Source organism: Podarcis liolepis (assembly GCF_965112155.1).
Source record: "Podarcis liolepis genome assembly, chromosome: 6".
NCBI lineage: Eukaryota > Metazoa > Chordata > Lepidosauria > Squamata > Lacertidae > Podarcis > Podarcis liolepis.
In genome coordinates, this window is record NC_139559.1 from 57,690,330 (window position 1) to 57,922,266 (window position 231,937).

Consider the following 231,937-nt stretch of genomic DNA (forward strand, 5'->3'; position numbering starts at 1 on the left):
TAGGTGTAACTTGTAGAAGTACTCCATATATTTTATTACAAACAGTAACACATAACTGTCCCATGGCTGCACTCTAAATCACCATACATAAGGAACTAAAGGCTAGAGCTAGACCTCCCCTTATGCCTTGCTTAATGATAAAGGAAAGCTCAAGCAACATCTATTTTGTATGACTTGGAAACAGTTACAACGACTGATCAAGACTTTCTTCAGTACCTTTTTCTCCAACACTTGCTGAACTAAATCCCAACTAGGATGAAGAGACGAGCTCACAGTTCAACTATGTCTATTTCTCAACGCAGGAACACAAGATCACTCCAAAACTTTTGCCTGGGACATTCTTTCCCACTTACAGCCAGTTAAGCATAGGAGTTTCTATTTTGGGGAAGAGAAAGCAACAGCCCACTTACCACCACCACGAATGTAAAAACCCAGGAGGTTCTCCTAGTGTGATGTTTTTTTCCCATCGGATCTGTAAACAGCAAAGGGTGCAAAGAGGTTAGATACTGGGAGAAAAAGATGCTTCCTCTGCCCCCAGCCCCCACTTCACCTCCCCTTTCCCCAAGCAGCCTCTGAGGCCCAACTAGCAATAAATGGCAAAAGGTGATAAAAAATTCAAAATGGAGGCTACAGTGCCTGCTTCTGAAAACAAAGGCCATCTAAAACAAGGGGTGAGGGAAGAGGGTCAAAAGTAAACAGAGCCACTCACCTCTGATAAAAAGGTCTGTGCTGATTTCTGTGCTCCTACATGCAGCAAGTATTCATACACATACAAAGCTAACCTGTAAAAGGACGGAAGAAAAGAAAAAGTGGGAGAGCGGCCACTGTGCTGAACAAGACTTTATAGGATTGTCCCACTTCCACGCTGAGCTTCCTCTCACTTCAGTGGGGATGAACCCAGGTTTAAAGCAGGGCAGTGAAGAAATATCACTTCCTTCCTGCCTCCAGTGCAGAGAGCAAGGAGCGCTCTCCTTCCCGCCCCGCGCAGCCCCCATCCCACCTCAGAGATAAGTTGATACTAGCTCAGGGCAGGAAACAAAATGCAACTTCTGCAGGCACATGCCCCATTTGCAAGGCAGCCAGCAGCATCCCCCAGCCATCCATTAAAGCTTCCAGGAACCCAAAGCGAGGTGTGGGGAGGGGGTTTGAGGTCTTTCTCCACTAGTGCCTGGACAGATTTGGGGGAAGGCCAGCTGGGTCTAAGAGGGGTCCCCCCCACCCCGAAATCCTCTTCTACCCAACCCCCCGATTTGCCCAAACTTGCAAACTCTAGAAGCGAAGTGGGAGGGCCAAGGGGAAGCCTACCCATCGCTCATCGCCTGGACAAAGCCCTTCACCCCTTCCACTTGCACAGACGGACAGACACTTCAGACAAAAGGACGCGGTGCATGCGTTCCTCCATCGTGCTTTCCGATCCGCCACCCTCCGCTCTCCCTTCCACCACGAAGCAGCGGGACCGCGGTAGGGAGAGATCCTTTCCCCGCCACGAACCACCCCGCTTCCACCCCTGGATCGCAGCCTCCATGCCCGTCCCCTCCAGATGCCCGAGCTCCCCGAAGACAATGAAGGGACGGCGAGAACGCCTGTCGGAGGAAACCATGCGCGGCTGCTCCCGGGAGTCCCCTCCGGTGCCTGGGCGCTTACTTTTCCCGAGCCTGCCCATCCGAGGGCACCGCCGAGCCTTTGCCTTTGGCGAACATGGTCCGCAGCAAGAAAGAGGCGAAACCGAAGCCGCCGCCGCCGCCTGGATCTCTCCGCTGCCGTTCGGTCTCCCAAGCCTCGCGCCTTCCCTCAGCTGTGGCTCGCCCAGGCTCCGCCGCTGGCGCCGCGCCGATCGCCCCGGTTTCAGCTGTCAAAGCCCCAGCCCCGGCCTCGACCCCATCGCCCTGCCCCTCTCCGCGGCTCCGGCTTCTTCCTCAGCTGCTCCTGCTGCTGTTGCTGCTGCTGCTGCTGCCGCCACCGCGGCTGCCCCCGGCTCAACCGAACGTGGCTACACTAGGGATGGAACGCGGCGGGCGTCAACGTTCCACAATGGATACATTCCCCGGCCAATCGGCGGTCTGCGGGGGGAAGGGTTGCTCCGCCCCCGAACGGCGAGTTTAAGGTGGCACCGGGGGAGATGCTGCCGGGCAGGACGAGGTGGAGAGAACCGCGCGCCGGCTGCTTCCTAAAGGGTCCCCTTGGCTGGGGGGAGGGCCTCCGCGGCTCCGCCTCCTCCTCCTCCTGCCGCTGCCGAGGGGCTGGGCTGCCTTCCTTACCCGGCTCCCTCCTCGACCCAGGTACCCTCCCCTAATCCCAGCCTCCCACCAGACGCCCTCCCGCTGTCTCGCTCGCACCATTCACCTTTCCCACATGCGCCGCCCTGCTCTCACTCCTCGCCCCAGCCTCCCCGCGCGCCGTTTGCACCCGCTACAGCACGATCCCGCGCCGCACCAGCCAGCAGCCCCCTCGGCGCCTCATTTTGCGCCCGTGGCTGCACCTTCCTCGCTCGATCCCTATCCTAGCTCTCCTCCTACCCTTTGCTTCTCCCTCCATCCTCTTTGCTCTCGGCCGCCCCAGTTTCTCCGCCTTCCTCTGCCTCCCGACCTCCCGCCTCCATTACCTTTCATATAGCGCTGCCCAGGCTGAAGCTGCGATCCTCAAGCCCCTTCAGCTCCCGAGTACATTTTGTGTGTGTGTGTGTGTGGTTGGGACTGTGCTGGATCGCAGCACAGAAGTGCGCAAAGTGAGAGGCTCATCTCAAGGCGTGCTACTTACTCAGAAGTAACTCCCACCTTGCTCAGTGGGGCTTACTCCCAAGGAAGCGCGAATCTGTGGTTTGCAGTGGGATCTGGGCTTCGCCAGTGGAATCTTAAAAACGGGGCCTCCTGATGGCCGTGGGTCCATTCATTCATTCACCTTTTGTACCCCGCTTCTAAACACCTTTATTAGCAAGTAAGCCGTACGGAGCTCAACGGGACTTAACTCCCAGTCCTAGTAAAAAGGAACAGGAGCGGCGTGGTTGGACCACCTTTGCATACTCCTCCGGTTCCCCATCTCTTCCACCCACCCTCTCGCCCAGCTCCTTTGGTCCGCTCGAGGCTATTTTTGTTTCTCCTTGCAGAGAAGGGGGTGTCGTGTCTTACCCACCTTTGCAGAAACTAAAGCCCTTTTTTAAAAAATGTTATCTTACACCAGGATGGCCCTAACATAAGGACCTATTCAAAATGCCTCAAAACGGAGGGAGCGCGACCTCCCCAGATTTATTTTTGTAAGGGAGGGGGAGACACAGAGAATTGGATGGAGGTGTGAGGAAGTTTTGGAGAGGGGGCAGCGTTTAAGGAGATCTTTGAAACACAGGTTTTAAAATGATACCCGTACCCCCGAAGAAAAACCTCAGAGATGCCTGGGGGCTATCTATGATCCAGGAAAAGGCGCCTTGAATCCTTCAAACAATAACTCGCCACCATCTCCCCATCCCTGTTAGCTAAAGACCCACATTTGCGGTCCGTTTCTCTCCTGAAGCCTAAAGTTAGAACCTCCTGAGAAACTGGGAGGGAGAGCTTTTTCCAGCTTCCCCCCACCCCGCAAATGTCGGTGCCTTTCGCTTTAAATATGATATAACCCGTTTGCTACTGTCCCTTTAAAAAAGACGAGCTGAAAAAGCTGTGTAAGCGCTGATTGGCTGCCTGTTTGGATACATCCTTAGGGGGGACTAGAAACTGTTCGCCAGGGTTGATTTTTTTTTTAAACTGTGCTGTTCCAATAAACAAGTAACGCCCCTCCCCCTTACATGCCTATCACCAAACAATTAAAGGGTAGGTCAGTGTCCTGGGGAAAAAACAGTGGAAGAAGGAAAACTCAAACCCAGAGTTAATATAAACTACAAGCGCGCACACGCCCATTAAAGTTCGGTGATATTGTTCAAAGGTGTATATTTGTTTAAAAGGGGGCAGTCTTCTTAACGTGAGCAGAGCCCCTGAGTGATCTGTATTATGGATCTTTAGAAAGCGAATTTATGTGCGTTTTCGGAGTAATGTTCCTTCCTTCCTCCTCTTTCTCTTCCCCCACCCCGCCCCCAGGAAACGATACAGCCCGGAGCTTTGTACTCGCCTTGATTTAATCTGTGCTATGCGTGGTTACTGAGGCTTCCAGGGAAAGGTAACATTCAAAGGCTGCAGAGCACTCTGTCTGCGGTGGAAACTTGCAAGTTTTATTTTTTTTTTTCCCGGTAGGTGGCATGGAATTCACAGAAGGAAAAAGATACTCACCACCACAGATCCCTTTAAAAAAGCGTTTCCATCCATATATATATATATATATATATATATATATATATATATATATATATAACACAACACATTACATTTAGGAGTTGTGTGAGCCATCAGTAATTGAATTAGTTTGGTACAGTTGGGGTCAAAATTCCTTAAAACCGTAAAGGCTAGCAGTTTTCTTGCTCAAAATAAATCTTTTGCTTTCCTGGTGTTTATTTCCAATGTTATTATTTTTATCATCATTAGCATATGGGGTAGTTTGGGTGATCAACTTTTAGATGCATGATGTAGATGGACAAAATCCAAACACAGACCGGAGGAGGAGTTTCATTTTCTCTGATTTACAGCAGTGCCTGCATTGTTAAAGTAACTTTCCTTGTAGGATCTCAAGTAAAGGTCAAAGGAGTTGGATGTGTTTGACAGCTTGGAGAAAACACGATGAAGAGGCAATATGATAACCATAGTCAAATATTTGTAGGGTTCACACATAGATGACAGAGCAAATTTGTTTCCTGTTGCTCCAGAGGGTCGGGCTACAACCAATCAAGTCAGAATTACAAGAAAGGAGATTTCAAGTAAGCGTTAAGGAGGATTTCCTTTTGCCATGGGATGCTGGACTAGATGGGCTTTTGGCTTGATTCAGGAGTGAACAGAGAGATGGGCCACATCAGGGCTAGGGAACCTCAGCACTTTTCCCCAGGCCACTAACTGGTCCTGATTCACAACCGGGGGGCTTTCGCTGGAATGTGTCTTTGAATTCTGACAATGCCTCTTCCTTGTCTAGATGGAGGACAGAGCGGGCGTTTGAGTTTGTGTAGAACAGGCTTCCTCAAACTTGGCCCTCCAGATGTTTTGAGACTACAATTCCCATCATCCCTGACCACTGGTCCTGCTAGCTAGGGATCATGGGAGTTGTAGGCCAAAAACTTCTGGAGGGCTGAGGTGGAGGAAGCCTGGTGTAGAAGGTAGCTAGCTGTACAGAGGTAAAATCCATCCATCTGCCCACTTTTGCCTCTGGCTCAACCTGCCACTGTCACCTGGTTGTTGGAAGGTTGCGCAGAAGGAAATGTGGCCCCCAGCTGAGAAAAGGTCACTCCACCCTGGAGCTAGGTGATCTTTGAGGTCCTTTCTAATTCTGTGATTCTAGACTTCTACTTTGAACCTAAGAAATCAATGAGGGAATTAACAATTACAGTCATACCTCAGGTTGCATTTTTTGGGGGTTACGGACTGCCGAAACCCGGAAGTACTGGAACAGGTTACTTCCGGGTTTCGGCAGTCGTATGTGCGCAGAAGCACTAAATCACGCTTTACGCATGCGCAGAAGCGCCAAATCGCAACCCGCACATGCACAGATGCGCCGCTGCGGGTTGCAAACATGCATCCCGCATGGATCACATTCGCAACCCGAGCGTCCACTGTATTGGAAATCACAGAGGGTGGGGGAGGACCGTACTCCTTGTTTAATAACTTCCTCCGTAGGAAAGGCACAAGCACTCTGCAGTTTCCCTCACTTGGGGTGGATGGGTGGGTGTTTTAAAAACATTTATTATAGCAACTTTGCATGTGAAACCAGAGAGAGTGAGAAGCGTGTCTTGCAATAGGCTTCATCGGCCACTGTGGTTTGCTCCCAGCAGGGTTCTGTGCTCTGTGAAAATGTCTGACAAGCAAGAGCTGCTTTTTACCACAAGGGGTTTGTACGTGATGGGCCAGGATATCGCTTTTGGGGCCAAAGTGTGCAAGCAGCACTTTGCAGGAGGCAGAGCTAAGTGTAGTGAACCCTGCAAAAACTATGCTGCTGGAGTTTCCTTTCCACATCCTTGTCAGCTGTGGATTCCAGGGCCTGTTTGCAGAGGAGCAAATGCTTGCAGGAGGATGTGGATCCAAGGAGTCACAGAATTCCACTGTCCATGTGCCCCTTTGCAGCATCTCAGGGTCAAAGTGGGATTTTTGGATGTACTCTTTCTGCTTTCTCCAAGTCAGAAATACTGAAGAGGGTCTGTTCCTAACAGATCTTTGACCCCTTCCCGAGCTGATACCATTTCATGCACTGACCAGTTTCCTTCTCTGTCCTGGAAATGCCAATCGATACCATGAGCAAGCAAAAAAATGACAACAGCAACCCACAAGAGCAGCAGTTTCAGAGAAGGAAAACAAAGCTCACTCCAGCCTTCTTATCCTGAAGTGTAATCCTTGAAGAGGGTCGTTTTTCTTCCTTGGAAACCTGCATAAAGGGGAACATTTGCAACGCCTATGATTTGTGTTTTGAAGCTCTGTTCCAGGCATCTCTCTTGCTAGCTAGTTAGCTTTCCTTCCAGGTATTTGGCAATACGTGGCCTCCTCTTCCTCTGCGCTCCGCGTCCCTTATGGTCGGGTGCTGCAGTGAAATCAGAAAAAGAAGCCCTTATTGGTGACATCAGCCTCCACCAGAAGGATTAAAGAGATGTGCCAAATTCAGCCTTGTGAGCTCACTGCAAGGAGAACCAAGTGGATACACATGATGGGCTGGGAAGGAGCCAACCTTCCCTTTCAACATAAACAGCTTCCCAAAGTGGAAAGAGGAGGAAGATCACTGCCGAAAGATAGGAATGCATGTTTGGGACTGGGATATTTACAGACCTAACCCCAGCTTTCTGCAGATTCTCTTAATTAAATGTGGCTAAATATGATGGACATTTTTCAAGTCTATCTGAAACCCGATCTTGCCATGCCTAGTTCCATTTTAAATCCCCTTAATGCCATGCTGGCCTACTCCTCTTCCACTGGGAGGAAAAATACTGAGCAAACTTTCTGGGTACTTGCACAATATGGATGGGGTTTCGTACCTCAGCTGCCAAATCCTTGTGCAACGCTGGGCATATGGCTGTATCGTGCCACAGCTGTACAGCTGTAAAATGGGGATGATCATAATAATAATAGCACTTCATATCTGATGGGACCTGTAACGGTAAACTTGTTAAAAATGAAAGGGGGCGCATTAAGGCATTGCTGTGTTATACAAACAAAATTGTACATTAATTCAAGATGCTTCTGTTGACACGCAAGCCCCCAAACCTCGTGGGCCTCAGATATCTGAAGGAGCACTTCCTCGTGTGTAGACCTGCCCAGGTGTTACATTCTGCAGGCAAGGTGCTGCTAGCCACTCTGTGAAGCTTGTGGGGTGGCAGCGCAAGAGAAGGCCTTTTCTGTGCCATGCCCCCACCCCCACCCCCACCCCCCAGTGTGAAATTCCTTCCCCTCAGTGCATCTGTCCTTGTCCTTGAGTCCATTTTGATGTCTCACTGACACACATTTTTTATATACAGTGGTGCCTCGCAAGACGAAATTAATTCGTTCCGCAATTCTCTTCGTCTTGCGGTTTTTTCGTCTTGCGATGCACGGTTTCCCATAGGAATGCATTGAAAATCAATTAATGCGTTCCTAGGGAAACCGACTGGACCTCTTCTGAAGGCGGGCGGGGGGCCAAAGTCTTTGCCCCCCCCCCGCCTGCCTTCAAAAGGTGTCCCCGCTGCGGCGGGAGGTGTCCCATGCCCCCCGCCCGGCTTCGGAGCACCGGGAGAAGCGATCTCCCTTCAGCCGCTTGCAGCAAAAGATGTCGGGGGAAGCGGGAAGCGAAGCGCTTCGCTTCCCGCTTCCCCCGCACCTCTTCTAAAGCAAGGGGCTGGGGGGAGATAGCGATCTCCCCGCAGCCCCTTGCAGCAAAAGATGTCGGGGGAAGCGGGAAGCTTCCCCGCTTCCCCCGACATCTTTTGCTGCAAGGGGCTGCGGGGAGATCGCTATCTCCCCCCAGCCCCTTGCTTTAGAAGAGGTGCGGGGGAAGCGGGAAGCGAAGCGCTTCGCTTCCCGCTTCCCCCGACGTCTTTTGCTGCAAGGGGCTGGGGGGAGATCGCTATCTCCCCCCAGCCCCTTGCTTTAGAAGAGGTGCGGGGGAAGCGGGAAGCGAAGCGCTTCGCTTCCCGCTTCCCCCGACATCTTTCGCTGCAAGGGGCTGGGGGGAGATCGCTATCTCCCCCCAGCCCCTTGCTTTAGAAGAGGTGCGGGGGAAGCGGGAAGCGAAGCGCTTCGCTTCCCGCTTCCCCCGACATCTTTTGCTGCAAGGGGCTGCGGGGAGATCGCTATCTCCCCCCAGCCCCTTGCTTTAGAAGAGGTGCGGGGGAAGCGGGAAGCGAAGCGCTTCGCTTCCCCGCTTCCCCCGGTCTTTTGCAGCAAGGGGCTGCAGGGAGATCGCTATCTCCCCGCGGCCCCTTGCTTCAAAGAGAAGATCCGCTGTCCCCGGGGCAAGCTTCGTTTTGCGAAGCAAGCCCATAGGGAAATTCGTCTTGCGAGGCAACTCGAAAACGAAAAAACCTTTCGTTTTGCGAGTTTTTCGTCTCGCGAGGCGTTCGTCTTGCGGGGTACCACTGTACATTGGTTATGTCAACATGGCACCCACAGAGACCTTCCCTGGTGACTGTGGGGTCCTCTCCTCATTTCTTAACAAAGAGAAAGCTCCCCTCCCAATCTAATTGCAGTGCAAGGTTGTGTTTAAAACTGGGGAGAGTTAACACACACACACACCACATAAGACCCCTGTATAGAAAGCTGCTTTCAAGTACAGTTACCACAGAGGAGAGAGAGTTTGGGAGGGATTACCCCCTCCCCAGCGATGACCACACCCTGCCTGCTGAAAACACCCTCCTTGCAACTGGGCTTCAAATAAGACTCCTCTTTGAAGAGACTGCCAGGCCTAATGGCTGCAGGAGAGAGATGACCTTCCTCAGAACTTAAGAGGAGCCTCCTGGATCAGGCCAACAGCCCATCTGGTCCATCATCCCATTTTTCTCAGTGGCTAATGTGGACCTCCAATTCCTAGAGCTAACAGGTAGGAAGTGGGGGTTAACCCTTGCCTCCCCAGCTGCACTCTCCAAGAATGAGGCTTGTGGGGCAAAGAGAAAACATTGCTTTCGAGGCGCATCGCTGCTGGGAATGGGGGATGAATGTGTGAGAGGGAGGTCTTATCTGCTGGAAGCCTGAGGGCCCCATTCCTGCCTCTCTCCACCTGGCTTAGGGCGGGGCCTGGCAGGCTTCATAAGAACTGCTGCTGCTACTGCCGCCCAGCAAGGGTTATTTTGGGGAAAGTTTTGTTGGGAGTTTTGCTGTTATTGATATTATTTTTTGTATCTTTATGTGGAAATTGTTCTGTTTGGTTATGTAGTTTTGATGTGTTTTATTTATTTTTATGACTGCTTTGCTATTTTTGTAACTATGTAAATCTTTTCATATTGTAAGCCACCTTGAGCATTGTTTTAACTGGAAAGGCTGCATACAAATAAAATGATGATGATGATGAGTGCAGTGTGGTGCGTGCATGATATTCCCAGCTGTTTCTCCAGTTTGCAAATTTGCGCAGCCCCCCCCCCAGGTTTCCAACCTCTGTATTGCCTGGTTTAATTGTATTATGCTGAATGTAAGCCACGGGGGTGGGGCGCTGCCTGGTGAAGAGTTGGATATAAATGCCTACAGATAAATAAACTGAGCAGCAGCAGCAGCAGCTCCCTTGGTAGAGCATGAGACTCTTAATCTCAGGGTTGCGGGTTCGAGCCCCACATTGGGCAAAATATTCTTGTATGGCAGGGGGTTGGAATAGATGACATTCGTGGTTCCTTCCAACTTACACTTTTATGATTCTATGAAGTAAGCCCAACTGTAGAAAAGCAAAAATAACCATGGCACTATATTGTGAAATGCAATATTTTAAAGGTAAGATTCATGCAATTGCTTCTATGGCTTTTTTAGGACTAATTTTGAAAATTTCTGAGCCACATTTTCCATCTAGGAGGGCTCCTGCACCTTTAAGGTGTGCAGAAGAGAGAATTTCCACATGTTATGCAAGCTACAGCTGCCGAAATCCCACCTGGTCACCCTAGTGACCTTTGCATGTTAGCATGGAAGATCGGGGGTTTATGAGTTGTTTTAAAAAACTGTGTGCATGCAAATCTGGCATTGCAAGAAAATCAACCGGATTCTTTATCAAAGCAAGCAATGACTCATGAGCCCAGTAGAATTATTGGAAGTTTCCCAGAAGCATGTTGCAGATGGTGATCAAGAAGCATGTAGATGGGGGTACTTGGATTCTTTAAAAAGTCTGACTAATACCCACACTAATAGTTCCTAAACTAAAGCAGCAGCCATGGGATAAAAGGATTGGTTTGCTAGAGGCGAAGGGGGAGTTAAGCAGAATAAAAATGGAAACAGTTCATACTAGATAGGAGTAACCAGTGGGGATCAGCCAGATTCAGTCCTGTTTATATGTGCAGCAGAATGAGGTGGTAGATGGGCGATTTTATTTTTCAGTAGTCAAAAGCTTCCTGCAAATAGACAGAAATCAAGCAAAGGCCAGCAACAGACATTTTTCCCCTGCTGACTGTTCTTGACAAGGCCAAAGGTAAATTATCATCATCCAATGGCGTAACATCAGGGTGGCCCAAAGGGGCGGTTGCCCCAGGTGCAAAATTGTTAGCGGTGCAAAATTTCAACACCCAGTGCTGCCTGAATACAACTGTGCACTTCCATCACTGGGCTCCATTGAAAACAACTTCTCCATGCGAACCAGGAAGTGACCTCTCCAAACAACAGAACAACACTTCTTTTCTTACCTCTGTGGCTGCAATCTCTTGGGTAATACAGTTGAATGCACATGCATACTTCGTTTCCCTACCTCTCACCCCCTCCACATGGCCCTGGGCTCTGGCAACCCATGCTATGCCACTGTCACACCACACACACACCATATGCTAATGGCTACATCTTTGACTACTCAGTTGATATTTCAACATCTCTCCCTGCTTCAAAAATAGGGACAAAAATAGAATTTCTCAGCTATCTCCAAGGCATGATTGCCAAAGTAGTCTGGACAAGAAATAAGTTCTGCACAGGTAACATCTCTTGGAACTGGGGTGGGACGTGGGCACTTAAACCACCACCTGCTCCTCCACAGACTTGCCCAAACAATTTATTATCGTTTGGTTGCCAGGTGAAAAACTGTTCCGTTTGCCTGGGTGTTTTACACCGATGCTTCTATTTCTTGGTTTCTTTTTCATTTGTTATTATCTGTTGAGTTTTTTCCTGCTGTAGCAATTTCCCATTGTTGTTTCATGATATTGAGTGTGTTGTTGATGATGATTTTAAAAAACCTCTTGCTGTTTTAGGAGTCAAGGCTGAAGATATTTTAATAAATAATATCAATATTGTGTTGTTTGGGTAAGTGGTGACAGTGGAGACAAAAGGTTTAGCTCTGTTTGAAAGGCAACTCCAGGCATCCCAGTTCTACTCATCAGCTTGTTATGTTTCCAACCAGTTCTCCAGAGGGCAAACTTTGTGAAACCTGTATTGTACTTCCTTTCCCTTTCCTTGTCTTTGCCATTCTGACATTCATTTCTATGGAAACGGGAGCATAAGTAGGAACTGAGAGGCAGCTCCTGAAACTAGCAAGAACTCCTGATCACAGCCATTGGCTTTTGGATACAGTTTCCATGAGAACAGATGTTTGGTCAGCATTAGTAGTGGGGGGAGTCTCAAAACAGATCTCTCTCTGTGTTAATATGTTCGTGTACATGCATGGGAGAGACTCCCTGTCTGAAATCCTGAAAAACTGCTACCAGTCAGTGTAGACAATACTGGTTTGACTTCGTTTAAGGCAGCTTCCTATGATCCTATCTACAAAAACATTTAGAGAATCAGGATTCATTTCTTAAAAAAAAAAAGTCACCTGAATATTGCATAACTGCTTTAATACTACATGGCTATAGTTACTAAATGGCTTTGAAAAACCACTACATCTTTTATAAATAGTTACTTTTTTAATCCTTCCCACTGCTGCATGAATGTGAACAATCCACCGCACAGCAAAGTTTTACAGAGAGCCTCTATTTCCCTGTTGGTTTAAGTTATTCAGCAAAGTCCTTTATGTATTGTTATAAACTGAGGGGAGGGGAGGCTCCCCTAAACCCAATAATGTATGGGGTGTTAGGGGAGGGGTAGCGCTTCTGGTGGGGCACATGCCATGCTCCTTCTGTGGTAGTTTGTTTGCCTTTGGCCCTGCTCTCGTCTCTCACTTGTGGCTCCTAGAAGCTGTCAGCATGTGCCAATGGCCACACCCTGGGAAACAGCTTCGACTGGCCAGCTAAACCAGGTCAGGGTAGCCAACTCAACACCCCGGTGAGTTAGGGCTTTCCCCTAAGGTTGCCATATTTTGAAGAGCAAAAGAGGATGCTATCATTTTAAATTATGTTGTTTATTCGTGTCTGACTCTTCATGACCCCATGGATCGGAGCATCAGAAAAATGTGTCCTTTTGCAGGAGGCTGTCATGGTCTGGCCTACAGGCAATCAAAGTTCTGGCTGAGGACATCAGGACTGGGGGCAAAATGGTGGGGTGGGAGCAAGAACAAGAGTCCAGAAGCCAGGGGTCTGAGGGTTGAGAAGCAAGGAGTCAAGAAGCCGAGGTCCGAGGATCAGGAAGCAAGAAACCAAACGCAGCAAGGCAGGAAATGAGTTGCTGTGGCAAAGAGCCAAAGGGAAATGCTGACCTTATATCCCTTCCCGGCTCTTGCCACCAGGCGCAGTGAGTTACCAAGCGGCCTCACCTGTGTGGCCACGCCTTGCCTCTCCAGAACAAACTTAGGAAGGCCCCAGTCCTGCGAAGCCCTACTGGTCACAGGGCCTGGCTCCTGCATCCACTCCTGACAGAGGATTGGGTTTTTCCCAGGTATGCTGGGAAGAAGGAGAACAAAGGTGAGACTGCCATGAGCTGCTGCATAGGCCGGAATTCTATGTGGTGCTGGTTGGAGGAGGCTGTACTAAGAGACCCAGAGCCCTGAAAGACTGCTGCATTGGACCCCAGCTTTCTGAAGCTAGGAGAGTGGCAACAAGAAGCACTCTTGGGGTATAATGTTCTGCACCCCCTCCATTGCAGACTTCCAGGCGTAAGTGTGTGTTAATAAACCATATTTCTTAAAGACACTAGTCTCTGCTGTGCCTTGATCTTCCCAATGGAAATACAACCCCAGGTAAGTGCCTGGAACTCCTCAAATATCACACCACTTGGGGTGGCATGTAACAGCATCAATGTGTGTGTATGAAATGATTGGCTCAATTAAGAGTAATTGCGCCTGATATTGTAATAGGCTGGTTCAAGAGAACAACATGTCCTTACTCAGCCATTGATAGTTTTGGATGTATCTAGGATGCATGTATACCCTACATTTAGAGCACATTATTTCCCCCCAGCAATCTTGGGAACTGTAGTTTGTTGAGGGTGCTGGGGTTGTAGTTCTGTGGGCATAAACTACAGTTCCCAAGAGTCTTGCTTTCAGTGTATATATGCACCCTTAGTGTAATTTACATTTAACTCAACAACCATTGGGTAGGATCCAGATGAACACCACAATCCTATAGACACAGACTGATGTAAATCCTATTGAGTTTAATCCCATTGGAGCTTAATCCCAGGTAACTTAATATAAGATTGCAGTTTAAATTAGATTAATTTACATCCCATTAAAATCAGTGGAACCAGATAGTCATGGTGTAATTAAATTTAAGTTCCATTTATTTCAATGGGAACTAATGCAACCATCTTGTTCTGGATCCAACCCCTTGTTTGCAAATCTGGAGGAATTTCTCAAACGATATAAATGTGTGTTTTTAAATGGAGTCCTGTTTCACTTTCAAATAAGTTCTGCCCTGCCGTCTCATTGGCTAGCCCAAACCCTGCCTGAGTTGGGCCCAGGATCCTCCCCGACTTCTGCAAACAGCAGAATCAATCCTACACATGTTTACTTAGAAGTAAATATGGCTCCTGCTGAAATAAGGGCCGAAATGCATCCAGCAAGTATATTATTTCTGCATAAATAACTTTATCTGTATTAATTTGCAGTTAATAAATGTGCACTTTATTATCCTTGTGCAAACAGAACTGTGGTTTGTCAACCTAAACTTGGCCTAGTTTCGTCACATGCAACTATCTGCAACACTGTTTGCTGTTTTGTCTTTTTCCACGTGTTTTTGGTAAGATTTAATAAAAAGGTTTAATAAAATTTGATTTCTAAAAAAATAGCAGAATTCCCAGGACACTGGAACAAGCTAACAACATTCCTAAAAGGTGAACATTTGTACCAAAGTTGATAAGGGCAAAATGTTTATGCCCCCAGCCCACCCTCAAATGTTCTCAAGGCAGGCAAAATTGCTCCCTCCATGCTGCTTAGCATTGCAGGAATAGCTGGGCAGTAGAGTAAAGTATTAAAACCATATCGGTAAATATATTTCAAAAAATACATTCCTTTACTCTAGGGGGTTGGAAGCCTGCAGTTCTCTAGATGCTGCTGTGATAGATCAGCCCAGTAGAGCTCTTAATTTCAGGGTCATTCTTTTGAACCCCATGTTAGGCAAAATATTCCTGCATTGAAGAGGGCTAGACTAAAAGACCCTTGTGGTCCCTTCCAATTCTATGAGAAAATAGGTGCTTCCCTAATTAAACAGGCAGAGTCTGAGTCCATGAAGCATGTTTTGCAGAAGAATTGAAATGCATATAGACTGTAACTGGAGCTCATCCTTCTTCCAGGACTCAGAAAGGCTGTCCTATATGAAGCGTTGACTCTTGCAGAGGAACACTAGTACAGCTTCAGCTGCATCCTGAAGTTCCTGACTCATTCTGGTCACCATCTGCTTGTGCCATCTCCATCTCTCTCTGAAGGTCCTTTAACTTTCCCTAGGAGGAGATGAGGAACGTGCTACATGAAGCCAAGTTCCATCTCAAAAGCTCCTTACATAAAGCTTTTGGAATAATTTCTTCTGAGTGGTGTTCAATACCTCTAGCTACACAGGCCAATTTCTAATTAACTGATCTGAATTCTTTCTGAACATTGTGCCAGCAGTTTTTGAGTTCCAACCACCCACCCACACCCTTCCCATCTACTTTAGAAGACGATGGAAGATCGTGCAAGCTGTATCAATGCATTGGGCTGCGTCCAGGCTAACTGAATGAGTTAGTTCCTCCTGAAATCAATAGAACTGAAATGAAATCACAATTAACTTTCAGTGGGACCCAAGTTAAACAAATGGGATCATTTGGATCCACCCCATCATGGTGGGTTGTCATCAGGTGCCTTGGGTGACCCCAGCCACACATAGTGATTGCCTAATCTGGATTTGAGAGGGCAGTCCTAGATAATTCAATGGGGCTTACTCCCAGGTAAAATGGGTTACCATTGACTCCATAGTTTCCTATGGACGAGAAGTACTAGACTCACCCAACCTTTGTAATATTTATTTTCAAATATATAACCATAGGTGATAGCAAATAGGCATTCCTACTTCTGGCAGAAGATTTCCTCCATATCAGGTTGGGCAGCCCCCTGAGAAGGTATAGCCAGCTTCAACTGACTCCCGTTCTCTCTCCCCTGCCCATTCCAATGGCAAAGTGCTGTTTATTGCAACATTCCTCACCAGGACTCTGCCCCCACCGCTGCAAGTGAATTACCTTCACGGACATTAAGAAAATGTTAATGCTGTTTTCATCAAAATCTCAGACCGCTCATTCACTCACTGATCCAGCCAAACTCACAACAACCAGTTAATAAAAAGAAAAACAACTATGGATTTTCCATTAAGAGTTTTAAATTAGCTTATTTTAGGATCCAAGTCTATGTCTTTTAGGCCTGCAGAAAGCAAACAGGTGAAGCTTTTGCAGGCATGAAGATTCCATGGGGACAAGTGGGAAACACCATTTGATTTCCGCCCCTGTGCAGGATTAAAGGCACAGAACCAGGAAAAAAAGATGAAATCATTACTCTTGATACGAACCATCCTGACATAACTGAAGTAATTACTCCCAGGTTAATCACCCAACCTATCAATTGCTTATACTTACCTGGGAGTCATCCCTGGGAGAGCTGACTTTCCAGTATGCATACAGAGGGTTGGGCTGTTGGGAGTTTCCCCATCACTTTCAAGAGACTGGGTATAAGGATATTTACAGATAACCTTACTGTAAATGTATATTTCCACTTGAAGTAACAACAATGGTGTATATGTTACTATAGAAAGAGAATTCAACTAGCTTTCCTGTGCAGGCTTTTAAGGCAATGCAAGTAATGCTTATCTGCAAAAGTATTTTATAGGAGTCTTGGGTAAATTTAAATCTGCTGCTGCTATGTAGGAACCTCAAACAATGTGAAGATACACAAGCATCTCTTCCTGCTAGATTCAAGTTTATTGTTTTGGACGCTGGTGGCTATTGGGGTGAGATATGATTCACAAAGATCTGATCCTAAGAATGTTTTTTCCTTAGATACGAACATTATCAAAAGCAATTGGGCTTGCTTTCATGCACTTAAACCAGGTCAATAAGAAGGGAAGAGCCCTGCTAGATCAGACCAAAGATGTACCTAACTCAGCATTAGGTACTTAACGGTAGCTACCTTGACGCCCTCCTCTGCTGCATTCACAGTCATAATGACACTGATACGAGAGATATAATATATAGCTATTGTGAATAGTAGCCATTGATCAAACATCTCCTCCGTGAATTTGTCCAGTCCCTTGTAAGTCATGCTAAAATGGTTATATTTTTTGACGTGGCTAGATTAATTTTTTTTTGCCTAGTGTGAGGTATTGGTACAGTTGTGCATTTTCAGTCCTTCCTACATTCTGGTGAGCTGCCCTAGGGATTGTCAGCATCAAGTGGCCAAAAGGAGATATCTTCTCCAAACTTCAGAGTTTCTCTAGCATGGGATAGGCAACCATTATCCAAGCTAAGAATATATCTTAACTCTCATAATTCCTCTTTTGGGGATCTAGAAATATCTCGAATCTCACGTGTTCCTAGTCCACAAAGGCTGATTACTAATGTATTACTAAACTTCACGAATGCTGATTATCTTGAAGTGCTCTTCCCTCCTGCTTTTTCACCAGCTATATGCATAGTCTGTGGTATCACTGTGTTTTGTCAACCCTCTCATATTCATGAACCAAATCCCTATTGCTAGGTAAAACTGAATGGCTTGGATCCTAAGGTAGCAGCAGGCAGAGCAATCTTCCTGGTGGGTTGTGGATTGGTGGCAACCAAAAACAGAGGGTTGAAGTCTTCCAAGTTGTCATCTGGCAAAGGGGGTGGAACAGTATTTTCCCCTTTCCCACCTTTCCATAAAAACAAACACACACACAACTTTGTAAACATAAAATGAGCAGTCCTGTGGATCTTTATTCATGTTGGTCCCATGGAGTTCATTGGGGCTTACTCTCAGGTAAATGTGTGGAGGACTGTAGCCTTGGCCTTCAGATACAATCCTGCAGAAACTTAACTGGGAGTAGGGCCCACAGGACTCTGTGGGACTGACCCCCATTTTCCAAACCATCCAGGCACTCACCTTGAGTAGTATAAAATTTTTGCCCACAAGCATCCACAGCAAGAAACTCCCATCCCTTACCCACAGTAGCAAAAGAGCAAAAAGTGATGTAAAAAGGCATACTCTACATAACTTTCAGTTCCTTCTGGCTGAATAGCTGAAATAATTTGGGAGCCACATCGTGCCTATGAGCTGGGAGGTTGCCATCCCAATCTTCCCCCATTCTTGTGTCTTTCTAGTGTTTGCGTTGAAGCTTGCAAAAGTGACACAAGTGATATATTTGGGGAGTGTGTATTTCTTTCTTGGGAACTCTCCCAAAAATCTTGAATGACCCCTTTGCTTTCCTTTAAATTTTTATAAATAAAAATTTATAAAAAATCATGACACATTTTCTTTATTTTGAAAAGATTGCAAAACTCTTTTATTAGGTCAGCTTTCCATGCAAATGTATGTAGTTCATAACACCCAAAGTAATGTCTCAGTGGGACGTGTATGTAGGTGGGTGAGAATATGGATTACAGGCTTAAATCTTGCACTCTCTCTCTCTTTGAACCTTGACTGTCCTGTTCAGCCTGTGCACGATCTTGCTTATCCAGCATTCTAAAGCCCTTCTCTCTGTTCAAACATGGCATGTAAAGTGTTCTGTAATCCTCTGTAGGTAGGATGTGCCAATATTCTTTCAAATAGTACAAGTCCTAGAGATTAGGCAGTGTTCATATGGAGGGACTGTCACCATAAAACACCCATATTCCAAGTTGCGTTGGCACTGCTTGTGTTGATATTATTGCCAATTATACACTGACTAGCAGAAAGAATTCCCAGGCAATGCCGGGCACCAAGAAACCAGAAAAAAATCAGCGGGTTTTGAAATAAGTGGTTAAAATCAGTGCAGCTTTGAAAGGTTCAGTCTGTCATATAATTCAGTGTCTCGAAGTAAGAGTACCACTCTAAACTGCCTTGCTCAGACCACACCTGGAGTCCTGTGCCCAGTTCTGGGCACCACAATTTAAGAAGGAGGGTGACCCAAATGATCACATGTCAGGGGAACAAGTATTATGAGGAATGGTTGAGGGAGTTGGGTATGTTTAGGCTGGAGAAGAGGAGACTGAAAGGAGATATGATAGCCTTATTCCAATATCTAAAGGGCTTTCACATGGAAGATGGAGCAAGCTTGTTTTCTCCTGCTCTGGAAGGTAGGACTTTGAACCAATGGATTCAAGTTACAAAAAAGTAGATTCCAACTAAACATCAGGCAGATAGAACTTTCTGACAGCAAGTGCTGTTTGACAGTGGAACTGACTCCCTAGGGAGGTGGTGATTCTCCTTCACTGGAGAATTTTAAGCAGAGGTTGGATGGTCATCTGCCATGCATGATTTAGTTAAGATTCCTGTATCATAGGGGGTTGGAGTAGATGACCCTGGAGGTCCCTTACAACTCTACAATCATATGATTCTGTAGATGCATGTAGAGAGTGCATAGAAGACTATAAGCCTCTCACCTGACTGAAGTTAGCCTCTATTCACACTTTTGTATATTGCCATAAAATCTTTTGATGAAGAGCGCTGAGCAAATATTTTAAATAAACTAATTTAATGATGCCTGTGAGTTTTTGTTTTCTGTTTTGCAACCAGTATGTGGTGTTTTTTTTAAACCAACAACTATGGTTTAATGACAGGCAATGGGAAGACTTGAATTTTGGAATAAACAAATAAATTAATTGCTTGAATCAAGTTTTCCTCCATCCCCTGTTGGTGGCAACTTTAGTCCCCACCCCCACCCCCGCCACACAGTTACCCAGATTAGAAGTGTCTTTGCTTGCAGGCTTGTTTGTTCTCTGATTGGCTCTGCTTATTTGGTAATTACACTTGCCTTCCATTCCACCTCATAGTTGTGGCTCCACGCCCAGTGCGGCTGAAGCTGTTGCGCTCCCCTAAATCTGTCTCTAGCCTTCGTACCTACAGCGCCTTTTCTACCAAGGTCAGGAGAAAAGGCATTTTACAATTTCTGGCAAAATCCTTTGCCAAACCAATTTCAACTTTACCAGTAATGGTACTTGAGGAATGTACCGAGCTGCATCATGGGAGAGAGAATCTATCCATCACTTTGCTCCATAGGCCTTAATTTATTGGATGAGGTTCTATTGCAGCCATGTTGCTTTTTTAGCTTCTAAAATCCTTTGCCTAACAACTGGGTTTTCCTCTTTCTCTCACACACATTTTGGCTTCAAGTAAGTATGGTTTTATGGAACCAACAAATCCTTGCTGGCTTTTGTTTTCCATCAGAGGGTGGAGGTGAGGAGAGAGAACTACTTCAGAAGTTTTCCAGCTAGGCTTCATCATAATCCAGCCTGTTAAATGCCTCAGTACCAGGTAATGCAAACATTACTCAGAGTGTAAAGCCTGAAGTTAGGCTTTCCTTGCCTTGGTCTATAGACTTTCAGTATGTTTCTCATTATGCAGCTGAAACGGATATGCACAGTTATGTAGCACAGCCTGCCTTAACTGCACTTTATGAGGTTAGGAAAAGATCAGGCAAAAATATACTCTGCGGGTGATGGGAGTGCAATTCTAAAGGCTCATAATTGAGAGTCAAATCAAAACCAGTTTTCTCTGGAATACAGAGGCATGGTTATTACTGTGCCAAACTACAACCTTTCTACCCCCTAGATGTCTCTTGCATACAGCTGTTCAGAAAAAAATGTCAGATGAATTCATTTTGTAGGATAGGAGGAGGATGACAAACACACAGCTTCTCCCTCCCTCTGCTCGACAACTTTTACTCAATCATTTATTTTTTAACAAGTTTATGGAACCTGGAAATCTGTCTAGTAGAAGGATAAAATATCCGATGGCACTGAGCAACAGGAAAATGGAAGATTAGAACAGAAATTATTATAGATCCTGTTTCTCTGTGCTTGAGGACTCCATTTGTTTGCAACCTGAGATCTAAATCGCATGTGAACTTTCACCAGAGGTTGGTGATGCCTTGCATGTGTGAAATGTTCATTACAGATGAGAAGCTGCAGGCGGAGCTTTCATATCCTATTGCCTCTAACAGATTTTTAAATGGAGATGGTTGACACATTTTGTTGCAACTATCACATGATGGGACAGACACCAAGTGATGTCAATCAGTGTGTTAATTAGCTCTGAACTGGCTCATTTGAGGGGTGTTGAATCATGCTTTCTAAACCCAAGTACCCTTTTCCCATGAAATCTACATTATCTTTTGTTGGCCAACCAAAAAGTTTGAGTTCCCCAGAATTCACCATCAGGTCAGATGTAAAAATGCAAATTGGGGCGGGGGGCGGGGGGGGGGAGAGAAGGGCTGGTGGTGTTGGTGATGCAACCCTTGTCTGCCTCTGCTGAAAGTCTTAAAGTAGAGGGCATGAGGAGTTAGCAGACATTCAACTGAGGCCCTTTCAAGTACTTGGGTTTCAAATTGCAACCCAGCCTTTCTGGGAAGAAGCAGTACAAAATGGATGGTTTCCCATCTCTAAAAATACAACAACTAGCTAATACTCAGTTTTTCTCCCTCTCTAGGTGAAGCATCCTTTAATGGATGGAGAACAAGGATGAAATGGAACTAGATAGTTCCCCACCCCACCCCATAACAGATCTATGTAACTGAAAATGGGGGATATAGGCTTTTTCAGATGAAGAAATAAAGTTTTCTCACTGGGAGACTCCAGACTTGCTTTTATATTCAAGTGGTAGCTGATGGGTTCAGACAGTCCTCATACCACTTGCAGTTTACAAGCTTACATCTGGCAATCCAAAATGGGTGAAATATATCAAAACTTTCTGCAGTTCTGCCTTACAACTTTGGTAACCCTACTAAACAGGAAACATACTTGTTCTAAATCCAATATATGGGGTTTCTGCTTTGATTGCAATTTGGGAGTGCCTAGGATTTGTTGGTGGGCAAATAATAAATACGGTAGTTCTATTTTTTTAAAAAGGAGACTTCCTGGATGCCAAGATCCAGATTTGGGCAAGTACTGTTTGGTGAGAGAACCCCAGGAGAGATATAAAATCACAAAAGCATGGAAATATAGTATGTTAGACCTTTAAATATGTGCTCCTAAGTTTCTCTCTTTCCCTAGTATAGAAAACCCCCCACATTTGGTAAGTTAAGCCTGGTTTACTTTCAAACTCTCCAAAGGTCAAGTTCATGTGCTTTTTCCATATAACATTCAGAAAACATTGCACAGGCAGTAAAACCTGGCTTAGTTACAGTAATGAAAGTTCTAAATTATTGATATACTAACACAAGAATGGCTTATAAGAGCCATGCAGTCCGAGCTGCAGAAACCAGCTCAAAATCTCTTCACGTGTTGAGCTTTTCTGGTAGACTGAATTACAACAATAGGCTTGATTACTTTCCTCCCAATATGAGGGGGAGTGGTCCAGCCTAGCTTACTCTATGACATTAACCCCTTCTTGCATTAATTAGTCAAGCATGTTAGTTATATGAGGCTGGTTATGCCACAGACCATGCTATATTTATTACCAGGGATGTTCAGAAGCACTGCCAATTAGAAGTAATAACACAACTGTTTTTCCTCCAACTATTCACTCATTCCTCATAATTTGACATTCTTCTCTAATGATAGAAAGGCAGCAGCAGGGTGGGGTGGGTGAGATGCAAGGAGTCTGGAGTCTTGTGGTACCTTAACAAATGTACAGTGGTACCTCTGGATGCAAACAGGATCCGTTCCGGAGCCCCGTTTGCATCCTGAAGCGAACGTAAGACGCGTCTGCGTGTGTGTGGGTCGTGTTTCGCTGCTTCCGCACATGCGCGTGATGCCATTTTCAGCGTCTGCGCATGCATGAGCAGCGAAACCCAGAAGTAACACGCTCCATTACTTCTGGGTCGCCGCAGAGCACAACCTGAAAATATTCATCCCGAAGCTACTTCAACCCGAGGTATGACTGTATTATGACAAATGCCATTTTATGGACCAGAGTTGGCCTGCATCATCAAATGGACAAAGTGTAATCCTGAATTGGCAAGTGTGTGTGTGTGTGTGTGTGTGTGTGTGTATACCTCGGGTTACATACGCTTCAGGTTACACACTCTGCTAACCCAGAAATAGTGCTTCAGGTTAAGAACTTTGCTTCAGGATAAGAACAGAGATCAGGCTCTGGTGGCGCAGCAGCAGCAGGAGGCCCCATTAGCTGAAGTGGTGCTTCAGGTTAAAAACAGTTTCAGGTTAAGAACGGACCTCCGGAACGGATTAAATACTTAACCCGAGGTACCACTGTAGTTGTACTCTCTCTCTCTCTCTCTCTCTCTCTCTCTCTCTCTGTAAGTAATAGAGAAGAATGAGGTCAAAATAAATACATTGGTACATTGTAAATAAATACATTGGTATAAATACATTTTTGCATAGAGCAATAGATACAGTAACAATTGTCAAGCAAGTGTTGGTGAACTAAAGTGATAAAAATCTGTAATTCCAATTCAAACTGCAGGTGATACAATTGAGTTTCTTGCCCTGCTAAGATACAGGGCAGCTGGTGGGCTTCTTCCCTACAATGGCCATAGTCACTGCACCAAACTCAAGGCAACCAGGAGAAACAAGGCTGTGCTCCATGCAGGCCCTTACATCTATTTTTGGCAACTGCTTTCCTCAAAATGTGGAGTGGATTGCATGGCTGAAGGAAGCAAATCAAAGGCCCCCCCCCCCAGACTGCAATGCCTGTCATACATTTAAAGTACATGACTGCCCTTAAAGAATCCTGGGAATGGTAGTTTGTATGCTAGGTATTGTGGCTCTGTGAGGAGTAAACCACAGTCCCCATGATTCTTTGGGGGAAGCCCTGTGCTTTAAATGTACCTTATGCATACAGTCACTTCAGGTAATTTTCTCCCCAGCTGTGACATGTGCCAGGCAAGAGGGTAAAACTGCTTGAAGCAATAGAGTGCGGTGGGTTAAAGTGGTTGGAGAGGCATGGCCTGATTTACCCAGACCTATGCAATACATTTCATGGGTTTAAAAAATAATAATTAGGGCCCACCACCACCTTGCCCACTGTGGCTTTTTATGTCAGAATGGGCATTGCATATGAAACTGTTATGAAAACACTGCGGCCTAATTTGAATAGTAGAATGTCTGGCATCTGGTGGGCAGGGCTTTTGTTTTGTGCTCTAGAATTAGCCCCTCCCTTCGGGTGTTCAGTTAACTTCAGTCAGAGAGGCCAACTGTCATTCTTGGCTCATTCTTGCCTCATGATGTTGTTTTAGTTTCTCTCAGATAGTATGTCATTGTGTTATGATTTTCTTTATTATTATTGAAGCTTTGTTTGACATATACCTGAGCCGCTTACTTTGATGAAAGAAAAGAAACTCTGCTGAAGAATGGTGGAATATCCTAAACTGGGTGAGGGAGGGGATATTCCCAGTCTGACAGGAGGATTGTGTTTTTTAATCACCCCCAACCTCCACAACAGAAACATCATCCCTGGCTGCCCAGTGGCATCTAATTTGACCCAAAGCTCCCCTCCCAACATGGGAAGAGTTTTGCACTTTCAGTCCATATGCCCAACCGCTTCAAACAGTTGCTGTTATTCATGTGCAACGTACCCCTTCTCTGTTTTAATTCTGCTGCAATACTTTGCTAGACCATTGCTGAATCCAGCGTTGTATTTGCAGTACCCTTTTTAAATCTGAGATTATAACGACAGTCACAGTCATGTTGCAGCGGTATGAAAAGCTACGCTCCTGAGTTCATGTCTTTGTTTGTTTGTTAAGGGTTCCCTGGAAAATGCATTGGCGCTTAGCCTGTTTATTCTCTCTCCAACGCCCCCCCCCCCCATTTTAAAATTGAAACAGTAGTTCTTTGTCACAGTGGTCAGATCAGACTTGATTTATTTGGTATACAGGAAGCTAACCCAGCAGGGAACTTGGGGTGTTGCTGCTTTAACTGAAGTCTTTTGAATAACAGGGAGGAGCAGAACACAAGGAGCCTTGCTTTGGAACAGAGCAGAATGAGTTTACTCAAGTGATAAGGCCTTTTTGCTTCTGATGCTGGGCTTGTTAGCATATGTTGCCGCTTTGCCAATCTTGTGGAAAAGCCAATAACCATAAATGCATTTGATGTGGCTGCTTTGCTTTTCATGTGTGCTGTGCCTCCCCTGCCACCCCCAAGCAGCCGCACAGCAAGGATAAACTGCAGTGGTGGGTAGGGGAGGCTGTCCACAGGTGTAGGCCGGTGCTTGGGCAGTGTGTGTGTGTGTGTGTGTGTGTGTGTGTGTGTTATGTAACTGATGGGTGCTTTAAAAATCTAGTGCTGCCTGACTGGCTGCTTCCTCCTTCGTGTGATCAATGCTTAAATAAATCAGGAGATTAAAAAATATCATTGGAACTCCCCACTATTCCCCTTACAAGGAAATTGGCTGTGTGAGAAGTTGTTTGCAGAACCTCCTCCCACTTGGAGGAGTATCAAACAATAATAAGCTGGAAAAGGTGGTGGGGAAAACTTGCACAAGTGGCATTTAAAAGCAACCTCATAGCTGGAGGAGCTCTTGAAGAATAATTGCACGTGGTCTGAAAAGCACACACAGAATCGGGAATGCACAGCCCATATCTCACCCTTCCAGGTTTTTTCCTAGAATTCTGCTGCTGTGTACACTACTTGCATTTACTCTGCATCCAACATGCTCCCACCACTGGTTTGGGAGGCAGCATGTACATGGCATTAGCCACAATCCATATCTAGCTTGTCATTTCCTATTAAATACTGTGTTTCCCCACAAACCAGCTGCTGTCCAAATTGAGAATAGAGAATGCCCTAGCTATGTTTTAAGGCAGTAATGTGCACACAGCCTGAATGAGGAACATTCAAAAGGTCACATCCACACCTTACATTTAAAGCACTACCACATCAACAGCCATGACTTCCTACAAAGAATCCCAGGAGCGGCAGTTTCAGGGCACTGCGAGTTGTTAGGAGAAATACCCTTAACAAACTAAAGTTCTCAGGGTTCTTTGTGGGAAGCCATGACTGCCAACATGGTATAAGAGTGGCTTGAATGTACAGTGTGGGATCCCTTCTTAGTATTGCTAATGCTTGCTAGAAGATGCTTGAAAGTTGTAACTAATGGTGCACCTGCAATTCCCAGAGTGTTTTAAAGGATCTGTTTCTGGCATGTCTTATTGCCTGTGTTCACTATGCATTGATCTCTGCCCACAGACGTTGCACAGCCAGGGGCAATTGGGGAATCAGCATACAGAGTGCAGCTCATATTACTTGCTCTGTGTTCCTGAATTTTAGGGTTTTGTCCTGCTCTTCTAGAAGAGAGTGGGAGAGATGTCAAGCAGAGAAGCCTGAACTGATCATAAGTTGGCCTTGGCCATGAAAATCTGTGGAGAACCTAAACCCTTTGTTATATGGGGACAAAGGTCCAAGCTTCCTGAAGCAAGAGTCTGACATCCGAGCAGGGTGGAGCCTCAAACCACATTTTGTCTGATCCGGGGAGTAAGATATTTATAGGGAGAGTTTGTGGTGCTCAGGCTGCTTTTGAGACTAGTTTCAGTCACCTGTGCACTTGCTTCTGTGGCTGCATAATGGCTGCTAAACCTGTGCGTGTTTTAGAATGTTATTACAAAGGCGCCATATGACAGCATCACTCTCTCCTCCCAAAGGAGAATTTAGCTACCCTGAACACCAACCATTCAGAAAGGTACAACCAGAAACACCTTCCCAATAGGCTTGCCATATTTCAAAAAGTAAAAACCAGGAACCCTGGGTTTTTTTTAAAGGAAGACTCCAAAATAGTTGAGCTTTTTTTAACACAAACCCCAAAGTTGTTGAGCTTGTTTTTACAAAAACAATATGTTGCAATTGTCTTGCCTACCATCCAGGACAAAGCACCCCCATTTGGAAATTGCCCCCGGATGTCAATTCTGCCTTTGAAATTCCAGTAATGTCTGGGAAAGTCCGGACATATGGCAGCCCTACTTCCCAAGGACATGACTCAAAAGCACATCTGGAAAGATTGCTTCTATCTGCCTGACTGGAAGCCATAGATAAATATAGATTATCCCATTATTATTATTATTATTATTATTATTATTATTATTATTATTATTATTATTATTAAATAATAATAATAATTTGTATACCACCCTATACCCGCACTCAGATTTCAGGGTGGTTCACTTACCACATGGTAAGGATTTCTACCACATGGGTGCTTGGTTGTCTATATTAATGCAAATTAATTGGGTCCCAACTCCCACTCCCCACCCACAGATTATAATATGCAGTAAAGGTCAGAGGCCTTATTGTGTGCTGTATTTCCCTTGAGAATTTCACAGTACAAGTTAGCTGTATGTACTTCCCCATGTCATGAACCTGAGGTGGCTGGCTTAGATAGTGGTAAATGCCGGGGAGGAAAGTGGGGAGCGAGAGAAAGAGCAGCTGTAATATGTGGCCTGCAGCCCTGCACCAGTTGACCATTGCCTTTTTAAGTGGTGCTGTTGTCTATTATTTGCCTGGATAAGATCAGAGCCTCCTCCAGACGGGTGTGTGATTGACACAATAATAGCAGTGGATTTAAAATAATCTGAAGAAGTGTGCATGCACACGAAAGCTTATACCCAGAACAAACTTAGTTGGTCTCTAAGGAACTACTGGACAATGTTTTCATTTTTTTCCAGCAGTGGATTTATTCTGCTTTATTACTTGTTCTATGATGCTTCCCCAATTCGACTGCATTATTGCTGTCCAGAGGGATTGTAGCACCACAAAAGTTGGACTAACCCCAGGGCTGTCTTAAGCATATGAGGCACCCCCCCCCAGGTTGCCCAGTCCCAGGCACGTAGGAGGGCAGAGCTGGCCGGCCAGCCGCCTCAGCGTCTCACTGACTTGGTCGCCCCAGAACTCGAGGTGAAGAGCCACCTGCAGCAGAAGAGCCCACTGCGGCACTGCAACAGACAGGTGGGCTCATCCCCGGACTCCAGTGGCGTAGCGTGGGGGGTGCCAGGGGTGCCGACCGCACCGGGCGCAACATCTGGGGGGGGGGGCGCGAGTCCAGAGGGAAGGGACAAGTTCCTTCCTCCGCCGGGCTCCCCGCCGCCACCGCCAGCCTTGCGCCCTAGTGCGCGCGCCCCCCACCGTCGCTGTGGCTGCGCTCCGCTCACTGCTCGCAGGAGGAGCAGCCGCTGCAGCAGCGCCGACGCCGCCACCGACGCCTGGCCGGGCACGGGCAGCCTCTGCACCCTGCCGCCGCCGCCATCCCCTCGGCCCAGCCACAGGCGGCGGCTGCTTCTGCCTCCATCCTCCTCCGGGCAAGCAGCGTTGTTTGCGCGGCAACTCGCAGGTTAGGGGTTGGGGGGGCGCAAATTACTTGCCTTGCCCCGGGTTAGGGGGCGCAAATTACTTGCGTTGCCCCGGGTGCTGACAACTCACGCTACGCCGCTGCCGGACTCAACTCTCGGGCCCCGGACTCTCGGCCTGGCACCCCTGAGAGCCCAGCGCCTGGGTGCCCCACATCCCTAGTGCCTATGGGTAAGATGGCCCTGACTAACCCCCGCCTCAAACAGAACATTTATGGTAGGGGAAATTGTGGAATTCTGGCAGGGACTTTTAGAATAGGCACTAACTTGGAAATGGAGCAATATGACTGCCCCCAAAACTTTCTGCAGGTTCAAATACTTTTGAAAATGAGATCATGTGTGATGGCCATGGTAGTATAGTGAGCACAAATCACTGGTAAAGAGCAATGAAAAGGATGTCTGGAGGGGCTCCAGATAAGGGGGAAACTCCCTCCATTGTCTTCCCTTTCTCAGATGGGCCATGTTCTCAATGAAATTTGTGTGAGAGGAAATTGTGGTGTTCAGTAGCAGCAAAATGCCAACCAAAGTGAGTAAGGAACAGAAGGAAGATGCACCAACAAATCCAGAGGAAGCCCATGTCTGGCCAGGATCGTAATCTCTTATTTAAGTTGTGCAAAGGAAGCTGTCGCTGGTCCATCTAGTTCAGTATTGTCTACCCTGATAGCCAGCAGCTCTCCTGGACTTCAGATGGGGGACATTCCTAGTTCTACCAGAAGATGCTGGTTATTGATCCTGGCATCTTTTGCATGTAAAGCAGATGCTTTACAGCCAAGGAATGGCCCCTTACAGGAACGTAAAGATGAAAAGGCTCTGCCTCATATGTATGATATGATGCATGCTGGTCCTAAAACCACAAAAAAGATGGACCCCAACTTTGGTATATGACTGTGGTCTCATACAGCAAATATTCCATGTTTCCCTACACACTTTTCTGTTCCTGTACTGATCTGGCCTATCAACATCCTTTCCGCATTCCCCATCCCAAGCCAAGTCCTAAATCTATATATCTGTAGCTCAAACCCATTCCTCCTTATTTTATTTTTTTAAAAGAAGAATTGCTTATAATTTGGCCACAGCTTTCAAGGAAAAGCCCTGTGAACCAACACCACACAAGATTGTTCTGTGGCAGGCTGGAATGTAGACAAGTCAGTACGTTCTCATTCCACTTCGCTATAATTTAGAAATGGTTGAGCGAGAAGGATAAAATTGGAACAAGACTTTTCCTCTTGTATTTGGACGGTAGACTGGAATCATTTAGGGGTGGTCAGCAGCAGTGCTGTCCAAAGCTCCGAAGGTAGTCTTTTAATAACACAGGTCTGCTCTGTGATTAGCCCCTGTGAACTGGGGCTTTGCTTTGACTGTTTGCTTTGTGTATTTTATAGGTGTGTAAACATGATTGGCTCCGTTTCTTTGAAACAGACCCTTGTTAGGATGTCCAGATTCCAGCAGTGGAGGGTTAAGTGGGTATTGGTGACTCCACCAAGGCTGCGGAAGAGGATCTTTTTAATAAGGTCCAAAGCCCTGCAGTTTGCGTGCTCTGTGTCTGCCTCTATTTGCAGGGGGGTGGGGTTGTGTGTGTTTTGGTAAACAGTATTTGCTACTATAGTGCAGGAGTAGTGAGCAAAGCAGTAGTGATGGTGGTCTAAGCTTTTATTGCATATCCCCTTGTATTCAGGGTCCCTTTTCCTGCCTACAAACACACTTCCTGTCTTCCAAGTTTCAGCACGGAGTAGCATTGTTAATTCCATCAATTAAGAAAATGAAACTGTTTTGGAAAGCGTCATTCCTAGTTCTGTTATTTTATCGGTGTTGTCTCTATGTCCCACCCAACTGAAGAGCTGCAGACAAATTAAAATGAAGAGTATTTGAAACAAGGCTTCCTGTCCTTTTGGTAAATGGAACCAAGAGACAATATATTCCAAAGGATATTCCATAGAGCAGCTTGAAGAATGTCACAAAATAAGTATGCAAGCTTTTGAGTTCTCCATAATGCTTCCTCAGGCTACACCACCGTGTAAAAAAGCAGGCTGGGGTGAAGCCATGGTCCTGCAGCTTTAAGATGCAGAGGTTCTTTGTCTTCTATTGTTTTTTTACCCAGCACACACACCTGAAAGGCTGCCTAGTTTTCTTTATTTCTGTTGCAATCTGCCAGAGAAACTGTTTCTTCTAAGCTTGGAGACTAACCTGGGTAACAATTGGTTTTTGTTCTTTTCAGGAATGGGGGAGTCAGCCATTGTGTTTTCCTCCAACAGGCCTTTGGGGGAACGGACTGTTTTTAAATAGTTTTTTAATAGTCTGCACTGTTTTTACTATCTGCATTTTAATAGATTTGTTTCTATATGGTTTTGATTCTATTAGAGTTTAATTACTCTATTAATTAACTTTATTTAATTAACTATTGTCTTCTATATGCTTTTAGCTTTTTGTATTTTATCAGCGTTATTTTAATTTGTACAAGCTGCCTCGAGTTCCAGTCTGGAAAGGTGGTATATAAATAAATATAATAATAATAATAATAATAATAATAATAATAATAATAATAATAATATAGAGCCTCATTTGCAAGTCTCCTCTTATATAAAGACCATAACCAAATACAGACTCATGACTTTCACATTAGTTTTTCTATTCCTTCTCTCAAAACCTGCACAGTAGGAAAGGGGTTGCCTGTGGTGAGTGCAGGTTTGGAGCCTAATCAAATGGCTCTCTTAGCTAATAGCACCAGCTGTAACTTTTCATTCTGCCCATGGCAAACCATGAGCATGTATATTTAGGATTCTCCCTCTTTTTATATATATAAAAAGTTGAAGCCATTCTGGGCTAAATCCCAGAAGCCTGTGTTTGTCAAGAGGTCACACAAACAAGAGCCTTCACTCTAGTAAGGAGACAGTTCTGCATCTTCTTTGTAATCTGGTTCTGTGAATGCAAGGATGGCCATATTGTGACCTCAAGTGGTGAATTTGGGGCGAGGTTTAGGAGCAAAATATGCTACACCCAGACCCAAAGCTTGGGTCTTGAAGCAGCAGGCAAAATGGCACCAGGCATCAGCATGCATACAGGTGTGCAATTGTTCTAGCAGATGCCATATTGTGCAAGATGGCCCCAGGAAGCCTGTGTGTCATTTGTGTACCCTGTTTGGCACCACCTGTCAACAGAGAAGGCTGACCAGATGTGCATGAACAGGAGAAAATGGGCTTTGCTTCTTCAGTACAGGAGGCAGCCTTCTAGCTTCAACACCCCCCTGTTTACATGCCCCAAAGCTGTTGTTTTCTCCAATGGCAGGAAGTGACGGGTAGTTGCTTAGCAACTGCAGCATGCTTTCCCTTATAACCCTGGCAAAATAACTAGCCAGACTGGGGTTGAGGTGCTGCGGTTAAAGCAGGCAGATGCAAAAGCAGGGCTAATACGCAGGATAATTGAGCCATGAATTACAAACGTCCAAATGGTGCTAAACCCTTTCCCTTGTTCTTTCTTCCTCTCTCTCTCTCTCTCTCTCTCTCTCTCTCTCTCTCTCTTGTCTACAGGTGATCAGTTGGGAAACAGTATGAGCAAAATGCCACAAAAGAAAAACTCCAGCAGGAAGCATGGGTGGTTCTGGGGCACAGGAGGTGCAAAATTACTGAGAGTTCAGAAAATCAGCATTCTGGTAAGGCACAAAATGTAACCGGACATCACCATATGATGGCTTGCAGGGCAGCGACTGGTATGTTTTCATCTTCTGAATGCTTGTGGAACATCTATTTTTGGTGGTATCTGACTAAATCATACTCAGAATAGACTAGTCAATTACTTAATAAGTTATTATGACTAATTTTAAGTCCATTGGTTTCAATGGGTCTACTCTGAGTACAACTTAGTCAGATGCCACCCTTTGTCTTTGGATCCAGTTTTAGCCGGGAAATGACTGCAGCCATACCTTGGAAGCCAAATGCCTTGGCACTTGTACATTTTGGCTCCCGAATGCTGCAAACCCGGAAGTGAGTGTTTTGGTTTGTGAACGTTCCTTGGAAGCCGAACGTCCGGCACGGCTTGCAGGGCTTCCTATTGGTTGCAGAAGTTTCCTGCAACCAATTGGAAGCTGTGCCTTGGTTTCTGAATGTTTTGGAAGTCGAATGGACAACCGGAACAGATTCCATTTGGCTTCTAGGGTATGACTGTAAAGTGCTACTTGTGTATATAGTACTGTATTCAATGCCTGGGGCTGACAATTTGACTTCTTGGTGGGACTGCTCTACTTCTTTTCACGTGTAGTAGTACATTTTTTTGCACAAAACAAAAAAACCATCAAACAACTTACATTTTGTATTCAATATTATCATATAAGCAACTTTCCACAAGCTGTGTGTGATTCGTTTTCACTACAAGCCTTGAGTTTTATTGGGAAAGCATGGAGAGGTATAATTTTGACACTCCTGGAGCTAGTTCTCTCTGTTGCTGCACAACAGCAAGAGAGACAGAGGAAGAAATTCCAGATTGGATATGATGGAGGGTGGGGGGAAATCCAAGTTGGATACACCCCAAGGCATAGGTGGGTCATAGTACTAAGCAGTCTGCTGATTATCCTATCAGGAAAACTCAGTGTGTCTCCATCTGATAATTTTCTGGCAGAAAAAGGAGTATCCAGTCTTTCCTGATGGATTGGATATTGTGTGATAACTGGCTCTGGCAGTAGGCTGGAGAAAAGAGCTGAGCTGTGGAATTCTGTGACTTTAAAGAAATATGAAGGGGGAGGAGAAGGGGAGTTCCTTGCAAAATGCAAAGTCTGAAAAAGACAGGAAGGAGGATTTGTATGTGGAATGTAGGTGTGTGTTTAAATTTTGTCCATATTTGATGGGAAACACTGGGGGAAAATGGAATTTGTTAATGTGTCTTGACTTATTTGGAGAATGTGAATGAAGAATCTCGAAATTTGATATTAATAGGTGAGTTTCACCATCCCTCAGAAGTCTTAACCTTCCCATATTCTAGTTTAGATTACTGCAATGTGTAACATGTGGGGCTGCCTTTGAAGACTGATTGGCAGCTGCCCCAGCTGCAGTTTCCAGATTGCCGACTTGAGCTAGGCTTTCTGAGCCTATAACACCAATCTTGGCACAACTGCATGGGCTGCCAGTTGGTTTCTGGGCTCAATTCCAAGTACTGGTTTTGACTTAAAAAGCTTCCTGTGGTTCAGGATCCCAGTACCTCAAGGACAACTTCTACCTACAGGAGCGAGCCCCAACCCTGTGTTTATCATCTGTGCCTTCCTCCGAGGGAGATATGAGGGTGGTGGCACAAGAATAAGCCTTCTCATTGGTGGCTCCCTATTCATCAAATGCTATTTCCAGGGACGTAAGCCCAGTGCCATCATTATCTGTTTTAAGGCACTCAGAAGAAACATATCCATTCACCTAGGCCTTTGGATCTTAATCTAGAGGGTAGCTAAATATGTTTGTAGCCTCTTGTTCTGCTCATATTTTTAGTGGGGTGTGTTAAGGCAATATTAAGAGCCTGCAGGATCAGGCCAGTGGCCCATCTAGTCCAGCATCCTGCTCTCACCGTGACCAGATGCCTGTGGAAAACCTGCAAGCAGGATTTGAGCACAGAAGTGTTCTCCCCTCCTGTGATCTCATGCAACTGGTATTCAGAAGCATCGCTGCCATTGTGACTAGTACCCATCAATAGCTCTTTCCGGCATGAATTTGTCCAGTCCTCTTTCAAAGCAGTCCAGGTTGGTGGCCATCACTGCGTCCTGTGAGAGTGAGATTCCAAGGCTTAACTAGGCACTGCAGGAAGAAGTAGATTTCTTTTATCTGTCCTGAATCTTCCAACATTTAGCTTCATTGGATGGTGCGAGTTCTAGTGTTATAAGACAGGCAGAAAAACTTTTATCTATCCACTTTCTTCATGCTATGCATGATGTTACAAACGTCTCTCATGTCATCTCTCTCACCTTTTCTCTAAAGTCTTTCAACTCCACTAATATCCAACCAGTTGAGTTGAATCTGCCTCTCTCTCTGTGTGTGAACATTTTAGGTTTTTTCTTCTACTTAGTTTTAATATATGTTTCTACATTGTAAGTCACTTTGAGTCACTTGGGAAGAAGTGAATAATAATAATAATAATAATAATAATAATAATAATAATAATAATAATAATAATAATATCATCCCAGGCACTTTTCTCCTATTCTGACCAGCTTCTAATATAGGAGCTGGCTTGGGGTGACAGAGCATGGAGAAGTGGCTGGGACAGTTCAGCTACCCAATGATCTAAAAATAAGAAGGGATATTTACATTAATAGGGAAGACATATGATTGAACAGTTGTTACTGCTCCCATTGAAGAAGAAGAGGAAGAAGAGGAGGAGGAGGAGGAGGAAGAGGAGATATCCCGCTTTATCACTACCCTAAGGAGTCTCAAAGCGGCTAACATTCTCCTTTCCCTTCCTCCCCCACAACAAACACTCTGTGAGGTGAGTGGGGCTGAGAGACTTCAGAGAAGTGTGACTAGACCAAGGTCACCCAGCAGCTGCATGTGGAGGAACGGGGAAGTGAACCCGGTTCACCAGATTACGAGTCCACTACTCTTAACCACTACACCACACTGCCTTTTCTACAGTGGTTTCCCATCTCTGGAACAATCTCCACCTGGAAGGTACACCTAACTCCAAGTGTAACATCATTTTTCTATGTCCTCAATCACTTGTATGTTGATAGCTATTGGTCCCTCACTCATTGCTGTTTTATGGTGACCACTTGTGATAAGTTTATGGGTGTGTGTCGATACATAGTGTGGTCACTTTTAGTTGTTGTTTGTTTTCAAGATTTGCTTGTTTACCGTGTAAGTCACCTTGAGACCTTTGGGTATAAGTTATTGTTACAATGATGATGATGATGATTGATAAAAATGTTGTTAATGCATAGTTTGACTCAGAATGATAACAGGAGCTGTATATATGAACTATTTAGAATCAAGTTCAACAGTATACGCGGGTGGCGCTGTGGGTAAAACCTCAGCGCCTAGGACTTGCCGATCGTATGGTCGGCGGTTCGAATCCCTGTGGCGGGGTGAGGTCCCGTCTTTCGGTCCCAGCTCCTGCCCACCGAGCAGTTCGAAAGCACCTCCGGGTGCAAGTAGATAAACAGGGACCGCTTACTAGCGGGAAGGTAAATGGCGTTTCCGTGTGCTGCGCTGGTGCTGGCTCGCCAGAGCAGCTTCGTCATGCTGGCCACGTGACCCGGAAGTGTCTGCGGACAGCGCTGGCCCCTGGCCTCTTAAGTGAGATGGGCGCACAACCCTAGAGTCGGACACGACTGGCCCGTACGGGCAGGGGTACCTTTACCTTCAACAGGATATTAGTTAATATCTCTGCCTTTTAAAAATAAAATTAAAAAATGCCACCATTTCACTTAAACTGCTTAGTAAAGTCCCAGTCCTAGTTGGGACCTCTCCAGCATGGGAAGGTAAGGAAGCTTTAATCCTTTACTGCTTGCTAGGAAATCAATCCAGATCAGGCCTCCCATGGTAGCATTCTGAAAAAAACCAAAAGCTGCACTTAAAGACACAGATACATAGCGGCAGCATGGCTCACCAGAGAGGAGTGTTGCCTGTAGCAAATTGTCTTGACATTCTGCCTTGGACAGAACACAAGCAAATTCTAACTTTCCCTTTGCAGTTTTCCAATAAAATTGTGGTAGCAATAATAATAAACCTCATTATTTTCAAAGGAAACACACAAAGTAACACACTTTACAACAGACATCTTGAGATTGTTGGGCTACTGATTGTGATCGTAGTAAAGGTCTTCCACGTAGCTTTCACTGTTTGTGAATTCAACTTTAAAAAAGTATGGTGGGAGTGCTAAAGGAGATTGGGCTTATTTCTATTTTAACTTGAATATCTGAAGCACACCCTTTTACAAAACGAGAGCTGGACTTCTGTCCGAACCGTGCAGTTTTGAACTGTGCTGTTTTGGGGGCCCTTTCCCTTCCCCACTGCCCACCACTGGCCTCCAGGGCTGTTGAGTTTGTGCTTATCACACAATGCTGCTTACCTCACAGCAAAAGCTAATGCTCTGCATAGATCCTAGAGCGGAAAGCGTGCCCAAGAGAGAAGCAGCGAGGGGCTGGCAGCTTTGAATAAGGAGCTGGAATTATTATGTCAAACTAGAGCAGTCTTTGCAAATCAGAGCTCTGGGAGGCTGTACTTACTGACCCATAACTGTATACTTCTTCCTTGGCTACACAGTTCCAAGTGTTGCGGCTGAGGCTTCGGTCCCATGATGCATGTGCTAGTAAAGGCAGCTAGATTTGCTATTTAAAGCAACATATTCCTGAGCAAATTCAGATGATACAGAGCAGGCTCTTGGAAACCAGTGAACCATAGGCAAGTATCCATCTGGTGCAGTGACTAGAAGTTTTGGAAATGGATACAAGATCAAATCTCAGCCATTCAGGCGGTGCATTTGGTGGCCTTGAGACCAGAATTGCTTGCACTTGCCGTTTAGTTTCACAATCACCACTGTGCTGCTCTGAGGCTCTTGCAATATATCTCAAACCTGCTTTGTTAGTATGGATGTCATCTCTGGGTATCTGGATAGAGATGATGCTTCTTGCCTTGAAATGGACAGGTGGTCTGTGGTTTTCAAATCTGAGTCTCCACCACCAATCTCTTCCAAGTCCTTTGAGTGGATGAAGTGCATGTTGCAAGTTGTGAGCAGCGGACTTGGTAGTTAATTCCAAGATGACTGATGCAGAGAATGGGATCGTGTGCGAGCTAATATCATCAGGTACTCATTGGCTGTTGCCATAATTCAGTCTTCCTCACCCAAATGCTGGACTCCAACTTCCATCATCCCTGATCATGGGCCTTGCTGGCTTATGGGATTTGGAGTTCACCTACATCCAAAGGGTTGTTGGGAAGGCTGCTGCAGTTAAGATGTGGTTTACTGAACCCACTAGCTATTTAAATGATATTAAAATTCTACCATAAGACCTGTGTGGTGTGGTATGGTGAATAAATAAATGCTATAGGCACATAGGGGAAGATTACCCAGAATCCAAACTATGAAGACAAAAATGCATTACTTAACTTTCTAACAATACATAACTTTCTTTCCCACTTTGCTCAGTCCAGCTATCTGTTCCTAAGGTCCAAAAATCATCTGATAATAAATGGGTTGCCATACCAAGTAAGTTTGGATTGTGAGTTAGCATACCCAAAAGGTTGGGAACCATTGCTTTTTATGGCATTAGTCAGATAGTACAGTATAGGTTTCTACCACACAGTCAGTCAGTCCCCAGAAGTTCCAGTTGCGGAGGAAATAGTAGCATGTAGTTCTCTCCTTTGTGTGATTTGAGTGACATACCTAGAAAAACCTTTATTGACTGTTACAGTTCTCAAAAAGAAGGTGCATTTTGCAGCTTCTCTGCAATATTTGGGCAAATCAGCCAGTGACAAGGTAGTGGATAGCAGTGGATGAGAAAGCAAAAGTAAGGAAGGGTATTAGGACCTTTATGACTAAGATTGGATGAAATTCGTGGCCAAACATATTAACAGGGCCTGTGTTTGAACCTTAATGAAGGGAGTGCATCATGTGCAACTCTGGATGAATGTTTAATATTTCCAACTCACTGGATTGGTTGCCGGCTTACATCTAAGCCTGGGGACTAGGGTTTGAAATGATGCTGAAGCCCTGAGGAAGATTAGTCAAATACTGAGCAGGGGTGTATTTCTGGTTATGTTAGCCTAGATTCCTGGCAGTACACTTGGAGCTGCTGCTTTCCTCCCACCTCCTGCCATGAGAAGAAGCCTGATGGATCTGGTCAAGAGTCCACCTAATCCAGCAACACTCTTTTCTACAGAGGCCAGCCAGGGGCCTCTATGAAGGCAAGAGCCTCCTTCTGCTCTCAGGCAATAGGTATTCCCTGGCATCCTGCTTCTGACCCTGGCGTTTCCACATGACCATCAGAACTTGAAGACGTGGGTTTTTCCTCCATGACATCCTCTAAGGGCATCCATTCTAGTGGTCATCTTCTTACTTTGACTTCCGTACATGAACTATGCCCTGTGTATGGAAATTATATCCTTTTCTCCATCTATCCTGAATGATCTGGTGTTGCATGTCTCTTGCCTGTCTGTCCTGAATCATCTGCCACTGCCTGTTTCATTGCAAGTCCCTTTGAGTTCTAGTATTATTATGGGGGGGGGGAGGGACTTCCCCTATCATTTTCCCACACCACGCATGCAGCAGTGCTGACTCCAGGTTTTGGAGGGCTTTGGGGGAAGCTTCCCTCTGTGGGCTTCCAATTTCCTTGCCCACTAGCCCTGTCTCTCTGGCCCATTCCACACAATTGCCTGGGAGGGTGCAGGGAACACAAGCCAAGTGGGGGGAACCTTGCGCCACCTTCTTGCTAGATGGCAGCAGAGAGAGGAAAAGAGCAGGAAGACCACATGGGTCAAGACAGAGCGTGGGAGTGGCGCCCCATTTACAGTATCAACAGTTTTATTTTTCCATCCCTTGGACCTCTTTCAGATAGTTGCATACCTGTTCTTAAGCAATTTCTTACCTCAACCTTAATGCAGTTTATATATATATATATTACCATGATCAGTATCTAAATGTTTAAGTAATCAAAACCAGAAGCAGTAGCTGAGCATTCCAGTTCTGTCCCATTTGTTCTTGCTCTTTATTTGTTTCGTTGTTTGTTTGGAATAAGAACCACTGAATAGTAGTGCTAGAATTTAAACACTCTTGCCTATTGCTAACAGGGCATCTTCTTAAAACATGTTGTGGTCAAATCTGGAGAACAATAGGTTAAGGGGGAAGAGCCGCAGCTAGCATTGATTCAGACATACTAGGGCAGGCTGAATTTCTAAGAGAGTCCAGGGTTCAGGCAAATTAGAATGCCATACCATTTGGAATGCCTGTTCCTTAACCCTAATTGCATTTGTTTGCTGTTTTTGTGTGTGGGGGGACACACTCTGCACATGCTCAGAGGCACACCACGTGTTCACAGATTCTGCCCTGGCACTAGAAACTAATTATGAAATTGAGTCCTGTGTTGTTGTTTTTTTTGGGGGGGGGTATTATTCAGATTAAGCCTTATGTAGGGACCTCAGTTACCTGCATTTCTGCTAATGCTGCACAGAATGATGTTCTATATGATTTCTGAATCCAGTGATGCACACTATGTCATAGGCTTAACATTTTCCAAATTGTAACATTCTCACCCCCCCACCCCAATGTAGATGAGTTGGATTTTATTTTATTTTAAAACTTGTCTGTGTCATCTGTTCGTCTTTCTACTCTGCTTTTTGGGGTAAGGATTTACTTGGACCGTTTTTTTGCTTTCTGCGAGACTTCCACACCTCAGTGGCAGTGGGAAACGCTGAGCGCAGATTGCATTTAAATGAAGTCTTGCAAAGGAGGTGTTCCAGACGCTGTCTGGAGAGGCTGAAATCTTTACCTGATTCCCTAAAACGCTTGCAAATATTCAAGCTGAGTTAAAGAGAGACTGTTCTTCATTTAGGCAGCCTGCATCTTTGTTGGGGGAAAGACTGTAGAGGGCAGCTGGGGTGGGGGCAGGGATGTGATTTATGGCTTTGGGGAACTGGAAGAGAGAGAGGGAGAAGGAAGACCGGCAGAAGAAACAGTTCAGGAGTAAAACATACAGAACCCAGAATATCTTCCTTTAGGTTCTCTTTCTCTCTCTCTCTCTCTCTCTCTCTCTCTCTCTCTCTCTCTCTCACACACACACACACACACATCCATTTTATGTTAGTAATATTAAAGTTAAACTTTTCTTATTAGGGGCTCCACCGAAAGCCTCTGCTATCTTCATGCAGACCAACACAACTGCATTTTGTAGCCCATGTCTAAGTAAAATCTTTGTGAGTGTGCTTTTATCACTTGTGGCCCCATACATAGGCATGTTGCTTGTGGAGTATGCCCTTTTGGGCAACGTGACATTTGTGGTACCATGGTTGATGAGGTAAGACTAGGATGGTGGAAGTCTTTGGAGCAATACCGGTTTGGGGTCTTCCCAAGCCCTCCCTATAGTGACACATTTCTTTTTAGGAGGAATGGTTGTCCTCTTGAGATTTATCAGCAAATTGCTGGAGGACTATAGAAAAATAGAGCTGGAATCTGGACCACAAGTGGTGCATTAAAAAACTTAAGAAGCGTCCTGAGGTAAGAGGCCAAAGGTCTAGCTAGTCTAGCATCCTCTTCTCACAATAGGCAACCAGATTCCATAGTATGACTATGCGTTGTGTGAAGTTCTTTCTTTTGTCCGTCCTAAATTGTCCAGCAGAGAGAGAGAGAGAGAGGAGAACTCTACTCCATCCACTTCCTCCAGACCATGCATAATTTTCATAATTTTATGCACTTCTAGCATGTCCTCCTTTTCTTTCCCCAAATGTTGTGTCCTTTCCTCATAGAGGAGCTGCTCCATCCCCTCGATCGCTTTGCCTCCTTTCTCCTGAACCTTTTCTAGGTCTACAGTTTCCCTTCTGAGGTGAGGTGACCATGCAATATGTGAGCACCCTCTGGAGTGAGCCCTGCTGCTGGGTATACTTGTCCAGTCCACTGCACGCTGCTGCCTTTCAAGTGGTCAAAACACCAGTCGTATCAATGTGCCAGTGCTTGTAGCAGATATAAAAAGATATAAAAAGACAACTGTGTGCTTGCCGAGTTAAATTTCCTGAAATCACTATTAGAGGGCTATGTGGCTCACATGCAGTGCTATAAGCAACCTGCTTCATTAAAACACTTGTGTTAAAGTGTGGAGAATGTGCAAAATATTGTTCCCCCTTCCCTCCAAAAAGCATATCTGAAAATATTAACAAGGAGCCAATATACCTGTAATATTAAATCACATGATTTAACATTGGATGCAGGTATCTGAATTATCATAGAATTGTAGAGTTGGAAGATCTCGTCCAACCCCCTGCAATGCAGGAATCTAAACACAGTCCGCCATCCAGTTTGAAACCATACCAGATCTTGCTTAGCTTTGCAAATGTGGCAGCAGTTTTATTGCTGCACCACTGAGGTGGGAGTGTCTAATCAAGACTGGGACTGCAATGTGTGCATGTGTGCATTTAATCCATTGTGGCAAGAGGGAGTTTCCCCCTCATGACCAATAGCTTCTACATTGGGATCATGGCACAGGAGAAAAGGGTTAACCTGCCCTCCAGTTTTGCACTATGGTCAATCCTGATTGGGTCCCCCAGCAGCTGGCATTTACACTTTTTTAAAAAAGGGGAAATGATTGGCAGGGGCAACCATCATGTTTCAATGTCATGTGTAGTTTGGCTCTGAAATTCACAACAGCTATGCGTCAGACAAGCCAACCAACCTCAAATGGTTTGTAGACTATACAGTCTAGATTAGAGTGCTGATTTTATGTCTGCTCTAGGCAGTATTTGGTTTCTTGTTCATGTCCTGACACACATATTTGCATGGAGGGAAGTGAGATGAACCCACAGATCTGGTCAGCAGCACTTCCTCAGCGGCTCTTATTATGGATAGGATTCTTTGCCTGTCTTTTTCTGGGACACACCAGTTACATGCATTATGATTGTCTACATAGTTTTGCACCCGGGGTTTATTGACTTTGCTCACAAAGAAAGCACAGAGTAAAAAATGGGTCCGTCATGAAGATTTCAACTCCTGAAAATTAAACTATGGAGATGCAGATTTCCTTAAGTAGTATACTTCTGAGTAATACAGCAAGCTTTTCCTTAGATGGAGACTTGAATTAAGCACCACTCTTCACCTGTTGCTGAGACTGCCACCTACAGGATAGCATCAGGCTGGATGGTAAGGGACTCCTCTTGACGGCTGGACATACAGTAGTGGCAGGTACTGACCGGTCTGTGCAGCAGCTTGTGTGCTTATAGTCACATGCAGTGTATCGTGTATGGTGTCATCCTATACAGATAATGCCATTAGCACTTTATGTCCACACAGCAGTTTCAGTGGGAATTTGAGCCACTATACTGTAAAGTGGAAGGGACTATCTTTGAATGGGATATGGAACTCTCCTGAACTGTCATTTTTATTTGGAACCTGGAAGTGCAAATTTTCAATGAACTTTGCAGTCTTTGATATCAGTAGCTGGAGTAATTTGCTGGTTGGGAATAAGGGCTGATTTGTCAAATGTAATCATTCTGTTTTGGAGTTCGACAGCATGACCATATATGCACGCTTACTCAAAAGCAAATACTATTTAAAGGGGTTACTTTCTCGAGTAAGCGTGCATAGAATTGAGAGTAAAGCTTGAAACAGAGATCTGCATCCTGATCTCATGGCCTCCCAAACAGTAATTAGAAGCCAAGTGGTAAAACAGGCTTTGTAAGACTGAAGTCTCACATCTCTAGCAATTCCTCAGCATCATTACGGCACAGAACGTAATTACTGATGCATGTCTGAGGAATATCTTGACGCCAGTTAACGCCACAGGACAGGCCCAGCAGCCGAGCCTGTTACTTTCTTTAAAGTCTGGGTCCCACAGTGCTATATCCCTAAGGGGTAGGCAGCACTACAGATACAGAGATACTTTAATTGTTGTCTGCAGTTTGTTTTGTAACTCGCTTCTGCTCAGTATTGCTGTCAGCAGATGATTCTACCTTGCCCAGTTCTGCAACCAGTTCCCAAGGTTCAGAAGGATGCAGTTAGAAAACATCTATTGTAGGCATATAAACCATCCATATAGGTATACAGTGGTACCTCGGATTACAGAGGCTGCAGGTTACAGATGCTTCAGGTTACAGACTCTGCTAACCCAGAAATAGTACCTCAGGTTAAGAACTTTGCTTCAGGATGAGAACAGAAATTGTGCGGCGGTGGCACGGCAGCAGTGGCAGGCCCCATTAGCTAAAGTGGTACCTCAGGTTAAGAACAGTTTCAGATTAAGAACGGACCTCCAGAACAAATTAAGTTCTCAACCCAAGGTACCACTGTATAAAGGGTAAAGGGTAAAGGGACCCCTGACCATTAGGGCCAGTCGTGACTGACTCTGAGGTTGCGGCGCTCATCTCACTTTATTGGCCAAGGGAACTGGCATACAGCTTCCGGGTCATGTGGCTAGCATGACTAAGCCACTTCTGGCGAACCAGAGCAGTGCACGGAAACGCCGTTTACCTTCCCGCTGGAGCGATAACTATTTATCTACTTGCACTTTGACATGCTTTCGAACTGCTAGGTGGGCAGGAGCTGGGACCGAGTGACGGGAGCTCACCCCATTGCGGGGATTCGGCAAGCCCTAGGCTCTGTGGTTTAACCCACAGCGCCACCCATGTCTCACCACCACTGTATAGACCCACGGAAATACGAAGGTGCAACTTTATGGCATTTCTTTCCAGAGTTGTGGTTTAGCACTGAACATAAATAAGTGTTGGCTGCAATGAAATGTTGCCATGTATACTAAACTTGTGGAGTTTAGGGGGCCAGTCATGCCTTGCTTCAGGATACTCCATTCTGCCCCATCCTTCTCTGTTCCCATTCCTTCTTTTCTGGATGGCAATATTACTTGGCTAATTAGGATGCTCTGTTTTCAGTGAGTTTTTTTGGGTGCTGTCGGCATCCACTTAAGGTATGTTTGTATTCTGTAAACAGTACATGGCAGCCCAGTTTCCCCTGAGCATGTGAATGCCTCCCTCTTGTTTCTCGGTCACCTCATCATCCTCGTTCACTATTGGAAGGAGGAAAGTCTGAGAAGACCTTGCATAAAAGATGACTGTGCGAGGCACAGAAACAACATTGGAAGCTGCCCTATGCTCATGCTACTGGTCCTTCTAGCTCCTTTCTGTTTATAATGACTGGCAGTAGCTCTCTAGCTGTTTTGGACAGGGTCCCAAAACTTGCTAGAGATGCCAGGGATTGAACCTGAGACCTCCTGTGTGCAGAGCAGATGCTCTGCAACTGAGCTACGACCCTCCCAGGGTGGCTGAGGAGAGTCCACCCCACTGTATGAACTGTGCTGCTTTCTACCAGCAGTGCACACCTTTATGTGCTGTTCAGTGGGGTTTTCTCAGGTGGAACTCACTGGAACTCAGTTCTGGCACCTCTCAGGTGGGTGCCATTGCCATCATAAGACAACAAAGGAGGCGTTCCTGGTGAGTTCCAGCACCACTTTTTCTAGAAAAATAGCACTGGTTGCTGCTGCATGCAGGAAAGGTGACCGGTGTAGGTTGATGAACGCTGCTGTCTTTAATTCAAGTAAGCAACACAACTAACCTTTTTAAAAAAAATCCCTGTGCACTGAAGATGCCTTTCTTGATCTGTTGTTGTTGTTTAGTCATGTCTGACTCTTCATGACCCCATGGACCAGAGCACGCCAGGCACACCTGTCTTCCACTGCCTCCCGCAGTTTGGTCAGACTCATACTGGCAGCTTTGACAACACTGTCCAACCATCTCGTCCTCTGTCGTCCCCTTCTCCTTGTGCCCTCCATCTTTCCCAACATCAGGGTCTTTTCCAGGGAGTCTTCTCTTCTCATGAGGTGGCCGAAGTATTGGAGCCTCAGCTTCACGATCTGTCCTTCCAGTGAGCACTCAGGGCTGATTTCCTTAATAATGGATAGGTTTGCTCTTCTTGCAGTCCATGGGACTCTCAAGAGTCTCCTCCAGCACCATAATTCAAAAGCATCAATTTCTTGATCTACTTGGTTCTAAAATCCCTGTTCCCTGCAAGTTCCCATTTGATGTTTTCAGTAGTGTGTCATTTTGGAAGGAATGTGCAAGAAATGAGACAACTTTTGTGTGTGTTTTCAATGTCAAGACTGGAAAGTAGACTTCGCAGTCAAGTCAGAATTTGTGTGTGTGTGTATGTCTGTCTGTCTGTCTCAGAAATTAAAACAAAAAACAGCAAGCTGGGCACTCCAGCTACTGCTAGTTTCCTGTTTACTGGAGCAGCTGCATGGAGAGCATTACAAAGGGTGTGTGTGTATTAAGCAAGTCAAGCCACTGAATGGTAAACACAAGGCAGGCACCTAACAAGTTTTGATCTTTTCTCTCCCCCCTCTTCCACTGCCTCAACCTTTCTTTTGCCCCAGCCATTTTCCAGCCTGGGTGAAAGATCCTACAAATGTTTGTTCCTTCCCTTTGGAAAATGTAGGGCCCTTGAAGTTTTTTGGTGGTTTGCAGAAAACGCCTAAGCTCTTTTAAGAGTATGAATGGTCTGTTTGCTCTCTTTCTCTCTCTTTTTTAATCAAGTACTTAGAGATGAAGAAACTAGCAATCTGCTTGCAGCTACTGTATATGCATAATTAATACAATCTTGTTATTCATAAAGTGTAGGAGAAATAGGGATATTCCCAGTTAAAAATAATGAAGTACCAGCTACCAACTAGAGTGCAGCGCTATTGTGATTTTATGCTGGGAGTTAGGCATATGTCACGACATTTTGGTTACTTATTTTGCAAAAGCTATACAAGAGAATTCATTCTGTTAACAAGCATAGTTAGACTCTGTTGGATACCTCGTGTCCTGCTGTCTCTCTCTCTCTCTCTCTCCTCTTTTATTTTGCTGAACCATAGCCTCCTGGTCACTTTTTTTAAACGTATGCAATGCTATAATTTGCTTGTGGATGTGATGAATTTCATGTGCTCTTTAAAAAATGTAACTCTTTGCATTGTCTGCTACATACACTGAGCTGATGGTATCCCGTTTCCATATTAATAGTTTTGTTAATTCAACCTGCATCCCCATTTTTAGCAAAACCACCTACATCACGGTATCTTGATCTCAAGTCCTGACAATATGAATAAACAGGGCCTTTCTGCATACTGACCCTTCTTGCTCCTAAAGGGGCCCAAGTTGCATTGGGTTGTCTTTGTTTTACAATACATACCGTATAGATCTGTCTGTCCATATAAAAGCTTTAGCAGGGAGCCAGAACTGGGGGGGGGGGGGAGAGAATTTTTATGATTCCAACTTGTGCAGCTTAGGGCTGAGGAATGTGGGGTTGTGTGTGTGTGTGTGTGTGTGTGTGTGTGTGTGTGTGTGTGTGTGTTGGGGGACTTGGAAATCTCGCTGCTGCAGCAGCACACTCAGGGTTACAGAGACGTGTGTAGAGAAACGTCTCAGCAATTCTTGTGTAGAGCAGGGGAAAGGGAGGGGAGGTGGGGAGAGCAGGGGCATTTTGAAACTGCTGGCTGCTGCGCGCTGATTGGCGGAGCCTCGTGTCTCAGCGTTCCAGCCATGCGGCTCTCCTCCCTCCACTCTGTCCATCCCGGAAGGAATTTCCTTTGCTGCTTGATCTATTGTTGTTGTCACTGCTCTTTGCTGCATGTTTTGGTCAGATCAAGTAACCATAGTATCAAAACTGTGTCCCAGTGTCTGCAGGATTTTATACTAGCCTCCCACAGCCCTGCTCTCTTCCCCTCGCAACCCCTTTGCACGTTTCTTATTATGATTTCATAGGACACAGGGGGAGAAGGGGGGGCTGTGTTTTTCCACTGCAGAGATGGTTTCAATTAAAGGCGCTCTCTATGTGGCTTGCTTCTTTTTTTAAAAGTTTCCTCTCAGTGATTAGATGCAAAGTTTTTTTCTTCTTCCGTCCAGCAAAACTTTCTGCTTAAAAACAAAACAGCTTTTATTTCCTCGTTGTAAGTAAATGTTGGGGGTGTGTGTGTTATATTGGGGTTATCAATACTTTCTCTCGCCCGCCGGGCTATGAGAGCGAGTCGAAACGCAGAGGTTGCCTCCCCACCCCCCCAAAAAAGTGGGGTACTTGCAAATGTTGGGGTTTACACTGGGGGTTCCTTTTCCTGTCTCTCTGCAGGAACAAATGATATGGAGAGGTGTGTGTGTGTGTATTTAAGGGGGGGGGGGCTTTTCCAAATGTGCCTCTCCTACCAGAACCAAAATTTCGAGTCTGGAGAGAGAGAATTATTTGCTTGGGTAGAAATCCATTATTGCAGATTTTGTGCTGAGATCCCTATCCTTTCTAACGTAGCCATTTATTGTGTGCTTAATGTGAGAGGCGAACTGGTTCCCCATCTTTTCCCTGCCCCTTTTAACATGCAAAGACGAGACGTAAGCAAGATGCCCCTTCTGTCTCCCCCCCCAAAAAAAGAGGGGTGCAGCAGGTTTGCTTTAGAGCCACTGCAGTGTCTGGTGTGGGAAAGCGCGGGAGGGGGAGAGAGAGAGAGAGAGGCTCAGCGGTGGAAAAGACCCTGGCACTTTCTGCTCTGCAACACCGGCTCTCTTCTACTCCCTCGGGGTTTTGCAATGGCTAATTCCTCCTGAGGCTGACACTTGGCACTAGGGAGGGAGGGAAGAGGATGCGGAGCCGGGGATGAAGGGCGGAGGGAGCGGGGTGGAAGAGGACATTTCTGAGAACAGGCATATTCGCCGTGCGAGCTGGACTGGCCGCGAGAGCAACTCGGAGCAACACTGCCCCCTAGAGACCTCTCCGCCCCACGGCACCTAGACCCGGCAGGTTCTGCCCCCCCCCCCACCAAACACACACACACACAAAACCGCATTTCATTCCCCAATTTGGGGCGCGGGAGAGATTAATTTTGGCAGGGAGAGCTGTGTGGCTTCGGGAAGGGATGCGGGGGAGAGAGAGATAAAGCCGGCAAGCTAATCCTTGCTGCGGTGCTTTTTGGTGCCTCTTTTTTTTTTAAGTCCACGTGGTGCCACGCTAATTTGATTTCTTTTTTTTTTTTAAGCAGTCTCCCTCTCCCTCAACTGGTTTATAAACCCCTGGAGACTTTGAGGGAGGAAAGGGGGGTGGGGTGGGAGAAAGCGCATCCAGTGTAGCGGGTCTTTATTCTCTGGGAACACTTCTTTGTCTTGCAGGAACGGCGTGGGTCAGGCAACTGATCTGAGCTTACATCTGTCATTTTCAAAGAGAGAGGGGAGAGATTAGCGGATACAATAAAATAAAAAGAATATCTGGCAACAAAAGCCTCTCAGAGTAGCCCAGGGAAAGTACCACAGTTGCCGGGAGACGATGTACAACACGAACAAGGAAATGGGACTGTTGCATATTATATATATAAAATATACACATAGGAAAGAATCCATCAAGGATGCTGAGCTCTGCCATGTGCTCCAAACTTACAGTGGCTTCCTGAAACCAAGGGCCACTGTATTTATCTGTTTCTAGAGAGCTCCTCCTCCCCTGTGAAAATACAGGAATCTGCTGTCCTTGGAAGCCAGTTTCAGGTAGCTGAAAGAGAGCAACTGGAAGCCAGTTTCAGGTAGCTGTAGAGCAACTTGAGGCAGATTTTATTATTGTTTGTGCCTGGGCTGGTTGGTAGTGGCCCCTGCTGGCCTAGAGAATTACGGTAACTGACAAGGGCTCTAGTATTAATAGCATCTTTTATCTCAGTCACTTTAAAAAAAATAGTGAAGGTTTTTGTCTCAAGAATTGAAACAACCGACTTTCCAGTTTTGGTTTCCCGGCCTTTTGGGATGGGATTCTGTTGTTTTAATGGGGGCTGAACTTCAGAATATAGCAAGCAACCTTAATCAGACCACTGGCTCGTTTCTAGCTCAGTGTTGGGTACAGTTAGGTTGCGTGCACACTTTTTCTATAAAGCACATTTGAAACACATTTCCTTCTCCCCTCAAAGAATTCTGGGCATTGTGGTTTGTTAAGGGTTGCTGGGAGCTGCAACTCTCTGCCCATGATTCTTTGAGGGAAAGAAAGTGCTTCAAATATGGCAGCACTGTTTAGCGCATGGGATGTGTGAGGTGAGCATGTGACATTCTGAATGCTGCTAAACTACAGCTCCCATCAGCCCCCACCAGCATGGCCTGTGTCTGGGTATGATGGCAACGCATTAGCCATCCTTGCTTGAGCTTGCCAGCTGTTTTGGGACTACAACTTCCACCATCTCTAGCTAGCAGAACCAGTGGTCAGGGGTGATGGGAATTGTAGTCCCAAAGCAGCCGGAAACCCAAGTTTGGGAAACCCTGCTCTAGGGCAGCTTTTTCTCAACTTTGGGTCCCCAGCTGTTGTTCGACTATAATTCCCACCATCCCTGACCACTGGTCCTCCTTACTAGGAAGGATGAGAGTTCTGGTCCAACAACATCTTGGACCCAAGGTTGAGAAAGGCTGCTGTAGGGGTTCAGGCAGGGAACATTCTTAGTCCTAGCTCTGCCTAGAGATGCCAATAACTGAACCTGCACACAAAGCATATGCTCTATCACTGAGATATATAGCCATATATCTCTCTGTTATTACATGACATTGCAACCCTTGGGGGTCCAACTCTGCAATCCTATGCTGTTTTCCCTACAAGACTGGAACCAGCATGCACAATAGCAAAATTCCAGGGACAGCCAAAGTCAAAATAAAAAATGAAGGGAAAAGCAGCATCAATAAATATAACCCAATTACCTAGGTTCTATCCTGCCACCTGAATATACGTTTGCATCTATGTCTGGTGGACCTCCCCATGGAGGTCATTGTCCAGTTGGCACCTGCTTTATCATACAGTTGTAACGAATAGGTTTCTAAGACTTAATAATTCTGCAAAGCTTTTGTAAGAAATATTTATATGTAGGTGAGTGTAGTACTTTGGCAGTCTCTGTCTAGCTACACTGCAGCAGGCTCACTTAGAAAGCCTGCATTTTGTTTCACAGATATTTCAGATAGCTATTTTAGGTTAATCAATATTTAGGATGAAAATATCCTGTAAAGGCTCATGGGTATAGTGTCAAATGCAGAGCTCTTGGAGTTAGGTTCAAAAGGAAGGTTTGTCTGAAGTTATTTTCTGAAAGTCATTCCTTTGTATTCCTGGTATCTAGAAACTGATGCAGACTAATATTAACTGCATAGTTTTGTTCTCTTCCTATATTGGATTAGCAATAGTTAAGTGACATATTGTAGGTCAAAATAAAGCTTCTTACTAGTGAAAAATTACTTTTTCCTTTGTCATGTCTCAATTGCTTCTCGTTTTAGTAATTGGCCCAAACCTAGTTCAGACTTGACAATCTTTGGCTTTTTGTAATGAGCTTGCTGGATGATGCCTTTGCTTGTTCTCCAACAAGTGACATTTAGTAAACATGGTGGTGCTGCTTTGGTGCTTAGCAGTCAGTTCAGTATTTAGTTCCTTCCAGGAGAGGGCAGAGTTACATGCACAAGCTTGTTAATTACAAAGCTTTACAAACTTCTTTTGTGTTTTCCCTTTCAGATTTTCCTAACTCCTGCCAGTGCTAGATGATCAGTGCTGTGTTTGGAGCAGTGATGTCTAAGTGCCTGCTAAAACTGCTTTTCTCTTTGTCCATAGGTCTAAACTGCTGTGAAAACCTCTCCAATCATGGGACTGTCAGCATTTTCTGATGGAATTCAGTTGTGTGTTGGCAAATTCAGGTCGTGCAATAATAGCTGGTTGGGAGTCCTTGTGCAATAAATCTGCTTCCCCACTCCCCACCCAAACAGACCTTTCAGGTCCTTTTCCCAGCAGAAAGCAAGCTTGTTCCATCTTCCATGTGGCAGCCTTTTAGATATTGGAAGATGGCTATCATATCTCCTCTCAGTCTCTTTTCCAGGCTAAACATACCCAGCTCCCTCAAACATTCCTTATAAAGGTTTGGATTCCAGATCCTTTATCATCTTGGTTCCCTTTCTCTGCACACGTTCCAGCTTGTCAACATCCTTCTAAAATTGTGGTGCCCAGAACTGGACGTAGTACTCCAGGTGGGGTCTGATCAAGGCAGAATAAAGTTCTACTATTACTTCCTTTGATCTGGACACTATACTTCTGTTGATGCAACTTAGAATAGCATTAGCTTTTTTTGTTTCTGCATCACACTGTTGACTCATGTTAAGCTTGTGGTCTACTAAGACACCTAGGTCCTTTTCACATATACTGCTGGCAGCCCAGGTGTTCCTCATCTTGTATTTATTCAGCTGGTTATTCCTGACGAAGTGTAGAACCTGACATTTGTCCCTGTTGAGATTCATTTTGATAGTTTGGGCCCAGTTCTTCAATCTGTTATGGTCATCATGAATTCCGAATGTGTTTCAGAAACCAGAAAAGCAAGAAGAGTGGATTAAAGCTAAGAAGCATTGTTAGTTTAAACTGCTTTTGCCGTCTTTGTGGTGGTACTGTAAACATGGAATGACTTGCAAGCTGGGTGTGTTTTGGATCAGCCGCATTAATAATTTTGCATATACTGTTGGTTTTGGAAAGGGAAATCCCCCTGCTGTTAAATCACAGGGAGAGCTTTAGAATAATGAATCAGATTTTAAAGTTGGCCACCAACTTAAACATAAAACATTAGTTCTAGTGAAATAAATCAGTTTGGTCAATTCTGCAGAGGGATTTCTGGTATTCACAGAACAGGTCTAGGTACAAGGAAAATAACTTATGTGTGTATTTCTAGGTGTGTGTCCAAGTACTGTTTGGTCAGCATTTGCAAACAGGCTGCTTGTGAATTCAAATTGCAAACTAGGTACTCTGCAGGCTATCTTAGTGTGACATTTACCTGACTTGCATTCATAGTGTGCTCAGTGCACAGCACACTGCTGTTTTTCTCATACCTTCCAACAGCAGCTGCTTAGCAATTGATACATATATGCTATATATGTACCGACTGTAGATGCTGTTTCCAGAGGCTACTGAGTTTGTACCTCATACAGAACGCAACTCGGCCAGATGATAACAGTGATGTCCATCTTAATTGGAAGCTGGTTCTCAGCCAAATTCTGATTTTAGTACTTTTAACTTTTATACCTGGAGTTGAGATGTTGAGCTATGAATATCCTGACGTACAAAAGTGTGGTATGGGGGTTTGAATTTAACAATCCAGAAATTTGCTAAGGCATGCTCAATCTGTTGGTAGGCAAGGTACCTTTTAACCCCTTTTAACGAATTAGGGCATTGAAGGAATCCAGGTTCTGAACCAAGCAAATGTGGCTTCTGCAAAGGAAGAAGTGCATGAAGAAGAAGAGTTTGGATTTGATATCCCGCCTTTCACTCCCTTTAAGGAGTCTCAAAGCAGCTAACATTCTCCTTTCCCTTTCCCCCCCACAACAAACACTCTGTGAGGTGAGTGGGGCTGAGAGACTTCAGAGAAGTGTGACTAGCCCAAGGTCACCCAGCAGCTGCATGTGCAGAAGCGGAGACACAAACCCTGTTCCCCAGATTACAAGTCTATCGCTCTTAACCACTACACCACACTGGCTCATGTTTGCATATAACACACACACACACACACACACACACACACATAGTTGGAAGGGGTGAACATCATCAGACAGGATGGTGAAGTGCTGCTCTCTTGCCTGTAGAAAACCCTGCTCTGACTTTTGAGTCATTTTTAAACACACATTATCATATAGATAAACTTCAGATTAGCTTAACTGCTAAAGAACGCTTTTTAAAGAAAGCTTAAATAGAAGCTGAGATTCTTAGGCTGCCTTATTCTGCATTTGCAGAATAAGATGCTTCTCTGTGAAACACTGGAAGTTACAATATGACAATGGACAGCTTTTTTATATATAGTACAGAACCAGCAGTCATGATGACTAAAGACTAAAAGTGGATACTTCCTTTAAATGGTTAATTTGCTGACTGTATCTGAATCTGCCTGTCTGTGAGCTTCCAAGGATCTAAAGGGAAGCTCTGTTGAAAAGGGGCAGTTGTAGGTGGGAAGGGACTAAGGCAGGCTGGTTTGCTAGCATCACCACAAAGGTTTAATACTTTGGTTAGGATTTCCATCTCTGCCAGAAACTCAAGTTGTCCCAGAGGCTAGGCTAGCTAATGCAAAAGAATCTACAAGGCTATGATTTATTAGGCTAATGCGCCAGCTAGTGCCTCTTTCCTATTTCATAATGAGCCTTTTCCATTGGAGATGTCTGCAAAACTGCTTTTATTATGCACTTTGGAAGTACAGAGTTCCCAGGTTGTAGAACGCTTGCTGCATAACATAGTGTGTGTGTGTGTGTGTGTGTGTGTGTGTGTGTGTGTGTGTATGTGTGTGTGTGAGAGAGAGAGAGAGAGAGAGAACGCTTCTGTAAATGAGGGCTCTTGCATCTCGGAAGGAATTCTGATGGTTCAGCATCCTCTTTAGCTGTGAAAGGAGATTACAGTTATGTCCAGCTTTTAAAGAGTCTACATGAGCCAACCTTACGGGCGAGAGGTTAAGTGCATGATCTCTTTGAGGTAGAAGTCCTCTAGTTCAAATCCTGGGTAAACTCCATCATAAATAAGAAGATGATAAGGCGGTATTATCTTAAGTTACTTGTATTAAGAATTTAGTGGGACCAGAGCTACACATGTAGCAGAATGAGGAGCAGATGAGGTGGTAGAGTTTTGAGATGATAGCATGGTCTGCTCCATTTCCGACTACAGGGGTTGTGTGGATAAATTTTTTGAATATTTCCCTAAATAGGAAAACTAGTAGAGTACACAGAAGAAACACTCTCTCATTTATTCTGGGTCATCTTCTGGAAGGGATTGTTTTTCTTTAAGGCAAGGGAGCATTTGTTGTGTTCCTTTATATTTTGTCAGGTGGGTGGGGTACAATTCACCACCACCACCACCACCACCACCACCATCAAATGGCATCTTCCTGCCTCGCCCCTTGTAATCTGAAGTTCTGTCCTTTACTGTACTACCTCAGAATGGTTGAATGTGCAGATCAGAGCTGAAATAACTTTACATGCAGGTCTTCGGATGTTATTAGCCCTCAAATATTTCTGATAGCATCTCACATGCATATATGGTACATTGATTGCATATAAGGGGGAAGGGAAGTATACCAGACAGAGAAGCTTATGCACTAAAGTTAACTAAGTGAGTGGCTACTAATTATTAGGTGGCGGCGGGGTGGGGTGGGGGAGCAATATTGAAATGATGTCTGGGGAACTCATGGCTCCTTTCATTATCCAAAGGCATAGAATGCTTCCATCTTTTTAAATAGATGTGGTCAGGGGATGTGGAGTGACATATTGAGCACATGAGTCTGTTGCCAAGCATTTGCTTCCCTGCCCCTCCAGAGTTACCTTTTCATGGTGGTGCCATTTTATCAGTATGTTGTTTATAAATTGAGTTTTTAAAACTTGGACTGAAACACCTTCTTTGCCTTACAAAGTATTGAAGAAGTTATGCAAAAGCATGTAAGTAAAATAAAAAACACACGTTTCCATGCAAATTTTAAAAATAACAATAGTTCAATGGGCTGAAGAGAAAGGAGGGTAGGAGTAGAGCAAAGTGCTTTGCATGTAAAAGATCACTGACATCTCCATGTAGGACTGGGAATCCTGGAGAACCACTGCCAGTCAAAGTAGACAGTAGTGAGCTATATGTAGCAATGATCTGACTTGGCATATATTCCTATGTAAATGACACGCTCAGGTTAAATGGTCCCTTCCATGCTCACATGACTATGTTATCCCCATTAGTGTGGCTGGAGCATAGCAGAATGTACACTGTACACACAAAGTGCTATATCCCCAAAGTGTGGAAAGTATGCTTTTCTTCTTCATCATGCTTACGGTGGAAGAGCAATTGCTGAATAGGAGTTGCTAGTCTGAAAACACCCAATGTCCTCCTCTCACAGATAAACACAGATTTGTCAAGTTTTAGTTGTTAATGCCTAGGTCACATCCACATCATACATTTAGAGTAGCCACAACACTTTAAGTGGCGTAAATGTATGGCGTGGATCTGACCTTGTTGTGAAACCTGCAGTTCTTGGCTGTTGATTTCCAGAGAGCAAAATTGATAAAAATCAGTTGTTTGGGCTTTGCTCTCCTTATCCGATAAGCATTCTAGAACCAAAGGCTGATGCTTGAATACAGCTGCATCTCCCGGACCAAAATGTGATGTGAAGCCTCTTGAAACATTTGGGTTCTTTGGGATTAGGTTTGTGAGGAATTCTGCCAATTAAGCTGTGTGCATTTTCCCTATTAGCGATTTTCAAGAGGACTCCTAGATGAAACGTAATTCTTGCTTATGTTGAAAGGAGCAAGATGATTAGAACCTCTTAAACGCTTGACTTGCGATGCGATCTCCAAACCAAAGTTGTAGTGTTGTTGCAGTATCCTTCCAGTGATATTTTGATCAATGTTCAGGCACAATTAGCATAATGCTGTAATTATGGCTTATGGAGCTGGTATTCCCCAAGCTGACAGTGCCTTTTCATCCAGGGTGTGCTGACATACTAACTTAATACACATGTGTCCATTCCCCCCCACCCGCCCGCAATGCCTCATCTGATGAAATGAATACCCACCAACATGCTATGTTCTGTTCCAAATCTATTACCATATGCCTGTCTTTTTACAGTTCTTTGGTGCATGATGTTCATAGAGTGGATAATTAGCTAAGTGAATTAATTGACATTCATACGTGCAATTAGCAAATGGTTACAAGCAAGCTATTCTCTTTGGGATGACTAAAATTTCTAGGGGACTAGTGTAAAAATACTGTAAAATCATTAAGAGTAAATAATGAGGGTTGATTACTATGCATGATTATAGAGGCTGTTTTCTTTCCTGAGCCATAAAAGTGTACACATTGTAAACAAGCCTGTGGGAGCAAGGGGGTGGGAGGGAAGAGAAGCAATACTATAAAATGTTCTGGAGCACACCACTTCTGGAGAGATGCACTGGATATGTATTCTAGATAAAATCTGAGCCAGATGGATGGTATGCCATAAACAATGTGGTGATATTTGCCCCCCAAGCTCTTCTTCTTCTTCAGTGGATAATGCCATCTTTTACTTAACAGGTTTTCTGTTCGATATTTATTATGGGACAATGGAAGATGTGCAGCTCCCTAAATAAGAATAATGTCAAGTCTCTGGGCTGGAGGCTCTGGATTTCTTAGACATTTTTCATACGCCCTTCTAAGAAAAGATGCAATTCCTTGCGGTAAAGGAAACTTAGGAATGGTGATTCCCTTCAATGTGTAAACAAGAAAAGAAGAGGAAAGCATTGTAATATGACTTTGCACATTAAGGCATAAGACACATCCCATCCTTGATATTACAGGGGTACCTCGGGTTAAGTACTTAATTTGTTCCGGAGGTCCGTTCTTAACCTGAAACTGTTCTTAACCTGGAACACCACTTTAGCTAATGGGGCCTCTTGCTGCTGCCGCGCCATCGGAGCACGATTTCTGTTCTCATTCTGAAGCAAAGTTCTTAAGCCGAGGTAATATTTCTGGGTTAGCAGAGTCTGTAACCTGAAGTGTACCCGAGGTACCACTGTACCAGGGAAGAATTCATAGTGGCAACTTTTATCAAGGGGCACATTTTCACAAGAGTCTGTTTGAAAAAGGGATCTTAAGAACATAGAACAACTCTTCTCAGAATTGCTGCCTCCAAACTTCAGCCCCACACCTAAACCCGGTCTTGATTTTTTGCTGCTTCTGTTACCCCTGAGTTCTGGATCTCTACTTGCATTATAAACACAAGATCTTCATGGGTCTGTATTCTAGAACGATGGTAGTGTGCTTGCCAGGATGGCAAATCCTGGAGATTATGAGGGTCTCTTGCTGTTTTTCACACTGAACAGCTGATCCAATGCTTGTGCTCTTGTTGATGACACCAGGACAGCAGAGGGCTGGTCAATAGGATGTATTATGGAAGCTGCTGGAAGTGCTTTCCCTATGGAGCAGCTGCTCCACACAGGAATTAGCAGTGATGTGAAGATGTTCCATGATGTGGATGCTCTGTAGAGGGATCTATGAGACACTTTATGGCTGATGTACATAACAGCAGTTAATAGGCACATGTTTAATCATTGCCCCTACAATGATTGGTAAGTGTGCTGCACACATCTCAGTATGCAAACTGGTGGCCTGCGTCACCTCTGCTTGTCTAAGGAGCTTTTCCACATCGCTCATAGTAAAATCAAATGGCGAGGACTTGCACGACACGGAGAGCTGGAAACTAGGGGAAGTGAAGAAACCCCCCCCCCAACACCCACTATACATTTAAAGCAGATCCAACATACATTTAAATCACATGATTTAAAATTCTGGGGACTGTAGTCCATTAAGGGTACCAGGAGTTGTAGGTCTGTGAAGCTACAGTTCCCATGATTATTTTGGGAAAGTCATGTACTTTAAATACATGGTATGGATCATTTCACATTGCTGTCAGAAACAAAATTGTGCAATCAGAAATTAAAAGTAACACTTAATGCATTTATAGGAACCCTATAAATAATAAATAAAAGTTGCCACTATAAACTTAATGTGTTTATAGGAACCCTAACCCTATTGAATTTACTTCTGAGTAACATATAGAGTTGTGTTGTAAAGGCTGTGCGGCAAATGCTTCCAAACCACATGGGAAGTTCAACCACTGCAACAGATTAGGCATGGATGTAGTAGATGCACTATCCCAGAGGAATCTTGAAACTGAGGAGGGATATTTTTGCATCTAGTCATACTTTACTTCAAGCCAGATGTGGATGTTGGATGCTGTAATTCCTGGATGATATTCTAGAGCAATTCAGAACAAACCTTTTTGCTTTTGGAAATCTAAGTACTTGTGAGGAATTTTATTAATGCATATTTCAAACACTGAAAAGGTTAAAAGGAATTGAACAAGGCAATAACATCCCCTTGTCATGATCCACAAGAGGGTAAGGTCTTGGCTTCCAAACCTTTCTGCTAGTTTTTACTATAAATGCCTTTATATTTCTTTAGAGTTGCTTTTTCCTGTACACTTGGATATTTACTCTTGAGCCCTCGGGTCTCTCAGCTGGGTGTTGCCTGACTGCACATATTTGGCTTGAGTCTGAAGGGAGGGTAAGAAAAGAGGGCAACATGCACAGCGAGGAATACGGGTCTGAGGGACAACGATATCCAGATGATCTGAACCATCTGCAAAGAGCTACATTTGTTCCCTATTATTCAATCAAACTTAAGTATATACATTTGATTTGTTTAAGGATGAGACTAAAAATGAGAAGCATGACGGACTAAGGGGGTGCATAGCACAGGCACACAGCCGACATTTAAATACATTTAATACTTTAGACGCATTTAAAATTATCATGTGGCATGGAGAAAGTGGACGGAGAGCAGGTTTTCTCCATCTTTCATAACAATAGAACGCATGGACATCTCATGTTGGATGGTTCAGGACAGATAAAATTACTTATTCACCCAGCAGATAGTTTTAAACTACGGCACTCACTCCCACAGGAAGAAGGGATGGCCACTATTAGACAACTTCGTGGAGGATAAAGCTATCAATGGCTACTAGGCTCTGCCTCCACAGAAACTACAGGAGCAGGGAGAAAGCTCTTGTGTTTGCGTCCTGCTTCCCAGAGGCATCTGGGTGGCCACTGTGAGGGCCGGGTGCTAAACTAGATGGACCACTGACCTGATCCTGCAGGCTCTTCTTAATGTTAGTGTGTGTGTAAAATGGCAGTCATGAATTCACAGTTGGTAGTTCTGCGAGTGCAACAGCTGCAGCCTCCACTTACCTCTTGGTTTGCTCAGTTATTGGCTACACGTAGAACATGTCTCAGTTCTTTGGAGATTGGCTTTCATCCTTCACACTGTGGCTGTGGCAGGTTTTTACAACTTTGGTCTCATAGGTAATGCTGGTGGGGGAGGAAGGATATATCTTGGAATAACTATTCCTTACTGCCATGGTCAACAAATTCCTCTTCACATTTATATGGCTTATTGGCCATATTGTCCAACTACGTAACCCCCCCCCCCTATATTTATGACTTAGGAAGATTTTGTAAGGCTGAAATACTGAGATTTGTAATAGAATATAAACTTTAAATTGACTTAAAATTTATCACAACGACAATTTGGCTTCCAGACAGTCACTGGCCAGTTCAGGCTGTGTGTTAAAGCTCATTTGGAGCCGTTGCAAAACAAACGCCAAAGAAACGGACTTGCTGTGATAAGGAAAATGACAGGGACATGCACTGGAAAGTATTGATGCAACCTTAAGATCCACACCGTGCATTTAAGGCACAGCCAACTCACCTTTAAAGCCCGTGAGTTGCCCCAATGGATTGTGGGAACTGTAGTTTGTTCAGGGTACTGGGAATTGTAGGTCTGCGAGGGGGACGCCACAGATCCCAGGATTATTTGGGGGAAAGTCACGTGCTTTAAATGTGTGGTGAATGCACTTTGAATATGATGGATGTTTGTTAAAGGGGCAATCTCAGGAAGCAATCTCAGAATCAAGGCTCTTCTGCTTCTTTGTTTATTGCCTACAGATTGGTAAGGAGTAGTATGTAGCCAATGTTCGAGGTTCTTGAAAATTATGGAGAAATTTCTATTACTTTAAAAGGAATGGGAGAGTGGATTGATGAAAGAGTTAGGAAAGTTGGCTAACGATGAACAGTTCTACAAAGTTCCACCTTAAGAAAACTTCAAAAGACTTTTTTTTTTTACGGAAGTTGAGGGTTTACCACTCCCCAGTGATCCGAAGGAAAGCCCTGCCAGTGGCTCTGCCTGGAAAGCCCTAAGGACTCACACAGAGAGAATAAAAAGCATGGGGCAGAAAAGTCCTGCGTGCAGGTGGCCTGGGCTTCCTCCTTCACTTCGAGTCGCAGCCTGAACTGAGATCGCTCAATGCAAGTAGCCTGTCGGTTTCACAGGAACAATCTTTGGCAGTTTTCAGCTTCCTCTGGCGAAGGTGAGAGGGGCAGAGGAGATTGGGAGAGACCTAGCCACGGCTAAGAGTTTTCCTGGGGTGTGAGAAACGTTATTCTTTTTGGGTAAAAATAATAATAAAGGGTGGAGGAAATGACCAGTGAACTCCTGATCTTGGGGAAGGCTGCTAAAGCGGTGTGTGTTTAGTGCTAAATACCTCTGCACTGATGAAGCTGCCTTAGGCAGAACTCGAAGCAGAACTTTATTGGTGCGCTGTTGTGATAAAAACAGCAACACTTCTGTGGTTAAGAGGGAAATGCACACTTTATTTTTGAAGGTTCCTGGTGGAGCAGTGGACCATCTTATTTCTCTTCCATGACATGGCATTTATCAAATAAAGGAAGAGGACATCTACAGACTTAGCTTTTTCAGCAGTAGTTTCCAAACTCCCTGACAGTCCCACAACTGGCCTTTTTCAGGATTCCTACCTCCACTTTGCATGTTACCCTCTCATGCTAAATTTTCTCATATGGATGACAGGATGGTTCTTCAGGTAGCTGGGGTTAGATTTCAGAATCTCTGTTAAGTATATAATCTACAAGGTGAATGAGGCTTGCAATTTTTACCAGCTTGTTTGTTTGGTGTAGAGAATTACTGCTAAGTTGGTTCTGGAGCCAAAAAAAGAGTCTAAACTGTGCCTTTCACTTTCCCCACCAAAAGCTGGTCCAAAGTTTCCGCGCTCCACACTTTCTAAACATGGCTGAGTCACAATGGAAACTGCTGATAGATCTGACGTTTCTGTAGACAACTGTGTTTTTCATGCAATGAGTTGCTACTCATTGAGCAGAAATAGAGCTAAGCTGGGAACAGAACTTTCCCAGCATTTGAAGAGCAATATTTGATGAACACTAGTTGCTTGCGGTTTCCATCTGTGGAAGATGCAAGAATATCATGGAATTCTGTCCCAGAAAAATGCATGGCTTCCCTGCAGTAAATGTGCTCTAAACTGTCCATTTGGAAAGGTCCTTGTGGGTCAGGAATGGCATGACCAAATGCTCTCCATAGATTATTCCCCATGACTAGGTGGAGATTTATTTGGCGCTTGGGATGCACTAACTCAGTGCCAATAATTTCTGGGAGTGACACTCAGTTATTTTCCCTTTTGCCTTGTCTGCTGCATTGGCAGACATGAATGGAAGACGGTGTGTCCAGTGTGGACACACGTAAAGCAACACAATCATACACTGACCCTTATCCAGAAGGAAGTGTCTTATATGTACCTAGTTAGGTGTTAGTGCCCTTGCCTTTCTAGATGTGTGGTTACTCTCTGGCTGGCATAGCTCTTGGGACCTGGCTGCCACCGCTGCCTCCTCTTCCCTGCTGCTGCTCCTTCTTGCAGCTCTTGTCCCTCTAGTGATGAATAAGGAGATGGAGCAGCACCTAGCACAGAGGGCAACTTAAGGGACAGCTGGGAGGAAGAGGAAGGTTTGCTGAGAACAAAATCTGAACCTGGCACTGTCCTATCTCACCAACATTATTATTTGATATTTAATCTTCACAGGCTTTTCTATGCTGCAGGCTTACAGAGATTCGTTTTAAACTGTTGACTGGTGATTTGTGATTCTGGTTTATTTTGTCTGTTATTTTATTGTATAGATTTTTTTGTACACAGTTTTGATATTTTAATGAAATTGTGTTATTTAAGTATTTTATAAATAAATAAATGATTAGGCAAGCCGCAGTTTGACTTAGCATGTTGTCTGAACACAGGTTCATAGTTTAGCTCCCTCTACACTAACCACAAGCTGTAGCCAAGGTATGTCCTGTGGTTTATGGTTCCTTTATGCAAGGACTCTCCTGTCCCTGAGCCACACATCCATATACACTCCTCCTGTTTCACTAGTTATTTATAAAGTGCATGACAGGGACTTTGAACCTCCTTGAATGACTTTTGAATGACTTTTCTGTTTACTTTCTCAAGCATGTTATTGCTCTTGTAGTGAGATGGGAAACTGGCCCGAATGATCTCCCAACGTCTTCCTCATCCCAGCCCTGTGACTCTGGTTGTTAAAAAAGAGATTGCCACAGAGGGCAAACCAATTAGGCAAGTTTAGTTGGCCAGTTTCTGTCTACTGGGAGGATGGACCTTGAGGGATCTGAATAGCTGACCTTTGCCAAGTATTCTTTCTTGAAGAAGGCAGCTGGAGGCGGTGTCAGACAGGTTCTTGTGTGTGCATGCACATGAGAACAGTAGACCAGTCATCTTTAGAAATAAATGGGCTGGAAAAAGTGTGTCTGTTTTAGAGTCTGTAAGTCAACAGCATTGTCGTGGAGACTGGCTGTTCTCCACACTGAAAATCTGAGGGAGAGAAGTAAATTTACAATATCTTTAGGAGTTATGCTGTATCTTTCCCAATGCTCAGTCTCTCTCTCTCTCTCTCTCTCTCTCTCTCTCTCTCTCTCTGTGTGTGTGTGTGTGTGTGTGTGTGAGAGAGAGAGAGAGAGAGAGAGGGAGAGAGAGAATAAATAAAAATAATACAGAATGGTATAAGCTTTTTGGTGGCCTCATTTCACCCCTGGAATGTAATACTCTCTGTGTACACACAGGAACCTCCCCCACAAAAAAAAACCAGAATCCTGCAATTGTCGTTTACTCCTCATTGAGCTACAGTTCAAAGCACGCTTCACAAACTACAGTTTCCAGATTTCTTTTTTGGAGCGGCTGCTTTAAGTGTATATTGTGCATAAAGTAGTTACACATTTTCTGAGTCACTGAGGGGCATCCTTTGGGAAAATGGAAGAAAAAAAGTAGAGTGGAGTAAGAATATGTATGTAGCTGGTGGGTTTTGGAGGAATTTAGCAGGAACGGTGAATTGTGGTGGCTGCAATTTTCAGCTAGACCCAAAGAATATTTGCATAATCTTGCACAGGCCATTCATATGTGAATGTTTATGCAGAGAAGTATCATCTCTGTAGGATTTTGTAATATGTATTTTATTTCACAAATTTATTCCACACCTTTCCAAACTGTTCAAGGTGGCATAATGATGTGTTCATCTGTGAAGCAAACACAAGTTTGGGATTTCCCTTCACCTTAATAACTTATACAGACATTTTTTGAAATTATGTGAACAGAAAATTACATAAACTCACTCTGTGCCATGGAGTTCCTAGTTCCTTGTCTCTGGCTGCCTCATTGTTGGAAAAGTCCTGCCTTTGTTGTGCTTTCAAAGTTGGGGGTACTTTGGGAGATAATATGTCATTGTCCCTCAACAAGCTGATGGAATTTTTCAAACTAGGTCAGGCTAATGCAGATTTGCTTGTTACTATGGATATTGCTTAATTATACACCAATAATCCCCCATGAGAATCTCACGATTGCTGCTCATCTTTCTGTTTTTAAATATTCCCAGAATGTGTAAAAGAAGCTCTGATGGTTGAAAACTGGGAATATATGAGCTGAAGCAACTGAGAATCTAGGTTAAGATAAAAGGTGGGGAAGCAGCTGTCTCCGAAGTGGAGAGGAATGGTTTTGCTTGTGCTATTTTAAACCTCCCCCAGGTCCCCATCCAGGCCACAGGTGGAGAACTGGTGGGACTGCAGATGTTGTCGGCCTACAACTCCCATCATTCCTGATCATGGAAGCTGGAGCCCAACAACATATGGTTCCTGTCCCTGGTCCTGGTCTGGGCCAGTCTTCCCCAGCCTGGGGTCCTCAAGATGTTTTGGGCTACTAATCCAAAGGGCTGGTTATAGTCCAACAACATATGAAGGCTTGGAGAAGGCTGATCCTAGGGCAATACCCTACTGCAGTGAAGGGCCATCCACCCAGAGACCCCCTAAGCAATTCAGAAATGTGTGGCTCCACATATGTACACCACGAAGGTGCTTACAAAGCAAGTAAGGTTTGCACAAAGGAGGCAAGTTACATGCTGCCTGGTGAGGTAGAAAAAAAATGGCAAGTACAATTTAGGGTTAGGATACCTAAGGAACTACTGGCTCCCAAATGAATCTGCAGGTGGAGATCTATCTTAGAGGCCCTTTCTTGGATCCCCTTGCCTTTTGTGATGGTGAGGGGACCTGCTCTTTCCAGGAGTGTGTGTTTGCCTGGACCTTTTAGATTCTATTTTAGTGAGTGTCTTACCTTGCTTTCTAAATATTGCAGCTCTGTCTTATTGTTTTGAGTGTTTGTTGTTGTTTGTTAATTTGTGAGATGCTGCAAGAACTCTTCAGGGTTTATGAACAGTGTGGAAATATATAACAGTGATCATTCTGGACTCTCTTCTGACCCAAACAATGTTAGTTAGATGCTGAGTAGAACTCCTTCCATTGACTGGGTGAACTTTGTCCCATCTCTATGCTGTCCAATATATTGTACCTGCCTGTGGCAATTAATTGCCTCTAGAGAAAGTGGGGTATCTGTTGCATACAAGACCCACCCCATCTCACTGTCAGGTATAAAAATTTCCCATTCTGCATAAGGGTTCCCTCCACATGTAATTTCTAACTGGCATAAGTGCAATAATTTCATTTGGACTTGGCTCTCTGATTCTGTGTTAGCTGACATTCTCTATCGCTTCACCTTAGCTGACATCTTCTATCATTGTGAAAAGGTATGAATTGCTATATCAGTGGAAAATTTAATTGCCTTGCCGGATGCCACAGTGGAAGTGTGGTGGAGTAGACTGGTTGAATGTTTTTTTCATCTCCTTATGTTTCATATGTCTTGAGACCTGGAGATTCAGTTGCTGCAAAGGAGAAGTTGGGAGCTGGTGAAGCTGAAAGTTGATCATTCACTCTGCGTTCTGCTTCTCCTGTTTGCCGGTAATTCTTTGCAGATGCATACCTAGGAGTTGGTGTCAACCCCCCCCCCCCGTCAACTATCAGACTATCTATGGAGCATATAACATAAAAGGGCAAAAGCTGAGTGTGTCTCAAAATCAGGCCTGAAAAAACTTGAATTGAATATAGTCAGTTTCATCCAAGGGTAAAAAGAGTTGTCCAGCCGCCATTCCTCTGCAATTGACATTCAACATTTCATGGCTGCTGAGCATACTCAGTCTCCATTGGATGAGGTGTTTTTCTTCCCATGGCCTCTGGCTTAGGTTGTATGTTGTTTGTATTTCTGTAAACATCAAGGTTTCCTTGAGATGCAAATACACTCCCCTTTACTCGTGTCTGTAATCCCATTTTGACCTTATTTCTGTCTGCAGCCAGCACTTGATGTTATTAGGGGGAGCTTTAATGTTATTTAAAAAGTCTCTTCCAGCCATGTAACTTCTTTTTTTAAAAAGAGCTCCTTGCTACATGCATTCAGAGATGGTACAGTCTTATAAAGGATGGCACTCTGCGGCTTGCGTGAATATCTCTGTGACCTCGTTGCCAGTCAATATGACTGCTTGCTTCGTGTAGCATTGCTTGTCATACTGATTTGGCATGAATCTGGAAAATGACAGATAATTTCCTGAGAAATTTGGACCACTTAAATCGTAACTTCCCAGTAGTGTGTCCTTCAAATAACTTAAAACTACTCATTGTTGATTGGATACTTGTAAACAAAGAGAATGCATACTGTTTACAAGTGAAATGAACTTCATGCTTGACTTGTGACACTGACCTGAATGATCAGGCCAACTTTTCTTCTTTTATTATATAAAAAAATCCTGCCCCCACAATACATATATCCTGCTCTTCTTAATTACCTCCATGACTGGTGCAATATTCAGCTTGAAGGCTTATATCCAAAATATAATGCAAACAGTTCTTCTTCTTTTTTGCAAGAACTAGGTCACCCAAGGGGTGACAATGTAAGAGCGCCATCACCTAGGTAATGTATCTTGTTGCCATGGTGACCCTAAAGGCTGCATCAGTCAACAGCTTTCAAAATTTTGACAGCTGACTGAGACTGAAGGTTTTAATGAGGACAGACACTTGGTTAGTTTCAATAGCCAAGTACTCTAAAAATATTCTTCCACCTTGTTAATGTTTCTAGAATGTAAATTAATAATTTAGGTCTCCCTCTGTGCAGTTCCTGACACTCCAAAGCAAGATTGTTGAAGGATAATAATGTTAGGCTGGTTCTCCCATTTGATATGGATTCCGCTGGTCATGAAACCCCTGAGGTCATAATGTGGTATTTGCTGGTCCTTTTGTCATATTCCTAGGATAACTATTGTGCTGGTACAGAAAGACCTCTGTATCTTCGTTGCTTTCTCAGATGGATAACGCAGATGTGAATATCTTGTAATACTTGCGGAGGGTAGTTAACACCATAATTTTCATAATGGTGGTCTTAATTGCAGATTATTTGTCTTTGTTTGCTATTGTGTCTTTATATTAATTGTTAGTACACTGCAGCATCTCTCAAGCAGTGTGTTTTCCTATTGTTGCTTTTAAATGTTTGGACCACATCTGTAAATCTGAGCGGCCTGCTGTCCTCTCCTAAGAACAAGTATATCCATTAAAAAGGGTTATTGACCAATTTACATTTTTCTACTGTCTAACTTTTAATTGAGTTTCATTGGTTAAAGCAATGTTATATTCTAATATTAGTAATTCTGAGCCCATCCACAATTCTGTTTGTCTCATGATTTCAAGTGATTTCAAGTCAGGGTTCCAATAGGGGGTATTTTGTCCCTCCACTTTCCACAGGAAAACTACTGTTTACTGCTGAATTGGAACAAACATCAATTGGGTTTTCTGTGGCTTGACATTTGTTCCGACTCAGCTGTAAAGAACGTGCATTCCCAGAGAAGGCGGCAGGACAACAACAACAACAAAATCAACCCTCTCGTAGCCGTGACTTGGAATCAAGGGACAAACAGGACTGTGGATGGACCCACAATTGAGGCGATTTAAGCCAGCATTAGTTCTGTTTGCTAATTGATGCATGAAAAACACACATTGTTTAAACCCATGGTCTAAATCCATCAAAGGGAGATGTACAGAAATCTGTTAACAATGAAAATTGGCACTGAGTACTTACAATGAACAGATACTGCTGATTTAACACATGTCATGAACATTGATTTTCTAAAGGATTTTTTCCAGCCCTAATTTTCCTATCTCAAGGAACTTTTTGTTGTTGCAGATAGTTCCCAGTCAACATCAATAACCACTTATACTCCTACCCCTATTTCCCTTTTTATGTGCTAATTTTCAAGAAGGGTGCTCTCACAATCAAGGAGCTTTGCAGCCAGATTGCTGGCCCTGCCTCCAGGGTTTCATGGTTTTCTTTGTCTGGATCTTATTTGCGGCCAGTGCTTTTTTTCGGGGGGAACGCAGGGGTATGCATACCTCTGAACATTTTGTGAATCTTTGTACTTTTGTCCATTTACTGTATTTATTTCCCCCAATTTGGACTATACAATGGTGTTTTTCTTGAGTCAAAGTGAGAGTACCCCTAAGCATTTTTTTAAGAAAGAAAGCACTGTGCGGCTGTCTGCAGAGGCAAAGCCTGTGCCCATAGACCTCATTTGAAACCTTGGTCATGCTGGCCCTGGGGAAGGTGACATGTGCAGATGTGTATATGTGTCGGTTCCCCCTGCAGATGTCCATTTCTAATACTCAGATAGGCTGGTTGGTCTATGAGGGCAACTGGAGCAACGTCCCACAGCCTCAGCCAGGCCTCACCCACTTGTTGTGTTGTTTACAACCAGTCCAAGGGATGACCCAACCTGCCAGCTTCCTCCTCCTTAGTCCCAGTGTTGCTGTTATAGAACTCAAAAGGGAGGAGTATGAGGACAAAACAGAATTAGTTGGCTCTGGCCGCCATTGGCTTTGGCTCCCTGCTGTCTGCCAATCCAAATGGGCACCAGCCACTACTGGGAAACAAGGCCAGGGGTGCCCCCCAGTGCCCCTTGAGCGTGTGAAAAGCCCTTCATGTGAGTTAACATGTGAATGTGGCACACACCTATTATCCTCTTCTGTGCTTCTGAAAGTGGTGAATTCTCCACAACTCCTGCTTTTCAGAATATAAGTATAAGAGAGAAACCAGGCAAATGTTACACAGTTCTAATCATAATAGAATGACCCGTCTTGGATAATGTCTTAATAGGGAATTATACATTGTGTAACTCCTAGCCATATAATGGTTTTCCTCCAGCTAGTGTGCTTGCTATGTCGGCAAGTGCTTTTCGGTAAAACTGCACAGCCAGGAAAGTTGCTTTCATCATGTCCCCGAACTAAAAACTGGGATGCAACAAGTCTTTGTGGAAAGCAAAACTTGTGTGTGTGTGTGTGTGTGTGTGTGTGTGAGAGAGAGAGAGAGAGAGAGGGAGGGAGGGAGTGTGTAACTCAACAAGCAGCATGGAGAAGCAGCACACAGAGAAGATGGTTTAATGAGGCATGTTTAGTACGAAAGCTTTGGAAAGCACAGTGGTCAGAGTTTGAATTTGTGTGCGCGCGACATGCCCACAAATGCTGAGTGCTTGGATTACTCCGTCCGTAAGCTGTAAACACAAAAAGCAGCCTGTTCAACAAGTCACTGAAATAGAAATGCTGGCCTTTGTGGAATCACATATGTATGTTCCTTGAAGCACAACTGCTGTTTGCTTTGCAGCCAGTGCCAAAAGCTGCCAGCCTGCAGCCAGGAAAGCGGTGGTGGTGGTGGTGGGGTGGGGGGGAGTAAAAGCCTTCAACAGCTGTGTATGACTAGGGCTCCTGTTTCCCATTCTGTCTGCCATTTCTTAATGCTGTTTTTAAACCTTCTCTTTGAGCCCTCCTGAGGTTGACAGCCATGAGGCTGATCCTGTGATTAGATTAAAGTTAGCAGTAGTTCTTGGTACCTTTCTTGCACGATAGCGGTGTATTTATTTTACTGCATTTATGCACAGTCCATAGGTCCATATTCAAGACTACAGTTCTGTTGTGTTCATATTCAGTGCTTTTTAAGAGGAAAAAAAAGGTGTCAGTACTCACCATGAAGTTGTTATAGTAAGTGCTACACTTTTAACATTTGGGGAGGAAATGGTGCCGGAACTCCGTACCCTTGAGTATCTCCAGAAAAAACACTGCCGTATTGCATTTTTCCAGCTCTGGAAGTGCTATATTTTGCAGTGTGTGTGTGTGCAATTTTTCACACAAGTTGCACATTAATTGCCATTATGATCACCATGTGTCAGGAGGACCACCAGCTGGTAAAGTAATTTTTGTAAAGCAGTCAGTGATGAGTGATCCAAATCAGTTAGCGGTTTATGCCTGTTGTTGCAGCCACAATGTAGAATGAGCCTTCTGGCGAACACCAGCAACGCTGTCCCCATCTCCTACAGCAGCAGGGCCTGCTATTTTGTCAAGCATTTCTAGTTTGATGTTCATTAGCTTTCTAGTCAATTGGTTCTAAAAATAGTTTAGAGCTTGTACCTGTCTTTGCATGAGGAGGCTTAATCTTGCGCCAGCCTGGTCTTCTCTATCGAGAAGAGTGAGGAGGTCAGACTTGTAGGGACAAGTAAAAATGCCCTTGGCTCTCCTGAGAACCACTGGGATTGAATTATTGCCTTGCCTGTTGTACAGGCATTGCCTCGGTGCGCTGAATAGCAGGCAAAAGATGCTCAATTTTGGCCGGTTGCTACAATAACTGTTGAGGAGCTTAGATCCGTTTGCTAAAAACCCCAGTTCAAAAAGCCCCAGTAACTTGAACTTGAAAAGGGACTTGTAGAAGTATAGTGCAAAAGCTAAAGCACAAGTGGTGCGTGCATCATGTAAGCTGAAGCCACCCTCCTGTAGCACAGCTCAGAGATTGAATTTACAAATTATTGAGTGGCAAAAAGGCACCCGTAAGAAACGCTCTTCAGATGGCAATTTTCTGTGCCCACCAGATTTCTGAGCATAGGCTGTTGTTATGTAATGTATGTAGGTGTTTTGATTAGTCCGTGACGTGCTAATTGATTTACTATCGGCAATTAGCTCTTTATGGCAGCTTCGGCAGGTCCGGCACACTTCCTCTGCGCGAATCTGCTCCTTCTTCTCCGTCACGCACAGCAGAGTAAAACACAGCAGCAACTTGTCACTCAGTTTCCCACAAACACACAGAGCATAGTAATGTCCATTTACAGCTCTTTTATTGCATCATTTTCTCAGATATTTCCAGGACTTCTCGCAGACATGGCAAACACCCTCTCTCTCTCAACGATCGGAGAGTAACAGACAGGAAAAGCTCCTCCCAGCTTCCATTCCTGACGTCAGAATGCTGAGGCATCATGGGAACAACTTAACCTCTTAAGTTCCAACTCCCATACCCCCTCTGCCACACATTCTGACAATACCTGTGGAACATCCACGTAACTCTCAGGTTCACACTGTGCGAAACTTACCAACGCACCCGTGGCTTGGTATCTTTCCGGTGGAACACCCTTCGTTGTGCGACTGGATCGCCTGGGCACAAACTCAGATGTTACCTCTGACTCACTGCCACCAGGAACTGTGTCCTCAGCATCATGGGATTCCCCCTCTGACTTAAAGCGTTTTCGAATCCTCTCCATTATACTCACAGGAGAACTGGGCTCACTCTTGGCCTCCCTTTTAACAACTTGTGGAGAAGCCCCACCCTGCTCCAGACCTTGATCAGTGACCTGACCGTCATCAGCAGACTCAGCCGCTTCTTCCTCCCCCTCAGAATCTTCCTGTTCTGAATCAGAGAGACACTCTGAGAGAACATCACGCTTGACAGCAGCCTTTGACTTTTCATCCTGCTCATAGAACTCAGCGTGTTTGCTGATCAGCAGTTTACTCTGATCACCTGATGGAAATGCGAACCTCCATGCATTCGCTGCTGGCTCATACCCACAGAAGATCATTTTCCGGAACTTGGATCCATCTGGCCCCTGCAAAACTTTAGCCACTGGCACAGATGCTTCCGACCCAAACTTGCGCAAAAAATGAATCTGGCGTTTCCTGCCATGCAACAGCCCAAACGGTGTGTCACCTACCACTGAATTGTAGGTCCGATTCCAGGTGAAGCTCACATACCTGATTGCCTCCAGCCAAAACTTTGGTGGCAACCCAGAATCTTTCAGCAACACCTTTGCAGTCTGGACCAGAGCCTCACATCGGAGCTCTGCCTCCCCCCTCTGATTGGGTGAAGTCACTGTGTGACGTATCCCTTTCTTGCGAAAGAACTTCTGCAAAGCAGAACCTGTAAATTGAGCACCTCTGTCACTTGTGACAGCTTGCACTTTGGTGGCAAACCTTTGTTCCACCTCCTCAATCCACCTTTTGATCAGCTGTGCTGCATCATCCCTGGATTTGAGACCATGGGTCCAGGAATTCTGCGTAAAATTATCCTGCATCGAGAGCAGAAACCTTGACCCTCCCAGACTTGGTTCTTTTACAGGACCCAACAGATCTATGTGAACTAGCTCAAAAGGTTTTTCGGTTACCCTATCCACTTTTGGGTAACTGCACCCTTTTACCTTTGCATGTCTGCATGCTTCACAATCCATCGCACATCCACATTCTACAATGTGGCAACCGTTTGCGACCTCGGGTAGCGTCTGTAGTTCTTCTACAGAGCCATGAGCTGTCCTAGCATGCCAAGCGTGTACACATGCATCATGATTGGGAATTGTAGCACGCAGTGCTTGTGCTTTCTCAACCTTCCCCTCGCCCTCCAGAGACGTTTCCAGAATGAAAAGATCATTCTGCCCCTTTTTAACCTTGGCAAGCATCCTCCCTCCTTTGGAGATTGTGCACACATCACCCTGAAAACAAACCGTAAATCCCATTTTCAGTAGATAAGGCACAGATAAAAGACAGTGGTTCATCCCAGGAACGGTACAACACTCCAGCGTTTCCTGTAAAATACGAAAATGCAGATTTACAACGTTAGTTATACATTTTTTCTGTCCATTTGCAAACAGCACAGTTTTCCCGGCAGGAATTGCCTTGCAATTCCACCCCTCGACGGCAGGGGTCTCTGGAATCAAGTTGCGATTAGCTGCAGAGTCTATAACGAAACGAAACTTTGAGCCTTTCTCACAGCTGTTTTCAAACAACGCCAGACTCGCCGTGATCTCATACGTCTCTTCCTGGCACCTGGCACGTACACTAGCCTCAGTCCCACGCCTGGCTGTTTTCCCAGACTTGTTGCCATGGAAACCCGACTGATTCCCATGAGAGTTGTCCTTGAAAACATCCTGCCTTGCCTCTCTGCTCCGGTGGGGGCAATTTCGACGCAGATGGTCAGTTGAATTACAAATGTAACACCGACGAACGGAAAACGCCTGTACCGTGCATTCCGCGGGCTTGGCTCCGCCTCTGCACCCCGAGCTCCCTGTGCCAGCTCTGCCCTCTTTCTTGCGTTTCTCTTCTTCGTCCTGCAAGCGTCCCGCCACGTAATGCAGCGTCAGCTGTTGCGGATCCTGAGACTCCAGAGTTAGACACAGATTGTCATAACTCTTGTCCAGAGAACTGAGCAAAATGTACACTTTCTGCTCCTCTGGAAAATCGACACCCAACAGTCTCAGCTGGTTAAACACGGCCAGCATATCAGTTACATGCTTCCTGATGCTATCCCCAGGACGTAACTTCATCTCAAACAAGCGTCTGGTGGTGTGGATCTTTGCCCCAGCCGTGGTTCTGTGGTGCACCCGTTCCAACGCCTGATAAGCCTCACAAGCATTTTCCAGGCCCTCAACCAAAGGTAGCTGCGAACCATCCAGGCTAAGCACGATTGCTCCCAGGGCCCTCTGGTTCCTCCTCTGGGAATTTCGGGCGTCTGCTATCTCAGCTGCTGTAGCTCCAGCCCCTGGTGTAGGAAGTGGCGGTCCCTGCACGGCCTCCCACAGACCCTTCGCCACCAGCCATGCCTTCAGCCTCCTGCTATATTCTTGCCAATTCTTTCCGTCCAATTTTTCGAAAGGTACGGAATAGGAATCGTGGCCTTCTGCCATGGTTTCCTGTTTCCCCCAGGGGCCCCAAGCTGTACTCACAGAAACACCAGCTCTTCCGGCTCCTGCTGCATGGAGAAACGATTTCCGCTGTTCTCAGCACTTCTGCATTCAGCACAGCGTCTTTCAGCCTGCTTGCTTGCCTTAGACACAGACCTCCGCTTTCGCCAACTCCACTGCCATCCGAACGCAACTTCAAAGCATTCCAGCAGCCTCTAGTGACAGGTTTACAAGCGGTAATTTATGGGTCCATAACCTGTAGGTGTTTTGATTAGTCCGTGACGTGCTAATTGATTTACTATCGGCAATTAGCTCTTTATGGCAGCTTCGGCAGGTCCGGCACACTTCCTCTGCGCGAATCTGCTCCTTCTTCTCCGTCACGCACAGCAGAGTAAAACACAGCAGCAACTTGTCACTCAGTTTCCCACAAACACACAGAGCATAGTAATGTCCATTTACAGCTCTTTTATTGCATCATTTTCTCAGATATTTCCAGGACTTCTCGCAGACATGGCAAACACCCTCTCTCTCTCAACGATCGGAGAGTAACAGACAGGAAAAGCTCCTCCCAGCTTCCATTCCTGACGTCAGAATGCTGAGGCATCATGGGAACAACTTAACCTCTTAAGTTCCAACTCCCATAATGTATACATTGCTGAATGCCAAAATAGGCTTCTAAGCGGATGGAGAAATAGAGAGAACATTTTTACCTTAAGGAAAAGTTGCAGTTCTATCAAGATACAGTGGTACCTCAGGTTAAGTACCGTATTTTTCGCTCTATAACACGCACCAGACCATAACACGCACAAAGTTTTTAGAGGAGGAAAACAAGAAAAAAATATTCTAAACGAAATAGTGGATATATGATTTTTGTGGTTCATGCTGTGGCCACAGACATGTGATCTGACAGTGAGTTTGGAGTAGCCCAATGCAAAAATCCTGAGGATCCATGTGGATCCATGCTTTGTAACCACGGAGGAGGGAAGGAAGGGGAACCATGGATCCTCTGCTCACGACTGCAGCAGATCCCCCCCGCCACCCGTAGGCGTTCGCTCCATAACACGCACAGACATTTCCCCTTACTTTCTAAGAGGAAAAAAGTGAGTGTTGTGGTGCAAAAAATACGGTACTTAATTCGTTCCGGAGGTCCGTACTTAACCTGAAACTGTTCTTAACCTGAAGCACCACTTTAGCTAATGGGGCCTCCTGCTGCCGCCGCTCCGCCGGAACACGATTTTGTTCTCATTCTGAAGCAAAGTTCTTAACCTGAAGCACTATTTCTGGGTTAGTGGAATCTGTAACCTGAAGCGTATGTAACCTGAAGCGTATGTAACCTGAAGCGTATGTAACCTGAGGTACCACTGTACTATTACATACTGCCCGCTATTGCTCTCTCTTAATGAACAGTAATTAAAAACAATCTCTCATGCTAGCTACCACACCCTTCACTTTCTTAGGTCAAGGAATGCTCTGAGGCATGACTTTCAAGGAAACAGAGCATGCTTGAACTACCCTTCAAGGCTACCCTAGTAGACCAATACAGTGAATGCTGGTGAACCGTCATAATAACAGACGGAGTAGGAGTCTTCCGCACTGGGCTGACTTTCCAGCAGCTTGATCAGTCACATGGTTTTTCTGTTTAGATGCACATAGGAGGGACCTCTTTGCCATAACTATACTTTTGAAGTCAAATTGGCTGAACGCTGCAGAGACCTTATTGGCCAGATAACAGTAGGTGGAACAAGATGTTTGCAGAGCTTCTCCAAATATACTTTGAAGTGTAAGATGTGTATGGGACAGGAAGGAGCATGATGCTTTGAACTCTTAGGGGCGCAGCAGCAGCAGCAGCAGCAGCAACAACAACAACAGCCTTTGCTTGACATTCTCCTTGGGCTGGCTGTGACCAAGCACCTCTTGTGGACTAGTATCCACGGCATGGGGCTACCTTTGAAGATGGGAAACTGCAGCTAGAGAGCCAGTGAGAGCCAGTGAGGTGTAGTGGTTAAGAGCGGTAGTCTCGTAATCTGGTGAACTGGGTTCGCTTCCGTGCTCCTCCACATGTAGCTGCTGGGTGACCTTGGGCTAGTCACACTTCTCTGAAGTCTCTCAGCCCCACTCACCTCACAGAGTGTTTGTTGTGGAGGAGGAAGGGAAAGGAGAATGTTAGCCGCTTTGAGACTCCTTCGGGTAGTGATAAAGCGGGATATCAAATCCAAACTCCTCCTCTTCTTCAGCTAGTGCAGAATTTAGGGGCTGGAAGGTTGTTGGCTGGAGGTAGGTTTGATTGTATCCATCTCTTCCATGCTGCCCACTGTTGCTGTATAATTTCTGGCCTACAAATCAGCTGATGTGTGATGGCCCCATTAAAAACAACTGGGGTGGGGGATGGTCATGCATAAAATAATGTCCATATACAGTATGACCCATTTGACATGCAAATATGCCCGTTTTTGACACATGCCTATTATGACCCTCCCCTTTCCACAAGCTTGTTTACATGAATTGGGCCTCTGGAGTTTCACATCTTGGCTAGCATGACTTCATGTATGAGAATTTCTAATCCAGATAGGTCTGTTTTGCCAGCGTTGCTTTCCATATCCTTTTCTGTGCCTCCTTCCACTTTCCCTTCCCTCAGATGCAAACATCTGCATACTGCCTCTGCTAGGCCAGGGAAGAGTAAAAACTAGCTAGCCGTAAGCAAAGCAAGCCCACCCCCCTTCACAACAATACTTGGGGGGGGGGAGCTGTGCATAAATATCCAATCTCTGCAGTGGCACAGACGTGCTGTGACTTCTTATGAATGTTGCACCGTGAATATTAAGTTGCATTCCTGCACATTCAGAGTCTGTTGCCCTGATCCTGCACACTCTGAAGGGAAGAGGAAAGGCCCGTTAGGATGCCTATTTCCTGTTAGGAATACAAAGTTTTCTATTGCAGTGTGTTCTCTAGAATTTTGTCCACTGGCTTTTAATGTCTTCTCTGCAGAGACATGCTGTGACATAAAAAAGGAAAGAATCGGACTTACTGACTGACTCCTGCTTGGCTAGGCCAGATTTCAATGCCTTGGCTTTCAAAGGCTTCTGTCCTTTCTAATCACACCCCATGTTAACACCAGATCCCATTCTTTAAGCAGGATTTGTTAACTTCAGGGGAAGGCACCTGATTAATGGCAGAGATCCTGTCGAACACAACCTCTCTTAAAAAGAAAAAGTGAAAAGAAATTTCTTGCAGGAGACTGGAGCAATTAGAACCTGTCCTTAATTCCTTTTTATGTAGCTAAATACATTCAAGAGAGGGCAATTTAATATGACAACAAAGGTGATGTCAAGTTTCTGTCTTCATTACATTAAATGTTCTTCATTTTAAAGCCTAATTTCCAGAACTGAGACATTTTGCTGTAGCTCCAGAGTCCTTGTTCTCTGAAGGGGGGGAAAAAATCAACCTCCACCACCAGCTTGGCCTTAATTATACAGCTTGTCTAGTTAACAGCTTGTCACTTTTTCTTTCTCTTATTGTTCATATTGAATAGTCATTTATTAGTGTCATTAGCTTTCCTTTCCTGAAGGGCAAGTAAACAAAAGCCTATCTTCTGAGAACTGATCAAAACCTCTGTTAGAATTAATTCTCAGGCAGGGAAAATTAGCATTTTGCACCTCTTCCATTTTTATTCCTAGGTGTGCATTTCTTTTTACATTTTTGAGCTGGCATCGTAGAGCTGTCTAAAACCTATCAAATGGCCTAGCTTGCTTGTCGACTCCCACCCAGGTCTACATTTTTAGAACTGATTGGTGACAGGGCTTCCAAGCACATTATTGAATGGGAATTTCACATGCTGCTGCTTGCTATACTATTACTACCACTGCCTCAGTGTTTTGGCCCTAAAACAGGACCACGAGGGGCTCTGAAAAAGCACAAAGATCTGGAAGATCTTTGTTGAATGATGGCTCGAGTAAAAGCACTTAGCCGGTATAAAATTCCTGCAAATATAATAATAATAATAATAATAATAATAATAATAATAATAATAATAATAATATTCCACTGTGATGTAGGAGAAGAACCAGCAGGAAACTGACAAAAGATTTACCAAAAGTGTTGGTGTTGACCTTTAAAGCCCTAAACGGCCTCGGCCCAGTATGCCTGAAGGAGCATCTCCACCCCCTTCGTTCTGCCCGGACACTGAGGTCCAGCGCCGAGGGCCTTCTGGCAGTTCCCTCACTGCGAGAAGCTAAGCTACAGGGAACCAGGCAGAGGGCCTTCTCAGTAGTGGCGCCCGCCCTGTGGAACACCCTCCCTTCAGATGTGAAGGATATAAGCAGCTATCCTATCTTTAAAAGACATCTGAAGGCAGCCCTGTTTAGGGAAGTTTTCAATGTGTGACTTTTTAATGTATTTTTAATCTTTGTTGGAAGCCGCCCAGTGTGGCTTGGGAAACCCAGCCATATGGGTGGGGTACAAATAATAAATTTCTATTACTATTTACAGGGGAGGAGGAGGAGACAAGAGGACTGTGGCTGTTGGAAGATGAATTCTCAAACGCACAAGAGTCAGGTGGTTTGGGAAGTCATGGAGGTAGTGACACTGAAAAGGGTTCAGAAACACAAGATCTAGTGCCCTGTGGTCTTTGGAAGGGTCACTGTTGTCTGTTGTCCAGTAAGGACTCCCACACACGTCTGCTTTCCCTGTTCTTTACAGATGAATCGGAGCAAATGTCCCTCAGGTTTCCTCTGGATTGACGTTTGCTCTGATTTAGCGCTAAAGAGCGGGGTTTTCAGGGAAAAGTGGTGGGGCAAAAACAGAACTGCTTGAACCCATGCCTAGTAGGCACGGGACAAATGGAAAACCGATTGGATTCATGCTTTCTAGGCATGGGGCAAGTAGAAGTGTGGCGGAGCCCAAAATCTAACAGCATTTAGGACTAACAGCATTGATGGTGTAACTGAGCCCTGACATGAAGCAACAACAGCCAGTGCTGTTGCTAAAGGTGCTTTTATTTGCCTGCCTTGTTCAAGGGTGCTTCCAGAAGCTGGCTTAATATTGTAAATGGACCACTGAGGTATCACAAACGGGTCCATAGGCTTCATAATAACAGCAATGTCAAAACAGCAACATACGGTAAATGTTACAGTACTTCATTAAAAAGCACTTCAGTACATAAAATGTAGCAACATTACTCTTCCTGGCAATAGCAAAAATAGCAAAGGAGTTTGAATAGTTCTGCCTTGGTCCTAGATGTTCCAGCCACTGCTGTTGTGTCTGCTGCACATTAGCCAAGGATCAAGTCAGTGTGATCAAATATATTGATATTCCCCCACAAACCACTGCCCTGTTGACGTTACCAGTCAGGCAGCAATTCCTCTTGTGGTGTTACTCAGCTTCCCCTCCTGCTGCAGTTTCTTACAAGGCAAGGGCATGGGAGCTGGAAACACTCCTCCCATGATGTTACGACATATAAGTCGTCATGACCAATGTCAGGTCATTGAGAAGAGTCTTAACTGTGTTTTGCAACATATCGTTGATTAAGAATCTCATTTAGTGTAGGCTTCCTTCAGAAAGAAATATGGCAGCTGCCTCAAGACCTGTGCATATGTTATGGCTGCAATGTGGGAGCTGCTTTAAATACCTAAAAAGGTGGGTCTCTCCACATATCAAGCTGAAGGCATATAAAGCTCTCTTCACTGCACTGCAATGGAGGCCTTGCTGACAGTGCCACCACTCTTTGTTGTTTGAGGAGCAGTGTTGTTGGGAGTTGGCCTTATTGGTAGTGGCCCCCACATTGCAGTATGGCCTCCCTTCTGAGGAGCCTCTTGTCAACTGTATGATGATTGGTCAAAACACAGCTCTTTACCCAGGTCTTTGGTTGAATAGGTGTCTTCCCTCTGACTATATTGCTGTTCCCTGCTGCTGTTTCATTAATTTTGCTATTGGTTAGTTTTGTAGTTTTGCTGCTATGATTTTAGTTTGAATTGTGCTTGCTTCAATTGTGACAGTTTTGGTGGGCTTTAAATACAAAACAAACAAATAATGAGTATTTAAAGTTGTGAAAACATGGGCTTTTATGCTTATTGTGAAGTCATCATGTGACAACTTATTTGTTTATTGACAGCTTTTATATGCTACCCAAACAATGGGTAGCTTACAAGCAATGAAAGCATTAAAATCCATGAACTGCGGAACTATAGAAACATTAAATAAATTCCAGCGTAAAAAACATTCAGCAGCAGAACAATGCCACTAAAACTCATCTAAATTTCAGTGGATTTAGAAACTTACAAAGCCTGGAAATATAAGGCTTTGTAAGTTTCTTGGTGCTGTGTAAAGTCCATAGCGAAGACACCTAATTCCAAAATTAGGCTGCCACCACTGAGAAGGCCCTTTCCACATGTTGTGCCTCACCTGGTGCGGGCACCAGGAGAAGTGCCTCCTTTTCTGCAGGCATGACTCCCAGTCCAATCCAATCGCTTTAAAATTAGCAAAGGCAGGCAGCGCTGAGGCAAAGGAACTACCCAACTATTTCACATTGATCAGAACTCAAGTATGCCTTTGCTTGGCACCTGCAGTCCTTCTTAGAATGGTTGTTTGAATGGTCCTGAAAAAAGTCATTATTCGAGGGTCAAATCACATCGGCAGTTGCCAGGGATGTGAGTTTCACATGCAATTGGAAAATCTAGACTCTATTGCTTGCACGCTATGTACTTGCAATGTATAGAATTCTTTATGACAGTCCACTGAGCCCCTCCCTGTACTTAGTTCATTTCCAGGGAGCTTCCTACTTGGGGTTTAGCTGCTGGAAGATCAGGAATAGCAGGTATCAGGCATGCAGCTATGCATGTTTGCTCCGAAGCAGCTTCCACTATATCCAATGTACATGTGATTTCATTATTCTTTTTTAGATACGACTGGGACAAACCTTGTTATGTTGAGTTCGTATTTTGCACAATTTGTATATGGTGTCTGTTTGATAATGTGTGGTTTGCTATGCCTAATAAAGGATCTTGATTGATTATTCTTTTTTTCCAAACATGGCGCTTCTCAAATTTTTGTTTTGCAGCCTTTCTGTTATGTACTTCAAAGGTATGCTCAACACGTGCCATGTGTTCTTTGTGGTTTGCTGCTTTCAGGACCCTGTAGTTTGGCAGAACCACCACTGAAATCCGTAGCTGGGAAGGTTTGCGTTGGTTGTTTCTCTGAGCCAGATGAAGGAGCTCAGCAGGGCTGGGGGGGGGGGGTAGCAGTTTCACACACGCATGCAAACATGCACATTGCCCCTCTCACTCCACTTAGCATTTTGTTGTGTTAGCAGAGGGGGCACTGGCAGTCTCACCACCTCGCTCTGAAGAAGGGCCAAGCGTGATGAGCCAAGACTAATAGCAAACAAAGACGAAGAGTCGAAGGGGCTCATAGGACGTGCTAAGGTTCACAACGATGGAAAAGCACAATGCCCTTGAAATGCAATGATAGTTCTTTATCAGAACCTGGCACCAACATTTCACACTGATTCCACCTTGTGGCCCACTTGGCCCAGACGGTGGCATGCCTATGGGGCAGGTGTTTCCACATGGCTCCAGACAACTCTTCACAGCCCCTTAGGGCTGCTTAGGGGAGGCATGCAAGAGTAGAGGCTTCTTTTTAAAAAGATGCACTATGAAAATACCAAATGTTGGTATACTTGTGATGTGATGCGCTTTAGCTGCACAGTCGTCACATCTAGACTTCATAATGCAGACAAAGACCCTTTCTCTGGAAGCCCTTGGCATAGAAATGCGAGCTGTCCTGTGGTCAAATAATGACGTCGTCTTACTGTGTGCTCTTTGTATTCTGTGGTAAGCACTTCTCACTTATTTCGCAGTCCGCTGAGCAATGGTTTCAAAGTGGCTGTTGTAGGAATTTGGTTCTACTGAAGCTGAGTGAAGCCTTTTCGTTCATATGCTGAAATAATTCAGTTGTCTTGAATCCTGCTGCCACAACAAAAAGTAGTCAGTTGACATTTCAGTTCTTAAGAAAAGCTCCTTCCTCGTGTTGCGTAGTTTCAGGATGTGATGACTCGCCTGGGAAAAGAGCTGTGTTTCCTATTGAAATTGTGAGTTGGGAAAGTCTGCTCTGAATGACTATTCTTCTAGGGGTGGTCTTGGTCTGCACAACTGATCTCTTCTTCTTCTTCTTCCCAGGTGCTAATGAAAGTGCAAAGGTTGGTGGTGGGCATTCAGATTTTTAATTTAATTTCCTCCTGCTTTTCCTCAGCCCACATGATGACCAAAGGATTAATAGACAGGGTATTAGAACAGTGAGCATTTAAGCTGGAGGATCCATGTTGCAAGCCAAATGCAACTGCTGTGGCAGCCTATGCATGCAACTGAAAGCAGGAATACTGCAGAGGCAAAATGCAAAGTAGAAGCAATGGCAATATCTGCTGGAGCAGTACCTGCTGCCCTGAGCTCGTTTAGGAGGAAGGGCAATATATTAATTTATTAAGTAAATAAAATTTGCCAGTGGGTCTCACTTTGGGGGTTGGAGGACAGTTCAGGCCTTACCTGTGATGCATTTTGTTAGACAGACTAGGCTCAGACCAGTAACTGGGCCAAAGTCGCACTGCCAACTCCATGGTTCATCAAGAATGTGAACTCAGTTCTCCACAGCCCAAGTACATCATGCTAACCACTACACTGCTCTTTGCCAGCTTACCATTCTATGGCCCCATCTGCACTATACATCTAAAGCAGTATCATACCACTTGAAACAGTTATGGCTTCCCTTCAAGAATCCCGGGAATTGTAGTTTGTTAAGAGTGCTGAGAGTTGTTAGGAGAGCCCTCTTCTCACAGAACTACAGTTTCCAGAGTGGTTTAACAATCCCTCTTCCCAAGGAATTCTGGAAACTGTAGCTCTATGAGGGGAATAGGGGTCTCCTAACAGCTTTCAGCACCCTTAACAGACTACAGCTCCCAGGAATCTTGGGGGTGGGTGGGTATGGACACTATTTGAGGGTGTGGTTACAGGGGTTGTCACCACTGGTTTAGAAAATTGGACTGCCCCATACCATCCTTGATTTTCTGAGCCATTCCCTGTTGTGCTGGAGCCGTGGCAGTTGAAGACAGACATCTTGCTATACAGGACTTGGATTTGCCCTAAAACAGACCTTTTGACTCAATATTGTTGATGGCTGCTTCAAGTTACGTCTATAAGGGGAAGCACAAGTTGGTGCAATCATCTTTTCGGTTCCCTCTTGCTCCTTCTAAAGCTTTCTTTCCTGATTTGTGCCAAGACTGCCAGCTTCTAGGGATGCAAACAGCTCTACTTCTACTGCTAGACTCAACAAGAATCCAGGTTACAAAGATCAGAAATAAACCTGAATTTTTCTCTTTCCCTCTCATACTGCTGCATTTGTGTCTCTGGCACTGGCCGGCCTGTTTCCAAAACAGCAGCCTGAGGAAGGAAGGTTGGTGGAATGTCAGATGGTGAACAATTTGGGCTAAAGTATGGGCTTGAGGTTTCTGTTTTTGTCCAAATCTTCTCTTCTATTTTTAAACGCTTCCCATGCTTCATTTCAGAAAAACAATGCCCTTGATTATCTCCATTTGCTGTTGCAATGACACCCAGCAATCCTTTTTCAATTGGAGTACCACCCTAGAGGCTCGCTCTGATTCACTCTCATGTGGGCGCCTGGGCTGTCACTAAATTGCTCTCCTTCGGCAGCTCCTGGACGTTTCACTCCTGGCATTGCAGCTGAAGTCACGTGAGGCATGTGGAGATTTTTAGGCAGAGCACAAGACAAACTTGTTCGTCAAAGAAAGCAGGCGGCCACTGACCTGCTCTCCAAAACACACCCAGAAAGCTTGATCCATGTGTCACTGCTCAAATCTTTTATCTCTGTTAGGCTGGAGTAGTTTGATTAATAAGTCTAAATTATTGTTGCCATATTGGAGAATGCAGTATGGGAAAGGAAAAATAGGTAAGGTAGGAGTGTGCTTTATTCCTTTTTTGGGAACTTAACAAAGTGGTATAGGAGAATGTGTAAGTTTTTGTGTTGCACATTACTCTTCACTAGACTTGGCTGGCGGGTAAAGGAACCACCATTACTCCTAATCAAATCAAACATGCACTGTACAGCATGTTTAATGCCATATCAAACGTTCTTTTGTTTCACCCACATAAATGCTATTAGATCATTATGATTGCAAATACTCTTGCACAGAAAAGTGGTTATGGACCTAAATTGCTTATTACTTGTAGGTGAGCACTAGACCACTTTAATCTCTGTCATAGTAATGTGTATTCAGACAACCGGAAGCCTCTGATCTGGTAACTGCTTCAAAGTAGGGGTGGCCTGTATGATTTTAGTTTTTGTTTTGAAGCTGGTGCTTTTGCAGAGAGCAGAACTATTTCTCCCTAAAATCCATGACTGAGCATTGATCATTTTCTCAGTCCTGTTCACTGCCAACGTTCCCTTATGTGTGGTCACTTCTGTGCTGCTTATATTTTTTATTGCTGTATTGTTATGAGTTTGGGTGCCAGAGTTTGTGGGCGCAAAGCACCCACAATTCCTGGATTTAGTAAATGTTAGAATTTAATCAAGGCTTGGAGAACACAAACCCTGGGCAAGCAGCTGGACTCCTGGAATTTTGCACCACACAGAGGTTGGGGTGGCGTGTAACGCTCATGTCAGGAGTTGGGTTTCGTGCTTCCAGGAGAAAAGACCTGTGAGCAAGGTGTGCCTTTAGCCGAGATGGAGAGAGGAGCAGCAGCATTCCTGGAGCAGTTCAGGTTGTTGCTCCTAAGAGCAAAGCTAGCAGCAGACAGAGCAGCAGTGGAACAAAGCAGCTTGACTTCTTGCTTTGGAAAGGAAGTTGTATGAAAACATTATTGTTGAATGTGTACTTCAAAAGTTTGCTTGCCTTTTGTTTTTCCAGTAGAATTTTGTTCTCATAACAACTTGCAACCTGCCCATTACAGTGGTACCTCGGGTTACATACGCTTCAGGTTACAGACGCTTCAGGTTACAGACTCCGCTAGCCCAGAAATAGTACCTCGGGTTAAGAACTTTACTTCAGGATAAGAACAGAAATCATGCAGTGGCGCCGCAGCGGCAGCAGGAGGCCCCATTAGCTAAAGTGGTGCTTCAGGTTAAGAACAGTTTCTGGTTAAGAACAGACCTCCAGAACGAATTAAGTTATTAACCCGAGGTACCACTGTACATCTATGCACTTGAATGTAGCAAAATTTTTAAGAACCATATTGCCAAGTTGACAGTTTACATGACATCAAAAGTGTGTGTGTGTGTGTGTGTGTGTGTGTGAGAGAGAGAGAGAGAGAGAGAGAGAGAGAGAGAGAGAGAGAGAGAGAGATTTGGTTGGCTGATGTCTCTGTAAGTGGCCCCAAAGCTGCTAAATATAGGTATCCTGGTTTATCACTTGTGTGTAGGCATGGAATTGACTTGAAATTGGATAGTAGGTTTGACTTAAGTGGCTGCCAGTTACATACAGTTGTAACAGACGTTTGTTCAGCCTGGTAGAATTCTTGTGGCATGTCTGTATTGTTAATTATCAGCGAAAGGGTCTTGGCTTCCCTGAGTTAATCAGTGGCTGGAAGAGAAACTGGAAGTGATTTTTGCTGCAGGATGGTGAGATCTACCTGCCTTTGGAAACACCAGTCCTTCTAGAACCTTAGGTTGTATCAGCAGTTATCTAACTGGAACACTCCTAGAAGTACTGAGAAAAGTAGGATCTGTCTAAGAGGAGGGGATGCGTTCTGTTGTTGTTGACTCAGAGAAACTGTTTTAATGGGAAGATTGCTCCCACTGCAGCCTGTATTTGCTTCCTTTTATTTCCCTGTTGCGTCAATTCCAAGCTGTTACGACAAAGAACTCCTGATGATACAAGTGAGTTGGGGACATCTAGGCCTAGATGAGGGAAGTTCAGGCCAGAATTCTAGGCTAGTGTCTGATGTCTAGTGAATTACTCATCTTCAGATTAGTTTGCTGCAATATTGGTATAAAAAGGGAACTGTCGGGTCAAAATCTAAAAATTAAAAGACAATCAAGAGATCAAAGTCTACAAGCACTTCTCCCCATTTTTCCTGCAAGGTGTTTTCTGTAGAAAACAATCTGAAGAACAGACAATGTTTCTTTTGTTTATATTGGACTTTTAGAATTTTAGAATTTGTGAAATTGCACTGTGTGTGTTTGATTATATTTCCATAGCTACTGACATTCCAACAAGACAACTGATAATCTTTATAAGTATTTAAATTCTACGTAATGTCTGTGTGTCTATATGTGTGTGTAACATATATGAGAGTGGGGAGGGGAAGGGAGAGAGAGAGACAGAAATCTAAATGCAGAAGCCAAAGCTGGTATCCTTTGCACAGTTAGGCACCTTCAACCTGGCTGTAGTCAGTTGGATAAGAGCAATTTAACTGTGCAGGACAGTAGCCAAAGAAACTATCTGGGCAATTGAAAAAACACCAAAAACATTTGTTAATGTATAGATGGTTTGTTAGAAACAAACATGTATACAATTTTCATTTGGCTCCAACTCTTCAACTTGCATGCCATACAGAAAAGAGAAAGGATTTCAGGCTAGTAACTTGATCTACCCTAAATAGTAGATGAGTCATTCGGAATGATCATGTGCTGATGTATCTGTTAAGGATTCTCTACATGTACAGTTCCAATACATATCACAAAACACACTCCAAGCTTACAGTTTCTTAAAAACTCTAAAATTCACAATTGGGCAGTACCTTTATTGGGACCAATCAAAATGCAACAAAGTGTGTTATTTTAACATTTTTTTAATGAAAAAAATCTAATCTTTTGACCAAATGGGGCCCTTCAGGGAGAATATATGCTTTTTGTTTCTTTTTTCTTTTTACTGTAACACTAGTATGTGGGCACCCTCATATCTGCTATTTGGATTCCCTGTTATTTTTTCCAATTTAAACATTATGACTATTCTTTTCGAAAGATTCCGGTTTTACACCTCCCCACACCGCACCCCCATACATTCAAAAACTCAAGCCCTTTTAAAAAACCGACTTTTTCCACTGTCTTCCAAAACCCTAGCAAAAATAATGAGAAAAGGTCTGTGTGGAAAAGTCTTTTCTGCTTATACCCCCCAAATGCATATTTGCTCCAGGGTCAATTTTGGGTAGCCCATGTTGCATTACTCCAGCACCTTTCTCAGTCAGGAAAGGTCCTTCTGTAAAGTGATGCGGTGATGGAGGACCCCTCTACAGTGGTACCTTGGGTTAAGAACTTAATTCATTCTGGAGGTCCGTTCTTAACCTGAAACTGTTTTTAACCTGAGGTACCACTTTAACTAATTGGGCCTCCCGCTGCCACCGCGCCATCATCGTGCGATTTCTGTTCTCATCCTGAAGCAAAGTTCTTAACCTGAGGTACTATTTCAGGGTTAGCAGAGTCTGTAACCTGAAGCGTCTGTAGCCCAAGGTACCACGGTATATAAAAAAGAGCACTTCCGAGAGTTCAGGTGCTTATATGAATTAATTTTCAGGTAGACCACAGTGGGGGGTTAACCCCTAAGCCAGGGCAACTCCCGCTTTGTGTGTATGTGGCTTACAAGAATCACTGAACTTCAGTGGCTGTTGAGCGCCTAACCCTCTCAGCAAATCCCAGCTTTTGTGTTTCAGCAAAGCAAATAATTGCCAGCTTCTCGTGTCCAAGCTTATGTGAAAGGGGAGTCTGTTATAACAGCAGTGAAGTGGAATAGCTTATGTTTAGGAAGGGTGTAGTAGGTTTGCCAGAGAGAAGTTTCGTTTCAATGCAAACCCCTGATGGCCTCCCTTTTACCTTTTCTTATTCCCTTCTCCGCCTCAGGGCTGTTTTGGTGCCTAAAATAATACTGTATTGTGTTTTTTTCTAATATACAAAACAAATGTATCCTAGACAAAATGTAAAATAGAATAGGGTAATGATGTCACAAATACCTTCTAATTCTGAAACACTGATCAGGAAGTCACTATATATACCGGTAGTTGCCTCCCAGCACATATATCAGAAACAAAATGGATGTTTGTACCGTCAAATATATTATTTTCCAAAGACCAGTATTAATATCCATATTGGGTGAAAGTAATGCTGAGCAATCCATAGTCTTGTCTGAAGTATATCCTGCAAGTTTGTTCCTCTGCTCAAACTCCCAGTGCCAAAAGGAAGATTGCAAGGAGAGCCTGCCTCCCCCTTTCTTTCTCTGCACCCCCATGTGCATGGCTGACACTTGCTATGGATATTTTTTTTAAGTTCTTCATGCCATCTTTTTTTGTGTGTGCATTAAAAGTGCATGCTTAAAGCATGCTGCCTGTACTCCACAAACGTTCCTTTTTACAGCATGCAATTGTTTCAACACACTCTCATTTCCAAAGGGTTAAAGAGCAAAGGTGATCCTTTCCCCAGATAACTCATTCATTGTCATCTTGATTGCATCAGGGAATGTACTTGTGCAAGTCTCATAGGCGCATTCACTGTTCAACACCACTGAGGCTCAGCACAGTAACTTGGGGGCTAGTTGTTCAAAGATGCTGTGCCATTTTTAAACCTTTTCTTTATTTTAAGCCTTTCCTGTGTTCTGACATGGCACAGCTTGTGTACAAAGTGTTTGCCCACTTCGTTATTATAGCCAAGAGTGCCACTATCACATTCTGCTCCACATATTCAATCAGTTTGTGGAGGGGAGTGAGATTGTGCCCTTTGACCTCCATGGGTTAGGCACTACATGAGCAATGTATGGCCTGTACACTCAGTTGTATACGCTATGTATGATACAACCCATTCTTGTGCTCTGCTTGATGTGCAGAGGTCACTCCCTCCATGCATTGAACAAGTGGACGGGAGCATGAGAAGAGGGTGAATTCTGTGCTGCTGTTTCTGAAATATCCTGTTGTGAGCAGGAAAACAATTCTCTCCATGTCATGAGGACTACTAACCATTATCATTCCAATTAGGAAAGGACACCCCAATTAGTCCACTGAGGTGAAAGAAAAGCTTCCACTCTTGCTTTTATCCCAAAGCTGGTAAAGTTCTGGGTTTTTTAAATTGTGTTATTTGTTTTAGTAGTTTACCAATGCCAAGATGTTTGTGTTACTACCAACCCTGCTTTGCGAGTAGAATCCAATAATGCAAATGTTATGTGTGCATATTTACCTTCAGTTTAAGGATTACATTTCATGCATCTGATGGACTGTGTTGTGGCATGCACTTTCGTAGACTAGATTTGATAAGTCTTTTTTCAGTTTATTTTTATTAGTTTTCAAATTAAGATAGAACCACAGATAAACAACAACAAAACCATAATATATCCAACTAAAGCCATAGCATACAGAGCCCAAAACATATTAAATAATAACAGCCAATCTAGGATCATGACATCCATATTTATCTAGACTGTGCAGGGAGAGATACCTATAAATCTGAAACTATAAACTATATGAAATAAATCCCACCATACTGAGTAGAAATGGCCAGAACATTCCTGTCCCTTTGAGACCCATAAGTTATGTTATTTCCCTCCACAATAACTAAATGTCAGAGATTTTATGCCAATTTGCTGGTCTTTAAGGTGCTGCAAGACACTGTGTTTTCCTGAATGGACTAACACCAATAACCCTCTAGAAACTGTTGCAAAAAGTTCCTCTTTGGTTTAAGGTGGGTCATTGGGTAGGAAATCACAAATGAAAATCAGGAAGCATCAATAATACACTAGTCTTGGGAAAGTGTTACTGGCTGTTATTAATATTTTCAAAAGTGGTCAGCTGGGATTCAATAAAGCCTCTTCCTGCCACATCTCTTGTACAGGAACTAGATTTTTTTTTGGGGGGGGTGCAATAACAATGCTTGCACAAGCATCAAGTCGCTGAGCAGGCATTATGCACAGTGCTTTCATGGAAAGACAGCTGGAGAGACCAGCCTTATCAAAAAATAATAATTGTGCAACTCAAATTGGTTCAGACTATTTTATATTTTTTTGCTTCTTGGTTTGTGGAATTGCATTGCCACTCGTGTTGTCCTTGTTTATTCCTTGCATATGCATCAGGAATTCTGGCGCATCCTTTGGCTCTCAGTTGACAGCTGCTTTTGATTTAGCTCATGCCAAACTTGCCCCAAAGAACAGAGCTGGGGAACCTGTGGCCCTCCAGATGTTGTTGGATTCCCAACTCCCATTGGCCCTAGCCAGCATGGCTGGTGTTTGGGGATGACAGGAGCTGTAGTCTAATAACACCAGGAGGGCCAGATTCCCTATCCCAGGATTAGGGTTGGTAAATGTTGGAGGGATTTTGGGGTGTAGAAGTGTTTGGTTTTGGGGATGTGGTGGAAGTGTTTGGTTTAATCGGAAGCTCCTTTTGCCTGCGATTGGTTAGTTGCTAAATAGTTTTCACTACTGCCTTGAATTTGTGGGGCAGAACAAAGAAGGTGCTTTACAGTGGTACCTCGGGTTAAGTACTTAATTAGTTCCGGAGGTCCGTTCTTAACCTGAAACTGTTCTTAACCTGAAGCACCACTTTAGCTAATGGGGCCTCCTGCTGCTGCTGCGCCGCCAGAGCACAATTTCTGTTCTCATACTGAAGCATAGTTCTTAACCTGAAGCACTATTTCTGGGTTACCGGAGTCTGTAACCTGAAGCGTATGTAACCTGAAGTGTATGTAACCTGAGGTACCACTGTATTTGGGAAATAATTCCTTTGGTGGAATTAATTAACCTTTTTTGAGGTGGCTTCAGCCCCCCAAAAGCACGGGTTTGAGGTTTGTGTTGCCATAGATATTAAAAAGCATGTGCCCCACCCCTAGGTGTGCTCAAAGTGAGGGTTGTGGGCATGGGTGTAGAGCCGGGATTTATGTTGGGGGGTGGCAGGTAGCCCGGATTTATGTTGGTGGGGGGCAGGACACCCACCTGTCACCATCCTCTGCTTGGCTCTGTCTAGCAGATTCAGAATGAAATATATCAACAACAGTGGTTTTTAATTACTTTCTTTTGACCCCAAGTGCTGAGAAAAACCTGTCAAAATCTTTTCACCATTCTACTTTTAGCTAAGTATTTATATTTATTTGCTTGATTTGGGGGGCAGATGCCCTCCCTGCTCCCGCTTGGCTAAGCCCATGGTTGTGGGGTTTTCCCTTTTTGATGGGTCCAGAAGGGATGTAGCGTCCATAGGTGTGTGAATAAGTGTGCTGAACGCGCTGCATAACACACTGGAGGAAATCGGGCATCCAGCCGGGCGGCGGCGGCGTCTTGCTTTCTCTCCACCCTGACTCTCTGCTTTGTTCTCTCTCTCTCTCTCTCTCTCCTTTCCCCCTCAGAGCTCGCCGGAGGGGCCCATGGAGAGTTACCGGAATGCCACCGAGGTGCAGATGAGTCAGATGGTGCAGCCCTGCCACACCAACCACCGCCGCGAGCTCAGCATTGGGCAGCTCCTCAAATGGATCGACACGGCCGCCTGCCTCTCCGGTGAGCCGCCGCCACTCGCCTCGGGCACGCGGAGGGGCGGGAGCTCGTTTCTTGGCAACCTGCCCTCGGCTGGATCTAAAGCGCGCGCGCGCACGACCTCGGCTTGCTCATTGCTCGCTCTTAAGGGGGACCGAGCGAGTTCGGGGCATAAGCCCTCGCCGCGCAAGGGAGAGGCAAAAAAAAGGCTTTTAGGGCAACGGGCGGGCCTCGCCTGTTTCCCTTCATAGCCAATCAATCTGGGGGCGGGAGCGCGGACGGAAACGTCGGAAGGGACGCCATACCGTGGGGAAGCCTGTACACGTGAAGGCTCCCTGCATTCGTGGACTTTCAGAGGGAAAGAGGAAGGGGTACTACTTGGCGATCCCCACTTAGAGACCTCTGTCCCCCTTCTCTACCGCTCTGAAAAACAAAACCGGGAGAGAAACTTCTCTGAGCTAAAGTCAGTCTCCTTTGGAACTTTGTCTTTTTTCTTCATCTTTTATTCCCTGAGCTAGTGGTGACTGTGAAATAAAAATAATGTTCGTGCACACATGTATGGAGAACAACTGAAGTGGCAAACAAAACAAAACATGAATGAGCAGTCGGTTAGTGTAGTTTTGAATTGTAAATTAAACTGGGCTGGCAGCTGGAGGCTTTCTTTGGCACCAAGAAGAAGATCCCCATTGACAGTTCAAAGGCAAGACAGAAGGGCATGGAGGGCTGTGACAAGAGGGTTCATGGGGTGCAATGGTGGTAGTGGGGAGCATGTCCCACCAGTGTCCCACAAGCTTCATCTCAAAGCTTCCCTATCATAAAACTAGTGGCTGATCAGCAGATCAAGAGTGTAACTGCACAAGCAGAGAATCCCCCCCCCCCCCCAGGGAAAGGCCACCAGGCCAAAAGTGCTGGTGGAGAAAAGCCATATATCTCAAAGCAAGCTAGGGGGAAACCACCCCCAACCAAACCAGAGCAGCCATGCCCACTGTTATTAGTCCTTATTATAGAATGCAGCTTATTTGTTTTTCCCTCTGGGCATGTTGCCTTTAGAACCTTTAACTACATTGTAGAAGCACTACTAAGGAACTTCATAAAGGAGCTTGCATTTTGAAAGCAGATGAATCTGAGGGGCTTAATCCACTTTAAATGTGCCCAGGTCAAGCTGTTGTAATGATCAGAGGTTTGGGAAAGACTTAATGCACTCTAGTCCTGCACACTGACAGGCAGGATTGCTCACCTGCCAGACGTCCACAGAGGAATCTGCACAATCCATAAGAACAGCCCCATTGGATCAGAACCTAGGCCTATGCCATACAGCAACCTGCTTTCGCACAGTAGCCTGATAAACACTACTTATACTACTGACACTTCCAGGACATACAGGCAAATGCCCCTTCTTCCTTGTATATACTTTGCTCGGCACTGGGCATTAAAAGGTAGACTGCCTCTCACCTGGGAGGTTCCATTTAGCTGTCATAGCTAATAGCTTCCAATATGTTCTCTCAATTTGTTCAATCTTTCTAAAGCAATCTAAGGGCTCATTCACACTTTCTTTCGTGCCATGTTTCTGAGCACAGGTCTGAGCTTTAAAGCTCCGTGTCCAAATGTTGTTGTTTTCTCCTGGCGCTTTCCCCAGAAAAACCCTCCTTTTACTGCTGCATCAGAGCAAATGGTTCAGAAGTGGGTGTCCCTAGGTAGACACCTTTAGAGAGGCGACTTATGCAAACACTTCTATTGGGTTCTCTTTAGCACTGTAGCTGGTACTTGCTTAGATGGAGAGCGTTGTGTGTAGAAACCTCTAATTTCTGTGTGAGTGAATTTTGGAATGTAGTCTGTCATACAAAGGTAAGTATTCCACCCATTGTCCCACCCACTTTGGCTCTGCTCTCCCCCCCTTGAATGTACTATGGAATGTTGCTCTCGGTCAACAGAAGATTTCCTACCCCTACCTTAACTCCACAAATTAAAATTTGACCTTGCTAATTAAATTGGCACTCACCGTTAATCAAGTAAACCTTTAATTGATTAAATCTGTCAATTAAAACTGAATACAACTTACGGGCTTTTTAGCGCCAATACTTCAACTGACCTGAACTTCCGATGCAAAGAAAAACTATTGAGAAGGGTATATTGCTGTTTATGGAGCTGCTTGCACAGTGGAAAGATACCTTCTTAAATTAAAATGAGGCTTGGAAGGTAACAATAATCATACAATTAGAGAGATCACCAATCTTTTTGGGGACCCACCCGCGTGTTCAGAAGTCTTTGGTTTGGGCACCACAAAATGTTCACCTCCCGGAAGAAAAGCTGACAGTGCTCAGAACCACCACCCCTCCACCCTCCCTGCAAGAAGAGGCAAAAACACCTACACGTAGGCCAAAATAAAGCACAAAATAAAAGCATTCCACACCCTCGAAAAAACTTGGCAAAGCTTGCAATAACTTCCCAAGCCAAAAAACATGAGTAAAAAGCCTGAGGTTGGTAGGGGGTATGTTGGGGGCTCTAGATATAGGCAAACCACCATTCTAGAAGAGAAGTGTAGCCTTTTGAATACAATATTTCAGATACCAAAGACCCAGCATCAAATCTTTAGGAGTCAACCTTGCAAAGAGCTGAAAAAACATTTTGAATGCCTATGTTCCAACAGCAGCTTTTTAGGCAATTGGGTGATCACCTGCCTGGGATTCCCCCCCCCCCCCCAATTCTGCATGTGGGGATAATTGTGAGAGTGCTTCTTAACATAGCAGGCGCATGTGCTGGACTCTGCAGTTTTATGCGTCCTACCATGGTGCCGGTTTTGTTCCTGCAACCAAGGCTTCTTGTTTCCATTCTAAGCCTGCAACTGTAATTACTGTGAACAGAAAGAGCCCTGTTTGCTGCAATGATGTACATAACCAATGTGGTTTGTTTGCCTTTTCAGCCGAGAGGCATGCTGGCTGCCCCTGCGTCACAGCTTCAGTGGATGATATCTATTTTGAGCACACAATTAGGTAACTGCCTCACTTCCTTGCCTCATTGCAGTTTAACTGGATTTTTAACTGGATTTTTTAAAATGTGCCTTTAGCAAATGCAGAAGTAGTAGAAATATGTGCCATGTTAATTAGCCCTTTTGAGCCTGGGTAACTTCTCTGGGTTGTTCCCCTCCCCCCTCTCCTTTCCTTTTACTGGGACAGCCAATGAAAAATATTAGGTTGAAAAATCAATGGTTTCTCCTTTTCCATTAAGATGGGGTGTTCCAGCTCTGCTGTTTCAGTGCAGCATTGCAAAACAGGCCTCACCTTTGGCGTGTGCCCTTAACAAAGAATGCAGTGCAGATGTGGAGGGTCTGGGAAATTTTGATTCCCTTGTTATAGCATCCCTATTCATGTGTTATGCCTGCAAATAAAATAGCACATTTGGGGAAGACAGGGGGACAAGCATGTTCCCTCCAACCCCTGTTTGTCCCATCTCCCTCCAACTCAGGGAAGAGTGGCCTCTGAAGTGGGGAGTCCCCTGCACTTTAGGGGTCTCCCTATGCATTTTAGAATCCTGTTTTTCTAGGGTTTCCTAAGGTGTTCAGGGAGTCTCCAGGACTACATTGACTATTTGGAGGGTGATGAGGCCGGGGGTGTAGCACTAGCACCCATGTCCCCGTTGTCCCCCTACATACTTACTCTAGCTCCCTTCAGGTATTATATTTAAGAGTAACATTACACACAAGTTGACATCCCAGATAGAAGGTTTAATTGGAGCAGTCTCGGGACCTGTTTTGAATTCGGTTCTGTTTTAAGGTCGGTTCTGTTCCAAGAATGAAGAGAGTATTTGGAGCATTTGCAGGAAGCTGCCTTCCCTACTGACCACAGCCCACCCGACACATCTGGCGTTTGGGGAGGACGTTTGGGGGATTATAGGATTACGACTTCTCAGAGGGCTTGAGCCTCTGCACCTCTCTGATTTAGAAAACGAGCCGGTGCCAAAATGTGCAGCTGCATCATCTTACACAGTGATATGTGCGTCAGCTGCAAGAACATATTTGTTCTTCTGTTAACCAGCTTTATTTATTTCAATTCCTGTTAAATATACCAGGTCAACGTATTTGTCTCTCTAGCCCTGTATGATGTCCCTTGACTGGCAATGGCTCTCCAGTGCACCAAGCAGAGGCCTTTCCTGAGGTCGTCTCAACTGGAGATGCCAGGGATGATCTGCATGAAAAGCATGCTCTCTGCCACTGAGTGATGACCCCTCTCCATCTTCTTCTAGAGGAAGGTCACAAAACAAACTCCTTCAGGGCACAGGAATGTGCCTTGTACTGAATGAGGACGATCTGCCTATCAAGCTCAGTATTGCCTTCACGGACTGGCAGCAACTCTCCAGGGTTTCAGATGGGTCTTTCCCAATGGGGGACTTTTGATGATGGGCTGTTATTAGGCGACAGAGCAACTGCCTTACGTGCAGAAGGCATATGGTTAAATCCCAGGCAACTCCTGGTAGTGCTGGGAATTTAATTAAATTAATTAATTAACAGGATTTATATCCTGCTTGATCACCCATTGGTTCTAGGTGGTTTACACAGAATGTCCCCCGTCTGAAACCCTGGAGAGCCACTGCCACTCAGTGTAGACCAGGGTTCTCCAAACTTAGGTATCCAGCTGGTTTTTTTTTTTTTGGACTACAACTCCCATCATCCCTAGCTAGCAGGACCAGTGGTCAGAGATGATGGGAACTGTAGTCCAAAAGCAGCTGGGGTAGACAATACTGTGCTAGAACAGATGGACAGTCTGACCTGGTATAAGGCAGCTTCCTAGGCCTGCGTTGAGATGCCAGGGATTGAACCTGGGACATTCTGCATGCGAAGCAGGCACCCTACCATTGACCAACGGTCCTCCCCCGTGGTGCTTATATTTAAACTTAAAGCCTTGAAGCGAATTTTCTAAAACAGAACATTCACGCTGAATTTTTATTATCCTGGCGTTCGTATTTGAATATATTCATGTGTTACACAAATGGCATGAAATCATTATGGTAAGCGCAAGCTCTGTGGCATACCTGTCTGTGTTAAAAATTAATAAAGCACCTTTTAGGCAGCGGTGAGAGATTAAGTGGGCTTCTTTTTCAGAGGGCAGGTATGTAAAAACCTAGGTTCTTTTTTCTAGCTTACGGGGTGGGTGGGTGGTCGTGTCCTTCTTTTGGGAAAGCTGTCGGAAGAATGGGTGAATTTGGAGTTTTGCCTTTTTTTGGTAATACTTTAAGCTTTTATATTCCACCTGAGTACCCATCATCTTGATTCTTTTAGATGTGTGGATTTACTAACAATCTGCATGACTCTCAATATGGCTTCAGATCAGGAATGGGGAACCTGGAACCTTTAGTCCTTCAGATGTTGTTGGACTTCAACTCCCATCAGCCCCAGCCAGTGTGGCCAATGGTCTGGAGCAGAAGGGAGTTGTAGTCCAAGAGCCTCCGGAGGAGCATCGGTTCTCTATTCCTGCCACAGATTATTATGTCCCATTTACTACCGCCTGGATACCCTCTCTCAGCCAAAGTTTGTATGCTTGGGAAAGGGCATGTCTCCTCCTTGACAGCCTTGTCAGTGGTAGCTAGCTGTGAGCCTCTGGTACTTCCTTGTCATTTACACAGACAAACAATGTACCCTGGCCACTTCCAGCAAATGCCGCCTAGCCTTTCCTGTGGTTGTAGGTCTGTCTGTGGGCTCTGGAGCTTGCCAGAACGTGGCTTTCATATAGCTTTTAGGGCAGGTTTCCCCAAACTTTGGTCTCCAGCTCTTTTTGCACCACAGCTCCCATCATCCCTAGCTAGCAGGATCAATAGTCAGGGATGATGGGAATTGTAGTCCAAAGACAACTGGAGACCTAAGTTTGGGAAACTCTGTTTTAGGGGAACCCAGGTGCCCTGTCAGCCTTTACAAATTTCTAGAGAAGCTATGCTTTGGAGATCCTTTATTTATCTCAGATATTTCTACTCTGCCACTTCAGGCCCAAAGGATCTCTGAGTGGTTTACAAATGAAACGGTAAAAATACAAGTCGCAGTAAAAGTGCAGCAGAGCAGCAATAGTTAAACAAGGAAACTTTTTTTTAAAGAACCCCATGGCATATAAAAAGGTCTCTACTTGGCACTGAATGGACATCAGATTTGGTGCCAGGAGAGGTTCTCTGAAATGAAGAGGGCATTCCAGAGTTGGAGCTGAAATGCTACTACCTCCAGCCACCACTTCCCTCTCCTTCCAAGGGGGAGAACCCAGAGATGGGCCTCTGTGGATGCTCTTAATGTTTGGACAGGTCCATGAAGGAACAGGCAGTCATGGACCCAAACAGATCATGGTTTTAAAAGGTTAATACTAGCATAGTGGTTTGGGATTAGAAAGGGACAAGGAGCCAGTCCCTTTTTTTAAAAAAAGGGCATTCTATCTGCCTAGTCAGTCCTCTAACTGCTCTGGGTTGAACCAAGAGAAGTTTCCTGTCTTCAAGGCCAGCCCCATATAGCAAAAATTACAGTAGTCCAAATGGGATATTACTAAAGTGTTGGTAATTATGACCAGGCTATCTCTGTCAAGGAGAGGCTGCAGCTAGTGTTGCAGCTGCAGCTGCAGCTGCAGGCAGGTGTTTCAAGACATGGAAGCCTGGATCAAAGAGCACCCCAAACCTTGAAAAGATTGTCAAAGGGAGATGTTTCTGAGCCAAAGTGCATGGCTGCATATGCTGTGGAAGACAGTAAGTTATGTTTTGTGAGTGCTCTATTAAGTGATAATGACCATGGTTAGAGTGTACTATATATAAAACACTGGAACTTCTAAACAGTACTTTAGTACTTGAGCAGTGGTAGAACTCGTATCCATGCTTATTACGCTCCAGGGAAGCAAATAAAGACAAATCAAAGGTGCAAGACTTCCCGTAAGCCACATATTCCCAGATCAACGCCAGCATGCAAACAACATACGCAGATTGGAAATAAGCAGAGAAATATGAGCCAGGATTGTCCTCACACCTGAGAGCAGCTTGAATGGTGCTAAAAATGAGGGCTAAATTAAGACCAGTAGCCCACTAACTTGGGTTGGGTTCTTGGGTACAAGCAAGGTGTGTCTATGCAAGAACTCTTGGATCAGTGTTTTGTCTCAGGATCAGAAGCCCAATAATGTTCACTTTAAAAACATGGGGGGAGGGAGCAAGAATCAGCACAGGTTATTCAGCACCTTTTAATCGACACAACAGACTTGTAAGGTGGGCTAGATGGAGACTAGACCAAGGCTAATGAATTGTGGGGTTTGGACTCTGATCTGGGTTCATGTCAGACACTGTCCAGTAGACTGAACTTTCCCCTTCTGATATGAATAGAAAATATGGGCAGTGCCTGCTGGCCTTTTGTCTGTCCACGTTTAAGCCTGTCCTTCTCCCTGTTCTCCCAAAGCTGCAAAGCATCTATAAGAATGTTCCAGTGCCACTCAGTTATGTTGACCTGGTGGTTTGGACAATTAAGGTCCTGTAATGAAACACACCCCTTAGGTCCCACAGAGTTTATGCAAATGTATATTTTATATTGCGAGAGGCAACTTCTTTCTTTTTCAGCTCCACTTTGCTTTGTTTCCCTCCTTATCCTTTTGTATTAGACAGCTGCATGTAAAGTCTCCTTGGTGCCTATGTGGGAAGGACGAAGCCTGGTATGAGCCTTTGCAGTACAAATGTTTACAGCAATAGACTAGATTGCTGATCTCCTAACCCACTGATGTCCTGAGATACTGGTGTTAATTAACCTAACTGACACGGTATTCAGAATGCACCTACTAGCCTGCTTTTCCCGTGCACAGAGACGGTTCTCAAAAAGTGTAATATTCACTTTTTGCAGCTTGCAGATGTTCTTTCCATCTTTCCAGCTCTAAAACAAACTGTAACTCTTCACAGGGTGCACATGGGACTATAAAATTGTTGTGTGAAAAATGAAGGGATGCTTTGTCCATCTGCTGTTCTGGCTTCTAGAAAAGATGCAGTTGCCAGATGAAGGGCTCGTTTTATGGGAGCAATTTAATTTTCTTCATAGTACTCTATGAGTGGATGGAAAGGGAGTAGGTTGTGTTTTGTGGGACGAAGGAGGGACTTCAGCCCCTAATAGCTCTTTACTTCTATGTCCCAAATCCAGATCAGGAGTATTAAAGGGGAAGAGTGAGTAGTGTCGGAGCCTGTTAGTTACCAGAATGAAGAAAGATTTTCAAAAAGGCAGGGATTCAAACTGTTATGTATTAACTGCAATTAGACCCCTAAGTGCAAAGTAGGAGTTCAAAAAAGCTTCATCTGACCAAATCATCCGGAAAATCTGAAATCCACACAACTCTCTGGGAGTTGTGCTTCAGATGAGCAATGTTTTCTACTTAATGTCATATGAATGCATTTCCTGAATGTCAACTGACGGCAAATGTAACCCAGTCCTGCAGTGTCATCCAGAGATATTAGCAATACTCTGGTCATGCACAGGGACTCTAAAAATAGCTTCCCCCAACTATTATTTTTTTTCATTATGTATTTTCTTTATACATTATGCAAACCATTGTTTTAAACACACACATACATACATCTACATGTGCTAATTTTTTTGGTAGAAGCTATACCCCAAAGCATTGCTGAAATCCTTTCTGCATTTTCCTGGGTTTTGCGGTATAAGTCCTACAATGGGACTTTATTATTTCTGCAGAAGCATGCATCGGATTTTGCTTCATGAGAGAAGTCATGCTATACCAGGTGGGGCAAAATTCTTTCTTTAGTCCATCATTCAGATCAGACATCATTTTATAATTCACACAAGAATCAATATGCACGCATAGCATTTAGTAAAACTGAGCCAGTGCATGTTTTTTGGCTACCTCTGGGGTTTGCAGTTCAGAATGTGGTTACCTTCAGATGCTGTTGGACTACATCACCCATCAACCCTAGCCAGCATGGCCAGTAGCTAAGGATGATGGGAGCTGTAGTCCAGAAACATTGGTTGCCTCTGGCATAGCCTGTCAAAGAGCTGAATAGTTTTGTTGCTTTCACTTTTCTGGCTTAGTTTCTTTACTGTTCTTTCCAGTTCAGAATAGTCAACAAACTACCAACAACTCTAAGAAGAAGGAAGTTGATCCTCTCTAAATCTTCTGTGGTTTTTTTTTTAAAATGTGCTTTGAAGCAAACTGTTTTGGAATAACATTAGTAAATTGTTCACTCCCTGATTTAAGTAACACATCCCTTTGAAATGGGGCAAAATCTTCAATATTCTGACAGAGACATTTAATTTAGTTCTTGATCTTACTTGCGTGCCTTTTGCATGTCAAATGCCTTTATTGCAAAATAATTACTTGTCTGCATATAATTTCTGAGAGTTTAGTCAATGAAAGGAAGGGTTTGTGTGAAAGAAACTAGGTTAGTGGGTGAATCTTTGCTTGGGATCTGTGTTTATTGTAATAGTATACCTTTTGGGTGTTTTAAGGCCAGTATGAAGGCAGTTCCCTTTTGAAATCCATTGTTTCCACGTGTGTGTGTGTGTGTGTGTGTGTGTGTGTGTACGTGTACACCCCCACCCACCCCTGTACCCTGAGACAACTTCCATTTCAGAATATAGCACTTAAACTGTGAGAGTTACTCTCCAGCTAATGGCATGTGATTCTAAATATTATTAATTCAGTTTTTACCCCGCTGTTTGATACTACTTGAAAAACATCACTTTGAGTTTCATCAACAATTGCACTGGTTGGCAGTAATAGGATGTGTCCTTAAAGAGGCTGTCTCTACTCATAAGGTGCTTCCAGACGGGGGCTCAGTTTTCTAAATGGGTCAGTGGAATATTGTAAGTGGGTTGTCTGCAGCAGATTTAAATGGGAGAAATTGTGGGCTGGGTTTTTAATGTCAGTGATATTGGCGGAAATGTGCATGCACGAGGAGCACAAATTCCACAAGGAACAGTTGTCTGGAAGCACCCCTAGACAAAACACCACGTGGGAGCACTTGAGCCTGGCTTCGTGCCAAGCAGATTCACTTGGCTTGTATAGCACGAGGGTGGTGGTGGCATCCTTCACTATCCATATGCTTAACGAACTCCTACATCTCATATCTGGGCTGATCTGAAGGAGAAGCTTAAGGAAAGTCCTGTGTTGAAATGAAGTGTTTAAATCAGGCTGTGACCATCCTGCCTAACCTTTCCCCTGTCAATTCTGTTCTCACCATTGGGGGATTTTATTTTATTTTTTACTGAGAAACTGAAAGGGGAGAGAGACTTGCCATTGCGCTTGAGAGCTTATATTAAAGCCGAGCATCTCTGAACCCAGGCAGATAACTTTTTGAGGGATGACACATCCCGCTTCCTTTATAGAGAGGTAGATATGATTTAAATGTGTGTTTAGCCATGGGTGAAATCTTATCTATGTGCCCTTTTCTGATGAACCAGAAAACTACACGAGGCCTGGGCCTGCAAAGTCTTCCACTTGGGACCTGGTGGGGAGGGGGAAAAATAATTTCCATCCCATAAATCTCTAGGCCTATCCAGTGCTTCCTCTCAGCCGTTCCATGAACTGTCCGGGTGACCTAACTTACAGGCCTCAGGAATTAATCTGACTGTGTTGCTTCTAGACACCCGGTGGGAGTGATTTGAGCAGAAAGCTATCTTAACAAATGGACCATGACAGCAGTATTGTCGAGCAGGGCCCACCAGTCAGGTAGAACTCCTGCATATCAGAACCACAGGATGCTTTCTACCAATTGCATTTTAATGTTTCTCATCTTATTTATCTTTTCTCCCCTATCCCTAGTGTTGGGCAGGTTGTCAACATCAAAGCAAAAGTGAACCGAGCATTTAACTCTAGCATGGAGGTTTGTATGCTTCAATGTTCTATCTTGGAGGACTTACTTTTGTTGCCCAATAAGCAGCGAAGGTTGCAATCCTAACCCCACTTACCTGGGAGCAAGCTCTGCTGCATTCAGTGGGACTTACTTCTGAGAAGGCTAGGATCTCAGCCCTATAGTAGCCAGTACCATGCACTCAAATTTTGTTCTCCATAAAGATAATGCAAACATGCAGTTATTGAGTTAATTTGAATTGAAGATGAGTTGCTGGGATATATATATATATATACACACACACACACAGTCATACCTTGGATCTTGAACGACAAGTCGAACGTTTTGGCTCCCGAATTCCGTGATTGTTCCAGTTTGCAAACATTCTTTGGACCCTGAACATCCGTTGCGACTTCCGTGGCTTCCAATTGGTTGCAGGAGCTTCCTGCAGCCAATCAGAAGCTGCGCCTTGGTTTCTGAACCATTTTGGAAGTCGAAAGGACTTCCGGTGCAGATTCCGTTCGACTTCCAAAATACCACTGTACCAATATATCTCATTAAAAGTTGTTATCTGTTTTTCTAAGTTATTTAATATATCAAAGGATGGTCACAACCACTTGTAGAGGATGAGGATAGGTGGTGGAGGGTAAATGAAAATGTGCAAGCTTTGTTATGTGAATACTAAACATTGTTTTCTTTGTCAAGCTTGAAATATTTTTGGCAAAATAAGGGGTTCGATAGTTTAAAGGAAAACAGGGAGGGCAAGCAATGAGGAGTCCTATAGGAATAATGCATGACACAGAAATAACATTCAACTATTTGGAGTGAATGCTACATAAGGGAAAGGCTGTTTTCTGTGTCTTCCTGTAGAAATAAATCTTGGTTTCAGGTTTATTTTCAGCTTCCTATACCCTGTCAATGGGTTGAAATTCACTATAGTGCAGTGGATAGGTGGCTTGCATGGCAGCCCATTTCATTTCATTTTTTTAAACATACCGCACATATCTGGCAAAAATCAAATCAAATTCAGGGCACTTACATGATCTATAAAGCAATAACCATAAAAACAATTGCAAAACCAATACTGTATGAAACAAAAGCAATATGAACCACATGAGAAAATTTAAAAAGCGCATATAGGCTCAGAGCAGCAGCTAATAAAACCACAAGCAGGGACAATACCAGCCACAATGAGGACTTAAATGATACAATTTAACCACCACCAAAAACTTGAGTGAACAGAACAGACTCCAACAGGTGCTTAATAAAAGACTGCAAATACGGTGCCAGGTAGATGTCTCTTAGGAGGGAGTTGCAGAATGAGGTACAATAGCAGAAGCAGCTCTGTCTCTGGTTATGGCTCACTACTCATGGTGGGAGCTTCTAGAAAAGGGTCTCCAAAGACTATCTCAGCTTTTCGGCAGGTTCATGTGAATCTGCACCAGTCCGTGCAGAGGAACATCCTCCATGTCAAGCAACGTGTAGAGTAAAATGGGAGTTTTGCAGGAGAGGACAAAATCCACTTGCTAGGCACAATGATCATGCTACAGCTGAAGTACTATTTTACTTGTGAGTTGCTGAGCTTTTGAAGCATATTGGCAAGATTTGTGTGCCAGAATGGTGTCACATTCCTGTAGCAAAGCCTTGTATTTCTTGGCTATTTTTCCATGTACATGTGAATCCTGGAATATATCCTCAGAACCAGTTATTGTTATATGTTAATATTATGTTAAATACTCTATTGAATAATAATATTAACATACATGAATTCGTAAGGTTCCCCTCCCCCCCCAAATGTAATATTTCTGAAGGGAAGTAGAGCTGTCACTGTTTCTGTGCAATTGGTCCAGTGTGGTATCCTGATTGTGATACTATTTCCAAGTCATCAAATTGTCCTTCATAATCATAAGGGCTAGAAACTTGGATTTTAAGTAAAAATGAAAACTTAAAAGCAGCTATTCCTGGAAGCTATATAGAGACCACATTTTGCAGGGCACAGAATATGTATGGCCCTGGTTTGTGGAATATTCATTTCTCCCATCAATTGTAAAAGCTTTTCTGTAATTCACAGAACAAGAATCTATCCAGGCGAAACCCAAACAGCACCCTGATTCCCATAACTTGGCTTCTGTTGCTGGAAAAGGGAAGAATGTTATCCAGGGGATGTCTGGTTTTCATTTTTCTGCCCCAGGGAACAAACTTCTGTGATTCATTTGCTTAGGAGAGCAGCAGTACATAGAATGCAATAATCACACCGCCTGTTCACCTTTAAATATTCAGAAGTATGACTTGCCAAACCAGAGCTAAGAACTAGAACAACACAGAGAGCTATTATGCAGTGCAACTCCTTCAGGTGCTACAAAGCATTCTTTTGAAATATTATCCAGTTGTTTCAGATGTTCCTTTTTCTGAATGGAAATAGTTGAGGGTTTTTTCTAAATGCAACTAAACTCTTAATTCAGTACCTCACCTTCGTTTTATTTTCCTCCTCCCCTCTGGTGATTGTTTCTAGGTTGGTGTACAGGTCAGCTATGAAGACCTGTGCAATGGGGAGCAGTGGAATGTCTGCAAGGCCTATGCAACTTTTGTGGCACAAGGCAAGCCGTCTGCTAAGGTAGGCAAAGAGACTTAAAATCTTTAGTTTAGGCATTTGGGGAAAAATACCACTGCTGCTCCATCCCTTCAACTCCCTTTGCCCCTTGAGATTTGCTTTATAGAGACTACCCTGTGCATTTAGAGAATGTATAAAGACTCTTGTTGATTGCTTTAGCTATGTTATCATGGTCCTTAACAACTATTTATAAAAATTGTGTGTGTGTGTGTGTGTGTTTATACAGTATGTTGCTGGTGCAGCTCTGCTGAGGTCTAATTTGTAATGTTGAGACTAGGAGAAAAATAAAGATATTTTAATTCAATCATAACTTATTAGCTGGTCTAGAGTTCTGCAATACAGTGGTACCTCTGGTTGCGAACAGGATCCATTTGGGGGCCCCGTTCACAACATGAGCAGAACACAATCCGCGTCTGTGCGGATCGCAAGTCACCGCTTCTGCATTTGCACGTGCCGTCATTCTGAGTGTCTGCGCATGCGCGATCGGCGAAACCCGGAAGTAACCCGTTCCGTTACTTCCGGGTCGCCGTGGGACGCAACCTGAAAAGACGTAACCTGAACCAAACATAACGAGGTATGACTGTACACAAATGGGATAGCATTTCGTGGTTTTAAATACAAATTGGGACACACAGATATAAATACAGATTGCTTTCATGGTGACTTGTACTCCTCCTTCCGGCAACTCCTGCAGCCAAGCTGGTGCCAAACACATTGCTCTGCTTTCCTTTGGACCACATCAGTGAGGCCAAGGGGAGGTTCTTGTCCTCTGGGCAGCCCAGGACCTCCATACATACTGCCCAGGCTTGCACCCTGGAGAGGTAACTTTGGTGCTACTAACGCAGTAGCTTGACTTCACCCTTGGAGGCACACTCCATTGCCAACAACGATGACGTGATTGACTTTGTGGCATACAGAACTTTGGCTGATTGTGCAGTGGATGAAAGTTATATGAAGGCTGCAGTTTTCTGCACACTTGCAAGAATTGAACGTGCTGGACTTATGCGAAAGCACGCCCAATCTGGGGCTGGAAACCTCAGGCCCCTCTATTTGAACTTTGGGACTCTCCTCAGACTGCACACCTCACTGAATCTGCCCCGCATTCTCCTTGAGTGCTTTTGCCTGGTCAGAATGTGGATAATGCCTCTTGCTTGCCTGTATCGATTAAAATAGAAAGCTTGTTGCACGCCTGTAATGTAGCCTACTGTACAAAGGTGTTTGAAAAACAAGGCCATGGTGCCATTTGTTGTGAACTGCAAGGTCTTCCTTGACATGTGCACACACACCCGCCAAAGTGAACAACACATTTATTGTTTTACGCTAGAACTATGCAAACTACAGAGAATATCAAAATAGGTAAAATGTGGTTTGGTAATGCTTTGGGCAATCACGGGTATGTCCTGAACTTTTTCGTTCAGCAAGTTTCCAGAGCTAGTAGAACTCCCTCCAAAGTGATTTGTGTATTGCCCCATCTCTACAGGCTTTTAAATGGGCCAATGAAAAACTCACTTGTTCCAGTTCCCCTTTCCTTAAAAGGATTTAGAGTGCTGCTTTCCCAGAAACTGTTTAAAGGTTGTTTTATTTAATTATAATGGTGTGATGGTGGCCTGTGAATTGTTTTCGAGTGACTGTTGTTGTAAATTGGGGCTGTCATTGACATACTGTATTAAATATTATTTTATGGTGGTTTTATGTCAACAGCGTTGTGAGGTCTGTGCCCGAAGAGGCAGCTGAAAAATACTTCCTTAGCTTCTAGATTTAAAATAAATGGAAGGTCATTGCTGAACTACTTTCTCAGAATGCGGAAAATCTCAGGTCAGGATGCTTAACACCGGCAAAGGCTCTCTACTGAAAGGTACATTTTATGCTGTTTTTCCATAATACACTTAGATCAAGTTAAAGCCCCTGGTTCCTCAAACTGAAGAGGAGAAGATTGAGTACAGCGTTGCAGCTGAACGCCGCCGCATGCGACTGGCCCACACAGAGACCATCAAAGACCTTGTTACTAACAGCCCTGTCCAGTCCGGAACAGAAATCCCCAGGCTCCTTTCAGGTACTTTTTGCTGATGGGCAGCACTTGTCTAGTACATCAATCCTGCCACAGGGTTGGAAACAACAAAGTGTGCTCACAAGCAGGAAAAGGGAACCACCAGCAACTGAACATTGAGAGTTAAAGCTAGCCCTGTATCTGAAGAGCGTGACACTACCTATAATTGTGGGGTGGCCACCACAGAATATAGAAGCAGATGTTTATGTAGTAGATGGATTCCTCACACTTTGTCAGGCAGCATTGTCTCTGGCAGTCACCTGGTGCATGAAGCAGTATGTATCTTTGACCACATGTTTGCATAGCCAGCTACAGCTTCCTACCAGATAGATATACATGGATGTATTTCTTTTTCAAATTACAGTGATGTGCATTGGGGTTTCCCACAGCGATATTTATGTAAGGTATTCTCACGCATAGAAGAAGATGATTGGGTTTTGCTAAAGATGTAATCTTCAGCTGCAGTCAGCCTTGCTTTCTGTGTTGTCCTTGCATTTAGAGCAGCAGCTGTATTTCCTAGCGGATAGGGATACTTGGAGGTTTTGCCAGAAGATATCCTCATGGGTGGCATAGTGGAAGAAGCTACTGCCAGCATATTGCTGGCCTGTTGTTAAATCCCTAAGGGGTCACAATTGCTGCAGAGAAGGTGCTAAGCTGTCTGTGCCATGCTGTTTAAGGAGGCACAACAGTGGTGCCAGTGGTTGTCAGTTAGGGGCTTCACCTTTTGTAGACCTTACCTTAATCATCACTACCTTTTAAAAAAAAGTCACTAAACCCCTAACAAAGAAATAAGCACTTTGAATTACTACAGATGGAACCTAATGGAACAGGAGTGAAGTATAAAGCTTGGGCGTGGACAGAAGTAGAGATGAGAATGAGCCCTGGTTTGTTGCCTAGAGAAGAAGAAATTGGCAAGCTTGACACCATGCACCTTTTGAAAGAGATGGTGTAGAGCAGGCAATGGGGCTCATGGGTCCTTGATTTTATTTACTGGTTGCATTTATATCCCACCTTTTTCTCCAGGGAGCTCAAGTGGCTCTCCCTCATCCCAATTAATCCCTACAACAACCCTGTGAATTAGGTTAGGCAGAGATGCAGTGAGCTTCATGGCCAAATGGGGATTTGAACCCTGGTCTCCCAGTTTCTAACACTCTTAACCACTGTATTACACTTGCTGCCACTTGTTTCCTAGCTCCTGGTATCTGCATTCCTACCAGTTTATTCATTTAGACACATCCCAGTTTATCACAAATGCTGACTGTCCGTGGCTTCCTAGGGTTGTATGCTGTAAACGGGAACCACTGTGTCCTTCTTGTGCCGGATAATTCTGCAGCAGTTCCTGCCCACTTCCCTGCCAGACTGTGGCTCCCAGCAAATTGGAAAGGGTGTGGGGATTCAACCCCGAGAAGATTGTTCCTCTCCAGACACCTCTCTGATAAAATTGTGTCCTTTTTTTTTCTTACCAGAGTTTGAGAACAGAGAGTGTGGCATGATGGTACCTGCAGAAAAGACCAGAGTGGAAAGTGTGGAACTCATCCTGCCCCCACATGCCAACCACCAGGGGAACACATTTGGAGGACAGATCATGGCCTGGATGGAAAATGTGGCCACAATAGCGGCAAGGTGGTCTACTTGGTTTGGGGGGGGGGGAGAACTAGGCAGGATGGTGCTACCTGGCTGTTTAAGTTTGGACCCTGCAACTCCTACTTTGTGCATGGTTAGGACTGGCCTCCATATGAAGAGATGTGTTTGTCACTATGACGTCTACTCTTTTCATTGGAGTACTTCTGTTCCATCATTTACTAATAACAGAGGTGTTATTGCTTCCATAGTTGTAAAACTGTCCTTCAGGAATCATTGAAAGCATTGCTCTCTAACACCTATTTAGTTACCTACTTGCCAAAATTTAGCAATGTTTCTTGATGACCATAGGAAGCTGCCTTATGTCGAGTCAGACTATTGGTCCAACCCTAGCCCAATATTGTCACTACGTTGACTGGCAGCATCTCCCCAAGGTTTCAGAATGGGCATCTCCCAGTCGTACCTGGCAACGCAGGGATTGTACCTGGCACCTTCTGGGTGCAGACAATTGCTTTGCACCGGAGCTACAGCCCTTGCCCATTGGCAAATGTTTAGCTCCTTTCCATAGAACTTCTGACTAGGCCTGCACAGCACCATAACGCACATTATAGCCAGTTATAGCAACATCCTGGTCTCAAAGGGTATGGACGAGGCATCCTAATGGTTTAGACATCCTGGGTGGTAGTTAACTAAGTTTTACTGAGAGAAGACCCGTTGACATTAATGAACCTAACTTAGTCATATTCATTCATTTCAGCAGGTCTGTTCTGCGTAAAACGTAGTAGAATGCCATCCCAAATCTTTCTCTGGTACTGCAGAAGCCAAGCAGGACTTATTTTACTGCAGAATTCCTCATTGAAACAAGTTCCACTGGTTCAGATAGGCTAAAAGAAAACAGTCCCCCTCAAGAGTGCTGGATTAAACCATGTGGAGACTCCTAGGCAGCTGAAATCTTGGGGTCCCTTGCAAATTATCTTCTAAAACTGAGAAAGCCTGATTGTAATTTTCATTCAAGATCAGTATTATTTTGATCCATTTTTAGTGGGACCCCTAAAGGTGTGGGGCTCGTAGGTTGGTGCCTACTCTGCCTATTTACATTTCTACTTCCTAAATTAAATTCTATGAGTTGTTGCTCTAGTGAGGAGAACATATACACTGCCTTATATCAAGTCAGACTATTGGTTTGTCCAGCTCAGTATCATCTATACTGATTGGCCCTGGATCTTCAGGGCCTCAGAGAGGAGTCTTTCCCAGCCCTGCCTAGAGATTCCAGGGGTTGAACTTGGGGCCATTTGCATTCAGATTGCATGCTGGATTGTGGCCCTGCCCAAATATTTCCCTGGCGGCTGCAGAAATGCATCTCTATGCACTTCACTCTGGCTGAGGCTGGTGTGCGTAACCTTTGCCTTCTCCCCATAATTAAGCAGATGCACTGCATCTCTCTTCACCGGGGACAGTTTGTTGTAGCACTGGCAGCCTTCCTTGTGTAATTGTTTAGGGTCCAAAGCTTTGAGCAGTGCCAAAGATCGCCCTTCACTGTTAGCAGAGACAAGCTAGCTGCTTTCCTGTAGGTGGCACAGTGACACTTAGTTTTGGGGATCTGGATGACATAAGTTTGTGAAGAAGAGAGATGAAGGGAAACTTAAATTGGGCACTTCCCAAGCTTCCCAAACTCCCTCATTTTTAGGGACTCCATGTGTATTCATGGATTGAGAAAGAGCTTCTCCACAGCAACGAGCCAGGGGGAAAATAAGGTCACATCCACACTGCACATTTAAAGTGCATGGCTTCCTGGGTACTATTGTATACCCCTCACAGAGCTACAATTCCCAGCACCCTTTGCAAGCTATGGTTTCCAGGTGTCTTTGGAGGAAGCTATGCACTTTAAAATGTATGGTGTGGGCTTGACCGTTGCTGGATAGCCTAGGTCTGACTCTCGCTGTGTCATGGTAAAAATGTGTGGTTTTGTGAATGGAGAACTGATAATATCTCTTGTGTGAGAGTACAGCTTACCCATTACTAGTTGGAAGTAGTATTTGGATATTTTGTCCTGCAGAAGAACACTGGTTTCGATTTTTCAGTGCTCATAATATCCTCTCTCTTTCCTAGCCGATTGTGCCACGCTCACCCCACCCTGAAGACAATCGAAATGTTCCATTTCAGGGGACCATCTCAGGTTGGGGACCGCCTCCTGTTCAAGGCCATTGTCAACAATGCATTCAAGAACAGGTATTGCCTTTCAGAAAACTTTCTTCACTTGTATAAATTAGACCATTTTATGATCCACTAGAACAAATGCAAAGTCATTGAACAGGAAGATGACAGATTGAAGCTTTTGGTGTTTTATTTTCTTTTACTTTCCCCCTCTATGTAGCACATAAGAGATTTCACCAATGAGATCTAAAAGTTGTCAGTTACTAACATCTTCCAAATGAATCAAAAGACAGAGCTTAACTCGTCTGTGAATAAATAAAAACAGCACCTTTTTGGGGTGGGGGGATTGCCTATTTAAAATCAATTTGGATAAATTCACAAGTCCAAAAGAAACGGAGTTAACAAAAAGGCCCTTTAAATAAAAAATGGAATCTATTCCTGCTTGTCACAGTTCTACATATACTTTGATCTGTGCCAGCTAAAAAATAAATGTCTTGTTCTTAATTTCAGCATGGAGGTTGGGGTGTGTGTAGAGGCTTATCGACATGAAATGGAAGTCAGCCGAAGACACATCAACAGTGCCTTCATGACCTTTGTGGTCTTGAATGATGAGGGTCAGCCACGCACACTTCCAATGCTGAAACCAGAGCCTGGGGTAAGAAGCAGCAATGGCTTTGAGAGTGATGGATTGTGGTCCTGAATCAAATTTGGTAACCCTGCATGAACTCACTACAGCTGCACACTGTAGCATGTTAGCCAGGCAAACCACAAAATTTGTTTTGTGTCAGCTTAGAAGTAAGAAGAAATCTCTTAAGGAAGGTGTGCAATAGCACGAGGACCACCATTTATTATTAGTATTATTTATATAGTGCCATTCAAGGCCAGATGGTCGGTGGCCACACGTCAATTGGACGCACGCAAAATGGTTGCTGCCTTTATACATGGGGGGGGGGGGGGGAGAATATCATTCCTTCTATATCTTATGTTCAGGCATTAGTACCACTGCTTGTGTAGTCAAAATGACACATCTCACACAGAAGAGGGAAATATTGAGAGGGAACCCCAGGGTTTGCAAAATATATATATAAAGGCAACTTTTTAGAATACACCAGGGTGCGGGAAGAGACACTTAAAAAGTCTAATTAACTGACTGGAGCATTCTGTGCTGCAACGTTTTTTGCAGATAACAGTTCACGGTGTTGATCCTATTTGTCCGTGGATCCAGCCTTAGTGGTGGTCTTTTCTGGCCCATAATTTTTTACTGCAGGAAAAGCAGGGCAACCTAAACGCTTTTGAGTTAAACTCTTAACATCTGGCCCATCTATTTAGTTTAAAGCCTCGCTTTGTTTGTTCCTATGCATGCTTCATATATCTCCCAAAAGTCATCCATCCATTTTATTTCCCTTTAACAGGATGGAGAAAGACGATTCAAAGAAGCTAGCGCTAGGAAAAAAATCAGACTGGACAGGTAAGTGAAAAAGTATTATTCTGGCAACTTCCTTGCATCGCTCTCTCCATAACTAGGACCATATGTGATTCCTCCTCCTCCCTCTTGGTACATTCCTGCAGTAGAATTGCATTCATATGTTGTAGACTGAAACAATTACGTATCAGCAGGTCTTCCTGCACATGGGGCCCCTGGATTTGATCCACAGGTAGTGTTTCTGCTCTTCTCCATGGCTCAGCAAAGTGCCCATGGTGGCGTTCTTGGAAACAGCAGAGGTAGCAGCTACCAAGTGGAGATGATTTTGAGGGGAAGGAGGTAGGAGTGAGGATGAGGTGTTTCTTGTGAATTTATCCAAATTGACTTTAAATAGGCCATTTCCAAAAAAACAAAAGACAGAGTTAAGCTCTGTCTTTTGACTCATTCTGATGATGTCAGTAACGGACAACTTTTAGATCTCACTGGCGAAATCTCTTATGTGCATTCAGAACAGCATGCCTGGGTTTCTCTCCCATTTCCTTCCTAGGAAGGGACACATACTTTGCACATGCTCAGACACACACTTCTTTTTTTGTAATTATTTCACATTCTAAGGTTGAACTTTGGCCTTGCAAAGAGGCTGTCATTAAACCTTTGGAATAGGAGGATGGTGGGTTGAACAGCACTGCCTGGCCGGAATGCAGTCATGGCATAACTGGAAATGAGGCAAGGCACACGGACTCCATTTCTTCAGCGCTGGAGTTTTTTATGGGCACTGCTGGTTTGATCGCAAGCCTGTTTCCACAATGAAGGAGGATACAAATTCGCTTTTTAATTTTTTTTGCAAGTGTTAAGATCCTTCAGAATCTCTATTCTGTGCTGATTACTAAATTTGATGCAAAATACGCTTGCTGAAAATGTAGGGAAGTTTCGAAAGGCAATCGCAAGAATTTCACTGGCCCATATCTGGCCCATTGTGTTCTGGTAGCAAAATTTGTCAGAAAGGTAAAAACTTGGTAGGAACGAAAGTGTTAAGTTTTCATGGAAGAAAGGGAAAGCTGGGAAAAGTGACCAGCAAAGCTCAGAGAAATGTCCCCCCCTCCCCATTCTCAGTCGGTTCCTATTTATAAAACAAACCCTCGTCCAGCTCTTTGTTTTCATTCTGATTCTAGTTTTGCCTTGTGGTGACATCAGAGCCCCTTCCAGTTTGCCTCCTGTTATGTCACTAAAACCTCATAGCGTATTTATAGCCTTGTTCTTTGGTTGTCTCTAATTCATAATTTATTGCAGAACACAGACTGAGACCGCATGCATTATCCTTAAGGCCACAGTTCTCGGAGCATTAATACCAGATCAATGCGTTCTCTTGAGAGCAGCGAAAGAAGGCAGGGAAGAATAAGGCAGGCTGCCAGAGCATCATGAGCAGTGCTTAGAATGCTCTGACTTAGGGGTCCGTGGCACCTTCCTTGCTCAGGAGTCCCCTCTTTTCTGGCATCTCGGTGGTTTGGCCATTTGTCTCTGTCATTCTCATGTGCCTTCTAGTGAACCGCAGCTACATCATCCTATCAGGAGAGCGCAGCAGGCAGAGCAGTCAAATAATCTACAGGGTAACTTTATTTATCCTAATCATTGGGGGGATATACAAAATGCTTGGCTGAGCAGCAGTGCCGATTACTGCAAAGCCTACTTAGAATGAAATACCCTTCTGTGGTGGGGAGAAGAGTCAGTTCAGGATAACCTCAGGTTTAAATATGCCACAACTTCACGAGGTAACTGGTGAGTAGCTGTGGTCTCTGGTGTCTGCCTGTCTCCTTTGTTTCTCTGGCCCATCTTTTTTAGGACCCACCTTATTTCTGTGATTGCAAGTTGTTTTAAATTGTTTTTACCATTTTACTTTAACCTGCACTGGGACCTTGGGGTGTAGGACAGGTCACAAATTTTCACAATAGTAACCTTTACTCTTCTAAAGCTTTTCTAAAATCTTTATTAGGGGAAAATGTTTTTTTTTAAGCTAATAAAACTTTCTGCATATGCATACTTAAGAGATGCTCAACTCAAAGATGCATTGTACCTTGCAAAAAAACTTTAATTTGAAAACAATATTAAAATAAAGTTTGTGTTGCCCTCCACCCTTGTGTGAAAAACCCCCTACAAGTCAAGGAACTAAGAACTAATTTTTCATGGGGGGGGGGGCGCGCGCTGTAGCTTAATAGTAAAGAATCTATTTTACATGCAGAAGGTACCATATTCAGTTCTCCAGCTTCTTTGTGCTGGGAAGGTTCCCTGCCTAAAATCCTGGATGACTTGCTGCTATTTAGTATAAACAATACTGAGCTGGATAGACCATTGGTCTGACTCTCTATAAGGCAGCTTCCGATGTTTCTGTGTACTGGTGTAGAGACTGAGGCCTGTGGCTTCTGCATCCATGCTGGTAGCTTAGCTCTCAATATCCTGCCACACAGAACTCTCCTGCAATCTGTTCTTTGCCCTAAAATTCATTCTAGACAGAGCACATACACAGAGACCACAGAAGCCCCACACCTCACCTCAGACCTGCCTGCTGCCTGCTAGTAGGGGTTCAGAAGTGCATGTGTAATCCTCACCATCAAGGCAATGACCAGATTGTCACTTGGAGGGCCTCCTTGTGTCGTCTGTGGTGGATACAGAGAAAGTTGAATAAGTCCTGATTTCTGTTATGGGGCTGCTTCACGTTCGATATTTCTTTTACCCACAGAGAGCCTTCTTCTGGGGAAAGCATTTGTAGTACACTTGAAAACCACACGGGGGCCTGTTTTGCTGTGATTACAATATATTTGGAAGCCACAGAAGCTCAATAAGGCACTTGTGCAACTTTCACCCTCCCAGGAGCGTAAGCGCATATATGCCTCCCTCCCACTGCCCCCTCACCCTGGTCGGGGCTTACCATAACCCTATCTTGCAACTGGTGGGTTGTCAAGCAAAGTTTTGGCCCACACCAATGCATGACATCAGCCTGGCCGCCTAGCTATGGTGTCTGAGTGGAAGGGAAGGTGCACATTCGGGAGAAATGGTCTCTGCCACTACAAACAGCTTTTAGATTGTGCTTCCTTTACTCTTAAAACCTCTGCTCTGTTTGCATGTGTGCGTGAGTGAGAGACTGCAAGCATACTTCAGCTTGGAGGTACCATTTCCCTCTCTTTTCAGTACAGCTGCAGGAGGATCAGGTTGGTGCATGCTGAATTGAGGTGCCCTCAGTCAGGGAGGAGAACCTGTAGCCCTCCAAATGCTGCTGGACTACAACTCCCATCATCCCTGCTGGTTGGCCTCACTGACTGGGGATGAGGGGAACTGGAGTCCAACAGCATACAGAGAGCCACAGCTTCCCCATCCTGTCTCTAAGCGATTTAAAAGGGGTTGTTTAGATTTGTGTCCCAAGATCATGATTTTACTTCATCTTGCGTTAGGGCTGGTCTTGCAAGCTGCAAATCCAGGGAATTTATTAGAAGTATTTATTTATTTTTAAAACTCCTAAACACACACACAGAGCGTTATTTGATATGAAACACAGAATAGAGCTGTAACGGAAGGCTTGCAATCTAAATAGTAATGTCTGTAACTTACTATATATTATGTGACCAAATATTCTGTTTATGATGCTGGGGCTCCATGGGTGCCTTTTAATATGGGGGAGAAAGGAATATGAGCAAATTCCTTTTCTCGAGAACTGATGTGCAAGTGTGCATTTTGTGTATGTACCTGAATCTCCTTGTTCCACAAAACCTGTGGACTTTGTTCCACCTGATCTCCTCTTCCTAAGAACTTTAAAATGTCTCTAAGTCATATGGCTTGCCAAGGCGAGACCGCTTATTATTGGGTACTTTGGACCACTTTACCATGGCTCTGTCACCTTGAAGGTCATAGATCAGTTGTTATCAGTCAGATCTCTCCTCCTCCTCATTTCCTTATCTTAGGTCCTGATAATGAGATTGTATGGGAGTGATACAGTTGAGCAAAGAACAAGAGCATCTTGTGACTGTCAGTGCCCTGCTGTTAGCACTAAGCAATTTTTCTGTCACTTGAGTCCAAGGCTACTGCTGGCTCTATAGCCGAAATGCACTCTACCAAGCCGAGTCACACACACCATACTAACCAGTTTCCATTTCCTCAAGCCCCTACATTAAATCCCATTACATTTCACCTGTGTGCAGCAAATCCTCTCTGAAAATAGACCCAAATTTAATAGCAGCGTCTAAATTTGAGAGATGCTGTATCCTGTGCAAGGTTTTATTTTAGTGCAATTAGGTGATACTTCTGACTTTAACCCTGCAACTAGGGAAAAGGAATCTAGGGCACTCTGTGTTGGGGGATGTGGCAGGAAGTTGCATAAGTAGTTATTCACAAGTGGGCCTCTTGATCCACATATGAAAGAAGTCAATACCTGTGATTGTGGTGTGTTAGAGCGAACCTGAATGTGATTTTCTCCAGGTGTTTGCCTGCCTTCACTCCCTAGCACCAGCAAAAGGCCAGAATGAACCAAGACAGATTTTGCCAAAAATTACTGCAAGCAAAGGAATTCACTTAACTGAAAAACAAACCCAAAACTATACCTTGAATACACAATGTGCCCTACAGTAGAGATAAAAAGTATCCCAGATCCTAACTAGCACAGTGTTCCCCTAACACATCTATAATCTCATACTTGCTCTCAGCTGGGGAGTATTTACCAGTCTTTGATTTGTTCCCTTTTGAGAATAATTTGAAAAAGGATTCTTGCTGCAGCAAGAATACTATTAGCCCAGCGATGGAAGCAAGAAGAACTACCAACAAAAGAAGAGTGCAAGATGAAACTGATGGACTATGCCGAGTTGGCAAAATTAACTGGGAAGATTTGGAACCAGCAAGACCAGACTTTCCTGAAAGACTGGAAGAAATTTATGATATATTTGAAAGACAATTGTAATCAATTGACATCGCTTGTAGGGTTGCAAGAAGTTTTGTAAGGAGAACTATATGAATTATTGCGAAAAAGGACTAATAATAAGGAATAATACTCTGTGTACAAAAAGAGAGAGCTGTTGACACCACTATCTTGTGTAACTAGCTTGCTCTAGAGTGCCTCAATTAAACTGGCAGTCAGGTATTCTCCTCCTCATATGATGAGGAAAGTGGGGGTGAACTCCTCTGTGTGTCCCTGTGCCTGCCCTTGCAGTCCTCCAGGTGCAGGAACTTGCTGCACCTGTGGAGGCTTCCTGTGCAATTTAGAGTCCTGATCATGCAGGGAGGCACCAGGAGTGCAACAGGCTCCTGCTGCAGTCAGTTTGCTCTCCCAGTGTGCAGAGAAAAGTGGGCATGCGGCGCTTTGTGGGCCAGCCACCCTTCCTGCTCTTCCTCATGTGATTCTAGTAGTAGATAGGTAGCCGTGTTGGTCTGCCATAGTCAAAATATAAAAATTCCTTCCAGTAGCACCTTAAAGACCAACTAAGTTAGTTCTTGGTATGAGCTTTCGTGTGCATGCACACTTCTTCAGATACACTGAAACAGAAGTTGCCAGATCCTTCTATATAGTGAGAAGGTGGGGAGGGGTGTTACTCAGAAGGGTGGTGGGAATGGGAGATAGGCATGTGATTCTAATCACACGTGGAAATTGAGGGCCCAGATCCCAGATCTGGTAACATGCCAATCTGATCTGGCTGAAAATGAATGACTCCTGCCTCTGTATCCTATGCAGATTTCCCTAAGGGTATTTAACCTTAATCATTTCTATGTTTCTGTGATGACCATATAGCTGTCTTGCCCAGCGAGTCTCTGTTGAACCAAAAGATTTATTCTCCCTTCTTCTGCACATACCTGGATTCAGTCTGGTGGCTAATTTAAAAGCTATACTTAAAAACAAGACAATGTAAAAACAAGATAACCTATTTCTTTTAGATAATATCTTTGGAAGGTCACGTTCAAAGCATACTTGCCATTTCCTTTCTAGTGCCAATTTTATGAGGAGCGTTTTTTAATTACCTTTTGTTGACACTCAACATTCAGCGTAACCGATGCATTCTTTTCCTTTTTGCAGAAAATACGTCTTTTCCTGCAAGCATACAGAAGTACCTTTGTCTGTGCCTTGGGATCAAAGCAATAAGGTAAAATAAACATGGAGGTTGCTTGGTGCCCCACAAGTTGCTAACATCTGCATCTCAGGGGGCCTTTAGACTCCTCCAAAGCAGGAGGGCCACATTCCCCGTGGAGCAGCCTTCCAGGGGCCACATGCCAATGGTGGGTGGTGCCAAAAGCAGAAGTGCACAGAGCAACAAATGTGGATTTTACCTTTGTACAGTAGGCTAGTTTCTACGCCCACCCATGGGATAGCCGCAGGGGTGCAGCTCCCCCCCCCCATCAGGTAAAACAATAGAAATACTTAACTGACCAATCACATCAGTTATGCACCCCCAATAAAAGTCCTGCCCTCCCCTAACAAAAATCCTTAGTTATCAGAAAGTTCATTTGATGGGTGTAGAGTGGACAATAACCCCTTCCCCCTTCAGTTGATCTGCACAAATCAGCTTGGGGTGTGTGTTGTGAGTCCCATCTGTGTACAAGTGTGGGTGTGCCAATGGGAGGTGCCCATTTTTGGACATACTCGCCATCTGCATACTTCCCTGAGAAGGTTGACCAAGGGGGACTGCTGCCCCCAGGCCCCAAAAACTTAACCGTACCTGCCATGGAACTTGTTTGTGCCTCAGATGTCTTAAGGAATAAGGGCTCTCTTGTGGGAGGGAACGAGAAATGCTACTCATGAGCAAAGAAAAAGTTAGGAAGCTTTGTGTGTTGGTTTAGAACGGTAGGAAAGCCCTGCTGGATCAAGCCAGTAGCCCATCTAGTTCATCAACCTGTGGCTAACCAGGTGTTTTGGGGAAGCCCAAAAGCAGGATGTGAGTGCAGTAGCGTCATCCCCACTTGTGATTCATTGGAAATGGCATTCAGAGTCATACTGCCTCTGATATTGGAGGTAACATAGCCCTCACAACTAGTAGCCATTTTCTCCAGGAAGGAGGCTCCATGCCTCAGAATGCAAGCTGGCCTCCAGGTAGCTTCTATATTGGCTTTTCACAGCCAGACATGACATTTTGCCTGTACCTTGGGAAATTAGATATTTAGAAGCGGACATGTGTCTGTTGCTATGCAATCAGGACAAAACCCACTGAAACCTTGGCTGGTGATTAAAGTTAGAGCATTTGATTTGTTAAACCCATGGTTTACTTTTTGTTTGCTTAAAATATTTACTTATACCTCCTTCAGTCTGACAGCAGGTCTCTTAGGCAGCTGATGCAAGAGAAAAGTAAAACAGAATAAACGCAAGAAAATATCATCACATTCCATGTAAACACTCTTTCTCTCTCCCCCGAAGGCTTTCATAAACTTCTTAATACCTTCAGAAGGCTATTTTGGGCCTTGCTGGGAAGGAATTCCATACCACTGATGGAAGGCCTTCAGCTTATTGCCCTCCTAGTTTGCTTCCAAAGGTGGTGGCAGAGCTTCTGGTGATGACTGAAGATCTGCCTAGGTGTTTAAGGAGATGGACTATTATTTAGAATGTTCTTATCCTAAGTCACTTCAAGATGACTGCTCAAAACAAATTATGATGAATGCTAAACCAAGTTTGGGGGATGGTTAGGCAAAGTCAGCTATTTATTCAGTTCAGTATTCATTCTGATTTGTTTGTGAGGACATTACATTATTTTTCCATCACTTGCCTTGTCTCAAAAACAGTCCCAATTTGGGAGAGAAGCAGGTTTGTTGCGCAAGACTTCCAAATAAGCTTTAAAAGTTAAAACGATCAGTGAATTAGGCCTGGAAACCAACTAGGAGCCAGTGAATAAGTTTAAGAACAGTGGAGAGAGTTGCTAAGATGTATTTCGTTATCAAAATGTGAACAGTATTTGGCACCTCTAGAATTCCCCCATTCCTCAACAAAGAAATACACATGATGGAAAGTAAATCAGACTCTCTTGCCTTAATATATTATGCAGGTTAAGGGGTGGGAAAGAGGAAGACCCTTTACAATCTTCTTGTGGAAGGAAGTTTTGTTTGAAGTTGTGAATATTTTGACAGGAACTTGGTTATACTAGATGGTATAAAGGAGGCTCCACGAAGTATAGGGGCCATTTGCCAGGGTGGATGGAGGAGCAATTGGAAATGGAAGAGGAAGATGTATTTATTTTTGCAAGCTTTATTAGCACAGAGTCCTCACTGACTCCTAGCACTCAACTCCCTGCAACTTCTAAATAAATTATATAAAGTCTGGCTAATTCTGCTAAAAAATTCCAAGATTTCAGAATTGTGAAATCTCTGGGATCAAAACTATTTCATGGAACTCCATGTCAGAAAGAGCATATAAGGCAAAGTTTTAAAGTGGAATGAAGTCCCCATCACTGTCTTTTATTTCTAGAGCAAGCAACATGTACTAGGACCCTCAATACTTTACAATAATAGAGAGAAGTTCACAGCAGTCCCTGCACACCAGTGTGTAATTTAATAAGGATAAGAGGAACAGCGAGAGGAAGAAATGGGAAAAGGTCATGCTGGTGCTGGACACATTACACTTAGAAGCTCTTTTTGATGGGCTATTTTCTTGTGTTTTTTTAAAATGCAGGTTTACCTGAGTTACAACAATGTTACTGCACTGAAGACATTAGTAGCAAAGGCCAACTGGGTGCTTACCTCTGAAAGAGACAAGGTAGCTGACCCCATCCTCAAGCAACTGTTCAGTCTAAAATGCAAAACATGAAGTCAAGTATCCAAGCATCTCATCCCATTGTATCTTTGTTGTGGGAGGAATCATGGTTTTCAGACTGCAAGCACTATTATTTTTGTTCTCGTGAATTGTGTATACAATGAAACTTGTTGGGCTACATTTGCATTGAACTGGAATGTAGATATTTTTTGTTGGAAGTGCCATTTTTGTGGTTTTAATCACCCCTGCCTTCGCTCTCTAAGGTCAAGATGTACACACTGGAAGAGGACAAATTCCTCTCTATCCGAATAGAGATGACCATCTGCATTGATGCAATGCAGGCCTTTCTGCTGCTCTCGGACCTGCGACACAGGCACGAATGGGACAATCATTATGCGTAAGTACTTTGGTGGTTAACAATTGCTTTTTAGTTAGGGATGGTGTCCCCAATTCCCATTCTCATAGTTTAAGAGATCTTTCTGCTCATGCAGTTAAAAACAAACAAACCCAGAAGCTGAGATTCTTGGAACAGTAGATTCTGTGTACTTTCTTTTCTGTGCTCATGTAGAATCTCAGCATAACTCAGATCTGAGGTTATCGAGCTACTCTACCAATGATACTAGACACAGTACCAGGCCTCCTCCTTTATGCCCTCACAACTTTGATCACTCCCAAAAGTTATCCAATTGGCTCTTGTTGCTCTTTATTGTTGCGGTTGCACAAATATAAGAACCTAAGATAAGGTCTCCTGGTCAAAGTTCAGCATCTTGTATCACACAGCGGCCAGCCAGATGCGAAAGGGCAATTGTCATCTCCAATTGTTCACCTTCTGATTTCCCTTTTTGCAGGAGTTCTGAACTTGTCCAACAAGTTGATAAAGAGGACATGATCTATCATGTTGTTAGCCATACTATGAGCGAGGAAAACAAGCCTCAGGACTTCGTCATCCTCGTGTCACAAAGGAAGCCTTGCAGCAAAGGGTATGTTGCCTTGCCAAACATCTCTCCCCTGCAACTTCTAGGGCGCCTGTTCCACTTCAGATATGGTGCACACACATCTGTAAAGAGACCAGTGCCCAGGTGGCCTTTCAAAATCCCTTTTGCAAACTTCATTTCACCAGTTTTGAACAAAAGCTAAAGGCAAGAACTAGGCTAGCTGAGGGCAGGTTCAGCCTATTGAGTAAGCAGAACAAGGTTTCTTTGGGGGTTGTTGTGGGCATGGTGAACTTCAAAGCAGAGGGAAAAGTTCAGTGCACTTGTTCTAACTGGGTTTCCTTTCTTTCCAGTGATCCATATGTTGTAGCATTCAGATCTGTCACACTGCCAGCACATCCAGCAAAGCCAGAGTATACCCGTGGGGAGACCTTGTGTTCTGGCTTCTGTATTTGGCAGGAAACAGATGAGCTCACTAAGGTAGGCATTTAGCTTTCTAAAAGTGCAGCAGAGGAATGAGTGATAGTGGCTCAGTTTGGACATGGATTATGGGGACTGTCCCATGGATCCCCTTTCCCTACTTACGCAATGATTCTGCTCCATTTCCAGGTTTTGGGCACCAGGTGAAAACTTTTCTCTATAACCAGGCTATTGACTGATTATACAAACTATGGCCCTTTAAATGTGTTTGTGGGGAGTGGGGTTATTGGTTTGCTTTTGTTTTTTATTACGCATTTTGTGTTCTCATTTTGTATTTTTAAGTTGTAAACTGCCCTGTCCAGATGAAGGGTGGTATGCAAATTTAATTAATAATAATAATAATAATAATTTGCCATTATTTCCAACTAGGAACAAACCATGGTTAGTGCTAAATTCCAAACAATGGTTTCTAAACTCAAAGTTTGGAAGTCAGCACTAACTGTAATCTGCCCAATTTAAGAAACCATGAGAAACTATGGTTAAAGCAACTCGGAAGTAGTGGAGGCTGGAGGCTATGAGCCTCTGTCCTCCAAATTGGTTCAGTTCCCAGGGATGTATTTTATAGCATGAGTTCACCCTATTTGTTCTGAGAGTAGCTTTGTGTACCAGATTACCTTTATAAAGTGTCACAAATCCTTTTTTTTCTGATGTCAGAATAGATGCTGTTTGTGAAACATTGAGACATAGCAAATCACTTGCTGTGAATTCCTTTTGTGTACCATTGGTCAACGCAACACTTTTCTCTATGCAATCACATATACCAATGTATTTGGGAATGGCTGTGCGGAAAAAGAAGTCAGGGACCTGCGTGTGTGCGCCAGCTTTTAGCCTCTGCCCATTTCTAGCTCCAAGGTTTTTCTGGCTGTAGGTTTTTGTGATTTAAAATGGGCACAAACCCTAAAAACAATAGGAGATGCACCACCAGTGTAATGGTTTGGATTGAGTTTGTGGGTTGCTATTCCAGGATTCTTGCAATCATTTCCAGAGATGGCTCAAGATGTTCTGATGCTTAAGGCAGAAAATCCACATGTTGTCTCTCCTGATACATGCACCCACAGATGTATACTAACTAGTTCCTTGTTTGCTGCCCTTCCATGGTACCCTGAAGCCTGCTTTGCATTCCTCTGAATAAACCAATGTCTTGTGCAAGTTAGGAATTAGAACTGAGTTCAAGGAGCCAAAGGTCCTCTGGCATTGCTGTCAACTGTACATTGAGGACAGAAATCCATTCTTAGTTTGGGGTCAGTAAACTGAAGCCTTCCCAGGAACTAATTGATAAGATGCTTTTTTTGTTTCCAGGTGTCATATTACCACCAGGCCACTTCAGGTGTTTTGGCCTACATTACAACAAACATTGCTGGCCTCTCTTCAAGCTTCCATTCCACCTTTCAAGCCTGTGAACAGTTTCTCCAGAAAAACAAAGACAATCTCTCGGTTGGGCTTCAGAATCTTTAGTTGTACAGAAACCAGTCATCTTTGTCTGACAATGAGCATTGTTGTAAATATTGAAATGACGGCTCAATGTATGGGATAAAAGGAGAGGAAAGAAACAGGTTTATTCAAATGCACAAATTGCACAGCCCTCACTTGTGGAGGGAAGTCACTTTTATTGGCTTATGATCAGAATGAAGATTTTTATGCAGTAGGATTTAATGATCAGTAACTTAGCAATCATGTTTGCACTTCAGGAAGCAACTTGTTCTGATCCGTCCTGGGTTTTACATATCCTTAATTGCACCTGTGTTGGCTTCTGTTGAAGCCTTGTATATATTTGATTGGCAGAGAAATGTGATGTCAAGAAAAACTTGAAAATGGACTGTTTCTTTCTGTGTCCAGAACACTAGGTGGGAGAACAGCTTTCAATTGAAAATCAGTAGCTTAAAAAATGACTTTTCATATAGAGGTGAAATGTTTTTTAAAGTGTTTTTTAATGAATTTCACAAGAATTCAGAACAAATTCATTGCAACAATTGTTCTTCATTGGAAGAATCTACAAACTAATTTTTGAATAGGTGGAGGGCATTCTTAACTACCTACAGTGCACACTGCACAAAATCAGCACAATATTAAATCATGTCACATGTTAGCTTTTCTTTAACCATTATTTAGTATCAATGTGTCTTTCTTGAATGTTGGAAGTTTTTTTTATCATCAGTCTGAGCCTGAGGGAGATTAAATTATTTTGCCCTGGCGGTGCTGTCCTTCTCATGTAAAAAATCATTCAAACTTGCCCTTCTGGTACTTGGAATGAAGGGGGATGAATAATCTATTCTTTGATCCATAAACTAAGTACCTCATTTTCTGTTTTACTAGGTGGGTATTTTCTCTTACTCTTTTGTAGTAAAGTTTGCCAGTTCTGGTTTTGAATCTTTTTGACAGAGCTGTGGGACTTTATTGACATTTCTCTCAATAAAAGAATATTTAAAAATTTAAAAGCTCCTGAGTTTGCATTTATTGGGCACAAACTGGTCAGGTGCTATTGGAGGCTATGGTGGCATGCCTCCATTTTATAATTATATATGTGCATGTTAACAAATTCTCATTTCATGCTCCACAGGGTTTAGCGCTGACACTGTTAAGCACATAACACATATTCCTGGGTTCTGAAGCTGCCCATAACATGGGTGGTATATCAGTGAGGCTGTTAACTCTGGTTAAGGATTGGTTTACATGCTTCAGCAGCAGAGCTGAGAACTGCGGTGGATCTCTTTCTTGTACATGAGATCACACTGTATGGGTAGCAGTTGTGTCCCCCAAGAACCACTGATGTCTGCCAAAGTCAGCCTGCTTCTAGGGTTTTCTTGCTTTGCTGCACATGTATGTCAGGCTTCTGCATTCACATTATGCAAGCGTGAAAGCTGAGGTCAAATACAGAATTCAGTACCTTGGGATTAATTTAAAATAAATCAAGTTCCTAGTACTTTAAGGTCCAGAAAGAAGATAAAAACAGGTAAACCAATCAGTGTAAGTGCACAACTTGTGATAGAGAATATAAAATTGTTTATTTTCTTCTAAACCTTAACTATCAGCTAAAATGGGACATTTTAAATAAATGTCTAAAGCTACTGATTTTTGTAATGTACAAACCCATTGGTGATGCTCCAGCCATGTCCTCAGAACGTCCACATCCACAGTCTGAGAATGAGTTTAGTTCAACTTCATTCATTTGTCATGTATCTTTTCTGCTAGTTTGAAAGTTGTCTCAGCCAAATGGGATGGCATTTCCAAGCTGTTTACGCAGCAGCACTGTCCAGATGGCAAGAAGCTGAGGATACTATTTGTTGTAGAAGTTGCTTCAGGGACTATGAATCGGTTCCTTTTTTGTGTGTACACATTGACGGAAGTAGCAGAGTTTAAACATATTAGTTGATCTGGTGATATCAGCCTAGGTGCTTGCCACATTGAACTTCCTGTTGTGCTGAGAACCAAGAACAAGCACACTTGGACCTGAACATCTAGTCCATGCGCTAAACTGCCAATCCAGCTGCAAAACAAAGGAAGTCAACCCGATTCTGGAGCATACCACTGCTGGTGATCTGACTCTGGGCAGGAAAAACTGCAAAGCAAGAAGAGCCTTGCCCAATGCGAGTCTCTGCTGTGTCAAAGGTATTCTGGAGCTCTCCAGTTGGCCAATGAGCCCAGAGAAACGTTACTGGTCTCTGAATTAAATGAAAAACTCGAAACTTTGCTGGATCAGCGCATATCAGATGTATAACAAAGAGCGGGACTTGGATGAGGTTGCCCTGATTCTTGGTGCTTAGTCTCAACTGAAATGACAGGGAGTTGGAATGTTTGTTCATGAAAACAAACACAAATGACTTTTATACTATAAAACAAGTCCTTCATATGTTCTTGGATGGCCCATTGGCCACACGGGCAGGGATGTTGGGAGTTGCAGTCCAACGACACCTAGAGGGCCACAGGTTCCCCTCCCTGGTAGGTAAGGGTCACAGCTCAGTGGCAGAACATCTGATTTGGACGCAGAGGGTTCCAGGTTCTCTTCCTGGCCAGGTAGGGCCTACAGCTCTCATAAACCCTAGCCAGCATCACCATGGTCAGCCTTAGTCATTTGTTGTCTAAAATGGTTTTTAGAATATGAGTCAGTGCAGGAAACTAGGCAAGTGCCTATTTACAAGCCTGCTGAATTTGTTGCTTAGACGAGGGGTGTGTGTGGCTGTGGCTGTATGATATGCAAATATTTCATACCCTTACTTGAATTTTGCCTGTATCTTGGTGCATTTTCAAAAGTAAAATTTAATACTCACATGCCAAGTCCCGGAACTGAGTCAACACAGGTTCAAAAAGGTCGTAATAGATTTGTTCAGGTTGGCTATTCTTTCGAATAAAGAGGAGATCATCCACTGTAACTGGGTCAGTCTTCCCTTGCCAGAGAGTCAGGCTGTACCTAGGAAGAGAAATCGTTTGGGGGGTACAGGAAGTTTTTGGAAGCTGTGTAGTCTAGGATGTTAAACAGGAAATCATTCAGTGCTAAGGTCCAAACTATACGTTATGTGGGTGATCCATGATTAGGCTGCAATTGACTTGATACCTGAGAGGCTTTGGGGTGTGGGGTTTGATTTGAGGAAATGGCATAGAAGGGAATGGGAGCCAAGAACAGTACTGCAATATTCAGAAAAGTCTGATTAGTATATATTTTATTAAATTTCTATTCCTCCTCCCAAAGGAGCCCAGGGCAGCAAACACTTCTGTGATAATTATTTAAAAAACTGTTAAAAACATCTGAAGACAATAAAACATCTAACACAAATTTAAGAACAGATGTAACCAAATCAGAAGCTGACCCACCAAAAGAGAAGCATTTTCAGCAGGCATCTAAAGGATACAGCCATGACACCTGCCTAATATCAACTGAGAAGGCATTCCAAAGTACAGGTGATGTCTCACTACAGAAATGACTCTGTAGGATATGCCTACGGGGATGACTTTACAGGGATGCAGCTCTGAAGGACAATAATGTTCCAATCTGCACATCAGTCCAAGAGATGTAACCCAGCAGGGCAGTTAGGATCAGAATCCCCAAAGATCAAATTCCTCAAGCATCCCGAGTGCCTTAGCATCCACTTCCTCTTCCCCCTACTCCCATTTTGCTGTGATTAATCTGGCTGTGTCCTTGTGTTGCACTGTGGGGAGATCAGTGTTGTACCTTGTGGGCAATGCATTCTTGGTTCCCAAGACAGCACTTTTTGAAAGGTGGTTGGCATGTTTTGTGACTGGGAATATGTAGATTCATTCTAATATTAGCAGTTCTGTTTTAATCTGACCTACTGCATACGGTTTGCAAGTTTCTAGTGCGTGAGTAAACCAAGATTTCTGAATTAATCTCTGTGTGTTGCAGGGGGGGATAAACAATAAGCGTGCTGTAAATCTCTTACCTGTCAGACTGGCTGAGAAGCCAGCTCAAATGAGGCCAGGCTGGTCTTGCCATGACGGCTCTTATGGGGAAGGTGATTCGCTGAGGCAGGTTCCCTACGAGGCTATGCATGTCCTCAACCATTTTCTGTGTGTAGGTCTTGTTTGGAAAGAAAGGTAAATAGAGGGTTGACCATCCTGGGGAGAGAGTGCAGTCTGGGAACTTCTCCTGGATGAGTGAGAGGAATCTGAGGACAAACAACAACAATATAAGCTGCAACTGCAGACATCTAAAGCCATTCTAGTTTCTCTTCACACAAGGGTAGCCAAGACTCAGAGCCTATTTGGGAAGCCTCACTAATGACTGTGGCAACTAATGACTCTGGGACTTGATCTGCCCCCAGTAACCTTCATACCTGGCTTCCAGCACCCCATATCCTGATCCCAAAGCCTTCCCTTATTACAGATATTTGCATTCTCTGATCTGCCATCTTTTGCCAATACAAGCTGAGACACTACTAGCCTGCGAAACACAGTCTAAAATCTAGAAGGAAACCCTGCTTGGCTTAGTGGTGATTTAGAGATGGTCTCAAGGCACAAGCCAACTTGGCCATTTGACACAATCAAGTAGACACTTGGCATTTATCAATAATTGTGTCGTTGCAAAATTGGCTTAGTGAAGTCTTGTGCTAGAAGAAGACTATAGAGACTGTGGGATGATTTGGAAGCTTTTCAGATGGAAAATGCTGGCTCCATTGCAGATCAAGTTGGGTGTGCCTCAGAAGAGAATTTATGCCACATATGCAGAGAATAGATGGTTGTGGGGTTACTGGGTTCCCAAGCTATCTGCAGCAATTGATCCATATTTTTCTGATGTCTTGCAATGCACTTTAGTGCAGTGGGACTACTGAGTACACCATGTACTATATTTGCCCACAGGTGTCCCCTCTTGAGCAAATATAGGGCTGAATCTGACTACATGGGACGGTTTAATTATACCATTTCTATAATTTTATTTATACATATCCCCTCTAAGGAGTATACAGAAAACTAAAGCAACAGACAACTTAAAACAGCAAATATTACAAAAATACAGTTAATATATAAAAGGGGGTCCCAAGGATATGAAAAGGGCACCCCTCCTCTCATAGTTCTTTCTCCAGCCTTTGTCCCCTTCTCCTCCAGCTGCTTTTCACAGGGTCCCCTGTATGCACATGCTTTACACAAGTGGAGGCTTAGGAGAAAGTCACAGGTTTTGATTCAACTCGACTCCTACCATGTGTCGAATGTTAGTGTGTGATAGAGCTGTAGACAGGTACTTCTGGATACAGATGCTCCATCCCAGGATAGAAAATCCATCCTGATACAAATACAATAGAAGTTCATTTTACTCACCGGCTTGCGTTGACTGCAATATTAATAGGTACATTTGGGCCTCTCAGAATGTCTGCATTTAGCCAAACAGGTCTGTGGATATTCATTTGAGAGGAGGTTTTTACTAATATATCCAGAGATGGGCCAACAGCTTTGATGCTTTTGAAATCCAGCTTGATGGCTAATTGGAAAAGGAAGAAACTCCTGTGAAATCCATCAGGTTCAGTTAGTGCCTCTAACTCAACCAGCCCTGCTTTGTTCTAGAATGAATGGATGGATGGAGGCAACATATGAAGAGGTCTGCTGTAGGCACAAGTCACCCTTTGTGTGGATCTCTCCCACAGTCAGGTAGGCAGCCTTTGAGAACATACTTTCCTAACTTTCTACAAGAAAATGGGCGCATAACAATAAATAGCAATGACCAAGTAGAGCTCTGGTGCAACAAATCTACTCCCCTCCCCTCCAAAACAAAAACAAAAACAGATAGAAGACCACAAAAAGTGTAGGATAATAATCATCACTGGGTAGGGGGCATGTTGGTGACAGCATAAGACTTCTGCACAAATTTTGTGAAAACAAATCAGGACAACTGCTCAATAAGTTTCCATCTGGAAGTGACCTGTAAGTTGCTTTATTATTGACCAGGAAATGGGATAACAAAAAGCAATCTATAAATTAAATAAATAATGAAACCTCCATTCCTGATTGCAAGTTTTTTGCTTGTTTTCCTGCCATGGGTCAATGGGTACATGTTCTTTTTAAGGTGTTTCGACCCAGTAATAAATTATGCTGCTACATCCAAGCTCAAAATACTCCTACTCTGCTTGGACTGCTCTCAGAGAAGCTACCCAGGGCCTCTTTTATACATAACTTCCTCCCCCTTCCTGGAAGATGCTTTCAGCACAAATGTAAAGTACTGGATATAAGATCTTAATGGTGTATAGTCTCAAATCCATATTAAACATGGGCCGTTATGCACCGTCTCAGCCATTTCCATGCATGTGACATATGGCAAGATCATAAGGCTGACAATAATAAATATAGTTAAATAAAATAATTTATCCCCGACAAAAAATTATACTTTTCAGATGAAACAATCTGAGTAAAAACAAACCCAATACCATTGGCTTGAAGCTTATAATTTCCTTCCCTATCCACTTCAATTGGCACGTCTCCTTTCAACCAACATACCTTTATTGGATGACTTAAGGACTGCCTCCAGCCATTCCTGAAGAGTGTTATCACTGTAGATGTCAGGTGGGTGGGCCATGATGGGCGTGTCTGTCTCATTGGGTGTGTTGTGTGCTTCAACAGTGACATCAGCTTCCAAGGCCATAACGTCACCTGTACGTACGTACACACACAAGAGAGAGAGAGAGAGAGAGAGAGAGAGAGAGAGAGAGAATTCATAGTGAAGAAAGTTTTGTGCACAGTCTATTTGCATATGGTGGGAGTTTGGCATGGGCAGCTTTCACCCAGAGGCACCATTTCAGATTTTAGGGTCTGGGATTGGAACAAGGTCTAAAGGCCTGCTTCTAGATGCATTCAGTCAACTGTGGAAAAAGCGCTATATTTAAACAGTTTGCTGCACTTCTCTTATCTTTGTTTTAAGGTAATAATTGTAGCAAATATTATCAATACAGAACAGACAATAATTTTATAAAGCAAAGGGATTTATTTATAGTGCATTTATTATTAATATTATTTATTTATTGCTGTTGTTAGTTGCTTTTCTTATGGAGTAACTCAAAGTGATTTACATTAAAACCAGTTAAAAACAAAACCAACCCCCCCCCAACCTACCTACGTATATGAATAAAAGGCAGGACTCTAGGTCCTAGCCACATTAAAGAGGCCAAAATGAAATTAATGGCTGAAAGTCCCAGGCAAAGAAAAAAAGCTTTTGTCTGCTTCCTAAAGCTAGATAAAGATGGTGCCAGGTGTGCCTATCTGGGGAAAGCATTCCAGAAGCAGGAGGCCACCACCAAAAAGGCCCATTCTCATATTGTTCCAGGGCGTTTTTTCAGCCAGAGCTTGACGGAACTCATGGAGGGGGGGGTCACACAAAGATGGGTGTCAGGTGATGATTGCAGGGTTCAGGTCAGTTTATGTGGGGAGAGGCAGTCCTTGAGGTACTGTTCTCATTGCAAGGAGGGTTTAATTTGAATGAGGACTCAACACAGTTGAGTTCTGGAAATTTCAGTGGTGTTATGAGAAAAATATCCACCCAGAGTTCATTGTCACCCGAGTCCTTTTTCTTACCCAACAGCAACTACGAGTGAGGCCAATCAGACACCAGGATAGAGCAACCAAAGGAGTTTAATTTCTCACTTGATAAATTATTATTTGTATAGTTTTAATAGATTTTGTGTGTGTGTTTGTTTTTAGAGGTTATTATTTTTATCTGTAAGCTGCCTTAAGTCCCTGTCAGGGGAAAAGGTGGGGTATATTTGTATGTATGTATGTATGTATGTATGTATGTATGTATGTATAAATAAATAAATAAATAAATGAAAATCAACTTTTTATTTTAAAGCTTAGTTGGGGAGCCTTTAGTTGTTGGACCACATCTTGTTGGACCAAACCATTGGCCATGCTGGCTGGGGTTGAAGGGAATTGGAAGTCAAACAACATTGGGAAGGGCTTCTACTCCCTCCAATTTAAACAATATACAAAGTGCTATCTGAAGAAAAGAAGAAACTAATTGGGTTCACACCACAAAGAAATAGAATAATATACCCAACACTCAGCATATTAAATTCCTACTGAAATAAATATATATTGGGTTTCTGATCACCAGGACAGCAGTGTTCCTGAAAGTGCAGAGGCCCTCCAATTTTATGCCATGTTCTTTTGATTCCTCTTGCTAACTGATAGACAACTCAGTGGAAACCTCTCTCTTCCAGTTCCTTCCTCAAGAAGGATTCCCAAGGCCCAATGAAATACTCGATTTTTTCAGATAAGATGTCTGATGTAAGTTGTGCCTGAGCTGATAATGGAAGTGGAAGAGTTCTACATCAGCCTGGAGCTTTCTGCCCATTCCTCTAGTTTCATTATCACAAGGTGATAAGCCCCTTCAGACAGAACGCAGTAGGAACCATGTTGATGGAGTTGTCTTATCTCACACAACTAGAATCAATTGCTCATTCTTATCGCTACAATGTGAGCCATCCTATCCCCCTTATCATTACAGATTTCTCTGCCTTGATTAACTGTAAGGAATGGTGTAGTTAATATGTTAAAGTTTAGCAGAACTTTTAAATCATGGTGGTTAACCCACCTTAAAAAAAGAAAAGGTATATTGGAAGAATGTATTAAAATGCACTTTTGAACCTAGAATGAGCTCCTTAAAGTTAACTTCTGTCACTTGCCCCTCAAGCACATAAATTGACAAATAAACTGCAGCTGTTTTTCTGTCAGTTGAGGGATATTGACAAGTTCTTACACTCATTAGCAAGTCTATATACCCCTTTATCCTCCATGTGGGTGGTTGAATACAGACTTACTCTGAATTCATAGCAGTGATGTATCTGTGAAAAGCATTATTTGAGGGAGGGAAAACCCTCAGCTGGACTTGAAACTCAAGCAGTCATCTTCCCTGCTACTACGGTACATACTTGAAAGGAAAGTTTGTTCCTTGGGAACTGTACAGAACAACACTTGCAACAAATGAGACCAATATCTCCATAAGTCTAGTAAAGAAATAATGATGTCTAACAACTGTAGAGCAGTCGGTGTGGAAGCACCTTCACAATGTGCAGTTAAAGTCCAAATGTACCTCTTTAACCACCACCCCCTTCCCAACAAACACTGCCAAAGTCAATGACATCAACACGTCACACAGTGTGCGCACAGCATGCACACTTCACAAAACACCAACCCCACACAATCGAAGGGGCGAGCTGGTGCACTTGTTCCCAACTATGGTACTTTTAGCCAGGCATGATCTAACCTGGGAGAAGAAAACAGTGTCTTACTCTTCAATGCCTCTTCCATTTCACTCTTCCGGTTTGCAGCATGGTACCAGCTGACCAGCAACCCATCTTTCCGGTCTATTCTCCTCAGATTGAACAAATAATCCAACATATCTCCACCTGTACTGAAGGCCTGAGAATCTAAACAGGAAATTGAACACAAATAAACATGGGTTACTCCCAGTGCTTTTTTCTCTAAAAAAATGTTTAGGGGTACTCTCATATCACCATTTTATAGTTTAAATCAGGGAAAATAAATACAGCAAATGGACAAAAGTACAGAGATTCACAAAATGTTTAGGGGTATGTGTACCTCTGCGTCCCCTGAGAAAAAAAGCACTGGTTACTTCTAATGAAAACTAAACCCACACACAAAATAAAAGCTTTATGCAAATAAGAAAATAACGCAACTTCCCGTGTCATTCCTGGTAGTTAGACCCAGTTAGTGCATATCTTTGGTGTTGAAGGAACATACCATATTTCATTCATTTAAAGAAGGGAAGGGTCCACATTGCCTTTCTAAATAAATATACATATGGCTGATAACAAGATGACATTTAACAGTAGGGCCAGAATTGGTCCAACAAATGTACAGTATGCCATACCTAAATTTTCCAACAATACGTAAGAACAGTTTTGTTGGCAGGTTTTAACATTTTATCCTCTATGAAACTAGACATCAGAGTTGCCAAAGTTATTTTCAAGGATAGGAATTGTCCTTGCAACCAGTTAAAGCCTGAAACGGTCTCTCGTGTGTCCTTTTACTATAGATTTATCAAGGGGTTTGAGAAAGCATAATTTATCCTATTAACAGGTGGATTTCTGGTCAAACCTTAGAGAACCTTTTGAATAACTTCCTTGAGGGGTGGTGGTGGTAATAATATATCTGAAGGTTGTAATATCTCTCAGACTTGCTGTGATTCTTATTTTACTAACTTGTCACCTTTAGTAATTCATAATCAGTTCTGCTGAGGTTGTGATTTTGAATTATTTTGTATTTTGTACTTTGCCTAATGGTTAGTTGACTGTAATAAACATTTGATTGATTGACTGGTTTAGCATCAGGTATCCAAATCCTGTGAGGAGGGGTCTTATGTTCCAGTTCACATCTCGGCTTCCCCTTCATGGGCTTACGAGCTCTTGGCTTTACTTTCTTCCTTGCTACGTAGAAGTGCTTTTGTCTTAGCCCCCCCCACCCCACCCCCAAAAAGGGCAAAGTCCCTAATCAAAATTCTGTGCAAATTCCAAGTAATGAAGAAGAAAGATGCTCAACCTGTCGAGTGTTATAACTTAAGAAACTGCTTGATACAGAGTCAGACCATTGATCCATCTAGCTCTGTGTTGTCTACACTGACTGGCAGGGCTTCAGACAAGAAACATCTCCAGCCCTACCTGGAGATACACAGGGACTGAAACTGGGGCATGGATGCTCTGCCACTGAGCTTTCCACTATAGTCCAGGGAAAATATCAGGCAAGGTTGTGAGGGTTTCACAGGGGTTGGGTTGAGGCTGTGCACATCTTAGGGAAAACAAAACTGAGTTTGCTCACCTTCCCACTACCCAGCCACCTCTTGGATTTCATGGAACCAGCCCCAGAAATATCCTGTGAGGCTAAAAGACCTGAAGTAATACATTTCACTGAACCAACTGGCCTCAAAATAAGTAAGCATTCACATTTTACCTGCCTGAGGAAGAATTCAGCAAAACAGGGAGCTTGCATACTTGTGCATCAACCTAAGCCAAAAGCAGTTGCAATCTAGTTGGACTAGATCAGGGGTCTGCAACCCGCGGCTCCAGAGCCGCACGTGGCTCTTTTACACCTTTGCCGCGGCTCCGGGGCGGATACTAGCGAGGGGAGGAGGCGCATTGTACGTCCCGACACTTCCCACTGTGGCGGGCGCTGTACTGGCTGTGACGTCACATGGGGGTGGTGCGTGCATTAGTTATGCACCGTCCCGACGTCACCTTCCTGCCCGCCCGCCCGCTACATTGTAAGGGGCATGTACGCTGGTCACTGCATTGAAAGGGGGCATGTACGCTGGTCACTGTTTTGAAGGGGAGTGAAGAACACACACACACACACAAAGGTAACTTGTTAATTTAACATTTATTTCTATGAGGAGGAGTAATTCTGAGGGGTCAAACAAAGAAATAATAATAAAAAGTGACAAAAAAGTTATTTTTATAATGACGAGTTTTGCGGCTCCCAGTTTTTTTTCCTTCGGAAATGGGTCCAAGTGGCTCTTTTTGTCTTAAAGGTTGCAGACCCCTGGACTAGATGGCCCTTCAATTCCCTTCCAACTCTACAATTCTATTCTTATAGCTGCAACCAAGAGCCTGTCCTGTCAATGTATAGAATATGAATTCTAACCCAGCAATCACAGCATTTATGTGAAATTCACTGGCCCCCACCTCCAGCAAACCCTGGTCTTCTTGCTTAGTACCTTGTGGGGATTTCCTGTTGACTGTCAGGGTTACAGTGAGAGCTATGCAAACGGAAATCACTGCCATGGCACTGATCACAGCAATGACAACTCCTTTTCTTCCAATGGAAGGACACTTCATGCTGGAAGCTGTCATCTTCTTTAAGTGTGCCAGCTCCTTGGCAGCTTCACCTATACAATTGCAGTTTCCTTCCAAAAACAGGATGAGAGAGTAAATGAAGGTGAAGAGGCAATTCAGAATGTTTAAACTCCAGCCAGAAGCCTTGGCCCCCCAAAAACAGAAATCAGGACGAAGGGATCTTAATTCAGTAAGTGGTATTCTTTTTCTCCTTTTAAAAATCCAGAACAGCTCTGAAGAAGTTTCCTTCCAATAATCCACTGCTGCCTTGAAGGGATTCTCTTAATAACTTGTGATTTTTCTCACTTTAATAATTATTGCCTTGGACAAGTCACTTGTGATACCATGCTACTGTCTTGGAGGAGATTCCTTCTAATGATGTTTCGCTGTCTTGCAGGTGTTTCTTTTAAACAAGCTGGTACTTTCTTGAAGAATTGCTTTTCTAACACACCTTCCTGGCCTTGTTTTTCTTCTGATAATCTGGCACTGCCTTAAAAAATAATTATTCTTCTTTAAAAAAATGGTTCTGTGTTCCTTGAAGGATTTACCTCCTGGTAATCAAAGATCACCACCAAAGATCACAGGCTAAGTTTCTGTAATAGCTATAGGTTGTCTACCAAGAGGGGGGGAAAGACACTGGTGATGATCTCTCTAGCTCAGAAATAATTTTACTGAAGTTCTCTGAGGTTGTTCTCCTATGAAAAATCCATCAGGGCAATATTTTGAGGCCAAAGTACATCTACTTGATATGTGCTGGGGGGTGGGGGGAACCTTCCCTCCAAGAATTAGTTATATTAATGCCATGTGTGTGAAGGCAGCTGTTCTAAGATTACGTAAAGATGGGTCCTCCCTCTTCAGATCTGCGCATACAAATGCTGGATCACATTAGACACCACTCCCACCACCAGGGAGGAAGAAAGAAAGACTATGCCTGCTGGTTTTAAATTAACAGGTTTGAAATAATACTGACATTATCACTTCTAAGCTTTCCTGACCTTACTAGATTAAGAGAATATATTCCTCTGAAAAGCTTCTGTTAAAATTACAGCATTAGCCACACACATACACATACACACACACACACACACACACGTAAATGCAAGAAGTTCAGGATCTCATAACAATTGAACTCATCCCACTGTAGATACAGGAGACCTGAGACATACCTCTGCAAATCCCACTAAAGCCCTTAAGTACTGTGCTTGCTTTACATATCCCAAGACAGGGTTGGGTATACACTGTGTATGCTGGGCCAAATCCTCATGGTGCTCTCTTGCTTTGCCTAGTGAAAACCATGACAACCAGGTTCAAGCCGATTCAGATGGCAGGCATGTGCGATGGCTACAAAGGAGGTGTTCCTGCCGCACGAGTTTGTGTTTCCTTTCTCAAAGTCCCAGTGGGCTGCTGCTGTCAATCGCCTTCTTTCCAATAAGAAGCAGAGGCGACTGAACCCCAGCTTGGTGGCCTCTCGCTAAGCAGAAAAGAAAACTGTCCAGTAGTTTAGTTTGGGGCACAACAGTTTTTGTTAAGGTTAAACTCTTGAATGAACGTCTTGGAGACAGTTCACATGATCAAACAATCTGTTCTATATGTGATAGGCAGGAAAGGTCAGTGTGCAATGCCAAGTGGCCAAGCGATTATTCCATTGACCTGCCAGACTGAGACTGCCTGTAGTGTGCAGCTTACCCAAGCCCACAGCTCATCCTCGGATTAAAAACAAAGGGAAACCACAAAACTGGTGTTGTGCTGTGTTTTCGTGGGTGTATTCTATAACATGTCGTTGATGCAGTTAACAGTGTATTAGAGGTGGATTCATACTGGACTGTCCAAATTTCATTCTGCTTCATTCTGCAATGCTTCCTCAGTGTTACTGACTTGTTACCTAATTATAGCCATCTGGAGGGGGCCGCACTTGAGCTACAGCACAACGAAGGTGGAACACACACACACACACACACACACACACACACACAGCATGGGATGAAAAGTTACATGACTTCAGCAAGAAGCTATGCACTGATTGGAAACCTAGCTGTTTGTTTACTCCCAAAACTTTGGCAAGCATGAATGGTATTGGAATGACGCAACTGTCCCGATACCACCATAAGCACAAATTCTTCTGAACGCACAATAAAAAGGACACTTGGAGAGGCCCAAAGGCTTCCATGTGGCTGAGGAATCTCCTTCTCCAGTGGAGTGCAATGCCAGCTCCATGTCTCAGGGACAATGTGCAGTTAAATGCAGTTAAACCACGAATCAACAGCCTGCGTGGCTTATTTGGCATTTTTTATGCAGTTTCTTTACTCCCTGTTGTAGTTTACATAGAATCGGCATCTTAATATTCAAGCAGCACCTCATTGCTAGGGATAAAAGTAGTGTCCATCACAGATCCAGTAATTCCACCCTGTTTACAGCATGATCTGATCATTTTTAATTGCAATTTATATTGTTAGAATCATCATGTAATCAATATAGTGATCATGCTATCAATACATTTATGAACACACATTTGCTATGGTAGCATGACATTCTTAAGACTACTACATCCTTTCCAAAGCTGTCACCCAAACGCAGCAGACACTGGTCCATTTAGGCCACATGGGGCACTGCTCCAGCCAACCTCAGTCTGCCATCAGCCAGGCCCCACCTGCCCGCCTTCTTACTTGCAACCAGCCAGAAGGCAGCTCTGTTGTCATTGGCTCTGGTTCCATCAATGTTGGTCTTCCTGCCTTCTGCCCCACCAGCCCCAATGAACACAAGCTACCACTGTCCAAACATTGTTCCATTTCTACACCACAAGCATAACACAAGTGTAGTATGCATGCAGACCAGCAGAATGAAAATAAAGCCGAATCCAGGATTTATGGGCTGGACAGGTGGCTCCTGAGAAGCCTCGTTTTAATTCATTTCTAAGCTTTTATGCGTCAGATTCACTTTTCTCAAAGCTTCCCTTCTACTGCCACCTTCTGGCTGACATGCTGGGACAAGTTAATCAGACCTTGTTCCATTTTACAATATTCTTTACAGGACTCTAGTGGTGTACTGGAAAAAAAAATGAAGTACAGGAGATCACCAGGACAGTCCCCACAGCAATATCCTAAAGGAGAGTCCAAAATGTTGGTGCAAAAAGGGGGGGGGCGAATTAAAGAATGCCAAGATCCAAGTTTGGAGCAAGTACTCTTTGGTGAGAGAACCCCAGCAGAGATTTAAAATCACAAAAAATGCAGCAAAGTAAAGCATGGAGATATAGGCTGTTAGACCTTTATATATATATATACCCTTGTAAGTTCTAAAACTTCCCACTTCCCTCAGCATAGGAAAAACCACGTTTGGTAAATAAAAAATTAGTTTACTTACAAATTCTTCAAAGGTTAGGTCCATGTATTTTTTCATACTGTACATCAGTCAGAAAAGTTGTACAGGCAGCAAAAATTGGCTTGGTCAAAATGGAGAAAGTTCTTAAATTATTGCTACAAGAACACAAGAATGGCTTGTGAGAGCAATGTGACTAAGCTGGAGCAATCATCTTAGCCTCCTCACAAGCTGAGCTTCTTAAGTAGACTGGAAGGAGAATCAAGGCTTGATTACTAGTCCCTCCCAAGGTGAGCTAAGCCTGGCAGAACAGCTTACTCTATGATATTAAGCCCTTCATGCATTAATTTGACTTTAAGAATGCTGGTTATATGAGGTTGGTTATCCCACAAAAAATGCAAGCAACTGTGTTAATCCATTATCTATAGACATACACACACACAAACAAACAAACACCACATAATGTTCTATTGATTAGGCTCATAATCCTTTGCATAGTTTACCTGGGAGCAACCCTATTGAACTCAGATGATTACTTCTTATCAGGTCAATTTGTAAAATATAGTGAGCTTTAACCAAAGATCTTTTATTAGGAATGCAAACCATCTTGCAAGATATGTTTCCATTTAAACTGATACCATGAAGTAGGAACCCCCCATCAAAGGAAAGAAGAAGCCAGTTTCTGCTTAGATATTTCATCCTATTCCCTGAATTTCTTTATGGGAATATATTCAGAATAACAAACACAGGTTGCTATTATGAAATCCTTCAGTAGGCTTTTAAGAATCAGTTGCTCATTACCCTTTTTGACACAGGTGAAGATAGTAAATTCAGTAAATGGTAGCTCACGTTCTAATACAATTGTCTCCTGCACTTGTTGAATTTCTCTTAAAAAAACAACAACTGTGTTCCATTGCTGCTGCTTTGGTGTGTTCTAAAATAGTAAATGAAATACTGATGCTTCCCCCTCTGCTTTTTGGCTGCCTTTATCTAACTGCCATGGGGGGAGGAAAGAAGAGGGAGGGGAGGTCCCAATGGGCGTAATGGGGCTTACTCACAGGTAAACAGGTAAAGGATGGCAGCCACAGGGTTCATGTGCCTTTAACAGCTGTATGGCAGACAGAAATTCAACAGGTTAAACATTTTCTAGTACAGAAACACATACATGGCTTCACCATGATTGCACCCTCCCTAATTTTGTGTTGCGGCATGTCTCCCATGGCAGAAATGTTGTGAGAATTAAAGAATAGAGGGACTGTCATCCACCAGACTAAAAGTGACAGGTGCGATGCCCTCTTTTCTGTGTAAATTTTATCCCCTTTTTGGATCACTTCAGGATTCCCCACCAAAATGCTGTTTTGGGGTAATGCCCTTAAATGTTGTTTCGGGTGGTTTGTGATCCTAATGTACATTCATCTCATTGACTTGGACCATACCGAATGAGTGTTGAGTCTCCTCAACCTTCAGCATGACTCTGGAAGCAATGACACAAAAGGCTGTTTTGGGGTATCATGACCGGCTCGGTGCCCCTGATCTGAAGAAACAGGCTTAAAGTCCCCCTGGTCCAGTCCTTCTATTATTCTGTTGTCCTATGGCAGCCATTTTGTGTTATGCCACACCTCCATGGCAGCCATTTTGTGACTGGCACCCACAGCCTGCCCTCAAAATTCAAAATATGTCCCTGGTCCAGAGAGGTTGATGACACCTGCCATACTCCAACTATTTTCTCTGCCCACCCCCTCTTATTTTCCCTCATAGTGTTTGGAGGAAGGAAAATAAGCAGCAAGTGTGACAGGGAAGGAAGTGATGGTTCTTTTAGTTTAGCTTTTTGAAAAACAAGAAAATGCCTAAATACAGTTGATTTAAAATAATAATAACCACCTGTTATTCTGGTTTCTGTCTGTTACTTGTGCAGTGCTTCCAGTATATTGCACCTTCCTGTCTTTAGGAGAATTCCAGGCATGCTTCTGCTTTGTAGAAGCCATTTAGCAGCCATTAACTTCTCTGGGGGAAAGTGCAGGCAGAAGAAGCACTAGGCTGACAGCTTCTTTGTCTGCAGACCAGATTTGCTGGTAATTTTTGACAATGCAACTCTCTCTCTCATTAGAGTGCTAACATGACAGTCGCTCATGGAGAAAGTAAAGACTTTTTTGTTGCAAAAAAACAAAAACAAAAAAACCAACTATAGACACAAAGAAACAATTTCTAACCTTTCCAAACACTGGCCTTATATGTGAAAAAGCATTTCTAAAATTGTTTCTAAAAACAAACTGTTCAGTACTATAGACCCTGTATAGCTGATGGACAAGGAAAGGGGAGGTTGTGATATATTATGTACATGTGATGGGAGCTGGGAGGCAAATATTGAAAATGTGGCTTACTACAACCCTGCAATGTCTACCGTATATCCCCATATTGCAGGTGGATAGAAAAAGCTGCAGCCAAGTAACTTATAATGATGTAATGCTATCTGCCATTTATATGCCTACATAGTAGAATGGAGTGGGAATTATAACCGTTGTGTATCATGAGCTCTGCATTTCAGATGGATGCTAAGGTTGACAGACAATGGCTCATAATAGCTCTCTAATAAACAATCCGAAGAACTGCCTCCTATTCAGCCTCTTATTGGTGAATTAAAACATCCAACATGCCCTTTTCATTGCCATACTACAGAGTACACAGGTATTGCCAAGATGCAGGCAGTTCTGTAGGTGTCAGAGCTGCCCGAGGTCCCAGCTCACAAAGGACCAACGCCAGTTCGTTGTTATATACAAAAGTCTTTATTGAAGTTCAGTTTCACTTTCACTGCCGCGGCGTGCAGCTCTACGTCTGAAACTCTAGACCGCTGAAGCTCCGTCTGAATCTCCTCCCCCCAGACACCAGTTTAAGACTCTAGCCTTGCTCCACCTCTTCCTTTGCTCTTTCCTCCTCTGGTTCCGCCTGTCAGCTGGGGTCTCGCCCTTCCTAGACTCTTCTGACGCTGAGTCCCCTGAGTCTTCCCCCTGCCTCCGGCGGGCTTTAGGACCTGGTTCCCAATCCGGGTTTTCTGCTGTCCCACGCGCCTGTACATTCGAACTTGGCGCGCGCGCCCAGCCGGCTACCTTCCTCCTGACCGTTACACTGCTCCTGTCACCAGGGGCGCCGACTTATAAAAAATATTGGGGGGGCCCATACCGGGGTCCTGCCGCTGGTTCGCTCGGGTAGCCGGGAGAACGCACTTCGAGGTGGCGGTGTTGGGGAGAGACCCTCGCTCAGGGCGCCACTAGACTTGGCGGCCGGCAGCCTATCTGGGGGGTTTTGGAGCGTATTTCGGCGGAGCGATTGGGGAGGAGGGGGCTTGTTGCCGGATTCTTCAGCTGAGCCGGAGATCCGCTGCTGGGGGTCCCTGGGCCGAGTTGTGAGCACGGCCTGCTGAAGGGAGATCCAGCCGATTGCGCGACGGGGACAGCCGGGGCTCTCCGGCTAGGGCGCGCGGCTGGCTGGCTGGCGAGGGAGCAGGTGGGGAGGAGGCAGGGGTCCTCACTCTCTTAGGAAACGCACCCGTGCGCCCGATTGCCACGAAGTCCGAAGGGTGCGTGTGTGGAATTAAAAAGCAAAAACGAGATACGGGCAGGGCAGGCAAAGAGTTTTCTGCAAGAGGATGGAGGGCAGGTTGAAGAGAAAATCACTCAGGATGAGACAGTCAAATCAGCCATGATAAAATGGGCTCAGGATATTGGGTATAACATCATGTTTGAGGACTGGGAAAGGTTATGGACCACCGGAATGAAATTCACGGCATGTAATGCCTTGAAGGAAAATATTATGAAAATTATTTATAGGTGGTACATGACCCCAGTCAAGCTTGCAAAAATATATCACCTGTCTGATAATAAATGTTGGAAATGTAAGGAGGCTGAAGGGATATTCTTTCACCTCTGGTGGACTTGTCCAAAAGTGAAGGCCTTCTGGGAAATGATCTATAATGAGTTAAAAAAGGTATTTAAGTATACCTTTCCCAAGAAACCAGAGGCCTTCCTCTTGGGCATTGTTGGCCAGAAAGTGTTAAAGAAGGATAGAACTTTCTTTATGTATGCAACTACAGCAGCAAGAATACTTATCGCAAAATATTGGAAGACACAAGATTTGCCCACACTGGAAGAGTGGCAGACGCAATTGATGGACTACATGGAACTGGCTGAAATGACTGGCAGAATCCGAGATTTGGGAGAAGAAACAACGGAAGAGGACTGGAAAAAATTTAAGGACTATTTACAAAAACAATATAAGTTGTATGAATGTTAAAAATTTACATGATTCGGAAACTATAGCTTCAGCAATTAGATTTGGGAAACAGGAAATTATATTTTAAGTAAGAAAAGGTCAAAATCTAAGGTAATACTATGTTTAATTTAAGATATAAGTAACTGATGAAAAGTATGTTAAATTTAGAGGTATAGTATTTGAAAAGTACAAAATAAGGTACGAAACAAGGTAATAATTTGCTGATATCTTTATTATAAAGAATGCAGGGTAAGAGGAGGGATGCGAGGAAGTCCAGTTAGTTATATAAAAAATGTGTTGAATGGTTGGTTTTCTTTTCTTCTTTTTCTTTTTTCTTTTTCTTGTTCTTTTACTTTTTTCTTCAGTGTATGTTTCTAACTTTGTATTTGAAAACTTAATAAAATATTTATATAAAAAAAAGAGAAAATCCTTTCGCTTTTCTGGGGCGCAGGGAAGTCTCAGAGCCGGAGGTTGGGGAAGGGACCCCCTTTGCTCTGCCCTCTTCTCCCGTCTTAGATTCGCATGGGGGTCCCCGCCCGAGCTTGCCTGGCCACCGGGCCACACAAGGACCGCGCTCTACGCGGCGCACCTTGCTAGCCGCACAGCTGTCCTCCGCGGCTGTGGAGCGGCCTGCGCCGGTGCCCAGCCCCTCTGGGCGCCCGCTGCGCTGCCAATGACAAGCGGGCGACGTCGCGGGCGGGGAAGGCGTCGCTTTCTTTCCCGATCCTGCATCCTCCCAGTCTTCCAGCCCTTTTTTGGGTTGGAAGCTCGTCTCGTTCGCCCTTCTCCTTTCTTCACCCTGCGCGCAATTTTCCTCCCTCGTCTCCCTCCCCATTTCTCCTTCCTTCCTTCCTTCCTTCCTTCCTTCCTTCCTTCCTTCCTTCCTTCCTGACGGGCTTGGGCTCGGGCTCGGGCTCGGGCTTCGGGTAGGGCTCGGGCTCAGGCTCGGGCTCGGGCAGCCACAGCGTCGGCGGTGTTGGCGATCGGCGGCGCGGGGGGATGGCCCTCCCGGGGGAGCCGGCGCTGCTCAATGGGGTTGCCAAGGAGACAGGCCGGCCGCCCCCCTCCCCCGGCCCGGCGCCCCCCGCCGCACCGGTGCCCGTTATTGAGCTGGTGCGCGCCGGGCGCCCTATAAAAGCCGCGGACGCGCCCACCGCCGCCTGAGATTATTGGGGGGGCTGAGCCCCCCCAAACGAATTTTTGAGGGGGCTCGGGCCCCCTCAGGCCCCATGGAGTCGGCGCCTATGCCTGTCACTGCTTCCCCCTTCGGGGAGGCTAGCTGGACCTGACCTCCCCTCCGTTCCCCCACTCTCCGATAGAGGCGTGGTCAGTCCTGACTCATCTTCTCCCCCTGCTGGAGGAGACGCTGGCCCTGACACATGGGACTCTTCCCCCCCACTACGCTCTGGTGGGGAAGCTGGTCCTGATCTCCCGCTGCTGCTTTGGGAGTCCCCGCTGGCCCCTTGTTTCTGGTGTGTTCCCCCTGGGACCCCCCTTGCCCTGACCATCGGCGCCTCCTTCTGGGAATCTTCTGATTTGCTGGAGAAGCTCATGGAATCTCTCGGGTCACTGTCATACTCCCCTACGCTGCCCTCAGATTCTTTCCCTTCGCTCTCCATTTCCTCTCTCCCCTGTGCCTCTGTCCCTGAGCCCCTGACAGTAGGATACACAGATATTTCAAATAAATTCATTTCGTCTCACAGTTATGCTGGAAACAGACACCACAGCAAAATATATCCTCCAAAAAGCAAAACATATAGTATGGGGAAATTTAGCTAAATTTGCTGCCTCCTTTGCTTCCTAACCTAAAGCTCAACTGAACACAGACATGCTGGGCTCAGCTCACAAACATCAGACTGCACCAACCTGTTGACCTCCAGATATTTTGGACTACAACTCCCATCAACTGCAGCCAGCATGTTGTATGAAGCATCACACACACAAACACAACCACTGTGCTCTTAGCAGTCTTACCGTATAAATGGAGAGCCTAAAACAGGAAACCAGGGTATATGTGTTACCCTAGACTTTTCCTATCCTCATGGGTTGTACTTGGGGAACATGGGGATAAGATGTGAGGCTGGTGATGCACCCCCAGAACAGTGTCCTCAAATGCAGGGCGCTCCCCCCCTCCCCATGGCAGAGAATCATTGTGGTTCTTTTTAATTCAGACACCCCCATTGCATCATTTTGCTAGCTCTGCAACAACATGCAGAGGGAATAGTGTTTCTCTACCTGCACAGTTTTTGGATATATAGCATAGCACTTGACCATCCTTTACGCCTGAACTTTCTGCACCACGTTACCCACTGGAGAGTTATGACCCCTCTAGTTACTTGCTTTTGCAGAACCAAACATGACTCTCTGCTAACTCCAGCTGCCCAATGCAGGGGTACTTTCCTCCCATCTGCAAAGCTCTGCCAGCTCTATGGAAAGCGGCTTAGGGCTGAGGTGCCATAAGTGAAACCAAGTATGACCCCCATGGTTGAGATGCATGCTAGCTTTTACTAGACCAAGGTACTGAAGTTGGACAATAAGGCAGCTGAGCTGCACAGGACTCTTCTTCAAAAAGGGCAGGCGTTCTGTGCTACTGAGAAGCTGCCGCTTTGAATATGGCGCAACTCCCTTGTTTTTGTCTTGGGTCATCTGTCCTAGCGTTTTATGGTGTCGAGAGCTTCCACCTCAGCAAAGGAGCAGCTGTAAAAGCCTCGGTGATGATGGGGGCTCAGGAAAAATAAACTAGGGCAAAGGCGACGTCTCTCCAGAGGCCGAGACTCCCACCCACCGCTGGCCCCGCCTCGGAGTGGGAAAAGGAGAACTGGGGAGATCCGTCGGAAGAACGAGGTGGGCAACCCCTAACTCAGTCGGGTAAGGGAGGTTCGCCTCCACCCAGTCAGGCTAAGGTAGGTGGGGGACCAGCAGGATCTGGGGTGACCTGTGCAAGCCCCGCGCCTACCAGTCCTGCGCCCCCCCTTGGCTGAGCAGCCCAGTAGTGTGGCCTGGCCAAAAGACCCCGCCTGAGCAACTGCCTGCCACGAGGGGGCCGCTCCCCTCTCGGATTGGCACCCGTTTTCCCCACGATTGCTGGGGTACGGGCTGAAGTTTCCTCCAGTCGTAGGTAAAAGAGCACTTGCAAAAGAGAAAGGTCCCCCTGTGCAAACTTGCACATCGCGACACGCCCCCCTCCGCTTGCGTTTCTGGCTTCTTTTTAGCACTAGCACGAGGATTTCCCTATCGCCCAGTCCAGTCTGTCTCTGCATTCCCGCCGCAAGGGGGACTTTCCTTCCCAGTTCCGGGATGTAGTTCCGTCTGTTTGCACAGCGAAATGCTTTCTATGCAATTATCTGGCCGCGCTTGGGGACCGTTTGATGTGGGATGTGTGGATCCGCTGCTTTTGAGTGTTGTGCCCGGTTCTTGATCGTATCCTTTCCGACCCTGCTTATTTTGATGGTAAAGATGCCATTCTTGTTTTGGGATCTGATCCGGCAGCTTTGCTACTGTTTGTGTTTCTGAGATTCTAGCCTTGGGCGGCGGGGAGTCTGAGTGACACACTGAAAAACGCACCAGTGCAACGTTATTCATCGGTGGTAAGGAAAGTTTTGTTTTGAAGTTAATATTTCAACTTGCTAGTCGCTGAAAACCCGTTTGAAATGTCTTTGGCCACCCACTCGGCTGAAGCACCTGCTATTCTTTCAGCCTGAGGGTACCGTGTCACTACCGCTATACTAAGGGGAATCAAAGAGTGCAATTTATAATCGTGGGGTTCCTTTATGCAGAGTTCTCGCTCATGTACTCCTAATTGCAATTTATCTGAGAATCCCTTGGGGAATACGGTATTTGTCTTTTACTAGCCTCCAAGTTTCCCTTTTGTGTTGCAGGTTGAAGGGATGAGGAAGACAAGTGTCAGCTTATGGGTTTCTCTGAAAGTAAACTACCCATCTTGAGGTACTTGGAAGTTTAAGGAGTGGAAAAAACCTGTTACTCTCCTAGTTTGCTTTTCCTATATTATATGCAGTATTTTGTTCAGATCAGGATGTGTGTTACCTTGCTGAAAATATTTTACTGCTTGGAATAAGGAGCATGTTGCTGCAATCCATAGCAATTTAAGAGTCACTTCCCATGAAGCCTCTCAAAGCAGTTTCACAATGCAATAAAAACCATGTAAAACCATTTAAAATAAATTCAGGTATGGACTCTTTTGTTATAGCAAGTGGCTTTGGTGAGCAACTATTAGTTGGGATCTACATTTGTAGTTGATTCTCCACCTGAGGGTCTGTAACAGCAAGTGTATTTTTGGTAGGTGATTGGAGGGTGACCGGGTGGGATGGCTGCGGGACCTGTTATAGACAATTACTGAGTAATTATTTTCATTCCTGCTTGTGGGTTTCTAGATACTAATGATGTAGGAGTTTGAGTTTCTGCTAGCCCACACCATTCTAATGGTTTTGGCCCATACCAAAATTTACATTATGCCCTTTGCATCCACTTTGTTAGAGCACTCTGGACATTTAAAGAATTTCTCCATAATAATTGATGTGCCCCTCACATGGCAACCACCACACATGGAACATTTCCTCTAGCAGGGTTTCCCAAACTTGGGTCTCCAGCTGTTGTCGGACTACAACATAAATTTGTGACAAGTGGCCCTAATTTTTGGTAGGCTGGAATAATTGCTCCAGACCTACTTTACCCAGCCTAAGCATTGACTGGGGTCAGAATTTACCTGAAGTAACAGAGAAGCTTCCCTCCACTGTAATTTGAAGGCCATGGAATAAATGCTGGGGAAAAAATGAATAAATAAGAAGTCTGTGTTCCAAGTCCTTATGAATGCAACCCACATCCCTCTGTAATCACTGGTTAAATGCTCATTGGCATTAATGGTTCCAGATGTTGCCCAAAGCCTTTAAAACCTGCTCCTGGCTTTATGGTGGCATATGGTGTGATGACCTGGCCACCTTTTTATCAGTCTAGTCAAAAGGGGAGGTTATGAGCGCCACTGTTCACAGATGTCTCAGAATAGCTTTCTCTTGGGAGCACTGGCTGAGAATTTTGTTAAGCACTATTAGCTGGTCCATTTAAATTCAACTCCTTCACAGCAGCAATACAAAACATATACCCCTAAGAAATGTGGTGTGAGAGAGAACAAATGTGACAATTACACTTTAATTTTGAGGGGACAGGACATTTCTGACTACTTTGAAGCTAAAGTAACTTTCTTTTGCCTCTCAGTGTGTCTGAACAGGTAAAACGAGTGTCTCCCAAGTTGAAGTTTGGCCAAGGGAGTTGCAAGCGACTATCTTCTTGAAGTACCATGTCCACAGATGCTGATCCCTCGACCTTAGTGAAAGTGCTCCACTTGGTTTTCCTTTCAACTTTCTGGGGAATGCAGATCTGGGTGACTTTTATAGCCAGTAGGTTGGGACCGTTCCACAGCCCCACTCTTTGCACGGAGATGCTTAAAGGTCAAATTAATCACAGATAATTTATTTAGGGAGGGATTTGACATTTGGAGAAATGGGAGTGCTCTGAACTGGCATATGCAGTGAATTCAGAAAGGGAAAAGGGTGTACTTTAGCTTGGCAGTAAGATGTAGGCTGGGTAAATAGGGATAACACTGGTTGGCAAGATGATTTACTTTCTGGATTGGTGAGTCTATATTCCTAGACACCAAGCAACTGAATGATGATGATGATGTGAAGGTAAAACCACCAAGTGTGGAAAATCCTAATAAACAATGGAAATAAGCATAGCTGTCAACTTTTGGATTTGAAAATGTAAGGGCTCAGCAGCTTCACCAGTCCCGGGGCCAGTCTATGGGATATCTAACAATCCGGGATAGCGGCGCTGAAATAAGGGAATTTCCCGCAAAAAAGGTAAGGTTGACAGCTATGGAAATAAGCCTTCTGAAGCTAGAAGAGATTATCTAAAACTGTATAGGTCTGTTAATTTTGCACCCAATGGTTTTTTTAAAAACAGCTATTCATTATTATTTTTAGCATTTGTATCATTTAAATAACCTTGTTCCTTTGTGCTCGCCCCACTTGTTCTTGCAGGTTTTGTGATGGGCAACAATCTCTCACAACATACATTCGGATTCATTCAGAGCTGCCTCTTCCCTTATTACTTCCACATTGGCTCAGCTTGTGCTTTCATCAACCTGACCATATTTGCCATGTGTCACCCCAGCGAACTTCTCAACGAGGAAGAAACCATGCAGGTAGTGGGCTCCCTCTTTTAAATATCACGTGCATCGGTTAGTCCGCCATTCTGCTTTGTTACATGGCCTCGCTTGTGATGGCATGCCTGCCTTAGGAAGAAGTGGTCAGACTGAGAAGCCACCCACACTTAGTAGCAGGGCACTCTTTCTGTTTCCTGTAACTACCACCATGGCTGGTAGGGGGTAGTATTCAGACAGTAGGTGGTGGGGCAGAGCAGCAAAGGAGCACAGTTTGGTGACTTGGCACAGGAACGGAACATCTTGCACCAAAATATACCCTATTAATCCTATTTTGAAAATGCAATGGCAGGGCCAACCTACAGGGTTATTTTAAGGATGATATGCACTGCTGGGGCCACAGGAACCTGCCTAGGTACCAGCCATGAATCCGAATATTATTCCTGCAGAGTGATTGCAGCTACATGTGGTATGAAAACCCCCCACATACTAGCTGATGCTACCCGACAATAAATAGTTCATAGCATAACTATCTTTCCTTTCCAGATTACAGTCTTCTTCATTTGTGTCATAGTTGCTGCTCTAAACGCTCAGTGGTTTGGGCAAGTGACTTCAGATATTATGGCCGAAATGCACCTGATTGAGCAAAGCTATGGCTTGGGAGAGGATGCTGGGTGGTTCCCGCAGAAGTCCTTTATGCGGCTGCGTCAACTGGATTCTCATTATAGGGAGCTGACAAGCAGACTGAGCATCTATCATGGTTTCTCTTCCCTCTGCAACCTGTGCTGCATCGCATGCAATGGCTTGAGCCTCTACTATATGGCTGCTCACCTTTCAACATTGTAAGCACATGGGTAAATAACCTGCATGGGCATGGTTGTGAAAAGATGGACTGCAAATGGCAGAAGCCATGGCCTGGGTTGCTGTAGAGTGCTCCTCCAAGCAGGATTCACAGGTGCTTGGATCAGCCTGTTCTGCTATAACTTTTCCAGCCATCATTGAATTGGCAGCCCATGCACTAATCAACCTTTCATAGAACACTGGACTCCTTGTTGATCAATGAGACATCTCATTGTAATAGTAATACTTGGTCATACAATTATGAGACAATATAAATGCCACCAAAATACTTGATGCAAGTAACAGGTTTCTTTTTGAAAATGAAAAATTCGTAAGCAGATGCCTATAGCTGAAAAAGGATTTGTCAATTTATTTGCCCTCTGCTCCCCCTAGTCTTCTAAAGGACCAGATGTTAACCTTTTAAGGTGGCTGCAGCCTTGCTAGTTATGGGTATCAGCTTAAGGGCACCTATGACTTCCTAACTGTGCTTGGTCCAATCTAGGGAAAATCTCTTCTGATATCAAATATATTTGATACCAAGTTCTGAAAAGGTAAAATGCTCTTCCCAGCCAAAAGGTGACTGTTTTTTAATTCTACCACGGATTATATTAAAGCCTTACGTTCCAAAGAGCAACAACAGATGCGGTAATAAAACGAAATCTAAATGCAGTACAGTAATGAATTTGTTTCCCAGTCAAAAAGTACCCTATTGTAAAACGCTCCTGTTCTTTATTTGCTATACAACAGAGGTCTAGTTTCAAAAGTCAAGCAGCAGTTTGGTACCTCCTTTTCCCTGGAGACAAGCACTAGCCAGGTTTGTTCAGGTAGTACTTGACCTTCTATATAGGTTGAACTCAGGAGTAAGTTGCTGTACAGCATATCCGTAGCCTTATGCCTTAAGTTGCGTTTACTGGATCTTCCCACCTCCATGAAAAGTGATGCGAGTTCCAAGTTCAGAAAGCACTTGCATGAGAGCACTTCAAAAACAATTAAGCTGTATACAGAGGGATGCCACAGATAGACTCAGTGTGAAGGCGCATCCTTGAGATATTGTACTCTAGAAACAAGTCATTTTATGTTGTATTTTTACTTGTTGTACATTAGCAGCATGGAGAAGGATGCTACTTTGGCCACAACTTTAGCAACTGGGTGGGTGTAAGAAATGTACCTCTAGAAATTAAAACCATAATTTAGAACCTATAAAATGTGCCCAGCTCCTTTTAAAACCTATTTTGGATAGGTTAATACGAACTTGTCACAGCAAAAAGCCAGCAAAATTGTAAAGCTCTCAACGATGGCATTCCACATTCCTTTGCTGAAGTGCACAAGACAGTAGTGAATAAATCGCAGCTGTGGTTTAATCTCTGTGCCTATTGAGCAGGCGAACGCTCTGTATGAATCTATTGGAAAAGTAACAACAGGTGGCGGGCATTTAGGGGTCCCCCCCCACATTCTAACTATTCCTAAAACAGAATTGTTAGCTGTACTTGCATAGCATTCGATGCAAGTATGCTCCCTGATCCCTAGATACACTTACTTTATGGCACTTAAATCTGTAAAGTTATACTGTGTTGCCCTAAGCTGCTAGTAGAAGCCCCATTGAGATTAACATGGTTTATGGCAAACATGGTTTATGGCAAACTAATCAGATATGGGGGGGGGGGGGGAGGTCTGTTTCTCTAAAGCAAAACTCAGTGTATTAAATATCTAGGTGAATAACGAAACAGAAGCCCTACCAGATCAGGTGAAAAAGAGGCCCATATAATCCAGCATGTTGTACTCACAGTGCCCAAGCAGATACGTGCGAGATGCCTGCATGCAGGGCCCAAGTGCCACAGCATTCTCCCCACCTGTGATACTCTGCAACTGGTATTCAGAGACATAACTGCCTTTGACAGTGGAGAGTGAGGTTTTCTACTTAACGTATGCCCCATTTTGTTCTATTCCTTTACTTTTAGGAAAATGTGAATGATGCTTATTCACCCCAATTAAATAGAAGTGCAGGTGCAGTTTCTGTGGTTAGGATTAGGAAATCTGCCATCTCAATTGTTGTAGAAGAAGATACATGTGTACAAAATGTTGATCTTTCAGTTTATAAAGGCCATGTTCCATTATGTGTTGTATTCCACCCCAACCCCCTCAAAAAATGTTCATTCACTTTAGCCAGTGGACCTTCTTCCCAAAGAAGTAGTTTTTAGAGAAAGGTGCAAGTTTCACCAAAACCAAAAAGGTAGGAGTCCCAGCTTTTATGAAGTACCTGCAAAAACAATTAGAAAGTCAACCTCCAGTCTTGGCTCACAACATTTTAAGATAACCTATATGCTTGTGTTTGTGCATGCATGTTTGCTTACACTACCATCCCGTTTCCCCACCCCATTCCACACTGAAAGATACTGGAATAACTTGATAGGTTAGATTCTCAGCCTGCTCTACAAATCTGGAAGAAGATAGGACAGAAACATAATATGGGTGGGATTCACCTAACAAGCCCAGTCAGCAGAAGCTCTTATGCCCAGAAATTGGCTCTGGGCAGGGGTCAGGAGAACCTGCAGAATAGTGCACAGTGGAGAGAAAGGTGGGCTTCATTCTGTCTGGCAAGCTGAAATGTTTGCACAGAGGGAATGCTCACCACAGCACGATGCTCAAGTCCATCCCCTGCTTTGATTGTTGGAAAATCTAAAAGGCTAGGTTGGTAAGAAGAGATGTCCCCACTGCGAAGATCCATGACATTCTGAAAGTTCAGGCAGGCGCAACTGCAGCAAATTACCCTTTCTTTAGAAGCTGGTCACCTAGCCTTTTGCTGCAAGGCAGTCTAAAAATGCAGCCACCTTTCAGTGCAATGGCTATGCATTGTTATTTCCGTAAGTAACTGTCACGTCTAGCTGGTGCCACCAAGAGAAAACTGAGGCAGCCCTGTAGTGAAATGGATGAATAAGCTTCAGCTGAAGCTGATACTTCTAATCTGAAGTGACAACATATGGGCAGTTTTGTTGGCTGTGGATATCTAAGACTACTGTATCCTTAACAGCAGAATCTGCTGACGAACAATTATTTCTCTGTCAGATTACTGTTAGACAAAAAAAAAAAACCCTTCTTGTTTTTTTGAAGCAAGTAGATGGATCCTGTTGATTCAACATTACACACGTGTCATTTTGACAATAAAGGTGAGTAACATGCAGTCCCCAGCTCAGAATCTCACCTTTGGTGCTGCAGCGCTTGTAGCAATGTGGTTTCTGTGTTTATCTGGTATATCTCTCCTTTTTCTTCATCCTCAAAATATAGCTGTGCAATTTAATTTGAGAAACAAATCAACTAAATATGTGAACAAGGACAAGCAACATTACCTGTAAGGCTTGGTACGTTATTTATGCAGGTCAGCAGGGCATCCATAATACTAACAACCAACTACTCATGTGATGAAAAACCCTTTCTATTGCTTCAATTTGAGACTGCAATTTATTAGGGCAAGTTCTGGGAGTCCAGAATTGTGGTAGTTTAGGGGTGGTTTTTTACCGGATTTAATTTTATTTCTATTTATTGCTTGCCATATACAGTGGTGCCTCGCAAGACGAAATTAATCCGTTCCGCGAGTATCTTCGTCTAGCGGTTTTTTCGTCTTGCGAAGCAACCCTATTAGCGGCTTAGCGCTATTAGCGGCTTAGCGGCTATTAAAGGCTTAGCTGCTAAAAGGCTATTAAAGGCTTAGCGGCTTAGAAAAATGGGGGGGGGGGAGCGAAAAAAAATATCAGGACTCGCAAGACATTTTCGTCTTGCGAAGCAAGCCCATAGGGAAATTCGTCCTGCGAAGCGCATTGAAAAATGGAAAACCCTTTCGTCTAGCGGGTTTTCCGTCTTGCAAGGCATTCGTCTTGCGGGGCACCACTGTACTTCAAGCCTTTGGAAGAGCTAAATAAATGAATTTTTATTCATGCCTACAAATCTAAGTACTTAATGAAAGTTTAAAAACAATTTTGCAGTTGTTTACGAATAACACAACCCTCTGATTTGAGATTATTCTCTGCCTGTCTGACCTATCTGTGGCTATATCAGGGTTGGGGAGTCTGGCCCTCCAGATGTTTTTGGACTCCAAATCCCATTAACCCCAGCATACCCAATGATCAACGAAGATGATAATTTTAGACCCAACAGCATTTGAAGAGCCATAAGTTTCCCATTCTTGGCCTGGGATGCAGGTAGAGGCTGACTTAGGCTCTGTCAAACTCCATGATGAAGCTGTTGCTTAGTATACTGTTGTGTGAAGGCAAAGGGTGGTTGCTCTCTCAGTCTTTGCTGGAAGGCTCCTTTTTACTCCCTCTAACCTCAATCTTCCTGTCCCCCCTCTCTCTCCACCTCTGCTAGAGCCCATTGCTCCCCTCCTGCACCTCCTTAGGGTACAAAAGGTCTAGGCTCCAGGCATCCCACATGGGGCTACACTGCTCAGGGTTATATATATTAGAATATCCATTTTAAGAAAGGACAGATAAATGCCAAAAGGCGTTGTCTCTTACCTCCAGTTCACTAGGAATATATTTCTTTTCTACATCCCAGGGAGGTAGTTCTTCAAACATGACCATTAAGTGGTCAATAAATCTGAAACAGAAGATGCATCATGTTACTCTCCAAGCCATTAAGTTCAGCTTCAGCAACTACTAGAGTTGGATTCAAGTAGATACTGTACACTGACGCCTTTCGAATTCAAAGCAATGTAGCTTCATTAAAGGCTGCTAACCAACACAGTATTTTTAAAAATTAAATTCTTCAATGCTTTTTTTCAAAATAGGCATGCTCAGGAAGATCATAAATCTATTCCCTTATTTAAGGTTAATCCAAAAATAACTACCTTCTCACTGATCAGAGTCTCTAAAATAGCTCACAAACACCACTTCATATAAACATGCTCTAAGACTCCAAAACCTTTGGACCACAACTTCCATCACCCCTGTCCACCGCCCATGCTGGCTGGGGCTGAAATGAGTTGTAGCCCAAAACATTTGATGGGAGGCATCAGGCCGGGGAAGACTTGTTCAGACATTACTCTGAGATTAGCAGATGAGGCTGGCAGGCATGCTCCCACTCCTACTCTTCACATTCAGAAGATCTGAATGGTCTTACCACAGTACTGGAAAACACGGCAAATAAAATGTGTGAATTGAACCCACTGCCTCCTCCCTTCCATATTATGTTCATTTGGATTTATATAAATTCAGCTTTACAAAACAACCACCTCGATTCTTCATGAAAAGAGGAGATGAAGTCAGATTGCCCATGCTCAGGATACAGGAATAGCACAGGCCAGGTTAGGCTGCCATTCTCATCTAAACAGACTTTGGCACCGATATCATTTTCTGAGCCAAGTCCATCTAAAGACATCTCAGCCAGGTCTGCTGATATCGTCGTGTCTTCCTTAGAGGATGCTAGAGACAATTTGATGTTCCGATCCTACATCAGAAGAGAAAAGAAAAAAAATATGAGGCAAGTATCCACATCTTTACACATTTAAAATATCCAGGGGCAATTCTTCCCATCAAAAGAAAAAGCTACCTTGATAGCTTTGAGTAAGGCCTCCTTCCGAGACTGTTCCCTCTTCTCCTGCAATTTAGCTTTTCTGAAATCCCTCTCTTCAGTGCGCTGAAAGACAGACAAAGCTACATCGTTGCTGTGGGGAGGAGAATGCTGTTCCACCAGTCTTAGTCTACTGTATAAACAGGTCTCCATTTGCCCCCTTCTAACCTTTAGTCTATCAGCTTTAGCTCTTGTTTCCAGAAGTTTCTTTTCTTTTGGATCTATTCTCAATCCCTCCTCACACCATGTTATGGCTTCAGAGAAGTGTTTAAGTTCCAAATGGCACAGTGCTCCTAGAAAAGCAATACAATGGTACCTCAGGTTACAGACGCTTCAGGTTACAGACTCCGCTAACCCAGAAATAGTACCTCGGGTTAAGAACTTTGCTTCAGGATGAGAACAGAAATCGTGCAGCAGCAGGCCCCATTAGCTAAAGTGGTGCTTCAGGTTAAGAACAGTTTCAGGTTAAGAACGGACCTCCAGAACGAATTAAGTTCTTAACCCGAGGTACCAATGTAGTTTGTTTCACATATGTCCGCAGCAAACACAGATACACTCAACTAATTTTTAAAACATCAGTGTGGCAAACAGGGAGGTACACTTACGCTGGTCAATTTGTTTCCAGACTGAAGGCACTGAAGAGCCATAGAGGCCTCAATTCTGGGCTGACATTTATTTATTTTCTTACATTTATGCCCTACTTTTCTTCCATCATACAACCTAGCATGACCCTACATTTATCATTACTTTTAGAAGTATTTATAACCCACTCTTCACTGACTATTTTCAATCTCAGAGCAGGGAGCAACATAACAAATAATAAAAACATGTCCAGTAAATAGTAACAAATTTACAGTTCCATTATAAGGCAAACAAAGCTAAACTACAATAAGGGCACCAATTGCAAAGATCTCCCACTCCTTTTCCAAAGTAGCAACACCACAAAAAACATCAACAAAAAAGACAAAGGTGGCAATAAGCCTCAACTCTTGTTTCTTTCTTCTTCCTGGTCTCAACAAAACTCGCAGGGCTCAAAGTTGGTAGGGCTGCTGGGAAGGATGCGGCAGGTGGATTTGCGAGCATCTTCCATCTCCCTCCTTACTAGTGAGCACAAACAGCATTCAGCATCCTCCCGTGGTTCCCAGATGCTAACTAGACCAAGACCTGCTTTGCTTCATTGGAGTGGTGGTCTCACGTGCCTTCAGACCACATGCTGCCCCTAACATACTGCATATAACTTTGCTCCAAGGTTCCCTTGCTTCTTCCTTCTCTTTATCTCAAGTAGACACAACCCTTTTAAGTTGCATTATGTTATTATTTCAAGGCACTTTGAAAGTTTACTTTTCAAGAATATTCTATACAAACTTTTATTGCTGTTATATAGTGCCCCCACTTTCTTAATTACATGGAGGCCTCTATTAAAATGCAACTGTTGAACATTCTTTTACCTCTTGTAATTGCCTTGAGGTGATCGGGTTTCAGTTTTCTTGCTGCGATAGCATCATTGAGAGCAGAGCGATAGTTACCTAAACAAAACATACCTCTGTAAAACCTGGGTCATTACATTGGATTTTTAAGGGAGGCTGGCAAATTGCTCCCTAAGAAACACTGGGCTACACTGAGGCAAGACACGTGAGGTCTTCAAATATGACATTAATTTATAAGGATAATGAAAAGAGGAGGCATTATAACAGGTAAGATACAGATTCCAAAAGCTGCCCCTCTTTTTTAAAAAAATGTATTTGGTAAATAATAATTTGATTTTGCTGCAAAAACTTCAACACAACCTCTTACTTCTTGGCTTTCTTTTCAGAATCTGCATTTGAGGCTATTCATCCCTATTAAAAACCAACAGCACTCAATTCTTTTTTTTTATCCAGACTAGCTGCTCAAGAGACATCTCTGCTTGCACATACTGAATCTTGGGACCTGGAATACATTGGATCAAATTATGTCTAAAAAAATTTAAAGCACTGTAATGTGGACAGTGACAGCCAAACCAGACGCAATATTATGCATATTTGAGAGTAAGTCCCAATTAACTCAGTGGTGCCTATTTTCTTTGGGAGCTCCACATACACTGCTAAATTAACATCTAACAAGGATATGGGTCTAAAATTTAGCATCCTCAATACTACTTGTTTGTTTGTTTAAAAAAATTCAAAAACAACTTTATGACTGCTGGAACATACAGGAGAAAGTTCTACCTTTGATATTTTTCTGCTATATAGAATTTGAGCTAGGCACAATTTTGAATGCAATACATTACCCAAATAAAACTGGGCTGCAGCTCTGTTTGTATGAAGAACAGTATTCAATTCTAGGTCATTGCACTTCTTTTTCAGTCCTTCTGAATAGGATATCACAGCCTTCTTATAATCCTTTTCCTTGAAATAATCATTGCCCTCATTCTTATAGGTCTGGGCTTGAAAAACACCAATAAAGATAAACATTGCAATGTTAGAAAAGCAATCATAAGCACTCCTTTAAAAGTCAAGTTATCTATAACAGATAAAGCACAGATCTTATGCTTCCCAGAAAACTCAAGCTAATCAGCCTGCTATGCTATTTTTTTTCTTTTACACCAAAGGGGGCCAAGGATATTTCTGCAGCTATTAAAGTTTTTAATGCTACGATAACCTCTCGATTTTTTATGGAGCTGCGTGTGCCGGCCAAGTTAAATTTCTACAAGTCCTATGAGCCGCCAATATGTATTTTTTGAAATGGGACGGTGCCCTTTCAATATAAACACTTGGTTGCTAACCTTAAAGCTCTGGCTTAAGATCTTTATTTTCAAAATGGGAATACAGTAGGGCCGTCAGCTCATTTATCTGTGGACACCTATTGCAGCATTTGGACAACGGTTGTGACAGAGGCTATACTGGACTGTCAGCCTTTCTCCTTCAAATGGGACACAACAGAGCACCTGCCTTGTTAAGACAAAGCTGGGATGTCTCTTTTCAAGACATTGAACTGATTGAGACAAAACAATTATGCCCTTTGATTCCTAGAGAAAGTGTTGCGAGAACAACGTAAATTTCATCAGCTGATACATTTACAGTATGTAAGTGGAGACTACCTTCAGATGTTTGGTCTTCATCAAAAATAATAGACTGAAGACAAGCAAGGTCAGGATTCTGCTTAGGATCTATTTCAGCAGGAGCTTTCTTCATGAACATTGGGATCTGGTCAAATTCCTGTCAACAAATGCAGACAGCCCAAGTTACCAAGGATAGAAGGAAAGGGTTCAAAATAGCCACATGTCTTTGGAAATATAGCCTTTATTCGAGATACTTAACAAAAGAACTTGCATTTCCCCCCTCCATACATTGAATTTTGTCCCTGGTTATTTCTAAAGAATTCACTTAATTCATAGTTCTTGGCTTTCTAGGTAAGTAATTTCAGACTTAGCATCAGCCCTTGCTAAACCTTCAAAGCCACCATTTTCCTGTTACAAAAAAACAAAACCAACAGGAATGTAACAGATATACATCCTGTAATATCCGTCATTGAATTCTATTAAATTTCTCTATCCTCTCAAGCCAATTCTTGTTTACCAAGAAAGACACATTGGCCAGGTTAGCACATAATGCTAAACCATTGTTTATTAAACTACCGTTTATTAAATTACAGTTTATTAAATTGTATCTTCAATAAATTAATTAATAATAAACTAGTTTAATAAACAGTATAGAAAAATGTGACTAGAGAATTCATCATCTTATTCAACTAGCCCTCCCTCCAGAATTCAACATCTGGCCCTCCCTCCAGATGTTGTTGGATTCCAATGCCCATCAGCCACAGTCAGCATGGTCAAGGGACAGCAAAGAGGAGAGTACAGTCCAGCAAAGTCTGCAGAGTCACAAGTTCCCAAATTCAAGTTACAATTAAAAAAAAATTTTTTTTTGATACACTGACATGTATTGTCAACTTGCAACCCAATATGCAGGTTTAAAATGCTACCTACTCTAATGTCACAACACACATCCCACCCCTTGGTTAGAAAGTCAACATCCACTGTACATGGTCAAGTTGTAAGTTTCAGTTGCCAAATTGTGTTGACAACATTGTGCCAACCTAATAGTTACAGTTTGCAGGTGTCCTCTATTGTTACATGCAGATTCAGTATATACCAGCAACTGCTCCATGATAAAACAATGGTGACAATATTTTAAATGTCAACGTGAAACATTAATGTGCTGCAAAAACCCATGGCTGTCAGGAAAACCTGTCCAGAAGTCGGTCATGTTCTTTAAACTGCTCTCTTATATCCAGGTGTGGGAGATGACTGGTTATTAACACTGGAAGCAAGGCAGTCTGCACAAGCTCTAGAGGCACTCTCATCTTTACTGTTGGCTCATATGCCTTGAAGTTGAAAGCAGGCTCCAGAACTGACCTCTGGCTCAAACATAATTTAGTAGAGCTAACCAGCAATGCTCACAACAAATAACCCTGTTAAGATCGGTACCATCAACCCTCGCCCTGCAGTGGTCAGGGGGAAGACTGGGAATTAGTGGTTTGCAGAAGGCTAGCCAGTGTTTGTTTACTTTATATCTTACCTTTCATCCAAGGAGCTCAAGACTGCGCGCATGATCCAAACCCCTTCCACACGTCATCCCAACACCAACAACAACCCTGCGAGGTCGTATAGGCTGAGAGAGGCAGTGACCGGCTCTGAGCCACGCCAGCAAACAGCCCGGGCGACTGGGAGATTTCGAACCCGGGTCCTATCCCGACATTCAAAACTGCAGACCAATTCCCCCCAAATGCTCACCCTCTGCCTACCTGGCAGGGCTGTTGGAGAGGATGGAAAGGGGGGGGGGGGACAAGAGGCCGGTGAAAAGAGGATAAAACTAAAAGGCTGGAGACTCTTCCCCAACTTGGCATCTCCCCAGGAGCCCGTGCAGTCGAGCGCGACCATCGGGTCCTCCCTCGTCCCGCCGCCCGGAGAGACGCACCTGCTCCCAGTTCTCGGGGCTGAGGGCGCCCGCGTAGCGCTCGGGGCCGCGGAACCGGTCCAGGAAGGCATCCCAGCCCGCCTCGTGCTCTTCCTCCTCCTCCGCCATCGTTTTGCGCTCCCCTTCCAGTCGCAGCCAGGCTCGCTCGCTCCGCCCTTCCGGAGGCGGCGGCTTCCCGCCCCTGCTGAGCCCGACGCTGCTTCCCTGGGCCGGCAATGGGGAACGCGGCGCTGCAGCGGGGCTTTTGCAAGCTCGCTCTATCACCGCCCCGCTTTGTTTTAAATTATTTCGCTTGGGGGGGGGGGCGTCAGTTGTCTGGGGTTGTAGGCGGGAAAAGGCGAGCTGAGGAAAAACCAGTGCCGGATTAAACCACAGAGCCTAGCACTTGCCGATCAGAAGGTCGGCAGTTCGAATCCCCACTACGGGATGAGCTCCCGTTGCTCGATCCCTGTTCCTGTTAACCTAGCAGTTCGAAAGCACATCAAAGTGCAAGTCGATAAATAGGTACCGCTCTTGCGGGAAGGTAAATGGCGTTTCTGTGCGCTGCTCTGGTTCGCCAGAAGCGGATTAGTCATGCTGGCCACATGACCCAGAAGCTGTACGCCGGCTGCCTCGGCCAGTAAAGCGAGATGAGCGCCACAACCCCAGAGTCGTCCGCCACTGGGCCTAATGGTCAGGGGTCCCTTTACCTAAGACGACTAAACAACAACATTGGTATTTAAAAGGGGCTTGCAGGAGTGTTGTATACAAGCTAATAAGTGACTAGGGCATGCATGCCTTGATCTTCATAGAAAAGCCTGTCATGATGTAACTATAGCAAGCAAAAGTCCAGGAGGCTGGATTCTGTAGGGAATTGATGTTCTTTATTATCCAGGTAGCTGGTAAATTATCAATTCCTTTTATGGTCCTTTATAATGTTCTTGCTGAGGTTCAGTATAGGAAGAGTGATATTCACAGCCTTTTTGTTGTTGCTGCTGTTAGGAAGAGCTATGCACCAAGATCCTTTCTCCTCTTCCAGTCCAATATTAATTTCCATTGGCCGATCTCCAGAGGTTTATAACAGCAAGAAGTCTGGAAGGGGTGTGGCGGATACTATTCAGGGCTCTGGAACTCCTTAGAGCATTTTCAGCAGCAGTGTCACCGGCCTCCGTCTTGCAGTTGCTTTCAAGCCTCTCCTTCTGATTGGAGAGAACAGAAGAAACGCGCTCATGGGCATGTGCTGCAGCTATGCACACAGAAGCATCTGGGTCATGCATCAAGCCTTCAAGAGCTGAAAATGAAAGGGAAACATTAACACATAAGGGGGCTCTGATCCAAATAAATGCTAAACCTTTCACATTAAACCTTCAGCTATTTAGTGTCCTTGTGGTTGTTGTGGACATCTTTAAAAATAACTCCACAAATTTTATGATTTGCACATATTTAGTGAATTTGCTTATTTGTGTCTTTCATTTTAGGGTGGATCAAAACAGAGAAAACCCCCCGCTATAAGTAAGTCAGAAATTAGATCATTATAACAAAAGGGAAAAAAAACCTATGGAAAATCGCATTTTAAAATTTCTTGCTCTCTGGCACCATCTGGTGTTGTGTGTTTGTAGCACATTCAAATCACTGTTTCTTTAGTAATATGCCTGAGTCCTGAGTTGCACATTATTATTATGGAAGTTATTATTAGGGACCGATATAATAGAGAGATTGGATGTAGAGAGAAAAGGCACAAGTCCTGAAGGGAAAGAGCCTTACCTACAACTATTAGCTACCAAAACATTAGCCGTTATTTCTCTGCAACTGTGGAGATCAGAGTTTACATTTTAGGAAGGAAATATGACAGTCCCATAATACTGCAGAGCTTTCGGCAGACTTAATTTCCTGAATTGCAGCATAATTGTGTCCAAATCATTATATGAAACCATATCATAGAACCACCCTTTTACAGCCTCTTTTTCTAAAACTGATACCCTACAAAAAACAAGACGGTAAATTTACATATGTCTAATAGAGATTTGAAAAATACTTAAAGTTGTTTATATATTACCCTAAACACACTTTGATTTCTTCCCCTCCCTAAGTATCTAGCAGCTTGTGCAATTCTGAATGCAACTGGGAGAAAAAAGCAAAGTTGATTTTTCTGATTATATTGTGTGATTTTATGTATCCCATATGAAAGGATGTGCTCTACTTTAAGCACCACTTGTTGAATATTAAAGAAAAAACACATTGCTGCCTCAGGGTGGCCCCATAATGTTTTAAGGTGCTTTCAGTATTTTAATAGCAAGAATAATTGATGTGAGTTAATTCATAAATTATCGACCAATAAGTCTTTGAACTTTGCTTATATTCTGTCTTTTTTTGTGTCTATATTATCTTTCACGATTTTGGCATTTTAATAAAAATGAAGGAAGAAAGAGGAAAATATACACTCTATAAAAGTGTAACAGTCTCTGCATCTCATATTGTCTCCTTTGTGTTCAGCTCTTCATTTAGTACCTAAAGACATGACAGCAATAATCTTACAATTTCTCTATTTAACCTACCATGAATGATCATTTCCAAGTCTGTAGTTCCTGCCTTGCTGTCCATATGTTGTACTAGAAAACCTAAAGGCAACACACAAGGATTTAGTTGTCATTTACTTGGGTCAATGCCTGGTAGCAACGCGTGTAACTAATTCTACTTGAAAACAAGCTCTTTGTTTCAATGAAATGTCTTAAGAAAGTGGGTTTAAAATTGTTATATTCTCAAGGACAAGGACGCAACTCTGTACTGGTTATCAGGGGAAGGGAGGGCTGGATGTGTGTTCTGAAGCTAGCATTTGCTGAGTAGAAGCTTTCATCCAAACAGATGTCCACAAAGCAGCTTTATCGGCATCCTTTCAGCATAGCAGTGGCAAACCTTGCTCCTGAGATGAATGAGGCTGTGCGTTTGAACTGTGACAATGCCTCTTGCTTGTCTGGATAAAAGTGTGTGTGTGTTTGTATAGAAATCTCTGGGTTTGATGTTGCAGGAATGTAGCCTACTGTACAAAGGTTAAGAGTCCTATCCCTTGTTCGATGAACCCACTACTAGAAAGCTGCTTATAAGTGAATTTGGCCCTTGGGTTTAAATAAATTCCCTAAACTTGTTTTAGGGAATTTGCATGATTTTAATGAATCCTCTCCACAGTAAAACGAAGATCAAAAGGTCCTGGCAAGAGCTAATGCAAACAGTTGAACTTGTGTTTTTCATTTACCAAGGAACACGATGGAAGCCCTTTTTATCGGAAGAAGTTCACTCTGAGTGTAGTAAAGGTCCTGGTACAAGAATCTCTGGAGATTTGCCTCTTGCTTCTGCACCTGGAAACTCAAGAAATGAAGAATTGTCTTCATTAAAAATAAAAATAAAGAGTTGGTGTGAGAGTTAGGAAAGAGCTACATAAATAAACATGCAACCATTATCATCATCATATCTGATTTTTTAAAAAGACTGTAGATGGACAAATATCAGCTTGCTGTGAAGAATCAAATGAAGAAAGTTGTGCATATCCTTTTATAGTGATGAGCAGGAGGAGGGATCTCAGTGCTGCTGCGCAACTCACAGCATGGCTTTTGTTCCTGCAACTGGCTGCACTAACAGAAGAGGAGGAGAGCATCTTTGAAAATCACCTCTTACACAGAAGCAACATTTGGATCGAAAGCCATTATGCGAGCTACATGGCAGTGTTGAATTCCACCCCAGAATTAAAAAATGTCACAATTAGGGATGTCACTCAGCTCATAATCTTTCAAAAATATTATCACCCCACTTTGCCCTTAATCTAATCTAGACATTTATAAAAAAAACAAATGAATGCAAAAAATTGTGGCTGTTGGTTTTTTTGTTTAATTCCTTCAAGGTCATTGCCCTTGCCACAATCAGGCTTGTGTTCTTGCCTCTCTTGCTGTCCTTGTCTCTAGACTCCTTTGTACCAGCAAAGAACTTTTAGTGAAGCACTGGGAAGGGTTTGTATTCAGTGGTAGAGCACGCATCTTCCATGCAAAACACCCTGGGGACAACCCCTGGCATCTGCAGATAGGGCTGGGGAAGACTCTGACATCCCGGAGAACGGATGCTGTTTAATGTAAAGCAATAGTCAGAACTTGTAGACAACATACAAGGTACTGGCAGGTTTCATCCAGAACTTCTTCATGCTCAGGCCAAGCTTTCCTGCTGACAACCTGCTTTGGTAGTTTCCATCCCAGGAACTGAAAGGATTCATTTAAGGCATAACTACATTCCTGCAAGATATGGAGATGATATATCATTTTTTTACACCATTCAGAAAACAAAACGGCCAACTACTGAATATTCTTTAGAAGGGACACACCTTCTGGTATTTGCTCATCAAGGGACAGAAAATGTGAATGTTGAGGTTTGGTATATTTACACTCAAGGAAGCATGAAAACACTGTATGGGAAATGCATCCGGAAGACAAAATGTATTGAGGAGTTAGTGATCTGACACAGAGCCCTTCCTGCCTGTTTCTTCCCCCTCCCTCACTCTTGTTAAGTTTTTTGATGGTGTGAGAACAGTCTTAGATGTCCTGAGAACATTGGGAGGAGGTGAAGCCCGACCCCCACAGCTGCCTCATCAGTTGTGAAGGATAATGATGGGTACCTTCTTTGATGTTGGACATTGTTTTGAGAAAGTGAGGCATTGGGAGGGGGGCTATCTATAAAATTGGGCAGTTCAGGCAGAGTTTCTTTGAAGCTCGGTCACAGACTGATTGGCCACAGAGCTGTGCAAACTGAGGCTACCTGGGTGAGTCGCTTCGCTGCTTCATGAGGGCTTCCAAGTGGCAGACTGAAGTGCTTGCTTGGTATGTATATGTTGCTTGCTGTTTTAGAATAAAATCTTTAATCTTCTCACTCACTTGTGTAGTTTGTATTGCTTCTGAATCTCATTTTAAAAGAACAACCTTGCCTTTGGCAAGACAAGCACTCAGATGGGAGGCAGAAAAGGCTAGAAGAGAGAACTTTTTAAATTATCTGGTTGGTGAGAACCATGATGGTTCCCCTGAAAACAAAGAAATGTTGGCAGAAGCTTGCCTTGTGGATGTCAGGGTCCTCCTCTTCGAGATGCAGAAGTAATGGAACCAAGTTTTCTAGTACCTGATGCCTCATTGAATGCTTGTTATTTTTCTTAGCCCGTTTCACCATTTTCCCAAAAAGACATATGGCGGAAGCGCGGACATTTGCTCTTTCCTGTCTCAGAAACAAAAGAAGGCAGTGAGATTGTTTCAGTAGAGAGTGACATGCAAACTGAGCCTGATTAAAAATTTGTAATTCCATTTCTCCATTATTTTTTTAAATGATAATTTTATTTCATTTATGAATCATTTCCTATGAAGCACCTCAAAGCGATTTCACAATACAACAAAAACATATGCCAAGCTAGTGCCAAACGTATTGCTCTGGTTTCCTTTGGACCACATCAGTGAGGCTGAGAGGTGGGGTCTTTGTCGTCTGGGCAGCCCAGAACCTCCATACACCCTGCCCAGCCTTGCATCCTGGGGAGATCACTTCGGTGCTGCTAATGCAGCGGTTTGACTTCACCCCCAGAGGCGCACTCCATTGTCTCTCGAGACAGACGGATGCCAGCAACAACAACAAAGGTATCTAAAACAATCACATAGAAGTAATCCAAAAGCATTATATCTTAAAAACAGTTAAAAACAATTACACATACTGCATATGTATGTAATGTAATACTACTGGGATAAAAAATCTCCACTTAGAAGGCTTGTTGAAAGTGGAAAGTCTCCAACAGATGCTGAAAAGGCCATAAAGATTCCACCTGTCTGAAATGTAATGGGAGTTCAAAAGGTTAGATACCAGCACACTGAAAGCCAGATTCCCCTTCATGTGGAATGAGCCTTCTGATAAGATGGAATCTGCAGTATGTCCTCTCCTGCTGAGTGCAGTGATTGGTTTGGTATGTAAGGGATGAGATTATTTTTCAGATATCCTTGTCCCAAGCTGTATAGGGCTATATGGAACGGTTCATACGAGTGAATAGTAGCTGCTGCATTTTGCCCCCCATAGGGGGATTCTGATTTTGGGGTATTGTTAAAGGATGACAAGTTGTCTACCTTATTACTATATTTTTAGCACCACATGAGGATTTTCTGCCTCAGACTTTAACAGCTATTGGGTTATCTCCATTTTTTTACCTTACTGAAGCTATGCAGCATCTATCTCTGGGCAGGGTTATCAGCTGTGAAATTTTTATTTTGCTCCCCTAAGCTAAGTCACACCTATGATTCTCCCCTGCTATTTTATTCTTACAGCAACCTTGTGAGGTTGGTTAGGCCAAGAAAAAGAGCGACAGCCACAAGGACACTGAGTTTCTTTAATGGCACTGCCAGATTAGGGATCTGAACCTGAGAGTCTTTAAGTCCCACACTCCAGGCACTGCACCATATTGGTTCTCATTGTCAACGTGACCTCAAGAGAAAAGCACTTTTGTGAGAGGGTAGGCCTGCCTGTCGGCTTGTAACAAAACCCAGCTAGTGTGACACTGCTTTCTTACATCACTGAATAGTTCCTGAAGAGAAAGGCTGATATCGCAAATACAGTCTGCTCCTTCTGGGCCATTAAGAATCTTCTCAATTTCAGCAACTGCCTCTACAAACAGCTGCCCATCCATCCCAGAAAGACCTTTTGTCATGGCAGGCAATACAATCTTTACTTCCTCCTGCACAGAAAGGCAAAATTTAAGTTAATAAACAGTCAAACCTTGGTTCTCAAGCGGCTCAGTTTTCGAATATTTTGGCTCCCAAATGCAGAAAACACAGAAGTAAATGCTCCGGTTTTTTAAACGTTTTTCAGAACCCGAACATCTGACGCAGCTTCCGTTTTGAGTTTCCTTATTGAATTGAGGCTTCTGCTTTCAGTTTTCGAATGTTTCGGAAGTCAAATGGTCTTCTGGAATGGATTACGTTCGAAAACTGAAGTTTCATTGTACTAGACCTATGGATAACAAGCTATCTGGATGTTATGTTTAAGCATGAAGCAGTGGACAAGAAACATAATTTTAAGGCAAAGAAAGTGAAACAGCAATGGAGAATTAAGATTTCTTTGTAATATAATGTACGGCACTCACCTTCTCCAAGTGATAAAGTCTATTAAAAATAAAGTCTTATACATGCCTGCTCAGAAGTAAGCCACACTGGCATATCAATATTTCCAATTTTGGGAAAATTTTATAAGTGCATTCAACTGAGAACACGTTAAAAAATCTTCATGCTAAACATGCAAAATGCTGGAGAGCAATCCATGTGCCTATAGATGTTTAGGGCATAATTTGCTTATGCCACGTGCTGGAGAATTTGTGGCTATAACTCATAGGCTTTGGAGATTACTGCTATTTTTTGGATGGGATTCAATTCAACATACTGGAAAATTCAGGTTGCTCAATTAAATTGATTTTGTGCTCTTGCACAACAAACACACTTCACCCAAAATCAGACTTTTTGTAATAAGGAAAATTATTGGAAAACACGCTGGAAAGTATGGGCTAATGATTGATTGACACAACAACATAGAACCTCCCCACAAACAAATCAGAATGAATGATCAGTACAGTAAATAGTTTATGTTGTCTAACTGTTCCACAAATTTTGTGCAAATTGAGCTGAATGGAATTAAATCCTCAGCAGATATTTCTGAATTTATCAACTAAATCCAGTGAAATCATATGATGGGCCGTGTTGTTTACCTTTCCTATCCAGTATGCAATGTTAACCAGTCCTTTGATACACAATGCCCGGATGACTGGGTTTTCATTAGCCAGTCCTCGCTTCAGACGATACAAAGAATATTGTTTGGGAAGTCTTCTGGCCTCTGACATACAAAGAAGCTAAAAGACAAAGAAGAGGTCCATGAGAATTTGGTTCACAAGCAACTGCCTGCTTCAGTTTCCTCCAGAGAGACACACCCCCAAAATCCTGTTCAGATGCCAAAAATGAACTAACTTGCTTCTGGCACTTGGTTATCAATCCTACCCAAAATTTCAAAGTACACAGTGGCCCTTCCAATGGACGCGCAATCTGTTTCTTCATCCATGTTAAGCAGAAATGGCCTGCAGCAGTTGCACCCATCCATTCTTCTGCCTTCCGGGGGATTTATATTGTTTATTCTTTGTGCTGCATTCAACCACAGCAGGGGTAGAGAATCTCCAGCATGTGGACCAAATTTGGCCAGCACAGGTCCCAGTTTGTCCCATGAGGCTATTTCCCCTGAGCCATGCCTACTTGCCGCACATCTGATGTCATATTTGACATGACCTGATGCCAAATGTGTAGGCAAAATAAGGACCAACCTAGCATTAGAGATCCTGCACTTTCTCAAATATTACTAGTTCTGTTGTTACTTATTTTGCCACAGTTGAACAGCTTCTGCTTTCAGGTAGGTAGCCGTGTTGGTCTGACGCAGTAGAAATATATATATATAAAAATAAAAAAATTGTCCAGTAGCACCTTAGAGACCAACTAAGTTTGTTCTTGGTATCAGCTTTCTGCTTTGAATAAGTAAAACCGTATTGTTTTAATAGACCAAATATTATTTATCTAATTTATTCTGCCAGCATCCTACACAAAATGCAACAGGATGAAGCAGCTCTTCAGATGCACTGCTACAAATATATTCTGTTTGATCCAAGTCCACTTACACCACCAGTAACAACTATCTGAGAACATAACCACCGAGTCACAGGTGAGCATTATCACTATGTTTGTACAACCATCCTTGGAATCAAGGCCAACAAGCCACTCTGCATTCCCAGAAAGGCCTCTATGGTTCCACAGTGCAGAAGTTGCATCTTCCTTACTTCGCTGAAGAAAGCCAATCCTGTGATCTGGTGCTCTTCATCACCTCGCTCCAGGAAGGGAACTAGGAGGTACAAGATCCTCAAAAGGTCATAATTGGAGGTCTGAAGCATGATTCTGGTTAGGAAAGACAATGCAGATGCACACCGTTATGGCCAGTGGTTAACTCTACACTTGGGAATTTTTGTAAATGTTTGGGGTGCTCTAACCAAATGTTAGGGACGCGGGTGGCGCTGTGGGTTAAACCACAGAGCCTAGGACTTGCTGATCAGAAGGTCGGCGGTTCGAATCCCCGCGACGGGGTGAGCTCCCATTGCTCAGTCCCAGCTCCTGCCAACATAGCAGTTCGAAAGCACGTCAAAGTGCAAGTAGATAAATAGGTACCACTCTGGCGGGAAGGTAAACGGTATTTCCGTGCACTGCTCTGGTTCCCCAGAAGCGGCTTAGTCATGCTGGCCACATGACCCGGAAGCTGTACGCCGGCTCCCTCAGCCAATAAAGCAAGATGAGCGCCGCAACCCCCGAGTCGGTCACGACTGGACCTAATGGTTAGGGGTCTCTTTACCTTTACCTTTAACCAAATGTTTACCACTGCGCACCTTGCAATAAGGCCTACTCCCCGATGGTGATCTTCACAGCTGATGAGGAGCTCCCAGCCCCGCTCCTTCTCAATAAGAGTAAACTCACAATAGCACCTCACAGCTAGGAGAAGAATCTTCAGTGCTGCTACAATATAGCTGAATTTAAAAATAAAATAAAATATGAGACACACCAAGAAGCAGGTGTAGCTCAGGGGCGACCTCCTAGTTGGGAAGTCCCCAGTTTAAATGTTACCACTGCCACAAACCCACTCACTAGGTGGCCTTAGGCCTAGACTCAACCCTCCATCTGCAATATGGGGATAATACTAGTCTGCTTTACAGGGCCAATGTAGGATTATCGATGAAGCACTAGAGCACTTTGGAGAAATTCTATACAGTTGTACCTTGGTTTTCGAACGCCTTGTGAATCGAACGTTTTGGCTCCCGAACGCTGCAAACCTGGAAGTGAGTGTTCCGGTTTGCAAACGTTTTTTGGAAGCCAAATGTCCGACGTGGCTTCTGTGGCTTCCGCCTGAGTGCAGGAAGCTCCTGCAATCAATCAGAAGCCGTGCCTTGGTTTTTGAAAGTGTTCAGAAGTCCAACATTCTGTTCGAGAACCAAGGTATGACTGTATACACAATTTAAACACTGTTGCTCAGCACTAGCTGAAGCTTCTGAATCAGACTCAGGAGCAGCCCCATATATAACATACACTGCAGTAATCAAGCCTTGAGGTTACTAATGCATGGACTACAGTGGTCAGGTTGTCCCTATCCAGGAATGGCTGCCTAGTCGTACTCCTGAACTGCTTCTGCAGGACATACATTTTGAAAGGACACCACCCCCTCCACATCTATCCAGGAGACTACGTGGCCTGCAGGCCTTTTAAACCAGCCCATTACCCTCTCTTCAGCATCTCTGCTTGCCTGGCAACCTTTCCTCTGCCCACTTCCTGCAAAAGAGGCATCTTTGGGAACTGCCACTTTTATCATTGCAATCACTGGAGAATGCCTGCTCCTCCAATGTGTGTGATGCTGTGTCCACCCACCAGTGCCCCTTCAAGGGCATTGTCAGAAATTAAAATGGCGGCCTCCAAAACCACCTGCTTTTTTCAAAGGGAAGGGCTGGGACTCAGGGCAAGGCAAAAGTGGTGGGCCCCTTTTGTGGGGGTGGGTCCTTGCAGCTGCCTGAGGATGCTGATGCCAGGGCTAGATTATGCCCACCGCTCTCTGTGGGTGAGATTTACTCAAGAGAACATAGTGCATGGAAGCTTGCCATTACATAGGAGCATGTTCACGCGTTCTCGGGAGTGCGTTTGACCCCTACCATAACAAGTTCTCTCATATTTACCCCACAGGCTCAAATTCCTCCTGAGAATCTGAGTTCTTTATTACGCTGTGCCTGATGCTATAGTGCACCTGAACAAGCAGCGCCATCAGCAGCCGGGGGTAGATGTAGAAGGCCACTTCTGAACTTTTGGGCATAGATAACAGCTTCGAGAAAGCGCTGGCAGCCTGAGGAAGAGGGAGAAGGGAGAGGGAGAGAGAGACTGTGGTAAGATCTTTTCTCTGCAGAGCTCATTTATGTTTCTGGGGGTGTTACTCCTGAACCACTTATCTTTCCTGGACTAATTTTAAATGTAAACACCTCTTCCCGAGTCAGGTCAACGGTCTATGCAACCTCTGTATAATTAAGTATATATTATTAGGTATAATAACTGCAATTGATTTGAAAGCCTAGTTAACAAGGATGTGATTTTGGCAAGAATGGGCACCGCCTGAAAGAAACGCAACCGTAAGCCTATTTATTCACAAGTAGCAGTCACTGGATTCAATGGAGTGAATAGGCAAGCAAGCTCAGGACTGAAGGTAGCACTGATTCATGCAGTACTGAATGCCAATGCATCATTGCAGATTATGTATTAGGGATTTCAACACTTTTGCAGTAACATCACTCAGTTCCTTTACAATCTCCCTGCATGGAGAATGCTCCCTGTTGGACCTCACACGGCACATTTGTTTAATGTGACTGCTAGCAGGTCACATGGCCGACAGTTACATGAGTTTACATTTGCTAGGAAGCAGCAGTGAATGTACATGCTAGAAAATACCTGTGCATGCAATCATTATGTGATGCGACATGTATAGGCTGCATGCTACTTCCTACAAGGGATTTTGTCACATTCAAAGCAGGTCCTGTGCAGAAGGGGTTTCGGAGGAAGTACTGGAACTTGCTTTAGGAACAGAAGAAGCTGCCTTCTGCTGAGTGGACCGTTGGTCCATCTAGCTCAGTATAGCATACACTGACTGGCAGCAGCTCTCCAGGCCTTCAGACAGGGTTCTCTCCCAACCCAACCTGAAGATGCTGAGGATTGAATTTGGAACCTTTTGCAGGCAAGGCAGATGATCTGCCACTGAGCTATGCCCCTCCTTCCTTCTTTCTAGGGAGCTCATTTGCAAAAACCATCCAGACAAGTTGGTACAATTCCTTACAGCCAGAGGTGTGATATAGTTTCCCGTGACCTTTGGGCTCAGCTGCAGCTTTTTCAGCAGTACATTCACAAGGAGAGTTAGGTCATCATTCGAACACGTTTTGGTCAACACATGCCACATCTCAGAAGCATACCTGCAAGTTCAGGGGAGGGAAACAGAAACATTTCGGGTTGTACACTCACAACCATGAACCATGTCAGTTGCCCCCCCCCCCAACTGTTCTGAGTGCATAAATCAGAGATGGGGAAGCTGTAGTCCTCCAGATGTTGATGGGACTTCAGCTCCCATCTGCCCCATCCAGCGTAGCCAATGGACAGGGATGCTGGGAGCTGCAGTCCTGCAACATCTGGAGGACCACAGCTCCCCCATCCCTGGCATAAATGAAGACTTTGAAGAGTCCCCAGAGCGCAACAATGGCTGCAGTGGTGGGATCAAAAGTATACCATGGAAACCAGTCCACCAGAAATGATACGTTATGCTTAAGTAACTGAGGTGCAATACCGTTATTCGGACAAATAGAAATTATTGATTGGTCCTCAAAGGGAAACATTCACAGAGATATGGCATGCGAGGGGAAAGTCCCAATCTGCACTTTGTAAAATGGAGAGGAGGTGGTGTTCTGCAGACTTGGGGGCCAAACTAGATGTGACCCCTGAGGCGTGTGAATGCATCTCTGTCGCTTTACTTCCCCCTCTGCCCTCAAAAAATAGCCATGCCTCTCTCTTTAGCATCAGAATTCCCTTGTTCTATTTCCCCTCAATCCAGAGCCCTCCTACATTTCCATAACCAGACCAGGCTTCTGCTCCAACCCTCCTAAATCCACAAGCTGTTTGCTTTTTCCGTATGGGAACTGGTTGTGAAGGATGACCGCGGGAGGCCATTCCGGTTCCCACTCTCTCCTTGCAGGAAAAGGTGGCACTCATAAGAATCTTCCCTGCTGGCTTTAGGTATTTTCTGATTTGTATTTCCTGGAGCACTGAGGCCTAAGTGCAGGTGGGAGAGAATGGGAACCCGTGTTCCCATGTTCCCCACCCCCCACCCCAAGGTGTCCAGGGACTAAAGGCTGACCCAGCAGGACTAAGCATCACTGAACTATGTACCTGTCGATTGGTAAAGGGCACTGGAGAAGGGCACTGCAAACTTCTGCCATGTAGGTATGAGCCAGCTGGGCCAGGACCCCCATCATTATTTGCCTGTCCTGGTACTGGTAAATGGAACCAAGCTGCTGGTAGATCTTATCCACAATTTCCGGCACCTTGAAGGAAACAAGCATGCTTCAGTTAAATGCCCTGCTAGAGGGAAGCAGTGCTGGGGCACAAGGTACAAACCAGAGCCCTCAAAGAGCAGAAAGCAAACATATATTTAAAGTATGTCACCCAAAGCATCCTGGGAACTGTAGCTTTGTCAGGGGTAAACTGCAGTTCCCAGGAATATTTGAGGGAAGCCACGTGCTTTAAATGTGTGGTATGGATGCGACCCCCTGTTTTCATGGCCAAGCAACAAATCATTAAGATATTTATTATTTAAGATTATTTAAGGTATTTAAGATATTTATTATTGCTGTACTTTCACTGCTAGGGAGGGGGAGAAGTGCCTGTGGGATTTTCCATCTCAAGTGCCAAAATAATGTGACTGGACTTAGGCTGGGGAGGCTATTTGGTCAGTCAGCAAAACATCTGAGGCTGGTCCTGGAGGTGAGAAGGCACAAAGATCCCCTGGTCTGGTCATTTGGGTTCTCCTGAAGATTGGGTGGCCATCTGTCATGGATGCTTCAGCTGAGATTCCTGCGTTGCGGGGTGTTGGACTTGATGACCCTCGGGGTCCCTTCCCAGTCTGCAACTCTATGGTACAGGGAGCACGCGTCAGCTGATCAATAATTAGGTACTGACACAGGAAAACATCCTGTGAGCACTGACAGAGTCTTGCCAACACCATTAATGGTCCTTCACCACAGATAAACTGTAAAACCCATTTACAGTTTATCTCAGGGTATAAAAAGGTAATGGTGCCTCTGAAGAAGCTGCCTCTGTCACTGCTGGGGTCTCTACTAGCTCCAAACATCTCCTACCTGCCCATGTAATCTGTGCACGTATCGCTGCAGGATTACAGATGTGATGTCATGTGATGCCACAGTGGTGCTCCTATTGGCTTCCTTTAGGCAGTCTATAGCGGTCAACAAAAGCTCTGTGATCTGTAGTGCTGTGAGGTAGGGCAGAAATTCCTAAGAGAGGAGACACAGGGGAGACACAGAGCTGAGAGGACAACAGCAAGGCAAGCTCAACTGGCAGGGCTTCCTTGTTCTAAGAGACCTTTGCAGGAAGGAATTAAAGGTTCTGTGGAGGAGCCTGTTCTTCTACCACGTCACTTGGAAGTTAAATTCAACCAGCTACTCTGGAATTTGCTCCCAAGTAAAGGTGTACAGATTCAAAACCTTGTTATCAGCTTTTCATCTTATGGAGAAAACCAGACCAGTTCTTCTAGCTCAGTACTGTCTTCACTGGCTGGTAATAAGTCTCCTGGGTTCCAGGCAGAGGACGTTCACAGCCCGGCCTGGAAATCCCATGGATTGAACCTGAGACCTTTCTTACCCAATGCACGTGCTCTCCCACTGATCTTACAGCCCTTCCACAAGTTTAAATCAGAAAACTGAAAATGGGGGAGATCCCATGCATGCAAGCTCAGAAGCGCCACACAGTTCAATGGGTCTTTCCCCTCTCAAGGAAGTGCATGTAGAATTGCAGCACTGCTGACCTATGATCTGAAAGTGGAAATCTTTGCCTCAAAACTCACTACAAAGATGTAGTAATAATTAGTTCCACCCCTACCTTACACCCTGTCAGGACTAAGTTACGATGGCCTCTGCAGTTTGCATATCCTCTGTGTTGCATCATATCCAGCACTGAACAATTACCTGAATAATATGGGTGATATTTTGATGAGACGTAGTAGGGTCATAGGAACCCAGAATCTCTTCATACAGTTGGGTCTCTTCTGCTTCCAGGGAGTCACTTTTGTTTTCGAAGCCTAATGAGAAAAAGAGTGACTTTAAAGTTTCTCCAAGCGGAGAGTTTGCTCTCAGGCTGCTGTGTGGGTGCCTGGAATTCGGGGAAAAGGGAGAGAAGGAGCCAGAATGGCTGGCTAATGACACCTAATGGCCAGTGGCCAAACTGTTCCAGCCACATCTTTCATTAGGGAAATTGCAGGAAAATGGCACAGAATGGCCAACGAACACTTTGGGACTCACCCACAGCTAAGGTGGGTCTTGGGTTCAGTGTATGACAGGAACAACAGACGTGTGTTTTGGAACAGGAAAGGAAGGCAGAAAGACACAGGCTGCTCCCAAGAAGCCACTATTTTGCAGGTGAGAATCAATTGCATGCCAACTAATTAAAGTTGTGAAGGTTGTTTATTTAGATGATAGGCATACTGCTCATTGTACAAGCCACAGCACAGTTAAGTAACTAGAACAAAATAAGCTGTTTGCCTCCTCCAATGCTCCACTTGAACGTTTGCAAATAAAGCAAATATTACAGAAATGGCATATATCTCTCATCGCCTCTTCTCCAAAAGGAAGACAAACCCTGGACAGCATTGCCCCTGGAACCTGGAGATGTGGGGATGCATAACAAGAACCTGTGTTGCCCTGCCCCATTCCAAAATCCTCATTTTGAGGATTTTGGTTATCCTGCTGCAACTGAGATGTGACCATCCATGATTTGGCACTGAGCTATAGATAAAGAATATCTTCTCCACCAGGGACCTCTCTCAAAGTCCCACTTTGTAGCTACGTTAGGCAGGATCTTCTCCAGCTTCTGCACAGTGAGGACTACAGGGGTTGTCAGCACAAAATCCAACGCACTATGGCAGAGACAAAAGGAGCATCAAGGGCAAACAGACCAGTGTCTGCAGACCAGCTAACTAAATAAAAGCACTCTTTGCTGTTGAACAAAATGGGCATGTCGCTCCAGATTTTTGGAATCCCCTAACAATGATGCAATGCATCAAATTAATATTCTCTGCTGTGGATCTTTCCAGAATACTCCTTTGCAAATGAAATAATAGAAAGTTGTTTTGAAAACTTTAAGTTGGTTTTAAGTTGGTGTGTGATTATTCAGCTGCAGAGCTGAAGGAAAGCACACAGTGGCTTCTGATACCATTGAGAGGCTGCACCTCCTGCATCGCAACAAGAACATTGCGGCAATGGGAAGACCAATCTGGCTCCACTCATTGGCTAGTGAAGGTTCCTTCTCCCTCCCCTCTCCCTCCCCTCCCTGTTTCATGTCTGTTAGATTGCAAACTTGTGGTCAGAGACTATCTTGTCTTTTGATATATGTGAGGTGCTTAGAAAATAGGCACCCTATAATAACAGTAGTCCTGCAGTTATTTGTCTGCAGGTGTGTGCAGGTGTTTTATCTTTTGTTAATGTGGGGGCCTGGAGTTTCTAAGCACCCCTGTTTTTTCTTCTGTGAAATGGGTATTATGTGGTGCCAACAACAGTTGATTCTTCTTCTTTATTAAATTGATTAAATGCCTTCTCTCACTGTAGGCAACTCAAGGCGTCTTGACAAAAAATATATATTTCCAAATGTGCCCTTGGGCCAAAAAAGAAGAAGAGAGAAAATTGGGGATTCCTGATATAATGCAATACTGCCTTTTCAGTACTGGCCCCAACTTGATGGAATGCTCTGTCACAAGAGACTAGGGCCCCGCGGGACTTGACATCATTCCACAAGGCCTGCAAGACAGAGCTGTTCCACCTGGCCTTTGGTTTGGACTCAGTCTGACCTTTATGTTTCCTTCTCCTTATGGTCTTGATTTATCGGCTACTTTTAAATGAGGCTGCATTTTAATTGCATTTTAACCTGTATTTTAAATTGCTCCCCCCCCCATTATGTTTTTACTGTGATTTTATTGTGTGTTAGCCGCCCTGAGCCTGGCTCTGGCTGGGGAGGGCGGGGTATAAATAATAATAATTATTATTATTATTACCCAGATATAATAAAATACAGGACATTAATAGAGAGTGTCAAGGGCAACAAGTCAATGGCTGCCAAATAAAGTACAGCCTACTACTTCTATATAGATGCATAGTTTGGATACTGGAGTTTTCACAGCTCCTATCTTACCCTTTTGGCGCAGCATAAGGGAGTACAGGAAATACATGCCTTCCATAGCCTGTTCACCAATTTCCTCCTGGGGGTCATTGAGACGCAGACACAGCTGACCAATCAGACGCCCAAGCTTAGGACATCCATCAGGTGACACCTGAATGGAGAAATTGAGAGTGCTGTCTTTTGACACAGAGGGGAAGAGAAGGAATCTTTGTGGCTCTTTGAATGAAAAAAAAGTTCCCCTGTTTGGACGAACTGATGTTTGGAATTATATTGTCTTTTTCTGGTGAGCCTTGTACCCTGTTCAGGCTAGTCTCCTCACACAAGGAGAGGGAGACAGGGCCATGCTAGCTGCCTCTACTGGCTCCACCATGCCTCCAACAGCCAGCTCTGCCACCCCTCCACACATAGGAAGGCAAACAACTGCAGCAGGAAGTCTGCTGCACTCTTAATGAGAACAAGCCTTGCATGATCAGGGGGTTCTGAGTCATGAGGGAAGCCTCCACAGAGACAATAGGCTTTGTGCTGCAGACACTGCAGAGTGCCAGTGTGTTGTTGTGGTTAGAGTGTTGGACTAAGAACTGGGAGACCTGGGTTCTAGTCCCCATTCGACCACAAAGCTTGATCTTGCTTCTGAGCCTAACCTACCTCAAAGGACAAAATGGGGGGGGGGGGGGGAGAAACTATGTCCTTACAGAAAAGGTGGGATATAAATGTAATAATAATTTTATTTATCTGATTCCATTTATGAATCAATTCACATAAATATATCCAAGCAGCTTCACAGTAAAAACCGCAAACACTTAAAAACAATAGATAAAGCAGTTTTAAAACCATTTCAAATCCGATTCAGATAGAACTGGGGTACAGACCTCCACTTAAAAGGCTTGTTAAAGAAGAAAGGTCTTCCACAGGTCCCTGTGTGATATCTAGTGGAAGGGAGTTCCAGGGGCTGGGTGCCACCAAACTCAGGGCCCAATTCCTATATCATGTGGAATGGACTTCCTGGTGAGAAGGCATGTGCAGAAGGCTCTCTCCCTGTATATATAGAGGGTGAGATCTTTTAGATCATCTGGTCCCAGGTTGTACAGCTGACTATGGTCTTACTTTTGCCCTCCCATGTTGCATAGGGGTGGCAAGGCTGGGCAATGGGGTTGTGACGGAGGTGCTGGCTAGCTCTCTCACAGTGATCCTAATTGTGTGTGGGGCAGAACACCTTCACAGGGTTTACATTCATACCCATATCAGTTTGTAGCAGCCATACCGTGAAAAGGCTATGGCTCATAGCTTTAGCAGGTGGCGCTGTGGGTTAAACCACAGAGCCTAGGACTTGCCGATCAGAAGGTTGGCGGTTTGAATCCCTGCGACGGGGTGAGCTCCTGTTGCTCAGTCCCTGCTCCTGCCAACCTAGCAGTTTGAAAGCACATCAAAGTACAAGTAGATAAATAGGTACCGCTCCGGCGGGAAGGTAAACGGCATTTCCGTGCGCTGCTCTGGTTCGCCAGAAGCGGCTTAGTCATGCTGGCCACATGACCCGGAAGCTGTACGCTGGCTCCCTTGGCCAATAAAGCAAGATGAAAGCGGTAACCCCAGAGTTGGCCACGACTGGACCTAATGGTCAGGGGTCCCTTTACCTTTACATAGCTATAGCATGGTTTTTGTAGGATATAAGGGATTCAAGCTATAATAGGCCAGTTTTGTCTCTAATAGACCATTTGGATATTAGAAAATGTCTTGTTCATTTGCTTCTGGCCATCCCAGATTCTAGTCACTCATCCCCACCCCTTTTTAGTAGAAGAATAGTGATGCAGAAATAAAGCATCAGATTCCAGTGAGTACCAGTCCTTAAACTTGCTAGCACAGTCAAGAGAGGAGACTTAGGGTTGCTCTTTTGTTTGGTGTGTGCATCCCTTGAACCCATCCTCGGCCCCTCTAACCTTTTCACAGTCTCTATCCACTCACTTCAGAGCACAAGAGGAATGCAATATTCACACTACAGAGCCATTCACATCTATCTACCTCCATTTTCTGTCTTAAACATTTGCAGGTCTCACAAGACCCATTGCCCAGTCGCCTCAAGCCAGAGGGCAGAACTCACATGAAATGTGGGGCAGGTGGCTGCAAATTTTAACAGGGATACATAGGTGTTCGCTGCTCTTGCCCGCTCATGTGCTTGTCCTGATATCATCCAGGGCATCAAATGCTGTAAGGGTAGTGGGAGCAAACTGTTAGCAGCTGTATAAGAAGAGAAAGTGCATACTATTGTAATTCTTCAAAGTCATGCTTTTGTCTTTCAGAAAGGAACCCAGGAAGCTGCCTTATTCCAAGTCCAGCCATCATTTCATTAAGCTCGCTATTGGCTACTCTAGGGTTCCCCAAACTTGTGTCGCCAGCTGTTTTTGGACTACAACTCCCATCATCCATAGGTAGCAAGACTAGTGGTCAGGGATGATGGGAACTGTAGTCCAAAACAGCTGGAGACCCAAGTTTGGGAAAACCTGGGTGGGGAACTTCAGGCATGGACCCTTCAGGTTGCTCTCTCAAAGCTGTCAAAACCTCACAGAGAGGAAGTAAGCTAGGTTACTTCCTTCCTCATTTCCCCTCCCACCCTGACACTTTTCCTGGTTTCCAAAGATTAAAGAACATGGGGAAAGGGCACTTCCTGTGTTACTTCCCAATGTCAAGGAAATCGAAATTCCACTTTGGGTGCTTTCCTTCCGGTCTTTAAAGTTCTGAATAATGTCATGCTAAGTACTGTCAACAATCTCATGGCTTGCTGTCTGGCCTCTTATTCCCGTTGTTGTAACTCTCCCTGACCAAACTGAAAGGAGCCATTCTGAGTGGACATCTTTGAAAATTAATTTTAACACCCCCTAAGAAAAACAAAAAACCCACAAGTAGATTTCAGTGAATGAGGCACTTCTATGCTCCATGAGCAGCAAATGCCATTTCAACCAAAGATCTGTCTGAGAGAGAGTGGTGTGGCAATTGCACTGTTTGACTGTAACAGGGCACAAACTGGTTCAAATCTCTACTCAGCCATGAACCTTATTGGGTGATCTTGGGCCAGTGAGTATCTCTCATTCCACGATGACTCACATGGTTGTTGTGAGGATTGTATTGGCACGAGGAGAACCATATACACCAAGAAAGAAAAGAAAAGAAAGACTACTTCATGAACCTAGCTATAGGGCATATTCTCATCACTTGTGATTCTTTGAGCCACAAATAGATAACAGGAGCTTACTTCTAAGAGTGTGGCCAGTTCATCTATGTTTGGTCTTTCTGCCAATAAGCTTTTCAGCATTGATTCTATAGCCTCTAAGGTCTGCTTGTACAATGCCTGAGAAGGGAAAAAAAATGTTGCATAATATATTACTATAACATTGCACGTGCAACACCTTCGGGAGAGGAAAAGGCTAAAGAGTAAACTCTACACAAATCTGGAGTGGAGTCCCTAAGGTGGTTGGGTGGCACCTTGTACGCCTGTTTCCAGCAACTCCTGCAGCCAAGCTGGTGCCAAATGTATTGCTCTGCTTTCCTTTGGACCACTGCAAAAGCAACACGGGAGGCAGCAGTTACAAGTTACCGGTCTCTGTGGCCACAGCTGTGATTCTCCAGCAGTTTGACTTCACCCCTGGAGGTGCACTCCATTGTCTCTCGAGACAGATGGATGCCAACAGTGTCCATGAACTGACAAAACTAATAAAGCTGTGATTCAAAAGTGAGTGTAGCTCTCCCCCATAAGCCCTATTACAATGCATAGGGGTTGCCTAACACTGAACAACAGGCTCAGTGTATTTCGTCCTACTTTTGCCCAAGGATGGGTTAAGATGGTTGGGGGCCCTGGTGCAGTTCCCAAAATAGGGTCCCCTTCTTCCTAAAAAAAAGGAATGCATGAAGTAAGGTACCACAGAAAAGTTTTGTGATATCTTAAAGATTAACATGTTTATAATGGCATAAGCTTTCTTACACACAAAAACCCTCTTTCACACTCTCAGCAAACTGCAGGCATTTTCTTTTTCTTTTTTTGTGAACCTTGATAAACAAAAACTCATCGTTTTTGCTCACTTCCTGCCCTGGGCCAGTCACCAACCCAGCCTCACCTAGCTCACATGGTCATTGTGAAGATATAGGAGGTACAAAATGGCTTCAAAAGGGAACTTAGGGCTAGTATCATCAGCATCAAATTTGGGTTCCTTTAACCAGACTGATGTATCTTTGTTCCACATAGGGTCATGTTTTTGCCGCCCCCTTCCCCAAATCAGTACAATTCTTTCTCTTTCCTTTTTAAACCTTATAGATTCAAACAGTGAGATGTTCTTATTCGGGCACATACCGTACCCTCTCCATAACCAGTAAATTGGTTGTGAGAAATCTTATGTCCCCCCAGACTGGACGCAAAATCTCACCAGCCCCAGTTAGAATGGCCAAAGGCAAGGGATGATAGGAGTTACAACCCAGCAAGAGACATCTGGAGGGACACAGTCCCCCACCCCCCACCTGCAACAAAGTGAGAAAATACCTGTACGTCAACTTCTTCCTTGCTCTGACTTTGTAAGGTGTCAACCGAGGGCAAGGCAAAGACGCTGGCAATGCAAGTGCTGAGCAGCTTCTCTTTAGGCCAATGAGAAGGCTCCACTTGGCTGAGGAATGGCGGTCGGGGAAGAAGAAACAGAGCATTCAATGTGCGTTACGATTCTTCCTTACGGAAGTGGAGCGGTCAGCTTAACACAGAAAAAGCTCAGAGTACTGAGGAAAGAAAATAAACTATGTCTGAGCTGTGTAGTGCCTACTGGAATGGGCAGGCTACAAAGCGGTAGCCACTGACCAGAATCTGGTGTGGGTATGCCTACCTTGAGCCCATGGCTCTGACTGGAATTCAGAACTACCAGGGTAAAGATCAGAGGACTCCATGCTCACCAATATAGGTCACGTGATTCATCAGTAGCGCAATAAAGCAAGCCAATCCCTTCCATATCAACGGAGCTGAGACAGGTTTGGCTTTTCTATGTAGTTTGTTTCAAATAATTCCACAGATACAGATGATGATGATGATGATGATGATAATGATAATGATAATGATAATGATAATGATAATTGTCAGAGCTGCTTGAAGATCCTAGCTCACAGAGGATCACGCTAGCCAGCGATCATTAAGTAAAAGTCTTTATTGAGTTACAGTTTCCATTCTCACGCTGCTGCGTGCAACTCTACGTCTAGTAACTAGATCGGCGAAGCTCCGTCTGAGTCTCCGCCCCGTGTGCACCAACTTAATATCCTAGCCCGGCTCCACCTTTTCCGCCTGACTGTCCTCCTCTGGGTCCCACTACCCCCCGGGGTCTCTTCCTTCCGGGATTCTTCTGACGCTGACCCCCCGGACCCTCCTGTCTCCTTGCGCCGGGCTTTAGGACCTGGCTCCCTTTCCGGGCTGCTTACTGCGCCGCCTTCCTCTGCATTTGAACTTGGCGCGCGCGCCCAACCTTCCACTTTCCGCTTAACCGTTTCTTCGCTCCCCGATGGAGGTGTGGCCACTCCTGACTCGTGCCCTCCCTCCTGTGGTGAGCTGCCAGCGCTTGCCCCCTGGCTCCCTTCCTCTTCCCTGCTCTCTGGCGGTGACGCTGGTCCCGATTTCCAACTGCTCTCCTCTGAGTCCCCTCTGGCTCTATCTTCCTGGGGTGCCCCCCTAGACTCCCCCCTTGCCCTGGCCACTGGTGCTCCTTTCTGTGAATCCTCTGATTCACTGGAAAGACTCGGAGATCTCGGGTCGTCGTCATCACTCATCTTTTCTTCTGCCTCCTCCCCTTCGCTCTCTGTTTCCTCCCTTGCCCTTGCCTCTGCTCCTAAACCCCTGACAATAATGATAATGATCTTTATACCCCACCCATTTGGCTGGGTTACCCCAGCCTGAGGCAGTCTCTTCCTGGTGGCATTATTCAGCTCTATTCTTAGCACTTTTCTTCTGAGCTTTGCTTCAACATTTGGGTCAGGGAGGATGTTGGGTTGTAGCTCCGACATACCTTAGGTCCTGAATGAGAAGCATCCCCTGACAGCGCAAAGCTGTGGAGCGCGAGTCAATGCTGTCCAGAGGCAGGTCTAAAATCTGTGCCTGTGAAAGAGCAGCAGCAAATTCTGTGAGGAAGAACTGTTCACGTGTCTGCTCTGTTCACCAAAGTTGCTGCTACAGCTGCACTAATGTGTGATCCCCCCCCCTGCACTGGTCAAACACTTACACCAATTGTACAAGCTATTAAATACACAAATAAAGGATGTGCATTGTATCTGACTCACCATTGTTTGCTCAACCAGCTGCAATTTCTGATTCCCATGCTGATAATTTTGATTACTGTTCCCACTCATTTTTGAATCGAATTCCTGTGAACGCATATGAGACTAGCAAGAAAAGGGTGGAAGATTTCAATAGCACTTTCAAATATGACCATATTTGTTCAGAACCAGTTTCCAGAGCCAGTTGCATCGTAACATGTGAAAGGAGGGCAATAGAATGCTGAATGGCATTAGACATTTTGCTGATTGCCTGGTATTCTCTGCTTTAACACAGAAAACACGCGTTGAACATCAAGCCAGTAAGGTAAAGCTAAAGCTAAAGATAAAGATAAAAGATAAAGGATCCCTGGACGGTTAAGTCCAGTCAAAGGTGACTATGGCGTTGCGGCGCTCATCTTGCTTTCAGGCTGAGAGAGCTGGCATTTGTCCACAGACAGTTTTCCGGGTCGTGTGGTCAGCATGACTAAACCACTTCTGGTGCAACGGAATACCATGACAGAAGCCAGAGCGCATGGAAATGCTGTTTACCTTCACACTGCAGTGGTACCTATTTATCTATTTGCACTGGCATGCTTTTGAACTGCTAGGTTGGCAGGAGCTGGGACAGAGCAACGGGAGCTCACTCCCTCATAGAGATTCAAACCACCAACCTTCCGATCAGCAAGCCCAAGAGGCTCAGTGATTTAGACCACAGTGCCACCCGTGTCCCCATCCAGCCGGTACTGGGATACAGGAAGGAAGCAATACCTTTTTCGTGGAAAGCTGTTTACTAAGACTTTGAACACAATAATCGGAAATCAGTACCATCTCTGCTTCCTCTATTTCCTTCACTCACAATCAGTTCACCTTCCCTTAGTCTTCCCTGAACAATGTGCAAGAAAGTAATCCCTATGATTATACAAGGGCCAGGTCGTCTGAATGGGAAAAGGAAGACTAAGTTCTAAGAGCTCATGTCACCATAGTAAAAAGAAAAGAGGAAGACTGTTATTTTGCAAGACTTTGAAGCCAGCAAATCATCTATGAGCTAACATGGAAGGTGAGTCCGTGACTGGGATGGGCCCATGAGAAGAGGGACCCTCATTATATTGGTATAGTCAGATCTCCTCCGTTAGCACCTTACCCCAAATTGAAATTATCTACTATTCACTAAAACTTTATGCCTTCCAAAGTTGAGCTCTGGCACTGAAATAAGTTCTGAAGGTATCTAATATTAAGGTTCAGGTATATGCAGAATATTGCCGATGTGTATTTACTGTTGAGAGGAAAGGGCAATGTTAGAGTTAGCAGAGTATTAGGAATAGGTTCCTACCATTTTATCACGGTCATCAAAGGCTAGCGGTGTTTCCTTTTCCTTTCCTTTTGCGTCATACAGCATCATCCCATAGGCATTGCTGGAGGTTACTGAAGCTGTTACAAATAAAAAGTAAATGGAACTGAGGTTGCAGTTGGAATGAAAATGTCTCCTGGTACTGTTACTCTAACACAAGGGTGGATAACCTTTGGCCTCCCAGATGTTGCTGCCATCATCCTTGGTCATTGGCCCTGCTTGCTAGAGCTAGGAGTTGTAGTTCAGCAACATCTTGAGGGCCAAAGAGTTCCCACCCCTGCTGTCGGGGTGTGTGATAATGAGCCGAGGTTTACTAAGACTTGTGCAAAAATCTCCTTCCTCCAAACATAGCTCTTTTGTTCACTTCTAATCTTGAGCCATTTATTTGGGACTCTTTCTTTGAAACTCAATGGTAGGTTATCAGGAAGTTAAAACATAGTTTCATGGTGCAAATTAAGACTTCCAGCTGAGGAAGGGTTCTATGCAAGTAGAAATCCTCCAATTGCAGTCTTCATCTAACTGCATCTAACCATAGCGAGAGTATGGTGTTTTGGTATCTATCATCTACTTACCAACATTATTTCCATTCCATTTAATATATAAAATATATCTCACTCAGAGTTCTTTCACCAGTCTCTGCCCCTTCTTCGGCAGTTGCTTTAGTAGACTGGTAAAAATCTAACTATCAAATTGCCAGTCTAATTTTGGTACAACGGCAAAATCAGAGCCGAAAAGGATAGATATTTCTTGACTTCACACAGACCCTGTCTGGTTTAAAGCTGTTTGGTCAAGTACTTAGGAAGTTACCTTATAGTGAATCTGGCTATTGGTTCATCTAGCTCCGTACTTGATTACAATTTTTCACACAAGTGCCTGGTGGGCATCAGTGAGGAGCCTGCTGTTTCAATATTGTGTAAGTTCTGCCTGGTGGTTTAAAGTAGTAACAGATGCATCGTTGCAGCTGTGTTTTATTTTACCACATCATTTTAAAACTTGTTATCTCACTTTGGAATTGCCGGTGGCAATAAAAAGTGGGTAAGAAATTATTTAAATAAACTAAACTGAACTGGGTGATATCCCTCTGGAAGAATGGCAGATGAAGGTGATGGACTATATGGAACTGGCGGAAATGACTGGCAGAATCCGAGACCAGGGAGAAGAGTTGGTGGAAGAAGATTGGAAGAAATTTAAAGACTATCTACAGAAATATTGTAAAATTGATGAATGTTAGAATGATGTTGGATAGAAATTAAGTGGTTTTCAGCTGTAATATTATAAGGGAATATGAAAAATGGATTATTTAGGTAAAAACGTAATGTCATAATATTTTAAAATTAAAGACTAGGATAAACAAAGAGGGTAGGGATTTGCTGAACCAACAAATTGAATTGGAATACAAAAAAGGGAGGTGTGAGGAGGTCCGGGAAATAAGCTAATGAAAAATAAGTAATGGAAAGATGGAATTGATTTTAACCATTTTTTTTATTCTGTATTCCCCCCCATTTTTATTTTGTAATACTTTGAAAATTTTAATAAATATCTTATAAAAAAATGAACTGGGTGATATCCAATGTGAGTAAACATCAGAGTAGATTCAACGGACTTGATTCCAGTGGGTCTACTCTGAATGTCACTTAGCTGGCTTGCAGTGACTTCCCAAGGTCTTTTGGATGTTACAGTTCCCTAAAGATAAACATTTAGAAGCATTAACCTAGGCAACTAAGGTTCAAGCTTGTGCATTGTCAGACACACATTGGAGAGTGAGCTAAAAGATTCGAGTTTTAGTATTTATGCCTTATATATTGTACTTAGTTCTTCACTCTACATATTTACTCTCCAAACCCTAGAGGTCATTTGTCTTCACCTTCAGAAATTGCATCGGGCAGGCAGTTTTCCAACAGTAGGGGATTCCCGGATAATTCTCTCTTTGTCGTCAAGGGGCACTGTTGAATTGTTTGGACTTCAGCTGACTCTTCGTTCTCAGTTTTTTTAATTTCTTTTTCCATCTTTGGGATCACAGGGAGTTTTTGTTTGTTAAGTACCAGAAGAGCAACTGATTCTTCACCAGCTAGAAAAAGATTGATGGTATTGTCCTTCCCTCATTCATTCACAAAGATCTATAGTAAGAACCATTTTGAAAATCTTGACCCATAGCTTGACTTCTCCAGACTTAGGCTTTCCAGTCTTGAAGACCGATGTTCACGACATGAGCAGTGTTCCTGTGTGAGGGTCAGGAATTTAGAATGTCAGTGATGCCTCACTGGTGAACTTCAAATATTTTGCCTTGCAGATTTTCGGCTGGCTTTGGTCCTCCTGCTGTTGCATTGCTGTAAGATGGCTTAAGCCATGCTTTAGTTTAGTGTCACCTGAATCTGGGCTCATAGTTTCTCTTGCTCCAGACAAACTACATGCAACAAATAAGGTTTGTCTCCAGTTTATAGCTCAAGGTTTTTCTGAAGGAAACAACTCATGAGCCCAAACACAGGCAACATGCTAAGGCAAAGCATAGCTTACTCACAGCAGGACTTGTGGATGAACAAAGTGGCCTCAATCTGGCAGCTTCCACACTCATGCATTCCCATCAAACCATGGCTTGACTTATGTGTAAACTAGGGCATATAGAGTTGTGGTGGAATCAAGCCTTCACATTGTGATTAGGGCTGAAGTCTGTCCAATACCCTATTAAAAACAAAGCAACTGTATTGGAGACCCCAACTGCCAGACTGAGCTGATCGGTAGAGAGTTCTGTGTACATACAGAAGTTATCAGCTTTTATAGAGATGGTGATGTTATTACAACTTGATTAATTAGAGATCACAAGATATTAGCTGGGGGAAAAAAGGAAAACAGCATTCAAACCCTTCACCTTTTAAACTTTATGCAGACTTTATGCTTGTTTTACACTCTAACCAAGGAATTTAGATAGAAAATGGCTCAAGCCTACACAGTCCAAGATTCTTGCAGAACCCAGACCTATATATTTTGGTTCTATAGGCAGCTCTTCTAGTCCCTTTAAGAGAAGAAAGTATAAAAGACAGTCTAATGTCTTTGTAAAAAGAAAAGTTGACAACCAATTCAGATTTTGATACGAAGTGTTTGGAAAGCAGTAGTCAGCACTGGGAATGTGAAACCCAATATGCCTTGTGGTTGCAATCACAGCTAAAGAATCTCTGACAGATGACCATCCAACCTCTCTTGAAATACCTCTACGAAAGGAAAGTCCACCACCTCCCGAGGGAGCCTGTTCCACTGCTGAACAGCTCTTACTATTGGAAATTTCTTCCAAATACTTCATCAGAATCATTTTAATCAATTGAATTCAGGTCCCATGCTCTGGAACAGCAGAAAACAATTTCGCTCCATCTTCCATGTGACAGCCCTTAAGACGTTTGAAGCTGGCTGTCATATCAGTTCTCCTCTCCTCCAGGCTAAACATATCCAATTCCCTCAACTGTTCCTCATAAGACTTGGTTTCCAGACACTATCATACTGGTCACCCTTCTCTGCAGACCATCTAGCTTGCCAATATTCGTCTTGAACTGTGGTGCCCAGAACTGGACACAGGACTCCAGGTGGGATCTGACCAAGGCCAAATAGAGTGGTACTATTACTTCTCTTGATCTGGGCAGTATACTTCTTTTATAAGAGGCTCAGCTGATCCCTACAGAAAGCTCACACACTAGCTTACTTGTGTAACACTCACAGCCATCTGCTAGCTTCACATTCCTTTTCCTCGGATGGAAAAAAAGGTCTTGCTAGTCAATGTCACAATGGAGATGTTTGTGTCATCATTCAAGCCAACAGTGCTGGTTGAATAGTATCTAAGATCCTGAACACAATAGGTAAGGTAGCCAACCATGGTTGTAGAATAATACTCACTGTCTTGAGCAATGCCCTTTCCTTGTCCCTGTCTTGTATCCCTTAGCAGTATGCTATTGTTTTGGGTAGGGAATCATCCCTACTTCCATCTCTCAGTTTCTTGGGATTTGCATAGAAATAATCCATAATTAAACATGCCAAACAGATTTGTTACATTTATATTTAGTATCTCAGAAACATGGGACTGAAAATCAGTAGAATTGCCAAGGCGACCTAGTCATGTACTAAATGATGCTGAAACATTTGTGGATAAAGGTATTAGACCAGATACTGAGGAACTGATGGACTCAACCAGAGAGACTCAGTTGAGCAGATCAGAAAAAGAAATAAATACACTTGCTTACTTGTTGGTGAATGCTCCCAGCTGTTTGCTGGGTTCACATTCCTTTTCCTCTGAGGGAAGAAAGGGCTTACTAGTCAATGTCACAATGGAGAGGTTTGTGTCATCATTCAAGCCAACACTGCTGGTTGCATTGTATCCAAGATCCTGGGTAAGGGAGCTGAACATGGTTGTGGAATACTGTAATACTGGCTGTCTTGAGCACTGTCCTTTCCTTGGCCCTGTCTTGTATCCCTTAGCAGTAAGGTATTGTTCGGGGTAGGGAATCATCCTTACTTCCACCTCTCAATTATTTCTTCTGTCAAGAAGGATGATTCCGAAGGAGCCCTCCACTTTTACTTGTCCAGGGAGGATGGGTGAGAGAGAGCCCAAGTATATGAAACAGAGAGACACCCCCCCAAAAAAAAGGGAGGGTAAAAGGTAAAGGTAAAGGGACCCCTGACCATTAGGTCCAGTCGTGACCAACTCTGGGGTTGCAGTGCTCATCTCACTTTATTGGCCGACGGAGCCGGCGTACAGCTTCCGGGTCATGTGGCCAGCATGACTAAGCCGCTTCTGGCGAATCAGAGCAGCGCACGGAAATGCCGTTTACCTTCCCACTGGAGCGGTACCTATTTATGTACTTGCACTTTGACGTGCTTTCAAACTGCTAGGTTGGCAGGAGCAGGGACCGAGCAATGGGAGCTCACCCCATCGCGGGGACCCCCCCCCAAATTCTCCCAGTCACAGGAACACAGTGGGAGGAAGCAACCTGACACTTCATTCTCATCTCGCAGCACACCAGCAAGAGTAACTACAACCCCAGACGAAACCAGAGTCATTATCCCAGGAGATGCTGGCTTCATGCAATGGCTGCTTTTGCTTACATGCTGATCTTCAAGCAGGCCAATCCAAGCCACATTTATTTGGGGATAAATTCCACTGAATTCAGTGGGGCTTTCACCCAAAGTTAGTGGGCACAGGACTTCCTTTGCAGTAATTCTAAGCACAGGGAACCATGCCTGGTTATGCCTGGCACACCCAAGGGGAGCCAGAGCCTGGGTCACATCCTGGTCCAAAGTGGGTCACAGCAGCAGCACTATCACCACACAAATATCTGGTAAAAAAGAGAGAGAGAAATGGGTTCCCCAATGCACTTTGGGGTTAAAGGAGAGTCCTGGATTACAAAAGGTTGAAAACTACTGTCCTAAGTGATCAGTTTGCTGCTGGTTTGAGATTTGTACAATTTGACGACAACGATGCTCTAAGCAGACTGAAGCTAAATTCCACAGAATAGGATTTATTGTAAGGATGCTTTTATTCCCAAGAAAATGTGTGAGAGATGGTAGGAAAGGGGGGGGGGGGAGAACAATGACCAATAATGGTAACATCTCTACCAGATATCTAAGTTAAATGGTTATGCACTTAAATGGTATTTCAGAGTACTCAAAGCATTCCACCTATGCAGTTCTTGTTTGGATGTAACAAACTATGTTTTTACATTACATGAACAAGTACAGGGATGGGGAATGTGTGATTCTCCAATTGTTGAACTCCCATCAGCCCAAGGCCCCATAATAATAAATGCAGTCATGGAAATATGACAACATGCAAAAACAAAATGAGGCATGTGGGTGGGGGAGGAGGAAATAAGACATAATTTGATGTTTAAAAAAGAATACCTTTCCAGTCTCTTTCTGTGCAAATGCACTTATTCTTGAGGGAAAATCTTGCTTACATGCAATGTCACATTTAGCATGTGGCAAAATCTGCATCACTTAACAAAAAAGTACTGGTAATGTCTTTTATCAAATCTCATCTCTTATTTGCTTAAATTTGCAGTTCTAAACTTAGTGTGTTGCAATTTGATCCGCTGCACATAAAAACAAGTTGCAAAACTTAACAAGTGCCTATTTTTGAGGCCCACTTTAAGCTTGAGGCCCCAGGCTAAATTACCATTCTCTGATTGGCTCTGAACATGGCAAAGGGTGAGGGAAGATGGGAGGTGTAAGCCAACACCTTCTAGAGCAGCGGTTCTCAACCTGTGGGTCCCCAGATGTTGTTGGACTACAACTCCCATCATCCCTGAGCTCTGGTCTTACTAGCTTACTACTTCTAGAGGGTCACAGGCTTTCCATTCCTAGCTTACAGTGCAATCCTAAACATAGCTATTCAGTAGCAAATCCTGTTTAATTCAATGGAGCTTATTTCCAGTTAGGTGGGGCTAGGATTGCAGCCTTACTCTCTTAGCTCACAACTCAATGCTCACAACTGCTTTATCATTGGGAAAAAGTTACAGGAGTGTGGGTATGTCATATTTAAAGCAAAACAATATTCAAACTTAGCTGTATATCTTTTAATTAAGTGAAATGCTTATGAATACTGAAAATTCAGATTACTGTACATGATCTTAAAGAGGGGAAGAGCAGCAGCAGCCTATTTGGCAATCAGGTGTCAGGATTTCAGAATAATAGCCAATTTAATTGGCTCACTCAGAAGCTCAGCATTAACCAGGTTCCATCAATTTTGTTGCTTGGAATTTGTTTTCCATACTTAGAAATTGAACCCTACAGTCAGAAGAGGAAAAATTACTTTTAATCAACATGCAGATGGGGGGGGGGTAATACTCTACTGAAGAAGGCATGATTTTTCTTATATATAAAAAAAGTTTACAAAGATCAACTTGGCATATATATTTTAGCAAAGTCCATCTCGAATCCTTCCAGGAAGTATTTGACTAGTATAATCAAGACCCACTAGTATGTAAGCAGCAACTCAGTCTTTGAATTCATGTAGCTGATGATCAGATAGGACAGATCCAGTTAAGTACTCAGACAATGAGAGTCCCTCACACGGAGGCACAGCGCACCTAAAAAAAACTAGAGGTGGGGATTCGCCTTTTGCTTCCATGACCACAGCTGCACTGGCAAAAACATTACTGCAAACTTTCTTTTTACCTTAAGGCTTAATCACATCTAGCTTCAGGCTGCTGTCCCCCAAATAATTGTCAAGCAGGACACTATTATTATTTTGCATAACGAAAGGTCGGCCTTTGGTTATGCAAAATAAGCAGTGGGAAAACTGTGGCCCTCCAGATATTGTTAGCCTACAATTCCCATCACTCCTGGCCATTGGGTGATGCTGGCTGGAGATTATGGAAGGTGAAGCCAACATCATCTGGAGGGCTACAGGATCCTCACCTTTGCAGAAGACCCCAAATGTACAGATGGAACTGTCTGCTGTTGAAATCGAAGGACAACCAAGTTTGCACATGAGGCTTTGGCATATAGGCAGCACCATATCTGCCTTCGCAGTAATCCTTGGGCTGGAAGTTACAAATAAAAATAATTCCCATAGACTCCCGTAGCCATATGCTTAAGATGGCAGAGGGGAAACACTGACATTTCGGTATTCAAAAACTACACATCCAATATTTAGCGAGTCTGCACTTTACTCAGCAAGTTAACAATGGCTTCTTTGGTAAGGAACAAAGTCTCATTAGTATTTTGATTGCATACTTCAAATAGAGAAGGCTCATCCAAAACCTTCTTGCCACCTATTATAACATAGGGGTATCCAAGTTTACTTGCATCTTTTAATCTTTTACCAATGGTGAATTGTGTCCGGTCATCCAGTACTATCTCTTCCTTAAGCCAAGGGGCTGCTTCAACAATACAGTCATATAAATCCTCCAGGAGCATTGCCCCTTTCTCCTCCTTGCTCCCTCTCTTTGGGGGAATAAGGCAGACTTGATATGGTGCAATGAGGCTTGGCCACCGAATGGCGTCCTCCGTAGAAAGCACCTCAATGGAGGCTGCAAGAATCCGAGTCACACCCAGCCCATAGCAGCCCATTTCAGCCGGAATATGCTTATTTTCTGCAGTGCGGACGGTAGCATTAAAAACAGAGGAGTATTTTGTGCCCAAGAAGAAGGTATGGCCAACTTCAATCCCTTTGTACTCAGCTAGTTTCCCTTTGCAAACTGGGCAATGCTTCTCATCTGGGTTTATCGTTTCCTCATTGGCTGCAAAGTCACAGCCTGTGCACATCATCAATCGGTCCTCACCAATGTCAGCGGGCAGCTGGAATTCATGAGACATCGTCCCCCCAATGCTTCCAGTAGCTGCTTGGACTTTCACAAACCGAAGGCCTAAGGTGTTGAATATGTTGCCGTAAGCGTTGCACACAAGGGCGTAGGTCTGGAGGGCAGCTTCCTTAGAGGTATCAAAAGTGTACATATCCTTCATATAAAATTCTCTGCCACGCAGCAACCCAAAGCGTGGTTTTGGCTCATCTCGAAACTTTCTTGTTACCTGGTACAGCAAGAGGGGAAGCTGCTTGTAAGACAAATGGCCGTGGGAAGCGATTAGGTCTGTGATGGCCTCTTCATGAGTAGGTCCTAGGCAGTATTCTTGATTGTGCCTGTCTGCCAGTCGTAATAGTTCACTGCCCATGAGTTCCCACCTTCCACTGGCTCTCCAGAGCTCTGCTGAGCTCAATGCGGGCATGTTCACTTTCTGACCCCCTATAGCCTGCATTTCTCGGTCTATCACTCTGATGAGCTTCTCCAGTGCTCGAACAGTGTAGGGCATATAGTGGAAGCAGCCGGGACTGGCCGGGTAGATAAGTCCTGCTAGTAACATCAGTCTCTGACTTTTACACGTCAGTTCACCCGGTTTGCTGGTTTGCTGTGATGCTATGCTATCCTCCCGCAGATTCATCGACTGGAAGTGCTGGGATACACACTTTTGTCTTGCGTGAAGATCAGAATAAAACCTGCGACACTGTTGCTGCCTTTGGCACCAACCAATCCAAATTTTCAAAGCAGGAAGAATTGTTTTCCCTCTTCTGAGAAGCCCATCCATTTTGAGACTCACAGATGAAGCTTCTCTTTCAAATCTGCAGGCAGAGAGAGAAAATAAAAGCAACTCATTTCACATAAACAGATGCACATTTTATATCTAGCCAAAAGAGATTCCCCACATATTTTAGCTACTGTGAGAGCCGAATGCATTGAACACAGCCTGTTTGGCTAAACATGGGGCTGAATGGTTCTAGCTGATTCAGTTAATTGGCAAATAAATGAGGAGTTTCTAGAAGAATGTGCTTCCCACAACTGCCTCAAATGATGTTTAAGACCTGCTTCATCACCTTCAAAATGTATGCACAGGCACAAAAATATACATTTGCGATGCTCACACAACAGCTGTACAGCTTCCCCTGCCCCACTTAGGGTACACATCTGTACAGAAAAGGCATAATGGCCCTTCCATTATCCCTGACCATCGTCCCTGACCCATCAGTCTGGGGCTGATGGGGCTGCACCCAGCAACACCTGAAGGGCCAGAGTCTTCCTCATCCCTGCTGCAATGCAAGAAGCTGCATGTTTTAATACCAACAATGAGCTAGCTTTTCCTATAGTTGCAAAGATAACATTTGAAGAGCCACGAAAAGCAACCAAGTGTCTTCACGGTCCAAATTAAGATGTTGTCCAAATCTGTTAACGCCTCCAGAGACTTTTTGAGGAAGCAATTCCCCTGCTCGTCCCCCAATTACATTGCTATTGTAACATTCGCGTCATTTCCATCACGGGGCACCTATCTATATGGTGCCTGTTTTGACATTTCTGCGAAGAGGGACGCCGGCGGATTGGGCGCAAAGGTGCAAGAGCTGCCTCGGGGGGAAGTCCTACTGAGTACGGCTTCCTTCCGAGAAAAAACACAAAAGCACTGGACTTGCACGAACCTCGCTGAACTGGAAGCGCAGCTGAGTCAAGTTTCATACGCAGCAGCTCCTTGAGAAGAAAAGCGACCATAGGCGCCGCTGAAGTGCAGGGTGCAGTTTATATCCCCGGGGAAGCTTGCAGGGCCAGACTTGTCCTTGCAACGGTCGCCGGCGTTACCACCCTACGCTGCAACTTTCCAGCTCTTGCAGAGCCCGTGGCAGAAACCACGCGGTGGCGGGACTGCGGTGCAACAAACTGGGGCGCGTGCGCAGCAGCGATGCCCCGTCCCTTTCGGAACGGAGCCGGAACCATAGAGTTGAAGGAAACGAAAGAGCGACGCTCTTTCTCTCCCCCCCTCTCGGGCGTGCAGATGAAGTCCGCCAATAACCATGGCGATTTAGGTTCAGGCAGCCTTTAGTGACACGTGAAGAGGCCTTGCTAAATAGCATCCCTACTCTTTAAATCCTCCTCTTTTTAGGCTCCTTGCTGCAGAATTTCAGTTTGCCGGCCCGGAGTAATGGGAACAGATATGAATTAAGAAAATGACTAACTAAAAAGGCCAAAGCAGGAAAAGTTTAGAGGCTCCTTTTGTTTCTGCGCTTTCAACGCGCAAACAAGTCCAGAAGTAACTGGAGGAACACTCACGTTAATATCCTTGTAGGGATTCGCACCACTTCATTTTTTTTTTTTAAAAAAAAATATTTTTATTGCTTTTTTCAGATACAAATGTAAAGTCAGATATATAAAGAGATAACAGTAAAAGGAAAAGAAAAGAAAAAAAAGAAGAAAAAGACCATCTTTCCAAAATATTTTCTCATGACCAACCGGACTTCCCCACATCTCCCACACCCTGCATTCTTTACAATAAAGATATCAGCAAATTATTACCTTGTTTCATGCATTCCTTTGTACTTTCAAATAGTTATATTTTATGTTTAAGATACTTATTGTCTGATTACTTTGCCTTAAAATAAATATAATATTACTTTAAACATTAGTCCTTTCATAATTATAACTTAGTTTCCCATAACACCGAATCTTATTGCTGAAGCTAGATTTTCCAAGTCATGCAAATTCTTAACATTCATATAACTTATAATATTTTTGTAAATAGTCTTTGAATTTTTCCCAGTCCTCTTCCATTGGGATTCGCACCACTTCAGATCCCTTATTGGTAAACGGAAATTTGGCAGAAATTTAAGAAAGGCTTTGCCCACCGAGCCACACAAACCCCCTACACAAAGCAAAATATAGCTTAAATTTGTGTGCTTGAGGAAGAATGACAGGCGATATGGAAAATTCCGAGAGATGCTCTCCCTGTATTAGGTGGATTCATTGGGGAAGGCTGCTCCCCTTAGGCAACCATTTGAGAGACTAGGATATTCCCCATCCTCCACCCTAAATGAAACCCAGCACTGTATCTGTAGTGTTGAAATATTATGTTCTGGGGGAAGTTCTCGGAATGGGTGGCTAAAACAGTCCCTGCCAGGAAAATTACGATCAAAAACAGGTATGGGCAACCTTTGGCCTTCCCTGTGTTGCTGAATTACATCCTTCACCAGCCACAGCAAGCTGGTCCGATGGCCAGGGAAGTTGGTGGAAGTTGAGTAATACCTGGAGGGCCAAAGGTTCCCCCACACCTGTTCTAAAATACATTGCACACAAGGAAAAGGGGGTGAGAAGAGATATTTACCTTTTTGACTGCACTTGGCTGTGCCACATTTACTTGCACTTCTGTAACTTCTAGGCTTGGCTAATGTAGGGTGCTGTGTGTAGAGCTGCCCTTAAGGACAACTCGGAAGCATCATTCGGTCTAGAAGGCAGCTTTTTACGGGTGGGAAAAATGCATGCCCATATAGCCTATTTGCATCTGTTGCACTGACTATCACTATGGCTTGAGGTCCAGTCTAGATGCTATCTGTACCAAAGTAAAAATATCGCTCTTTCAGTAGCTCCATGTGATACTTTCATTTTTTATCCCCCCCCCCAATTTTTTTATTGTTTTTCCAAATTTATAACAAACAAGTAGAAAAAGAACATCAAAAAACAAACAAACAAGCAAACATTTATCCTAATTGTAACAGTTCCACTTTTGTTAACATTGTTGGGTGACTTCCTCGAATCCCCCTGGCTGAGTTTCCATATAAATCATTGTAGCAGTTTTCCAAAACTATTTTCACTAAAATTTACTTGGTAAATTAATATCTTTCTTTCTCCATGTGATACTGTACTTTCAGTTGGTTTGATGCTTGTCTCTTTGTTGTCAACAACTCTCTGGTCCTAAACCTTTTCCTGTGAAAGTCTGTCACTTTCTCCATGCTAATGATTCTTCTACAAAGCTTGCTTCACTGTTAACTGTACAATACTGTAGAGCAGTGTTTTTCAACCACTGTTCCGCGGCACACTAGATGTTGCCTGGTGTGCCGCGAGATGTTGCCTGGAGGGAGGCGGGCGAGTCGGGCGGCGAGAGGCGGGGCGGCGGCGGCGAGGAGAGGCCGCCCAGTGCGGGGCTCTCGCCGTCTGCCTGCCTGGCTGCCTGCGAGCTCGGCGGGCAGCGCCTCCGTCCGCAGCGCCCGCCTCGCGGCTCTCATTCCCTGCCCCTGCCAAAGCTCACCCAGCCAAGCCGCGCTCTCCTTCCTGCCTCGCTTTGCTGCCTCCTCCCCCCCACCCCCAAAGCTTGGAGGTTCCCCGGCGCCGACCCGCAGGTTTGACCCCCTTCTCACACCTGTTCGCGCTCCTTGCACGGAATGGGGCGGATGGGGAGGAACGGGGCTCACCGCTGCCTCCGCTTGCCCTTCCCCCCTCCGCTGGCGGTCCCGCGATTCTTGGCTTTTTGGCGGTTGGCACAGAAGGAAGGCAAGGGGGAGGGGAAAAAATTGAAACTTACACTTTCGTGCGTCCCTCCCGGCGTGACGCTGCGCGCTGACGTCACGGGGCTGTAATGGTGGTGTGCCTCGAGATTTTTTTCATGAAACAAGTGTGCCTTTGCCCAAAAAAGGTTGGGAAACACTGCTGAAGAGTATACAGTTTACAAAACCAGATTGGCCATATATTTTGGGTGGGTGGTTTTTTTGTTATCTGATCAGGCATAAGAGCAGTGAGATTTGCCCCCCCCCCTAAGTTGAAGAAGCCTGGTAGCTGTAGGATAGAGTTAGTTTTGGTAATATGGGAAAGTTTGACTTAATATTTCCTGTTTTCTCCCTTCCTTACGCACTAAATCGTTTCCTCGGGGCAACAACATGGGGGTAGGAGAAGGGAGTGGTGGGTAGAAAAATTGGCTTTCACTGAATGGACATTTTCAGACTATCCTAGGGTAATTGTTGCAAATACAGTTATGTGCGGTTATTAGGGCTTTTGTTGTTTTTGTTCCAATGTGTATCATTTTACATCAATGGGTATTGATGTAAACATTTTGGGGCTGTGGTCACATTTGGAATTTTGAATGGGTGTCATGGGTACCAATCTATTGCTTTTAAACTGGTGAGGTTTTGTTTTTATTTGTTACTATGTTTTTTGTTTGTTTTTATGTTGTAAACTAACGTTTGCTCATCAGATAAAGGGTGCTAATTATAATTATAATTTGTCAGTGGTGTAGTGTAGGGGGGTCTACTGGGGAGATTGACCAGGTTGCAAACATTTTTGGGGTGCAACTCTGCAGCTTCCACCCCGACTGGAGGCCCTCCCGATCCCCCCACCTCACCTAAGCAGCATGCTGAGCAGGAGCTGTAGTGAGAATGGGCCCTTGCATCCCTCAGCTGTGTGGTATCCCCCACCAGCGGAGGAGGTGTGTAGACAGGAGTCTTGCGGCAGCAGCAACCCACCCCCAGCACAAAGAAGCGTTCATGCATGTCCCACCACTGCTGCACAGCTCCCTCTGCGAGCAGCAGTGTGCAGTATGGAGGTGCCAGTTAGGGGGCGCAATATTTGTCTTAAGGGGCACAATGCTAGTCTTGCCATTGGCACTGGCAACCCACACTACACCACTGCAATTTGACGAGGCAATGGAGCAAGGGATGATGTAATCTGTTCTTTTTGTTTGCCGCTTAATCACATTTCCCAGAATTTACTTTTTACCCCTATTCTCACTTAAAGTTCAACCAGGTTTTGAAACACATGTTTCCGGTTCTCAGGTGCATGGCAGCTTGCAGAAAACATCATCGCTGCAAAAGAGGCACTTTCACAATTTATGCATATGATACAATTTGCTTCCTTCCCATAGGTGGATGTTGTCTTCATTTGGGGAAATCTCCATGTCATGTTGGATTAGCATTCATAGGGCATTAGGGTAGATAGTTCACATAGCATAGCTAAGAGTCTGACTTTCAAGAAATCTCAACACACATCCTTTTGGGAAGTTACTTTACTCATGGTAGATTTTTATCTCCAGAAAACGTCGGTGCAATGCATCAAGGATAGCCCTGCAATACATTGACCTTTGTTATTGTGGGTGTGCCTTTCATTGATTACATTAACACTCCTGATCCCACCCTGTAAAGTTATTCTTGCTATGATTGGTTAGGTCAGTCTTTATATAACCTTCAAGTATTTTATTGGGAGCGTGAATATTTTAGAAACTGTGGAACTTCTGAGGCAGAAACTCTAGCCCAGAGTCCAAGAGTTCAGTGTCCTATTCAGTGTCCTGTGTACCTGAAGCCTTGCACCATCTAAAATATAACCAGAACAATCTGAGGCAGTCTTCATCAACCCAAGAAGATGTCTGATGGGACGTAAGTACATTGTGTGCAATCTATATGCTTTGATTAGGATGATGGTTAAATAAAATAACAAAGTGTGCCAGTTGCTTGACTTAATTCATGTTGATTAAGCAAGCTTTATTACAGGAGAAGTTCACAAAAATAAGATGGGAAGGGTAATTAACCTGATGTATTAAGGAATAAAAAGGCAGCAATTTGGGTTTTCTTTTTTCCTGATGATAATTTTTGTTAATTTTCAATTACAATCCAATAATAGCCTCATTTGCAACAATACCAAATTATAATACAATTACTAATACCAATCATTCAAATACTGGATTATATAATTTAGGTGGCCCCCCACATGCTAGATTTGATGGTTTGGTGGTTTTCTTTATTTCTGCGTTCCAAAATCTTCCTAATTTCAATTAAATTCCAGTTAAAATAATCCCTTATACAACAACTGCAGCATTAATAACGTCTATTTGTGTTGACACATTCAATGATTTATAGAACTACAAGTGAGGCACTCAAACTATATCCTTGTTTTTCCTGTGTATGGCAATTATTCTGTTCGTGGTGTTTCTTCCTGTCCTTGTAAAATGTTATGTCTATCTTTCCCCATCATGCCATGCGTGGAGCTGATACAGTCATACCTCGGGTTGAGCGTGTTTGAGTTGCACTCCGCGGCAACCCGGAAGTAACCGAGCGTGTTACTTCCAGGTTTCGCTGCTTGCGCATGCGCAGATGCTCAAAATGATGTCACGTGCATGCGCAGAAGCAGCGAAAAGCGACACGTGTGTGCGCAGATGTGCCGTTGCTAGCTAGTCAAGTTCAAACCTTAACGACCTTTTTGCTGGTTCTGTTCCGTAGTTTATGATCTCATTTCTTCTAGCATGCACCTGTACTTTAGTCCGCAATTTCTTGATACAAAAAGGTGTGAAAAATAGAATGGAACTTTTTGATTGTGATTAGGAACAGAAACGAAAATTGGTGTAAAAAGCTTTTGTTGGATTTCTGGCAAAGCAACCTGCAAAAACTAACTTGTAAGCCTTAGGTAATGGTCTTTCATTGGAAAGAGAAACAAGACAGGTGTGGCCTCTGATTCTCAACCCCCCAATTTACTGATGGTTTAGTTATAATAAATTTGCAATAAAAGAGGAATGAGATGAAAATAACTATGATGTTACGTGAAGCTTAGCAAACACTATTTGATAACAGAAGGGGATAAGCAGAAGATGGGTTAAAAAATTAATTTAAGTAAAGCAGAGTCTACAGTACATAAATAGTAAATCTTTTTGGAATTGAATCAGTAGTCCTTATTATTTGTCAATTATTGATTTCAAAAACAGAGGCCAATTATTGGAGGCCAATGAAAGACTTATTAGAAAATTGCACCTAAATTTTCTAACATGAAATAGTCTACTAAGACAGTCCTGTGCATGCTTACTCAGAAGTAAGGACCACTGTTTCACTGGGGCTTTTCTCCAGGAAAGGTGTGCAAGAGATTGCAGCAAGGAAACCCCCAAAGAGGTAATGTGAAAGACAGACACGTTAAAATTCATCATTTTCAAGTTTGAAAAGATATTGTGAAGTAGCTAAGAGAAGAAGGGGGGGGGGATGTTGAGGAGAAGACTTGGGTAAATGAACAGAAGTGAGGAGATTGGAAATTAAAGCTGTGATCCTATGCCAAATTATCTGAAAATAAGTCCTGTTGATCAATCTGGGACTTTTGTATAGGATTGCATTCCTAAAAATACTATACTAAGGGAATCGGCTATAAAAGAAATTCATAAAGCATCCCTGTTAACCTCTTTATGTTCTGAACAAATGGCTTTAACAACTGGGACAAAAATATGGTTGTAGAGAATAGAAAGTGTTTCCATAATGAGCTAGTTAGAAAAAGCAAAGGATCTATGGGTGTTACATGACTATGCCATACTCAGAGTAGACTCACTGAAATCAGTGGACAAATTAGTCATGAATAGACCCACTGAAATCAATAGACATGTCAGTCCCTCACTTCTGGCTGGAAGGACCACAGAATGGGGTTCAGAATAACTTCCTGTGATAGGATAACAAACCGATAGTCTGTTTGCATGTTTCAAACTCCGCACCTCCTCTGTGTTCTTTGGCAGATGTCTGCGCAGAAGAAAAGGTGCACATGAAATAGAACCCAAAACTGATCTTACTCGCTGGCGATTCAGCTCCGTGGAAGGGCGGCAGAAATGGTACTACGTGGCAGACGGTGAAGAATGTGCCCGTGAACAGAATGCACTCGAGGCTTACACTTTAGGGCTGGACACTGTAAGTGGCTTAATGATAACAGATGGTACAACACGGAAAGGCTACAAAAGGAGCACAGGGCACGAGGACTGCTGGCTTGGCCCTGCCTAGCAGCAGTTTCCCAAGGGCTGGGTCCTTTTTCTTTTGGGTTCTCATCTTCTGACACCTCAGTTAGGAGCACAGGAAGCTTGGTTATTGCAATCATAGAATTGTGGAAGGGATCATGAGGGTCACCTAGTCCAACCGCCTGCCACTTGGTGCTGTACAACTGCAACTTGATAATGTCAGGGTTGAATATGAAACCCTACTTGAAAGAAAGACAACCTTGAATAAGATAATATGCCGATCTACTGGAAATACTGAAATACATAACTTGGTTATCACTTTCTACAAGGTAGCTGCTCTGTGCTTGATACCTAGAAAGCTGAGTGAGTTCATCTGCAAGCCAGATTCAGTGTAGGGTTCTTACTTGTGCAAAGGGAGTTGGACTACGTGATCTTCTGGTCCCTTATATTCTATCTGTCATGGTTCCATCTGTCATGGTTCCAATCCTGACTACCCTTCCCTGTTATATTTATTTTTAAATGACCGATCAGATGCATTAAATGTAACAAGACATTTAACACAATGCATACTTTGTCTTGTAGATAGTCTGTTTAGTTTTTGTGCATTTCTCTTACTTTTCCTATTTTGTTTTACAGAGCAAGTTCTTTCCAGATTTGCCCAAAGTTAGCACCGCCCAGGAAGCAGTCCAGAAAGCGATTAAATTCTTCTCTGGCCTGCAAGCAGAAGATGGCCATTGGGCCATGGAGTGCTCTGGCGTTCTCTCTCTTGCACCAGGTACATGGACACTAGTGGATTTACCACATATACATTAACTGGCTAAGGAGGAACTCCCTGTATATTTTCTATAAACTTGTTTATCTTCTTTTACCAGACAGACACAAATAGGTAGACATTTGGAGAAACCTCTTAAACTGAGGCCTTCTTTTAAGAGCTATTATGCAGTGTGTGAATGTTTCTCGCTCGAGACACTTCTCCGCTCTCTGAAAACTTATTTGATCTCAGTGTCATGAATGTCTTCTTCCATGCATGAGAGGCTAAACCTTGAACCCTTTTAATTCAGAAGGGAGTTTTTGTAACTAAGATAGATATCCCTGTTATCTTCCATCACTGCATAATTATTTCTGCTGACAGGAGTGTCAGGAGTCGACACTTAGTCTTCCATTACCTTCCCTGGAAGTCCGATTCATCAGATGTGTATGTTCTTCAAGCCAGATTGCCTTGGGTCACCTGCCTGGGAAATTCTTCATTCTCAGAATTGCCTATAGTTAAATTTATATATATATTTAAATCCCTCTATTTAGGAAAACTAAGTCTAGCCTCTCTCACAAAGCAGAATACTTATTCAGTATATTCTGAACAGGGGGATAATCCATTGAATCCATTGTGCAGGATACTGTCCATCGGTGGCAGCATACAGCTGTATGGGGATGTGGTAGACCAGATGATTTAATATTTTTTCTTCCCCTTACAGTTAATCTTAATTATTTTTTTTAACTGTCTTTACTGAAAATTTTAATATTTTCTGTAAACCACTTAGCGGGATTATGCCACTGAAGTGGTATATAAATAATTAAATTTGATTTGCGTGCAGATCAAGATGAGAGAGAAATTTGATTCAGTTTCCAGTTAAAGGTCTTATTAGCACTTTCAGAAACAGTATGAGAACTGAAACACAGGCATTCTTTGAAGTTCGCTCTTCACTGATTTTTGTAGCTCATTTCCCCAGCCAAGTAGTGTGTACAATGGCGTATACTAGAGTAAAAACACAAATCTTGTTATGTTTGACCCTTTTCTTCTGTTTCAAGATGGTAAAAACAAACAAACAATGGGGTACAAAAGCATAAGTTACGTTTCAATATCCAAACAGGCGGTTTATTGGCAAATCATACCAAAGTTAAGATTGTCAAGTACTACACACGTTCTTCTTTTTTTTAACCAAACAGCTATTTTGATGTCATGTTATGCTGCCAAGATCTCACTACCAGAAGAGGTCGAGAGAGAGCTCCTGCGTTACATCCTCTCAAAACAGCTTCCAGATGGTGGCTGGGGCCTGTAAGTAGTCCAAGGAGGGTGTGAGCTTCTCTAGAGTGGCCCGAGAAAAGATGCTCTAGTTCTGCATATCTTTGTCTTGGGCTGGTCCATGATGCAATTCCCCTGTCAAGGCTTCTTTAAATCACTTCTGCATTCTGCTGTCTTTTGACTGTGAGCCTTTTATTTGCAATACTCACCATGTGAACTGGGCACCAGGGCAGATGACCAGAATGCCAGCTGGCCTCAGCATGTACTGAAGTTGCCCAGCTGTGGTGGAGAAAGATAGAATTGTGGCATGAGGAGTGGAGAGAGGCAACAATAATGAAGATATGATAGCTGACATCGCTATTGCCTTTGAAAAGCACCATCTATAGGAAGTATTACTATTGATAAATGGTGTGGTGAGGCCAGGTTGCCTCCATCCAAATGTATCCTGTCAAACCAATAGCAAACCACAAAATGGATCGGAGTTTGACTGAGCTTTGAATCTGAATTCTTAGTAGCATGGTATCAACTTTATTTAGCTGGAATGGAATTTCAACTGGTGCTCAGCTTGTGTGAGCTGCTCTCAAGCCCATGCTGCCTCATGAAAGGAAAGATTTCAAAGCACCAAATGCCCTTCCTTAAGGCATTACTTTTTTAAAAAGGTAATAGAAAACAAAAGAAGGTATTCTGTGGTGTCCTGGCTAATGGTTAGCTGACTGGGTATGGGTGAGGCAAATTCTCAGAAAAGCGTTTGAATTTAAGGTAATGCACCAGAAGAATGGAAACTAAACAATTCAAAGAGATTTCTAGACCTCTGGACTCACTGGTCCACTTTCTAATAGCTCTTTGATTTCTCTTTTAATGTAGTCACCTTAAAGAACAGTCAACAGTATTTGGCACAACCTTTAGCTACATAGCTATTCGAATCCTTGGACTTGGGCCTGACCATCCAGATGTAGTGCGGGCTCGGATAAATCTCCATAAGAAAGGTAAGGCAGAAATCTCCGCCAGGGCTGGATCAATCCATTTTGCTGGAGTGTAGTGCCCAGGCAAAGCTGGGGGCCCTGATGTAGTTATTTGGGAGCATCTTCCTATTCTGTCTCTCCCCCCCTTCCTCCCTTCTTTTTTGGGTCTTTTTAGAAATCACCATAGATTGATCATAGAAATTGTGTCTATGTCCCAAATAGAAGATGCTGGTCATATCTTCCCTCCCATTTCCCCTTCTCTAAAATTTATATTGGAAACTCTTGGGAAGGGGGAAATGGACCTGCCCTTTTATGCCACTCAATGCACAATATACAGTGATAAAATTTTATTTTACTGTATTCTTAGAAATACAAAGAATGAGGTGAATTATAACCTTCCTTTTGCAGTAGTGTTTTACGGTGAACCCCCCTCTTAACTACTGCTTAATCTTTTTGGTTTTATGAAGAAAACTCTCGGGTACTTGGAGACTTAGGAAAGTTAAACAGGGAAAGGTTTTTATTTTACAGAAACAAAGTGGTAAATGCATAGCTTCTTTTCAGTTATTTCACTTCAGTTCCTTAAACTTAAGTGAGTAGATGTTACAGCTTTGGTCTTAATACCTGGGGTCTTAAATAAGGTGGTGCTTGCTGTCAGTTTCCCAACTTTCTGTAAATCACACTCCTGAGGCTCTAATAGGATAACAGGTGATCACCCTCCAACTGGTTTGGGAATCTGCTTTTTCTCTAGAAGTTCTGTCACCTACTTTCCGAACTGGGACCCCAAGTAGAGTGTCCCCCTCATAACTCTACTTATCCTGTCCCCAATTCAGCTTCCCAGTTTTTCTCTTGTCTGTACACTCCTAAAAAGACACTAATCAATGTCTTTCAAACTAAACTCAACAGACTTCCATCTCTGGTTACAGATATTGTCCTCAGAGTTTGTTTGTATCTAGCTGAACTCAAAGAACGCCAACTCTCAACTCTTCTCTCCCCGTCTCTACGGCTTTCTCTTTTTCCTCCCAAAGTGCGGACTCCATACACACACACCCCTGCCCAGCTAGCTGTATCCACAGCCACTCAGAAGGAGGCTACAGCTCAGCACTCTGGTGGAATTCCAAGGCACTTCATCACTAAACTCTGGTCAAGCTGAGCTTTCTGTCGCACATTCACATAAGGTTTAATGGAACTAGGAGGTGAGGTGGTTCCTTCTGCATGGATACAGTCTGAGAAATACATAGCATATGTTTTCAGGATGATCAGGGCATTCACCCTGTCTCTGGGTAGCTTGTGCAGTTATAGGAAAAGTGAGGAGGGAACTCTTTGGGTTCAGCCAGTTCAGAAACACTGCAGTGAGCATAGCTTAAAGTTGTGCAACTGCTACTAGACTTCCCCTCCAATGTGTGGAGTGTGGCCGGGCCAGGCAATGAGGGTGCGATGGGGCAGGGGTGGGGGGACTGGGCCAGTAAGCCCAGTTCTCTTTCTCCCCCTCGTGTGATGAGGACATAAAACCTGCATAGAAGTAGTGTTGGGTGGTATTAAATGTGGACACCACAGCAGTTCTTATACTCATGTCTTCTCCTGATATGGGTAAGAAGAAATCTGAAAAACCACATGCCATATGGCTCTCTCTAAATGAAATCAAACCTTTATTAGGCATTATGCAAATAAAAACCGTAAGAAGGAAAATAACATGTAAAAGGAAAATAACATGTAAAAGGAAAATAACATGTAAAGCTCTCTCTCTAAATAATGAGAACAATCCTAGAAAAAAGAAAGCTAGGATTAAATGTATTTGTCATCTTCCTGTACAAAAGAGGGTCTTTCCAAGCACTATTTCCCTTTTTATAGTTTTGCAAAGTATCTTCACAGTATCTTCACAGCAAGGCAATAATCATATCTAGGTTTTCACTGTAAATTTATTTGGCTTTGTTCCCTTCAGTCTACAGAAGCAAAGATGTTGATAATTCTCTTTCCAGGTGGCGCTCTTGGAATCCCTAACTTGGGCAAAGTTTGGCTGGCCATTATGAATTTGTACAGCTGGGAGGGAATGAATTCACCATTTCCCGAGTTGTGGTATGTGTCCGAAAGTTTACTGATCCCCACCCCATGTCACCAATCATGAAATCCCCCCCCAATGTCTACAGTTTTACACAGTAGACAAATTCTTTATTAAATAACAGTGACTTGGAAATTGAAATTAATCCATATTAATCTTCACCACTCTCAGAGGTCCAAAGAGGCCTGGGTTAGTTCCAGTATTTGAGGCCCCTAGCCATAAAAAAATAAAGATAAGAATGACAACTCTGGAAAGCAAAATAATGCACCAACAATATAGTGGGGAATTTTTGCTTTGTTTGTTATTATGTTACCGGTTTTTGTGTTTTTATACTTTAAATTGCCCTGATCCTCAGATGAAGGGCAATATAACCTGCTTTTAGTGTTACCACTACATCCAGGATTCCTGACATTGTCTTCCATGAACCTGTTTCTTCCATCTTTCTGAAATAGGCTGTTTCCTACATGGCTGCCGGGACATCCCTCAACATACTGGTGTCACGCTCGCCATATCACCCTCGCGATGAGCTACTGCTATGCCACTCGCCTGACTGTAGAAGAAGATGAATTGATTCAGAGTCTAAGAGAGGCAAGGCAACATTCTCCAAACATCCCACCATCCTTGGTCAAAGTGGGACCCTCATACTCCCTTGGATCTGCACTTGGGGGATTGCTTGCTTGTATCTGACAGGGAGAAGGCTGAGCTGGGTGTCCTTTTTCCAGTTAAGGCAGAAGTCGAGCTCAGAGCATCGGTGTTTCAAAATGCCATGGGAATATTTATTTTGGAGAGAGGCGGGGGCATGGAAACATGCCACTTGGTCATCCCTATTCTAGCGGAGGGCAACTTTGGGAGGGTAGAATTTGGAGTGGAGATGGTGCTCATGGCATCACCCTACCAAGTCACATAAGTCTCTCTCCATTCATGCTTTTATTTTAATTTATTTAAATGGTTCTGTGCTTCCTGTGCCACAGAGTATTCCTTAACACTTTGCCTCTCTTCATAAAAACTGATGAACAACATCAATATTGCCTCCTACATCACAGTAATACCACAATTGCCCTTTTTGATGCTTTTCTTTCTTTCTTTCTTTCTTTCTTTCTTTCTTTCTTTCTTTCTTTCTTTCTTTCTTTCTTTTGGTGTGGTAAAAGGAGCTTTCTTCTCCCCTCTTCTGTGCTACTGGAAAAACAAATCAATGAAGAACTGTTGAACCATTAATCTCTTTCTCCTCTAATGTTTTATTTATTTATTTATTTATTTATTTATTTATTAATAATTATTTATTATTTATTATAACATACTTTTTCATTTAAGTATCAAAATGGTGATGACGTAGACTATAGCTCATGAAAGTTGATGCCATAACACAGGGAGAGGAAAATGCTAAAATGAATTTGCTGGGGTTTTTTTAAAGATCCGAAATGACAATTGTCAAGTACATCAGCATCCTTCTGCTTCTTTACTATGAAAGTCATTTTACTTCATTGTTTCCTTCCAGGAGATTTATGTGGAGGACTTCTCCACCATTGATTGGCCAGCCCAGAGGAACAATATTTACGAAGCCGATTTGCATTCTGCACACAGCTGGATGCTGGATGCTGCTTTTGGTGAGTGATTTTGGAATTGGCAAGTCTTTTTCTGGGAGTTCAGGCCTCCAACGTAGGTTTCCTAGGGTTTAGTTGACACAGAGAAAGAGACTTCTGCTGGTATAGGCAAACACTTTTCACCAGAGGATATCCATGGGAACATACAACATTTCCCAAGTTTCATATTATCATATGTAGCAAGCAAATACTTAGCCAATTACAAGGACAAGGGATATTGAATCACACTGTGAAGACAGCGTGTGGGATCCCTCACATGATCCGAATTGAGATTTCTACCCCGCCCATTACTTTTACAGTGTGAATTGGGATCCCCTGCCATTGTGATCAGTTAAGGAAAAACAAGATATGTAACTACTTGATGCAGGGGTGCCAACAGGATTATCTGGGTCCAATGCATTGTACCTTGACTGGGCTCTCTGACTCACTTGCCAAAGAGAACGCAGATCTGCATAAAATGTGTGTGTGTTGTGCAACATGCAAATTTGTGTCCTCTTTTGCAGGTAAGGTGGAAGGCCCACAAATGAAGAAAGACACGTTTTGCTTCTTTACATTCTCATAGTTTGGGGGCCCTACTGATCCCAATGAGAGCTAGTGGGAGGGACCCAGCAGCAGTTTTATGGTGCTTAATGACCCCCCCCATTTGCTTCCCAGTGAACCTTAAAACTATCAAACTGTTTCATTCCATTTCTCTAGATGTAACCTTGCCCAAGCCAAAGGAGAAAATCTGGCAGGGATTGTGATTTTGGCTCTTCAATTTTGGGGGTGGGTCCAGGGTGGAGGTTTGTTGGGAAAGATTTTGGGAGGGGATCTGCAAAAGGTTAATGGAAGTTGGGGGTAAATGAAAAGAAAAAAACCAAATGACCCCAAACAACTGGTGCCCACCTGTGGTAAACCCCTTCACTCACACCCATGTTCTTTTGCAGATTCCCCCCCCCCCAAATCATATTTGAAATTAGGGGCTGAAATCCTGCCTCTGTTTTGAGCCAAAAGATCTTTCAGAAGCAAGTGCCATTGAATTCAATGGCGCCCTCTTCCAGGTAATTGCATGGAGGATGGCAGCCCAAAACACACGAGGAAGATAGAACTGCATTAACATGATTGTGATGTTCATAGTGACTCTCTTATTCCTTCTGCAGCTACTTTCAATTTGTATGAGAGATACCATTTCACCAGTTTCAGAAAGCAAGCCATTGCAGAAATGTATGAGCAAATCAAGGCTGACGACATATTCTCGAACGCCACCAATTCTAGCCCGGTAGGTCCTTTGTGAAGAAAAAATTGTACTGGGAACAAATTCCTTTTGATGACAGCATATACTCATTCTCCTGAGGAAGCTTTGCTTCAAAAACCAAACAGAGAGCTATGTTTGTGGCAATCTTGTTCTGCCTGCTTGGAAGAGTTTCTGTGTTTGGCTGGTGAGATACAGACAGGTAGTCGTGTGGCAGATGAGAGTGCTAAGCATGCAGGTATTGCAGAGGGGAATTCCTAACTGGAATGATATTCTCTTTTGTCCTGCAGACTTGTAAAGCATTTCATGTGCTAATAAGCAGGTATGCTGATGGAGCCGATTCTCCAGCTTTTCAAGAACATATCTCCAGGATCTATGACTACCTTTGGTAAGGCTGGCATATTTATTCAAACCCATCTTTGTAGAATCCTGAACATGGTCTTGCATAAGTGTGCTTTTGCAGACCTGGATCCTTCTTCAAACCAAGGTCAATCGGACTAGGAAATGTAAATGGTGTGTACACCTGTGACAGCTGTAGTATGTGCGCACATGAGCACAGATGGTCAGATGGCAGCTTTATCACTAGGAGTTCCGTGGGGGGGAGTTGGGGGGGAGGGACCAGAAGTGGCATGCACACTCTGTAAAGACATCTCTGCCCCAGATGTGAACAACACTGTGCAAATGCAGCTTGCAGTGCAGTAGGAAAAAATCACCTTGTTGTGTTTTAAGCTACATATGTGAACATATCCTTATTTGCAGCATAGGTGGAACTCAGAAAGGTGTCATGCACACCTGTGTCCCACTCATCGTGTTGTCTGGAAGAGATTTCAGGGAGATTTTGCTTTTTGGCTGTTCTTGTGGCGCTGTGGGTTAAACCACAGAGCCTAGGGCTTGCTAATCAGAAGGCCGGCAGTTCGAATCCTCGTGACGGGGTGAGCTCCCATTGCTCGGTCCCAGCTCCTGCCAACCTAGCAGTTCGAAAGCACATCAAAGTGCAAGTAGATAAATAGGTACCGCTCCGGAGGGAAGGCAAACGGCATTTCCGTGTGCTGCTCTAGTTCACCAGAAGCGGCTTAGTCATGCTGGCCACATGACCCGGAAGCTGTACGCCGGCTCCCTCGGCCAATAAAGCAAGATGAGCACCGCAACCCCAGAGTCGTCCGCGACTGGACCTAATGGTCAGGGGTCCCTTTTCCTAAAGCCTATTCTATTTTATTCTACTCTTGTCAAGCCTTGGTCTCCTGTTATGCAATGAAGTTAGAGAACTACATGGACTTGCTTCTTATAATCTCTGCTTCTTATATCTCTGCAGGATTGGACAAGATGGTATGCTAATAAAGGTACAGTAGTGTGGACCCAGATGTTGGGAATTGCTATGGCCTACAATTTGCATTGCTTTGGTGACTCTCAAGCTGAGTTGTCTTCTGCCTGCCTGATATCAAAATATCAGGAGAATCCAGTCTTGGATCTCCTGCATATTGTGTAGCTTCACCCCAGGATTAGGGCTAGGAGGCAAGATGTAACATAACACAAGGTCATGTAGCACCTTTTAAAAATGCTGAACCAGATATTATCTAATGTGCTGAAAATCCAAAGACTTGTGTTGCTTAACTGAGTTTCAGTCCAGCAGAAAAGTTCAGATTTTTGCAAGCCATGGCTGCAGAACAAGGGGAAAAGTTCTTGAACCCAGGGGAATTGAGCAGTACAATAAAAAATCAGGCAAGTAAACATGTGGAGGAGCCCTTTAATTACTGATTTATTCTTAGTGTTCTTGCTTTCTTTTTAAATAGTGCACTGGAACATACATTTTAAAACAGAAAATAAAAATGTGAAAAAAACAGTTGTTTAAGATCTCCCACAACTACCACACAATTCTGACCACATGAAATTCAGAGGCTTCCACACCAGTCCACCCACATCTTTCCCCATCTTCCACTCAGTTAAGCAGGAGGCCTTATCACAGTTCCATGAGACGTTCCAGCCCTTCAGGAGTGTGCAGAGCAAGGCCAGTGGGGGAGGGTGTAGGCCGGGAAGTGGACATGACTGGGGAAGCATCCAAAGGGCTGGTTAGAGAGGACTGCCTTTAGATCCCAGGCCAGTGGTTCTCCACCCCTGATCTAATGGACAAAACTCTTCTTCCTTTCTTTATATCAGGTCATGGGATCACAGACCTGGGATACATCATTTGCCATTCAAGGCTTCTTGGAGGTATCATTTTATATTGTCAAATATTCTGCTTTTGTTCTCTCCACAATAATTTCCATTTACATGTATATTTTAGATGAATGAACTGGCATGTAGATGGTGTGTGTTCATTATTTAACCAAAGCACACACATTACGAGATCCGAACACCTCGTATGCCTGTCATGGTTCACCAGGAAAGGCATGTTCTCCAGGTGATTCTTAGGACATGAGGTCCAGAAATCCACACACTGAGTATTCCTTTTGTAGCACTGAAGTTATCCCTGAAGAACTTGCATTTATTTTTGTGGCTGTCCAAAGTGATGCTTTTATGTAAGTGTCTGAGATTTTCTCTGTGACTTTCCTGGGTCAGAATCCTTAAGCATAACTTCTGTCTTTTTCTAGGCTGGGGTTCAGAACAATCCTGACTATGCATCCTGTCTGAAAAAAGCCCATGAATTCTTGAAAGCCTCTCAGGTAAAGCACTGATCCTTGGAATAACATACACAGGGAATCAATACTGCTTTCAGCTGTCTCAGCAAAAGAATCAGGAGGGAAACACTTGTCTCTTTTTGCAAAGTAACATGTGTTACTCATCTTTCATGTGTTACTCATCATGAGAAGGAGCTATTAGGGTATCAAAGGCAATGGGCCTACTTGACCTAGATGTTGAAGGGCAGCTTCCAAGGTTGTATGGTTTCCCCCAGCCCTGCCTCTGATATCCGTGCATTTAGACATGGATGCCTGCATAGGCAAAGCTTAATGTGTGGGTGTTGTGGTCATGGGAAGCAGAGCCAGAGTGTGGTCCAGCTGCCTCTTGATTGCATGAGATTCATTCAGCTGAATAATGTGTCATGGCAGGACTATAGAATAATAGGTTTTTAATCTGAAGCCCATGTGATCCTTGACTGTAATGTCAATTCGGTTCTATAGTGTGGCTTCAGTCCTGTGTAAAACCTTGTATATCCACTGCAATTTACCTCAACCGACACTATGGGTTGTACACAGTATGAATCCTATTCACAGCAAACCCATTTAGGTTAATAAACATGCCCAATTTGAGTTCATAAATTTCAGTGAGTCTGCTTTGAGTAGCGCTGGCCCTGACACAACCCTATGTGCTGCCATTGTATCAGGTTGTAGCCATATTCTGTCTTCTAAATTGCAGACCATATTTCTGACTGAGTTAATTTATTTTCTATTGTTTATTAATTATTGCATAGCCCATCTTTTTCTCCAAGCAGCTTAATGAAATTTTCTTCCTCCTTACTGAATCCACACAACAACCCTATGAGGAATTTTAGGCTGAGAGGAAGTAGAGATTGGCATCCTGGTGTCTCAGGTCCATCACTCAAACTGTTATGCCACACTAGCTTTCTCTGGTTATAAATATAATCTGATTGTCTTTTATTAATATGCTGCTAATCTGTTTTTCAGATTGTAGATAACCCACCTAACTACCAGAGATATTATCGCCAGATGAACAAGGTACATCCAGAATTGTGTCCTGTCTGTGTGACACATAGCCAGCAAAAAAAGAGTCTTTAAGTGTTAATTCTGAGAACCCAAGGAGCCTGCTGGTTTAGGCCAGGGCCCATCTAGTCTAGGATCCTGTAAGAGAAATGTGGATCACCTGTCAAATCCCTGGTTGCTTTATTGGGATCTTTTTGGGAGGAGATTATTCTACATTGATGGCTGCCCAAGGAGTCCTAATGTATTTTCTTCAATATCCAGGGTGGATTCCCCTTCAGCAATCGAGAGAATGACTGGATAGTCAGTGACTGCACTGCTGAGGCCATGAGGACATTGATGCTACTGGAGGAAAAATGCCCCTTCATAGAAGATCATGTGGCACCTCAGCGCCTCTTTGATGCTGTCAATGTGGTGAGAAGGGGGAAAGCTCAGAAGAGAAAATGGGGAGCAGGCAGGAGGAAGCTATTGTGGGAAGACTGAAGTCATCTAGCATTCAGTAATAGTGCTGAGGAGAATATTGGTTTTGTGGGACTGTAGGCTAAGAGAATTGGTGGAAGTGTCACTATGGCAGCATTGTATCCTCTGTGAAGGATGATCAGTCTTGAAGTTTGAGTTTCTTAAGCTCAGGTAAAGGGTTGTAAGGTAGCAGGACTGAGAGCAATCTTCCCCAATAAGCTGGATCGAAAGCTCACTGGGGATTAGGATTGACAACAGACGGACTACTGATTTTGTTCAGTGGAAAGCAGCTATTACATGCTTACGTTTTACTTAATCAATTTGAAGTCAAATATATAATGAGTTAATCTCCTTCCATATAGTGGTAATTTGGAGTTAAATCACATTTGATAGAAATACGCAAATTAGCAAATTTTCTCCTGGAATCCTCATCATAGTCGCAAGGAGCAATGACACTTTCTAGTGTTTGCTAGGAGAACAGAATCTCCCAATCCACTGAGTTCTCCATTTGCCTAATATGGTGAGAGAGGGCCAACTGGCATGACTACATGTGTATGGAGAACTACTCTCCATTTGTTTAACTCCACTTGAAGTAAAGAGATTAGTTTTTCAAGGTGTGATTTTACATACCCCTATAATATTTGGGGCTTTTTAGTTTAGGAAAAGAGCAAGTGAAGTAAGGGCACAGGAGTGGCTGGTGGGACTGGGCAGGAGTGATCATCGTGCACCTCTGCAAGTAAGACAAAGCACACCATGCCCATTCTTAAACCCTTTGCTTTGCTCCCTCCCCAATCACACTTGTACTTTTTTTTGCAGATGCTGAACATGAGAAATTCTGATGGTGGTTTTTCGTCTTATGAAACCAGGCGTGGGAGTTGGCTACTGGAGATAATGAACTCCTCAGAGATATATGGTAAGAACACAGCCTTGGTATCAGAACAACTTAAATGGGAATCTTATGTGAATTTCTGGTCATCTTCACAAGCAAAGTCTGTTTCATAGTTTGGGGGATAGATGCCAAGTCACGCAATCACAGCTTTGTATGCGTGGGAGCTTTGGGAAGGCAGTGCAAGGGTTCTGGCAGCATCCCAGAGCCTTTGCACCACGTTTCCCAAAGGTGGGGGAAGCACTTACTGGGCTTTGGGAAGGAGGCATGAGGGCTCATGCAGTGCCATTGATAGTGGCTGCCAATGAGTCTATGGACCTAATTCAACATAATTGGTTTTCAACTACACCACATGGGTCTTGCTTATTTTAGAAGCCACCTCTCCTAGGATGACCCTAGCACCTCACAGCCTTCAGGGAGGGGACACATTACTTTGAGGGTATTGCTGGGCATGCCAGCTGTGGGTGTGGCCAGAGTCACCTCCTTTTGCCACACCCTTTGCACGCCTGTTTTGCTGATTGGATGGCACGTTTGGTTGCTAGGCTTTTGGTGGTTAAGAGCTGGCATTTGACCTGTTGCTTTTATAGACATCCTCCCCCCCCCCCGCCCGCTGTTTAAACTGCTAGGTTTTTGCTCCCTTTTTAAGGATATAAATCTGTAAGCCATCTTGAAAGGTAACATTCTGGACTTTGTTTTTTAGCTGATTGTATGGTCGACCACACCTATATAGAATGTACTTCATCAGTAATGCAGGGATTGAAACATTTTGGGAAAAGATTCCCAAATCACCGGGAAGATGAAATCAGGTAAATATATGAAGGGAAATCAGGCAAATGTATGAGCTGAGTATGATGTTATTGTTACGTTATAATACACATATGCTCTATTCTAGAATTCTGTATTCTAATGCTGCAACAAACCAGCACAGCTCTGGAAAATGCAGTGCTTTCCCCCCCTAAAAAAATGTTTAGGGGTACTCTCATTTTCCTACTCACATTGAAATACTGCCCCTCAATGAGGCCAAACTTGGATTCACAAAATGTTTAGGGGTATGCGTACCCCCCCCCAGAAAAAAGCACTGGGAAAATGTATATGTATATGTATATGTATATGTACACATAGCATGCATGTTATTTCCAACATGGAAGTGATACTTTTGTGAGATATTCATCTCATGTACAGCTGTTGCTGGTGGTTTAAATATCCTTAAAGACTGATGAGGAACACTTTTCATCTTAATTAGCAATCACCTGCTAGGCTGGGAGGTCCTACTACTGGGTCACAGCCTGCTCTAAGGTGGGTCACAATAGCAACACTAACGTCGCCGTTAAAACATTAAGAAGTGGGCCACTAAATGCATGTTTGGGGTAGGTCCAAGTTCTGAAAAAGTCGAAGGCTACTTTAGGCGGCTGAATGCCATTGTTACAAGGGACTTGGGTTAATTATTGTCTGTTTAGCTTGAAATATAAGAAGACTCCTTTGTTTTTCTTCTCAGTGATACTCTAAATAAGGCTTTGCAGTATTGTCGTAATATGCAGAAAGCTGATGGCTCCTGGTTAGGGTGAGTGGCTTACAAATATTCCACACTGAACTTGACTGCGGCACGGGTTGGCATAGTTTCTGAATGCATACATAGCATTCTGAAAGTAGGACTTGAAGAGGTTGTTGATGGGCTGTGGAAACCTTCACCTTTCGAATGACTTTCCTGCACAACAGTTTGGCAGACTGCTGCCTTGCGTGGAATGTGACACACATAGTGGAACTCTTGCCTTTAGTAGCATCCCTAGGCTGCCTGTTACCTCCAAGAAGGAGACCTCCAGAGCTTCGTCTGATTCATCTGCATTTGCACAGTCTGCAGTTTGTGCTTTCAGTATTCTGCAAATATGAAACATTTCTGCGATGAAGGGTAAAAAACATGCACAGAATGGGATTTCTCACTTCCCACTGTGGAGGGTTGTGCTGCAGCCTAACTCTGTGCATGGTAAAGAAAACACAGGAGCACCAGCCTCTTTTTAGAGGTAATGGGATCCTAAACTGATGTGTAAAATGGGCAATTTCAGAATGTGACACCTAAGAGGGCAGTTGGGAATCTTGTTCACCACAAACAACTGATTGCTAGCGTGTCTAAGGAGTGATTAGAGACCTGCAGCCTAAAATGTAGTACCAATATCCAGGTGTCAGCAGCTTGCTCCACCCTCAGTTAATCTATGTTCTTAGGCAGGATTAGGTAGTTGCACAAACCTTCACATTGTCATTAGACTTAGAGAGAAAACATACTGTACTGTTGGTAACACTATGTACTGATCCCATACTGATCCCTACATGATTCATCAGGAGTATTCACACCATAAGATCTACAGCCACTAAGTAAAATAACTGGTTATATAAATTAGATCTAGTTAGATCAATAGCAAGCAATGAAAAACGCACAACTAGTTATAGCAACAAGAGATTCTGGCTTTGACCAGGAATTTCACTGCAGGTTTATGATGAATGAACTTGGCTCCATCCCTCCTTTCACTACTTTGAAGAGAGTCCTGTCTGTAGACGATAAAACTTTGAAAAACTGCCACCAAGAAGAAACCTTCTCCTCATCTAGTTGTTCACTGTTTGGTGCAGCTAATGGAGGGATGTGAAAGTTTTGGAAGAAATGCAGAAAAAAGCATAGCTGCGATAGCTCAGGTGATAAAACATGAGACTCGAAAGATTCTTGCATTGCAGGGGTTGGACTAGATGACCCTCATGGTCCCTTCCAACTCTTTGATTCTATAAAACAAACAGTGAATGGAAGGGCATACTCAAAGGTTGTAGTCTGTCATTTGTCTCAGTATCTTTCATTCAGCGGCTGATGGGTTTTTCCTCCCTGACAGGCGATGGGGCGTATGCTTCACATATGGCACCTGGTTTGGACTAGAGGCATTTGCATGTATGGGATACATCTACCGTGGTGGGTGAGTAAGCAGCCTTTCGGGTAGAAGATTAGTATGAATGTTGCTCTGCTGGGAGCCCTTGATGGAGCTGAGCTTCAGGGGTGTGAAGCGGAGAGACCGTCAGGCTCCTGTACCCAAAATATCGAAGGCAGAGGAGTCATGTGCATATAATATTGACAGCGCCAGCCCCAATGCATGCTTAAAAAGGTAAAGGATAAAGGGACCCCTAACCCAGTGTTTCCCAAACGTTTTTGGGCAACGGCACACCTGTTTACCGGAAAAAAATCTCGCGGCACACCACCATTAAAGCCCCGCCCCCGTGACATCATTCGGGGAGCCGGCGGCCCGGGCCTGAGCTGGAAGGAGAGGCGGTGCTTTTCAGCACAAGGCAATCGGCCTGGAATTGTTTCCCGCGCGCTGCGAAAGGGAACAGCTGCGGTCGCGCGAACCCTCCGGCGCTGGGAGGGGAAAGGGCGGAGTCGCAGAGCACCAGCTGGCCGAGCGGTTGCGCGCAGCGTTGCGCTTTTGGAGAGCGTGCGGCTGCTGCTAGGGGATCCGGGGACGTGAGCAGGCCTGGCCCGACCCGGGTTGAAGGAGGACAAGCCGGCAGCGCGCCAAGTGAGTTCGGTTGCGCGCGACGGCCCCCGCTCCCCCCACCCCCGCCGGATCCTCGCCGCCGCCGCCTCTCGCCCGCCTCCCTCCCACGGCACACCAGCCGATGTCTCACGGCACAGTAGTGTGCCGCGGAACACCGGTTGGGAAACACTGCCCTAACCATTAGGTCCAGTCATGACCGACTCTGGGGTCTCGCTTTACTGGCCGAGGGAGCCGGTGTACAGCTTCCGGGTCATGTGGCCAGCATGACTAAGCCACTTCGGGCGAACCAGAGCAGTGCACAGAAATGCTGTTTACCTTCCCCTAATGCATTCCCTAATTTACTCAGAAGTAAATCCAACTGAGCTTAGTGGGCCTTACCTGTAGGTAAGTGTGCATAAGATTATTTGGATGCAGTCAAGGCCAACAGTGGAACAAAACCCAACGAGGCATCTCATGGGCTGTTTTTTCTCTTTCCTCTCTCATATTTTCCAGGGAGGCATGCAAGGAAGTGACCAAAGCGTGTGAATTCTTAGTCTCCAAGCAAATGGAAGACGGTGGCTGGGGAGAGGAATTTGAATCCTACAGGTTTCGCAAATATATTCAGCACACTGTTTCCCAGATCCACCAAACCTCCTGGGCTCTGTTGGGGCTGATGGCTGTTAGGTAAGCACAGAAGATGGCAGTTACTTACTTTAGCAAAGGCTTCTGTCTTTTTGTGCTTTTGCCCAAGTTCTTTCTGTGCTTTTGCCCAAGTTCTTTCTGTAGCAGTTAGACAAACCAATTAAGGCGTACTAAAGAAACATGCTAACTTTTGGAAACTTACAGAGGACAGAATTTTCCTGCAGCTTCATATGTAGATGTTCCCACGTGCTTCTTAGTCCAAACAATTGAAATAATGCCAAACAAAGAGGCAGTTAAGGCTGTCTTAAGGACTGGATGAAGGCCTCACAATTTCATTTATTTAGCTTCTTCACTTTTCTGAACTTGTGTGAAGTACTCATGCACTTACAGGTCTTTCCACTAGGGGGACCCATTGAGTTTCTGTGAGCTCCTGAGAAGAAAACTGATAGGCTTTCCCTGATGATAACAGAACTAATGACCAATATTTTTGTGGCTTTGCAGATATCCTGATGTTCGGGTTCTGGAAAGAGGAATACAAGTTTTGATTGACAGACAGACATCGATTGGGGAGTGGCCTCAGGTGTGTTACAACTTTTAATTTCTTTTCTTAATCTAATATCCTCATAGCAATATAATTTCAAGGTTGACAGGAACAGTATATTTCAGCCACCTATGGAATTGATCATGTCCTCCAAATATATGTAAAATGAATGAACACAGAGCATTTTCCACCAAGTACTGAGAGTGGGGGTGGCTAAGTTGCCTTCCAGCCTACATAGGCAATTCAGCAATATTTGGAGGACCAAAAGTTTTCCACCCCTCACTTACTGAATGAGGCAGATCAGAATGTACTCTCATTGGCATTGTTGTTGTCATAAAGATGCTTCTCGTACATGGCTGCAATGTATTGTGGACACACATGGACACTTGTGTGGCATTGGCAGGTAAGATCTTACAAGTGCTTCCCATATTCTCCCTCTATTGGACACTCTGATGTTCCTGTGGGAAGTATTCTGTTGCCTTAAGCACCCAAGTGATTCACGCACCTGTCTTGTTCCTGCTGTGGCATCAAAATGTGTCATCAGGATTGAGTTTGTGTGGTATCAGAGCACAGGACACAGCTGGCCCTACTGTTACATACATGTGGCAGCTCAGAGGGGTGCCTTTAAAAAGCCATAGACTGCCAGTTAATTATTTTATTTTTTAATCATGGAACCATTTGGATATTCTGCCTGAGATGCTACAATGTCTTTAGTCGCCTTTCCTACATTTTAATTGGCTCTGGTCTCTGATTCCTGCTTCCAGAGTCTTGTTTGCCAAACAAAAGCTCAGTGATACTGTATGTGACAGTTGCTCTTGAAAGAGGTTGCAGTGATCATACAACCGGGTTCTCAAATGGAATTTAGTCACCATGAAGTCAGGACAGAAGACTGCATGTTGGTTGTTCAGGAATTTCTCTTTTGCCTCTCCTCAGGGTGACATCGCTACAGCGTTCTACAAAGCTGGTACTCTGCATTACAATGCCTACCGAATCATCTTCCCTATCTTTGCACTTGCCCGCTTTACTCGGCTGTATCCCAGCAGCCCTGTCGCTAAAGGACTCCTGAAGAATGGATCTGTGCATTCAGAGCAGAGTCAGAATGGAGGGTGCTGACCAGAGGTGCACTGTCATTCCTGAGAGCTTGGGTTTCATCCTTCTCAACATCACCCAGTGCTTTTCTCTCTTGGCTGATATTCCCCTTGTAGCACGATTGCACTTTGAAATGCACAAACATGCCCCAAAGAAAGTGGACAAAGAGGCACGTTAGCTTAATTTCCTGGTAGCGATTTGCACCACTTCAAATCCCTCACTGGCAACAGAAATTTAGAAAAGGCTTTGCCCACTGAGCGATTCATAACCACGATCCACATTCCTACACAAAGCAAAATACAGCTGAAATTTGTGTTCTTGAGGAGGAATAACAGAGGGTGTGGAAAATTCAAGATATGTTGCTCTCCCCTTAATAGGTGGATTCAGTGGGGATACCGTTAGGCAACATTTTGAAGGTACAGGATATTCCCCACCCTCCACTGTGAATGAAGCCCAGCGTCTCTGGGTTATTTGTGGGGCCTGCCTGGTGCTCGTTCATTCCCGCCCCCCAAAAATAATGTCCAGCCCATCACATGGTCTGAGGGATGGTGCACCAGCCCACAGCTGAAAAAGGTTGCTGACACCTGTGCTAAGTATTTGGCCCCCTTATTGAAGGAGGGGATTTATCACACTGACTCTTCCAAGGGGTCTTTTGTGCTGAATAATTGTAGTGGAGAATGTGGCAAGATTTTTGAGTGATGCCATGAAATGACGTTACCATAGGTCCTAAGAGCCATTTTTGTACCTCATAATGTCTGGGCAGTTTTATGCTAAAGTATCTCCTACTATGTTTTGTTCTCTGTGTTGTGTTCTGATCCATGTATACAATGCACTTTTTCTATGCCAATAAAGGAGATTGATTGTTTGCATCAAAATCCAAAAAAAGTGTACATGTGCACAGGGGGAATAGTGATTCAGAAATCTGAAATCAAGTATTTCAAAGCAAGAGATAATCAATTCTTAGTAGGTTTTCCTAGTAGGTTCATGGATGCACAGCGCAGGATCTCAGCATGAGACAGTGATGTTCAAACGGGGAGACAGCCCTGTAGATCTTTGAATAAGATTAATTCCTCAAAAAAGTAATGTTTAGACTACATTGACAGCACTGAGCAAACGGGATCCCTGACAGTGATTAATAGTGGGAATACAATGCATTGCAAACTAACCAGTTTGGCTTTACCCCCAGATTAAAACATTCTGGCATAAAGCATATAATACTGGTTCTATCAACCTAATGCATTTGTCTTGCAATCACCTCTTAATCTGAAGCTGTATGAGTGTAGGATGGGTTCTCCCAGTACTTAATAGTGAGCTGATCTCTAGAAATGCTTTGTGCTTGATGCAACTATGAACATCCAAAAAAGCTCTTAACAGCAGAGCACTGTGGCAGTGGAGCAAGGGATAAAGTTACTTGTTCTTCTGGTTTGCTGTGGGGTCAGATTTCCCAGATTTTTCTTTTACCTTTGCACTCTCCTAGCCAAGTTTTAAGATACAGGTAAATACATTTTCATGGATCTCAAGTGCTTGGCAGCTTGCAGAAAGTGCCATCACTTCAGAAAGGCACTCTCACAATTTCTGCATATGATACAATTCTCTTCCTTGCCTTATGTGGATATAGTCTCCATTTTGGGGAATCTTCATGTTAGGTTGTATAAGCATTCATAGTGCACTAGGGTAGATGGTTCAGATAGCATAGCTAAGAGTTCGACCTTGAACAAATCTATACATACATCTTTGGAGGAAGCTATTTTACTCATGATAGATTTTTATCTTCAGAACCAGTCCCTAGGCATACTTTTAATTTATTACATTAACACTCCTGATCCCTGTAAAATTATTCTTGCTATGATTGGTTAGGTCAGTCTTTATATAACCTTCAAGTATTTTATTGGGAGCATGAATATTTTAGAAATTGTGGAACGTCCAAGGCAGGAACTCTAGCCCAGAGTCCAAGAGTTCAGTGTTCTATTCAGTGTCCTGTATGCCTGTCTGGCAACATCTAAAATATAACCAGAACAATCCAAGACAGTCTTCTTCAACCCAAGATGATGTCTGATGGGACGTAAGTACATTGTGTGCAATCTATATGATATGATGGATATGCTAGGCAGAGGCATAGCAAGGTCAGGTGGTACCTGGTGCTGAATTTTTTTTGTCACCCCCCCCAAAGAACTACTTCCAACCTCCACCATCAGTTAACTCATTATTATTTATTTGCTGCAGATACTGATACCTATTTTCAACTTTCCTTCCACCCTTTCAGTTTTGCAAAACGTTTATGAGTTTTTACAATTCCTTGCGGAAATGTTTTATCAAGCACTTTTCTTTTCTCTGATTTTATATCATGCACTTGTACATGCACATACAACTTTCATAGCAGCATAGAAAGGGGTCACATGAACAGATTTTACATGTCTTGTAGTCCACTTTTATGCATGTCAACTTGAAAATAAATTTCACTTAGATAACGTGGCTTATTTATTTATTTATTTATTGAATTTATATTCCGCCCTATACCCTGATGTCTCAGGGCGGTTCACAGAACAAAATCACTTCTTGGCTTAGTCCCAAGTGTGCATAGGATACCAACTTTAAAATAAATTTTGAAAAAGCACCAGCAGGACACACTGGGGGGTGGGGGGGTGGGAGGTGAAAAACTAGGAGAAGGAGGAAAAACTAGGAGGGGAGGAGGTGAAAAACTAGGTGAGGAGGAGGAGGTAGGCCTTTCATAGGGTATAAGGCTTACATGCATGCATACCAAAGAAGATTCAGAGCAAGAAGTCAAAGTATGACCATAAGTATTCCCGCAATTTTTTTATATTTTTATTGTGAGCACATGAGGAACAAGATTTACCAGCACAGCAGGTAAGTCTGTGTGTTCCAGTAGTGGCTGGCACCTGTTGGGACTGATAGGGTGGAAGGGAGGGAGCCCAGCAGCGCGCGGCACCAGAGCAAATGACAGGCAGAGCCAACTAATTCTAGTTTTGCCTTCATCCTCTTTCCCTGCTGAGTTTTACAAGAGACTAACAAGAGGAAGCTGGCACAACCAAGGCCACCCCCTGCACTGGATATTTGTAAGAAGGCAGGCAGGTGGGTGCTGGCTGATGTTGGTGGAGCACTGCCCCATTCAACCTGACACACCAACTTCCATTGCCAGTGTGTACTTGGTCTCCAGCAAGCAGAAGACCAGCTGAATGTTCCTCTTCTGCTCCCTCACCCTCCCCACCACTCCATTTTGCCTGAGTGACAGCAGAGATCAATCCGCTGGCAAGAGATGCCCATGTGTTCTATGGCACAAAACCACTTCCTTTTGATCACTAGAAATGTAACCCAAGGTACCACTGTAGAAACAAAGACAAGTGTGCAAGGTGAACAGGCCAATCTACTGGAAATACTGAAGTACCTAAGCCTGCAATTCTTACCTTTGGAAAGGGAGTTGGGCTTCATGATCTTCTGGTCCCTCCTATCCTATGGTTTTCTGATCTGAGAGTTTAGTCATGTTCTCCTAGAAAACAGCCACTGTCTTGCTCTCGATGATCAGTCTCCAATATACTGTGCCTGATACTCATTTCCACGATGCACAGATGGTACACTTGCATGAGGCATTTTGATGTGTGTGTGAAAAAATACAGAGAAAGGCCTCTGACTGATTGCTGGATTTCTGAACTGCTGTGATCTCCCATTGATGTGAAGCATTGTGAGATGTTCGCAGCTGTAGATTTCAATTGAGGAATCATGGTATGGTTGTAAAACATTATTTTGGAATGGTCTCTCACAGCAAAACCATCCATTACATCAAACAACTTATTGTATTTAGCATGACTGTTTTTCTAAACCAAAACAACACACGCATTGTGGTGGCTGGAGAAGAGCAAGTTGCTTCTTTCCCAGCCTGCTGGTATCTCCAGGCAAATATAAGTAGCAGCTGGTAAGGGGCAGCGTTTCATTGCGACTACTTCTGGGAGAAGAAGTGTTAAATGACACCTCCCCATCTACCATGGTCCCAATCCTGACTACCCTTCCCTGTTATATTTATTTTTAAATGACCGATCAGCTGCATTAAATGTAACAAGACAAATGTTACATTTCCATACCTTGTGTTGTAGATAGTGTTTTTAGTGTTTGTACATTTCTCTTATTTTCCCTATTTTGTTTTACAGAGCAAGTTCTTTCCAGACTTGCCCAAAGCCAACACGGTTCAGGAAGCACTCCAGAAAGCAATGAAATGCTTCTCTGGCCTGCAAGCAGAAGATGGCCACTGGGCCATGGAGTGCTCTGGTGTCCTCTCCCTTGTGCCAGGTACAGGAACACCAGCAGATTTACTACTTATATATTAACTGGCTAAGAAGGAACTCCTTGTATATTTTCTATAAAGCTATTCATCTTTTTTTTTACCGGATAGACTAGGCACAAATAGTTGGACATTTGGAGAAACCCCTGAAACTGCTTAAAACTAGTTTTGACTGTAGCAAGCTGTTCATCGAAATAACTACCTTATCTCACTGGTCCATTCAACTGGTAGCAACCCTCTGTGGTTTCCACAGCTCTATGTGGAGATGCCCAGGAACGAACTTGGGATTTTCTGCAACAAAGCAAAAGCTGTCACTCTTTCCAATGAAGGCAGAATAATCTAGAAGAATAGACCTGTGAGTCTTTAGCTATGAAAGGAAAAAAGAGATCTTACCTGTGACCTTACAGCTAAATAGGTTTTCCTCTTCTTGGGTAAGCAGAGATGTTTATCTTATTCAAGCCAGTTCAGACTGCCTTTGGTCACATTTTTGGAATATTCTCGAGTCTCAGAATTGCCACTAGTTAATGTTTTATCCTTTAAACAAAACAATTCACCCCTGTTTAGGAAAACTAAGCCTTTCTCACAAAGCAGAATATATTTTCAGTACATTCTGAACAGGGGGATAATCTATTGAATTCATTGGGCAGGATATTGTCCATTGTTGGCATCACATAGGGGATGTGTTTTTTTAATTTTTACTCTCAGTCTGAATTATCTATTGTTTTTATGGATAATTTTAATATTTCTTGTAAACCACTTAGAAGTTTTACTACATCGAATTGGTAAACAAACAAATAAACAAATATATAAATATATAAATGTGATTGGCATGAAGATTGAGATGAGAGAGAGGCCTTATTAGCACGATTGGAAACAACTCAAGAATTGAAACACAGGCATGTTTTGAAATTCACTCTTCGCTGAATTTTGTAGTGTAGTTCTCATGCCAAGTAATGTGTCCAGCTGCATATTCTAGACTAAGGTGTGCATATAAATGCATTTATTCATGAAAATAACATCAAAAATGCATAGTATCAGGAAAATTGCTTTGCAAAAATGTGTATATTAGGCAGTCATCTTTGAGAATTCCTGGAGAACAGGCGAAGTCCCGGCAGACTGGAGGAGGGCAAATGTTGTCCCTATTTTCAAAAAGGGGGAAAGAGAAGACCCAAATAATTACCACCCAGTCAGTCTGACATCAATACCAGGGAAGATTCTGGAGCAGATCATTAAGCAAACAGTCTGTGAGCACCTAGAAAGGAATGCTGTGATCACCAATAGTCAGCATGGATTTCTGAAAAATAAGTCATGTCAGACTAACCTGATCTCGTTTTTTGACAGAATTACAAGCCTGGTAGATGAAGGGAACGCAGTGGATGTAGCCTACCTTGATTTCAGCAAGGCATTTGACAAGGTGCCCCATGATATTCTTGTAAAGAAGCTGGTAAAATGCGGTCTTGACTATGCTACCACTCAGTGGATTTGTAACTGGCTGACTGACCGAACCCAAAGGGTGCTCATCAATGGTTCCTCTTCATCCTGGAGAGAGTAACTAGTGGGGTGCCACAGGGTTCTGTCTTGGGCTCGGTCTTATTCAACATCTTTATCAACGACTTGGATGATGGACTCAAGGGCATCCTGATCAAATTTGCAGATGACACCAAACTGGGAGGGGTGGCTAACACCCCAGAGGACAGGATCACACTTCAAAATGACCTTAACAGATTAGAGAACTGGACAAAGACAAACAAGATGAACTTTAACAGGGAGAAATGTAAAGTATTGCACTTGGGCAAAAAAATGAGAGGCACAAATACAAGATGGGTGACACCTGGCTTGAGAGCAGTACATGTGAAAAGGATCTAGGAGTCTTGGTTGACCACAAACTTGACATGAGCCAACAGTGTGACGCGGCAGCTAAAAAAGCCAATGCAATTCTGGGCTGCATCAATAGGAGTATAGCATCTAGATCAAGGGAAGTAATAGTGCCACTGTATTCTGCTCTGGTCAGACCTCACCTGGAGTACTGTGTCCAGTTCTGGGCACCACAGTTCAAGAAGGACACTGACAAATTGGAACGTGTCCAGAGGAGGGCAACCAAAATGGTCAAAGGCCTGGAAACGATGCCTTATGAGGAACGGCTAAGGGAGCTGGGCATGTTTAGCCTGGAGAAGAGGAGGTTAAGGGGTGATATGATAGCCATGTTCAAATATATAAAAGGATGTCACATAGAGGAGGGAGAAATGTTGTTTTCTGCTGCTCCAGAGAAGCGGACACGGAGCAATGGATCCAAACTACAAGAAAGAAGATTCCACCTAAACATTAGGAAGAACTTCCTGACAGTAAGAGCTGTTTGACAGTGGAATTTGCTGCCAAGGAGTGTGGTGGAGTCTCCTACTTTGGAGGTCTTTAAGCAGAGGCTTGACAACCATATGTCAGGAGTGCTCTGATGGTGTTTCCTGCTTGGCAAGGGGTTGGACTCGATGGCCCTTGTGGTCTCTTCCATGATTCTATGATTCTATTCTATGATTCTATGATTCTTAAAAATCACAAACTGATGTGAAAAGGTGAACTGAACTTTGAAATGAGGAAGTGAGAGGAGCTGAATTCAGGGTCAGGTTTGTCCTGTGGCATCTCCTGATAGGACTGGGTAAGACTTCTCTGAATCCCCAGATGGACCAGCAGTTTGAAGGTGCTTCACAGAGAAGCCTGGCACCTGCAGTTCAGTGGTTCACCACACAGGGGAAGTGCATATACCTCCAGGCAATCTCTGTAAGCAGCATCTCACATTGAAAATTGCAGGTACAAATTATGCACCTTCAAGTAAAGTGACAGAAGCGATGATCTTTTGCCTAAACTTGCTGGATGATGAAATATTGTTATCCTTGACCTTTTTCTTCTGTTTCAAGGTGATAAGAAAACCCAATAGTGATACAAAAGCACAATATAATTTTTCATATCCAAACAGGTGATTTAGTGGCAAATCAAACCAAAGCTGAGATAGTCAAGTATTATAAATTGTTCTTTTTCTTTTTTTAATCAAACAGGTCTTTTGATGGCATGCTATATTGCCAGGATATCATTGCCACAAGAGGTCAAGAGAGAGTTCCTGCGCTTTGTTGTTTAGTCATTTAGTCGTGTCCGACTCTTCGTGACCCCATGGACCAGAGCATGCCAGGCACTTCTGTCTTCCACTACCTCCCGCAGTTTGGTCAAACTCATGCTGGTAGCTCCAAGAACACTATCCAACCATCTTGTCCTCTGTTGTCCCCTTCTCCTTGTGCCCTCCATCTTTCCCAACATCACGGTCTTTTCCAGGGAGTCTTCTCTTCTCACGAGGTGGCCAAAGTATTGGAGCCTAAGCTTCACAATCTGTCCTTCCAGTGAGCACCCAGGGCTGATTTCCTTAAGAATGGAGAGGTTTGATCTTCTTGCAGTCCATGGGACTCTCAAGAGTCTCCTCCAGCACCAGAATTCAAAAGCATCAATTCTTCGGCGATCAGCCTTCTTTATGGTCCAGCTCTCACTTCCATACCTCACTACTGGGAAAACCATAGCTTTAACTATACGGACTATGTCAGCAAGGTGATGTCTCTGCTTTTTAAGATGCTATCTAGGTTTGTCTTTGCTTTTCTCCCAAGAAGCAGGCGTCTTTTAATTTAGTCTAATTAATTCCTGTGCTATATCCTTTCAAAACAGCTTCCAGATGTTGGCTGGGGCCTGTAAGTAGTCCAAGGAGCTTCTCTAGACTGGCCTGGGGAGAGATTCTCTAATTCTGCATATCTTTGTCTTGGGCTGGTCCATGATGCAATTCCCCTGTCAAGGCTTCTTTAAATCACTTCTGCATTCTGTTCTCTTTTGACTGTGAGCCTTTCATTTGCAATACTCACCATGTGGACTGGGCAGCAGGGTAGATGACCAGAATGCAAGCTGGGCTCAGCCTGTACAGCTGTGGCAGAGAAAAATAAAATTGTGGCATGAGGGGTGGAGATAGGCAGCAATAATGAAGACATGATATCGGACTTCTCTATTGCCTTTGAAAACCACCATCTGTAGGAAATACTAAAATTGATAAATCGTCTGGTGAAGCCAGGCTGGCATCATCCAAATGTATCCTGTCAAACCAATAGCAAACCACAAAATGGTTTGCAGTTTGCATTAAGGTAATATATCAGAAGAATGGAAACTAAACAATTCAAAGAGATTTCTCGACATCTGGAGTCACTGGTCTATTTTCTAATGGCTCTTTGATCTCTCTTTATGGTAGCCATCTTACAGAACAGTCAACAGTATTGGGCACAACCTTCAGCTATATAGCTATTCGAATCCTTGGACTTGGGCCTGACCATCCAGATGTAGTGCGGGCTCAGATAAATCTCCATAAGAACGGTAAGGCAGAAATCTCCAGCAGGGCATGGTCAATCCATACGCTGGAGAGCAGGGCCCAGAAAAAGCTGGGTGGTTCTGATGTTGTACAGTTATTCGGGAACACCTCTCTATTCTTTCTTCTTTCCTTCCTTTGTGGGCCCTTTTTGAAATCTCCATAGAAACAATACACTGAGCATAGTTGAAGGCTGTGCAACTGCTACTAGATTTGCCCTCCAATGTGTGGGGCAACGAGGGTGTGACAGGGCAGGGCTGTAAAAATGTGGTTACAAAGCACGGCTCCACATGGATCCTCAGGATTTTTGCATTGGGTCACCCCAAACTCACCATCAAATCACATGTCTGTGGCCACAGCATGAACCACAAAAATCATACATCCACTGTTTCGTTCAGAATATTTTTTTTCTTTTTTTCCTTCTCTAAAAACTAGGTGTGTCTTATGGTCAGGTCCGTCTTGTGGAGCGAAAAATATGGTATATCTCTTTTTCATTAAGTGAAAAATATGGGGTGATGGTGGTGATTTTCTTCTAAATGGAAGAGCACACCCTCAGGTTGCTACAATTAAGTTGAATGAATGTATATATACAAAATCAGGTTATAAGGATATAAGTATCAATATATGGCCACATTAAGTTTTATTATATTTTATGGCTGGTGGTTAACTATTTATATGAAGAAGTGACTGGAGAAATGTGAGGGCTAATGATATACTAATGATACCTCTTTGATATGTGCAAACACGCCCCAAAAGGAACAGGACGAAGAGGCACATTTACTTAATTTCCTGGCAGGTATGCACACCACTTCAAATCCTTTCTTGGAAAATGGAAATTTGACAGAAATCTAAGAAAGGCTTTGTTCGCTGAGTGGTTCTTGACCATGACCCTCCCCCAGCGCAACACAAAATATAGCTTAAATGAGTGTGCTTGAGGAAGAATGACAGAGGGTATGCAACATTCAAGAGATGTGGATTCAGTGGTGAAGGCTGCACATGCTAGGCAATAATTTGGGAGGACAGGATACTCCCCACCCTGAATGAAGCCCAGGACAGGGGAAGCTCAGCAGTTAGGACAGTCCCTGTCTGGAGAAAAGACATCACACACAAGGAAAGGAAGGTAAGAAGAGAGGATGATATTTATTTTATTATGCATTCACATATAGCTTGTTTGCATCTGTTGCACTGACTATCACTATGCTTTGGGGCCCATTTAGGTGCTATCTGTGATCTTTAAAGCTTTACATGATCTGGGATCCATATAGCTAAAGGACTGGCAGTCCTTTTATATGGCTGTGTACCAAAGTTAAAAATCTTGCTCTTTCAGTAGCTCCATTTGATACTTTCAGTTGGCTTGCTGCTTGTCTCTCTGTTGTCAACAACTTTCTGGTTCTAAACCTTTTCCCACTGAAGTCTGTCACACTGTTGTTCTCCATGCTGGCGATTCTTCTCCAAAGCTTGCTTCACTGTTACTTGCACAATACAGTATACATTTTTCAAAACCTGATCAGCCATCTATTTCAGGTTTGTTTTTTCGTTATCTGATCAGGCATAATAGCACTGAGATTTTTTTCTTCAAATTGAGGAAGCCTGGTAGCTGTAGGATAGAGTTAGTTTTAGTAATATGGGGAAGTTTTACTAGTTCCTTCTGTTTCTTTCTTCCTTAAGCACTGGGTGGTTTCCTCAGGGCAGCAACATGGGGGTGGGGGAAGGTCGTGGATGGTAGCAAAATTGACCTTCCTTCACTGAGTGGGCATTCTCAGGCTATCCTAGGGTAAGTGTGGCAAATTCAGTTATGTGCAGTCATTAGGGCTCTTGTTTTTGTTCCAATGTGCTTCATTTTACATCAAGGGTTGACAACATTTTGGGGCTTGTAATCACTTTTGAATTTTGAAAGCTTGTCATGGGTACCACTCTCCCTGATTGCTTCTCCCTTCACCAGTCATTCCCCTTCCCCAAGACAAGGCTCAGGTTAATTTGCTGCTGGTTAACCTTTGGGTACTTAATCAATCAATGGCTTTTAAACTGTGGTGTGTGTTGGGGTATTGTTTTTGTTTGCTACTACGTTTTGTGTGTGTGTGTGTGTATCTATCTATCTATATGATATGTTATATATGAGTATAGCAAGATAGCTTGAAATAATGTCTGTGTCATAATGTAATTACTGACATACTGTAATAAATAGCCCCTGAAGATTTGGAGTATGAACCAATGAGCAATAGGCATGTATATTCCTAATAAATCCTGCCTTATATAACATAGTATGAAATCACTATGTCCCAAGTGAATGACCAATAGCTTTGGATAAATGAGGAACAACAACAAAACTCCTGGCTTTCCAAATTCTTCACAGAACTGTTCTGGTCTTTGGACGCAATTCTTGTTTTCCTTGTTTTTAGACTAAAGGCTGTGTGACATGCATGAGCAAAAAGGGGTAGGAGTGTGACAATTGAATTCATCTGGGATTTGGGTATAAAGGCTAAGTCTACTGTAAAGATTTGAAGAGGTAGGATTGTGCATTGGAGCATAGTGATTAAAGTTATATGAAGGCATTCACCTTTCTTGAAAGACGATGGAAGAGTGCACCATTGGGGGTAAAGTCAAACTGTTGGAGAGGTATAGTGCCTGCCATGGCTGTAGAGACCAATATGGGAGAGATACGTTTTATTGCAGAAAAGATATCTGGCTTCGCTGGTGCAGATGCAACATGGTGTTTTGTCTATCTGCACTCTTCAGTTTATCTGAACAGTAGTACATCAGGGTAGAACCAATTCAGAGAAAGTTTTCTTATTAGTAGGAACACAGTGTTGGGTGTCAACACGGGAGAGCCATATTCAAGTGCAGATTCACCCAAAGTTGCATGGATGACTTTGGCTAGACAGTGCTTCTCAGTTAAATCCACACCACCAGGTTATGGTGAGGACAAATGAGATAGGAATTTGGATTCCCTTTGTAGCTCTCTGTCTTTTCCACCTCGGCTACATACGCACCACACATTCAGAACATCCTTCCCAAAGAATCCTAGAAACACTTAACAAACAACATCTCCCAAGATCCTTTGGGAGAGGGAAATGTGCTTTAAATGTTCAATTGAGGGTTATTCCACAGCCAACTTTACATGGAAGAATAGGGCTGCCTCCACATCATAAGGAACATGCAGCCCCATTCTTCCATGAAGAGTTGGCTCTGTGGAAGAATTCTCAAGTGAACAATTACAACAGAATGGCATGTGAAGAAAATGGGGAAATTAAGATATCAATAAATTGAAACAGCAGATTCACATGAGTGACAATAGTCAAACATTTAGCCAGCTGTAGAAGCATATAATCGCTTTGCGGAAGCAATCTAGCAATACACCCATCTTTGGTATCTCTTTGACTTCTGTTTTGGCCCTGATACGCTCAGAACAACACAGTATAAAAAATTCTTTTATGAATTCCCTGTGCTACAGTGGTTACAATGAAATAAAAGCCAAAGCCAAGCCTAGATTATTTAGTCAGTATAGCGTATACAGAAACGAAAAGGACTACACCTAAATCCGTGATTATTTACATCAGAATTGAATGTGTGCAGGGGAAACAGTGATTCAGAAATCTGAAATCAAATATTTCAAAGCAAGAGATAATTCCTAGTAGGTTTTCCTTATGTTAATGGATGCACAGTGCAGGATCTCAGCATGAGACGGTGATGTTCAAATGGTGACCCAACCCTGTAGATCTTTGACTAAGATTAATTCCTCAAAAGAGTAATGTTTAGACTGTATTGACAGCGCAGCGGCAATGGAATTTCTGAGAGTGATTGATCCTGGGAATACAACACATTGCAAACCAACCAGCTCGGCTTTACCCCTGAATTAAAGAATTCTGGCATGAAGGAGATAAAACCGGTTCTATCAACCTAATACATTTATCTTTCAATCATCTCTTAATCTGAGGCTGTAAAACTTTGGGTGGATTCTTTAGTGAGCTGATATTTATAAATGCTTTGGTGGTTGATGCAACTGCGGACATCAAAAAAAGCTCTTAACAGCAAAGCACTGTGGCAGTGGAGCAAA

The 231,937-nt window shown here is 43.9% G+C and overlaps 8 protein-coding genes and 1 long non-coding RNA gene across 42 annotated transcripts in view; 4 read left to right on the top strand and 5 right to left on the bottom strand.

Moving 5' to 3' along the window:
• SSBP3 (single stranded DNA binding protein 3) overlaps positions 1-2,365 on the bottom strand; it is a 166,048-nt gene extending 163,683 nt beyond the window's left edge. For 5 of the 6 annotated variants that reach the window (XM_083510126.1, XM_083510125.1, XM_083510124.1 and 2 more), the window contains exons 1-3: positions 1,645-2,291; positions 710-782; positions 411-472 (exon numbers count right to left, since the gene is read on the bottom strand). In XM_083510126.1, coding sequence (XP_083366252.1) covers positions 411-472; positions 710-782; positions 1,645-1,700 — 191 coding nt within the window. In that variant the 5' untranslated portion in view covers positions 1,701-2,291. Of the gene's footprint in view, positions 1-410; positions 473-709; positions 783-1,644 lie in introns of all 6 variants that reach the window. The other variant, XM_083510122.1, reaches the window with a different exon arrangement.
• LOC310709977 lies at positions 2,141-7,559 on the top strand. The gene is made up of 3 exons (XR_014527726.1): positions 2,141-2,279; positions 4,062-4,140; positions 4,215-7,559. It is a non-coding gene; the product is annotated as an uncharacterized lncRNA (long non-coding RNA).
• Positions 7,560-59,334: 51,775 nt separating this feature from the next.
• ACOT11 (acyl-CoA thioesterase 11) lies at positions 59,335-122,997 on the top strand. 2 transcript variants are annotated; one of them, XM_083510102.1, is made up of 17 exons: positions 59,335-59,567; positions 89,716-89,863; positions 92,760-92,829; positions 97,441-97,491; positions 100,603-100,663; positions 103,143-103,244; positions 105,132-105,294; positions 106,755-106,911; positions 108,979-109,098; positions 109,534-109,678; positions 110,436-110,491; positions 116,493-116,559; positions 119,070-119,153; positions 119,414-119,547; positions 119,999-120,130; positions 120,436-120,562; positions 121,862-122,997. In XM_083510102.1, the coding sequence occupies exons 2-17, from the start codon at positions 89,734-89,736 to the stop codon at positions 122,015-122,017; spliced, it is 1,755 nt and encodes a 584-aa protein (XP_083366228.1). In that variant the 5' UTR covers positions 59,335-59,567; positions 89,716-89,733; the 3' UTR covers positions 122,018-122,997. The 2 variants fall into 2 exon arrangements, with proteins under 2 accessions (XP_083366228.1, XP_083366229.1); XM_083510103.1 differs by lacking the exon at positions 97,441-97,491.
• Positions 122,698-143,744, bottom strand: FAM151A (family with sequence similarity 151 member A). 8 transcript variants are annotated; one of them, XM_083510143.1, is made up of 8 exons: positions 143,656-143,744; positions 133,725-134,332; positions 131,284-131,421; positions 128,498-128,650; positions 127,328-127,487; positions 125,956-126,180; positions 124,828-124,967; positions 122,698-124,046 (listed from the first exon to the last, which is right to left on the bottom strand). In XM_083510143.1, the coding sequence occupies exons 2-8, from the start codon at positions 133,858-133,860 to the stop codon at positions 124,030-124,032; spliced, it is 969 nt and encodes a 322-aa protein (XP_083366269.1). In that variant the 5' UTR covers positions 133,861-134,332; positions 143,656-143,744; the 3' UTR covers positions 122,698-124,029. The 8 variants fall into 8 exon arrangements, with proteins under 8 accessions (XP_083366269.1, XP_083366267.1, XP_083366268.1 ...); XM_083510141.1 differs by having other exon boundaries at positions 122,698-124,329; XM_083510142.1 differs by lacking the exon at positions 143,656-143,744 and adding an exon at positions 138,591-138,988 and having other exon boundaries at positions 122,698-124,329.
• Positions 143,745-144,166: 422 nt separating this feature from the next.
• On the top strand, positions 144,167-149,107 carry LOC310709972 (transmembrane protein 205-like). 5 transcript variants are annotated; one of them, XM_083510168.1, is made up of 5 exons: positions 144,167-144,264; positions 145,299-145,365; positions 146,650-146,831; positions 147,474-147,637; positions 148,142-149,107. In XM_083510168.1, exons 3-5 carry the CDS (start codon positions 146,732-146,734, stop codon positions 148,439-148,441), a joined length of 564 nt encoding a protein of 187 aa, XP_083366294.1. In that variant the 5' UTR covers positions 144,167-144,264; positions 145,299-145,365; positions 146,650-146,731; the 3' UTR covers positions 148,442-149,107. The 5 variants fall into 5 exon arrangements, with proteins under 5 accessions (XP_083366294.1, XP_083366293.1, XP_083366291.1 ...); XM_083510167.1 differs by having other exon boundaries at positions 144,237-144,327; XM_083510165.1 differs by lacking the exon at positions 144,167-144,264 and adding an exon at positions 144,741-144,870.
• Positions 149,108-149,137: 30 nt separating this feature from the next.
• TTC4 (tetratricopeptide repeat domain 4) lies at positions 149,138-159,114 on the bottom strand. 2 transcript variants are annotated; one of them, XM_083510139.1, is made up of 10 exons: positions 158,956-159,114; positions 157,077-157,194; positions 156,267-156,422; positions 155,446-155,523; positions 154,166-154,290; positions 153,977-154,063; positions 153,660-153,874; positions 152,944-153,025; positions 151,635-151,717; positions 149,138-150,692 (listed from the first exon to the last, which is right to left on the bottom strand). In XM_083510139.1, exons 1-10 carry the CDS (start codon positions 159,061-159,063, stop codon positions 150,590-150,592), a joined length of 1,155 nt encoding a protein of 384 aa, XP_083366265.1. In that variant the 5' UTR covers positions 159,064-159,114; the 3' UTR covers positions 149,138-150,589. The 2 variants fall into 2 exon arrangements, with proteins under 2 accessions (XP_083366265.1, XP_083366266.1); XM_083510140.1 differs by lacking the exon at positions 149,138-150,692 and adding an exon at positions 150,716-151,348.
• Positions 159,115-159,796: 682 nt separating this feature from the next.
• Positions 159,797-187,902, bottom strand: MROH7 (maestro heat like repeat family member 7). Of its 16 annotated transcripts, none has more exons than XR_014527728.1 (23): positions 187,821-187,897; positions 185,462-185,816; positions 183,580-183,677; positions 182,274-182,375; positions 182,003-182,091; positions 180,508-180,628; positions 179,230-179,325; positions 178,081-178,185; positions 175,998-176,136; positions 173,783-173,895; positions 172,940-173,092; positions 171,972-172,126; positions 170,872-171,004; positions 169,730-169,893; positions 168,398-168,535; positions 167,801-167,915; positions 166,691-166,831; positions 165,503-165,667; positions 164,020-164,175; positions 163,086-163,208; positions 162,185-162,294; positions 161,490-161,552; positions 159,797-160,225 (listed from the first exon to the last, which is right to left on the bottom strand). XR_014527728.1 is itself a non-coding variant. In XM_083510182.1 (23 exons), the coding sequence occupies exons 2-23, from the start codon at positions 185,601-185,603 to the stop codon at positions 159,981-159,983; spliced, it is 2,841 nt and encodes a 946-aa protein (XP_083366308.1). In that variant the 5' UTR covers positions 185,604-185,816; positions 187,821-187,897; the 3' UTR covers positions 159,797-159,980. The 16 variants fall into 16 exon arrangements, 13 of the variants coding, with proteins under 13 accessions (XP_083366308.1, XP_083366309.1, XP_083366302.1 ...); XM_083510182.1 differs by having other exon boundaries at positions 162,185-162,287; positions 182,274-182,357; XM_083510183.1 differs by having other exon boundaries at positions 162,185-162,287; positions 176,037-176,136.
• A 2,234-nt stretch (positions 187,903-190,136) lies between these two features.
• Positions 190,137-192,660, bottom strand: PARS2 (prolyl-tRNA synthetase 2, mitochondrial; the record flags this gene model as incomplete). Its single annotated transcript, XM_083510191.1, has 1 exon — positions 190,137-192,660. The coding sequence occupies one exon, from the start codon at positions 192,658-192,660 to the stop codon at positions 191,230-191,232; it is 1,431 nt and encodes a 476-aa protein (XP_083366317.1). The 3' UTR covers positions 190,137-191,229.
• A 2,155-nt stretch (positions 192,661-194,815) lies between these two features.
• LOC310709768 (lanosterol synthase-like) lies at positions 194,816-220,074 on the top strand. Its single transcript, XM_083509811.1, has 23 exons — positions 194,816-195,895; positions 196,541-198,247; positions 200,353-200,521; positions 201,202-201,340; positions 202,510-202,618; positions 203,450-203,571; positions 205,524-205,620; positions 206,056-206,191; positions 207,099-207,207; positions 208,344-208,462; positions 208,726-208,823; positions 209,748-209,775; positions 210,590-210,643; positions 211,024-211,095; positions 212,056-212,106; positions 212,353-212,502; positions 213,364-213,460; positions 214,134-214,239; positions 214,929-214,994; positions 216,304-216,384; positions 217,453-217,623; positions 218,083-218,161; positions 219,056-220,074. Exons 2-23 carry the CDS (start codon positions 198,234-198,236, stop codon positions 219,233-219,235), a joined length of 2,247 nt encoding a protein of 748 aa, XP_083365937.1. The 5' UTR covers positions 194,816-195,895; positions 196,541-198,233; the 3' UTR covers positions 219,236-220,074.
• The last annotated feature ends 11,863 nt before the right edge of the window (positions 220,075-231,937 follow it).

What these genes read in the sequence shown, in the direction of transcription:
- ACOT11 (XM_083510102.1), top strand. Translation starts at nt 89,734, where the DNA reads ATGGAGAGTTACCGGAATGCCACCGAGGTGCAGATGAGTCAGATGGTG. An exon ending in AAAAAAATCAGACTGGACAG is followed by an intron (nt 110,492 to 116,492) that starts GTAAGTGAAAAA and finishes TCCTTTTTGCAG; the next exon opens with AAAATACGTCTTTTCCTGCA. An exon ending in TTACCTCTGAAAGAGACAAG is followed by an intron (nt 119,154 to 119,413) that starts GTAGCTGACCCC and finishes TCGCTCTCTAAG; the next exon opens with GTCAAGATGTACACACTGGA.
- FAM151A (XM_083510141.1), bottom strand. Translation starts at nt 133,860, where the DNA reads ATGACAGCTTCCAGCATGAAGTGTCCTTCCATTGGAAGAAAAGGAGTT. An exon ending in CAACAGGAAATCCCCACAAG is followed by an intron (nt 131,422 to 133,724) that starts GTACTAAGCAAG and finishes TTTCCTGTTTAG; the next exon opens with ATTCTCAGGCCTTCAGTACA. An exon ending in CCTTAAGTCATCCAATAAAG is followed by an intron (nt 127,488 to 128,497) that starts GTATGTTGGTTG and finishes TTTTCCAATTAG; the next exon opens with CCATCAAGCTGGATTTCAAA.
- LOC310709972 (XM_083510168.1), top strand. Translation starts at nt 146,732, where the DNA reads ATGTCCACAGATGCTGATCCCTCGACCTTAGTGAAAGTGCTCCACTTG. An exon ending in CTGGGTGACTTTTATAGCCA is followed by an intron (nt 146,832 to 147,473) that starts GTAGGTTGGGAC and finishes TTGTTCTTGCAG; the next exon opens with GTTTTGTGATGGGCAACAAT. An exon ending in ACGAGGAAGAAACCATGCAG is followed by an intron (nt 147,638 to 148,141) that starts GTAGTGGGCTCC and finishes TTTCCTTTCCAG; the next exon opens with ATTACAGTCTTCTTCATTTG.
- TTC4 (XM_083510139.1), bottom strand. Translation starts at nt 159,063, where the DNA reads ATGGCGGAGGAGGAGGAAGAGCACGAGGCGGGCTGGGATGCCTTCCTG. An exon ending in CCTCAAGGCAATTACAAGAG is followed by an intron (nt 154,291 to 155,445) that starts GTAAAAGAATGT and finishes TTGCTTTTCTAG; the next exon opens with GAGCACTGTGCCATTTGGAA. An exon ending in CAAGCGCTGCAGCACCAAAG is followed by an intron (nt 150,693 to 151,634) that starts GTGAGATTCTGA and finishes TTGTTTTTGCAG; the next exon opens with GTACTTCATAAAAGCTGGGA.
- MROH7 (XM_083510176.1), bottom strand. Translation starts at nt 185,603, where the DNA reads ATGGAAAAAGAAATTAAAAAAACTGAGAACGAAGAGTCAGCTGAAGTC. An exon ending in ACTATATCACACCTCTGGCT is followed by an intron (nt 169,894 to 170,871) that starts GTAAGGAATTGT and finishes CCTCTTCCTCAG; the next exon opens with GCTGCCAGCGCTTTCTCGAA. An exon ending in GGAGTAGGCCTTATTGCAAG is followed by an intron (nt 167,916 to 168,397) that starts GTGCGCAGTGGT and finishes TTTCCTAACCAG; the next exon opens with AATCATGCTTCAGACCTCCA.
- LOC310709768 (XM_083509811.1), top strand. An exon ending in TGATTCAGAGTCTAAGAGAG is followed by an intron (nt 206,192 to 207,098) that starts GCAAGGCAACAT and finishes GTTTCCTTCCAG; the next exon opens with GAGATTTATGTGGAGGACTT. An exon ending in GAACTCCTCAGAGATATATG is followed by an intron (nt 213,461 to 214,133) that starts GTAAGAACACAG and finishes TTTGTTTTTTAG; the next exon opens with CTGATTGTATGGTCGACCAC.